Below are 231,766 nucleotides of genomic sequence, written 5' to 3'. Positions count from 1 at the left end.
AGCCCCCTCCTGCCTCTCTTAAAGGAATTAAAAAAATATTCCACTGTGAATATGTGCACATCCTGTTTGAAATAAAATGTTACATGCTGCACATTCTATCTATCTATCCATCCACTTTCTCAACTGCTTATCTTCATTAGGGTTGCGGTTGAGATATAGCCTCTCTCTGTTGACTTTGGACACCAGCCAATCGCAGCATACTAATCAGCATTGTATTTGGATTGAGTAAGTCCCAAATAAAGTAACTTTCCATGTTGTTTTAATAATATCAATTTAAAGATAAGGCAGCAATTATTGTAGTTCATAAAAGGACGGATATACTGTACTTATATGTATGATGCTCTTTGAGGACAACAGTGAAAATAGGTCATGTTCAAAATGCAGGTTGAGTATATCAAATGTGCTTTAAGGTGTCTTTCTTTTCAGTTAAAAAATAAAAAAAAAGTTAGTTACATCAGAAATCAATTCATTGTACACAAAGAAGTAATGTTGGAAACCACAATAAACATGCAAGACCTTGAAAAGAACATGGTGCTCTTCCTCAAACCACAGAAATTCATGTAGGGTTTATAGAAACATTGAACCTATTAATCCTTGCTTGTAAAAAAAAAACTGCAAGACCAGTTTGCACCAAGAGGTGGCAGTTAACTTTTTAAAATCCCTGATGCTAAACAGATCTCTGCCAAATCTCACTTTAGTGACGCTCATAAAAAAAAATTGGTGTTCACCAGAAGATGGCAGTCAATTCCATATCATTTTTTTCCTGAAGCCAAACACAACCCATCCTGACCTCATTTTAATGGTGGTCGTTAAAAATATAATAAAATACTACTACTACGACTAAAAAAATACAACAATAAAACATAAGAAAAAAAATAATAACATTCTTTATTTAAATTTTTTGTTAGACTTTCAGAATAAAACATTTACAACAATTTATATGCTCTTGAATCTTATTGAAAATGACACACCTTTTTTTACTTTTATCTGTGTCAGAGTGGTTTATATTTAGCTACATTTGTGTGTAAATGAGGTGTGTCTCACAAGTGTCAAAACAGAGTCAGATGTAACGAAGAAACAAACAAATTAAACTTCATAGAGTGTATCTTCTGCTCGACTGTCAGTCAATATCTATTTTGTATCATGTATCAGACTAGGCACTTCCTTGTTATTTATGCTGCACCACTGGAACCAGTCTCAGGTTTGGACACCCCTTACTGCTTCACAGTCATTTGCTAAGGAGGCAAATGAATGGCCATTCACAATTATTGATTGATTGGAGGTCTATCACCATCAGTGGCAGTCAACGATTTGAAGTTAAAATAGACGACACTTGCATGTCACACACTATGTAAGAACTTTAGTGACTTCATATTAGATGCCATATTGTGATTGCCCATCTAAGAGGCTTCATGTTTCTTAATGCTTGAGTGTATTTATAAAACCGGCCATCTGTAGAATGTGGCCATCTGTAGATAGAGGAGTCAGTTGGACATTTCAATGTTAGGCCCCTGTGATGCTTCACCCCAGGGAGTAAAATGTGTGTTCATCATCCAGAATTGCTTGATTGCTGCACCACTGCTCCATCATTGTGGGGAGTATGTGGAGGGAGTGTGAGGAGTGGGGTGGATTTGTAGTTAATTATACAACTGGTGAAGCAAAGAAAACATAGCAGAAGTTCCCCTTTTACACTGGCATGAGTGGTTTGCTCCAACATCTTAAAGGCAGAGTGCATGTACAGCTGAGTACATGTACAGCTTCGGTAGTCTTGATGATTATTTATTTAAGTCTACTTAAGTATTTCTACTGTATTTACATGCTCAGTAAAATTCACGTCTACACAATCCCATGAGGCAAAAATATTGCACGAACAGTACTATACTGCATATGACAACAACCAGCCTTGCTATTACCATGGCAACAATTGCACCATTACTAAGGCAACACCTGCCAAATGTTCCCAAAAGCAGTAGAAATAATCCTTTAACTGACATTCTAATATTAATTTTTGGACCTATTTGTCCTAATGTTCTTTTCATCCCTATTGTATAGGTCGCTCTGTTGACTTTTTAATCGCCTCTGATGCATATGTAATTCACACTCCTCGACACATTTTATTGCGGTCTAATTCTTTCTGTGTTCAAACACACACAAATATATAGAGAAAAGGGGATTATATATGTTTATATATATATATATATATATATATATATATATATATATATATATATATATATATATATATATATATATATATATATATATATATATATATATATATATATATATATATATATATATATATATATATATATATATATATATATATATATATATATATATATATATATATATATATATATATATATATATATATATATATATATATATATATATATATATATATATATATATATATATATATATATATATAAACTATATGACATGCTCGCACACACACCCACTCGTCATCTTTCTCTCCTTAGCGGTCCCCTTCCTCTCTTCTTCTTCGTCCTCCATCCTTCTTTGCTGTTCTTATTCTTTTTCTTTCCCCTTAGTGTGGCTCCCCTTCATTTCTTGAATCCCCACCATCTCACCATCACTCCATCTCTTTCCATCTTCACCCCCCTTCCCTCAATAAGAGCCGATGTACCCTCACCTTGCCGCCTTGCCTCCACTTTGTCTCTCATAAAAAAATTCTCAGACCACCCTATTTCCGCCGTCTTTCGCCGCTCACTCTCTCCATTTATCTGTGGCCCTCCCCCTCCTTTCCCATATTCCCCCCCCTCCCTCCATCCTCTCTTTCCCTTGCTGGTTCGTTTAGTCAAAGAAGAGATCCACAGAAGGAGTGAAAAGGGGGGAAAGGCTGGACGAGAGCGAGAGAGTAGGAGTGGGGCAGGCTGGGGAGTGGGGTGCGGGGGTCTCAGCCCTCTGTCGTGGGGGTTGGGGGGGTTGAAACACACCCCGATATTTCGTACTAAATACCATGGACTGCCTCTGCATTGTGACTACAAAGGTAAGCTTCTTCATGGTACTCTGGTCTAGTGTGTGTATGCGTGTGTGTGTGCATATTTGTGTGTGAACCACAGCTGTATTTGTATTGCACACACAAGAGAGGGAAGTGCTCATTTTTCCACGGTCCCTGAATTACACAACACACTTCCTTTTTAAAAATGTAATATAGGGGGCTTGTGCGTCTCTCACTGTCAATGACCCTCACTCACATCTCCTACTCTTCATGTCCCGCTTTGTAAGCTGTCAAACTGCATGGATAGTAAAAGTGATGGATGATTTGTGTCACATTAGAACTGCAGGAAGTCAGCTTGAGTCCACGTTGAAGGCTACTTCACTCTGCATGCTAATCTCGAGCTTCCAGCCGCTTCATGTCTTACCTTCCTGAGCAGGTTAGCTGCCCGCCATTTCTCTTCTCATCTCACACATATGTAAGCGCTCGCCATCTCGCCATCGTAAGAATCAGACCTGAGAATTATTCTGAAATGACTAAATAAGGGAAGCAGGTGTGTGATGATGTGAGTTGGCGCAAAGAGGTGGACATTTATGTACAGTGGCACCTGGATGCACTTTTTGACCGGAAGTGACGACAGGCACGCGGCAGCGGCTTGGAGAATGTATACAGTAAAGCTAGTGGACTTTTCAGATGGATTACATAAATATGCGCTTAAATTCATTTGCCTCACAGTTTCCTTGGCAACAAGGATGTTGGTCACCTAAACATAGATTTAGGTGCAGTCAAGCAGTAAGGCTGTCTTTGACAAAGTGGAACTCTTATGTAAAGGGATATTATCCACATTTTTTGTTTAATTGCATGGAAAGAATGGAAACTACCGAACTAATGTAGCGATAGATAAAAGAAGAACATGCTTTGTGGGTGACTCACTGTAAAATAAAACACCTTATTAAGTGAAAGACCACAGTTGGTAAGTGAAGATTTTTCTCCAGACTTGCGATCAAAGTGAGAAAAGACTTAGTATAAAGCTGGCAAGAGAATCCTTTGCATTTTGCAAGAGACTGTGAGACAGATGGTCACTTTAGAAAGGGTAAAGTTTGCAAATGGAAGCTCTGTTCACACCAGTTACCTCAGTTCAGTTCACGTCAATATCAGAGATCGACAGCTATGTGTTCTTTCTTTTTTCTATTAAGAATCGGAATAAAATCTGTATTTGCAAAAATAGTCAAACTGTTTGTTTTTCAAATTTTAGCTCCAGTCAATGGGTATGCTGGAGCTTATTTCAGATAACAACAGGCTGGAAGTGGGTACATTCGGAACTGTTTGCCAGCCAATTGTAAGGGACATATGGACAAACAAACATTTGCAGACACAATCAAGGACAATTTTGAGTTTTCAATCAGTCAACCACTCTTCAATGAACTCTTTCCAGGAACCAAAGTGTGATCCAAAGTTAAGTTTGAAAAAAGACTTGACAGAATACGACAGATGTTAATTTTTCCTCACAGAATTTGAGTTGCTGTAAGTGAACCTAGTGACATCTGTGCAGTCTTATAAAAAGTGGGAGCCTGTAGGCTATAGGAGGGCCCACTACGGTTACTTTGATAGAAAGTAACTAAACTTAGCAAAAAAGACAAAAGTGCACAAATCACAAACCGGACTTCTGTCCCTCACCGGCACCAAAATAGAGTTTTATCAATCTGAACCTTAACATGGAAATTCTATGTGCACTCCACACCAATGAAGTCTAACGATACAGCTGCATCCCCCAATCAAAGATAACTAGTGACAAATTTTAGGCCGAAAAAGCAAAAGATCCTTTCAAGTGCCAGCTTATTAAACTTTAATCGTTGCTGGCTGCATTGCAGTTGAGACTTGCCATGGTGAACCAGACAACGGGTGAGCTATATCAACACCCACGTGCTTGCCAGCTCATAATTCACACAAGGTCTCCATGCAAGGTTTTTTCCATGCGGGGGCATCGCTATAGTCACTCCAAGAGTGACATCAGAACATGGCGGCCTTTTAAAACAGTTGTCACTACTGCTTTTAGTTGGAAGAATGGCTCCATGAAAGGTACGGACTCTTTTCTGTTGGCTTTGTCTTTCAATGGAACGTTTTCAGCGTGAAACATGAATAAAAGAAATTGCAGGCAATGAGAGATATTACAGTGGGTTAAACTATGAAAAGATGAATGTTAGTCTTTTAAAATGACCTTTCTTAGCTGAGACAACTCAAGTCCTAAATGTTTTCTCAATTGCGGAGTGGGTTGTGTTTGGCTTCAGGAGAAAATGATAAAAATTGTACCTGAAGAACACCCATGCAAGCCCTGGGAGAACATACAAAATTGAACCCTTGACCCCAGAACTGTGAGGCCGATGCGCTAACCATTTGCCTTCCGGGCTGCTTCCCTAAGAGAAAACATGGCGTGACAGTATTTGAAACGGAACAGTAAAGAATGAAATGTTTGTGTTCCTCCAGGGTTTATTCAACACACTCTGATTAGTGTCCCCCATCACCTTCAATTCCACCATACTTTCTTCACGTGCACTCTATTTTGGCCTACTTTATAGAACTTTTGAGTCCTCTCTCGTTAGTGCTTCTTTATATCAATTATACATAGGATAAAACATAGTCAATGTCAGCAGCTACATGTTTGCTACGTGCTCGCAGCCTCCCGCTGTACACGCAGAGTGGAGTTAATGAAACAGCCCGTATGACGGCATGTGACAAGTGTGTCAGGATAAGTAAACGCAGAGAAAAAGCTTGTGTGATTCCCCCTCAAAGGTACGAGCAGCCTTCTGTCCATGGGGCCCAAATTAACGCAACGCCCCTCCGGTAATTGACTCTGGTGTCCTGCCCAACAATGAAATGAGCTGAAAACTATGTTTTCCACTTGAGGTGATGGTAGGACTTTAAATGTGGCACATTAACATCACATTTACACCCTTCCATGAGCGTAAAATTGGCATTACGCTTGGCCAGTTTGAGAATAAGCAATGGAAGTAGGGGTGACCTGGCTCAGTGATAGTTTAGTCTTTGCCCAGCCCGGAGGTTGTTTTCGATTCCCTGCCCTAGTGATCTCGCCAAAATATACTGGAGCAAGATATTGAATCCCACATTGCTCTTGATGCTGCATTTTCCGAAGGTAATTGACTAAATGGTGTCAAAGTGCTTTAAGTTGCAAAAAAGTCTGTAACACTTTCATGTTGTTTCTGCAAACAGTCCGTGAATCCGGTCATGCATCCATTTCTCAGTTTCATTTGTTGGAAGGTGCATCAAGAACTAGAGCTTGTCAGTCATTATTTATTACTGATGTTGCTGATGAGCCCCTTGTCTAATTTAATGATCCGCATCTCCATCAGGAAGCCCACTTTGCAAGGAGGCTGTTAAGTCTGTCCAATGCACATGGCAGAAAGTGCATTTGGCTTCCAGATCTGATTAAGAAGCACACGTTATTGTCTTTCCGTTCTGAATCATCGACAAAGTCTTGAGAGCGTGTTCGATACGGTGATTATTTGTCGTCATCTTCAAGGAGACATGCTTCATCCATCAAGGGGTTGGAGGAGGGTACGCGGACCCGGAATATGATAAGACATACATTAATGACAGCAGAGAGGCAATTTTACAATGCAAAAACAACCAATTGTAGTTCAATGGGAGATGATGAACCGGTGTTCAATTGTACACTCAAGAAAATAGCAAGCGGAAAATTTGACTTCCTGGCGTGTGCCACATCCATCCAACTATGGCATCAAATATGATTTTTAAAAGGAATAAAGGAAAAAACATGATTCAAAGATGATCTAGAAACCCTAACACATATGAACACTTAAACAATGTGCAAGTACACATATTTGTGGTTTTGTCTCTGGCTTTGTATCTCCTGTTCCCCTTTTAGGTGATGTCAGTTGCCTAGCAACCACGCAATCAGGGCCCGATTGTTGCCATGACAACATGGCGAGGTATCATCATGGATAGAATAGAGATGAAAGCAGGAAGGGTGGGGGAAGAGCGTGAGAGAAAGCTAGCGTGAGCGAGGCCTGCCATTGAAGGGGGTTGAGAAAAATGAAGCCCACAGTGCGCAGGTAGGAGTCTGACCTCTGTGTGGGCGCTGGCCTAGAACCCTCATGAATGCAGAAAAGAGGAAAAAAAATCATATTTGGTGTGAGGAAGCTGCATTTGCGGGTTCTGCAGAGTTAAGCTCTTTTCTTCCGGATGAAAATGTCACAATATGCTTCACTTGGGTTTAGATGTAAAAGCAGAAGTCTGTTTTGCTGAGGGCATAACATCTACAGGTGTCATAAGTCATCCATCACCCATGATTGTAAACTGTATAAAACCGTTCAAAAGGTCATGGTGCATTTATTTTTTTTATTTTTTCGACCCTCGAATCGTTCGTCTTTTTAATACAATGATGATGCACAAAGTGAGTGGTGTGTGTGAGGAACTTAAGTGCCTCATAAACAAAATAGACCAGTAGGGCCACAATACCTCATTGTAGTCTTTTGTCTCCTTACAACAAGGTGACCCTCATAAACGAGTTGTTAGTAAGTTATTTATTATAAATATCAGTGATAGTTAAAGGTATAAGAGTAAAATAAATATTCTAATGAGGTATAATTCAGGGGTTAACTTTTCCAGTGACCGTGAATAGATTGTGATTGTGAATAGTGTTGTCTCTGTATATACACTGTGATTGAATTACATAGTATGTGTTATGGTAGTTAGTAAAAGAAGGAGACCCTGTATATTAAAGGAACCTATAGACATCCAATCCATTTTGACAGGGAGGTTTGACCCGCGGCTATTGCCGTCAATGGCAATCAGAGTTAAATAATTGTTTTTTTTTTGGGGTGGGAGTAGCAGCCAATACCTCAGGCCAAATTTAACCTGTAGATTTTGCAGGGTTAACGAAACATAGTGTCAGATTGTCCAGCCAAATTTAGGCTCTTTTGGCAAATGACAAATGCGAGCAATTTTGAACCTGGTGGTAGGTAGGGTAATTTAAACTTCAGGTGTTGTTTGGATAGTCATAGAAAAAAAACAAATGAGAAAGTGACTTTCATAATTGACGACAAGATTCCTTCATACCACTCATTAACATACAAGCTTTGCTCGAATAGCAATATTTATTAGTTCAGTCGTGGAAAATTGTCATTGATGAGAGTATATTGTTCTCTCTGAATCCCCTGCCTAATTATTCGGAGCATATATTGAAGATAGTATGGTGGAGAGAGTCATTCCATGGGCATGTTAACACACACAAAAACGACAAAATGAAATAATAGATCTGTTTTAGCGTGTGTCTCTATGTCTGATTGGTTCCCCTCCCTCACTGTGAGGCAGTGACAAACATTGTACTATGAGTCACTGGCTGCCATCCTTCTATATGCACATCCATATGTCCAACACCAACTACTCGGGCTTCCAGGAAAACTCTTCTCGTCCACTACGACACCCCCTTCTGCTTTCCTATCTCCCCTCCTTCCATTCTCTTCCCTATCCCCAGTCTCTCTAGCTGTCTCCCCATCCTCCTCCTCCTTCTCCTCCTCCTCCTCCTTCGCTGCGGGTGTCTGAGAGGCTGTTTTTCCTCTGTCTCTCGCTCATGAAGGGCCGCACTAAGCTGCCTTCTCTCTGCCCATGTGTGGTAGGTAAATTCACTCCGTGTTCATGTTGTCCTCTGCCTTCATCTCGCTGCTGACATCTTCTGTTTTGCATGTTAGCTCAATGCCAGCTTGTCGTTCTGGCGGACTGAGATTGAGGGGTGTGTGAGTGTGTGTGTGTGTGGTTGTTTGTCCTCTGTTTGTGCACATAGCATCACATTTGATAGCATCATATTTGATTCCAGAGTCGTAGATGAATAAGAATACATATGATGGTTGAGCCATCTAGGTGCGTGCTGGCTATTTTTATTCATCTGCTAGGTATGTGTAGGCATATGAACATGGCCTGCCACATGTGGGTATGCATGAGGCAGTCAACATGCTGAGGAAGCATGCAGAGGAAGTACAACTTAAGCAGACTTGTTGATTAAAGCTTTAGGGAATTGATCAATGCAAATACCTTTTGTGTTTCCTACAGAATGTGACACAATCAATGCCAATATACAATAATCCAGATTATTTCTGCGTATTTATGAAACATAGTAAATTAGTCTTCAATTGACATGGTTTTATATTTGAGACTACCTGGTAATTTCATGATCAAGCATTCTACAGATGAGTCCCATCATTAAAGACAAAACAAAACAGAATATTTTATAGCATTGTTTTAATAACCTAATTTGTTCATATTCCCTTTTTTAAATTTCCCAAAAATGTATTTATATCAAGTTCACTGAAAGTTTTTCTTAATTTTAATGTAGGATAAACTTTTTAAATGAAAAAAAATCAATATTTTTATTTGCGATAAACAATCAACTGACACCAAAAAAATGAATCATTTTTCCTCACAGTACTCTCTGCATATTAACAATGTCCTTTTTTTTACCCCTGACTGACTTAATTATAGTGCTACCGTCAGAACTGATTACACATGCTAGTGATGTGTAAAGGCTAGTGTACACAAATAAATCCTCAATGAACTTACCACAAGATGACAAACTCTCAAAGCAGTTCGGTTACAAGATGACACAATGGGATAAGGAGGTCTGCGGTAGTAACTAAAAAGGGTGGATGGCTGTCAGAGAATCACTTGATTAGAAGCCACAGCAGTTGATTTAATAAGAAAGTCCAGTACATTTCTATGCATTTTAATTATGCATATTAACATTACACTCTCATGAAGTAATGGAACTCTGATGCTACTTCCAACATTGGCCCTACATCAATCATGTAATTGATCTTTTTTTTTTTTAAAAGGAAAGAAATATTTAGCCATTAAAGCAAGTACTAAACATCCAGCTAATAGCCTACTATTATATTATATCTATTGGGGATTTTTGATTGACATACAGTGCAGTGTATTGCAATTTTAAAACTACTGGTACTGTATGAGTGGATATAAACACAAGAATTACCCTACAACCTGACATCTTAGAATTTCGCTTCCCTTCCCTTTTGTGCCTGTGAGGAACATTCCACTTTTTTTCAGTCTAAGCAGAGGCCAGTATGATTATCGAGCATGTTATCTCTTGAGAATTAAGTAGGAAATCGAACACAGTGTTAGTTGGAATATGCGTCACTGCACCTTTGTGTGGGCACAGATCTACAGAATCACAAAGAGAAATGCAGCAAAATGAAAACATTTCCACTCGACAAATGTTCCAAAAATGGCAGCTTTTCATTGTTAAAGGATATTGTATACGTATATTCTCAGTTTTTGTAGGAGGATACAGCAATTTCATTCATATATGTATGTATAGAATATATATACGTATGTATGTGTATATATATGTATATATATATTTTTTTAAAATATATTTTGCAGTTGATCCTTTAATTACAGCTGCAACAAACGGTAAAATTCAACTTTTAGAAACCTGCCGGTTCTGTTTATCTTCTTGGACAGAAAAGCATGGTAATGGCTGACCAGTCTGGAAACACGCTGTGATCACTCTGTGCCAAGGTAAAGCTACCAGCGGTAGCTTGGGCTTCTTTGTGGCCTTTCATCAGTTGTTGCTATGCCCCCCTCAAAAAGAAAACCGTCATGCTGACTTTGTAAATTGGCATTGACCAAAAAATTTTTCACCTTGAAACATATGACGAGGAGCAGACTACACAACAGACTTTACAGAGAAAGCGTCACATTTTTGGGGGTGTTTAAAATAAATATGTAAGTGTTGTGGTACATTTAATATGGCATGTAGCAGTGCTTAACGTCACCTGGTTTATCATTTTTGTCCTTTGTTGAAAAGAAAAGTTAAAACCAGAGGGAGTAGGTGGTTGTGGGGTATTATGTAATGATTAGCAATGTACTGCCTACTAAGGGGAATGAGCAGTCATGGTCATGCGAGGAAACTTACACAATCCCACAATGCAAATTACATACAGTATGCGTTTGCTGAGCAGTAATGACACCCCCAAGCAAATATACTGCCTCGATTTAACTGCTATCTATTGCAATCTTCAGTCTCATTATGGGATAGATGGATGAAGTGAAGGGTAGCTTTGTGGGCGAGTGGTTAGTGCATCGGCCTCACAGTTGTGAGGTTGGCGGTTTGATCCCAGGTGGGTCCTTACTGTGTGGAGTTTGTATGTTGTTCCTGGGCTTGTGTGGGTTTTCTTGTAAATTCCAAAATCATGCATGGTAGGCTGGTTGAACAACCAAAATTCACCCAGATATGAGGGTGAGCATGAATGGTTGTCCTTATCATTGTCCCCTGCAATTGTCTAACCACCAAAAATTCCAGATCTTGTTGTTTATTTACGGTTATTCATAGCATTCCATTTTAAAAATCCATGACCACGATTGATGATTGTTGTGTTTATGTCTAATTTACTCTTATTATTTGACAAATACTGTACCGTGATACCATCGTTCATATGCATGCATGATGGCAAACATATTGTGGTTATTTTACATATAATTGGTTTGACTTGTACACGTTTCCCACACGTTTTGCGGGGATATTTAACACGTTGACACGAGTCAGAATCGAGGCTGCATTACAACGTGGCAAGAGTGACGGAAAGCCTGTCAGATGATGGTTGTCCAACAAACGGACAGGGTTGAAAACAGGATCAAGCGTGAGCTGACAGTCAGCAGTGATCTTTCATCTATATTTTGTCTCATCATTTAAACCCTCTAGACAAGAGACAGCTGCCACAAGATGGTCTGCATACTTTGGACAGCACATTGCTGTCTACTTTAGCTGAGGAGCCGGGGCAGCAGAGGCTGGCACAGTGATGAAGAAAGTGGGGGGATGGCTTTATAAAATTAGAGCGGCAATGATTTGTCACATTCTGCACTTTTCAAAGGAAATTCATGCATTAGCCGGTCATGATTATAGGTCTAGGTGTTATTTAGGGTTGATGCTCAGATTGAACCATGTCACCCATTAATGTGTTATCTGCGGCAGCTGCATGGAGAAGTTGAATAAATGACTGGTAAATGGAAGAAGGACGAAAAGGAGGAGTGGGATTTTGAAAGTATTTTTCAGCTATAACTTGCACACCATAGTTTATACATTATGCAGTTCTTTGGGTCATCTAAATTGGTGATGACTGCATTCTGGCATGTAAAATTTACACAGCTGGGTGGTTCTGTGAGGCACACAAGCAGAAATATGTGATGTAGTGTACTATAGTTTGTGTATAAGAGCAGTGGAGTGAGCTTTCAGTGCTGCTCTTCTCTTGTATCTGACAGAAACATTTGATATATCTGGTAAACACCATAACATTAAAACTTGCTTGAACAAGAAAGTGCATGTTAATGGACTTTTGCTTATTGTTTTCAGCCTACATTGCAATATAACACGTAAATCAGGTTATTCCTAATTTAAGGCCCCATTCTACACTGCACCAAAATCAATAAATTAACCTCGGCCTATTATATGAGGGAAATTCATTGTAAATCTTGTAGGCCAAATATTTTGTAATATCTCACTAGGAAGATTCTGGTATGTTTCCTTGGTGTCACACCAAAAGTCTGTTTTTTTCCATATTGTTATTTTTTTTGCGCAAAGTCTTTTGACGGAACCAGTCATCCCATAAATATGGTGATCTGAACACTGTTGGCAAGTGGACTGATTGTTAGACGTCTGCCACCCCCTTGCACACGTTGTCATGGAAACACTCGAGCTCTTTTGGGGTTCTTTCTCACTCTTTCACACAATGCAGTATTACGATGTTAAATCCTCCACAGTGGAATACTACAGCTCAACTGTGACTGTCATGACTTACATAATGCTCAATGCTCATATATATGTCTGTAAAACTGATATTTAGCACATTCTTTTGAATATAAATCAGAACATTTCAAGAAGAAACTCATTCAAGACATTTTTCACAAAAGATTCATGAAATGTCAACACAACCGGGTCACTTGCAAACAGATTAGCGTCCAATACACAACTGTTACTATCATAAAACTTGCATTAAATATCTATGTGACTTTTTTTTGTCATTAATATCTAAATGGAAGAGAAGGTTTGTGTAAGGCCGAATGAACAATGAACTTCTTTAATTCATGTTATGTACACTGGAACGCTTACCTATTTTTCAGTTGCATTTCAATCTAATGCATTGTGGAGTTACAAAACATAGTCGACCCAGTGGAGCGAGTGGTTAGCGTGTTGGCCTCACAGCTCTGGGGTCCTGGGTTCAAATCTGGGTCATGTCCATCTGTAAGGAGTTTGCATTTTCTCTATTTCTCTGTCCCGGAGACAGATTGAATTGGCTCCAGCAACCCTCGTGACCCTAATGAGGATAGAGTGGTTCAGAAAATGAGATGAGATTATATATATATATAAGGAGAGGCATTGTGTTTAAGCTGAGAAATGCAATGTAGGCTGAATTTAAGCTTCTTGAGCAGGCCACATTTAATGGTATATGCTACAGGCCAATAAAAACTGGGCAACGGGCCATAGTTGGCTTGCGGGCCGTAGTTTGGACACACCTGCTTTAAAAGTATGTCTCACTTTTGGGAAACTTTCAGTTGTATGTAGGGGCTGTTGTGGAGCGCATTTAAAAGAAACCCAAGGTAGTCGGATTAAACAAATATGCAAAAAATATTTAAGTATTTAATGAAAACTTTTTGGTAACTACATATCTGTAGTTTGCTAACTGGGCAATTAGCTAGTAGTTTCCTAATGTCATGAGTATAACACCTCATTGGGAACTTATTAATTATGAAATTTTAATGTCAAGGATGTGAAAACAGTGTAGATCTCATATAAAGGGAACCAGTGGGAAATAAGTAGAGCCACCAGTGTGTGATTTAGAAGAAAGCAACTAAAACGGACCCGTTATTCATTATGGTGAGCTCACAGAGAACACTCACCACCAGAGCAATGGAATACATTAAGTACTGCTATCAAGGACGTCTGTATCCTGTCATTAACTAAGCCCTTGACTGACCCTGGATTGGTTTCCAACAACTCCAAGTGCAAGTCACCGAGATCAAACCTTAACCTTATGTAAATACTTCTATTAAGATGGATGAAGCTGAAAACATCTTGCATGATGCAGTGTATTTTTTTCCCATAAGAAATATGGCGGTCTGCAAAGGCATAGTGTAGTCCATTGGTATTATTATGCTTTACCGATCACAATGAATGCATGTTTAATTCATATAAGTTACCAATATGAGCTGTTTTGTGCCTTTCAAAAGTAACAATGATCGTTCCTATGTTATTTGATAAAAGCAAAGAATGAGAATAGGGAAATATTTGATGTAAATTGGCAAAACAACACAAACTGACAGCCGTTTGTATCCACCAGTTTAAATATTGATATGTTTTGTATTTTGCAGTAAACTACATTTCAGGGCCTTGAACTACCATATATGTGAGAGAGGCTTAATACTTCATTTTTTCTATGCTTCCCAGGATATCCCTCATGAGAGAGGCATGAGAGATAGTCGCTTGTGTACTGGATTTTTTTTTAATGTAGAGCTGACGTCACCAGGGAGCATCAAGCCCAGCGCCGCAGTCGGTCCTGAGATGAATGCACAATATTTAAATGTAACCTAGCCGGTTCTCTCACTCCACCCCGTGGGCTCTTCATGCCTACACAGACCTGCACAAGACACTCACTGTGCTACTACTTGGTAGTTTTGAATATAATAATATAGTTTAACATAATATGACACAGGCCTGAAATAAGCACAGATAATTTGAAAAATGTTAAAAGGTCACGCCACATGGCTTCCATAATCATTCATTTCATATTATCTTCATGTCTTTTGTAACACTTTTAAATGCAGGCTTTTTAATAACATTAAAGCCTTTCATTAAACTGAGATGTCAATGCGGTGAGGGCAAACACCAGGGGAGCTTAATGCATCACCTTTCCTGGTATGTGTGTGTTTGTGTGTGTGTGTGGAGAGGAATGGGGGGGGGTGAGTGTGTAGGTTATGTGTGTGTGTTACTGGCACTTTTGGAGTCATTCATTTAGGACTAGGTGGAAACCACCTTGAGCGAGCACACTAATGAATGGCAGTAGGGTGCACCTCAATCACTAAAGTAGACTCACTACATGAAGGCACTTTGTCTTTCAGCACCACGGACAGCGTCACTCAAATTGGTACTTTGCCACCCGACAGGGGGCGGCGTCGTCCCATTCCACTCAGCTAAAAAAACATCTAACATCAGCGTGTTTAAAAAAATATACGATATATTCACATCTATAAATGTTTAAATTGTATTATCCACTGACCTTTAAGGCTGTTCATGGTTAACCAGCTCCCGTTTCAAGTGAAGTTTGAGTTAAAACATTAAGAGCTTGCGAAAGAGAGAAAGGGGGTGGGGGTGAGGTAAATATCGTGGATGCGCCCCTCGTTCCATCTATACAGCATAGAATGCCTTGAAGGTAACCAAAGTGGGGGGAAAAGTTGCTTTAAAACGCTCTTCGCTGGGAGGCGGTTTTGTTTCAAATTTTGTTGGTTATTAGCCACCAGGGAGCATCCCCACTCCCCCTTGCTTCCGTGGCGATCGTGTGGCAGCGGCGGCTGCGGCGGCGGTGGACAGAGCAGCAGTGTGGATGTGAGGCTTGGACTGATGTCTCTGCCTAATATTAGGAATTTGAAGTGTCTCTCGCCGGTCATGTGCCAGTGTAAGGTCATCTGCAGCAACCGGACCCTGTCGCTCATGTTCGGGTGCAAGGTAAGGAGAATGCATGCGGTGCTGGACGCTGGTTGCACCAACGCCCGTCGTCAGGTCATTTCAACGGGGGAAGATTCCGTGAAATGTGGCTGGTTAAGGACCCGATTTTTCTCAGCCACGCCGGTTAGCTTGCACGTGAATGCTTACAGCCGAGCTGGGATTATATCCTGCACGTAGCAATTGAGGCTCCACTAGTTTGTTTCCCACAATGAATGAAATCACTATCTCCACAGTAGGCCAGGTTCTTCAGGGCTATTCATGCTGACTGGTCCACATTTAGGTTTGCATCATAGCAGAGCAGGGGATTGGCACTGCCTGATTTTTGACCTTGGGAAATGCACTTTCTAAAGCCCAGAGACGTCCATATCTTTCTTCACCAGGGAAAAGCACATGAGTGGCTTTATCCCCCCCATTGGAATCAGATAACCGGAACACTGCTCCTCTTTTCTCATATGGCCCAAGGAGGAATGTCAAGCAGGCAGCTGCTTTATATCTGCAACAATGGATAACAGCTTATGAGGTTTTAGTTGTGCATTTCTAGTTTGAACTTTGACTCAGGGATAAACCGGATATGATGCCTATTTTTGGTTATACATTGCTCCTATCTCTCCTTTGTGATTGTATGTACGTGCTTGCAGAACTTTATACGGTCCATGTGTCAGATTTCGTTGTTGTTTTGTGTTCATTTCCTTAAAATTGGACAAAATAGACATTTTCACTTCCTCTGCCAACACTAAACATACTGTACATTTATATAAGGTCTTTGGCAAGAGGATACCACCTACTCACATCTAATATAGTGACCATTAAGTGCTTTTACTGACAAACCAACACAGTTGCAGTACCAAAGAAACAGTAATGACTTTGTGACTCTTTCCTCTTGTTTATGCCTCCTTTCTGGAAAACATGATCCTTCCGGTGATTGAAGTTGCCTTTCCAGCTCTCATTAGCAAAGGGTGACACAAAAATCTCTAAAGAAACACTTGCTTTGTTGTGTGAGCAAAATGGCAATAAAAAAAAATCTAATACAATTAAATTGCAGTTGCTGTGAACAATAGTTCACAGTGCCGTTTTGATTATATCTTGGAATACAGCGGATATGAAAAGTCTACAATTGTAATTGAAAAATAGTACATCTCTGATTTTGTATTCCTCGGACCTCCAGAAATTGAACGAAGATTTTTATTGGTTAGTTTTTGGGTGGAGACACAGGATCAACTCAGGATTTACATTTGTGGGACACACAAAATAATTTAGAAGCTGATATCTGCCCCTTGCCTCTTGAGTTTGACACATGTATCCTAAAGCAATAGCAATATTAGACAAAACACAACATGAACCACACAAGTTTTAAAAAATATAAGAAATGAACAAACTTCATTGTTTAATATACAACACATATTGCAACCATAAATTGGTACAATTGACTTTCTTCTTCTATTCTGTTAGCTTGGTGCGGATCAGCACAATAACCCTGAAAAAGATCATTCATTTCAAGGTGATTAAATGTTTCTTACATAACAATTGCTGTTGGAGGGAGACTCTCAGTCAACTTGTATTCAAGATCTTAATTAAAAGGGTCTTTCATGGGTCTGAAAGCATTCACAAGTGCTCTAATGGGCTCTCTTATGCTTAATGCTCATTGATGGCTGCACAAGGTTTAATGAAGACCGACCATATCGCTAAAGTGTGTCTTTAAAGATGCATTGCTCTCGAAGAAGGCAAAAGATCGAGTTTAAACGCGGTATTAATGCATATAACGATTTGAAAGTCAGGTCATTCTTCCGTCTTCTCCAGATCCAGATCAATGATCACCTGACTCCCATGATCGATTTGGATATAGCTTTCCTTGAAGATAGGCAAAGAGTGACCTGATGTCTTTCAGACAATGAGACAACCATGTGACAGGAAGAATTAAAAGCCTACTATCACATGTTTTCACAAACTAAAGTTGTCAAAGATTTCAAAAATACACAATCAAGACTCATAGAGACCCCAAAAATAATCCAATTATTCAACAAAAATAATGCAAAGGTTTGCCTATGCATAGTAGAAACCGATGGTGACTGATGGAAGACATATTTACCATGTTTTCAGATCAAAATTTGAATTTCTTGAGGAAAAAATAAATAAAAAGCTGACAACCACAGCAATGAAACTAAATGGATGAAAAAGCCTGCCTTTGTTTACATCATGTCTGGTTCCTGGCCAACAGCAAAATGGGATTAAATGGTTTGCGCTTTTTCAGTTGATTTTACAAAGAAAAGGACCACAGGTTGTGGCTCAGTGAAGTCCAATCTATCAATTCAGTAAAGTAGCCCCTGAGGGGGTAGTGTGACTTTAAATATCACTGCCATGCTATAGTGTTGCAAATTTACAGATTCATATGGATCTAACCTCTGTGAGCCATTCTCTTCATTCAAAGGAGCACTGATGGCACTATGACAGCTACAGATTCAGCAAGAGGGATGAGTGGTAGCACATATTTATTAATGCAGTCTGTATCTAAGCCTAAGCCAAGCAGGGTCACCTCTACCTTGTGAGCTTGTTCTTTCTAGATCATCGGCTCTTAAATGCTATTGTATAACTATGATATATTTGCAGTAGCACTTGGAAGTCATTGATGAATTATGTTACTTTATTATTTTTCATTTTCTGAACTGTTTTATCTTCATTAGGGTTTTAGTTATCTCTTTTAGTTTCAAAACACACCTGGTTCTTTGTAGCCCTTTAACCTCGGTTGCAGTATTTTAAGGCTTATTCAAAAGAGATTGGAGAATTAACACCGGCTGCCGCTGGTTTTGATAATCGTCCATTTCGTAGTAATCACTCGCGGCCAGACGCTGACAGTTGGACATCTATCACCGTCACTTGCACAAAAATATGATCATTTGTTAGCAGCACTTCCGGTTTAAACGAACGGGATATTATAAGCCATCAATGGTAGCCAATGAACTAAAAAAAAAAAGTACAATCTATTATTTAATTCGAAAAAAAAGACCTCAACCGATACGCCAACGCACTACTTAAACCAATTTATGCCTCACATTTCTGTGTGGTTTTACAGCAGCCTCTGTACATCCATGCGAATTCACTTTGAATTTTAATTTTCTAAGTGATTATCTATTAAGCTGCATTCTCTCTGATGCTTGAAGTGAACCCCTGACTTCCTCGTGTTTGTGCATAGGCAGCCAATAAGAGACATGCATCTTATTAAAGCGCAACGTGCTGACAGGGAATAATGGGCTAGCTGCATCAAAGAACTGCTTCTGCATCATGTGACCTCTGGACTTGCATGGAAGTGCATGTTTGTTTACAGTGAAACCATTAAGCAAAACACAGTTTTAACTTTCACATGCTTGGGAGGTTAAGATTGCTTACATGAGTAAAATAAACTGTCTATTCAGCATAACACCAGCGTGTGCCTTATTCTATAGGGATTGCCTTCAAAAGTAATAAACTACTACGCTTGCCGTGTAAATGCCGGAACCGTGATAATGTTTTCCCTGGCGTAATGTAGCCAAACGATGTCTTATCGCATTTGCGTCATCAGCATCTTCGGCCATTGCCGGCCATCTTGAGAGTAGAATGATTCAAGTCAAATACTGTTTAATTCAGCATGTATATTGAAATCAGTTTAGATTCGGCAACATGAGTTCAGTTTCAAGTGACTTTTCAAACAATTTCATAAATGTTAGTGATGCAGTCATCTTGGTGCATTTATAGATTTTAACATTCCAGGTTGGTCCTCCTGCAAGGAGTTTGGATGTTCTGTGTGGGTTTTCTCGGGGTACTCCGGCTTCCTCCCACATTTCAAAGAATATTTATGGTATTGTCACCAGGTATGAGTGTGGGCGAGAAAGGCTGTCTGTCTCGTGTCCTGCGATTGGTTGGCCACTGGTTCAGGGTGTTCCCCGCCTCGTACCCCAAGTCAGCAGGGATAGGCTCCAGCACCCCCGCAGCCCTTTTGAGGATAAGTGTTTCCGAAAATGAATGAATGAATGAAATTTATACTTCCAACCCAAATAGCTACATTAATATGATTTACTATTAACTAAACCATATGGAAATAGATCAATAATTCACTAAGTTAATAATAACTTATTGGAGTAAATCATTCACCTTACTTATCTTTAAATAATAGTCCTTTGATTAATTAGATCTTCGTACCTTCTGAGAAATATGACTTAATATTTGCCTGTTTTGCTGGTTTCTCTGTTTCTTCATTTTCGGTTTTTGATATGACTCCAATGATAGCGACATTGTTAAATGTCAGATCAGATATTTTAATGTGATGGATTTTTTTGGATCCCATCAATGTTGCAGATGAATCATCCTGCAAAAAATGAGATGCAGAGCCTCATGATTGCAAGAAAACAAATTAAGTGGGAATTTATTAGGATGAGGACACAACAAGAGGAACTGCCAATTTGAAATGGGGTGCAAGAAAACTTGTTTTCTTTATGTATTATGTATTTTTCCTGATTCCCTCTCCACCTCATTGTTGTAATGCAAAACCTCTGCATTTGAGTAGGCTGTATTGGGAATACAGTACATATTTTTAGAATCTTGAGCAGTGTCTGAAAGTATACTTTACAGGTAATATGATTTTTAGTCAATAATCCAAATACTGTACTTTTTGGGCAGAGTGAGTAATCCCCAGGCTAAATGCAAAATGTGTTGTTGTAACATACAGCTAAGGCCTATCACTTGTTGTCAAGTCAACTATGGAGAAGATATGTCTGCCCCCCCTCCAGACCAAGAGGGGGCAGAAAAAACCCAATCAAACTCACCTCACATCCTACCTGAGGTCATAGGTCATGAACCAGTATATACATTCAGTAGTCCAGCCTTGAAAGACAAGACAGGCAACAAAGAAACCAGAAGTACCCTTCAGACCTGATCTCATGCAACTGGTAGGATCAAATATAAGTACCACTTAGATGCCACTGGTTTTCAACTGTCAAGTTCTTCTCTATTTTTTTCAGAATTTGCCCTGATTTTCTCACAAGAACAACTCAAATCCTCCCAGTTTACATATTATTGAGGTTTTGGGTGATAGGAAAGAATTACTGTTGCTGAAAGGATTAGGTTGAAAACCTCAAAAAGGGGGACAGATGGAAGCAAGTATGTGACATAATTCAAGTGAAAGGAAAGAGCACCCTCCCAGCCAAGCCCCCCCTTCCAATGTATTTGTAGACCATTTTGCAGATTCACTTGAATTGCAATGTCATACTTTGAGTAGCAGTTTAGAATGATATATTTTTGAAAGGACACACTGTGGATATCGTGCCATGAAAATTGAGCGCAGAGCATTAAATACTCTGTAATGCTTAAATGAGGGAAATCTCACAGTTCTTTTAACACTTGCGCTCTGATAGTTCTTGGACAAAATTACTTGGCTGAGAGGGCAAGGTTGAATTTCCTCACTTCACCTAATGCGCCGTCATCTAAAAAGCTCAAGATCACGCCTTGAATTGCAAACCGACATGATGGAAGATAACATTTGGCATTTGCTCTACATGAAGCTCGCTCATGGAACCATTAAAAGCAACAAATTATCCAGCCACTTGGCATTGGATTATTATCTCAACACGTGCAAATGCCAGCCGTGAAGACTCCTTATATTGACCTTTACAACTGATTATTTTAAAAGCACTGCTTTCCTCACTTTGGTAATATAGTGATTCAATTAAGCTCAGTAGACTTAAATATATATTATTGCTGTGGTAATTTAAGGGTCTGTATGTGATATTCTGATTGCTGCAAACTGTAATTATCTCACGGCTTGTATAGACAGAAACCACGGGAAGCCGTTTCTGCCCATGAAGTTCAATTACAGTAATAATTAAACCTGATTCTTTTTTTTTTTCTCCCCATGTCCCGGATTTATAAGCTCGAGTCATGTGAGTTAATGTGTGTGCATAAATGAAAGAGAAAACGAGGCTGCTTAAACTGCATCCAACATTTCTGTTTTAAGATTCCACCATGATTGAGAGTTTAAAGTACATGGTCATTTAATTTCTCAGTCTTTGGCAGTCGTAAAGGGGCATTTTAAATGTTACTTGTTTGTCAATGGTGCACAAAGCAGAGAATCAATACTAAGCAAACCTCAAGCTCCTGCCTAAGGTGCATTAAAGAGAGAATATGAGCCTCAACTGACACATCCCCCACTAGTGGGACAGAAGGCAACATGGCAACGTGATGGTTGTTCATGCAGGACAGAAAGGGACAGGGAAAGCAAAGCACTTCAGGCCATTTCTTCCTCTGTACTTGAATTGCTTTATTTACATGTATAATCAAATCCATTTAGTGATTAGTTTGATGGGTATTGTTCCAATCAAGAGAAGCTGGTGCAAACTCATAAGGACACTAAAATATATGTCAAGTGAATTAAAATTGGATTACAACACCACCAACAAATCATTTTCTTTTTGGTTTCTATGCTGTTTTTTATTTTTTTAATTTTGCTTCCATGTGTTAATTGTCATTTCTAAGCATTGCTTGCTTTTCCCTCCATTTCTGTTTCCCTTCCCTTACTTGCTGTCTCAGTGAAATGTGATCCAGGACCAATGCTGGCACCCCCCAACTGTGGCACTGCAATCTCTATTCTGCTCTGGTTGCTAGGCAGCCTGCCTTGTCGGAGATGGGCCTCGGTCATGTAGCTCCCTCTCTCTCTCTCTCTCTCTCTGCCTCCCCCCCAAAAAAGAAGAGAGTACGTTAGCCATCAGATCAGATTCTGACTTCGCCTTCCAATTTGTCCGGAAGGGTCCGCATCACTCATTTGGAGCACATTGAGCAAATTGTGTGCAGGAGGCTTGCATTTGTGTTTCCATACACGAATGCCAACCAAGAAGACAACTGTGGCGACTCTCCACTATGACAGTGCCCACCTTTTGACACACGTGATGGAAAATGCTGCATACAGACATTCTGTTATCACACCTCGGAATAAACCTACCGTGTATGGGGAACATGGTGGGTTGCTGGCTGGCTGCCCGTGTGTGGGCTAACAGCGGGGGGTGTAGTGGGGGTTAGGTTATGGGGAAGAACATGCATGATCTTCACTGAAGTGTTGTATGAGTCATTGCGCCACATGTTCCATATGATAACTTCACTTTGTACTTGTAGACAACACAGATTATGTTTTTAAAAACAAACATTTTCATCACTTTTCTTTTTTCCTTGTGTCTGCAGAAGTACAGGTACCAGGATGAAGAGACGCCCCCTTTGGAGCACAGTCCAGCACATCTGGCTCCAGGGAAAAGTGCTGAAATGCTTCACATGAGCGACAAGAACCTCGCCGCCATGGAGGCAATACACGGCTACACGCCGCACACGCATATCTCTCCTGTCAAGGTGAGGACATCGCACATTGTCTGATGACCGTTGTTGATCAATACATAAAACTACTCTGATCCTTCGCCATTTCGCAGCTTCAGAATCTGTGGCTTCAGTACATTGCATTTTTTAAATAATATTACAAAAAAGTTCATAACATACATTCGGTACATTCTGAGGATTCCATCGATAATCCAATGCATCGCAAATCTGATAAAGAGGACTAAATTTCCCAATAACCTTTTTTTAAATTATTTAAATAAAGCGGAAAGGAACTAATTTCACTATAAGTATAGTACTTATTTGTATTTCTAGAATATATTTAGATAGTCTTTTCATATGCCTATAACTGTAATATTTAATAAATACTTGTGTACTTGTATTTTTGTATAGGCGCGAAAACGTAGTTTTCTATATTATACCTGCTCAATGCAGCCTAAAGTCAGCATTTGTAGACTGTGGACACTGTGTACACTTTGAATGTGTTGGGCTAGAATGACCGTACCGTGTCATAATTGCGTAAAAGCCGCAACCCAATGCGTTGTTTCACTTTGCGTCAGGATGAATAACGGTTTAGGGCTATTTGATATGGCAGCTTAACAACATTATTATCGAAGAGTGAGTCAACCTGAGGTTGAGTCGGGAAATACTAGATTCATTTATTCTAATAGTTTGCAAGCTGGAAGGCCGTAAAAGCTGTAACAACAAACACTTTATAGCGCAACGTTTTGCGCCTGTGAACTTACTAAGTAGTCATTTGGTGAGTACTATTAAACTGGAGTATTGTAGTTAGTACTTATAAATCACTGATACACTTTGTAAAAAAACAGTCGAAATCAACTATGCAAAAGTTTAACCAATCAAGTTTGCATTTCAAACCGCCTCGTGTAGGTTCACTCACCTGACTTCTGTGTCGACGGTCGCGGGCCCGATACCCGCTGGTGGCGGTACGATTGGGAGGGATGGTCATTTGTCCCTCTGTGTGCCCTACAACTGATTGGCAACCAGTCTAGGGTATAGTCTGCATCAACGGAAACATGATCACTGTCACTTTACTTGCAGCGTATATACAACACTTGCAAAATGTAAGTAGATGTAACTTTGATGCCCACTTAAAATTGATCCCTTTCACATGACCACTTGTGTTGTTGAACAAATTGACTGGCTTTTAACCGTGCATCTGTCTGCAGGAAGGGTTTATCTTTTGTATATGCATCTCTTGGGACTGTGAGGTCATAGAGAAAGCAGATAGTGTTTGTCCATTATTGTGATTTTTTTTTAATGAGAAGAGAGACTGAGTTCCAGTTATTTAAATCAGGTCTCGCTTAGTTTGATCTGCAGCGGTCTTGGAACTTTGTCCTACGGGGTGCCATGAGGTATTTGGGCAAATGTGTCAAACTGGCTGACCTGAAAAAAAAGGCCATTGAAACGTGAGGTGCCATAACTGCATGGAATAGCTCATTATTTGACGGATTACATTAGACTACAGTAGCCTATCGTTTAAATATTATTTTAATGAGCATCGGATGTGTGCGTCAGCACCGATTAAGTGTGAACAGTGAGTGGTCGTACTGCAGAATTGGTTAAAAATGTTTTCTAACAGTGGAAATTTGAACGCCTTGAAGTGTTAAATCTGGTTGCATGTGAAATTTTAACACTTAATAAATCAATTAGAGAGGCCCCCTGGAGACCCTAGTTCCGGCCACACTCCACCCCTTATGACCATGTAGTTGCCACGCATCTCCACACATTTTCAAAGTTGCCTATCTAAACATATATATATATATGAATATGAAATAAATATATATGAATATAAAGGGAAAAATCCAATAGCTAGTTTTTACCTTTATGTGATTTATCGGGAGTTTTTTTTAATGTTATTTTTATTAGAAAGGAATCCGTCATTATTCACTATTTGCAAAATCTTTAAGTAAGAAACTCCCTTTGCTATGCTTCCTGATGGTTTGATTAATTTCCATTACCTGAAGGAAGTTTGTGTTCCACCTCCAAGATGTGAAATCAGTAATTATCCCGAGATGAGAGGTGCACCATTTTCAACTGGAACATAGGGAGTAGACGTGCTTCTTTCCCAAGAATCTTCCATTACCTGATAATCAAAGTCTATTTATCCTTTTTTTTTACTTTGTGGTGTGTGGCAAAGCATTACATGAGTCATTCAATGCCCCCAAAGGTGCGTGGTTGCACAAATGGATTTCTTCTTTCTGCATGTGTGAGTCCACTTGGGAAATGATGTTGTTTTATACTGGACTTCAGTAAGAACAACTTTGCCATATACCTTTAGTTTAGACCATCATTTTCCAATTTTTATTGAGCCAAGGTATCACTTTCCTAATACAAAAAAATGTCATCTCCAAAAAATATTTATCACATAAACTATATATACAATATATACTGAAATAATAGTCTGGTTCCCGAAATACATTCCCACAGCTCCTCTCATGGTCAGTATCGTGGTTGGTAATCACCACTTCATACCGTTTAACGGCAGAAATGCCATATCAGATATCAAATAGAATGCATAACAAAATGATAAACTAAAATAGAAAGATAAATTTATGAAAGAGGTATTCAATTTGTGTGTGGTCAGCAGGAAGCAATAACTGAGCCCAAAGAAAAGGAAGTCGACAATTTTGATAAGCCAGCAAAAAAGTTGTTGATTTAGGATTTGGGATTTTAATGGAAACTATAGGTAGTAAATAATTTAGCACTGCCTCCTGTACTAAACCTTGACTCTCAAACTGAGATTTAGAGGATACTATTTCATTGTTGTAATTGTAGTTCCAATGATGAGATTGCATTAATGAATATACACACATACAGCATTATGAACCATCTACTGTTCATGCTATTGTTATTGTCTTTTTACAAGTTATAGTAAATCAAATATACAGTCACATCAGCCCAAAATAATTTTAACTTGTTGTTTTGCATTTATTACAATCTACTAAAACTGTATATTTTGCAGCACACTAATGAGACACTTAACGACGCATATCAAAACAATGGCTCAAAATTGATTAACACTATAAATTCTTTACATGCATATATGGCCATCTGCTCCTAGTTGATGTGAATATACTTAATTTTAGCTATAGACAACTTAGATATGGGTTTTGTTACGGGTGGCCCGGAAACTGAGTTGTTAATGCCTCGGCCACATAGTTGTGGGAGTCATAGGTTCAAATCCAGGTACTTTGGTCAAATGCCAGAAGAAAGAAAATAATAAAAATGTATTATTTATTTTTTTAACTTGAAATGGACAGTCTAACCTAGAGACTCAAACAATAATATTTCATGATTACAACTTTCATCAATATTTGTACAAGCTCATCTGGGATTTTGTCTCAACTCTGGTGACCTGCTTTCTAACATTTTCTGCTGAGAGCTCAATGCGACATGAAGTTGTCAGCATCCGCTCTGATAAATTAAAACATAAAACAAGTCTTTGTTCTCCCCCACCCCTGGGCCCGCCCGCGTGTCCTGCACAATTACCCTCTCTCCTTTGTTGTTTTGCAGCCAGTGTTGATGTCTACAGGACATACTCCAATGTACACCTCTGCCGTTTCTACACTGGTAAGCGCACTAACCTGTGCCCGTATGGAAAGCTTGAAATTTGTCATCATCACACAGCATCACTCGTACACCCATTTCCTGCCATTTTCCTTAGTCCGGTTTTGCAGATTATAACGAGATAATCATCCATCATTCCAAGCCATTTATCTCTCTCAAGAATGAGGTCATCTTTTTTTGCTTTTTCTGCCACAGCACCTAACCTCACTAATTCATTCATTCATTCAAAAAGGAATGTTTGACCATCCAAATTGGTGTTAGTGACCTTGAATCATCATCTCATTTAATAAACTTTGTCATAATCAAAGAGGTTGCATGAAACTCTATGGCATCACTTTTTGCCAACGAAAAAATCTTGCATTTCAAGGCTGAGATAAACAACATTGAGCTTTATGCATTTTAAATGAATGTTATGTATTTCACACATGCTTACTTTTATTTATCTCACAAATCGTTTGGCAAAGAAGGCATTGCCTCAGTGATGCATTGCAGTATGTGCGTGGGCACCATTGCAGCTGGTGTAGTACTCATGTGGTCGTGTCCGTGTGTAGGTGGTCTCGTCACTCTCTTGCTTTATGGCATTAATGGTGCGGGGCTCGCTAGCTAGATTTACAGGTAGGAGGCTCTCTGTGAACCTTGCAAAACATTAGCTCATTAAATAAGAGGAAATCTCTGCCTGATGTGTGGAATCCGGAAAACATCTGTTTTCGCTTCACAATATACTTTTAGTTACATTTCCAATGGTCAGTGTTCAATTTTTGACTACAAATTACGTTCGTACACTGGAGACGTAACTCGGAATTCCATGGAAGTCAGATTTTACTCTTAAGGTCAAAATGTACCTCAAAATAGTATAAAAAAGTATTTAAAAAAGTATATAGATGAATGGGATCTGTCATTATGTGCAGCTTTGTGTAGGCATACTTTGCTATTCTACTACCTAATTTTCCACCTAATAAGACAGAAGATCCACTGATACGTGACAGAGAATGTCTATAATTTAATTTGTGTTCAAAAACTGATAGTGGGACTTTAATGGCAAATACAACTGATTTGTATTCTAACAGTGATTAACATAGTAGAATAGAGATGTAAAGGTTTTAAGATTGGGTGACTTTATTTTATTTTTAAATTATAACTGTGGGCAAGTTATAAAATGCATTTACTGTAATGCTTGGATAATGTGGGCGTGCTGATTTTAGGGTCTTGTCCTACCCTGTCATACCCTAATCTTTTCTGTCCACTATTTTGATGCTTCTTTTTCGGAGGTAAACACACAACAAATATGAATGTGTAAGCCTCAATTGCCTTTTAATATCTAACCTTAATGGATTTATCTTACACTGGATCTTTCCTTATGGAAAAGGTTGTCAATAATTTGAGCACAAAAACAGAAAAACACTTTTGTTTATAGGCAAATCATCCTCCAAGCCTGGCAAATCTTAAAAGGTGTGTTTGAAATACATCTTTAAGTCCTGGTTTTTTAACCTTTCCCCAAGAGATCATGATTGTAACAGATGCTTTCTGCTCTGCCCTTTAGTCAAGCCTGTATCTGCTGCCTCCTACCTTCATTTTCCTCCTCTTCCTTACTTTTCTTTAATAAATGTTTAAAGATGTCCCTGCAGTTTCAGTGTAATTACTGTGCTGCAGTAGTCCAGGTCTACTGGGAAGGGAAGGGTGTAACTATGCATGCAAAAGGAGGAGGTGAGAGCTGCGTATGCTGTATGAATGACAGAAGACAGCTAGTGAGGGTTCACACTGAGTAAGGTGACATAATTGAAAGGAAAAAAATGGAGTTTTATCTAACAAAATGAGAATGTCAGTTGACAGCCTGTCCTTCTGCGTATCCTTACAAAAGCATGATCAATTGTTATATCAACTGTATGTGAATATAGCATTTCTGAAAGAGAGAGCAACTAAACAAAGACAATGAATTCTAAAAAATATATTTTGTTAAAAGTTGAAACATTATTGTCTGTATAATTCTTGATTATCTGTGTAATGCTCTCTAATAAGAGTATCATTTAATTTGTGTTTTAAAACTGATAGTGGGACTTTAATGGCAAATACAACTGATTGGAATTCTAACAGTGATTAATTCTAGGCCCATTAATGACAAACTGCATACTAGTAGTTGTTAGATCTCCCGCTATTGTTCCTGACTCTGTGACAAAGTAGCACTACCAGAACTGCTTGTGATGCTACAGCCGATTTCAGTTCCTTGTCCTTCCAAGTTCAACCTAAGCGTAATTGCGCCCCCTCATGCATCAGCATTGTGAGAATTATATGGAAAGACAGCCAAGTAATTGCCATCAGAAATTCCCTGCTTGCTTCCCTTTGCCTCAGTGCTACAGGAGGGAGGGGTAAAGTACAATATAGCAGCAGAAAACATTAACTGCATTTTTCATCGCACACAGACCAGCAGCAGAACGGCGGTGCTTTCAAAGCCCGCTGATACGGATGATGGAGGGCGTCAGGGATTATTTCCCTTTTTTAAAAATATTTTTTCTTGCTATGGATGGGTGACTTCTTAAGACAGGACGACTAGGACTCGGATAATTCCGAGTCATATTAGGGAGGCAGAATTTGTGAAGCTCAAGCTGTTGTTTTGGCGGATGGAGATGAGGTCTATACACTTGTGAGACAACAAGGAAGACTAATTGGGCCATGCTCATTATTAAGATGCATTTTCTGTCTAGTACTCTGTAGTGCATGTACTATGCTGTGGATAAGCCGAAATACTGTATGAATTTTTATTTAATGATCGTGATGAGGATTGACAACAAACACATTTATGGGACGTAGGTAGGGTTTTCTTTTCTAACTAAAACACGCTCAAGACCTCAGCACTGAGACACAATGTTCATTGCACTGGGGTATGCTAAAAAGTTCCTTGGCAATGTACAGAAATCCAAGAAACGACCACTTCGTTCCAGGGTAGGTTTCCTTCCTCTATGATGCAGTGCAATGTTGCTTTATTGTTTATCTTAATTGTCCATAATAAACTCTAACTTCTGCTAAGATTAACGTACTAATGATTTTGACATCCCAGTGGGGTCTATTTGGAGTGCAGGGTTTATCTGATGAAGTAGAAAAGGAACAAGGGGGCAAGGTGTCTCATAAAGTGGAGGTCACCATTGAAGAGAATGCAGGTTTTTTTTTATCACCATGTCCATGAGGAATCTAGTCTACCTATGAAATCCTAATCAGTGTGAATTAGTGACTCAACTTCTATTTATATAAATATGCATTTCTGTCTTCGTCATAGTTCAACGAACATGGAGGTGGTGGCCATCTGCCTTTGGAGTAATAATGGCTGGCACCTTTGTTAGCACTCCAGACAGGATTTAATAGGAAGCCAATAAGTGTAAAGTTTTCTTAATTTGACATTCAAATAAACATTTATACTAGTGAGCTTGGCCATCATTTAAATCTGCATGCATATTTTATCATATTGTGTAAAAACATGACCTAACTGGCCCAATGCAACTAGAAAACATTATTAAAACTCCCAACGCATGCACACTTCTCATTATACTATCTCAAAATGAGACACACTCTGCGGTACTATATTCGTACTCCTTTTGGCTCCATTAGGAAAATACATCTCTTCTTACTATACAGCGTAAAAAAAAAACATTTTCTCCTTCCCATGATGCCTGTATGCTTAATTGCTGTAGTAATTTATGAGGTATTTAAAAGGAAAACATTAAACTTGTTGACTGTTTAATGAGCCTTCCAACTGTGAGGTGTGCAGTTATGTGTTAACTCACCTCTCGGGTGCATCATTTGAGTTTTACAAATTGAGGTGGGGTTTAATTCATATTAGTTGACTGATTGATTGTCGGGTTATTTCGGGAAAAGTACAGAAAATATATTTCTGCGCAAAGATAAATCAGAATGTAACCCCAAAATTTTCTTGCTTTTACATTGGGATAGAATTTTCTGCTGGCTATTATCATGTATTCTGCCTGGAGAATAGATAACGATGTATTTGATGTAATGTTCAAGAGCACTTGGCCCACTGGACAGAGCTATACACATCAATGTGTAAGGCGCACAGGGGCTATTTGAATGGTCGAGTGAGCATTATGTGGAGGCTGTAGGACATTTTGTATTTATCGTTTGTATGGAGCTATTATGAGTTGCCTGATTAGATGCATCAATCGTCAACTTGAGGATGAAGCAATCGTCAAGGTAATGATTTTGGATTGTGTTTCATCTGCATTTTTCTGCTCCTTCTGATATGCAAATGCATAGCTGTGAAAAATCACCTTCATCAAAATTTGCGCCAGGCCCAGTATGCTTACCGTCCAAGTCGTTAAGTACTCTAACTCGAATATTTTCCAACACTGTGATCATCAATCAATAGAAGATATGATGCAAGGAACGAGCAAAGCAATCACAAAATCAAAAATGAGTGAGAGGAGGTTGGAAGCGCCTGCTATGAAACCAAAATGCATTTTCAAGTACTTGTAAGGGCATTAACAACCCAAATTGAACACAAGTACAGTATTAAAAAATACGCAGGAATGCCCAAATGGAATATACAGACGCTAATGATAGTGACCTGTTTTTGCTTGTATTATCGTCAAAGGAAATGATGTTTGCAGATGCTTTTGCGGTAAAATTTTCTGTTTCTCAATGATTGTTGTGCATTTTATTGTACCCGCGTCAATGAAGGTCATGAAGCTGATTCGATGCATTTGACACATTTTAAATACAAGACATTTTTTATTTCTAACCAGGTTGGAAGACAATGGCAGAAAATTGCACAGAATGTTCGGATTTTATCATTTATATTCATGTCCTGTGCTTACACACTTTAAGCAGGAATGTGTATCCTGGAAGCAAAAAAAAAAAAACACAGATTCAGCTTCTTTTACACTTTTTTTGTCACCCTGTTTAATTTGTTAACTGTACTAGTCAATTAAACCAAGCATGTTCCGCCACACATGCTGTTGGTAGGAAGTGAATAGCCACTTTCAGCATCAAAAATGTATGCTGTACAATCATTTAAAATAGCTGAACCAAGATAAGACACTGGTTTAGAGCAGAGGCGAGAGTGGATTGCATGAATTATTTCTGGCGACTGTCATGAAAACATCATCGCAAATGCTGTACTATAGACAGTACTCGTTATCCTTTAGCAACAGAGGTGGGTTCAATTTTTGCCATTATATTTACTTGTGAAGCTTTATGAGAAATGTGTATTTCTAAGAGTAATTTCACTACTCCATACATTTTCCTTTTACCTGAGTAAAAGAAATACTACTTTTACTCCTTTCCTTTAAGATACATTGATTCATGGCATTTTTTTCAGTACATTTGCTGACTTGTCTTTGAGTTCATCACGTTTTATTACATAATGTACATATTTTTCTCTGCCTCTCTCTCTCTATTTTCCCCTCCCCCCAGGGAAATAGTCCTCCTGTGGTGGTGAACACGGATACACTAGATGGATCGCCATATGTAAGAAACATGTATAATCTTCTACATTTAAAAAAAAAAAAAAAGGAAAAATGTCCTCACTACTTCCTTTGTATGGGTGTTGCCCAATAGTTTTGATCTCTTCTACCAATTTTGACTTGAAATAGTTTAATATGCCTGAATATATTCCAGGTTTCAAAGTGAATGTGAATAGAATATTCATGGTCCACGCCACATAGAAAAAAAAGATAAGAGATGCTGAAACTGGATGAATGGAATACTGATTTTTAAAAAAATATATAGTTATTTATTTTTGGCAAAATAGTGAGTGAGGCTTTCCACACGGAATTTTATTTTGTAGCACAGCAGTTGTTTTTCTAGGTCAGACATCATGTCCTTAAATTCCATCTTCCACAGGGAGGTTCATAATTGCCAAGCTAATACTGATGAGTTGGTATGCTATTCATCCAGAAGATAAATTGGACCAAAAGAACAATGTGGCTATTCATCAAGCAGGTACCTTCCTGGGCCAACATTAGTAGTGTTTCACAACCTAGGTAAATTTAGCAAGTTGAAGCATCAGTTTCTTCCTCACAGATGACTGAAGTTTAATGTATTTTAGTTGTTATTGTTATGACTAATTGTATTAGTACTTCTTTTGCATATTATTCTCTCTTAAAAACCAATCAATGCCTCATTATAATTGCAGGTGAATGGAACAGAAGGGGAAATTGAATATGAGGAAATCACACTGGAAAGAGTAAGTTTTCCAATTACCCATTTCTTACACCCAGTAGCAAATTGGTCGATTCTTTTCTTTCTTTTGTTCATTGTATTTATTGATGCCGGCCCGGCGGATGAGTGGTTAGTCCATTGGCCTCACAGCTCTGAGGTCCTGGGTTCGAATCCATGTCGATCATCCTGTGTGGAGTTTGCATGTTCTCTCTGAGCCTGCGTGGGTTTTCTCTGGGTACTCCGGTTTCCTCCCACATTCCAAAAACATGAATGTTAGTTTCATGCTATGATTGGCTGATCACCAATTCTGGGTGTCCCCCACTTTGTGCCAGAAGAAAGCTGGAATAGGCTCCAGCACACCCCGCAACCCTTGTAAGAATAAGCAGTCCAGAAAATGAGTGAATGAATTATTTATTGACACTCAATTACTGAAAGACAAGTTTGGTTCATATTTAGTAGTCTACTACGACTTGTCTACAAGAGCACCTTCCCTGAGGGCACACTCAAAGGCCCTCTCATTTTCTGAATTATTCACCATGTTTGCATGTGTAATTTTTTATTGTAGGGGAACTCAGGCCTGGGTTTCAGCATAGCAGGAGGAACTGATAATCCTCATGTGGGTGACGACCCGAGCATCTTCATCACCAAAATTATACCTGGAGGAGCAGCGGCTCAGGATGGACGCCTCAGGTAGCACTTGAATTTTATCCATCAACATGCTAATGATCCATAAATGCATGTAAGACACCACATACGAGAAATACGAGGTGGCTGGTTTATATGTAAAGTTTTTTATTTTATTTTACTGCCTCATATGCATTTGTATATAGTTTTCTAGGCTTCTGTTAAAATCTGTCTAATACAATTATATAAAAGACTACAACCTTCCAAAGCACTTCCAAGATGAGAACTTTGAAAGCTCCCAATCTTCCAGAATTGGATGTGTTTAACACCCCTAATTTCCCTCAAGAAACATGTCCCCAACATTATGCCGCCCTCAGCAAATTTCCCCCAAAAATGAGCACAATGTAATTGCCATGGCCATGAAATCGATGTCAAGCACATGCAAATAGAATAGCGATAAGTAAAGTACTTTCCACTCTTTGCCGAAGGAACGATAGCATTCTAAAAGAGACAATGAAATAAAAATGTCAAACACAGCCTTGTAATAAAAATAAGGACCACAATGATGACAATTCTCATCATTAATATTACCCTTTCTATTTGTATATAAAGGCATTTTGTTCCTCTTTCTTGAGCTGTATGGTCAAGTAAGAAGAATTGCTATTATTTAATTATATTTGACTATTTATATTATTTTTCTCAAGCCCACCACCATTTATGTTTTCCTTTGTCTCTTCCCTTGGGTAGTGTGAATGACTGCATCCTCTTTGTGAATGATGTTGACGTGAGAGAGGTGACACACAGCCAGGCTGTGGAGGCCCTAAAGGAAGCAGGTGCTATCGTCCGGCTCTACGTTCTTCGTCGGAAACTGGCGGCAGAGAAGATCACTGAGCTTAAACTTATCAAAGGGCCTAAAGGTATTTTAAAAATGAGGATAGAAGTTGCCTTTGTGGGTTTAAGACCCTGTTTTTAATGTACTTTTCGGATTTAGAATCTCTATGAAGTATTTACAGATACTATTTTGTTTGGATCTCCTTTTCTCAGGCCTAGGTTTCAGCATTGCCGGAGGAGTGGGAAACCAGCACATACCCGGAGATAACAGCATATATGTTACGAAAATTATAGAGGGCGGAGCGGCACATAAAGATGGACGCCTGCAGATTGGGGATAAGATTTTAGCGGTTAGTGGCTCTTTTCAAAATCTTAATTTGATTCAACTGCAGTCGCTGACAGCGGCTTTCTATGTCACCATTGTATTCAAGTAACCACATTGAAATATGCTCACAATGTTTACATGATTGTCTGACACAAAAAATGGGACTTGAAATTAGAATGAGAGTTGGAATTTACATTTACTGCAATTCATTCATTTTTTGAACCACTTTATCCTCACTAGGAGGGTGCTGGAGCCTATCCCAGCTGACTCTGGGCCAATCTAGGGTAAATTTAGTGTCCAATCAGCCTACCATGCATATTTTTGGGGCTGTGGGAGGAAACCGGAGTACCCGGAGAAAACCCACGCAGGCCTAGGGAGAACATGCAAACTCCACACAGGTTGAGCGACCTGGATTTGAACCCAAGATCCCAGAAGTGTGACGCCGACATGCTAACCACTCAATCCACCTGGCTGCCTCCATTACATTCATAACTATGCTACTAAATGAGTGGGAAGAGCTCCATGTAGAACGTTTAGGTCAGGTCTTTACTGCCTCCTTCTGGAGAACCAATGAAGGAACAACTGAAGTATACTTTTATAGTCACCCTTATCAGTATGGATGGAGAGAAACTCTTTATATGTGACTTCTGAGACGGCCTTTGTGGAGTGGGAAATTGAATTGAATTCATTTGTAGGGGGGATCTGATGTCATTATAACCTCCTGACTACCAGTAGTTCAAATTTGTCCTCTGTAGAGGACATTTGTAAACCTAAATATCTCCCACCCAGTGTAATGATACCAAATTTCTTTTGCAGTATTCCAATGACTTGAAACACAGATTGGGAAATTTCAAAATAAATATGATTGGTCAACTTTTTTTTTCTCTGGTAGTCAGGAGGATATGTTGAGAGGCCTCGTCTCTATTGCCATATTGATTTCAGTGACCCGTTTAAGGTAAACAACGTGTGTCTGGAAGATGTCATGCACGAAGATGCGGTGGGGGCGCTGAAGAACACAGCCGAGGTGGTGTACCTCAGGGTGGCCAAGCCCAACAACCTGTTTCTGACCAACTCCTACAATCCTCCAGATCTCACCAACAGTAAGACAACCTAAAAACATGTTTGAACACATTGAAATGAAGTAACTTGCATAAATCATGGCAAGCCAGCTCCGATGGTTTAGTATTAAAACAAGCGAGCATTTAGTGAATACTTTTTCCAAGATTATACACCCACACAAAGAACCAAATTTAGACTAGCCATTTAAAATAGAGGAGCCTGGACATTGCAGCTTTCTGAATTACAGGAGATGAATGTGGGCGCACCGTGTGAATTCAAAGACTCGTTGGAAAGGGTCAAGGCTTTGTGTTAAGGATGCATTAATACCATTTTTATCCCAGACTGAACAGGACTAAAAGTACTTAGTTCGGAACATGACATTAGTGTAACAAATGTATTATTTGGAACTAATAATATGATGGACCCATATGTAATTGAGAAATGGAAAAGAAGGGTAGGTTTAAATAAGCTTATACTTCATCCTACTCCTTTTTTTTGCCATACTGAGTGAATTATGTTATCATATTTCTAATGGTCATGTCACATATATCATCAGTTGAAATGTACAGTATTTTCACAACTATAAGGCACACTTAAAAGTCTTATATTTTCTCCAAAATAGTCAGGGCGCCTTATAATCCAGTGTGCTTTATATATGGAAAAAAAAAGTGTCATTCATTGAGGGTGCGCCTTATAATGCAGTGCGCCTTATAGTCATGAAAATACAGTAATTGTCAAGCACTATCGGTGAATTAGCATTTTCACTAGTATGCAGACGGTATACAAAGAAGGGTTTACGTCAGGGGTGGGCAAACTCTTCCACAAAGGGCCGCAGTGGGTGCAGGATTTTATTCCAACCCATAAAGAGGACACATTTTCACCAATCTGGTGTCCTGCAAGTGCAATCAGTGGATTGCAGTCAGGTGCTTAATGTTTTCTACAGAAATCTCATTGGTTAAAGCGTCTGTGCTGGAAAGACCTGCACCCACAGCGGCCCTCGAGGACCGCTTTGCCCACCGCTGGTTTACGTGAATGAATCATTTATAACTGAGCTCCTTGGCAAAACAACCTCTCCTTACCATGTATAAAACATTGTCTCTCCTAGCATATTCCCATATGGATACCGAGCTTAGCCACCCAAACTACCTTGGCTCAGATTACCCACAAGCCCTCACTCCCACTTCGCCAAGTCGCTTTTCACCCATTCTTCACGGCCTCATGGGAGATGATGACATTCCCAGGTAAGAAAGAAATGACGCTAAAGTGGCGCGAGGAGGATTTCTCAATTGCTGTTCATTTGCGTCCATGTCTTTTTGAAGAGAACCTCGTAGGGTTCTGATTCACCGAGGTTCCACGGGTCTGGGATTCAATATTGTTGGAGGAGAGGACGGAGAGGGCATTTTCATCTCTTTCATCCTGGCAGGAGGGCCAGCCGACCTCAGCGGAGAGCTGCACAAGGGCGATCAAATCCTGAGTGTAAGATTCAGTTCTTGGACAAATGACCTAACACCGTAGTGACGTTTCGACGGTTATGATACCCCGGATGTGTGGGTCAGGTGAACGGGGTTGACCTACGGATGGCCACGCACGAGCAGGCGGCCGCAGCTTTGAAAAACGCCGGCCAGACGGTGACCATCATTGCTCAGTATAGACCAGACGGTAAAGCTCAAAGCCTAGTACGTATACACGAGAATATTTCATTGACGAATCTGAAATAAGATTTTTGATTTGCCCCTGTCAGAGTACAGTCGTTTTGAAGCTAAGATCCACGACTTGAGGGAGCAGCTGATGAACAGCAGTATGGGATCTGGGACCACCACGTTAAGAAGTAACCCAAAGAGGGGCTTCTACATCAGGTAAGTCAAAAAAAAAAATAGAATTGAAATGGGTTGCAACATTACAAGGCAAATCTTAGATCTCAGATTGTTGTTATTTTGGTTTTTTTTAGAATGTGCGCTTCTAATGAATTCGGGTGGATTATGTCATTTCATCTTTGATTTACTATAGTGTGTGGGCAGTATAATCATATGCTGATTCAAATCATTTGATTGCCTCGAGGAAGAACCATTTAATCAGTGGACTGCAAGTCATTATGGCGAGCATTCAAAGCCCCAGGATGGGATTGTAATTAACAGCTCAAATGTGCTGAAATAAATGGTGTTCAGGGTATGCTTGTCTTCAACAAAACAGGGTTTTGGTGTCTTTAGTTCAAATTTTTCATTTCAAGTTATGATGAACAACGACCCAGGATTTGATTGTGTACAGTAATACTTGGTTTTATCGTAGCGCAGAGAACAATACTATCAAAAGTCATCACAACAATGCAAATTTACTCAAGTGTTTAAGTGTCCAGAGAGCCTTATTAAATTTGAACAAAACAAGTCATATTGTTCTTTTGGCAAGGTTCATCCATTCATGTTTATGATAAGAATTCACATCAAGTTTAACCATCCATTCTTGTATTTTACAGGGCTCTGTTCGATTATGACAAGACGGCGGACTGTGGTTTCCTTAGTCAGGCACTAGGCTTTAGATTTGGGGACGTGCTCCATGTGTTGGACTGTGGGGATGAGGAATGGTGGCAGGCACGGAAAGTCAGCCCCCAAAATGAGGCGGAGGAGGTTGGCTTCATTCCCAGCAAGCATAGGTCAGACACACACTTGACTGTCTGTCCGGTAATCCGACAAAATACACTTTTTTTGAGCCACTTGACATTCAACCAGTGATGAAATGTAATTTAAGAAATGAAAAGAAGCATTTGCCTCTACTTTATAGCCAGAATGATTTGTTTTTTTTAATAATGTGCTTATCACACACTCACAATTGCCATACTTTCTCAATTTCTGCTTTTATTATTTTTTTGGTTTGTGTTTTTTATATGCTTTCCTCTGCAGGGTGGAAAGAAAAGAATGGTCACGTGTCAACACCAAAGAGAGGGTGGGTTGTTCAAAAATAAGATCATCAATGAAAATGACTCAACTGAATTGGCTCATAATGTGTTCTTCTTCTTTTTTTTCATGAAGGATCACGGTCGAGACACTTTGGGAACGCTAGGTAATAATCGAGCTTCCTTTTTTTGTGCTTTTAAAAATGACAATATTGTAATTCATACATGCCGGAAAAACATGAATGTCATATGATGGAAAGAAGAAATCTGGCTAATTGCTTCCCTTATCCGTCACCAGGGAGAGATAAAACATCGCACAGTTATGAGACCGTCACCCAAGTGGAAGGTAAGGCTATAAACAATTATGTCAAGTCATTTTCTCCAGGCCATTAAAGTGGATTATCATCGTCATTTCCCGTGACTAGCCAATGTAAATGCTCCCTTCTCTCTTCAATAGTTCACTATGCCAGACCCATTATCATTCTGGGTCCCGTGAAGGACAGGATAAACGACGACCTATTGTCTGAGTTCCCTGACAAGTTCGGCTCGTGCGTCCCACGTAAGTAATTGAGCTGTCAGTCACTGACACAGAGCTGCGCCGCCATTTTCATTTATCATTTCAAGATTTGGAAAACGGTCCTAGAGTTTACTGACTTTTTTTGCCCTGTTAACAGACACCACACGGCCCAAACGTGAGTATGAGGTGGATGGACGGGACTACCACTTTGTGTCTTCGAGGGAACAGATGGAGAAAGACATCCAGAGCCATCGCTTTATCGAAGCGGGCCAGTACAATAGTCACCTGTACGGCACCAGTGTCCAGAGTGTCCGCGAGGTGGCTGAACAGGTGCGCAGAAAGATAAAATAAAGAGCGTATTGACTCAAATTCAAAGATTAATGCAGTCAAGGAAACTGTCGTGTTTAGTGATCTTTGAGCTATATAAGTAGTATATACAGCAGTTGATGTTTCTCTATCTTTGACACATCATTTTTACACATCACATGTGTCAAAGTGGCGGCTTGGGGGGCCAAATATGGCCCGCCGCATCATTTTGTAGGGCCCGGTAAAGTAAATCATGAGTGCCGACTTTCTGTTTTAGGATCAAATTAAAATGAGGAGTATAGATGTATATTAAATGTCCTTATTTCCCCCCTTTTAAATCAATCATTTTAATTTTTTAATCAATTTTTTCTGTGTTTCTAGTTCAAAAATCATTTTCTAAAATCTAAAAAAAATAAATTTAATTGCAAAAAAACTAAAATAAACATTGTTTTAGAGCTAAAAAAAACGGAATATTCAGGGCTTTTAATCCAATTCATAAAAAAATCTATATATTATATCTAAACTCGAGTCTGACACCCTCTGCGTACACTTTTTTTGTGTATGCAGCAAGGGAAACACTGTATTCTGGACGTGTCAGCCAATGCCGTCCGACGACTACAAGCTGCTCAGCTCCATCCGATCGCCATCTTTGTGCGGCCCAAGTCATTGGAGAATGTCCTGTATGTAGCTTGAAATCTTTTGAGAAATTATTTTTGATTAGCTGCAAGTTTTTTGGGGGAATTAAAGTATATACTCTGACGGATCATTTTCTTGACGCAAACAGAGAGATCAACACTCGTCTGACGGAAGAACAGGCCAGAAAAGGAATGGACCGAGCCCTGAAACTAGAACAAGATTTCATCGAGTGTTTTTCAGGTGAGAACGATCATATGATGTCAATGCAATGTGATATTTCAGTGTGTGACTTTTATGCTTAGCAGTGAATTTAGGATACAGCATCAGCAGATGGTAAACCTGAGCTCAAGCATCTGGATTTTCACCCCACTGCACTTTTAGTCATAAAATTGCTCTATTTAATCCTGGAGAGAGTTCCAATGCAGATTTGAGTCGATATTTCCAATTCAATGCGCAGGCTTATTTGATCACACCAGATGGCCATAATATATGCTCTTTTTTTTAAGAATTCCACCAACAATCGTAAAAACATGTACCTTTTCCAACTAAAGAACGTCACATTTACATTTTGGCTGCTTGACTTTTGAGGGGCCTCAGCATGTTTTACCTTTTAAGAGACATTTCCAGGGCAAATATCAGCAGTTGGAAGAATATGAATGAAGCCGCGTACCTTGAAGAAACCCAGAGCATCTGCATTTGGTTTGCAAGTCTTGAGTTTATTTCTTTTTTGCTTTCGTTTCTACTCCCACAGCTGTCGTGGAAGGGGACAGCTTTGAAGAGGTCTATCACAAAGTAAAGACAGTTATCGAGGAGCAATCAGGGCCTTACATTTGGATTCCTACCCGAGAAAGGCTGTGATGCCCTCCCTCCTTGCGCATCATCTACCGACTCACACAACCCTTCGCTGCCGAGCAAGCCTCGCCTCCTGGGCCATCCTCCAGAAAAGCCAGTACTTCAAAGAAGAAGACGGACGACAAAACCACAGGAAGTGTCAGTGGGATGATACTAGAAAAAAAAAAACTCACAAACGGCCATGTATAATTATAGACTGAAACAGACTGTAATTAGTATTCCACTTTCACGAGGCGGGGCTTAGTTCTGAAGCCATGTTCACACTTGCCATTAACTTATTCAGGGCCATTGACGATGATAGACATCGAAGAGAGAAGACGGGAAAGACATGGGTATGTGCGAAATTTAAACACATCAGCTGCCATTGACAGACGCCCACAGCTGGGAGAGGCTGGCCGACCGTCTCAGTAAAAATGAATTGGACATCGGTCCCCCGTCAATGGCGGTCAATGAGTTTAAAAGCCTTTTCATTCAATCTGTGAGCGCAGATGACTTAAAGAAAGTCAGTTCATGGCGTGAATTTTCTCGTATGAGTTCAAAAGCCATGTCAGTTTTTGCTTCCATAATATCTAGCCAATTGAGCCAATCCCAGAATACCCTTGGATTTGAAATCCAGATTAATTTTGATGTCAAGTGTGAACTGATTCATATATCTCATATGTCCTGAAACAGTCTGGAAATGAATCAGGTTTTGAGAGATTAACAGGCAGTACAAGGTGACATGGAATGGATCCCCAGCTAGTTAGAAACCTACACCTGCAATGAAGGTGCTCTCTTTTTTGTAACACATCTGCTGGCTATCTTTTAACCCATCCACTCTGCCTTGTTTCAGGACAGAAAAGTAGGGCGCGGTCAACTAAAAACAGAGTGCCCAGATCCTGCCCTGATCTTAAAGACCAGTAATCTTCTATGGGCTAATCATTTTTTTCTTGACTCTGAGGAAATCCCAAACTCAGTAACCAAGACTGATCACAAACTGATCACATGGCCCTATATAGTGAAAATGATTATCAGGAGGGAGGGAAGAAAATGAATATGCATTGTGCATGCATCCTCAGAGGCCACGGAAAGATAGGACACAAACCAATGAAAGCTGTATGGAAAAATCCTTTAAAAAAAAAAGTTAAATAGAGTGTGAGAGAGAGAGATTTTGAAGCATGTCTAGCGATGAATCAGATGTGCAGGCCAGAAACTATTGACATACATTTTAGCCTCTTATGCACACACTCCCACGCACGTCCTCACCCTCGTGCACCCAAAACTTATTATTATTGTAATCTCAGCTGTAACCTATCACACAGCTCTACAAGGATGACGAGGGTCTTTTCATGACCTTTGTCCGGTCACAAAACCTGGATGAATGTTATCACTCTGGGCACAAACAGCAGAGCTTGAACACAACCATCACTCTTCCGAACCAGTCCCTCAGCTACAGACATTCACACTGTCTCCTAGAGCGGCTGTACTAAAAGCCATGGTGTCATTGTGTTGGCGTGTGCGCATGTGTGTGCGTATGTCGAAAGTGTAGATCTACTTTTACTCTTTGCTTCCAGTTCAACTCTGCTTTCTCCTTATTGCGACCATACACATTAAAGCTAAGTCACAAATAAATGATCAAAATATATATATGTATGTATATATATGTGTATATAATAATAGTAATACATATATGTATAAATATATATATATACATATATGTATAAATATATACATATACATATGTATATATACATATATAGATATAATTACAAATATATACACATATATCTTTTTTATGACAATTTCTTACAGGACTATAGTCTGTATTTAAAAAAAATCTTCAAACATCTTTATTTAAATTTGCAATTTTGTTTTTGATATTTATTCACAGCCACTAAAAAGTTACACAAAAATAAAGCAGACATGTCAGGGAATTAGTTTGAAAGCGATTACCACACGCGAGAGGGGAATGCATCTGTTAAAGTGACATGCCCAATTAATCTCATGCCACTGTAATAGTCGCAATTGGTTTCAATTTCTAATTTAAAAATGAGTAGTGTGCAGTTTTATTCCAAGGAAAGTGGAAGATGTGCACATGATCCTGTGCAATATTGCAATGTTGTTATGCAATGAAGGTTATATATGTGTGTCCAGATTTTAAATTATTTATTGCACTGAAAGCATTTTATGCCACAGTTAAAAGACTAAATCGATCAATGATTTCTAGATTTTATGAGCATGTGTTTGTGTTTGGTTCTTTTTCATTTAACTGAATTCTCAGAGTGCAGGTAAAAAAATATTGATTGATCGCTCATATTTGTGGATGATTTCTTTTTCTCACTGACCTTCCTCCAGCTCATGAAGGAACAAACAGCTGGAACACATTGATGGCGAGTATACATTTGTTTTGTTCATTTATTTGGAAGTGTCAGCATAGTTTTTATATTGATTTGCACATTGAGAGAGTTTTTTGCAGTCTTGCTGTAAATATGATTGCCGTTACTGGCTTTAGATTTAACTGTGGACACAGCAGGATTGATGCAGGGTACTGAATCCTTCAGAACTACAGCTCAGTTTACCAGATCCAAAATAGAAAACATCTGTGTTCACACGGATACACACAAAACAAATATATTATACCTAGCATCGGATCACATCCATCAATAGAATGTTTTCATTTTGTTTATTTGAGGGTACCGTGTATTTCTAAATTACTCTCAGCCATGCATACCATAGAGTGATATTCCTTATTAAAAGAAAGTATATTAATTTTTACAGAAAAGACTGATTATAACAAAGGTGACTGATGCAGAAAACTATATTTAACAATGACAATATCAAGCGAATTAAAAATGTTCCAATTCCGTGAAGCGCTTGTTGTAAATTAGCTATGAAATAATAAAATTAATTTAAAATGCTTTTGACAAAGGACTCAGAAGCCTTGTTTTTTTTTAATGTTTGCTAGAAAAGTCTTGTGTAATCAGTGTTGCTGCTTTTAGATTCAACTACATGGAGCACAACTCCACCATGAGTCACCCTGAGCTTTTGGCTCCAACCTCCTCATCTCAGCCACCATTTTTCCTGGACAAAAGCAACTCTGAATACTTGAAACGGTATTGTGGATCTGTTTTCAATTTCACTGCTTTCACATAAAGTTCTCATTCAAAAGAAAATCAATAGACAAAGAAAACATGGAAATTGGCATACAATATCAAGAATTTTCATCCTGTAATGACATATTACATTCAAAATATTAAAAAAAATATGGTGAAAACCACTTTTTAGTATTATGCAGACATATTTGATTTAGAGAAAAAATGTCACACACTATTATACAATGGTGGCTTAGGATACCAGATTTTCTCATTTTGCTTTGTTAATTTGCTTCTAACTCAAAACACTCATGTTGTAAATAAATTTTTTTTTTGCCTTATAAAGTTGATAGAATTGCTATTTATAGTTAAACAGTCCAACACCCTCAATGCCCAGGTATTTTTCTTCAATTTGGCCACCGGGGGTCAGTGTAATTACATGAGACAAATTAAGCCTCACAACTGCATCAAGGGACTCAAAAACTGCATTAATTAATAATACTACTTGTCCTTTTTTCAGTGGACAAATAGGTTATTTTGTCTGTCTACAATAGTTGCTCCCCTCTTTGTGTTCAAATATGCAGTTGCAATGCGTTGCCCACTCTATGAAATACTTCATGATGTGTTGGCATTAATCTAGTTGAATTAAAAGGATGCATGATACAGTTTATTTATATTAATAATAATACTCATCATGCTTCACTTTATTTCAAAGCATCTTTTAAAACTGATTACAAGTGCTTTATTCAAATATAACATTTTTGATTTAGTGCAGATTTCCTCTTCCCAATCAAAAAACATGCCCTAAATACGGTTATTAGATGACACTAATGTCAAATCAGATCAAATCATAAGCCTTTATTGTCATCATACACAGCTGCATATAACGGAATCGGTTGTACTACTCCACAAAGTGTGTTTTCCTAGTAAAAACATAAATAGGTAATACTAAAACTTTTTTTTTTCGCTCAAAAACTTCTTCCAAACTGTGTTTTTCAAAAGATCTACTTTTACATTGGTCATAATTTCCATGTGAATGAAAAGCTAAAAATGTTTTTAATATAATATGTTTATAGATAGATGTGTTTTATCCTTTTAATTTGGAAATATTGAGTATATTCCAACTCAGAAATGCTCGGTTAATTTAACGCATGCTTCCTGAAATAGCTGCCAACAAGCCAAATATATCTGAGTGGGAAGAAGCCAAAGGAATGCCTCCAGATTGTATCATTAAATTAAATCAAGATGGTGATTAGGATACAATTTCAGTTTCTCTATAAATGAGCATCTAAAGACGCAAAAAAGAAATTACCGCGCTGATTTGGTTAACTAAGTAGGATCAATGTGAAATTATTTTCATGTCATCCTATTACATGACCAAAAGAAATTATTCACTTATTTTATTTAGTTTTGTTTTTTTAAAAAAGAGGCTCTTTTCACTGCTGTAGGTCTGTGGTGCTTGATTTAAAAGGGGGGAACTTGGAAGAAACAGCAGTTGATTTGTGACTAGCCTGGTATGTAGTGGGAACCCGAGCTGAAGAATTAGAAAGAAGGGTTTCCGAAGCAGCTTAAGAGTGAATAACTTGTATCTGAAACCAGTGAAGCAGTCCAGGGTTACACGAACGATCAAAGCCTTTTTCTCATCACCAAACCAGAAGACACAAGAGTTGTCATTTGGAGTTTTTACAGTCGCCTTCCTTGGTGCTTACCAAGCCAAAATTATGCTTTAATTAATCACAATTCGCATGACAGTTTCCTTTGAATTCCATATTATCCTGAGTTTATGACACTCGGCAGATTTTAAAACCAGGATGATTACATGGTTGGTTTAAAGATTCCCAAAAATTCATCTGCTAGTCATCAACCTCCGGAACATGGCATCATTTTTTACCTCCATCGCAACTTGACAGTTCCAGAAGGGAGGAGAGGGTCAAACAGCTGCCTTCAATTGTCATATTCTATTATTCATTTCAGCCTGCTGAGCTGCTTTTACGCTTTTATTATTTGTGTCGGCCTCCCCTGACCATTTTGGGGGGGCTATTTGGTCCCAGCTGGCTACTTCACACTGCACGTCCATGTGTTAAATGTATCGGTTGAATCTGGTTTATGTCATGTTCAGCTCACAATCTATGTATCAAGTGGAGCTAACATAGATTCACACTCAGTTCAATGCTTTGACATGGTGTGATTATTTGTCCTGCTTGAAAAATTGATTGACCTAAGTTACATTCACTGTTTTCCCCCCCGTGAGTGCGAAACTGAAAATGGCCAGTGACGAACAGGCGTCACATTTTTTCATTGTATTGCTTTTTGTTCTTCTTGTAGTCAGGCAACCAAAGTGATAAGGTTTCTCGGCAAATGAATAGAATGACTAAAATCCACAACAGAAGTAACGAACATTGGGCAATTTTCACACACACACACAAATAGTATCTGAAGAGAGGAAATGGTAACTATAGGAAGGAAATTTAGAACAAGACCAGACAAATGTGTGAACCGTCACACTCTTTTTATGTTCCTTTATGTTGAAAGCAATTATTTAACTGCTATTATGTTCCTCACACCAAAAAAGGACAAAAATATTTTAGGAACTAGCTACAACAAGAATACTTCCGATATAATCCTCTATTTTCTTCCATCCAACCAAAGGGTTAGATGAATATTCCAACTTTTGCATGATAAAGACGAGTCTCAACTACTGTTTTCCATTGACTGCAGAAATCTTTCCTTCTGTCGGTTTCCACTATGCAGAGGTAAAGTGTTACCTCCATATTTTATGGCACAATTTGAATGATTTAGAATCTTGCTAATTTATTCCTTCACACCTTTCTATCACTAAATAAGTATATTTAAATCTGACCCAGCACTCTGTCAATCAATCTATCTATCTAGTTGTCAATGAAAGAGTCAATCCTATTTGATGTGCTCTTCTTTCGAACAGGATTGGCTCTGTTTTAAGTCAGGAATTGTGTTAAGAATACAGCTTTGAGTGTGGTGTTAGCTGGCCCCTCTGGCCCCATATTTAAGTGGCTTGAATTAACCAGCCACCGCCCCTAAATGCAGCAATCTAATCCTATTCATTTTCCACTGAGACAAAAGACATCTGTCCAGCAAGCTACCTGTCTTCTCTCTAAAGTAAAAGCCTCTCTGCATGCCTTTTTTTTTAAACACAAGCACCCACATTGATTAGCTTCAATGAAGTGTAAGAAAATTTCAAGTTTTATAATCTGATTTAGGTAATCTATTCCTGATCTGCCTTCTTACTCAGAGAGGATGCTGACAGATCATTGCATCACTTTTCAAAAATCTTTTGAACACAACTTGAAGAGAGAAAAAAAAAATACATATGAGGTTGAATGAAAATCCTTGCCAAGACATTGAAGGAATTAAGTCACTGATCTTGTTTTTTTTTTCTTCTCTTTTCTTTGCAGTGTCCCCACTGGGCCAGCTTGGCCCAGGTTTGACATCTTTACCCAACTGTGGCTTGAACTCTTTCACCAAATGAGCCCGAGGTAGCGTCAGTACCATTGAAATGTATTGAGTTTCTCAGTTATTCAACTTCAGCCAAAAACATACGTACGCCGAACCCCGTAAACAAGAAAGACTGGTCCCGTCTTACTAAGATCAAACCCAGCCTGGCCTTGTTAGCCATCTGAATTTCAAATGGCTTTTCTTATGTTTTGTTATTTATTCTTGCAATTTGCATTTGATATTATTAATGTGGCTGTCAATCGGAGTCTTTTTTCCAGAAGTTATTCAATCCACACCCCCTTGATAAAAGGGACGCATTAATTAGATAAGAAAACAGCCGACGATGCTGCATCACTGATGTAATGAATGTGTAATGTTGTGGCTCTCATTAAGAAATGCTGCGTTCTGATGGCTTGTTAGAAAAACATTGCACATTCCAGGGAGATGTCATTAGACGTTCAAGTATCAAAGCATCCACTGAGTTAGTACAAATGCATGAGAAATCATTTGGAATTTTGGCAGGGTTTAATTATGCAACTTTAATATTATCTCAACAGACTATTTCCGCAGACACTAGCTAGTGAATATTGCAGAAGCTGCCATGCCAAGATCGGAATGACACTAAACCCAGTATCTGCGTTTCACAGGCTCCGGCCGTTTAAATCCCAGGTTAAAGGTTATCTTGCTTCAGGGATTGTCCTTGAAAGCTCATATTCTTCAGGCCTTAACATGTATTGTGGCCTAGAAAATCAGAACCCCCTTCCCCCCCCCACTAACAACAGTGCCAAGAGGGCCAAATTTGGGACAGAATCGGGCCAACTAAATTGGGAGAGACTGATAGCATCCTCATCTACCACCAGGTTTCATCAGCACACACTCAGCTGCTGGTGAGGCTGCATGTGAAAATTGGAACGGATATAAAACTAGGTTTTCATTTCAAAATAAATGTTGTTTTTTTTAAGATAAAATGTCTGAGAGCAAACGACATAGTGAAGTAGCCACAGTTTTGAATTGAAAGGTGCCAGGGGGCAATTTCAAGTATCATCATACTGTCATATAAGGGTGAAATACAAAGAGAAAAGGCTTGTTTCAAAGCTTTTGTGAATCTGGCAAAGGCATTTCACTATTCCACAAAGGGCTGCAGTGGGTGCGGGTTTTCATTCCAACCCAATAAAGAGGACACCTTTGTCACCAATCTGGTGTACTACAAGTGCAATCAGTGGATTGCAGTCAGGTGCTTCTTGTTTTCTGCAGAAATCTCATTGGACAAAGCTTCTGTGCCGGATCGGTTGGAACAAAAACCTGCACCCAGAGCGGACCCCGAGGACCTGTTTGCATGCACAGAGAATGGTGGGTTGAAACTAGAAGTAAATGTATATGCACAGATTAAGCATACTACTCAGAAATACTGCTTTTGTAATATTATTTCATATAACCAGAGATTTAAGAGCACATTAGATGTTGACATCTGCACATAAAATATCATTCATTCATGTACACATACTAGTAGAAGCATTGCTGCAAAACAAAAAAACGTTATGAAAAGGAGAGAAAAATGTGTTATCAGTAATGAATACTGCATTTTAGTTAGCAAATGTAGGTCAGGGCTTCTCCCATGATTTAGACTGGGAGATAAAGTCTTGCTGATTTTGCAGTGTTCCTTTACATGCTTTGAAGCATTCCACATGTTCAAAGTATTTCCATTACAGCTACAATTTCATTTATTTGAAGTGTCCAATAAAATAACGTGGGTGATAAGTGCTTTTATTTTGATGGTATTTTTCAGAAGTGAAATGCTGAAATCGCGAGCTTTTCAGCTCCGCGATGATGGAGAAAGGAGTGGGCGGGGCTCGCTGGAGCTGCCTGCAGCTGGACTTGCGACCAAGATGATGAGAAGTCTCCAAGGTTTGGACACTGTGCGTATTTCACTGCTCTCCTGTCAACTTTCATCATCTGTCCTGTCTTCTTTTGAGGCGTTCTACACCAGAGTGATCTTTTGCACATTTTTTGCTGTTGCCAATTGTCGTGGATTCTTTTTTTTCTGCGTGGCAAGCCAGAACAAGTGTAGTGAAATTGCGGGTGAACGACCGAGCACGCTGTCTTCAATTCTGGTGCTCTTTTGGAGCAAATCGAACGTAAAAGGACTCTTCAAATTGTAAGATCTCCTTCTTGGAAATCTGGACTTTGACAACCGAAGATGCTTTAGGGAAAGTATTTTTTTTTTATGACCCATTTATCAAGTTGTCAACATGACAGAAAACTTGTGACTTTGCTTTCAGAACTTTTTAAATTTTTTGATCGAATGTGACAGCCCTCCATGTGTGTAGATATATATTTTTAAATAACATCTGGCTTTTGGTGTTTGATCTTTTTTTTTTAAATTGAATTTCAGCAACGGTGTTTTGGCTTTGTGAAAGAAGTCCACCTTAAATGCAGACTGGTCTGTGTTCCCCGAACGCACAGTTGATTTGCCAGGTCTTCCTCATCGTTCTTCCAACGTTAAATAGGTGGCACAAATCCATTGTGCACCGTTCACAATTATTATGGAGCTGACATATATGATCCTTGGCCTGCTGGTGTGCATCTTCATGGACTGGTCTCCTCAAGCTTCTGCAGAAGAAGGTGAGTCCCAACAAGGCTACTTTGTTTTATTGGAAGCTGTCAACCAGTTTGAAACAGTACATAAGTGATGTCTATACAGCAATGTTTCCCAACCTTTTTTGAGCTGCGGCACATTTTTTTTGCATTGGAAAAATCCCAAGGGACACCGCCATCTGAAAATCTCTCATTTCATTTCATTTTCTCAACCACTTTATCCTCATTAGGGTCGCGGGGTTAAAATACAGTAGTATCTTATCTAAGATTTTGTCAAATATGCAGCCGTTTTATCAAGTTCTAAAATGTTGTTGACGTACATCTGATTTAATTGAAAAAAGATTCTAGTCCAGGAAAATGTTCAGCCTTGATTGAGGTCTGAGGGAATTATTTTCATTGCATTTATGTGCCTAAAATCCATTAGAAAAGACTTGGAACTAGTCAATGTTTTATGTTTATGCAAATTACTGTAGTGGTTTGAAAGAATGTTTGTAATGCTCTATGCTGTAACACAATTGTGGGTTTGGGTGATCACAATGCCATCTGTTAGGTTTCTACACTAAACAATTAATGTACAAATCCATCAAGGCTGAGTTTTAATTTTCTATCAGGTTTTTCTGGTTATACAAGCAGTTACTGATAGTTTTGTTATTTCCTTAACCCCCCTCTTGATATGATATCGGTGCTCCACACCATGAAAAGTTGCATGAACTAACATAAAATCAGTCAATTGTTTTCTACTAATTTCCAAAAACAATTCCAGCACTGCCTGCGCATGGCTTTTGAAGATGAAACAATGGATTTCATGCCAAGTTTCAATCAATGCAGGTTGTCAACAGGAACACACGGAACATGCTTGGCTTCACTTGCTCTGTGACAGGAACTCCAATCTGTCAGCTGCCTTTGCTTGGCCCCATCGTTGAAGAAGGGGGTCTGTCTATTATACTAGAGAAGAACAATGATATAGCTCAGATGAGGCCAGCCGTGCTTTTGTTGTGTGCAGTCAAACATTAAAATTTGGGAATCTCCATGATAAAAGTCTTGATGACCAGCCAAGTTGGGTTGTTTGTTATTGATGGCTTCCAGATGTAACAATGAAGTAATGTGGGATTTTTCTTTTTAATTTACTCTCACATAGACAATAATTATTTGTTTTGCATGGTGGGAACATGTCACATGCCTGGAGTGGTCTTAAGAAAAATTGTAATTTCCTGTGTTGTGGATAAAGTTGTGTCTCGCTGATGACAGACCTAAGTCTAGAACGGTGGAGTTCTAAAAGTTTAATGCCTGCTTATTTGGTGGGGGGAAAGCAGATATTTAAAGCTGTTAATCACAAAGTAGACAGAAAGCAAAACCCACTTCTTAAAACATTACATCATTTCTCAAGACTGATCTATATGATAGCAGGTAAGTCCTTCTGTTGAGGACAAAATTGTGTGACTTTCAAGAGTTTGGAATAGGGATGTCATCCACTATTCTGGATCAAAGTGAGGGTAACATCTCCTCTTTTTATTTAGCTTTTATTTAAATAACTGACTAGATCAGGGGTTGGGAAGCTTTTTGATGGAAAGAGCCAAAAACAATTCATATTTTTTAAATGTTAATCCTTGATAGCCTTGTTCCGAATTTAAAAGTCAACATACATGAAAAAGTCTGCCTTTTTTTAGTCACTTCACGACTTTTAAAGTACAAAAAATATCTGACTGCTTTTGACGACATTGTTACTTTGGCTCCCGAGCCATAGGTTCGTTCCCTACCCCTGGACTAGATCATTCCAAGACCAGATCTAGTTCTGTTCCTGTGAAGATTAAAACCCAAAAGTCTTTATCAGATAATTACTTTGGCTATAATTTTATAGTGAACTGTAAGTATGGAAGGCTCAAGTAGGAAAGTGGTTAAAGAAATAAACAAATTCCCATATGGCATATGTATGAATCCCGTACACATGCTACTTGTATACAAAAACGCAAACCAAAGGCCACAAATTAAAATGGAGGGAAGCTTTTGCTTCTTTTAAGAAGATATGCTATGGTAGGAGATTAAATTATGAGTGTAAGCGATGCGTACGTTACTGAGCTTCTGTGGTGGCGTTAAAAACCACTTGGAAGAAGGGGGCTTTTGTACATTACCACATTTTGAAGAAAATTACCACACTACTGTAAACAGACCCCAGAAGAAACCCCATCATGTGGCTGTCATTATGTGACTATTTGTAATACTGTGATTGCATCCTTCTTTGCTATTGTGCTCATTTCAACAAATAGTGCTTTTTTTTCATTTGAGACACTATTATGTTGGATATAATGGACAACACTGTGTAGTAGGCTATTTCTCTGCTTGAATTTATGAATCTGCTTGAAGATTGTGGTGGTCTTGGTAAATAGAAGCCTGTTCTATCCCAATTTGGTGACACCTGGTACTCCAAAAATAGCCATATATAGGGCGCCAATACCGATAACGTTGTATCAGATGGTTTTCACTAATCTGCTCTTAAGAATCACTGGCTGCTATGTTCTTATATTTTGGTTTGCTGCTGCTACAAATTGTGGTCTTTGGTCTAGTTTGTATAGTGGGGGCCTGCCTCATTGTGGTGGATGAAAAACGTTGACAGCACTCTTTTGGCTGGTGTCTGATGGGGGTGGGGGGATGCCACCCCCCTTTAGTGCTGCAAATTGTACTACAGCGTACTGCATGCAAAATATAATTCATTTGCCAGAGTGGTGTTGATCACATGATTCGTAGCGATGAAATTGTAAGGAAAAAAACAGGGAAATTGTTCATGTTTCCACCAAAAACATTGCAGTTTTCGGCATGATCACAATGTCTTTGTCATTATAATCTAGCATTTAGTGTTTATTCTGTAAATATAATGTGGGAAGAAGCGTTGATTTCCACATCGCAAATTTGAATGGAAAATTCTTACATTTCATGAAATTTGCATTCATTTTCTGTAATACCAATGACTTCCTCACCATATTCAACATACTTATCTTGTAGTTATGCTTTTAACTCCTTGCCACTTCAAGTGCGGTTAAACTTAAATAGTTGTTGTTTTCAAAAGCACTTGCTTTTAATACGTTATTCACCTCACATGAGGCTTGATCCTTACCTTTAACGCAGAGGTATATATCTCTCCTCCTGTATTTTTACACCTCAAGTCTTTTTGATGCCTTGCTTCCACTGTGCTATTTATTTCACATGCTGACTCTCTTCCCTTGCTGCAGAAATGTGGATCCTTTCCCAGAAATCCTTTTAAACGGAACCGATTTTTATAAGAAAGGGATTTGCATTTAAAGCAAGCAAGCCCACTCCCCCCCTCACTCCCTCTTTCTGAAAGCTGCAAGCCCGTCATCCTCGCCACCTCAATCCCCTGATTAGCTTCCTCAAGTGTTAAACAGGCATCCGGGTGCCACAAGTACCCTAGTTGTGTGGATGTTCCCTCATGAAACAGCAGGTGGATGATAGTTGAGAGGATGTCACCCAACCCCTACCAATACATCCAGGCATTTACTCTGGAGAGCCCGTCTGTCCTCCACCTACACTCTGCTCTCTGAGTGGGCTGTAGCAGAGTGAATATCAAGCTCGTGCTTATGAGCCTATAAGCACCAAGCAAAATGGCCTTTTCTTGTGGTGGTGACTGCCATTCTCTATTCACGCCGGTTTCCAAAAGATGGGAAGACTGACCTGTGTTTGAGTGGAATCATACACAAGTCCAGATTTTTTCTCCTAAAAAAAGTGCTTAACTCTTTTAATTGCACAAGCACAATCCATCAGTTTTGTAGTCACATGGTTTGCAGTTTGGTAGTTTGTCAAGGAAGAAAATCTCTATCCAAATTTGGTATGTCCATATTCTGATTTTTTTTTCTTCAAAATATTTTACTGATACTGCTATGATGTCCATATTTTTAAACCAGTAAAAATAATGCAAAATGTAATGTCACCAGTAAATGGCAAATGCCATTTTAGTTTTAAGTGAGCTCTGGACCTATATTGCTGTCAATGTAGAATGAAGGGCGTTGTAATTAGAAGAAAGATTACTACTAAGCTCAGAATGATTTAAAATCCCCCTTTATTTCATTTATGTTTTCCTCCTCCCTTGAATGCTATGAATCAGTTAAACATCATTAGCAGTATCTGCAAGCGTAATGTATAATAAGACCAAGGTTTTTCACTCAGGTGTAAACCCATGATATTTCCCTTCCTGACCTACATTTTGTGTCGCATGCATATTTTTTTTCTTTCCAAATCAAAATGCAACTGGGAGAGAGCCTGCGCACGTTATGTTCGTACCTTTTGCATGTGCGCACCGGCTCAAGCATGTCTCGAAGGGGCTTGCTTTCACGCACTGCGCTGTGTGGGTTCTGCTTCATACAGCATAACAGAGACATTCCTGTGAATGGGTTGCCCTCCTACAGCTGCACACAGTTAAGAGCTTAAACAAGGAGTCGCATTTTAAACCCTAGTCAGGGGAGTTTACTTTACGATGCTTTCAAAAGCCATTTCTTTGCCAGCTGGCTTGCTCCTCTTTTTAAGGAGTGCTGCACCCAACAGGTTTTTTCACATTGTGCTGTGGCTAATTATCATTAACCATGTTATGTACACATTCACCGTCTAATGAGAGCTATAATTGACATGTCAGAGTTGTTATTGTGGTTGGAGTTTTCAATGGTTAGTTTATCTCATGAGGTAAATTGTGTATATAAACTACCTCCGTGCATCTAATCAAGTTGTGAAGTCAGTTTATATTGTTATTTTTAGAACCCCGGATTGGAAGGAGGGATGGTTTTAAATTTTAAAAATTGGAATACAGAATTTGGTGCACTAAAGAGCAAAGACAATAGTCCTTGTATAATAATGGCTCTGCATCTCAAGATGAGTCTATATATAGCCACAAACTTGCCGGCTGGCTCAGGAAGTGCATAGACTGATTAAAAGTGTACACTCCCCTGCATGATTTTGAATGACTAAAATTTAGCTTTAACCAAATAAAAGGCTTTTGCTGGGTAGTCTTGTTACAGTCCTTTTTTTTTTTTTTTTTTTTATTTCACCAGAGCATTACGTGAAGCTATGCACCTCCAAAGCAGATTAGTCACTGTGGTTTTTCTATCCCTACCAAACATATATTTTACAGTGTTTTTCTATAATTTAGGAGTTGAAAAACAAGTAAATCAGAAAACATTTTCAGGACACTTAAGCACGCTTCAGTTGGAACATCATGGAATTGTGGATTAGACTGCATTTTCACCAGAGACGGCATTGCTTGAAGCTATGCACCTCCACAGCAGATTAGTCACTGTGTTTTTCTACTCCTACCAAAAATATATTCTTCGAAAATCTAGGAGTTAGAAAACAAGTCAATCAGCAAACATTTTTTGACGTCAAAGTATGCCTAAAATGGAACTTGTGGATTAGATGGATGTATTTTTATGTAAAGAAAGTTGAATTTGTTGGAGAAGACTGACAAATGATCAGCTCAGGTTATTAGAACCATCCAATAAGGGGATGTGAAAAACTCCTGCTGGGTTAGGAGATCATCCCAGATTTTATCCCTGTATGGCTTCAAATTGTCCAAGCCACAGGAGGTCACTGACCCCTGACCCTTGGGCCTCTTTGTGAACAGGGGAGAAGAGGATGAGAATACTTCTCCAAAAGAAAGGAAGCCCATAAGCAAATCTTTCCCATGGTGCTTTTGTTAGAATGGCGCACACAATCTGCTGCAAGTGTGCATTAATGAAGATGATAATAGCAGTGTCCAATGACTGAAGCTGCTTTGCTTTGACGATTTATAAAAAATCCTCCAAGCCTGAGTAGAGTCTATTTTTTTAATTGGGCAGACCCTAAAAGGTCAAACAATGCTCGACTTTCAGCATTAGCTTCGTTGGCGATAGAAAAGAAGGAAGAAAGAGAGGAAGATGGATTTTGCATTTGTGATCTGCACATTGTCTGGGCACTTTGTTTTTGGTCTTTAATATTATACTGTGAATAGAAAAATGCTTTTATATCAAAGTTTTGGGAATGAAATCAGCATGCTTCTTTCGCTGCCTGCTTTCTGGCCTATTAAAATCCTATGGAGTGATCTTTTGGTTGTGTTTCATCAGTGAAGCTCCAGGCTTCCTGTGGTGTGACAGTTTACATTATGAATAAAAATGTTCTTGGCTGCGTTAATCAATACGAGTGACCCACATTTGCGGGGCACTTTCCTCCCATGCTGCAGCATGAAGGATTTGAGATTTATGGACATGCAAATTCATTTGGAGTTCTTTTTCTTCTTGAATTTGTTCAAATAATGAGAGGTGGGTGAGATGGTTGAGTGATTCAAAATGGGAAGAGATAGAGAAATTGTTTGTGTCCAAAAATAATCTGTTGTTAAAAGCCTATAGAAAACTTGGGGAAAACTTTTGTGTAATTCATTCGTCTTTTGGTTAGGACTGCAAAGCAACCTGCCACTTGGGAGCTGAACCATTGCTTTCAAGAAGCTCTCACGTTTTTCATGTGGCCAGTTATATTTGAAGAGCGCTTGAGAGAGTGGTGCTCATAATTGGAAGATGAGGGAGGTGAACTCACTTAGTGGCGGATCAATATTCCAGAGATGCTGAAATGTGCAGCGGAGCGAGGCAATTGCATCAATCATAACAGGGAAAGTGCATCACATAAAATGTTCCAATGTGTCGATTAGATAACATGTTTGAAATTATGGATCAGTGGAATCATTGTACTTTTTATGTCCTTGTCACTTGTTTCAAAGTCAACAAGAATGCATAGACGGCATTTATTTTCCCAAATCTAATTCAAGCTAATTTTTCATTGTGTACGATGGTCTCCTTGGGAATATTTTTTTTTTTTTGCCGGGGAACTGTGTGTGACTGTTGTTTATACAAGGGAAGAAATGGTTGGAGTCCAAGACGAACAACGGCTGTACAGCATTTGACACCCCGGGTCAAAACTCATTACTTGTGGGCGGTGATGTAAATGGCGCAGAACCAAGTTGATGTCTCATATCCTTTTTACCTTCAGTTAACCCAACATTTCAGGCAATATGGAGGGACTTTAATAAATTCATAAAATTTGCATTCCTGTCCAACCATTGAATGTGGTTGTGTTTATAATAAACACGGGATTTTCCATGACAAAGTTTATATGTAAATACAAGGGTAGTTTGTTTGTTAACCTTTTTTAAAAATATTTTCTGTCCATCAACTCTGCTCCAAATTCTCAACGCTATTGTCGTGTAAATGTAACCCCAGTCTGACAGAACAATGACAGTTTGCTATTAGCAGAGGGAGCGAGTGGTTTTTACATCAGAGTTTGTTTTGTTCCCGCAAGTTTTGTCCTTATGCGAAATAGGATGCGATAAATCTTTAATGTTTCCAAAAAAAAAAATGTTGTCAACTCATAGCTTTATGCTGCAATTGAAGCATAAAACCAGACATGGACAATTAGGGGGATTTTTCCTTTCAATGTTCTTGCCACCTGGTGTGTTCCTGTCCTGCGAAACCGCCTATTAAAGTCATGTTTGTCCATTCTTATGAATGTATGGCTCTGAGCCAAAAAAACTGAGAGAATATGTTTCCAAGAAGTGGACTTTAATCCTCTGTGGATCTGATTGACAGCGGTGTGAATCCTCTCTGGTCCTTGTCTATAGTTTCGGTCCGGTGTTAAGAATATTCCAAAACTAGGTCACATCCTGTCCTGGGATGGAGAAGAAGCCCACACTCTTATTGATATGCATCCCTGCAGACAAGAAAGGGGAGGGCGTCAAACATTAACACCTTTCTTTCATCTCAAACTGGCTCTTTTCTCTAACCATTTCATGAGCTCGCACGTACTCAAAGTAGCTGAGCACAAACTCACTGGCTACAGGAGGCTTTTGTTAGTCAGTGCCCAGGAGTCAAACGGCGTCTGGCTCCCTCAATATGAATGGTTTGCACGTCGGTAAGCGCCCCCCCCAACAGACCCCGGACACAGGAAGGGACAGGAATTACAGGAAACTGAGGTTTAATCTGACTAGACGCAACTCTAACATAAGACATACAAACAAGGCTTTACACACACACACACACACACACAAGTTTGTGTCTAAATAGTCCAAGTCACAAACGGATAGCTGACACGTAATAAAAAAAAATTCTTGATCTTTTGCACTCGCTGCAAATAATAATGTTTGTCATATCTTGTCAATTCCAGGAGGAATTCTACCGCTATCATAAAGTATGATAATCCTCTGCTATTATTGCAATTCTTAACTGACAAAACTGTGTGATTAATCCCAGGCCTTCTTACTTGATACTAATGCTAAGAAGAAAAAAAAGAGCCATTAATTTACCCAAATGTTAGCTTAACAGGCAGAGGGAATTAATCTGAATGGATTTGGACTGTCTTCTGGAAAAAGATGCCTATTTGTTTCATATCTAGGTCTCTAAAAATAAATTAAATGAAGTGGGAACAGCCAAACTGGTTCTGTCCAACTATAACAAAGTAACAGTGCAGAGTTCATATTATTTTGATTTCTTTTTTAAACCATCACGAGACATTCTGTTCTTTTTTTCCTTAGTTTTCATGTTAAGATAATTATTCTGCACCATTGCAAATCTCTTAATCTAACTGTGGCCAATTGCATCATTTGTAATTTTGCAACATGTGGCTCATTTCCATTAGACATATTGTTTGCAAAATCTAAAACATATGCACAAGTCCCCGAGCTAGTTGGTCATTCATCCAAAACATATAAAAAAAAAACCTTAATTTGTGCCTTTTGTGATTGCAAAATGACGACCATACTGAAAAAAGGTAAATGGGAATTAAAAATGTATACCCTGGTCCCCCTTAAACCTAAACTTTGTTTTTTGGCATTGCAACTTTACTATTGTATGATATTTTCTTTTCAGTATCATAGTAACTCAATCTTAGCCAAAGATGGCACTTTGATCTACATGTTTTGTTTTTAATTTTAATCCTGGGCCTCCTAGGAAGCCTTTAGTGTTGCTTGAAAACCTATCGTTTTCTCCTCATATTTCTCTGTAATTTTTGGCTTTTCCAAAGTCTTTTGTGATACAGAAAATTAACAGGGTGGCATAAAGCAGTTCATTTCTTGTAATCCGTCTTAAGTTTATTGACCAGTAAATTTCTAACTAGGTTTCAAGTGACTTCTAGTATACAATTACTTACAAAAGAAATTGCTTTCCGTTTCACTGCATATCCAAAACAACTTCAACGTATATTGGAGCAGTTTTCAAAAGATAACCAAGATATATACATTTTTGCATACATTTTAATGGCTTTTATTGTTATTTAATATACCCGCTCCTCTTTATGTTCCCTTTTTTTTCATGGCCATCTATTTTTGTCCTCAAGTTGTGTGAGACTAAATGAAAATTTTTTTCTCCTTGAATTAAATGAGGTCTAATTGTAGCCAAAGCTGTCCTATAATTTTCCTTTTTAGCTTTTTTTTCCCAAAGCCAAAGTGGCAAATGGCAACGGAAAGGCAGTAACACAAAAAAAAAAAATGAAAGCTTGATGAATGACGTCTGATTGAATCTGCCTTGCTATTGAAAAAAAAAAAACATTGTTAATCTAAAACATGAAGACGGCCCCAGACAAATGAAGGTTTCATTATTGGCTGAAAAGCTCTCCCTCCTCTTTTTGTTTAGAAAAAAAAAAATGAATACAGGGTCAGGTTTTACATTTCAAAAGAGATATGCAACACCCTCTATTGTTGTCTCCCTTTCTTGCAGAAAATTTAACACCTTCTCGTTTCTAGTTTGTTGTACCGACATGGATAGGTGATTTGTATTACGTTACGTAACCCACTTGCTTAGATCATGGGAAGGCCTATTTAGTTTCTTTCTATTTAAATATATAATGTACCAAACTTGTTTTCTTTCTATTTAAATATATAATGTACCATTATTTTTGCCGAGTTGAACTCGGTGCACTTTTTTTTCCTAACCAGACTCTAATAAGGACAAATGTACTGTAATTGCTAACTACAAGTGTTTTCTTTTGTAGTTAAATATGGCCAGATGACGAGCTTTTATTGTTTCTACTGTTTTGTGGTATTGTAGAGTGGAGGGGCAATTTTCCGGTGAGTGGGTGGGTGGCCAGTCCCGCTCCTGCCGAAAGAATGTAAAGGAAACATTGGCTTCCTCTAATGAGACTTAATTCTGAGTCTACTTGGGCAAGAAGCAAGGCTGAGCGTGCACATAATAGGAACACTCACCATCTCATCGAAAACACTCATGCTCACACATCCTGTCTCATAAACCTTAATGATAGAGCGGTGATAAACAGCGATTTACTATGCTTGAGGGAGGCGGCGTTCTTTGGGTGCTGCTTCTTTTTTTTCCCCCACGTCCAATCAACATATAAAAGCGTGTCAGGTGTGCACTTGAAGGAACATGCATGCATTTGAATGTTGGATAAATGTAATGAATTATCTCAAACGTGGTCGACAAAATGCTATCTACCAAAAATGGTCCAATGGAGGGGATATGTGAATTCATTTTTTTTATATTCTGGCAACATTCAGACCACTTTTAGAGGGAAACGGCAGGTTTTTCCACTATGCAACGAGTTTTCAGATTTTGTTGCATAGCCATGTAAACAATCAATGTTTTTGTGTTCTTTTAATTCTAGCTCTGTGGTTCTCCATGTTCTCATTACAATTTGATTATCCAAAATGTCTTCCATGAGACTGAAGAGGCAAATGTTTGGATTTTCAGTTCCAAATTGCAGACATCACGTAAACAAGTGACATAAACAACACAGCTTTTTTTTCTCGATTTGTATTTAAACATCCACACGTAAACATCCGAGTAAAGTAGCTGGCTTTCTCTGCTTTTGAAGTGAAAGCCAATGGCAAACTCGTTTTTATTTTTCAAGGAGCAAAGATGTTGATAAAATCAAAATGGGCACTCAAGTCTCAGAGAGCCAAAGCCAAACAACCCTTATTTCTGCTCCAAATGATTTCTGTACACATTCATTGATAAACAATCCACACCCTGGAATATACCTGCATTTTGTCATTTAAGTTCTGACATCAGGCATTGGAGACTATGTATAGGCATACAAAATAATGCATTTAAAAGAGACATCTGTTGTTGCATGTATTTTTTTTAAGTTAAAGTTTTGTGAATGTTGTCGATTTCACATAAGTGCTATTCTTGGACAGGTAAAAACAAAAGGTAAAAAGTGTTTTTGTGAGTTTTACATTTGTATGCTGTGCTGAGATAGTCTGCCAGATGAGAAGATAACACTGAGGTGGAATTCTGCACGAGAGATTTAACCAATTTGGGTCTGTGACAGCAAGAGTCTAGGTTGGGATAGCAATGAGCTGTGTGTGAGTGTGTGTGTGTTGACTAAGAAATGTATTGAATTAGCTGGAGGCAAGATGTGAGCTGCTGTGGGTGTATGAGCAACAAAACAAGGACTTGAGAAGTTAGCTGACACCTGATATTATTTATTTTGTGTTCAAATGTTATCTTAAGAAGGGAAAGCAGCTGTACAGAAGATGTCAAAAATGTGCATTTTTATTGGGTGTATTTTTATAGGGGAAAAAAAGGTACCTCACTATGTTGCTCTATGGGGTGTGTCACGTGTCTCACTTTACTCTGGATCACAGAGAAGAATGATTGTAGGCACACAGCAGTTCTTAGTGTAATTAAATAAAATACAACCAGCGGTGGTGAAAACCACTGTGGTCCTGACTGGTTCACTGCTGCTAGTCGTCTGTCACCTGATGGGAGTCGGTAAAGGAATTTTAGACTCTGCAACAAGCATTTCCAGTCGTATTCTGTTTCGTGCTTTTGACAAGTTTAAATTTGAACAGAGCTTAAAACTATGCGTTAGGTTTTCATTGCGAACATGAATTACTAGAGATGTAGTTGATAAATGTACTGTAGACTGTGTGCTTGCTTGTCGTGCATTCCCAATTTGGATCACCTACATACTTTGAATGTTCTGAACTCGTCACATGATTTATGCACTGTGATAATGAAAGGAAAATGTCAAAAACTCTTTGCAGGCAAATTGTTTATTTTTTTTGTTCCACATTTGTAAAGAGAAAACCCAGAGCCACAAATACTGTCAAGTAGTGTTTCATATTACATATATTGTAAAATTGGCACGTTTAAATAACTATAAGTTTAAAAAAGAAAAATATATGAATAAATAAAGAATTTCTCAGAAGGCTCTTTACTGCATTCTAACAGATTGTACATCCAATCTGTGTCTAATACAGTCTCTGTTGATATAAGTACATCTGAAACACCCCCTCAGTGTAATATGAGCATGTGGACAACTGCGCTACATGTTGAGGCGAGTCTGAAACAAGAAAAGTCAATGTTTGGCTTAGTTGCGGAATCAGGGGTGATGGTTTTAAATTGATTTTTATTTCAGAGACACAGGTCGCTAAAATGCAGAAGACCACTGTTTTTTCCATTTAGCGACAACAATGGTGTCATAAATTCCAACAATGGAGATAAAGGGAGGATGTCTGGTGGATGAGGCAAAGGTGACGCTTCATACCACTGTTTGATCCCTTGCTTGTTGATTTTGCGACGGCTGTTGAGAGACAATTCCGGTGATGTCGAAATCTGAGCCTTTGAATTATTGTTTTGTTACTTTAGAGCGAGACGTTTTTACTACTCTGGCCCATTGTCAGAATGCTCTGGTAATGAAAATTAATTGACAATAAAGGTAAACGGTAATAATGTCCAGATACGATGGGTAGCGTTGCCGTGTATGGCTATTTTTGGTAAAAATGCTCGGATATAGTCGCATATTTCTATTATTATCCTGCTTTTTGGCTACGCTTTTAATATATGGACCCCCCATGAGACACCCTTTGTTTTATCGGGAAGGTCAAAGTAATGTTGTTGCAGTGCGTGTTCATTTAAAACATTGAAATGTCTTCCACAGAGGTGCTGATGAATACAAAGGTAGAGACGTCTGATCTCAGATGGACCATCTTCTCACGGGCCAAGCCTGAGGTATGTATGCACGGCTTCGCCATCTTATCTGTGTTTCTAACCCTGACCTCACGCTGATGAGAGAGATTTAGGGGCATCTCGTTTTTCTATTGGCTATGAAAGAACTCCTTATATGGCAGGTAACCTTGGAAAGAGTGAATGTGAGATTTGAGAATGTATTGAAAGCAGATGCTTTGATACATCCCATCAACCGAGGAGCAGAATCCATCGGCAGCCCACAATTTCAAATTCCACAAGTCCCAAAAAGAGGCAAATTTGTAATTTGATCAACCCATCAGTGGTTGCTAGGTTATTTTTGCCCTATATTTGCTCCTATTTTCATGTCTTGGCTGGGAAATTGTTCTGAGGGCAACTATATACAGTCTTCCAAACGGGAAAAATCCCATGTTGCTTTCATGACTTTTTTTTTTAAATGTTCTCAGCTGTGGCCTCTTGATCAATGGTTAAACTTATTAAAGGGTGGAACTATAAGACTAGGATATACTGATAAAACGTTTTTAAGCCTCTCTACTGCCCTCCTATATTGAATTACTCCAGCATCTTTCACATTTTTGGGCATAATCACTGCAATTGACCACATAATAAGTCCATTCGGTGTGCAAGCCATCTGAAATGGAACTCCTAGGACATCTATTATTGTCGGTGCCAGCTATTGAAATAAAGAACCATAGAACTAGTAGTTAAGTGGAGAGCGCACACATTAGTGTGATAATTCCTGCAGTAACGTGTCACACATTCTCAACACAAGCAGTATTTGTTTATGAAAATAGGAGCTGCTACAGTCCACCTTGTTTCATTTTGGATTAGCAGGGAAAATCTCCCTTGAATAGGCTCTGAACCTGCCTCAAGCACCCCGCTGCTTGCTTTTTCTTTCTCATTCAACACATGAGCACAAAGAATTTTTTTTGTAAACATTTGCATATTTACATAAGGGACATTCTACAGCACATCTGCTATGTTCTGCCTTGATTATGTTCATGTCAAGAGGATTTCCTCCTCTTGGAAAACATTTTGATGGTGTACATGACTGGTGTACATAGAAATATTTTGTGGTTTTTGCACACGTTGGTACCTTAGCCTCTTTATTTGTGTTTTATTAGCTCACTGTGGTGTATTTTCCCTGAAAAATGGGCCAATCCAACAATCTACACTACAGCTCAGTGTGTGGAATGTTTTAAAAAGCTAGACTCCAAGTTATGATGGTGCTGAATTCCCAGCACAAACCTCTGATACGGAGTGTAGCTGAAGTGGTGGGCCCATAAACTATAGAATTTTAATCCACTCACATATTAACTGGACACTTAAAAGTAGCCAGGCTGACAGAAACGTTGGACTGTTTATCTTATTGAGATTCCTGATTCGAGTAGAGCACTAAAACTTCTCTTTGCTCCCAGTGGGAGGAAGTGAGCGGTCTAGATGAGGAGAGCAACAGTGTGAGGACCTTCCAGATCTGTCAAACAGACAACTCATTCAGCCACTGGCTTCGTAGCGGCTTCATTCAGCGTCGAGGAGCATCTCAAGTTTACGTGGAGCTCCGCTTCACCATGATGGAGTGCTCCTCCGGGAACAGCCACCACCGCAGCTGCAAAGAAACCTTCAACCTCTATTACTTCCAAGCTGATACAAACGAGGCCACGGATACGTACCCGCCTTGGATGGAGAACCCTTACACAAAGGTATGTCCAGGTTTCCAAAAGAAGCATTCACAAAAATATGTTTCATTGTCATTCAGCCCATTGTACAGTGGTTCTCAAACATTTTCCAGCAAGTACCATAGTCAGGACAATCATAATCTTATTATATATCATTGACCTTGAAGCATATCCAATTCGTTTTGACTAATCAAAATGGAATGGAGGTCTCGGACAGTCGGTGGCACTTAAACAAAAGTATTTTTTCCAGTTTCCCTATTTCAAATCCAAACGAATTAAAAGATGTTAATGTTGTTACTTCCCCCCATAATGGTTTTGTGCGTTGTTAAAACCGAGATTGAGTTCTTGGTCTGTAAAAAAAAAGAACTTAAGTCCGGCCATTGTAGAGAGAACCGGCGTACCAATGCTAGTACTCTTACCCCACTTTGACAACCACTGCTTTAATGTACAAGTTAATGTAAAATGTTGCCTCAAGTGAATCACGAGCCATAATACACCAGAACATGTTTCAATGGTTTATCGTAATGGGAAACAACGTTTACCATGAGGGCAGTAAATCAATGTAAACCCCCTAATAGCATGCTTGGAAAAGTTTCAATAATGTAAAGCATATGTGATGAGTAGTTAATGTTTTCAAATCTGTTGAATGCCTCAAAAGCTTGTTGAACTCGTGTGCTGGAATCCAGCCATCAGGAGACTTAAATGTATTCTTCCTGTCCAAGGTGGATACAGTGGCAGCAGACTTTCTCCTCAGGAAGGGCGGTGAACGGAAATCTAACATCAAGACTATAAGGCTCGGCCCTTTATCCAAGAGAGGCTTCTACTTGGCCTTTCAGGCTCAGGGCTCCTGCATGGCCTTGCTCTCTGTCAGGGTTTTCTTCAAGAAGTGTCCCCCCCTCATCAGCGCTCTCTCCTCTTTTCTGGAGACCATCCCTCGCACTCTAGTACAGGAGGCGCAGGGTACGTGTGTGGAGCATGCTGCACAACAGGGGCCCAGAGCTAGGTCACCTAAGCTTTTCTGTGGTGAAGATGGCCAGTGGGTGGGCCAGCCCACTACCTCATGTTCCTGCCTCCCTGGATATGAGGCGGCTGACGGACAAACAAGATGTGCAGGTAGGAATGAGATGAGTTTAGGTGGATAATTTGTGTAAAGCGTGACAAGCGTACGAGGGTGAATGAACACCAACACTTTCAAGTCACAATTCTGAGAATTCTTACATTAAAGTCAGAATGTTGACTAACTTTTTCAGAATAAATAAAAAGTTGGCCAAAAGTCAGAAGAGTATCAAAATTCTGGTTTATATTCTGATGTCATCCGAGAATTCTTATTTTAAAGTCAGAACTTAATGATTTTGACTTAATTCTCAGAATTCTGACTTTAACGATTCTGACTTAACTCTAAGGATTTTGGCTTTAGTCCCAGATTTTTTTTTTCGCAAAATGTGGACTTTAGTAAGAATCGTAGCAACTTTTTTTCTTCTATTTTTTTCCCTAATCCAAAAGTGACGCCAGCACAGTGAACATAAAACACACATACGCACAATGGTAAGCTTTGGGTGGGATGGGCTAAGGGCGCGGAGGCTTTTCAGAGGATGTGGGAGACCAGTGCCTTTAATGAGAAGGGGGAAATGGTGACACAGAAAGGTTGGAGGGGAGGTCAGGTTGAGCAGCACTTATCTCAGAAGGGAAGAGCGGGGTCAAAGGCTCGCCACTGGGACAACTTATGGTTGAGTGCGATTGAACGGCGATGGAGGGAAGGCACAGGGGCCGGCCCTTTTGTGACGATCATATCACAATGACCACATCAAAGTGGGTTCAGGAAAGATGGCGGCCGAGCAAGTGAAAGGGGCTGAGCAGCAGCTCTGTCTAATGAGTCCAATTAGGAAACCTCTCAAAAGCGCACCCCACCACTCGGTTAGCATAGGCTTTGGAAAACATAACATAGGAGAAAATGTTGTATTTCTCAAGAGAAGGCACTGTTCGTATGATTTCAACAAAAGCAATCAGCTTTGCTTGTTTGCAACTTGCGTTCTTGTGCTGCAAGAGAAAACACACCCACCAGACCATTAAGCAAAATTGCCTTTATACGAAGATTGGAAAGTTAATTAGCTTCAAAGGCTGACCATTCCAGAAAATGAAATTGAGTTGCACTAATCTTATTATCTGGCCTATAGACAATGCATATATTTGCTGGCCCCAAACAGCAAAATGTACAACGTATGCATGCTGTCTACTTGATTCAATTTGATGAATATGCTCAATTAGTTGAGGCATTTCATCTCAACAAAGCTTTTGCAAACCATCAAGTTGAGTAGTTTATTTCCCTGTGGACCAGATGTTTAAAGGTGTTATTTCCACCAAGACAACACTGATTTGTAGCTGTTGGTGAACTCAAGTTCATCTTTGAAGCAAACAAAACAATGGAGGAACTTCCTGTAGATAATTCGTCTTAAGTTCCATCCAAGCGATGAAAAACACTTGAAATTGCTCTTCCTAAATACATTCTCTGTTTTTTTGTCCAGGAACAGGAAATCTCTTTGTTTTCTCTCATCTCTCTCTAGACTATCACGTTTTAGGTTATGGCCCCCATATAAATGATTAGGCTCTCTGATTTATTAGTGAGCTCTCATTACATTCTTCCCTCAGCCAATCTGCAGCCATCTGGCACCTGAGCACAGTTAACATGCGCAAAGGAGCCACAGGTCATATGCAACGTAAGAGCTCATAATGGTTTTCCTTCATTCGTCCTCTGCAGCTTGTCCCGTGGGTCACTTCAAGTCCGGCGCCGAGGGACAGTGCTCAGTCTGTCCGGGATCAAGCCACGCCTCCACCAGGGGTGAGGCCGTATGTGCATGTCGTCCCGGATACTTCAGAGCGCGATCTGACAGCCCTGATGCTCCGTGCACCAGTGAGTAAACACAAAAATGGCTCTTGTATGAAGTATTACTTACAAGTATAGGGGCGATGAATGACACACTCACTAGCACACTTCCCTGGCTTCTGTTTTTACCGCTGCTGGTGGTATTTTACGCCTTCTTTCATTTTTTTCAAGTGTCTTTTGTGCCACGGCTGGCCATTGATATGCATGTTATTGGGAACAGATTGTTGTGGGGGTAGGGATTCAACACAAAAGTGAAGTAGTCATTGATGGGCTTAAGTGACACCTCCATGCCGATGAAGGCATTCCAGCTCATGTTGGATGTGTGAAAGGAATAAGCCTGACAGTTAGTTGCGCTTCCTCAGATCTACAATCCAAACCGTGTGATCTATTCCTCCCTTGTCACACTTGTAAGTGAAGTTGAATTCATGCCACCTCTTTTGCTGCTAATACCTTTAATTGCGACAATTCAAGCCTTTAAATAATTGATGATTCAAATCTCCGACTAGGGAAAATGATAACGTAACTTTTGCACTCATGCAAATATACCTATCTATATAAAAGGCCAGAAAGAAGTAAATAAAGGCTATACTTCAATGTATGTGAACATTGTTTCCCAGAATATGTATTTGTGCGAATTGGAATCAAACAAAATTAAAAGTACTAAAACTATATGATAGTGGGACTTTATGTGGAACAGATAATGACCTCTAAAATGACTTTCTTCAGGTAATAAGTGCAAAATTCTTAGCTCAATCAATCATTGTCCGTGATGTTGCCCCACTTTGATTTGCCATGAGCAAACTATTTGCTCAACGGCAGCTGGAAGCTCTGTCACAAAGCACGGTCTCCTTGGCAGCGGCAGAAGCTCTCTCAGCAGCGGCTTTTGCTGTGGCCCAAGGCAATAACCGTTTTCACACTTTCTTCAGACAATGATCATTATCGTCTCTGCTGCCATGTAATTGCACCATTTCAATTCAGCGACACATATGCTTCTCTTGTACCGTAAAGACTACTGAGCATCATTGTTCTGCTTCCTGGCAACATGTTAAGGCTGTCTAATATGTCTTGGCCTACATGACAAGCAAATAGACTATGTGGGTCAGGGAAAGGTGAAGCCGTATAAAAAAAACGAGGTGGGAGGTTATAATTGGATTTAATGAAAGAATTTGATAGGGCACGATTGCATCACCTTTTTAAAAGCATGCCCAGAAATAGAATTCTGATTCAATCTTGACTTGTGTAATGAGGATGATCCAATATTCATGACTTTTGGATGGTTATGCTGATCCTTAGTTTTAATTTTTCTTTAACATTTTTACTTTTAATGTTGACCTAAGCGTAATTTGATGTTGATGATGATCTTTAAAAAAATTTGACAATTTGTTGTTTGTTGGAAAGTTAGAAAAATAGTTTAATGGACATTCATTCATTCATTTTCTATACTGCTTCATGAATTGGTTGTCAGCCAATCTCAGGGCGAAAGAGACATCCATTCACACTCATAAACATATATTCACACCTAATTATACTGCCCTGAATGTCAGGAAACATAACATAATGTGTTACAACTCCATTTTTTTATCTGATATATTTCACTCTATAGTTTAATTGTGAGATTTATACAATTGTAGCTTGCCTCGACCACATGCAAATTAAATTTGAAAGTCCTTAGAAGGTATCTTATATCCACTTGGAAAAAAGCCCTAACGGCACTGGTATTTTAGTTGGTTAATTATAATTATTTTTCTTGCCCACAGAACCCCCTTCAGCACCACGCAGTATCGCTTCCCAGATTAACGGCACTTCATTACGACTGGAGTGGAACGAGCCCCTGGACAGCGGCGGCCGAGCGGACCTTAGCTACAACATCAGGTGCCTCATGTGCAGGACGCCGAGGGGCTCATGCGTCTCTTGCGGCGACAGCATTAGCTACCGACCGACTCAGCATGGCTTGACCAGTCGTAGGGTGGAAGTTTGGGGCCTGCTGCCTCACACGACGTACACCTTCGCCATCCAGGCTCTCAATGGGGTGTCTCAACTCAGCAGCAAAGACCCCTCCAGCGAGGGTGTCAACATCACCACCAGCTATGATGGTGAGACATTCTAGGACTTGCTAGAGAGATGTTAGATAATGTAGACTGACTTTACTCTTCTTCTGCTCTCTCCACAGTGCCGTCGTTAGTGTCTGTAATTCGAAAGAGTGACTCCACAGAGAGCAGCCTAACTCTTTACTGGTCCGTCCCCGTGCAGCCACATTACACCATTCTGCAGTACCAACTACGTTACTGTGAGAAGGTAAACCTATTCTTTAAATCACACTTGCTGCAAAAAGTGCATAGAATGAGAATAAAAATCCACTGAACAATTTGGGGCCCACAAATTCCCCTTTGAAACCCATGAAACATTTCAGAGAGACGCGGCACTCCATTAGACAGTTAATCAAAAGTTGTCACTCTATTGAGCAAATGACTGTTTTAGTAATTCATTTATTTTTCTTTTGGACACTTAAGACCATTAACCTTTTATAAGGCAAATTATGGTCATTTAAAAAAGAAAAGAGAAATATAGCAACCATTATTTTATTGCTATCAATCACTTTGCGTATATTTTTAAATGTCTAACACAGTGATCATAAAAACTAAATTAATGAAATTAAATATTTTAAAAAAAGAAATACCAACTGGTAAGTTTCACATTAACATTCTTTTTTTTTTTCAAATATTTAAATCATTGCATACATTATTGTACTTCATGATCACTATTCATGTTGTTGGTATTGAATGAGCTTTTCTTTTGTTCTGTAATTAAATGCTACAAGCCTTGATTCATTTTGGCAGAAACACCACTGAGGTTACAATCGCCCAATTGTAGCTGTCTGGCGCCCTTGTTTGACGCGTCTGTCGTCTCCTCTCTCGTTGCCGTTTCAATCACACCTTCCATCCCTGCTTAGCCATGTTTTCTTTGTGTATAGGAGCGGCGCAGTGAGGATCCATGCCACTACACAGAGAGTAACAGAAACCAGGCGGTGCTGACGGACCTCCGCAGAGCCACTCAGTATGAAGTACAGGTCCGGGCGCGCACCATGGCTGGTTATGGCAGCTTCAGTCCCGCAGCCGTCTTCAGCACCCTGCCCGATGGTAATACAAAAATAAATAGCTTGATATAGAAACCGCAAAGGCACTTATGTGAGTGTTAAATGACCCTGTTCACCTGTCATTAAAACCCATGTATTATTCATTCTGAAATCCTAACATTTTGCAATGTTGACCAAGGTAAAAAAAATAAAAAAAAAACATTCCAAGATTTAATTGGCTTTGCTTTGGCAAATGCTTCAACCCTCCAGAATGTTTTTTTTTTTTTTTGTGTGCGTGTGTAATCACACTTACTAAATACGAAATGTGATGAAATCTTCTTGAGGGAAGTTCAAAATGGTTACTTTTTTTGCTCACTTTGTATTTTTTAATGGCCTCATTCTGTGGTTGTCAAACACAAATTACCACCTGGGAGAATACTTTGCTACCCGAGTACCATTTTCGGAGCCAACATGAACTCATTGGACAGCCCTAGATATTCAATCCACTTGGTCTGGGAGGTCTGGCGGCACTGCCAGCTTCTCTCAAATACTTGCGTGTGATTGGCTGAAATAGTACTATGCATTTTTGGCTCATCTTGGCTTTTAACAGTTATTCTCCACCATTGTAAATTAAATTAAGCTGCCGTCTTTTTCAAATTGTTAACAAGATTATTTCTGATATTTGATCAAAACCTTTTTTGCGCTTTATGTTGAATACACCTGAAATTACTTTATTCATCTATCACCATTCAGGGTACCACTATTGGGAGCCTGTGTACCACGGGTGGTACTGGTAATACACTTTTACAACCTCTATAGCTCTTAGAGTAATCTCTTGAAATTACCCCTGTACCAGGTTAATATTTTGACACCCTTAAAAAATGATAAAATCCTGTTTTTTTTGCAGCATAGTCATTTCATGTGCAGACTTTTATTTCTCCTCCCTTAGCTTTTGTTGTTTCTTTAAATTTCGTCTCACTTCTGCTCTACCAGGTATGGACTCTGCCTCCCAGTTCTTGGTACCAGGCATCCTTATCGCCATCGGGATGCTGCTGTTGGTTACTTTCATACTCGTGGCTGCTTACTGCATACGGTAAGAATAAGGGGGTGTACAAAAATAACAGGAAATGGGGAAATTTGATGGTTCACTGTCTCGTGCCACCTTGCATGGTTGTTTACGCCAATCTTTCTTGCATTCTTCTTTGCTCCTTTGTGAAATAAAGCGCTGCTCTTGTTTTGCTGGCACAGCTAAAAACCCTATCCTGTTCTTCGCCACACGTTCCTTGGCTTTATTGTTTGCGTAAACTCAAAGAGAGAAAGTATGTCTGCTTGTGCGTGTGTGTGTGTGTGTTTATAGTTTACGTTTATGCAGTTTGCAATGACGCTAGATGTAGCAGGCAAGGAGAGAGACAGGATGCAGGCGTCCCAACCCTGTTTCCACAGGACAGGAGAACAATAGTAGTGACCTTGTGACACACACACACACAAATACACACATGCACACATACACACACACTCACAAACCGGTGGCGGAGGCCCAGATCTGCTTCTAAGGGTGGCGCATAAATGCTATTTTAGGATTGTGAGGTTGGGTGAGGGACTAGAAATGGGCTTCACTAGCTACATGGATGATATAGTATCATCATTAGTGATGTGTGGAATACATATCTTTTTGTTGTTAAAAAGAAAAAAGAAAATACAAAATGTTTTGAGGATAAAAAAGCCCTTAATAAGACTCGATGTGGGGTCAGCCACAAGGGTTATAAATGTTATTTTCTTGTTCATTTAAATGATTTAAATAACATCCAATGGAAGATGATTAGGGACACTGAAGGAAAAAAATAAATGTCGGAGTCATTGTAGTGATTTTTCCCCCTTGGCTTTATTTTATTTTTCTGCAAGTTAATGAGTCCGTTGTTGCTTTTTTTACTTATTTTTCTATTTTACATCATTTGCATGGATGTGATTTGCTTTGCATTTTGCCAGTGGAGCATGACAGTCTCTTAAAAAAAAAACAACAACAACAAAAAAGAACAAAGCCTAACGTGTTTTTCTCATCTCGTCTGATTTTTTTTGTCACTGTCTATCTGCAGCAGACACAGTCGCATCAAGGATCCAGAAATGAGCGACAAAAATAGCCAGTACTTAGTAGGCCAAGGTAATACACTCACTCTAATTTGCTAACATCATGATAACCTCTCCTTTAATCTCAACGCTGCTCATGTCACTGCTCCTACTTCTCTAACCTTTGTTTTCTTTTCCTTTCCCACGACTTTGTTTGCTATGTGCTCATAGGAGTCAAGGTGTACATCGACCCCTTCACCTATGAGGACCCCAATGAGGCTGTGCGCGAATTTGCTAAGGAAATCGATGTTTCCTTTGTCAAGATTGAGGAAGTTATAGGAGCAGGTAAGCTGTCAAATACAGAACATGGCTTTAGCTGGCACAATGTGTTACACCCATAGAATGACCAAAAGATTTTATAAATTTAATTATTGAATATTGTCAAAAGGATGGCCGGGTGGGGCGTGTGGTTAAAGTGAAATGGGATTTGAATTTAGTTTTGTGCTTGTTTTTTAGTTGATTTAACAATAATTAAAAAAAAAGAAAATGTGGCTACAGGTTTTTTCATTACATAAATTCCAACCTATCGAATTCAGTCGGGTGATGCTGGAAGTTAAAAAATAAATTCCGTGCTGATTATCTTATTTAGAAATGTCATTATTTCAGGTAAACCTAATGTATTTTGTTAAATGGATTCCGTGACATTTAAAATGTATTCGTTATTCTTTATCAGACCTGAATTCAATATTGCAGAAAGCGCTATTAACTGATAACCACGTTAGTAACATGAACAGCTCCCATTCAACCGAAAAGGGCAGCACAGGCTTCGAGCAGGATTTACATTTACTCGTCTTCATAACCTTGTAAACTCCTTTGTTATGAGGCTAAATGCATTTTGCCTCATGTCCGTGACAGGAGAGTTTGGGGAGGTGTGTCGAGGTCGGCTTAGAGTCCCCGGAAAAAAAGAAAACTACGTGGCCATAAAGACGCTGAAAGGCGGCTACACGGAGAAGCAACGACGTGACTTCCTATCCGAGGCGTCCATCATGGGCCAGTTCCAACACCCCAACATAATACACCTGGAGGGCATCATTACAGCCAGCTGTCCGGTCATGATTCTCACCGAGTTCATGGAAAACGGCGCTCTGGATTCTTTTTTAAGGGTCAGTTTGATGCCCAAATCACACGGGATGGGAAATAGGCCTTTTCTGACCCTAATTTTTTTTCTGTGTCCTGTTGTAGCTGAATGACAGCCAGTTCACACCCATCCAGCTGGTGGGCATGTTGCGTGGCATCGCCTCAGGCATGAAATACCTGGCAGAGATGAGCTACGTCCACCGAGACCTTGCGGCCCGTAACATCTTGATCAACAGTAACCTAGTATGCAAGGTGTCTGACTTTGGCTTGTCACGTTTCCTACAAGAGAATTCTTCTGACCCAACCTATACCAGCTCCTTGGTAAGTTCCCTTAATGAACACCACGTCAAATCAAAAGAAAAAAATCTCTGGCCCCTTAAATGGGGCCAAAAAGCACTGTAAATATGATGAATAACTTGAAAGCAATATATATTTGGTATGTTTATGTCAACTGTTTATTAGGTAAATTGTAGCTTCCCAGTCGTTAAATAGCCACCTGGGAAAAGATATGCCTTTAGCTCGTTAGGTGTCATTGATGGCTTATTTTTATATTATTTTAGTCGAAAGAATAAAAACATTAAAATAAAATGCTATTAATGCCGTGTTCAGACCGGCCTTATTTTGTTGTGTGACATTGGGAAGGATTTTCTCCCATATTATATTATATCATTTCATTCTCGTCATAGTGCAAATTTATCCTAATAATTGGTGTTTTTGTTTATTTGACTGGATGTTGAAGGTCCTTCCAACTGAAGTCACATTTATGAGAAAATATATTTCAGTGATATTTTGTATGGAGATTTATGGCTAGTCTGAATGCAGAATTATAAGTTTAAAAAAAAAAAATTAGGTATACTTTTTTAGGTTTGGACATTAGTCACATTATAATGAGACAAGATAACTGAGATCAAGTAAAAAGAACTGTATTAGGGGCAAAAAAAACAATTTTGCATGTAAAAGCATCACATTTTATTTGTATTCAGTCTAGTGGTGAAGTCATGAGATTTTTTTTCTTGTGCAGGGAGGAAAGATCCCAATTCGCTGGACAGCGCCGGAAGCCATCGCCTTCAGAAAGTTTACGTCAGCCTCAGACGTGTGGAGCTACGGGATCGTTATGTGGGAGGTCATGTCCTTTGGAGAGAGGCCCTACTGGGACATGAGCAACCAAGATGTAAGTTTTGCAAAATGCTTTGAATCAAAATATCCAGCATCATCAAAGGAGACTGCAATCAAAATGTCTACCTTTTTACAAAAAAAAAAAGTCAGATTTGATGGACGCTCTAGTTATTTATATTATATTTATAAGATTTTTCTGATGTTTTTTTTTTGTTACTCTAGCTCAACAGCAATGATTTGCTGCTCATAGTTTGGCTCGTAAATATAAATATTACAAACAATTCTTATAAACACGCAGTATCCAAACACCTAAATTAATACTATATGTGTGATGTCATTCTGGAATAGATCATTTATTGGAATCAGATGTTGTCCCTTAGTTCACTACTACTGACACATTCCCATTCTTTCTTGGAGCCAAAAGTTAACTAATTCCCAGCCCTCTTCTTTTCTGTTATTGTTTTTTGAAATACCAAATGATGGTATCAAAATCTTGGCCATTAGAAAAATAGCAACTACTCTAAGACGATAGATCTTGACTAGGATTGTTTATCGATCGCTTAATGAAGCCCAAAATGTCTTCCCTCCAGGTGATTAATGCCATCGAGCAGGACTATCGGCTGCCCCCGCCTCCCGACTGCCCTACGCACCTCCACCAACTGATGCTGGATTGTTGGCAAAAGGATCGCTCTGCGCGGCCGCGTTTCGCCGAGCTGGTCAGCGCCTTGGACAAACTGATCCGGAACCCCTCGACGTTGAAAATTGTCGCCCAGGAGGGAGCCGGGTGAGCAGATCCACTCGTACTCGTTTGACTGACAGGTCAGCGGTCAGGAATGGTAGCGTCCTTTGCTCGCCGGTGTCGGCCGAGTGACAGGCGTCCGCCCTCCTGCCGTTCCATCTCACGTAGGACCTACTAGTCCAGCTGTGAGCCGTCAGCAGCTTGCCGTGCACTTTTCCCCCCCATCCACATTTTAGCTGTCCCCCAGCTTGCGTACGGAAGAGGACACTCCGCCCCTGCCAAATCTCATTGTTTGTAACTGTCAATCAACCCACTGGCATAATATGTTCACATTGACTGGAATGTGGCTGTAGGACGAGTATGTGAGCTTTTCCGTGTCGTTTCGATGACACGCCTTTTGTTTCTTCCCTTTTTTTCCGCCTACAGGCCTTCTTACCCCCTGCTGGGGCAACGGTCACCAATGGCTCTCTCGTCCTGCGCCCCAGTGGGAGAATGGTTGCGGGCCATCAAGATGGAGCGCTATGAGGATAGCTTCCTGCAGGCTGGATTCGCTACCGTGGAGCAGCTGGGACAGATCACAACACAGTCAGTTCTTACTTCCTAAAACCATGACTTGGGGGTCAACTTTAAACCTTCATGAGAAGCAGGGACAATGAATGCCGCTATAGTTTAATGTAAAAACTGTTATGTTAACAGATCCTTATTTAGCCCGCTGTCTTCCATTCTACCATAATTACTTTAACGTAGTACTGTTTTTTCTTTTGCTTTGGATCAAATGAAAAATTGCTCTCCCAAAAGTGCAAGTTCTACTCTAGTGAGACCTTTTTTTCCCCCTCATCGTTTTGCATTTTTCATTTGGTGGGAAAATGTGGCAATTAAATCAAATGATCATTGCCAGCCCTTCCCAGTCGAATTAAATCACATTTCTGATCTTTTTTTTTCCTCAGAGACTTGCTGCACATGGGTGTGACTTTGGCCGGCCATCAGAGGAAGATCCTCTCCAGCATTCAGACCATGAACTTCCAAAACAAGAGCCCGACAACCGTGACCTTCTAGCTGGCTTCCACACGGATGTCAGAAAATCAAAACCAGACCCTCAGCGAGACATTGACAGGTTGGTTTCATTAACGAACGCGCCGAAAACCAAAAATCAAACAAAACTCGGCCAGAGACTCTATCAACGCCACCGAGGCAGACACGTGCAGTGGGACTCCTTTTTTTTTTTTAGCGAGCTGCGCTCACGTGTGGACGGACCCCCCCTATTTCAAGTGCCAAGTTAAGAGAGAAGATTAAGAACTCAGTGATGAAAAGCAGCCGCTCGTCAAACGTGGCAAAGAAGCTTAAGGCCAATGAAAAGGTCTCACACGGTTACGTTAATGCAAACGAGCGCCACTCACACACGTCTCCTTCACAGCTTTCATATCGAGATTTGAACACTTGAACTATGTAGGCTTTTTCTTGTTTTTATTCATTTGATTTCAACAAGACCTCTCTTTACTCAGGTGTGACGTATAAAGCAGGCTTTGCTGTGCTGGCTTGTCATTATAACTTGTCTTATCCGTCTCTAGTGTGGAGGGAGGGGGGAAGAAAAAGAGAGCAGCACTTGAATTAATATCCGCTCAAGCTGTGTTCTCTCTTGCTAGTGGAACATGTGATTTTTTTTGGGAAACTTGAACGTGGACCAAACAGCAAGTTTAGTTCTCATGTCGCGTACTTTATCTTCTGCTACCGTTCTTTTTGGTGAAATACTCAATGTACAGCAATTCTTTTTTAGGAGAGTGCATTTCTTCCCAGATTGCGTTTTTTTCCCCCTCAAAAAGACTTCTTTAAAGTCGCAGATTGCAAATAATGCACCAGTGTGCCGAATGCCCTGGTTTCAGAATGCTATGCGAATGGTGGAAAAAGTTGCTGTTTGAAAAGCACCACCTTTGCCATTTCTTGTCTTGCTGACTACAAACAAGCACATGCTCAAGAAAGCAATGCCATTTTCTTTTCTTCCAATGAATTTACATCTTTTAAAAGGGTAAGAAATGTCATTCTGGCAATTAGTTTGCAGGACGTTCCCCAGGAGGGCAAAATGGGGCACTGTATCCCGCAAAACAACTCTTGTCAGATACGGAAATGCACATCAATTGGCGCAAATAGTTCCTTATCAAGATCATAAAACCTTTTTTTTTTTAGTTGGCATTTTGGATTTTAATTTCCACCGTTAATGAGAAGTTTGATCATTCAGGATACAGAACACCCCTCCCTCCCTATTTCCCCTGCTGTACCTGAATGAGCAGACTGTAGCTCACGGGGGCTTAAATATGGCTTTTCGATCATCTGGGATCATTTTCGGCGGCTTTAGGAAGATTGAGCCGCAATTCACCCTTGCTGATTAACAAGAAGCCGCTCAAATGAGGTGCCGGAAATGTGTGGCCTTTTTATGGCTTCACTTTTATAATCAATACAGAATGGACTCAAGACTCCAATCAGTGTAAATCAAACTAGAGGCTTAGTGCGCCATTTCTTTTAAAAAAAAAAAAAACATGACAAGCCTTCATCCGAAGCCCTGGGGATGTTGACGCAAGTATGTCAGCCGTTCTTTTTGAAGGATCCTGGGAAATGTGGTCTTCATATTGAAGATCTCAATATTGAAATATGAATATATAATATTACAGATGAGAAAAAATATGTTTGATTACTGTTCTGTGTGTAGGCTAATTTGTATTCAGTATTCATAAATAAAGATGCTCATAAATATGCATGGCGTAAGACCTTTTATTTGTCAGTGGATGCTGCTACTCTAATTCAAACAACAGCTTGGAAATGTTTTGGGGGCTGGGGTGTGTTAAATGTGCAAATCTACGTCATTAGCCTGTCTTGAGTCTCTTTTGACAGGTTGGCATGACCCCGCTTTGACTCTAGTTTTCAAGTCTAATCCATCCAATAAAATAGATCCACCTTTTGACCAAAGACATTTCCAGATAAGTTTCAACCTCCTTGTCGTAAAGTTATTTTCATTGCGAACAGATGTCGATTTATCCGCTCCTTGTCTCTCTTGTTTAAATTAAATTAGAAAGAAAAAACACCTAACAGGGTGTTTTTTTTCTACCGTTTGTTTCTCGGGTCTCACATCTATCATGCCGTTCCACATTTAATTAATAAGCGAAGACTCGTGTTTCTCCAGAGAGCGTTTGACCCCCCCGAAGCTTGTCCTCTCTACGATTCCATGCCTGGTTCTCAAGCCGGAGGATGTTCTTTTCTTTTTGTGTGCTTCAGGCTCCGAGCAAAGAACAGGCTTAAACTGTCACTCTGCGCTTCTTACAGAAAGCGGGCTAACCTGGTAGAACTTTTTAGGGGGAAGCCTCTCTGATTAATGCACTTTGATGAGCTCATTTCTGGGTTTCTCTGCTTCTGGTGCCTCTGTATGGTTGAGAGGCAGCAACCGTGCGGTCAAGAAAAAGCATATATATCCATTTTGTTTCATCAGAAGAGAGCACGCTATTCATCTCTGCTTTCTACTTGTGTCAGTGCTCGGAGTGACCCTTGACCTCACTATATAGCGCAAATCCAGCTGCAGCTTTTGTCCTACCGTCTGAATGGCTATTCATTAGCGAGCTGGCCAGTCAGTTTTTTTGCATTTCGCAGCCTGTGTCATTCCCCTCGCATTCCTATGTGCATTCAAGGGTGTGTGTGGGTGGGTGGGTGTGTGTGAGTGTGTTTTATAAGGGGGTCTGTCAGTGAAACAGGTACGTTCGTGTGTGTGTATTTGTGAAAGGAAAGGGGGGAAAGAATGGAAAAGCAGCATGTGATCCTGCATAAAAAGAAAATAGCTCAATTACTATTGGAAATGGATATCAAATATTTAGCCTATGTGGACTATACATATGTTTTTAAATTTGGGTAAAGCTGTTTGTGTGATTTCCAGTCCTTGCTCGTCAGGTGATTCGGACTCTAATGCAAATGATATATTTGCCCTCTTTTGTATAATTGAACTTGCCTTTCTTGTTGTATTTTATCATCCTTGGTGTTAGGGTTAGTTGGAGTGTTGTTTGGTTTTGTTATGCTGTTTTCCTTGAGTGTCCTGTCCGAGTGATTGGCCATTGTTTTCACATGTCATTTCTCCGCCCCTGCTTGCTCCTTCTTGTTAACAAGGTGTTTCTAATTGTAATAAATCCCTGTCTGTCTTTTTAAACCCCGTGTGATTGTGAGTCATAAGTCGGATCGTCTGCCTTGTTTCATTCATGCCAAATTTCCATGGTAAGTTTCATGTTGCTTGTTTACCCATGTCTTCCCGTCAGGTTTTAAATGTTAAGTCCTTGTTATTTTCATGATACCCTTGCCACGTTTTGTTTAATTATTTTTTTAGCAGTCCACACACTTGTTCATTGCCTGTTTCCCTGCATTTGGGTCCAACTAGGTTCCACAACTGACCTCAGCGTAACACTTGGAAGAGAAAAGACTTCAAATTAAATCAAACGCTAACTCTAGTTGCCAGATCCCCTCAGAGCCAGATTTCCTTTGGCGAACTGTTTGTTAGTTTGGCTGCCAATATAGATAACACTTTTTTACCGTTGTCAAACTCAAGGTTGCTGGGCCAGATCTGGTCCAGCATCAAAATGATAATTGTGGGATTTTCCCACATAGAACATATTTGGGAATGGAGAAAGACTGTAATTTCACGTTGGCAAACTATACAGCTTGCAGGCTTTTGTGATTTTTGGCTTTCACAACCATAGTGATCTCGCTCAGTTCAAGTTCGCCATTCCTGATAACGCCCTACCCCGAAAACGTCTTTGAGTGATTTTTCGAAGTAAATGTAAAATTAACTTTGGGCTTCTTTTTTTTTTTACTGCCCTGCTCATCTGCAGGAGACAGACCCCCTGCTGTCTACTCAATATTTAGGATTGTCGTCACTTGTGCTCATTTCTTCGAAAGATTACTTGCGAGCTGTTGCCTTCCGAATGCTTTTCTGCTCTTTTGAATGTTTGACTTCCAAATTAAAAAATGTGCCTTGTTGAAGATTGCATACAGAGCCTGCTGCTCTTCTTTTTGCTTTTTTTGTGTCGCTGCCATTAGTAGAGGTGTTTTGATGTTGATTTTTAACATTTTTTAAAGATATGTTTGCTGATTTTGATCAGATACCAGTGACAAATAGGTCATTATAGCGTTGGCAAACTCCTCTTATTTGGACATTTTGGCCACATTGTGTTTTCCAAATGTTTGTGATTGTTGAGAAACTGGACTGGAACTGGAACTTTTACATAGGGAGAGTTCAAAATTTGGTCATTAAAATTGCATTTGGAAACAAGTCAAAACATGTTTCCCCTTGCCTATTATGTACATGTACAACCTGACCTCACTAGCACTGAAATATGATAATTCAATGCCAACCAACTCGGTTCAAATGGATTTTTCCTGTCAAAGAGTTAATTTTAGGCCTGTACGCAATTGATCGAGAATAAGGGCAAACAAAATATTATGGTTGGATTATACAAACTGTTAAATCATCCCCCCAGTATGGCAACACTCCAAAAATGCAATATTTCAGCCAACTTCAAAGAGCAGATCATATTTTCACTGGAGGTGTCACAGGGGTGAAGAATGTGAACATGAACACTAAAACCTTCGCAACAAGGGTCTGGGCCTCCCCCGTGGCGCCTTTTTTTTTTTTTTGTTCCGTGCCAAAAGAGCTTCTTGCGAGGAAATAAAAGAAGCGTGAGCCACCCCGGTAGCGCTCAGCGTGAACCTCCGCCCGGATTGGGAAACTCGATCCGCGTGCCAGGCGGATAAGAGCGAGCCCCTGATGAAATTCCTGCATTAGCCCGTGAAATTGCACCAGCGTGTTAGGCAGCATGTTCAACGTGTTTCTGATCACCGTGATTGATTTCCTTCTTGAAGTCTACTCACCCAAATACAGATGGATGGCGTCACGCTCTTAACCTTTCACGTTATGTCTCACCCTAACTCACCCTCTCACCTCACCTTCCTGCAAAGATAAATCTTTGCTAAAAGCGACAAGCACAACACATTACTCAGTCTGTTTGCACAACCTCCAATTGGAGTGCACTTGAAATGACGCTTAAAGGGTCTCTTTCAAATCATGATGAACACCCAAACATGCAAAAGTTGCCAATTTGAGCTTTTCTTTCTCTCTAATGCTTAATTCAGAGCGGCCAATTAGTGTCGTGATATGCTGTTTTATATTCAGGATGACCTTTGCGCCGACAAAACTCGAAGCCTGCCTATGAAAAACAACTTCCTGTTCACAACACAAAGAATATAATAACTCGTATTCTAACTTTTTTCTTCAGATATTCTACCCCAAGTATTTTTGTGTTAAAGGTCGCTAAAAGTCTCAGCCCACAAAATAAAAAACTGCTAAGTCAACTAACATAAAAATAATTCTAATAGTTTTCCGAGTTTTTTCTCCTATTAGTACACTCATAATGAAATACTACAATGACCGAATAAATCCGTTTAATGTTAATGCTTAAATCCCCTAGTATAACAATTCCAATCTCACAATACTACGACTACTCATAATATTTGAATGTTAGACTTCATTCTAGTGATATCACGACTTTAATCTTCTAATATTTCAACTATTCTCATAGTCCTATTTTTTTGTCTATATATATTTGGACATTTGTCAACTGGATAGTATAGATATTTATGGCAATTTCAAAATCAGAAATGCAGCAACCCCCTCACTTAGACCCCCAATGCCCTCATGCTGTGTCAGCCTGTTTTGGATGAATGACGGCCTATCATAACGTGAAATTATACTGTGAAAACATGGCTACTCACATCTATTACTGACCGTGTGCGTTTACCGCATATTGTGTCAATCTGTGGGGCAGTCAGGGGCCACACCAAGTGTGTGTGTGTGTGTCTGTGTGGGTTTGCATTTGTGTGTACCGTTTAAAGTCTAAAGCACATGGTTGTAATTTGAACAACATCTGGATGCAATATGAGACAAAGAGGAACGGCGCTATGTGTTTGGGGAAAGTGAAACTGTAATCTGGAAAAATGTAATCAAATTACAGGTGGTTAAAGTAATCTGATAGGGAAATTAACCCGTCTGGAATAATTTGATAACAACCAGCACACAGAAGTGCCCATTGAGGAAAGCATTTTCTTTAATGACAGCAATTTGATTAAATGGAGGAGTCGGACAACAAAGAATTAAGTAGCTGAGGTTGAAAGTTTGCAAAAATTTGATTGAAAAACGGATCAGATTAAATTTGTGGACAAGGATATTAAGAAAGTGTTGTTGATAGCAAAAATGCAAGATTAAGTACAGTTAATACTGACATTAGATTATGTTTCAAATCATATAGAAGGGCAAATAAGTGAGTATATTCAGGTACTATTTTTTTTTTTTTAATTCTGTGTTTTTTTTGAGTTGCGATGATTTAAAATGTTTTTATTTTTTTTTATTTTTAGATGTGCTGTCCTCCCCTCACAATTACATGTTTGAAGAAAATCCATGGAAGTCAAACACAGACAAACTGATTTGTTCTGCAGCTTCCAAGTTTTGGGCCCCAAAACAGACATTTTTATTTGCCGATGTCTCTCTCCTGCTGCCCACAGTTGGCTGGGATAGGCTCCAGCACCCCCCGCTTACCCTTGTAAGCAGTATGGAAAAGGAATAATTTGTAAAGTGCTGCTGTCTTGTGGCTATTTATAGGCATTGCAATTTGTAATTGTTGCTCTACTGCAGTGTTTAAGTGTTCAGTCAGCCTATCATGCATGTTTTTGGAATGTGGGAGGAAACCGGAGAACCCGGAGAAAACCCACACAAAACATGTAAACTCCACACAGGTGGCCCGACCTGGATTTTAACCCAGGGCCCCCACTGTGATGCCAATGCGCTAACCACTCATCCCCATGGCTGCTATTTGTTTAAGTCATATTGTTTAAAAATTGTTTGTTTTTCGTTTTTTCCCCCTTCAACAAAAAAAAATGTTAAGTACGTGGACTATTAACAGCTCCATCCCTTTTCTCTACTGCTCCCTATCGGAAATATTTTGAAATTACATAGTAGTGTGATTATTTTTGTTTTAATATGGTACTAAATATATTCCTACACTGACTTACTTTAAAATTTTAAGAAAGCAATTGAGCCATTTAATATCTTAAAAACATATTGTCGTATATGCTTTTTAATGTTTGTTTCAAAATGTCATTTATTCATTTCATCTTTTATATCGAGGCTGAAGGATGCAATGTCCAATGTAAATGACTGATGCCAATGTCAAGTTAGAAATGTACATTTTATGGATTGAAAGTTTCAGATTTTGGGACGCATTACAATTGAGATTCAGGGCTGTATTTATGATTGGCAGGGGAAATGTTTTCCCATTTTCTATTTGAGTGTTTCTTAAAAGCCTTTTAAGCACCATGCAAAATTCATGACCTAAATATGACACACAACATTGTGAGCGTTTGTTGGTGTCCTGTTTAGGGTTTGATAGCAGTTGACAGTTCCTCTGAGGTTTTATCAATTGCATCATGAGTAGAAGGTGCTAGCGCGTGTACGTATACGCGCGTATGTGCACGTACGTGCACTTGTGTGCACTTGTGTGCACTTGTGTGCACGTCTGTGCACGTCTGTGCACGTCTGTGCACGTGTGTGCACGTGTGTGCACGTGTGTGCACGTGTGTGCACGTGTGTGCACGTGTGTGCACGTGTGTGCACGTGTGTGCACGTGTGTGCACGTGTGTGCACGTGTGCACGTGTGTGCACGTGTGTGCACGTGTGTGCACGTGTGTGCACGTGTGTGCACGTGTGCACGTGTGTGCACGTGTGTGCACGTGTGTGCACGTGTGTGCACGGAGTGCACGTGTGCGTACGTGTGTGTACGTGTGTGTGTACGTGTGTGCACGTGTGTGTGTACGTTTTTTGAGATCAAAAGCCTTGCTATACTATGTCGTTTTTTGAGAAAAAAAGCCTTTATATACTATGTCGTTTTTTTGAGAAAAAAAGCCTTACTATACTATGTCGTTTTTTGAGAAAAAAAAGCCTTACTATATATACTATGTCGTTTTTTGAGGAAAAAAAGCCTTACTATACTATGTCGTTTTTTAAGAAAAAAAGCCTTACTATACTATGTCGTTTTTTAAGAAAAAAAGCCTTACTATATATACTATGTCGTTTTTTAAGAAAAAAAGCCTTACTATACTATGTCGTTTTTGTAAGAAAAAAAGCCTTACTATACTATGTCGTATTTTGAGGAAAAAAAGCCTTACTATGCTATGTCGTTTTTTGAGAAAAAAAGCCTTACTATACTGTCTTTTTTTTTGAGAAAAAAAGCCTTACTATACTGTCGTTTTTTGAGAAAAAAAGCCTTACTATACTATGTCGTTTTTTGAGAAAAAAAAGCCTTACTATACTATGTCGTTTTTGAAGATAAAAAGCCTTACTATACTATGTCGTTTTTTTGAAGATAAAAAGCCTTACTATACTATGTCGTTTTTGAAGATAAAAAGCCTTACTATACTATGTCGTTTTTTGAGATAAAAAGCCTTACTATACTATGTCGTTTTTTTAAGAAAAAAAGCCTTACTAAACTATGTCGTTTTTTTAGGAAAAAAAGCCTTACTATACTATGTCGTTTTTTTTAAGAAAAAAAGCCTTACTATACTATGTCGTTTTTTTAAGAAAAAAAGCCTTACTATACAATGTCGTTTTTTAAAGAAAAAAAGCCTTACTATACTATGTCGTTTTTTAAGAAAAAAAGCCTTACTATACTATGTCGTTTTTTAAGAAAAAAAGCCTTACTATACTAAGTCGTTTTTTTTAAGAAAAAAAGCCTTACTATACTATGTCGTTTTTTTTAAGAAAAAAAGCCTTACTATACTATGTCGTTTTTTTTAAGAAAAAAAGCCTTACTATACTATGTCGTTTTTTTAAAGAAAAAAAGCCTTACTATACTATGTCGTTTTTTTAAGAAAGAAAGCCTTACTATACTATGTCGTTTTTTGAGAAAAAAAAGCCTTACTATACTATGTCGTTTTTGAAGATAAAAAGCCTTACTATACTATGTCGTTTTTTTGAAGATAAAAAGCCTTACTATACTATGTCGTTTTTGAAGATAAAAAGCCTTACTATACTATGTCGTTTTTTGAGATAAAAAGCCTTACTATACTATGTCGTTTTTTTAAGAAAAAAAGCCTTACTAAACTATGTCGTTTTTTTAGGAAAAAAAGCCTTACTATACTATGTCGTTTTTTTTTAAGAAAAAAAGCCTTACTATACTATGTCGTTTTTTTAAGAAAAAAAGCCTTACTATACAATGTCGTTTTTTAAAGAAAAAAAGCCTTACTATACTATGTCGTTTTTTAAGAAAAAAAGCCTTACTATACTATGTCGTTTTTTAAGAAAAAAAGCCTTACTATACTAAGTCGTTTTTTTTAAGAAAAAAAGCCTTACTATACTATGTCGTTTTTTTTTAAGAAAAAAAGCCTTACTATACTATGTCGTTTTTTTAAGAAAAAAAGCCTTACTATACAATGTCGTTTTTTAAAGAAAAAAAGCCTTACTATACTATGTCGTTTTTTAAGAAAAAAAGCCTTACTATACTATGTCGTTTTTTAAGAAAAAAAGCCTTACTATACTAAGTCGTTTTTTTTAAGAAAAAAAGCCTTACTATACTATGTCGTTTTTTTTAAGAAAAAAAGCCTTACTATACTATGTCGTTTTTTTTAAGAAAAAAAGCCTTACTATACTATGTCGTTTTTTTAAGAAAAAAAGCCTTACTAAACTATGTCGTTTTTTTAAGAAAAAAAGCCTTACTATACTATGTAGTTTTTTTTAAGAAAAAAAGCCTTACTATACTATGTCGTTTTTTTTAAGAAAAAAAGCCTTACTATACTATGTCGTTTTTTAAGAAAAAAAGCCTTACTATACTATGTCGTTTTTTAAGAAAAAAAGCCTTACTATACTATGTCGTTTTTTAAGAAAAAAAGCCTTACTATACTAAGTCGTTTTTTTTAAGAAAAAAAGCCTTACTATACTATGTCGTTTTTTTTAAGAAAAAAAGCCTTACTATACTATGTCGTTTTTTTGAAGAAAAAAAAGCTTTACTATACTATGTCGTTTTTTTAAAGAAAAAAAGCCTTACTATACTATGTCGTTTTTTGAGAAAAAAAAGCCTTACTATACTATGTCGTTTTTTGAGAAAAAAAGCCTTACTATACTATGTCGTTTTTTGAGAAAAAAAGCCTTGCTATACTATGTCGTTTTTTGAGAAAAAAAAGCTTTACTATACTATGTCGTTTTTTGAGATAAAAAGCCTAACTATACTATGTCATTTTTTGAGATAATAAGCCTTACTATACTATGTCGTTTTTTGAGATAAAAAGCCTAACTATACTATGTCGTTTTTTAAGACTAAAAGCCTTACTAAGACACGTGCTAAGACACTACATAGTATACCATGTTACTGTGGTCTAGAGGTAAAGTCACTTGTCTCTCGTCTGGGAGACCTGGGTTCAATTCCCAGTTGTGACACTTTTTCACTTAGTTGTTTCTGTGGACTTCTTGGAAAGGGACTGAAATGATTACAAAGAAAAGTGTAGTCACTTGGTTGGCGCAGAGGTTAGATCACAGGACTCCCGTCTGGGAGACCTGGGTTCGATTCTCGCTGCCGCTGTTTGGCTGAAAATACTTGGAAAGAAGAATTGGTCAATGGAATAAGAAGAAGGGAAAAAAAAAAAAGAAAAAACTTTTTTATTTATATTAAACACTTAGTCATACTTTTCAGCAAAAGGTTATATTCCGAACTGCCTTCGGCAGTTCGGAAGACAGTTGAAGGACCTGTCTGTGCGAAAGGCGTTCTCGGGTCGGCCTTCGGCCGACCCTCGACCGCTTGCTTGGTCAGTGAACCGCCGACACCGGGAAGCGAACTCACGTTCTCTCGGTGCAAAGGCGAGTGTGCAACCCACTACACCAACTCGTGCCCCACTTATACAAGGGTGTTGAAACGTTTTATCCAAGGAAATGGGGTGAAACACTTAGTCATTTTTTGGACAAAATGATTCATACACCACTGAATACTTATACACTTAAACACTTATTCAGTTAAACACTTAGGCAATTGTACATATTCTTTTACCTGAACAATTGTGGGAAAATCTTTGCCTGCACTGGGAATTGAACCCAGGACCACAGAGGTGGCAGACTGATGACTTAGCCACTGGGCCACCACTCTGTGAGAGAAGATAGTAATACTTATACTTTTATCTCCTTCATTAACCTGAATAATATTTTGAAAATCTTTGCAGGCACCGGGAATTGAACCCAGTACCACAGAGGTGGCAGACTGATGACTTAGCCACTGGGCCACCACTCTGTGAGAGAAGGTAGTAATACTTATACTTTTATCTCCTTCATTAACCTGAATAATATTTGGAAAATATTTGCAGGCACCGGGAATTGAACCCAGGACCACATAGGTGGCAGACTGATGACTTAGCCACTGGGCCACCACACTGTGAGAGAAGGAAGTAATACTTATACTTTTATCTCCTTCATTAACCTGAATAATATTTTGAAAATCTTTGCAGGCACTGGGATTTGGACCCAAGACCACATAGGTGGCAGACTGATGACTTAGCCACTGGGCCACCACACTGTGAGAGAAGGAAGTAATACTTATACTTTTATCTCATTCATTTACCTGAATAATATGTGGAAAATATTTGCAGGCACTGGGATTTGAACCACGACCACATAGGTGGCAGACTGATGACTTAACCACTGGGCCACCACACTGTGAGAGAAGGCAGTAATACTTATACTTTTATCTATTCATTTACCTGAATAATATTTGGAAAATATTTGCAGGCACTGGGATTTGAACCCAGGACCACATAGGTGGCAGACTGATGACTTAGCCACTGGGCCACCACACTGTGAGAGAAGGAAGTAATACTTATACTTTTATCTCATTCATTTACCTGAATAATATGTGGAAAATATTTGCAGGCACTGGGATTTGAACCATGACCACATAGGTGACAGACTGATGACTTAACCACTGGGCCACCACTCTTCAAGATTGAAGCAGCTCAGATGACTAAAAAAAACTAGCCTGTCTTGTACACTTAGGCAATGTTACAATACATGGTCATTTTTTCAACAATTAGAAACATCATCAAAGCCCTGGAGTTTTTTTTAAACAGATAAAAGCCTCACTATACAATGATAAATTGATAAAAGTGCACTCCCCTTTATGTCTTTCGATTTATGAGAATGTGGAAAAAGAGTATCACATCGTGGGTGCAAGATGGAAGCTTTGATATACTTTTTGTTGCAGTTGCATAACAGATGACTCAAAACAAGAGTGAAGCGTACTAAGCCGAAGCGCCATGCATTGTTACAAAACATCCAGCCCAAACATACCGCATTTATTTGAGCGAAAAAATGTTGACTTGAACCACCACTAATCTCACCACTTTTTAGGACGCCGTCATGCAAGGGCATCGTAGGTTGCGATATCTACCTAAGAAGATCAAGATCGACCCTGTCACCTCCCAGCCCCTCCTCTCCAGCTGCTTGTACGTCGACCGCAAGAGCGCTTACATCGGCTTAATCCCAGATGATCTGCGCTTTCAAAAGCCACTGCACTGCAGAAAGCTGGACGCAGATGTGGCCTAGACGCAAGTGCCATGCGAAGTGAACACAATCCCAAGATAAAACATGTGCATGAGTGTATTCTCACATTGTCAATGATTGTGACTTCTAAACTGGTGGAATATCTTCATTCATTCCTTCCCGTGGAAGCTTGCACCCATTTTCTTATATCTTTTCTATTTGACCTTTGACCAGAACAGGAAATATGTAGAATTGCAAAATGTATTTCAGTGTGAGTGAAGAGCTTTCCTGTTGTTAAATTGATCAGATCAAACTACACAGTGTGTAATTGATCAATTTTAAATACATTATATGTCCACATATTCATGTGAAAATGATACCTACAGACAATTCATAGTAAGGGTTGGAAACATAAGATTTCTTGCAATTATGTTGCCGATTTTAAATGCGTTTAAGAAACGCTATATATAATGTTTTTGTTAATAAAATAATTGTGAAATTTGATTTTTTATTAACTACAAGTATAATACAGTTGAATAAAGAGTTTCACTTGCAGGGTGTCTGTTTTCATCATTATGTTGAATGGAAAAAAAAATAAAACAAAGTGACTAACTCAAAATGTCTTACCTGTCGTTAGACAATCTTATTTGTCACTTCTCTTTTCCACATATAAAGAGTGCAAAACAATTTTTTTTAACGTTGGCAGGCCATTAACTATCCAAATTTGACAAAATTGCTTCCAAAGGTGAAGGTCAGGATGCTGAGCTGCATCAACTTGGCCTCTTCCAGATTACACTATGGCAGCCAGAGAAGAGCTACTTCATTTGTGCGCTAATCTCAACAAATGTAAGCTGGCGGGGCTTGAGTACAAATCCCCCGCGTGCTTCCTTTGGGAGATCAAGAGCGAAAGATGCAGATTGCTTTTATTTCCATTCATTTTTTATTCAAAGAAGCGCCTCACATCAGTGGCAGCCATTGTTTTCCGCTGACAGGTGTGTACTTTGTTTTATTTTTGTCTCGGCCGCCGCCAAGAAGCAAATCCGCCACTTTTTGATGTCTCGCAGGGCCTTTAAGTACTTCTCGGAATACATTTTGATTGCCGCCGTCCTCCGATCTTCGCAAATCTTTGTCAGGACGGCAGCGCCTTGCTTCGGTTCAAACTCGCCGGCTGCTTTTGCCAAAAGCTGACGCAATTAAGCCAAAGACTGATTTGTTCCAGCATTTTTTCTTCAGGATAACAATGTTTGCCAGCCGTGGGGGCACGGGAGGAGGCAAAGGGGGAAAGTACTCGGTGGAAGACCTCTACGGCATTAGTAAGAAGCCCAAAGCGTCTTCCTCCTCGGGGAGTATTGTGGCCAAAGCGGGCGGAAGTCGGAGCAGCAGGGCCAGCCCGGACCAGAAGACTGATTCCGAGGCCCTAGCGTCTCAGATCCTGGTGGCTGCGCACCGACTGGTGGAGCGCCGGAGGTTGGAACTCTACCTTAGAGAATGTGGCCTCTCGCTGGCTGACTGTGAAGCGGAGCGCTCAGCTATGTCATACAGGTGAGAATGCCCATTTATCTTTCCTCCCCAAAAAACAACTAATATGCATCCCAAACTTGTAATGTTCAGATCCGATACTCAGTATTGGTGCATGATATAGCTGTTTTTGGAGTATTGTGCAGTAGTATTAGATTTACTCACTGATTTCAAAACTGTCATGTTTTTTTGGGTGCTGTAAATCAAAGCACGGGACAAATATGTCCACTGAGTGAGACAGTTTCTCTTTATAAATTAATGATAGTAACAGAGAATTCGGTCATATATTTGTAAACAGAGTATTTCTTGAAGCAGTAAAAGCAGGACTCACCTTCATGCAAATAAGATCATTTGTCATTCACTGGTTGCAAAGTTTTTCAGCGTTTTTTGTTGTTGTTGGTTTATTGGTCTGAAAAGATAGATATCGGGACAGCATTAGATCAGTGTCCGCAAAATATATCAAATCGGAAGTGTTAACTTTTTATGTAAATGTATCAATAGAAAAGAGTGCATCTTGGGCAGAGAAAACACATTTATATTTTTGAAAGATTTGGCATTAGCTTCAAATGTATATAAGTATCAGTGGCGGTCCATGAATTTCCTAGCGACGCCTTCAACTGCCGGAATAAATCCAACCCTCAAAAACTATTTTCTAGCTATTAAACCTCTACTTCAGCTACACCTGCGACACATAAAAAAAAATCAAGAAATCTGAAATGTAATTTGCTAAATGCTTCAATATGAAAACACATCTGGACGCAGCGCAACCAGCGGGAAAGCAATGAAGGGAAACTAACAGACAATTTGGGATGATTTCAAAAGTATTGATGGGCAAAATATAAGATATAATTCAGATATTTCTTAGGCCAGCAAAGAAGTCATTGAAGGCCCTGACAACACACCACTGATAAGCATTATATGAAATAATTTGAATACCATAAAGAAGACAGAAATAACTAATAGACTGATAGACAGAAATAACTTGACCACTAGACGTCACCATTGCAACGGGAACCAACTGATTGTAAGTATGTGTTTAGCATACATGATTGCTACAGAAAGAAATAGCCTCAAATTCCTAGAACAATTTGTGCCAGGGCTTTTATGACATGCACGTCATATTTTTTAAATCACAAGCATTTGAAGTGGAAAAATTAATTGCATGTGGCTATAAGGCTGCAGCCGATGGGGTTGAGCTAGTATTACTAACTCATGGATGTTGCCTATTTATTGTGGTGATGGTCGGGGTCATAATGTAAGGTTGAAGACTTAATGCAGCTCCAACCCAAAAAGAATCATCAGACATTAGATGGAATTTCCAAAGCTGAATGAAAATAATCTTGACACTTTTTGAAGATGGATGATGTGGAAACTTGGATTCCCAGTGATTTTCTAATGTCACCATTTCTTTGACAAGCTCAACGGGGGGTCAGCATCACCCAGGGTGGGTGTGCGGGATAGGATTTGGACATACTGGGAGTCAGCGACACATGTTTGGACAGGCTCACTGACTCACATCTATCTCTCTTTCAACTACTCCGTAAAGCTATTTTGGGATATAAGGCCAATCTGTGCTCTTTATTTGTTTTTGACTTAAAATGAACTAACACAAAATCTGTACGATAGATGAATGAAATAACACTGAGCATATTTTATTTTTAAACTCGTGTACGACTATTTCTGGCTACATCCGGTTAAATTTCAATTTTATTGTCAGATTGTCATATGTAATTTTACAATGTAACTGAAACATAATTCCTCTCAGACCTGGTGCTTCAAAAGACTTAAGATTAAATAAAACAATAAATAATTTTAATTCAAGTCCAAAGCAGCTGTTGGCAGATGCCAGGGAAATATGATTAAATCGCAATTGTATTAGAAAACCGACTGAATGAGGCAACTGGCAGTGAATGGTCACATTCTATTGACATGGGATTGGCCTTCTATCAGCATCAATGGTACCCAAACTTCTGGAAGCTAGACTGTATTCCATTTCAGTGTAAAGTTACCAGGTGACCAAAGTTCCATGCAATCTGCAGAGAGCTCCAAAGCAAGCTTTCTGGTAGAAAATAATGAAGGTGCGCAATTTTAGTTGCAGGTGTTGCCCCTGTAGTCCTGCGCAGCTTCTTCACCACCATCGTTGCGAATATGATGTACCTGCAGATATTGCAGTAGAATAGCGATGGCTGCTCATTGGGATAAATGGGTGTGGTGGTAGAGGAAATAATCTGCAGAGATGTCTGCACATATTGGAACAAAATGTTCACCAGTCGTGACGCGGTTTCATTTATTCCCAATTCAGCTAAGAGGCATAACGTTGCATAAGCCGCACACGCATCATGTGAGGACATTTGTTCACCCGTGTGATGAATGAGAGAGAGGGAGAGAAGGAGAAGGGAGAGAGCGGTTGCGCGGTGTGCCGTCAACAATTAGGGGACCTTCTGGAAAAAGCGAGGAGCAGGGGTGGGGGGATATCCATTTGAAAGGAATGATGACGGGATGACGCTGACTGTGGGCTTTTGCGGCTGATTCGCGCCACCGCCATGCCAAGTGCGTTTTTCTCCGTGCAATTCCGTGCCAGGGGACCAAGCGGGAGACCCGCGCACAGCGTTTACGGCTGCTGCCGGCATGTCCGCCTCTCCACACGCTGAAGGAGGTAATCAAATACATTTGATGTGGCTTCCCTCCATCGTCTGCTTTTTGTACTCATGCGTGGCCATGTACTGATCCCCCACCCCTCGAATATACGCTAGTGTTTTCCCACCTTGCGACAAAAAGAGAAGATTTTGGGGGAAAATGCCGCCTTTCGATGCCCAGTGTGAGGATGTGTGCGTCGTCGCTGCAGCACGCCGGCGAGCTCTCAGGCTCAAGGCGGGAACGACTCAGCTTAGCTGAAGAGGAGACATTCATGTTTGGAGCTCATGCTTGGGGTCTCCCTAAAGAGCATCCTGCAAAATCTACACGCACGCATCCTGGTGTGTTTTTATTCTGAAGCGGACCACCGCCCCAATGTCGGTTGAGTGTTGGAAAAGTCAGCCACTCTTCCGCCAGCTTTGCCTCAGTAGACAGGCACCTCTGCATGTCTCGTGTTAGAGGCTGGACATTTGGATGCACTCCCTCCCCCCGGAACTCTCAGGCAAAATCTTTAACCCGGGCACCAGCGGCGCCACTGATTCAATTGGACGTTAGCGAAGCCGAAGGTTCCACTCCCAAAGTCGCCTCCGGGAAAGCAGGGTCAGGATGCAGGTGTCCTTCGCCTGCACCGAGCACAACCTCAAGAGTCGCAGCGAGGACCGACTTTGTGGCCTTCGCACTGCTCCACCTCCTGGGGGCAGCGGCGGAGGAGTAGGAGGAGGCGGCGGAGGAGGAGGCGGTGGAGGAGGAGCGGGCGCCGGAGGCGGCGGAGGAGGTGGGAGCGGCCAGGAGCGCAATGGCAACTACACCTCCCAAGGGTCAGTCAAGGCCAGGGAGGGACCCGGGTCGCGGCAGACCCCACAGGGTCACGCGCACATGAAGGAGGCTATCGGGCGGCACACTAGTATGAAGTACAGGTGAGTGCACTACAGGTGGAGACGCTCTGGCTTTCAGGGGTGTGGGCTTTTGACCTCCAAATAACAATCTATTCAAAATGAGTCTGAAAGGGTTGGGCGTCTATTGCCATCAACGGTAGTGAATGAGTAAAGCTCAAAAGTCACCAATTATATGAGTCTTGGGAGCCCAATGATTCCATCTTGACTAATAGACTGCCACAATTCAATTCACAAACCTCAATTGATTGAATATTATAGTACACACATTGTTATATTTCAAATTTTAAAAAGATGCAAAAGCAATCTTGATTTGATTGATAAAAAAATATTCTTGGAAACTTCACGCCTTATTTCAAAGATGTCGATCAATTTGCTGCATTGTTATGGTTTTGATTGCACCTAATATTCAACCTACCTAGATTGATGTTTGGTTCCACACTGATTACAATGCAAACAAACAACAAATTGGTAGTATTCTGCTTCTTTTTACTGCTTTGGGAGAACGTGAACCACAACACACTGCACAATTATCAGTCAAAGACAATCATGACTCGGCCAGATTTTCATAGGCGTTTACTCTGCTGATACCTTCCCCACTATTCTCCTTGATATTCCTATTGTTTATTGGAGGATTTGCTCCACAAATAGCCAGCCTAATGAATCACTCCTTTTTTTCCTAAATCTCGCAACTACAAAAGCTCGCATTGACATCCTGCCGTCGTAAAAGACGTCCGAGACGTGACGGTCCTCTGTGATGACCACACATAGCAGAACAATGAGTAAATATTGATCGGGCTTAATCCTTCTCGTTCAATTGAAATTTCCACCAGGGAAAAAGCAAGAGGAAAAAAAATACTATTCACCTCAGAAATGGCTTTCCCAAAGGCTACGATAGGGTTGGGGTCAGGGGTCAGAAGACCACTTGATCCTTTGAAAAAGCTCTTGAACAAGCTGAGGATGCATTTTATTCTGGTCATATTGTGTGGAAATTGTAGTCATTCTTCATTTTTATGCAGGGGGGATACTTTATATGCAAAAAGGTGACATTGAGGTCGCCGTCAAGCATTGTGGAATATATTGTGCAGGTTGTCTACATGTGCATTAAGCTCAGCCCCCTCAGCACTTCAGTTACGAGAATGTGTACCAAAAAAAATAATAATAAAACATGCCACTGCTGGCATTAGCTTGTTTTTCAAAGTCCCACTATCAAAAATCAAATGCTAGAACCTTTTCAAAGAGTATTCAATAAATTATCACAACTCACAAATCCAAAACTATCAAAATTGTACAATAATGATTGATGTAACAGTTATGCTTTTCATTGCACTTTAGGGTTCCCCTGGATTAATCACAGTTTCTTATATTAATCTATTGAATTCAGTATAGTACCGCCTAAAGTGATAGTGGGCCTTCAAGCCTTGCATTACTAAAATGCCCTCCTCAAAGTTCCTCTCAGAATGACCTATGCCTACCCAGGAAGCTTTAAAAAGCTTTTTGTGTGGCCAGATAGACAAAAACCCTGCAGAGCAAAACAACAGCAGGTCTGAGTCATAAGGTATGAAAACATAGAAACAGCTTCTTCTTTCTGGATTCAAGCACATTGACTTTTATTAACCCAATACTGAAAACAATTCCATTTGTGTGCACGTATAGTGTGCTATAATCCAATAATAGGGACGGGGGTTCCAAAGATCGTTTTCAATCCCGATAATAATACCGCTTCCATCCTTTCTTCACTCTGTTTGTTTTCACGGATGGTGTTTTCAAAATGAAACCAAGCGCACAATGTGAGCCACTCATGCAGGATGCGGACCTCTTGGATTATTCTCGCCAATTGGATATCCTCGGCTAAGCGGCACAAAATGGGGAGCGCCATCATCGATCCGGCACGTGCCCATGTAAACACATTGCATTGAGACTGACTCTAGTTTATCGCATTGTTGTTTTATCAGCCATGCACAGACTGCACCGGGTGCTTTTATAGCATGGTGACAGTATACAAAGTTCGAATACAGTAGCCTTTGTGCCACTGACGTCATGGAGCAGGAGTACAGATGTGACACAATTCACACTTAGCAGATGGCACCTGTCATTACTGCTGTTTTCTCATGTTTGCTGATCCCCACAGGTTGCCTCATTAACCCGAGTAGCACTTAGTGACAGTCACACTGACAGCGTATTAGCATTTTCTTCTGGAATTCAGTTAAATGTGTTGATTTTATCGCGTCTCCAAGATGGGCCAAATAAAGAATACTACAGTGGTGCTGACCGGAGTTGCGGGTGACCCAATTTAAACTATTTTAAAGGCACCATTTGGATTTTTGCATTGATTTGGTAGCAGAAACTCAAAATCCGTGAATACAATTGCAGATTGAATCACAAAGCACTTTTGCCAAACACTGCCGATATATGAACACAAATATGCAACAAATGTAGATGGGAATAATCCAAAATCTGTCAGTCAGTAGGTGATGCTTATGTCATACTCACGGTTATCACCAGAAGGCAGCTTATTCTTCCAACTCAATATAGTAACCAAGTACAGCACTTTCAAAACAAACCATTAAAACACCACTCTAATTAGATAATTAATCGAAGCAGCAAAATTGAATTTGAATCTTTTTTTGAATCCAACAACTCAAATTTTGTCCATTAATCATAGCAGCTCTGAAAACAATAGTAACTTACAAGTGTATTGTCACTACACCGTAGTATAGAACAAGTAATATTATATATCAAAACAGAAAATGTCCATGGTTACATTTTTTTTAACCCTAACCCTTTACTATAACCTTTTCTGTGCATTAGGTCTAAAAATACTGCCAAACAAATCATGTGAGTAATGAGTGTGTCAACCCTTCTTCCTCGTGGTTATTTGTATTGAATCAGAATTAGCGAGCTGCAAACATTTAAGGACCAAAGAGCAATGAAAAAATTGGTTATGCAAGGCATGCAAGTCACATCAACTACAAGTAGGCCTTTTTGAACCTGCAAAGGTATTCATTTGCAAAGATAAGAACAAATGAGCCATTTATTTAACTTGCCACATAGATCCCTTAATGACTTAATGAATTATGACGTAGAATACTCAATTACAGCTCTATCTCACACAAACACGCACGTGGAAAAAAATACAGTAAGATGTAAAGTCAGTCTACAGCTGATGTAAAACTATATGCCCATGTAATATGAATGAATTATTGTGGCTATGGGGAAATGAATGGTTGTGACGTGAGTGGGTCAGTCCACTCGAGCATGAAATATGCAGAAAATGCTCGGAGGACCGTGGCGTGAATGCAGCAGAGCGCCACCTAGCAGGATGAGGGAAACCACCTCAGCTCTTGTCATTAGCAAAATAGATGTCTCCATGGAAACCAGGTCTTTATTGTTTTTGTAATGAAGAAGAAACAACAAGTAGGGAAGGAGGTCAAATTATTTCCGGCACAACTACAAGCCATAATTGGCTATTAAAACAAAAAAAACTAAAACTACTCTTGTATTTATATGGCTGGAATGAGTTAGGAAAAAAAGTGCCAATGAATTTTTCCGTCACTTTGGTTACCATTAACGCTGTCCCCATCCTTGCTTTTTCGCATCTATATACTCTGTGGTGTGCACGAGAACTACAACACAACTTCTCAAAGTCAACATTGTGTTAGGACTAACATGTTTTCCGAGAGTGAACGCCATCTCGAGTACTTTTCCTGCGGTTAGAAAGAGTAGTGCATTATCATCAATTAGCATTGTGATTGGAGTTTGCTGACATTGAGTCTGCTACTCTCTCTAAGTGCACTTCAACTGTGCATTTTAAAAACCCCTCAGCAGTACAGAAACAAATCATAGAACCTTAACAGCTTTGACAACTTTTCCACATACTCTCATGCACACATGCTCTACTTTACTTTGGTTTCATGCCCTGAATGACCTTCATTAGGATACCACCACGTTCATGGTCATAGCTCAAATCGTCCTTTTGCATTGGAAAAAAAATGAAAATCCAAATATAATTTTCAGACCGACCACAGCCCACCGTGCATAAATTGGAAGAAAAAAAACATTCACACATCCTCGAAAGTGTTGCGGGGGTTATATATATAGATATATCTCTATATATATGATTTACACATTGTATGGCCTATAGTGGTTATACTGTACATAATGAAAATAAGGCTGCATTTTTGTCTGAGTGCATTTCTGTTGACATTTAAAATAAACTCAGTTATTTTCTATTGGCATTTAATGTACTTTTGAAAATGCAATCTCGGTGCCAATGGTAAAAACAAATGTTATCGCAGCCATAAACACATATTTCTCTCATTTACATCTAAAATTATTCTGCAACACAAAATGTTTGCAATACGAAAACCCGATAAATCGGATAAATAGGTGGATAGATGAATCGGTTACTTATGTAATCAATAACTTCATCCCTAATTTGCCACTATTTATCAAGTTGTTGTTGTTGAGAGAATGAGTAGCTCAGTTCAAATGCTTTCCATCATACAAAAATGCATCAGCCGACATTCTAATGGGCCAAAACATGTGGACAACTGCATTCAATCATGTTAAATTCCTTGAGCCGTCCAAGTCTATGGGCTGAAATATTTATGAGGCTGCCGGCATGGGAAAGTGAGCCGTCATTCAAATACTGCATCTATTGTACAGACATACAAGTTGGCAGGTGGCACTGACCTTCCCTTAGACTTCTTATGATTTGACTCACGCTGGCTCAACATACTGCAGATGTGCCACTAAGATATGACACACGACAGTAAGGAGTGCTGCTTAAAAACGAGCTAAATTTGAACATTTAAAAAGAATTTTAAAACCCAGCTTCAAATGAAAAGCACCCTTTTGAAATACTCCATTATGTTTCTGGCATTAAAATATGTGTGCCTTTGTCAACGACCGTGTCTCTTGGGACCTTTCCAACCACTGTAAAGTGGCTCACTACTTTAATATCAACTGGAGCTGCTCCACTTCATTACGTGAATTTTAATAGGAAGGTCATGACCACTAATAAAGATGTATGAGAGAGACTGTACTTTTTACCATTCACAGCGTGTATTTTTTTTTTTAAATTAGGACAGACCTACTTTTTTAACAGTGTTAATGTATTTTGGCTGAATAAAAGGTGTCATGTTACACAAACATTTCAATGTTAACCACGGTCTGTTAATACTAGCTGAGGCAAGAAATAAAGCACTGACAAAACTACATGTGTATATTTGTATGTATGTGTATATGAGTATATACATACATATATACACACATATACATATTGATATTGAAATTTAGTTTTGTCATAATTCAAATGTGTCAAGGTTGTTAACAAGTCTCCACTGTCACCCAATTTAACTGTTCATTCATTTTAATTTGACCTTACATGACCTTCGAATAGTGGCATTCACAGGAATTGCTTCCCAATAAAGCATGTTAATTTAAAACACCCACCACATCAGCAATGGCCGATAGCTGTCCGGCTAATGCAAATTAAATCAATGTAGACTATGCCTGGGTTAAAGTGTCTGTGCAATTGCATCTATCATAAGTGGTAGTGCAGGAATTCAAGTATCAGGAAAAAATAGTTCTGCCTCTAACTGCAGTGCATTATTTATAAGAACCAAGAATAAAAGACCTAAATAGAATCTACAAATGTGAGGCTGTTAGAAATTGCACTCTCATTGTGGGTTCTTGATCAACAAATCAAGTTCACCATGCCAAGTTTATGCCACCTCTTAAAATATTCACTCTTGTAACTCTATGAGTTGAATATATAAAATAGCCTATCTTTATGTAGTATTTGGTATGGACAAAAAATTAATAAGAATTCTCTATTACTAAAAAAATGCATTATCTGACCAGCATGTCTTCAGATTTTAACAACCCCGCAGATTCCTTTCAAGCCCAGAAATTTTAATTAGAGTTTTGATAAAACATAAATGTATGCTTTCGTATGGAGAGGAGCTTGCTCAGCATGAGCGTGCCTCCTAAGACAACTGCAGGAAGCAAAGAATCCATCATGCACTCACGACCATCTGCGCGTATTGTATTCCTGCCGCCCCGGGTGCGAGTTAACTGAAGGTGTCAGCACAGGTTAAAATGCTGACTACACCATGACAAAGCACCCTTCCCACCATTAATAATGCATCACAACAACCCAGTACCGTCCAATCGCCTCGTCTGTGCTTTGTGATTTATTGCCAGAGCAACAAAAAAGAAAAAAAACAATATAGAAGAAACAAGGTGGTGCTTCTTAGGAAGGCCCGAATGGCATCTGTGTGCACTGCTTTTGAGTGCGTTCATGCAGAGCCATATGCAGATGTGTTCCAGCTTGATTGCCGTCAAGCGTGAACAAGGCCGTCGACGCATTGAGCGCCTGCACGTGTTTGCGCATTATAGGTGTTTTTTGGGGTTTTTGTTTGCATAAGACCGCTCGGCGTGTGAAACGGCGTTTCTGCGGACCGTGTTCTTGTGCACGTGAGTGAACACTAAGAGAAAAGTAAGGGGCAGCTTGTCAGTGAAAGCCAAGAGTGAGCGTGAGCTGCTGCGCACTCGCTGATAGTAAATAAGCAGACTGCAGCACTGCAGAGAGATGTGAGTTGGGCTAAGTGCGGGAGGGTGCAGCTGGAAAAGAAACACTGACTTACTACATTGAGCTATTTTTTTAACTGTAGACTCTCGCATCACCAAACTACACCCCTTTACACCCCCAAACTAGGCCACCTCGAGGTCCGAGCACGGTCACGCCCCAGGCTCCTGCACCCTATCGATTTTGAATCATTAAAGGACAGATTAAAGAAAAAAATAAGATCATTTGGAAATGTGATCAGAGCTTTAAAAGAAGGTCAGTGCCCAAATGCACCTGCAACACCCCTGTACACTTTCCATTTTCAGTCATTACAAGAAGATGTAAGGAAAATATTTTGGACATGTAATTAGATATGGGCTTTAGAAGATGGCCAGTGTGCGTCATGCACGGAAATGCCACTGTTCAAAGTAAATACGTTGCCGGTCTCAGTGGACCCACGCCGTCATCGACGGGAAAAGGTGACGGAGAGACGGCTTTGCGTCCCAGGAATGGGTCCACTTGCCTTTTCTTACATCCTCCTTCCTGCATCTAAACAATCCCTGACCCTGCTGTAGTGTGCTATTTTGACTGAGTCTAAACAATGAACATTTCACACCCACACGCCACATTCACACCAGCACGCACACCCGCGCAGTGGGACACAAACGCTTACATGTACAGGAATCTAAAAATAGCTCAGGGGTCAGGCATTAAAAATAGAACAGAGAAAATAAAAGCAAGGCTTGCTAGGCTGAGTCAAAAAGCTCTGACAGACTGTCTTTCTGCATTTGGTTATTTGTGGCGGACACAGGCAGGCAAACAGGCAGTGTAAAAGGGGATGGGGGGGGTTTTGGCAAATGGAAAGACAGCAGCTAGGAGCACTGCGGTTGTGATGCTCCTCTCCCATCCTTTTACTTGGCCTCCAATTAGAATTTAGAGCGCACACATGCAGAAGGAGAGCCAGCATCAAACCATTTCATCTGGACATGCTCCCGTAGTCACAAAGGCAGCTCCGTTTTGCCCTTCAAAACTCGGCCGTCTGGGTAATCCAAAGTGGCATGTTGGGTAATAGAGCTCTCCTCGACCCCTGCTGGTACATTTTGGGCCATTTAGCGCTCCTGCCCAAGGCCCGCTTCCCCGCGGCTATTTCACTCAAGCTACTGTGAGCTGTTAACATATGAACGGCAGAAGGTCAATTGTTCTGATAGCAATTAGACACATTTTAACCACAGGCGCATTGGCACTGAACAGTGCAGAAGGAGAAAGTGTTCACATGTCTACTACTAAACCTCATTTGCTTTAGGATGATGGTTTCGATCATTTATTATATCCCAATGAAGTCCAAACTACGTTTTTTATTGGCCCTCAGCAAATTGTGAAAATATAATTAGATATGATCCTGACTTTAACATATAAAAGTGGAAGGGTTTCAAGTTGGGCCTCCCAATATGAATTTGTATAATATTGTATTGTTTCTTATTGTATCATCGATTGTATCAATTTGGATCCTTCATTTATTCTTCCATCATAGCTATGATTTTATCCACTGAATATATTGAGACATCTTATTATCTCGTCGCAGGAACCTCGGCAAGTCCGGCCTTCGTGTTTCCTGCCTCGGTTTAGGTGAGTTCATAAAGCATGACATACATTTTTGCTTTACAGCCTTAAATGTAACACCCTCAACTCTTCTTTTAATCAGGCACATGGGTGACGTTTGGATCGCAAATATCTGACGAGGTGAGCATCCTTTTAGTGTTAAGATTCAAAATAAATCAATAGCCACAGACTGAGTATTCTTTATCATGAGGCTATCAGATGTGGTGGTGAACGCCACACATCCATTAAATTGCTCTCAGTTTCAGCCTTTCCTTTTCTTTTGTCAGATGGCAGAGAACCTGATGACCGTAGCATATGAAAACGGGGTCAACCTATTTGACACCGCCGAAGTTTACGCTTCAGGAAGGTCAGAACTCATATACGACAATTTCCTGTGTATATTGTAAAAATCAAAATTACCTTCCATTGAATTTAAGTCATATATCAATTCATTTGTTATGGTTTATTATGAAGAAATTTAATTGCCTTTCTGTGTCTCTCCACAGAGCAGAGATGACACTGGGAAATATTATTAAGAAGAAAGGATGGAGGTCACTTACTACTACTTATCTCAATAATGCATGTAAAATCCATTTTTGGTGGCAAAGCAATTCTTATTATCATTCTTATCTTCTTCTAGACGCTCAAGTTTTGTAATCACTACAAAGATCTACTGGGGAGGCCAGTAAGTATTAAAGTGTTGTTGTTGTTGTTTTTTTACTTCAGCAGATTTTTTTTTTAAATGTTTCAATTTTGTACCCTCATTAGACACCCAATTGTAGTATTTCTGTTGCCGCAAGTATATAATCGAAGGATCAATCTTTAGGGTAAAATCTGTTATTTAAATAGTTAATTCGTTCGTGTGCATTTGACTCCAAAAAGTGGTTGGCTGTCAATTTAAGGCCAAATCTAATTTTTTGAACCACTTCATCCTCATTAGGGTCATACGGGGTGCTGGAGCATATCCCAGCTGACTATCCCAATCAACCGAATTGATGTCCAGTGTAGTGGCCATAGTCTGTAACAGGATTAATATTCCTTTCAAACTACCATCTATCCTTATTAGTTGTGATCAATATCAATTAATCTATTTCATATTGTCACTTTGCAGAGCAGAGACAGAGAGAGGGCTCTCCAGAAAGCACATTATTGAAGGTAAAGTATGATCCCATTGCTTTTTGCATAAGACTGCCTGGCAGGAATTCCGGACTCAGGGTCAGCCAGGGGTAGAAAAAAAAAAATATGACGAAGCTGCCGTGGAAAATGCACCACGGGATCATTGTATTTTCAGCCGCTTAATCGTCTCTTCCCGCACAACTTAATCCGTAAGAAGGCTACTTTTGTTTGTTTACCGCGCACTGTGTAGCATGTCCTTGGGCTGTCCAATTAAATAAGGATTTGAATAGGCGCCATTGTTATGAGCCTTTTGATTGGAGGTCATTACGTAACAGGTCAACTTTGTGCAGCTTTTAACGTTTGCACGGCATGCTGGGACGGCGCTCCTACTTGGGCTTTTAATCGGCTTGGGGCCTGTCACTAAAATGCGGGCAAAAATGATGACACACACGAGGTCAGAACTATGACATTTGATAGGAATACATAACAGACATAGTTAAAGTTGACATATCCCTTTCTAAAAACAGATTTGTTTCCAAGCTTGCGGCATGCTACGGTATGGTTAAAATTGGATCTTGCTCAGAAGTCTGCTTTGATTTATCCTTTTTTTTTTTCATGAGTCACATGACTTCATTCCAATGGGACTGCTCTTCAAGGATTTGTGTTTTAAATAACATGACGATGGTCACGTAAATCGCTGTGAAATTGTTTTTTCAAGTTCTGCAAAACTGTTCTCAATCCCAAATAACGCCGAGATAAAGAGGTCTTGTCCAAATTAATTTTGTAGTGTTAGTTTTCAGTAGCGATATGTTTTCTTTAAGCCAAAAAGGAACAAAATGTTGGAACTGAATTGTGTTTTTGGTAGTTTTACACCTTAACATTACGTGCCATTTTGCATCATGGTGTCTTATTTGGCAGGTTTAAGAGGATCCTTATCAAGACTCCAGCTGGATTATGTGGACATTGTCTTTGCCAACAGAAATGATGTCAACAGTCCCATGGAAGGTGATCTGAAATATGCTATGTTTTGTATGTTTATTCCAAGAAACTATGGAAAAATGGTTAATTGGTAAATTGCTTCAACACAAAGACAGCCGATGTAAGCGTTTATTTTTTTCCCCATCGGAACAAGCATTAAGTGGATTGAGCACATAGCAGTATCCCAATTGTTAATTAGCCTATTCTCTTGTTGAGATCAAAACCATTTACTGAAAACTACTTTGACCAAGTGACAAATGGCAAGTTGCCAATGAAGAGTTGTTACCAACAACATTGGAACCAAAACAAGAATGTTTTAGGCTTGGCCAGCATCGCTAAAAATCCATCAGTAAAAAGAATCCTGCTGTTACTGTTTGATAATAATCAGTTATTAGTTTTTAAGTCCCTATGCTTGCTTATAAAATCAAGATGCATAAATATAAGATATTTACAATTCAGTAGGCGCCCAAATCTGATGGTAATAAAACCATATTACATTTCGTCACGAGGTAACATCAACGAGTTTCGACTTCTGTTTTCCATCGAGTCATACTCTGTTTGCCACAATACCTGAGCAAAATTTACAAAACGTTGGCATTTTCAATGCTTTTTTTAACAGAGATTGTTCGGGCCATGACATTTGTCATAAACCAGGGCATGGCCATGTACTGGGGCACCTCACGCTGGAGTGCTATGGAAATCATGGTGAGCCCTCATCAGTGGTTCTTATTTCCCTGCTCTTGATCAATGCAAGAAAAATTAAAATCCTATACTTTTTCCTTCATCAGGAAGCCTACTCAGTGGCCCGCCAGTTCAATTTGATCCCACCTGTGTGCGAGCAGGCAGAGTATCACTACTTCCAAAGGGATAAAGTAGAAGTGCAACTCCCAGAGCTCTACCACAAGATCGGTAACAATCCTATCAACGTGTACATTGATTATGTTCCTGTACCATTGGCGGCGATCAAACGGATCGGAGGCCTATCTCCATCGATGGCAGCTAGTGAGTTAACTGTTAAATAGTCAAACATCATTTGTCTGCTTTCCAGGTGTCGGAGCAATGACCTGGTCACCACTGGCGTGCGGATTGATCACTGGCAAGTACAGCGACGGAGTACCAGAGTGCTCCAGAGCAGCAATGAAGGTCAGTTTGATTTAAGCGGCCCTCCCGGGGGATTCCACACTAATTCCCGACCCAATCAGTGAGGTCTTTTAGCTTGAAATCAGTAAAGAAGCCCTTTACCTACTGTTTCCCCTTCCCCTTTGCATTTGGCTGAAGGGCTACCAGTGGCTGAGGGAGCGCGTGAACAGTGAGGAGGGGCGGAGGCAGCTAGCTAAAATCAAGGAGCTCCACCTACTGGCAGACAGACTGGGATGCACTGCCGCACAGTTGGCCATTGGTAACGCCCATATAACACTGCAATTTCTTTTTTTTTAAAAACGCTTACTAATTTGTTGCTAGATTCATTAAGACTCCAGAAAAATACAGTTCCTGCAATGAACAAATCTGTCTCATATTTGAGAGGTTTCATATTCCAATCTCCCCTTTTATAAAGTTTGAATATTCTATACTTGCTTGGTAATTTTGAGTCCCACCTGTGGTGTCACTAGTTCTATGTTAGGGGGTCTAACCCTTTGCCTAAATTATACAAGAAATTGACATTAGGAAAAATATTTACTTTTAAAATTAGAAAAATTGCACTCTTTAGGAATGATAAGTAAGGGACTATATTTTCCAAGTTATTATTTAATTAGACTGCTATAAGACAATAGAAAAATCTATTTTCATGTGTCCTTTGTCCTCACAGCATGGTGTCTTCGCAGTGAAGGAGTCAGCTCAGTGCTTTTAGGTGTTTCAAACACAGACCAGCTCTTGGAGAACCTAGGCGCACTGCGGGTGAATAGTGCTTCTATTTTCTACATTCATCATATAGATTGTAATGCTGAATCACACTCAGTTTAATATAAACGCACCAGTAGTGAAAGATATGCATTAAACGAACTGCAGACGTGGTCTAGTGGCATATTTGATTTTGAATTCTAATTTAGAATACTTAACTGTATTTCATTTACAGTGCACCCTATTTCTTTTGAACCCCTTTTGCAGATTTTATCTCAAATGAGCCCACAAACAGTCACAGAAATGGATGCTGTGCTGGGAAACAAGCCACACTTAAAGAAGGAGTCTCGAGCTTGAAAGTCCAGCATTCAACAACGAGAGGAAGAAAATCAAGCAAGAAGACTTTGCTTTTTTTTTCTCTGCCGTATATTCAACAACTTGCATGTTCTCAGCAACATTATGCTTCAAGAATGAGCGCATAAACCATTGTGCTCAGTACATTGTATCACATATGGGGGAAAAAAATGAGGTTGCTAATCAGAACAACAACAAAAAAAGGTCATTTTAATAGTCACTGGCAAGATTATTCTTTCTTCAGTGGAGCTACTTGTGGACTTTTGACGTGAAAAGATTATCGACGACGCCATGAAATCAGACTATTTTAATGGTGCGTTTATTCCCGGTGGGCATTTCTGGCTACCGTCTAACTGCTCTCTGAACCGTGGGCCTAACGACAGAGAAAGCAGCAAGATGAGGGCAAAGGTCAATTTTCATGTGCCCAACATTTACATTAGTGTGCATGCAACTGGTCTGGCAAACATTCACTGCTTTACCAAGTTGGGCACAGCAGATCACTTGAGTGGTTAAAAAAAGAAGAAAAAAAAAAGAAAATGACGACATCACATGCTTTTTAGAAATAGGCAAATTACTCAGAGGTATGAAAAAAATGCACTAAGAACATGAGATTCTAGTTTACAAAGTTTGGCGGAGAACTTCTGCTCTTAATGAGAAAATGAATGCGTATCAAAAAGTAGCTGAAAGATTGAAGTCTGTGGATAATTGTGAGTATTTTCATGCATTCTTTTGAAGGAACACCGTCTAAAGTATGTTTTCTAACCTTGCAAGTCTTTTGGCAGTGTCTTTTTTTGCCTCTTTTGTTCCTCAACTGTGCGCATGTCCCTTTAAGAGAGAAAAGCGCCAACAAGGTGAACAAATGTGGCATGGCTTTTATCGGCAGACGTAAGTTGCAATATCCTTAAAACCTGAATTTTACGGTAAATCTGAAGCTCCATGTGATGTTTAAAACAATTAAATGTAGAAAGTCAATTGTAAAAGTCTTGGTAACACGGGGTGAGATTTGACAAATGTATGCTGTTTGTTTTGTGGATTTTTTTTTTTGTACATGGAAGCCTTTTATTGCTTCCTTCAATCAGTTCTCGGGAAATTCAGTTTTAGTTTTAGAGTGTTGAATACTCTTTTTTCCCATGATTTTTCCTTTAGTTTTCTATGACTTTTATGTTAGAGTTAGGGGCTGTGTTCCTTTTGTCGTTTCCCATGAAATTAACCCCCGTCTGGACTTCTGGGTGGGTGGAATGTTTTGATGATTTTCTCCAGTTGGAACGGCAAGTGTATATAGGCCTGTCTGTTTGGCGGCAAGTCTCGGAGGTTCATTCATTTAGAAATCACGACGGAATTGCCCCGTTACCGTATGACCATGACTGAGTGTTGCGTCCCGTGTACATGAACTATTCAATCCAAACTATGAAAATGTAAACTTTGCCTGCATTAATTCTATTTTACTGTCTTGCAACAAAGAAAAAGGGGGATGAGGGGCAACAATTCATGCTGAATGTAATGTGTCTGTTGCTGCGTCTAAAAGGAAAGCACATTACATGATTTGAAAGGTCTTGCTCTTGTTTTTCGTGTCTTTGTAAAAAGGGTATCAAAATGACTCACATGTAGCCTTTAAAACAACTGATGCGTTAAATTCCAAGTAGTCGGCAATTTGTTCAAAGGAATGATTTGCATTTGGTAAAAGAAAGTATTTCTTTTCTTTGAGAATCAAAGTCATTCAATGCAGTTTATGTACTGTATTTATATAGTATAGTATAAGGTGCACCCGTGTATAATGCGCGCCCATAATTTGTGACTAAAAATGCGTATACAGTGTTCCCTCAGTTATCGCGGTTAATGGGGACCGGGACCACCCGCGATAAGTGAATTTCCGCGAGGATGGCACTGGTATTTGTAACTGCCAAATGCTCCTAACCCAACTGACTTCAGGCGAAAAGCAGACGTAGGGTACACACAGAGACAAACTAACCCTAACCCATCCACACACAATCATACCACCACCTGTGAGAATTGAGCCCACTCCTATCCGCACATAAGTCAGTCGAGTGAACCACTACACCACGAGGCGGAATGTTTCTTAAGGTAATTATGGCAACAACAACAAAAATATATATATATATATATATATATATATATATATATATACATTAAAGTTCAGTTCTGCAATGTATACCCATCTATCAATATACAGCATATCCACTTGGTGACATTTAACCTTTCTCTCTGTGTGTTATGATATACACAAACACAGCTATAACCCATTGGTTTCAAAATAACATAAATAACAGCAAGTACAAAATGAATCAAAGACTGAGGGCTCACTTCCAAAATGACTCATCAGCCCAGAGGCATAAAAAGAGAAACTGAATTCCGCGCATGCCCTCTACTGTAGATTTCAAGAAACTACAGGAAACAATAAGTGTGATTAATGTAATTATAAGCCGGAAAAAAGAGCTGTGAGAGTCAATGCATTAATAACCCTACTATGTACCTACCGAATTCAAGTAGTCTAAAATTATTCCAAAAAGATGTAAAAAGAGAAACTACTTAGCTGCTCTCCATTAAGAGTGTTCTCATCAGCAATAATATTAAAGAAATATCAGTCTAAAAACAAAACAATGTACATACATATTGGCTTCCACATTAAAATTCTTCACAAGCTACCCTAATGAATGCATCTTATAGATGAGAGCAGACTGAATCATGTAGATCTTCACAAAAGCTCCATTTTATCCAGTTAGGATAGTAAAAACGACTGCAGAGATATCAGCAAATCCGTTCTGCCAACACTGGTGGACTTCCTTAAATATTATCGCAAAGATGACAAGTCCTTGTGTGGGATACAAATTAGCATATGTGCGAAAAGATGTGACCAAAACAGAGAGAGAGAGCAGAAACTACAAAAGATAGGACAAATGTGACTCATTATGTGATTCATTCAATCTGGAAAGTTGCCGGGTGATGAAAGCGAGGAAAAATAATAAACAGGGAATGAAGATCCACATTTTCAATAAAGTGCTCTTTGAATGCATATTATTTCATATATAAGTATGATTTTCTCACATATTAGCCGCATTCCCCTATAAGCCGTACAGTCATACCTCTATATGCAAATGAGTGACTCAAGATACGAAAAAGATCCAAGTTAAGAAATCCCTAAAAAGTAAATGCATTTCCTTATCCGTTATTTTATTTTGAATTCCCATTATTAAGCAATTAAAAACTACCAATGCAACTTGGCACATATTTTCACACACACACAGACACATAGGGCACACGTAAAAGTTTAAAATGTACTACAATGTGCACAGCTCAAGGCCCTGGTTGAACCAACCATCAATAATGCCGCAGAGGGAGATATTTCAGCGACGCACTGCATATTTTCATATGCTTTATTTATTTTAAGACATGAACTTTTGCTTGATGCAAAAGCAAGAATTTTCCATTAACCACACATCAACGTGCATCACACAATATTTGTCCAAATAATCCAAGCCACTATTTGAGGAAATACGCAATAAAGCACATTAGACTTGATTATACATTGAGATGTAAATAAGCAAACACCGAACCAAACGACTTCTGCATGGCTGTGCATTTCCACAAAGAGGAACACTAGGAAACATAAAGGAATGATGCAGTTTCATGCTTTAATTTTAACTCATTCACTATCATTGACGTTGATGGAGCTATTCTAAAAATGAACCTCTTTATTTAATCATATAGTAATTTTGCTATTAAACCCAAACTAAATAAAACACGTCAACAACAGTCCTGTTGTTAAAACACTTAATTCAAACCGGTGTTGTGTCATATTTTGCTACCTATCAGAAGTTGCTACTTTGCAGTTCTGTAATAATATTAAAATATTTGGCTTCAATTGTCAAGAAGCTCTCAAACACTGGTGATTGGAACAAAAGAACCATTCGAATATAGTTCCTTATGAACAGAAGAAAGAGGAAGTATTCACTTAGTAATGTTAGCACAATTAAATATTCGGAACTACAATGGGCGCAGAAATTGGACAGCAAAATTGACAAAAGAAACAATATCAGAAAAAGCTTTGGTAGCAAAATCTGATAAAGGAGCAACATTTCCTGGTGTGTATGCCAAATTGGAAACAAGAATAACGAGACTGACATGTTTGAACACAGCATTAATGTAACGTCAATGGTAACTCTTTAAGTGCCATTGACAGCTCTAGAAATCCTAGTCCAAAGGTCGAGGGCTGGAAACATGATTAGGGAAGTCTCAATTCAGATTTTTTTTATTTCTGAGGACATTTTTTGCCAAAGTGTTCCCTGGTGGTAACCTCTCAAGAAAAACTTTGTTTACAAATATTGAAACACGTAAACTACTAGAATGCAGCCAGTCTCAGGAACAAATCTGATCCTCATCGAAGCGGCAAAAACTTCCTTGTCGGGTGACCATACCGATAAAAAGTATTGAATCCGGACGTCACTAAACATGATCATCCAATGTCCGAAATCCCAATTCAAACTGATATAACAGGCGTTAATACCAGTGAATGAGTGAAGCATACTTTTTCCTTAATTTAGCACAGCTTTCTGTTTGCTTGCATGACTTCTTGCAGCGAGAAGGACATGAATGCAATCTGCTCAAGTTCGCTTTCCTTGCCACACTCCATAACGCACGAGAAGCGATCATTGTCACGGTTGTAGGCCAGGTCCGAATAGCCGCTGGGCCCGCCGAAGACGATCCTGGGCCTGTCCCAGCCTCTGGAGTGCAGCGGGGATCGGTTTAAGTACACGCCCATGTCCCGCCGGCTATGTGCGCTGGTTGGGTGCATGAAGAGGAGCCAGGTTTGAGTATCCGGCGAGACAAGGGACGCCTCACAGGCTTTGCTCTCGGGGTCCTCGCTGGGGAGGAATTCTGGTGCGGGGAAGCCGATGACGCTTCCTTGGCAGCCCCTAGGTTGCTCCACCAGCTCAGGTGCGGTGCGAGGTTTGTCAAAGCAGACGCCACTGTTTTCGCTGAGCGCCTCGCGCCTGTATCCTCCAAAATGGCGAGCGTTGCAGTAAAGGTGACTGCGCCCTTCGTGGTCAATGATCTCCGCCATTTCGCATTCGCACGACTTCTTGAGGAGCATTTTGCCCACCTGCCATGTCTTGCCCAAGTCTGCGCTGTAGATGGTCAACGCGCGAGGGTGAACGCTGAGCGGGATGGGGAACGAAAAGCAACGGTACGGAGTGTAATACGCGTAAGCGGGGATAATCAACCTCCCGTTCTCAAGTTGGACCCCGTGACCCGGCCCCACTGCGAACGTGGCCCACTTGCAGATAACTTGTTCTAAAACGCTATCCGTCAGGTCCTCGACCTCGCTCCAGTTGTGGCCGTCGTCACCACTGCTGATATAGCAAAGACGTGTCTTGTTCTTACCTGTGTGGATCTGCCATTGCTCTGATGTGTTACCCAGGATACAGACGAAGAAGAGAAACAAGGTGCTGGTGTTTTTCTCAAACACGGGGCAGGGGTTCATGCTGCGGTGATCGGGCAGGCATGCGCTTGACAGCTCCTCACTGGAAAGCCACTGAAAGGAGATGACTGGTTTTAAACTTGGCATGTTTTATTGGGGATTTTTGGGTCATAAGTGTGTGTGTGTATGTGTGTTTTTTCCTTGTGTGTGCTGTCTGAGTGATGTATACATCTCACCTCTTATGTCCCTCCTGGTTTCCCTTCCTCACATGGCCAGATGTTTGTAGTTTATAATTAATTAGTCATTGTACATGGATTTAAGGGAAGTGTTTAGTGACATTTTTTGTGGAAATATTACTGCATGTACCTGGTGTTTCTAATCGTTCATTGACTAAATAAAGTTTGTTAAAAAAAAACATTTTTTAGGGAGGAATTTATACTTTGGATGTCACACTAAACACAGAAGGATTCTCTGTCAGTATCAAGAAAGGTATTCTAGGATGTAGTGACATTTGAATAATTACCTGAACACTTCCATCATCACTCTGCACCCCTTTTCTCATCACCAGAAGTTTGGCATCACAGTCGCGAGAAGATGTCCTCTTCTCTGCAAAGGCGAGAAAGGTGCCACTGTGCCTCAGGTAGATGAGAGCAGGGATTCTATAGATAATGCCGTTTGGCTCCTTTTGGAATAAAGTTGTTTTCGGCAGATCTTCTCCACCGCCAGTCTTTGATGGCTTGTGCCCCATGATGTCCCAGTTTCTTTCTATATGGGGGTGGGGGCATGCAGCACGTTTATGACCAAGTCACAATATCTTGGCTATATTCACATCATCAAGCAGAGACTCGCAGGCAACAGTTCACATTCGCACACGTTGTGTCGCAACATAAATATTAGTCCTTACCTCTTCTTGTCACGGATCACATTTGTCAACCTTGATCTGATCGATGCACCATCTCATTTCATGAAGCGAAGCAAACAATCGCGGCGATCTTGACGTTTTCGCCAAGGGACGAAATTGAACACAAACGAAGAAGACATGGAGGGAGGATTACTTCCTACACACTTCCGCTTTCGAATGGGATATGAAGGTGAAATTTTACAATTTGTAAATTGACCAGCAGATGGTACTAAATGTCAAATTTAACATAACCAACTGCCTGTTTTTAAACAGATAGATGTTTTTTTTATGGGATTCTTTTGTGCAGGATGCAAAATTCAGTTTAAAACCCTCACCTCTTTGTAAACAAGTATGTGACAACATATTCAAACAGCTTCAGGACAATGTCACTTAATGTACAATTGCAAAGAATTTAAGGATGTTATGGTCCATAATATTATGAAAAACTTTAGAGAATTTGGAGAAAAAATATCTGCACGCCTTCCCTGAGCATGGAAGCACACATTAATTTAGAATTGAGTGTAGGTCAAGGGTTTAAATCCTCCAATGTGGTTTTTAAGTGTCTTTAAACATGCAAATGTTTGTCATCCAGGCAATTGACATTCCTAAAGACGGTAGTGAAAGTTCCGAGTGGCATCGGTTGGGACAGAGTTGTACAAAACCGCTTCTTTCCCAGCACAAAGAAAACGCAAGCTAAATCAAATCCTGATGTAGCACAGCAGACCATTGGTGAGGATTCGTGGCTATTTTTGTTGTGGCAAAATGTCTTCCAGGCCCCAAAATACTTTAGTTTGACAATGGCCCCATGGTGAAGAAGGAATGCCCATATATTCTTTTTAAAAGGACCTCAAACAGCTGTTCAAATGCCGAAGAACACACTGAAGAATCTTAATATTTACAGAGGCACCAAAAGCAAGACTTGATAGTATCCAGACGCCGTACAGACAAACATTGAAACAAGTTTTGGCCACTTTACAAACAAATCTTCTACACGCATGCTTTGAATTACAAGACGGAGATTTATGTTGAAAACAACATAGTATTTCTTTGCAAGTATTAAGAATTTGCCACCCAAACGAACTCCTAATGTTATAATTTTAAAGAGCAAGTAGTACTATTAAGTATGCATGGTTCTCTCAAGGGTATTTATATGGCAACATTTTTGACGCATGTAACATTTTCTATTTTTTTCTGAGCAGACAGTTTACTACGTCACATGCCTAAATGCCATAAGCTCAAAAATAATGTGTTTGAATGGCCTTCTGGTAAAAAAACAACTATAAGACACCTCATGACTCATTTTTTTTCCATGTTGAAGGACACCAGAAAGGAAGAATCAATATTCATTCATTATAGGTTATTCTGTTTCTCCCAAACCAAAGTAATCTAAGATTTTATAACTTCACAGAGAATTACACACATAAAGGCGCTCCTCATGACAAGTTAACTGTATCACTGAGGTTAGATGCCATGTTTTTTTTGCTGTAATTTACTGTTTGTGATTAGTAGAGAAGCATTACAACCTAACAGAGGGACATCTGGTCCACAGCAATTGAACTTTATGAACTTATGTGAAAATGATCTCCTAACAATGAAGATATAAAAGACAAATTGTCCTATCCGCTCATTGTTCATTGATTCCACATGACGTCTAAATGTTCCACTTAAAAACAATTCATACCATGCTTTTTGACATATGGTAACATTTTATTACTCTTTGACTTCATTTAATATGAAATTTATTTCCCACTTGACTATAGTGACATTGTTTTTAAATATCAACGCCATTATTATAAACAGAAAGGATCTTTAATATATCACAGCAATTTATGTGTTGAATGAAGATAAACATTTGAAGTGGGTTTTTAAGGAAAAATAATCAAGGTTATGTTACACCCTAATGATCCTAAATCAAACAAGTTGAAAGTATGATGACGATTTTTAAACAAAAACAAAAAAAATAAGAAATATTAATATCTAACATCAGCTCTGCTCATTATTAATTGTCAGGGGGATAAGATCGGAACTAGAACAACCACTGAAATGTAGTTGGCTTATCATTTTTCAAAAATGTGTTGGAAAACGTTCAAACTAAAAGGACTTGATGTGATAAATCATGTTCATGACATTTATGCTGTTATTGTCCATGATTCTGTGGCATGACTCACCCTCGGGAGTGAAAAATAACAAGGCCCTTAGCATATCTCTCAAGTATTTGTCATGAAGTATAAACACAGCCGAGTGCATGAAATAGTTAGTAAAAGCAAACACATCTGTAAACCTTAATTGGATTTTAATACACCAATGTGTCAACTGATGTTTATAATACTCCAGAAAAATAAGGAATGTTTTGCTAACATGCCAATATATAATCACACTATGTACCTGCTTCTATTGGTTTAGCACATAATAAAATAAAGGTATTAAAAGTATCATGTAACCAACAATTTAAAAAAAAAACATCTAAAATATGAGTTCATGAGAAGAATATGTTAGTGTGCGTGGACAAAAGAGTCCATGTGATAGGCAAGGAATAATTGATAAGAACAGGAATCTATGTTGATAGTTGATTGAAAGACCACTAGAAATATGATAACTAAAATGGTCAATTGTAATTACACCAAACTGAAAAAAAATGATTAAAAAAATACAATTATTGATTTAAAAGGGGGAAAATCAGGAAATGTATTATACATCTATACTCTTTATTTTAATTTTATCCTAAAATAGAAAGCCGGCACTCATTATTTACTTTCTCGGGCCGCACAAAATGATGCGGTGGGCCAGATTTGGCCCCCGGGCCACCACTTTGACACCTGTGTCCTACCGCTTCCATACATGTTGATAGAGTCTATTGCGAGGTATATCAACATAAAATATTGCTGAGCTTTGTCGGTGGCCTGTAAAAATGGTAGATCATGGAAAGTAAAGTAGATCTTGGAGGAAAAATGTTGGAGCAACCCTGCTTTTGATTATCAAAGTTAATTTTTCTTGGAGCCAGAGAGTGACTGTCTTTCCTGATGATATGCTACATTATAAATGTATTGAGGAATCATATGAGGCGGTGACCCCAATTTTCATGAGGGCTTTATGAGTTCTCACCCACTCTGTCCTGCTTTGGCAGCTTTGAGGAGTCAATGTAAACAGATGCCTTGATTTATATATCTAGTGACTGCCTCCAGCTGCTAGAACTCAAAGGCCAAGGAAGTAAACATCCAGAGGTCAAACAGTCAATACGACAAATCCCAGCTGATTTCGGGCACCAGGCGGAGTGAGAAAATGTGTCATTTGCAATAAATATGTATATATATTTTTGTTTAAAACATGAAAAAAATACTAGCTTGTAGTCACATTGTGGAATAACAAATAATTTCCATGCAGTTTGAGTATGCATTAATATTTCTACAAGTGTCCAGTCTAGTTCCAGTTAAAGTCAAGGCAAGCACCGACCTTCCACCTGCTTGGGATTGAGGAACGTCACCATCTCCCGAATACCATCTTCACAAATGGTTTGGGCTTGGTCCAATTTGCCCCGCCCTTCTTTGAATTTCCCCCACATCTCTGAAAAAAAAATCATGGATAAACTATGAGGATTTATAATAATGCAGCCAAATCTCTAGAAATATTGTGAAAGACACCTTCATCAACTGTTGTCAGTAATGTATAATTTTCCGGATGGTCCTGAATATCTTTCCTTTGCACATCTCCAATTTCCATCAATTGTAAAAAACCTGTATGAAACAAGTATTTTATCTCCCAAATGGAAACATTTTATAAAGTACAATTATGAGAGGTTCGTTACCATCTACCAGCTTCCACACTTGCAACTCCACCTCAGCAGTACTTGCTTTTTCTACAGCCATTATCCGAAGAGCGCCCGGGGAGTCGACATTTAAAGCTGATTCCACCTTATACACTAAAAGCTTGTTTTTACGGCCTGAGTGACATTGAGTCTGGTTACTGGCAACTTTATGTTCTAGAAGAAAAGACCATGTGATTTAGCCGTTACAGCTAAAGGAAAATATTAGAAGTTGTGCTTGGCTACCTGGACACGTCTTGCAGCATTTTCCCGGCAACTTGACTGGATGCTGGCAGGCATACTGACTTGGACAAGTGATGCGTTTGCAGTCCTGCAGGCCATCTCGACAGGAGCACACGATGCATTCCAAAACCTTCCCCAAAATCGGGTGCCAAATGTCTCCATGTGAGTATGTCTTGCCGTTGTATAAACATGCTGACGAGAGAGATGGAGGGGAAGATAGTATATGTAAATATCGTTTAGGAAAGTCGAGCTTCTTGTAACTAGATTAGTGGAAAGGGAATTCCCAATCAGGTGGTGTTATCATTACTTATGATAATATCCATGTCATATCTAATACAATGGGTGGTCTGCCCGAAGAGTGGTTAGTGCGGCGGCCTCACAGTTCTCAGGCCGCGGGTTCGATCCCAGGTCAGTCCTCCTGTGTGGAGTAATGTGTACTGTCTCTTTATTATAATATATATTAATATGTAGTCTCTTTATTATAATATATATTAATATGTAGTCTCTTTATTATCATATATATTAATATGTACTGTATTTCTATTATAATATATATTAATATGTCCTGTCTTTTTAAAATAATATATTAATATGAACTGTATTTTTATTAAATTAATCAATCCAACAAACAAATTTCCCCTGGCTATGAGTGTCGGTGTGAATGGTTGTAAGTCTTCTCGTACCTTGCGATTGGCTGGCCACCAATTTAGGGTGCACCAGCACCCCCCGCGAGCCTTATGCTGCATCCTCAAGTTGCAGAAAATGTGACTGATAGTTTGTTTCACCTAAACTACTACTGTACTTAATGGTTTATTGAACATTGGAGTTTTATTTTACTTGAAGAGATATGATTGAATATGATTTCTGAAAAATAATAATACACTATAAAAGCATATTTAATAATAAAATCTCTCAAGTTCATTTTGAGAAATACCCTGTAAGGGCTACACGAAAAATGGAATAGAATACAATTTTCTATCTTGATTCAGAAAGAGAGTGACTTTAGCAAGTCACATTTAGAAAAAAAACTTTTGCAGACCTTTAAGTTGCTTCCTCTGCATTAGAATTTTCACAGTAGTCTCTGAAGCCCCCCTGAGGTTAAGTTTATCCAGACTCAGGCGTCTGGTTGATGTCCGGATCCGTGAGGACTTTACCCTGTCCTGATCTCCAGAACACTGCTCCACTGAATGTCTCTTTTAGAACCACACACAAAGGATGCATACATGAGGAAAACTGTTAATATGCAATAAAGGAAATACACTAATATATGCATCTCAAAACATACAACTCCTCTGTTCAGCTGCTGGTTTCCATCCTCAGCTGGTGATGATCCAGTGGTGCTGGAGTCTACAGGAACAAAGTGTGGAGTTCAAATTGTATGTAAATACATAATATTAAAATGCCAGTGAATACAATGATTGAATTCATTAAATTGTCTTCTGAATCGGCTATCCTCTCTAGGCTCCCAAGGGGTGCTGGAGCCCATCCTAGCTAACTGTGGGCACCAAGCAGGGGACACATTGAATTGGTGGTCAGCCAATTGCAGGGGATTCAAGTTGTGGTAGTAAATCTGCCAATATTTTCTTTTCCAAATTGAGAAACATCATTGGAAGAGCTGGAAGAAGTTGGAATACCTTTACAACCCAAACAGCAGGTGTCTGTAAGTGTGACTGAGGAGGAGCAATTCAGTGGTTGGCATGTTTTGATGGCACAGAAGATGTTTCCATTCTGAAGGGGAAAAATGTCAGAAGTCAAGCTTTCTCATTCCCCTGCGTTTCAACACAGATAAATTGTCTATGCTTTATTCATTTTAAGGCAATAATGAATCTTTATCTTATCATTTACTCTGATTGTTGTGTCTTTCCTCACCTCTTTCATACAAAATTGGGACACTTTGACCAATTTTAAAGGGTTGGTAGTAGTGTTGTTGAAAGTGGAACGAATTAAAGAGTTTACATGTAAAGTATTACTCTACTTACAAAATTTTCAAGTGACGAAAAAAGTTCTGGAATCAATTAATTTCGTAAGTAGCGGTACAATTTTACTTTAAAACGAAGCTAGAGAACTTGCATATATGTTTAAAATAGAAGGGGTTGACTCACAGAACATGAGCACATGGCACACTGGTTGCTTGGCATGCCTGTTAGGTTATACTTGGTAAAAGTCTCTCCTGGTTGATACATGCTTCCATTATATCGGCACAACTTTGCTGGAGCTCTCAGACCTGCCGGGATCTTATGCTCATCTAAGAAAACAGAAAGACAGCACACAGTCCCCCAGAAAATAAATAAACACCAAACGACTATACTCAGAATTTGGAAGAAATACAATAGGTGCTCTTGCAGTGATTCCCTGTAGATGTTGTATGCCAATCATGTTGTGATACTTTCTTTAAAATAATATGTATATATTATAGAAAATAAAAAAAGCTTTTCCACTAGATGGCAGGCATTACTGATTTACCTGTGTGGTACCTGTTGCCATTAATACAAATTATGAATTGCTTTGATTTAAAAAAAGAGAAATATATTACATGAGTAACAAAAATTGTGGGATTCGCTATTTTTTTTAGTTGTGTGCATTGAGATTGTTCTGATATAAGGTTAAGAAAATTAACTTTTACCTGAGCATCTTGGACAACACTGCCGGGGGTCAGCTATTGGCTTTCTACACGGCAAAGGTGGACACTTAATTTTACTGCATTTGACGTAGCCTTTCTGAAGAAAAAAAACACTTCACATGTAATCAAACCGTACATTTGGTTTAAAATAATAATAAATAAAAAAAAAGAGTGATCAGTACCTCAGAGCAGGAGCAACGTATGCACAGAATGAGTCCAAAGGGCTCTAAAAAAGGATGCCAACTGTCTCCTGGCTTGAAAGTCTTGTCTTTAAAAGTGCACAACAGCCCCGAGCCAGAACCTCAAAAATGAAAGGGTGAGCACAAAATGACGAACAAAGAAATTGCAGGAGAAAAAAAAACAGATCATCTTTTTCCAGGCTTTTAAATGAATGTTCTTATTCCAAGACTTGGCTGAGATGCCTTACCTTTGCGGCCTCTCAGCTGGGCTCCTGCACACCACACGAACACCATAGATACCAAAATCGACTTCATTTTTTTCAACCCCTAACTTGCGCGTGATACGTTCCGAGAAGAACCTGTAAAAACACCAAGTACGTATGTTTCTACCAGAATCAAAGTGCAGAACAACGCAAGAGAACTTTTCTTTTAAATGTGGCGCCCCCTGTAAGATGTGGGGAAACATTACATTGGAAAAATACTAGTATAGTTATGGATGGAAAGGTGTAATTTAGTGTACTAAAAATGCAAACTTCCAGGCTACATTATGAATAAAATATACACATTTCAAAATGATTGAGGGGTTGTATTTTTGTGTGCGGGGGTGAAAACACACAATTGTCTTTCTCTTCTTTCTCTTTTTACTTTTAATATACATTTTTAAATACATCCAAAAACATTTTCCTTAAAACAATCTCCCATCCGCGGAAAAAAAGGACATCAAAATAACTCCATCTCAAATTATTGTATGCATTGATAAGATGTGGCAGTTGTTCGGACAAGAAAAAAAAGCATAAAACCTCAAATGTATACTTTTGACTTTCTAGAAATAGATATTATAAGTCGTTTAAAGTCTTATAAGGTGCTACCTTAGTAAAAACAGTAAATGGGGGGGATACTGAATTAAAACCGTAAAAAAAAAAAATTCAAGTACAACTTGAAACACTATCAATACAAATGCTAACAATGTGCATTAAAATACCGTACCCATCACTTCCGATAACATTTGACGTGTCCTATTTTTAAAACAAGTCTATTCCTATACTGGTAACGGCTGAATTATAACCAAGAGATTATTATCTGACACAATGATAAAAACTCAGAAATCCTGAGTACCTCCTGTACAATCACTTTCTCAGTATAGCCTTCACCTGCCATATATAAAGTCTCTGAAGTATACAATATTGCATTTCGAGACGCACGTTGCACATCCACATGGATGGCCCGCCAACAGAGCAACTCAAGAAGTGCTACCGCGAGCGCCCGTCTCGTTGTCTAACTTCTGTCGCTTTTTTGCACGGATTGCGTTCATGGCTTCCTCTATGGAGCGAGTGTCCCTCTTATTGGCCACCGGCACTGTTGGAGAAGGGAACAAGAAAGTGAGGAGTAGTCAAAGAGGCTTGCATTGCAAACACCTTGAACTTACCACATCCGTACGCCTGATTAGCTTCCAGTGTGTGTGCCGCGTCTTTGGCTGCTGATGTGCCAATCAAGTGGCTGTACTTGTCTCTATAATTGGAATTCGGGCACACCTCCGACTTGCTACTCTGTCGGGATGCTTCTTCTTCCACGGCTGCCTGCTCCTACATAAGCCAAGATATGTTTTGTTAACTATGGGAAAATTGATGTATGGTCTCAATAAAAGATTCAATGCCAGGCCTATAATCATACTTTTAGCCTGCGCCGCTGCTCCGCCAGGTGAGGATCCCACTCCTCTCCCTTACGATAAGCCTCCAGTTCCTCATCTGATGGCGCAAACTCCTACAAGTGAGACAAAAGAGAAGCTTGTGACGCTTCCTCACATTTTGCAGTTGCCGTTCGCTTAAAAGACTCGCAACCTTCTTGAACAACATGACGTAACGGCTCTCTTCATCTTCCCCAAAAGAAAAAGAAGTCAGGCCAGCCACTTCAGCGACATCGTGCCTGTGGACAGAACAAAAATGGTCAAGTATCGATACACATCTCTTGAAAATCTAGTTCATTTGTGTAATTGCCAACTCACAATATGCTTCTTTCAATCTTGCCCATGGGATTATATTTCCGCTTCTGTTGCGCACTGTCTTGAATGAACTCTGACACTTCTTTCTCCATCTAAGCAAGCCGAAAGTAGAATGCCATTAATTTGAATGAAAGTTAGCATTGACAAATGCCTATGTCAAGAGTTTACCTTTTTCCGGAATGCTGCTTTCTTCTTTTTCTCCTCTTCTTCCATCTTCTTGAGCCTCGCTGCTTGCTCTGCCAACATAATTCAAGTTCTGATCTCAATAACTCAAATGCTGATCATGACCTAGTTCATTTTGTCTGACCTTCTATTTCTCCATTCCCTATTGCTCTTAACAGCTGAAGAGAAATCTTTAAACTATAGGATTTCTTTACCTCTATAACCTCATCATTCATTCTGAAACATGTTCTGTCTTGCTGCAACTGACTTTAATTTGTAATCTGAACACCACTGCTGCCCTACTTTTTCTTTTTTTAGCGTTTGATCACCTCATCTGGGAAATGTTTCCATCACAAACAAACAGAGGATCGGATTCTGCAATGCACTTTACTACTGTATTCGTGTGTAACACAATTCTCTTCCACTCTTTGATTCACTCTTGCAACACAAACACACACAAATCAGGCAATCTTTTTCTATGTCATGGATGTGACGTCGAACGTTTTCAACGTGGAGACCAATCACAACTCTCCTAATGTGTCCCCAACCAACATTGGACAACCCCTTGGAGCTTGTTGTTGCTCGGATGTACTGTTCCGACCCGATGATACTTTTAATCTCCGGAATCTAATGATTAACAGACCATGGGCGTTGTTTTTGACTCGGGCAAAGACATTTTCCAACTGTGAAATGAATGGCTCAATCGATTTATGGCAACACTAGAAGTACCCTCGTTTACCCTTTGCTTTTTCCTCCTTTCTCGTGTATCAATATCACTTCATATAGTTAACAAATATGAACACAGATTGCATTGTTATAAAGGCAAATTTATTATTATACCTCGAGCCTTCCGTCGGCTTTCCTGGTCGCCGACAGTTGGAGGTTTTTCCATCGAGTTTAATATTGAACCTAGTAGATCAGCCATCTTGATATGAATGCGAGAACAGCGATTACGCATGCGCACCTCATTCCGTGTTCTTCGATGACTCAAAAAGCAGTATTTAAACACATGCCGCCCTCTACTGCACAAATTAAAGAGTGTACTATACTATATGTAGTAGTATTGATAATAACTATTATGAGCGAGAAATTGTCTATTCGTGACTAGTACGTTTCTTCATCGACTCATGATAAATTATCTAAATAATTGTTTTTTTTCATTTCAGTTCACTATGTTAATATAAAAAAAATATTAAAATACAAATCGCCTTGAAGCATATTTGCCCCGCAATATGATTATGACTATTTCATGGTGTGGTTCGTGCCTCCCAGGTCGATTATTCCTAAAATAAAATTATAGACGACAAAAAGAAATAGATGGTTCAAACATTTGACAAAATCACTAGAGGGCATGCTGTACGAGCACCTGCCCATCTGCATGTGTCCTGCCTTGTAGTGTAGTGTTATTGTCTGGATGACAATTCACCCTGCGTCATGGCAGCAGCATGTTTTGTACAGTTTGATTGTGGTTTCTCAGCATCAGCAATAACCCATTAACTACTGTTGCATTCAGATGTGGGCTGAGCTTTACGTGGATAGCAGTCAGCCCTGACCCAAAGCATAAGGTCTTTCAAATGTGACTTAAATCCTCTAATATTGACAATCCGGGGGGACATGCTCTTTAGGAGTAGTCCACTCCATCCTATGGTAGGAGTGCATGTAAGTACAAGACCATAGAATAGACCCTTTCTTCTTTAGATGGTGCATAATGTGTCGTGCCCAATACTGAAGAGGCCTCACTTCTCAGACAGCTTTCATTCAAAGACACTTTGTTATTGGGATTTGGACAGAGCCTATCCGACTCCACCCCTGTGATTGAAATACTTTATAAATGGAGCAGCTGCGTGTCCACAGCAGTCTGAAAGCTTATTGGTGCCCAAACATGAAGGGACCAGCCTTGCTTTTCCTTGTGCTTATTCTGATGTTTGCTGTTGGGCAGGGTAAGATTACCACTTTATCAGTCTTCTTCATGGTACCACTTAGAATCAACACAAAGTTATGTAAAATTGCCAGAAAAGTTTATATGGGTAAGAATTATAATATATGTACTTCACTTTGTTATCTTCAGGTACTGATCCCGAACCGCAGTACTGGACTTGTGATCATAGAGGACTCTGCAGACGGTTCTGCTATGCTCAAGAGTACATGATTGGTCATCATGGGTGCCCTCGGCGATACAGGTGGGAACACAACAATCACAATATGAATACTTGAGACCGTTACTATGATAAAAGTGGATGTATACAGAGTAGATATTTTATTATTATAAGAAATTTGTATTGGACTGAATCGCGTGTGTTTAAGGAGAAGAAAATCATTGTATAAAATAATTTGAAACCTGTTTATTTACCTTTAGGTGCTGTGCAACACGCTTTTAACAGCTAGCAGTTTTCTGCAAAAGCCTCCAGGAAGTCCCAGAGTGAGCTGTGCTGTTCTAAGGATTTTCAGCTTGGTTTCAGACTTTAGAAATTCAGTGGGATTTGATCATGTACACTTTTCCCATTTGACATGTTTGAAATGTCGTATGATACATTATGCAAATACCTTCTAAATTTTGGCATTACAAAAATAAAGGTGTACAAATACTACACAAAGACTTTGTTTTCTTTACCAGTACTATATTTAACTGGAATGATTGCTAATCAGTTAACCATTTCGTTTTCCCAAATGCAATACAGAAATGTTTGAATGTCAGAAATGCTTAAATATAAAATAAATACCTAAATAAAAAATCAAACACAAATAAATAAATGCATAAATAAAAATACAAATATATAAATACATAAATTAATTTAAAAATACAAATAAATAAATAGAAAATATAAATACATAAATAAAAAAACACAAATAAATACATAATTACAATGGCTATACAGTAATGTCGACATAATACCCCTAACAACGTTCAAAATAAGGAAACCAAAAATTTTTCTATTGTTCAAAAGGCTTAAATACTATTTCAAAATTTGAAGAGACTCTCAATCCATTATGAATGGGAGGGTTGGCAGCAATCAAAACATGCTCATTCAATGTCAGGCGCTCCAGCTAAAATGCATTTGATGTTGATCGCTTTCAATTGTAGTGAATGAGTTAATTCATGTGCCGTTATTGACGAAGTTAGATGCCCATTTTTTTAGGAGAGGGATTAAATGGATTTGGCTGGCAACTAACGATATCAGGATGATGGCGGGGTCAGCAGACTATGGCTACTATTTGTAAACACGAGCCTCTCATTGTCATCTGGGATGAAGTTTTGTCGCATTCGGGAAGCGCAACGTGACGCACAGTCAAAACAGCAGACTCCACCAGACTTGTTTACATCAGAGCAAATCATCATTCCATGTTGTCCACCAGCGAGGTTACACAAAAGTTGACTTATGAGTAACCGTGGAAACAACAGGAATGGTATCTCACCCCAAATTGTTTAAATTTCCTGCTCATCACTTGAGCTTGTGCGGGAATATTGCCAGTTGAGATGAAGATGAAAAGATAGATTAAAAATACTAAAAAGTTGTTAGAAGAGTTATAGTTTTAATTGGCATCATGTCATCTCAATCATGAAAAAAAACTTAAATAAATGTTTCCCATTACAGCTTTAAAGGCTATTATGTATTAAAATATGTGCCACTTATGTTATGTTTACTGCTGTAAATAGAATGTCTGATTCTTCACAGGCAGTAAACTGCATTACTTTGTATAAAAACAAATAACATAGCACTACACCTCAAAGGGAATGCAATGTTTTTTTTACTGTTTGTTTTGCATTTTGTGCAACACATCATGGCGGACATGTGACATCTTGGAAGTTAAAATATGCCAGGAGAAGAGTAAGGTGCAATCACGAAAAACATTACAGCAAATCAGCAGATATTATTAGTAAAGATGAACATAGTATTTTATGTGCTCTGTAGAAGAAATGAAATTGAGAGCATGATATTACAGCCAAAGGCTAATAAATGCCTAATAATCCGATTGTCTTAGCTTAGGAGAAATATTATTTGGTTCGGCCATTCATTTCATATGTGACTTGCATTTTGCGAGTCATGACTGCAAATAAAAGGATCTCATATAAGTGTGCTAAAATTTAGGGGAGGAAAAATAATAAAGTCCACACTATGATGGATAAAGCCAAAAATAAAAGAGTGCTTTGACACCAAACGCTCCTTGCAATCACTTTATAAAATAAAAAAAGAATGCTGATGAATTATTTCCTCAATGTGCCTTCTCTGGAGAACTGAGAAAACAAATGTTAATTACATATTCATCAGATGGATTAGTGATCCTGTTTAGCAATGTAAAATGATGAAAAACATTTGGAAAAAAAAACCCTTTGACTCACAAACTGGAACCAAAGGCAGCTGAACACGTACGTATTAACAAACTCGAGGAAAAGCCAAAAGTAAAATAACATATGTACATTGATCACTTACTAAAACAGAAATGCACACATCATTTATCTCTTTAGGATAAATGTGCCCTGTTGCAGTGAATGAAAGATAAGCAGTGCTCATGCACAGCAATACATGTACAATCATCACTAGCTGTCAGTAAATGACAATTGTTAGTATGAAAGAGCTGACCTAAAACCGTCAAAATTCAAGTGCAAAAGACCCCCTAAACATTTGGCGACAATTTTAACAGCAGATAAAAGGACACACATTTCTTCAAAAAAAAGGCATGGTACACACACTCTTTTTTTCAGCCATCAGTTTAGCTTGTATTTATTTATATTTATGTATTTTTAATTATGGCAACTGAAATGTGCCTCCAAAAAATGAGATGGGAGTGTCACGACCAGCCAATGCTCCCCGGAAAATATCTCCTGACTTTTATCTTGCATTGATGTTTAATGCATTCGTGTCATTTAACTCTCGCCAAAAAAAATGGAACATCAAGGCTGTGATATGGCAGTAATCAACTTAATTTAAGGCTGATGAACTAAAAACAGAAGTCCAAGTACAACAGGGTATTTTATTCAACGAAACAGCTCAAAGGGGTCTATTTAAGCCACGAATGGCGAGAATAATCAGTGGAGAGAGGATGGCTTTGGAATGAGTCATTAGCTCAAAATGGGTCACACTGAGCTCATGGAGGCAAGTAAAACAGCTTTTCAAATGGTCATTACAGAAAAATTCTACATGAGCACCCAGACCAGCTGTATGTGTCAGTGGTGGCACACAACATTGTATTATTATAAAATTAAAAGATATACAGTCTAACTTGTCCAAACGCACAACACCACCATGCGTTACACATTATTTGCAAACAGAAAAGTTTTAGCTAAGTGCGACTTCCTCTGCGACTGAAGAGTCTATTCAGCTTCATGAAAATATATCCTGCTTCCGGTCCCCTTGTTAATGAATAGTTCATGTAAAGAGTCTGAACAGCGGATGGAACCGTCCAACAACTGGTTACTCACATTCAGGATGGAGGAAGTGGTTATTTGCGAAACAAGTAGATTGGCCTCTGAAAACCTGAAAGGAGATGATGATCAAGATATCGAACCGCACATCATCTATTCTGATGTGAATATTTCGTTATGAAATTTTTTACCTCTTGTTAAACTTTTGGGTGTTCCAAGGAACTCGCAACTGCTGAAGCCCACTTCATTAGTGAGATATGATGAAAAGTGATCTGGCTTGAGGCGAATACTGTGAAAATTTCGGTTGATGTTGTCCTAGATGGTAAAAGAGAACATAGTTATTTTAATCAGACTGAATAATAACTGTCTGAAATGAAGTCCAGGGCTTTTACCGTCAGCTTCTTTCTCTTGACGTAAGATTGCCAAGGCTGTGGCTCCAGGATGAAGAGGCCTCCGGGATGAAGATGTCGGTAGACTCTCTTAAAGAGCCGCTTGAGGCCGCTGTCCCCCCAATTCAAGTGAACCCATTTGGTGACACTCAGACAGAGGATCACGTCGTACTCGGGCCGCTGAGTCACGAGCAGGTTGTCGTTCTGCAGCACGTAATTGGCCTGTGGAGCAGAAAAAACCTATTTGACAACCTGCTTCACTATACTTGACTTGAATAAGGACTAACTTTACAGTGGTTCCAGAGGAGGGTGCTATCTTACCTTAATGAAGGACACATTGGCAGGGAACTGCCCTGATTTTGTGTTGGATGATTCAGTCAGAGGAGGTGCAGCAATGGGCCCTCTTGAGATTTGCAAAGACACAGGGAAAGAGCAGCTCCTGGTTTGACTGCAACCTTCTACTTCTGTTTTTTCCCTTTTGCCATCTCGCCCCCGAGTTCTGTCCTCATCAATGCCCTTGGGGTTGTTTATTGCCTCTGGGTGGCCCCTTTCCTCTTTCAGCGTGTTGCCGTTTTCCCTGCTCTCCGTGTGCATCTCCTCCGACGTCGCCCGCCGGGCCTCTTGCGTCTGAATCTCTGATAGGTAATGCCTGATGTTCTTGCGGGCAGCGTGCACAAGCCCGTTGTCAATGTCCAGACCCAATATGCGGGCGGGTCGCAGCATTTTTGCAATGTAGAGCGTGAGGTGGCCCGAGTTGCAACCTAAATCGAGCACTTGTTTACCTTCAAACCAATCTGGACGAAGCACATGTATCCGCGGATCTTCACTTGCACTAGGGTTCCGGTAACCATAATATTTGTTGTAATTTCCATACTGAAACTTCTTTTTCTGTTGATGCCTAGCCCGGTTATGGAGGTGCTCGTGCTGTCGACCTCCCGGAGTGGGTTTGGAGTCGCCCCTGGGTGTGTGGAAGGAATTTTTAGAGCTCTTCAATCTATGATTTTGCTCACCAGCTGTGGATTTTGGTACAGGGGTAGACTGTTTCACAGGGGGGTCCATTTTGCCAGAGTTGCGCCTCCGTTTGCGCCTACCTATGTGCTGATTGAGTCCTCCAGAAACAGAATCCTCCAGTGAAATGGACGGCACTTCATCTTTGAAACTAGATGAGTCGTCTGCATCCTGATGATGTGAATCCCCCTCCCCAGCGCTGACTTTGCCTGATACTTTGGAGACTTCCAGATTAGAATGCGTCACCAAAGCAGGAAAAGACAAAGAGTCTCCGGTTTTAACCTCATTTCTCCCCGAGTCAGAATGGTTTAAATGGGCTGAAATGTTACTACCGTGATGTCTGTTGCGATGTCGTCTCCTTCCACCACTTTTGAAGGGGGACACAAGAAAGTTGCTATCAGTTATGCAGCTGTTCAGATTAAGGGGATCTGTGATGTCCCTGGGGATTAGGATCTCAACCGGGTCTCGACTCTTTGCCGGCAACGGAGACGATTTTGGCGTCTCTGCGTTCAGCGCCCTGTTGACCTCCTCATCCTGCAGACTGTTGAGATTTAGCGGGTCAAAAATGTTCCCACCCAAGAGGAAATTAGTGGGCAAGACGGAATCAGTTTCTGAGTTGGCCCGTCGTCTCCTTTTACCGGAGGTGGGATGCTTGAAACCAAAGTTTGATGTGTTGCGGCGCTTCGCCACTCTCATTTGTTGATGCTGTTTGGCGTGATGGAAGCTGTTCCTGCGGTTGATGCTCATCTCTTGCCCTTTGGATCTTGAGTCCGCATCTTGCGTGTGGCTTAGAATGTCCACGGTGCTGTGTTTTGGGGAGGCAGTAGCGCCGAGGAGAGGGCAGGAAGTGGATAAGTCTGAGGTGGCCTCAACAACAGATTCCATAAGAATTGATGCGCCACTGCAGCTTCCGGAACATTCTGAAGGACGTAGAGACAAGCCTGCGCTAGCCCGTGGGCTAGCTGTTTTCATGGTGTCGTCATCAACAGACATTCTGGTGTATTGCCAACGTCAAAGTGGACATGGAAACGTGTATTCTCTCTCTCTCTCTGGAATTTGGAGAAGGAATCTGTGAGATAAACAGTACATCAATGCATCAATTAATCAACAACTGTACTCATCTATTATCTTTGAAAGACAAAAGTATACACTTGATTGTTATACTCATGTAAAGATTTAATTGAATTGAACACTTTATACGTACCATCCTTAGAATTTTTGCCTGTCATTTGTAAATATGAGTCTCCTCTGTTGTCCCCATTAAAGCAGGCTAATTATCTTTAAGCCTAATCAAATTTTAAACATCTTATACATCAATTTTTATTTTGGAAAACAAGGATCAACATATTTTTTTTTTGCCATATAGCATCAAGGGAATGATCAGATTAGTGTATGTCTGTGCAATTCCTGCCCTGCTCATTTCAAAACAATGTCATGCTTTTGAGTAAACAGATGGGAAAAAAACAATATTATCATGCTCTTTCAAAATCTAACATGATGCTAACTTGTTTTTCATACTTACTTAAATGTTTTGACTATCAGATTGGAAAAGTGACATTTCAGAGCAGGCTGGGGTTAATGATGTGAAAAGTTCGAGCCACAGTACTGGACAGTTATCCTTTTAGCATGCTAACTCTTAGCATCCGGGCCAACGTCGAATATACGTTCACTTCATTACATATCCGACGATCACAAAAAGTCCTCACTTGGCTTTACCGCTCTGCGAAACTCCCCCAAAACACACTTAACTCCAATTATGCTGTGCTAATAAAGACATGATCAGCCTTTCGACCACAGTCCACACTGTGGACACCATACAAATAATGGACTCACCTCGCAGTTCTCCCCGCCTCCAACCGGACTGTCACTGTGTGAGCTAACGTTAGCAAACAGCTAACTAGCACACAAGTGGAGCCACATCAATGCTAACGCGCTGCTAATAACGAATATTATTAGTAATAATTACGGTAGACACCGGTATGGTGGACTGAGTAAGTCTGAGTGGGGACTAAGATGCACGCCACGAGATCCTGTCCAAGTCCTCGGCCAACTCTCGATGTTAGTGTCGAGAAGATTGGCGAATAAATGATTGTGGCGTTAGTGGACACGGCATGGCGGCGCATCCGGGCTTGCGGGATGTAGCTTGAAGCTAACAGCGGGGGGCGGAGATGAGTTAGGCGAGGATGGATGGCGAGAGGCCGGCCTGATGTGGGACAACCAGCAGCCTCCTCGATCCAATATACGGGCGATATTAGTATTGTCCCACATTATATACAAGATACGTTTAAAACCCCTGGTGTGTTTATTGCGTTTTTAAATGCTGCTGTTATCTATTAAACTCGGTTGTTATAAAACACATACTTAGAAGAAGTGACATTTAGATGTCATCTGATTCTCTTAACCACTTTATTCTCAGAATTCTCTCTGTGCTTCCTTAACTCATTGACGGCTATGAACGTCCAATACATTTGAACTGGGAGGAATGTCAGCAATTCATTCGTTTCCAGCTTGCCTACTGCTAGAGACAACACATTTAAATTCACAGCAGAGGGATGACAAGAGCCACTTGACCTCCATCACCGTCAATGGCACTGAAAGAGTTAATGTGGCTAACCGAAAATCCACAAAGAACGATTCTACAGTACATATAAATGTCAGTAGAGGGAGACATCATGATGGTTAAGCAGTTTAAACCCACCCGCTTGCCATACTCAGATTCTTATCTCATCCCATTTTATGAAACGCTTTATCCTCATTAGGGTCGCGGGGGTGCTGGAGCCTATCCCAGCTGAATCCGGGCCAGAGACGGACAACCATTCACGACCACACTATCTAGGGGCAATTTAGTGTCCAATCGACCTACCATGCATGTTTCATAGAATGTAGGTGGAAACCGAAGTACCCAGAGAAAACCCACACAGGCCCGGGGAGAACATGCAAACTCCACATAGGTAGACTGACTTAGATTTGAACCAATGACCGCAAAGGTGTGAGGCTGACCGCCGGACCGCCATCCACTATTTCTATTTACACTGTTATTTGTTTTAAATGGAATTGGAAATGACATTTGTGTATCACACACACACTTTTAAAACATGTTCATTTATACCAATACAAGTAAGAGCTGTATAGTAGTGATAAGAAGCTGTAGATTGGAAGAAAAAAGAAATCAGCAGTTAATGTGTTCTGCCCTTGATCTGACAGCTTGTTCTTAATTGGGTTTCAAATGGAAGCTGCCGTTTGGTAAATGCGCCACCCCCCTCTAATCTTATCCTGGAGGGTAGAGGCAAGAGAGAGGATACCTGTTCCCCCACTTGGGTCAGTCCCTTTTCTCATGGAAATAGGGGTGCAACCCTCTATTTCGGGTACCATCTGCCCTTCCCCAGAGTTTGGGCCTCAAGCACTCCAGACATGCTCTATTGTTTGGGTGTGTCCAAGCATAAAGTGTAAGTACACACCGCCTCTGTGGCCCAAAAAGGCGCTTTACATCAAGAGCACGGGCCTGCTGTTCATTAGTGTACATCTGACAGAAAAGGGGCGCGAGGCTTCAAGTGTGCCCTCTTCCATAAAATCAGGGAGTGTGTTTTCTTTTTGCCATTCAGAGTAACTGTCGATTTGACAGGCCAAATGCTTTTATTTTCTGACCACGTGTGATGCTCGTAACATTTTAATTTTCCGACTAGTAATATGAACAAAAAATGTATTTCTTGGCTAATTTATATGTAAAAATTGGCAGAATGTTATCATTGGGGAAGATAAAAAATGCGATTCCAATGAAAAGATAACCTCAAAATAAATTACTTTTTTTTAGATGATTCCACCAGCAAAGGAATTGGTATACATAATCTTCACTCAAATGCCTATTACACTTTCTACATTTGAATTAAATAGTGTCTCAAATGACTATTTAAGGAAATACAGTAAATTTGGTTTTGAGCTTCTTGAAATGTATTTTGAGGACACTAATTCTCAAAGGTATTTGCACATCAAAAGTTGGCATTTATCTTGTAAAATTCCATGCACATATTTGGACTGCTCATTGAATCATAATTTGACCTTTGTACTGGAGTTGTCTGCCCCTTCTCATTTTCCAACCTCCACACTGCCGGCTGCATTGAGATTAGTTATTGAACAGGTCAAGCAAAGGGAAACAAGGCCGCCTCAGAGACATAACACACAATAAACCAGCTGTCAGAAGGAGGGGCTTGCCCAGACCGCGGTTGACATGGCTTGGGTGTTGTGTTGCCCTCAGAAATGAGATAGGTGATCCTATGCAAATTTGAACTTGCCAGATGAATATTGGTTCCATTGGGGAAGGAGCGAGAAAAAAAAATAACATTTTGCTTTATGGGTGAGCATTTCTGTTTGATGAGCTCACCTATCCTTCCGCTGATGCCTCTCAATGACTAATAATGTGCGCTTGCGTATATGTATTCATAAACAATAAAAGCTTCTTTCAAAGCACTCTGTCTCCAGGTTGCATGTGGTGCTCTGTACAAAAGGTCATCTCAGCCTTGATGTCCTTTTGTGGTAAAAAAAAAGAGAGAGAAAGTATGTACATGACTGATCTTTACACATTTGGGGATTATAAAAGACTTTGATTTTCTCCCACTGAATCCCTTTTGATGGAGCTCGGTTAATCTGATGTAGTAAAATAAACCACATTTAATAGACTGTGCTTAGCAAACATCAATGTATTCCCCTCCTAATAATACTGATATTGCATTAGATACTTTTTCAGATAAGAAGAGATGGAGAACCGTTCCTGCTCACACTTATAACTAAGGGGAATAGTATTGACCATTTTATATTCCGCATCAGCATAATTGTACATTGATTAAAACATGTATGTTAGTGAGTCCAACATTTGCTTTTAATTTGTCATCTCATGTCTGGTGTCCAACTGTCACGTCTATTTTACAAGTGCTGGATTTAGATAGTAAAATAAAATTGCATTCGTGACTATTGTCAATCTCGTAGCTTACGCTGGCTTAGTGTCCTTTTGAATTCAAGAAAAAGTAGATGCACGCAAGAAAGATGGATGTCAGATTATTCTTAATCTTAGTCTTATTTAGACCTCTTATACAAAATACATTTTTTTTGTTAATGAACAAAATTACTTTAACAATGCAATATTCTCAATGATAATAAGGAAATGCGACTCAATTTTTATGGGGTTGTCATTTTTAAATCATCAGGTTTTCCATTTGCAACAATGATTGAGCGGCCATGTTGCTCTTCAGCATGTGTGCCGACAGTGCAGGCGTTGTCAGGACAACCAGCAAGGATCCACAGGACCTTGGTGAGGATTCCACCTTGAGCTAGATGCTAGCAATGAGACTGAGCAGATGCTCTGCTCTTCAGCCAATCACAGGTGAGGCACAGCAAAAAGATGACATCATAGGAATATGTAGACAGGCTTTTTTGGTTGCCATGCCTGACTGCCTTGTTCCCTAACTGCCTTTCTAGGCTGAATAGATCAAATTCTTTTTAATTTGCCAAATTGAGCCAATGTAATTATATATATGTATATCTCTGGAAAAAGGCCATATCTGTTTTTATTATTATTATTTGTCTGACTATAATGCCAATGACATCTGATTTTAAAGCTTTTTCATGATACAAAGAACCACCTGGATAAAGTTAGTACATATTTCGCAGTTAAAATGAACTAATGTCTATCAATGTGTGTTTTTGGTTGTTTTGAAGCCAACTAATTTGAACCTCTGATTCATTCATTTTCTGAGCCGCTTATCCTCACAAGGGTTGCAAGAGTTGCTGGAACCTACCCCAGCTAACTTTTGGATTGGTGATAATGAATCAAAATAATGTTTTCCATCTCCTTGTGCCCACAGATTCAGGGTGTCCCCCATCTGATGCCCATAGTTCGCTGGGATCGGCTCTAGCACCCCCTGCGACCCTTGTGAGAATCAGTGGTTTAAAAAAAATGGGGTTGAGTAGTACGTGATGATTGTGTCATGTCCTACAACCTTCTCACTCAGCAGGTTTGGTCTGTCAAACAGAAAAGCAACAACGTGAAACTCTGATGGCTCCTCCTTCAGACCTGCTGCCCTCATTAATATTCAACATTTTGACCAATGAGAGAAGCAGAGTGGATGACGTCACGAGCCAGGGAACAGCGATCAGCCAGTGAAGCATCCAGCCAGCCTACCGAACAAGCCTGCTATTAGGGTCAGAAACTGGTCTGACAAGAGAATGGCAACCCTGCCGTAAACTGTCACTGGGAACGAGACGGAAGACGATGGTTGTACCACAGGTGATGGCTCTTTGGCGACACGCGGAGCGAGAGAATGTGATCAGATTTTCCAGGTAATCCCTCTCCGGGTTCGCATTATGGGGATGTTTGAGAGTGGGAGGCAGAACGACGGGCGGACGGGAGGGAGGGGAGGCTGTAGAGATGTGTCGGGGTGCTTTGTAGCCCCTTTCCCCGTCTTCCGCTCTGCATCGGGCCCAGCTAAAGATGCTTGATGCGACTGCATTCGTTCTGATGGGCTTGACGTCTTCTGATTTTTTTTCCTATAAATATATCATCTGTGTCATCAGTATCTGCGCCCCACATCATCTCCTCTGCATCTCATCAATTGCATGTAGTGCAGGCACCCCCTCGCAAATTAGTGATGGGGAGGTGTTTCTATGTAATCAATGGTGGCGTTTGTGTAGGCCCGAAGCAGCTGCAGTTGCTACATCAGAAACCGGGACTATAAAGAAGCCTTGCTATTTTAGCACCAGTCTTGCATCTGTTGGAGGGATGAGAGCTTTCTCTGCGGATGCTTCATATCCTCAGGGATGCTCTTTTGTTACCTCTGCGGTGCATCCCTGGAGACTTTCATACAAAGGATAATGTAGGAGGGGAAAATGTCTAATTTGGGGTGGCTGGTGAGGAGGGTTTAGTAATCACAAAACACATCCACGGGATGTGAGCCGTCTCCTAGCTTTGACATGGATGTATACAGTGGTTTCATGGCGGTTCCATTGACAAGCAGATATACAACATCTAGTCACCTGACTACTGTGGAAGTGGGGGCGGGGGCTGAGCCGTTATTCTTGGGGTTGTCCATCACCACGTTGGTGGAGGGTGATCGGACAGGTGGGATACGGACGTTGTCTGATTGAAAGGGAGAGGTGGATCTCTGGGGCGAGGGATTCGTCCCTGGGATCTGTTAGGCGCAAAGCTTGCTGGGAAACATGTCTTATGTCTGTCATGCCATTGGCAGATTTAAGGGAGTCAACTCGGTGATGGAAGGGAGGGTGTGATGATAGCAAGGAGAATTGGGGGATGGGTTACAGAAGGTGTTACTCCCTGCAAACACTGGTCGACTGTCAATTATAATATGATTCAGTATATGCTTCTATTTCACAATGTTGTTTTCTTGTCTTCTTTTAAGTGGTTGTAATATTATATTTTCTGTTATTGTTCCTGTGTTAGAATATGTTTCCTCCTGGTTAGAAGATAACAGGTTCCTTTTGTCCTCACACCTTCATCTGCACAGGAACGTCTCTTTGGAACGGACTGACCACTGCAACAAATTCAGTGTATTCAAATTATCTCTGTTTTCTCTGAAGGTTTCAAGCAACTCATGAAAATTTCATTGCTGAAAACTAGTAGGTAGAATGTAACATGGCCCATTCCCACAATGTTTGTACACGTAGATTCAATGTTACTGGAAAAAAAAGGTAAAACTGCACCGTGCTGTTTGTATAGTCAACAAATATAAGTACGCAGGTGAGCGTCAATAAACAAGTTATGATGCTTGAATTTTATTCATTATGAAAGCTGTAGCTGCCAAAAAAACTTGAAAGGTTTAAGCAGGTTCAGATAAACATAGTTTTACTTTGACTTTTCTTTGCATTTGGTGGGTATCTACAAATGTTTACACTTTTGGTGTGGATCCTAATTAGGAATGTTTGGGACTGTTTGCTTTTCCCTGAAAAACAAAATGAAATAAAACGCTGGACGATTTTTATGATGGCCTATTTTACCTCCCCTTTTTTTCAGGGCCTCCTTATGTTTTCCATTATGGCAAATGTAACCCAACACACGCAGCCTCTCTTACCTCGCCTTGACTAACAAAAGCAGCAGAACATCGTCTTGGCCTGCAGCCCACTTAAAGTGGACTCTCTGAAATATGATACATGCGCAAAGGAGGCCCCCATCTGTTGGAGTCCGGGTGCAACTTGCTGCTGAATAGCATTTTTATCCAGTTAACTTACCTTAGGGTCTTTCATCCCTTTTATTAATGCAGAAGTTATGTGAGTGCGTGTTTGTTTTAGGGTCTAACTGCCTCCAGCAGAGAATTGTGGTTAGGTGTGTCAAGGCTGCAATGTGTGTGTGTGTTGTGGATTAGCATGTGGGATTGGAAGCCATCTGGCCATTTTGTTCATGTTGGGGAGGGGGAGTAAATGAGAGATGGATGGAGGGACACACTCACACACTGACACATTGACACGGCTTCAGACGTAATCTCCCTACTTGATGACTGTTGCTTCTTACAATACATTTGCTTGTCTGAATGCATTAATGTGCGCTTATTCGTTTCTCTCGGGATTCGTGATACTCACTTTTTCGTTCCGATGTATCATAGTCCAATGGTAGATTTGATTTTAAGGATGTTTCAGTGAGTTGTCTCGGCAGGCAGATTCCAGAAAGTCAAGAGACGCTACACCCTTTACTGTAAAATGACTCAGAAGATGTTGAATATAAGGATGAAATGCTGCAGGGTAGGAAGAGGTTTAAGAGATTAGCAAGTTTCACTAGGTCAGGCGTTTGTGGAGGTGTTGGCTGAACTTGAATGTCTCAAGTGCAAGAGAACAGTATATTAGAATTCACAGAAGAACTGCAAACATACTCACATATGGGTTTACTCAATGTTGTAAAACTCACATTTGGCTCAGCTCTGGATTTGACTTGCAGTAAATGAGAGCTGCACACACTCTGTGTTCCAGCTGAAGTATTTAACTGCTCTTAAATCCCCCAAAACGTTTTGGTGAGCTGGTTTGATGATTCAAGCTCTGCAATGCAGGTCAAAGGGAAGATCACATACTGTTGCTTCATCTCCAATGAGTTCTGTTTATTTTCTCAGCTGTAGGGAGGTTCAGCTATTGTGTGGTTTCTGTTAAATCGCTTGTTAGCTCAAAAGGCTAGATGGCACTCATGAAATATCAAGTTTCAAAATATTTAATGTAATAATTCTTGATTGTACACTTCACCAGTTATAACTATGGGTGCACCTGCGCAATTTCATATAATTTTACGAAAACTTTGATTAGAATGACTATTGTTAATATAGGCAACATAGTTATAAATTAAAATATTTTCATATAGTGGTGTTTCTTGGGATTTTCTCAATGCAAAAACTGCCCCTGCTCAAAAAAGGTTGGGAAAAACTGACCTAGACAAAAGCTTCTCATTTCGTTTACACAGTGAGTAATTATTCGTGATGGTGTAATACTGGACTATTACATCATGAGATGTCTTTTTACAGTAAACTCAATGAAGTATCTAAAACTCCTTAATTGTGAAACAGCTGTACTCTCTGAAGTATCCACCAAGTGTGGATATTTTGCAGTTGTCTTTTCCTTGAATGCATACAGAAACACACAAATAAATCCAACACTGCCTTTAGGCGATTACTACTGTGATACAAATGTAGGTTACAAATATACAGTCTATCCCAAAGTGTAAACTTGCTAGAATTAATTAGCTCTATTTATGCTTCTGGCTTTGCTGCACAATCACACTAATTTTTTCCCCTTGTGTGTTTCATCGATGTCATTATATTGTGTCACTCTCTGTCTGTTGTTCTTCTGTGTCGCAAACCAATGACGCAACCATCACCAACGCACATTGATTCCGCATGATTGTAAGGAAGTGCCTGTCAAATAAAAATACTAATGATAGAATACTCTCCCTCGAAGGAGGAATTGCTGTTTCTTCAAAACAGATAACCTATCAGATGTCCACTTGACTGAAAGAGTATTTTTTATGCATTCTATTCCTTTACTCTCTTTACTTGATATGGCTTATAGCAGAGTTATTAGAGTTATTTTGATTACTTTCACCCTTTTCATTTGTATTTATGCTATTGAAAAGACACTATTGAAAAAGGGAATGGGTCATATGGTTGATGAGAACATTTGAATTTCAGTATTTTGATCACATGCCATGTTGAATTTGCGTTTACGTGTATGCTCTGGTTCTTGCACGTGAGAATATGATATAGCAGGACACAACTAAATATTACATGGCAGACAGTCTGGGTTCTCATTACCTCCCCGTGAGGGGGGATTTAGGGAAGTTGAAGGTTTGATGGTGAATAAATTACTCTGCAGGGTGAAGTAAACAGTTTTTTTCATTTTTTTTTGTATGTAAATGGAGCTTTATTCCTTAAATTAAACACACAGTCAGGCAATATTGCCGTCCTGGTAACTCAAACATTGACATATTCGGTTTAAATAAGGGATGAAAAAGGCTTAGCTTTTCACTGAATTAACATAACCTGTTCTGATGAACCACATTTTTTAAAATTTGAGTGGATGTAAATACAATGAAGTTGTATTTGCTTGCACATTGACGATGAAACTTGACTATTAAAATGATTATGAGGCAACACAGGAAAAGACCACTATCAGGTAAAACCAGAACAGACAGTGACATTTGGCTAGGGACTAATAATAGATCCTTGCTAACTGATTAGAGATTTTAGTGTATTGTGCTACATGCAAATGAAAGGTTGGAAGATAGACGCAATGCTTGTTACAAGTTAATCTTGGGGGGGAAAAAGAAGAATCTCCCCTTAAGCAGTTTACTAAAATAGAATTCCTCAGAATGCAATGGGCTGTCAAGGGTCAGGCTGAATGGACATTTAAGTAGAAGTGCATTTGGTCATTGAATGCATTTAACATAGCCTTTGATATTGTTGAATCATGCTCTAGTTGGCAGATTATGAATGAATATAAGCTTTTTATGACCACACAATTAAGACTTTCTCCAAGGCATAGGCAACATCAGCACCAATTGACCATACGCATTTAAAAAAATAGTCTACCATAAACAATTAAGATAATAATGACTATTTGACTGTTGTATTTCATGTTTTATTTCATGTATGTTGAATCATATTGATACATTTAAATATGTTTGACATAATCCATAGTGCTCCAATGATTCACCATTTCATTAAGCACTCTCTCGCCCTCTGTAGATGTTCATTAAATGCATGCAATCACCATAATTAATAAAGATGAAGAAGTATGTCACAAGCCTGGCCACAAAGCAGCGGGTTTACAGTCAAAGCCGCCTCCTCGATGCTCACACGTTTTTTGTGAGGCCATTACTAGGTTGCCATGGATACAAGATTAGAGTCTCTTCCCGTGTTAGCAGTTCAATTTTAGCATTAATGTTTGAAAAGCCCACTCCTCAGAGTGAGATGAATATTTCAACAGAGGGATTTGGGAAAAAACATCCCCTCTGTCTGAGTGTCTATCTTAGTTATTTCTAAAATACATTCTGATCTTTCAAATTAACAATACAGCACAATTTTTGACTATTTTTTTGTGCAAACATTTATGGCTGCGTTTTTTTAATCTCCATGTGTCATAAAGATAGATGGGATGTTTGATTGAAGATGAGTTATATTTGAGGGTCACACATGTCAGTTAAGTTCATTATGTGGTGTGGCTACAATTGATCAATTTTCCCTGTATAAATGGTGACCAAACAGTGATCCCCATTGATCGCACCGCAGTTGCAGTTGTCATTAAAGGGAAGCCGTGGCACAACGGTGTTCTCCTCAATCACTTTAAAGTTAGAAATGTTTTGATAGGTGATGTATGTAAGTATAATTGTCTGGCTTTTGAAGTTTTGTAGTTGTCATGCCGCTTTAAAGAGTAAACACGATCAGGGACCCAATCGGAAAATGTATATCTAAAAATACATTCATGATCTCAACATTTCATTAATAGCAGACCTCTCTCGCTTCTCTGTGCATCAATGAAAAAATGTCACATGGACTCTAAAGCCACTATATTATGCTATTTTGCTGTAGTCAGCCACATAGAAGATGAAGACAGTCAAACATTGAATGCTCCTTCATACTGACCTTGGAGATGACACAGCATTTGCACCAAACTTCCTGCCAGACATTTCATCAATTAGTAATTAATCAGAGCGTCAACTTATCCTCGTGTCTTTGGAATTCTGCATTTTACCAAGCTATTTTGGACAATTCATTGTGGTCTGTGCGGGCCCCACCGATTCAGGGTGCCCACGCCTCAACTGGGATTGGCTCCAGCACCTCCCACAACCCTAATGAGGATAAAGCAGTTCAGAAAATGAGATTAGATGACCTGTCAGTTAACAAATAATGGCCAGAACAGAACATTATTTTTGTCATTTCAACATTGACTGAACTTCACCTGAATAAGAATTCAGATGATTCTCATTGTCAATATTAATGACTGAATAGTCAAATATTCTTTAATATAAATATAACCTTTACAATAATATTTAATATAAAGCAGCTCAACAACTATATATGACAATATTCCAATTCAAACTTTCAAAACTGGGGCAGGTTACATTTCTTTATAAAAAAAAAAAAGGGATGCTATAGTATGGACATAAACAACAAACCAAATCAACAAAATTGAGTCTCATTGTCATTGTAGCAGGGTTTGTAAACATATGTTTGGTGCATTTATTTTGGCAGGATGAAAACAGGACCCAAAATCCATTTCATCTATTCCAAAAGGGCAGCCATTTCAAATAGTTTTAGGTCACTCACTGCAAAGGCACTTGTGCGATGTGCAGGACTGTGTAAGAGCTCAGGGGTAGCTATTGTTTGTCAATGTAGGTCTCTATGAAGGGGGCGACATGACTGGCCTGCTTTTCTGGGACATTCGTGCTGCACATCACATGATGGGCTTGGCCTCGGGGTGAGGCAGGGAAGGAAGGAGTCTGACATGTTAGTGGGATGAGTAGAAGACAAATACACTAGTGTTGAACGTCTTAAGATAGCACACGTTGTCAGATGGTAGATACTGTACCGTATTTTCCGGACTATAAATTGCAGTTCTGTTGTTGTTTGGCTGGGTTTGCGACCGGTGTGAAATGATTCACTGATTATTATATCATTTAACATGTTATTTTTACACTTAACTGTTGATAATTTCAACATCGGCGATGGGTAGGCTTATCCCTTCACAGGTCGGCATAGTGAACCCGAAGAATCGCCTATAACTCATATAAACAATTGAAAAGAGCTTAGCAAAAAGTTCTAGCTACTTTCTTTGAAATCTTTTTTTCAATAATGTACTACATATGATTTTAGCCTTTATTTTAGTTTTTTGATTATTTTTTTCATTTTAAATGACTTTCAAGATGTCTTATGTGTTCTTTCAAATAAAATTCACCCAAAAATGCAATTTATACTGCAGAATGACTTATATATATGTATGTTTTTTTTTCTCCCTTTCCATATTTTTTGCCTTGTGCAATGTATAGTCCAAAAAATAAGGCATTTCAGCTAACTTTTGCGGGTGCACCCAGCCAAAGTTAACCAATTCCTGTTGAAATACTGAAATAGGCCAAAGCTGAGTCCACTTTGCTGTTATATGCTTCTGCATGTAGGCTGATCTGTCAGTTGTGACAGTCACATTTCCACAATTTTGCTGCCCGAGAAAGCAGCTGACCACAAAGGGAACTGTGTACTGTACCACTACTCTGGACCTTTGACACCATTATATATCATTCACAGGAATCGGGAAGTGCTGTGGATTTGTTTCCAAAGTATTTTATTCTTCTCCTTGCATGATAGCGTACAATTTGTTGTTGATCATTCATATCTTCTCCTTCCTAGGACATTGTGAGTGCTGCTAAAGATGTCTGATAGTGTCGATATTGAAGAGAAACCACCTGCCCCTCCCTTGAGAATGAACAGTAGTTCCAGAGACTCATCTGTGAATCCCGCCTCTAAACCGCTTCCAATGGCTCCTGAAGAGAAAATTAAGAAAGTGCGTCTGCGCTCCATCTTCCAAGGAGGAGATAAGAGTGAGTTTTCTTGGGCCCGTGTCGTCGTCGTCATCGTCGTCTACACCGCTTTATTTGTTTTTTTTTCTGCACAAGTTTAATGCGTTGTATTTGAAAGCATTACGAATGGGCTCCTGTTTGTGATTTTGCACAGCAAACAAGAAGAAGGAAAAGGAGCGTCCTGAGATATCACTTCCTTCTGACTTTGAACACACTATCCACGTTGGCTTTGATGCAGTGACAGGAGAATTTACTGTGAGTGGCAATTTGACCCGATAAAACAGAAACTCATCACCCATTTGACAGCGGTCATTATGAGACGTCAAACTTTCATCAACAAGTTCATTTAAATGAGAAAATATCTCTAGCTTTTTGAAAATTATTTCGTTAACTCTGGGAACATTGCTTTCTAAATCGAATTATCAATATGAACTTAACCCTAACCCTAATCCCTGCTTCCTTTTCAGGGCATCCCGGAGCAATGGGCACGCCTCCTCCAGACCTCCAACATCACCAAACTGGAGCAGAAGAAGAACCCACAAGCTGTGTTGGATGTCCTCAAATTCTATGACTCCAAAGAGACTGTCAATAACCAGAAGTACATGAGCTTCACTTCAGGAGGTACAAAGCTCCAAAATGATTTGTAGATTTCAAAAAATAATTATGGAATGTAGGCTTATATTCTATATTTTGAATGAAAACATCATTTTGTGTTTCAGACAAGTCAGCCCACGGTTACATAGCAGCAAACACTCTGGTGAGTTGTTGGTTATTATTCATTTTATTTGAAGAATAGTTATGAACAGTACTTTGGAATGGCAGAATTTAGATAGCCTCCTGACCTTCTCTGAAAGTTGTTTTTCAGACGGGATGAGATTTTATATTATTTTTAGATCGTACAGCAATTACAGTCAAAGCGTTAGAAGAGGAAAAAGTATGTTTTACCCTATTTTATTTTAATGAGAAGGTAAGTTTGAACTCTTTTAGAGTATCTGACTCACTTCTTTCATGGGCAAAATTTATACATTCCGCTCTTGATACGTTCCCAGTATTATATCCAAAACTTTGCAATCACTCCCATCAATTTTGCACTAAAAACTGATCCTGCTGTGAGAGCAACTGCTGCTCACAGTTTATTTTTCCCATCTACTTAACTAGATTATGAAATCCAAACAATAGTTGAGCTTCAGTGAAGGCTCAACTGCATCAAGGAGGACTCCCACTAGGCTGACCTCATTCTGAGCGGACCAGAGTAATCTACGCTTTTAATGCCTTTCGCTGCACACACGCTCACCCGGGTGAAGAAGCGCAATCCGTGTCTGGCGAATGGGAGGGGGGGGGATTGGTTGCTCCAGGCCAAATGCTCTGGGATCATACAAGGGTTCCTGCCTGGGTAGTGCCAGCGAAGGGCCAGCCTAGGCGACAGGAAGCCGAAGCGCTTGCGTGTGGGAGCGTATTTGAAAGCGTCACAGACTCTTGGCTTGGTTTTTCGCCCTGCAGACGGCACGCTGCCCTGAACTTGTGACATAGATGGAGCTTGCGTCTAGAACAGGGGTCTCAAACCCATTCCGCAATGTGCCGCAATGGGTCCTCGCCTTTGTTTCACCCGATCCAGTGTCGACAGTTTAACCAATGAGGGGTCTTTTAAAATAAGTCCACAAGTTAGTGGAGAGCCATATGCACCCAGTTTTATGAACCTGACTTGCGCGAGTCGCGACCACCCTTGCCCTCCCCCTCCCCACTTCAACAATATCTGGGCTTGTTTTAAGTAAATCCTCCCATTTTCAACCTTCATATTCAGAACCGACTGCTGTCATCTGGGCCTCCTGTCAGCCTTAGAACCTGCAGCGCATTATTTGACAAGGTAACTCCTCCATATTATTACTGCACATCTCTGCATTGGCTTCCAAGTCCAATCATTTTTATCTAAATTTGAGCCAGCGGCGTTTATAAAGTAGTTCAGTAGAGATTATTTCCTTTGTTTGCGAGGCATCATTGCTCTCTGTGATGAGATTCTGACTATAACCGACCAAAACAATTTCCTAAATTGTCGTCGGTGTGCAAGGCTGGAGCGCATGTCATGCAGGGTTGGGAATACTTTGAAACTGCATGTGCTATAGCTCATGTTTTTTTCCAACCTGATTGAGAAATCTCCCTTATAACCTCACCACCATTGACGTCATAACCGCATGGCTTTTTCCAAAATAAAGAGTGGGAAATAACACATTTGACAACTTACAGGCATCCAGACTCTTGTTTGTGCACTCCAACATTCGACCCAATCCTTCTTGGAGTGGTTCTGAACGAAGGACCGGCTCTTTCCTTTTTGTTTAATCACCGATGCTAAGCTCTGCTGCTTGGTTTATGCATGTGGAGAGTGGAAATGGATGTTTCCATTCCATAAGAGGAAAGTAAGCCAAGGATCACTGCCCTGTGGGGGTGGGAAACAAATATTTAAGATTAGACTGGTTATAATAAATCCAGACAAAATTTAGTCTTACCACTCAGTGGAAGGTCTCATGCTTAAGAGGATGTTTTCGGGTCATTGCAATTTACTGCATTGTTGCAGTATGTTTGATCCACTTATCATAGTCAAATACTGCACTGTGCCACTCATAAAAAGTGCTTTCTCATTGTTGGTTCTTGGCACACAGAACTTAACCCCCTTAGCGCTCTTAAAAGGGCACCTTTCTCCTTAACGCTCACTTGAATGCTAACACTCTTGCCCTATTTGCACATTTGTTGCTGGCAATTGTGCTGTATCATGTTTATTAATATGGAACATCTCTTATTTTCAGGATTTAGGTTCATATAAAGTGATTTCTAACCAACACATCTTTCGCTTTTACCGTTTTGGAACAAAGTGTGGCATTATACATGTTTTTCCATCCAGCAGGGTGCCAAAACATCCACATCGGAACCCCCGATCGCTCCACCTGTGTCAGAAGAGGAAGACGAAGAGGAGGAGGATGAGGAGGACGACGAGGAAGAAGAGGAGGACGACGATGATGACGAAATGCCACCGGTCATCGCGCCTCGACCCGAGCATACCAAATCTGTGCGTTTTTGTTGATTGATTGTGTGTGGAACAGTTTTAAGAGCTCCATCTTTTCACGTTCACTCACAGATCTACACGCGCTCAGTCATGGACCCGCCTAAGCCTCCGACTCCCATTAAAGAGGTTGTAACGCCACCAGTGTCCCAGGTCCAGCCCGACAACACATCGAGCACAATGTATCGACACACTGACCGCCAGAGGAAAAAGTCTAAAATGACAGATGAAGAGATCTTGGAGAGACTCAGTATGTATCTATATCAGCATCTTGATCAATCACTCAAAATACTTTACCTTGATTTCTTTCGAGGGCAACCAATGCGACTGTCTAATAATAGATGCCTTTCCACGTGAATAATTGCATTCATTCACTTAGCAAGCTTGCCAGATCAAGTTGTTCTACTTAAATGTTTTGGAAGCAAAGCATCTCTGCCATGCATTGATACTATTTTTTTTTAAACGTTTGTGCACCCACATACATAAAGAAAGCCAAGACACGCACAATCATTATGTATGTTTTGTCTCTGACTCAGGGAGCATCGTCAGTGTGGGGGATCCCAAAAAGAAGTACACACGCTTTGAGAAAATAGGACAAGGGTAAGTATGTGTGTGTGTGTGTGTGTGTGTGTGTGTGTGTGTGTGTGTGTGTGTGTGTGTGTGTGTGTGTGTGTCAGTGGAAACTTGGAGCCCCGTGTCAGTTTAAAAATAAAGTTATTAAATTGGAATTTACATTACACTCCCCACATGGTATCGACTTACCCGTGTTCATGTGTATTGGGTTCAATCTAAAGTGACATAATCAGTCATTTTTATTCAGGACTCTAGAATTTTTTTGTCCAGTCTTGATTACTGTCATGTACTGTCTGAATAATAATAAGCATGCATCTTATTGATTTGTATTTTTCATCTCCAGCGCTTCTGGCACAGTGTATACCGCCATCGACATAGCAACCGGCCAAGAAGTAAGTGAAGATTCAGTTCTAATTATTCCCCTCTTTAATTCATTGTCCTGAATGAAATAATGGTGTTTTCCCTGCTCTCAGGTGGCCATCAAGCAGATGAACCTACAGCAGCAACCCAAGAAGGAGCTAATTATCAATGAGATCTTGGTGATGAGGGAAAACAAAAATTCCAATATAGTCAATTACCTGGACAGGTCAGTTTATTCTACTTAGAGCCTTTATTTTAGACTTCATTAGAATAGTTGGCAAGTATATAATGAGGTAGCAACAGAATTGATTCCCTGGGTTGTAGTTTTTCCTCATTGTTTTTATGGTGATCAACCTTAGTTATGAACTGGACTTGTGGACTAAACTCCGTTTAGAGAATTTACGTAACAATGTGTGTTTTTAAAAATTTTTTAATTTTTTTTTTATAGTTACTTGGTAGGAGATGAGCTCTGGGTAGTGATGGAGTACTTAGCCGGTGGCTCTTTGACCGATGTCGTGACTGAGACCTGCATGGATGAAGGCCAGATTGCAGCAGTATGCAGAGAGGTGAGAAACACATCTGAAGACTCAGCTGCAACACCCATACCCAACAGGACACAACCTTTATAATGAGAGAAAAAAAAGGGAAACAAATTTAAAGAAACAGCCCCATTTCTAGTATACGTTAGGTTACACTGGAAAGAATGCAATGTTAGGCATAAAAAAAAATTGCAATTTTTAGATGTAAACGCTTCTTTGTGATGTTATTATTATTATGGCACAATGTTATTGATAATTTCTAATGTATAGTAAATGTATTCTGTTCTAGTGTCTACAAGCACTGGATTTCCTACACTCTAACCAAGTGATCCACAGAGACATAAAAAGTGACAACATCCTTTTAGGAATGGATGGATCCGTCAAGCTCAGTACGTTACAGTGTTTTTTTTTTTTTTTAAACTAGTCATTTGCCAAAGAAAAAGGCCAATAATTCTTTTCAGTGATTGTGTTTTCTTTGGTCTCCCTCTACAGCCGATTTTGGGTTTTGCGCCCAAATAACCCCAGAGCAAAACAAGCGCAGCACCATGGTGGGAACACCTTACTGGATGGCACCAGAGGTGGTGACCCGCAAGGCTTACGGGCCAAAAGTGGACATCTGGTCTCTGGGAATTATGGCCATTGAAATGGTGGAAGGAGAACCTCCATATCTGAATGAGAATCCTCTCAGGGTAAGAAAGCAATTGACTTCCGATGGCAAGGAGATGAAATATTCATATTTTTGCGTCTGGTTCTTCTCTTTTGACAGGCCTTGTATCTGATAGCTACTAACGGGACGCCCGAGCTCCAGAACCCAGAAAGACTGTCGTCCATTTTCAGAGACTTCCTCAATCGTTGCCTCGAGATGGATGTGGACCGCAGAGGTTCTGCTAAGGAGCTGCTTCAGGTAAATGCCAGCGAGAAAACTCATATACAGTAGATAGGAGAGAAGGACACAGAAACCTTGTCTTTTTAGTGTAGGGTTGACACTATAGAAGATAGAGAGATGATTTGGATTCATTTATCAAACAGGATTAAAGCCAATAGTACACTTCGAATGATGTTGATGCGTTTTCTCAGTATGTAAGTGGTAATACGCTGTGTGTTTATGCAACAAGCCTGAATTTTTTTAGAGCAATTATGGTTTATTGTTCATTATCAATGGCGGCCAATGAGTTAAAAGTAACCGTATTGAATGTATGTACTCACCAAAACATCAGCACGAAATTGTCTGCTCTCCTCTATTCTAAATAATACATTAATGCAAACATGTATGTTTACGATGGGTGTTTTTTTTCCCCTTTGTGTCCAGCATTCGTTCCTCAAACTGGCCAAGCCTCTGTCCAGCCTGACGCCTCTGATTGTAGCTGCCAAGGAAGCCATAAAGAACAGTAGCCGCTAGGGTGCACCCTCTGCACCCATCCAAGGCCAGAGCCCTGCCTTTTAGGGGTGCATTTATGAAGGTGCAACGGATCTTATGACTCTGGGCAGAGCTCTGTGACTCTCTTCTCAATCGCCTTCACCCGAACACTGACGTCCTCAGCCCTCCCATACTTAAAGCGCGATATGGTGGCCTTGCTGCGCCTGGGCACCATGCTGCTAAAAAGACCCTTTTGTTTACGACTTTAGCACTGTACATGAAGAGCAGTCCATTACTAGTGTGTGTGTGTGCGTATGTGCACATCTCTTTAATTTCGGTGGGTGGAACAACTACTTCTAAACCAAAAAAAAAAAAGAGGAATGGCTTTTGGTAGAGTTTCCTCTTCAAATCTGTGACATCAGCGTGGAGAATAGTTCACACCTCAAGCCTATTGTGACCTGTCCGAGAGTCATTTTTAGACCCTAACTGTACTCGTGTGACTGGAGAAGAGTGGTGTTTCTTTGTTTTTTTTTTTTTTAACGTGCAGGTAGAAGGGGAAAGCCATGCTTAAATTATAATGTGACCAAAGTTTGATTTGAATTTTCTTGATTGATCTTGCTCCACTTTTGTTAAGTCTTACTCTTATTTAATCAACTTTTTCGCCCTAATCTTATGCCATCTCAAATCAAATAAGCAAAAATAAGGTACGGATGCGTTAAACCTGAATCAAACATGAGCGTTTGTACTTATATTAATATTTATTGCAAAGCTCTTTTTCGCCACAAATTTGCATGTACATTGCAAATTCTATTTCTCATTTAATATTTATCATATTTCCTTGATAACTGTAAAACATCTTTTAACAGTTGTTCATGTATCTTTCAATTATAGGATTTTTATTCAATATTTCTAGTCAATGTAGTGTACATAGATTTAGTACCACTTCAAATGAATACAAAAATACTACTGGACTGGAAAACCATTTTCAAATGTAATTTTACATTGTACAGAATGGGTCCCAAAAAAGTCTGCAATTAATGAAAACCGCATCAATTTTACCGTGCATCTAAATGCCAACAATCCCCACCTGATGCAGGATCATTGTAGAATATTCATGATTCATCATTTTATTTAAATACCAACAATCTGGCTATTGCTACATTATACCTCAGATCAATTCTGATGTCCCTCAATGTGTGTCAAATTAACATTACTATATTACTTTCTCAACATAAACACAAATATATATATATAAACTACTGGTTTGTATTGATCAACAACAGTATGTGCTATCTTTATTGCGTGGTCCTCAGAGGGAAATACAAGGGCAAGGCCCTCTTACCTTACTGCATTGCTTTGAGTGTGCGCAGGCTACCTCAATCTTCACCAGTCCAATCCTTTCACCGTGACCCAGGGTGCTAGGTAGCCTCTCACCCACATTTTTTTTAATCTCATCTGTATAGCAACGGTCCACAAGATGGAGTATAGTATGAAACAAATCGTGCATGTAAAACAACCATCGAAACACTGTGTCTCATTCAAATAAGTGTAGATTGTTGAGATGAGTGGATATAAAAGGTCCACACACCCCTGCCAAAATGCTGCGTTTTTCTGACGCAGAAATCCACACACCAAGTGGAATCATAACAAACTTTTTTCTACAAATAATGGGTAACTCACTATTCCATTGATGAGAAATATTGACGTGATATAAATGTGTTTTTCATTTTTTTTCTTCTTCTCCCATGACAAGCTGGTTTTTGAGCAGGGGTGTGTAGTTATCAGCTGTCTGTACAGTATGTATGTATGTAAATATTTCAGAGGGGACCACCTTCTATACTCACGCAAACTACATTCTTTTTTTTAATTTATGTAACTTAAAATGTGATATTTTAGGTTGCTCTATATGTATTGGTCAGTGTCTTGCACTCTGCAAAAAAAAGGAACAAAAGAACAGGTGCATCCTCTGCGCTCTGGGGGCCATTTTAGTGCCGATTGGACAACGAACTGAGTGTGTATGGATGTGGTGGGTGTGGCTTGCCCGTGTAGACGTAAAGCCCATGTACAGGTGTGGACTGTGAGCACAAAAGGAGGATTTTTGTGGTTGCCCTTGTTCATTCCTATCTTCTGAATGTGTCAAATCCGTACACGTGGTGTGAAAATTCCTCTATTAATGTGTATCAACAGAATGGAACAAAGACAAAAAATGCTACTTTTTAAATTATTATCATTATTACTATTCTTATTATTATTGTCAAGCTTTGTAAAACTGCTGATCCATCTGGCGTTGCTTAGCAGGTTACGTCCTGCCCTTGAGAAAGGACAAAAAGCGCGATGGGGGAAAACAAGGTTTTGGATAAACTATTTTTCATTGTGGTTGAAGCAATGGACTTTTTGAACTTTGAATTGTGCATGGCTGTGTCTTGAGTGTAAAAAAAATAATAATAATAATATCGCAGTTTGGGAACTGGACTGAAATAAAATGAAACTGAGTTGCTGAGTATATGGTGAGGTGCATTCAGGGTACACTGCTTGATTGTTGTAAAATGTAGCGTTTAGTATTCGTGCAATGGACATTTCATTGGAGCTGTATAAACAAAAATCATACTCAGTGGTTATAACATAGTCACATATTATTGGAGTTTCAATACGTCATATTTGTAACTTTTTCTGATATTTTGACCTTGGGTAAACAACTAAAATATCAGAAAGGCTGACAATGGGGTACCATCTCGTAAACGTATTAAACAACTTTAAAAAAATGAGTGGAGTAAAAGTGGGAATGACTAATAAAATGAGCGCATTAATATTAGCATTGTAAATTATCACAGGTAGAAACAATATTTAGACGTTGTACACATGTTCATTACAAAATGTTACTCATCAAAAAATAAGAAGGTCAACATTCTTATGGTCCGATTTTTGCTTGTCAAATAGGCAAATTATAGAAAAGGATGACCTGAATGTAGAATAGTCCATTTCCGAATTACACATGCGCCGTGCAAGCCTCACATGGCGATAAGCTGTGTGGAAGTAACAATTCTCAGGCTGATGCTGCCGGGCATCTCGTCGGCCATGTTGCGGCCTTGTTTCCTCAGCTGAAGCATCTGAGGATCGGTGGTGTCTTTGGGATAACCAGAGAGTACCACTTGGCCCATGAACTGGTCCTGCACCGGGTTACTGTTCCAAATCTGACGTCCAGAGACAAAAATAATTTTACTTTGAGTGTACTTAACTCATTACCTGCCCAGGTATATGTATATCCAATTCATTTGGACTGCAGGGGTCCAAATAGACTGGTCGTATAGTGGTCAAAGGTCAAGGGGTTCGAATTTATATATGTATATACTATATATCTATTTATTCTTTCTCTAAATTCTCTCCAAATGGATTCTGCAATTATCGCCATTAACGGCAGCTAAAAAGGTTAAAAGCAAACCTCGTACCTGCACTGTAAGTGGCTTTCTCGGTTTCTTTCTGTAGAAAACGCCGCTCGTTTCAAACTCTGGTGCTAAAGTGTCCTTCTGGATTGGCGATTTTACTGAGTGGCCTTCACTGCTTATGATGACATATGGGTCTGCACCTGGATAGAAACAAGATAAAGATGAAGTTCATGGGCAAATCACACTGAAATGCAGTTTTCAATATATCTTGGAAATGTATATTCAAACCAAGTAAGTGACTTACCCCCTGCACTGTCCTGGTTTTGTAGCCCCTCAGCAGCATGGATGTAAATGTGAGTCACGACCTGTGGGTACCCTAGGAAGGAACTCCAGCATCTCACCTGTGGCTTATCCTCACTCAGCTCTCTGAATGTACAGGTAATTGGTACAGGAGTTTCACTATGTGTTTTTGTTTGAACAATGGCAAACATACCATCCAAAACAAACAGCATAGAAATACAATATTGGACATTACAGTCACACACATATGCAAAAGAAATGAGTGCTGCCACCAAAAAGCTACACATTAAATTTTGGTCCTTCAAATAGTCTTAGAATTAGAGTGACGCTATGGTGGTTTGTTTTGAAAGTATTGTATTTAGTTTTATTGATTTGTGAGGGATACACTTCCCTCTAGTGGCAACTGTAAATATGGTATAACATGTCTTCAAATGCCAATGTCTCTGAGATACTACAATGTAAAAAAAAAAAAGTGTTTTGTTTCTAGATGACCAATCAGAACATGTGCGGTGAGACTGACATTACCTGCAGCTCGAGTCCAAGTCAGTGAAGAGTCGTACCATATAGTCGCCAAGAATGTAAGGCTTGAAGGTGGTGGGGATAAGGACATAGCGACCTTGCTGCAGCGTGCACCTCAAGAAAACAGTGCGGGCATTGATGTAGGTCGACGTCTCCACGCACTTCTGGGTCAGTATGTCATGCAGCCTGTATTTTCTGTTAAGTTCTACCTGAGGTGGAACAATAGTAGAAAATGTGAGGATTTTTAATAGGTGAAAGTTAGTTCTTTCTTTTGCAAACGTATAGTAAAAATTTGAACACCTCTAAGTTGACAATTTGTAACATTTTGTTTCTTTGGAATTAGAGGAAAAAGATATCATTTTGACTGGAAAAATAAGTCTTCTGAACAAGATATGAACAAGCAAGGTTAACAAGATGTTTCCAGTTGGCCAATGTGCAGACAATTGGCTCTTGAAATGACATTTTGCTTGTGGTGCTGACCTCTAATACCGTGCGGAACCTTTATGAGTGTCGGCAATCAGCACGATAAGAGCGTCTAATGTGTGTGTGACCGGAGCCAGATGCCAAGCCAATTGCATTACAGAAAAGGTTTTGGCTCAAATGCGTGTGTGAAAGCTTAATCTGAGAAAATGTCATTTGCACCAGAACATAAACCTTTAGTGAAAATGCACTTGTTTTGACCATTGCAAAATAAAATGGTGTCTGGGGCGTATCGTTCTGTTGCTTCAGCTTGAAAGCATTAACAAGTTATTGGAGTCTTTGATATGATTAGGGACTTGTTAAAATGATGGTATCTGATAAAGTTAATAGGTGTGATTAAAACCACATGTTTAATCGTTGGCTAAAGCTGAAATATGAAAGGGTAAGCTTTCTTTCCTCCAAGAATAAATTGTTTTTTAATGTATTTTGGGCTGTGTCCACTCATTCCAGACAATGTACCCAATAGGCAGTGTAAAAAATAGTCTGTTACTTCCCTTGACTCCATTTCTTTCTTTTAAAATTATGGGCCACAATTTAATCCCTCTGTTACCCTCTTTACAGGTTTTTATCTTCAATGAGCCCTCAATGCAAAGCATTAAAAAAAAAGTACCTTGAAGATACTGAAGCCGATTGTCAGATTTTCTCCTTGACCAAATTTCCTGTGGATCTTCATATCTCTTTGCTGTAAAGAGACGAGAACCTCATCGGACTCCTTTGTGACATCGAAAACGTACTGGAAAAGAGACGAGGGGGGGAAAAAAATCAGCATACTGTACAGAGAGAAAGATATTTCATTTAGTTGATCTTTGATACTTGTGGGTTCTGCAGGAAGGTGGGTTTATGGTTAGCACAACCGCCACAGCGATTTAAGAGGGGCTCGGCTTGCTTGGTCCAACTCCCAAAGTGGACCACTTCATGCCAGGTTTTATGGATGCTGATCATGGACGTATTGATTAGACGGCACACGTCGGCATCAGTAAAGTGCTTGCACCAATCGGTGAATGACATCCTGAGGAAGGTCAAGACCAAATGATTACAAGAGGAAATTGTCATTAATCTTACCGACTGCCATACCAGAATTCTCCATCGTCCTCCACTGTGATGCCAAGATTGCCCCTTTCGGTGTCACCGACCTTTGACCATTCTTCCGAGCTGACAGAAAAAGGATAATAGGAATCAATAGATTGAAAGAATTAGAACGTTTCATCTTTTTAAATAGTGAAAATAGTGGCGTAGAATATTTTTTTTTGTAACCTGTCACTCCAAGATCCGTTCCATTCAGTCTTGCCCCAAGGATTCCTCATGCGGATCATTGGAATGGTTTCATTTTTGAAGTAGGCTATCAGTCCGTGACCCATACGGACCCTGTTGACTGCTGTCACAGAGTAGGCGTGTCCTTTCACCAGTCCATTGGCCAGTTTCAGCTCGATCTCATGAGGTTCTGCCTGATAGAAAGAAGCCACTTGCTTTTTAGAGAATCTTTTTTCAAAGGAGTCGAATCGGAAAACACGACACACACCTTGATGGAGCAACTTATGATTCCACCACGGTCGTAGACCTTGAGTAGATCCGCAAAGAGTTTGTCGAGCTTCTCCTGGTCCTTATAGTAAGCCTCGGCTTCCAGGTTAATGGCCTCTGCCACCGCTCCACTAAAGTCCACCACAGCATCTCCAGTGTTGCCCCCCTCTAATGATTCATAGCAGCCAGAGAGCCTGAATACATAGAGCAAGATTATGTTTTGCATCTTTTAATTTCATTATCAGTGACATTTTATCACTGAAACATCTGCTAACTTCTATAAAGCAGAATTTATTGAGTGCAAAATCTGATTTAAACTGTATTTTGCTCCTTAAAAAAATAAATATATATTTAACAAGGAAAGTGACCAGAGGATGTGGCTCACTGAAGTATACTCCACATGGAATTCAGTAAATTAATCCCTGTGGGACTTTCAAATACTGTACATAATAAGTTACCAAGTGGTGAACTGACTTGGCATAAGCTTTCTCCAGCAGAGCACTCCAATATTCATTGTTGTCTTTGGAGTGACAGTAAATGAGCTCTCCATTAATCGTCGGAAGCCGGTCGTCCACAACCACATCCACCCACTCTCCAAATATCCAAAACTGAAAGTGAAAGATTCCGGCGTAGTCCTCTGGACGTTTGGAGTCCCACTCCTGCTCCTTCCAGTCCGGAATTACCTGCATGCAATGAGGATCAAGCGGTTCAGAAAATGAATGAATGAAGGATGAAAGGAGCCACTCGCAAAGAAAAAAAGAGCCGCAGATATGAAACTTCAATCACTGAAAACGCCCTCAGGTGAATTCTTTCAGTCAGTTTTTCCACATACATTGCATGTCAACACACACAATTCAGAAACTCACCTTCTTCCAGAGGTTTGGCTTCAGAGCCAAACACGAGCAGGCAGCTACAAACCAGCAGTTACCCACAGAGCCCTGGTTCAAATCATGGGCACTGACGCCTTCCACAAAGAGATGAGGGTCATTGCTGATCTCCTATAAAGCAAGAGTAGTAGAAAAAGTCTCTTAAACATATAACACGAGGATGTTTGACAATAAGGAGGAGTTCCTATTTAGCAACCAAGCACAATGTCACACTGCTCCTAGAGATTGTGTATTTTCTCTGGCTGCCTTATGAATTATTCTTCCTAAGTGTCAAAAACATGATTTCTTGCTATTCCTTTTTTTTCTGTGAGTGGGAGTCATAAACAGCAGGTTCAAACTCATACCTTACTGGTTACATATACAAAACATTTCACAAGAAAAACTCCTTAATACCAAAACGATCTGGAATCTTATTATACATAAATCTGGATTGTTCCTTTTGGGACAACCCGAATTTTCCCCAAGAACAAATGGTGCCACTCACCCCAGGACGTTTCCATTGCACTCTACCAGGTGGTGGTCTCCGAAAATAAAGGGAGGCATCTATGCAAGGGAACTCGGGATCCTCAAACAATTTTTTACTCTTGAGACAATCCTTCTTCAGCACAGAGTAGTGCTGGTTCTTGTATTGGGTTGCAGAGGAAAACATGGTCCACAAGGAGAAGAGTCACAGCTGTACAAAGGCATGAAACACTTTAAAATTAACAACTATTCCATTTCTCCCTTTTTGGTTGGGGTTGTTTGTCTTTTTTTTTTTTTTTTATTCTCACAGGAGAACTTAAAATGAAATTTGTAGAGTATAGTTATGGGAGAATTGTATAAATTGCCTAAGATTATTTGTCTTTACAAACTAGAACAAAACCTAAATTTAACAGATGACACCATCCAGATACAAACATTTTGGGGGTTTCACCCTGTCAAAATGATCACACAGCCCTCTTAAATTTCTCCAGGAAACGGGCACAAAATATCTACTATTTTTTTTAAAAAATATGTCATATATTTGATTCTGACAAGCATGTTTGCAGTTTATGTCAACAATTCTTAAGAGCAAAAGCAAATAGGGTCAACATACCTCTCAAAAAGTTCCGAACACCTTCCTGCTATACAATGAGGAAACTCCTGAAGGGTTTTTTACCTGCCTGCTACATTTGCCCTCCCACAAGCAAGCCATTGCCGCATTGTTGGAGCCACACCCTGCCGTTTTTTTTTTTCAACGCTTTCCTTTTACAAGGAAGCGTCTCTTGACATTGCATTCTCTATTTTAACTCCATGATTTCTCAATATTAGGCTTGTTTGGTGAGAGGGCTGACAAACTACCGTATGCGGTGAGTGTTTGTGTGCGTGTGTTATCTACTTGAAAGTTCCAGGCTCATGTGATCATGCAGTGTATTTTTGTCAGGTGTTTTTAGATGACCATTTCTATGGTAGTTTGTAAAATTATGATTCAATTTTTTATATTTAAATATTTACATTTCATCACATTTTTTGCAGGTGCACAAGACGAATATAATACTTTTTTTAAGAATATAGAATATATCTACACTTTTTAGTCACAGAAATGCATTAATTCAACAATTTCTGTTATTATAGTGGGAGGCCTAATTCAACTGTATGAGGACAATATATTTTAATTTCTGAATCAAAACACATTGCTGCCATTGTAACATTAGTTAAGATCATAAAATCTTAAAGGGAGCCTGAAGTGTTCACAATGTCCACAAACCTTGCCTCAATAATGTGTTGTTTATTTAAATCCAAATGTATCAATAAAACAAATGTATCATCAGATTTGTAACATTGTATATACACTAACTTTTACTAAAATTCTTATCTCAACAGGAAAAACATCTGAGAAGATAATCCAACTATCACACATAATTCCTGTCCTATACAATCCTATTTTAAAAATGGAAAGTTTAGATCAAACCCATGGAGAGCAAAAACTAGTCCTAAAAAGTAGCCTGTGTATGTACTATTTTATCAAATCATAATCTGGATTAGATTTAGTAGAAGCAAAGACTCACCTTGCTGTGGAAAAACCACTCACACTCCAAATCCCCTTAAGTGACAGTAGTACATCCTACATTTGTGTTAAAAAGTCTGTTTCCATAAAACACCACAGGGGGATGGGTCCAAAATCAGATTGGGAGGTGAAGCGAAAACACTTCTTAGGCCGTGAGTAGAAAACTGGTCTGACCAGAGGGTTTCTGAAGCCGGATCATTCACCCAAAGGCCACTGTAAAGAAAGAAAAAAAAGAGCAGACGGGACACTGAAATTGAACACGTCAGAGTTCCCTCGTAGGAGAAACAAGCCGAAACCTGTTGTTTGATTCGCATTGCACCCGAAAACCATCAGCACTTTGTTTGGAAGCGGCTAGAAAAAGGTCAGAGGTCAGTCGTATTTAAAAGTCTGACAATTACTAGGACTAAACAGGGCATTCAGTGCTCACAGTAGGTGACGTGTAGTAGAAAAGACAAACTGGCATGCACTGTGTTGTCTGGATTTTACGTCAGGAAGGAGCACAAGAAGCTCTTTGACTCCAGGGGGAAAAAAAAAATCTTTCAGATAATCTTCCACCGTGAAGGAAAGAGTGGCAAGTGGAGAAGAATGTTCCAAAAGAGCCAAGAGAAATACCATCAATCTGTGCTGGAGATGAATGGAGTGGCACAAGGAGAAGCCAGAAAATTAAATATAAATCTTATGGATCAGGACTGGACTGTGAGCTGAGAAAGCGATAGATGGGGAAATTTCAAATGGAATTCAAGTTCACAAGAAAAATGCCCTTGAGAGCTATTTGACACATTTACATAAATGCTCCTTTGAGATTTCTTTACAATAGTTCTATTCATTCAGAAATTGTTAAGTCGGAATTACTGAAGGCAAGACAAGTTCAATTCTTCATAAAGTGTCAACATTTTGGCGATATATGAATTCAAATGTTTATCAGTCGGTGTCTACTTAAATGACAAATGATTCTTAGACCTGAGAAAATTAAGCATCATTTTTTTTTGTATACAGTTGATCCATTTTTAAAAAAAAATCTAGCAGTAGAGGAAAATTCTCTCACACATTTACAACTATAAAATCATGTTTTTGCAAATGAGAACCAAAACAATGTTCTAATATGGATGACAAGTGACAGGTCCCAAATTGTTCAATAGCAAAAGTATTTTCACACACCGATAAGGGGTAGAATTATGCATCTGGTATTTACCATCTTTCCCAAAAGGACAAAAGGGACAACTAAAAAAAAAAAAAAAAAAAGCCTTTTGTTTATGATTGATACAGGCTGGGTCAAATATCTGCCTCGCAATGTCACGTACAGTTTTAACAGTATTGTTAAAAACAATTTGTCTCCATTTATTGAAGCAGAAAACATGGGTGACTTTTGTCTTTAAACATGCAATCAAATTTAGTTTGGATTATAGACTTCAAATTTACAAATGACAGTTTGGCTTACATTCTGATTGTTTTTGAGAAAAGGACAGCGCCAGAGAACAGAATTTTCCATCTTCTGTTTCCATTAATTGATTTTGGGCACTGTGACAATTTAAAAGTCTGTTTAGATGAACTCAAATGTTTATCTTCACATTTCACTTCCTCCATTAGGATGACCCAAGAATGAGAACAGAACATCATAGTACTTAAATTGCCAACTCTTGGGCGGATTGTGGATCTGCTGATCCACTATCCGCCCAAGAGCCGGGAACCTTTTTGACGAAGAGAGCCATAACAAACTCATATTTTCAAACATTATTCCTTGAGAGCCATACTCGGAATTTAAAAGTAAAAATACATGAAAATGGAACGGAGACATAATAGTTGACTTTTCATTTGTGTATTTTTTCACTTTATGTCTTACCTGCCTTTATTGAGGTAGTACTTTTCTACCATTGTTAAATAAATGAAACAGGTGGCATATTTGTAGTGTTTTATTTGTAAAATGATAACCAGTTACATTGAATGAAGCACTGAAACAAGCCACTGTTTGACATAGCAAAATACCACCAAAAATGTGTAAATTCAAAAGTTGAATGTGAAAAGGCATAGGTGGACTATTAAAAAGAGTAAGAGGGTATTTACACCATAATAAAGTGTCTAAGTCTACGAAAAACAAACTTGTTGGGAGGCCTCATTTCAAATTGTGATTAAAAAATAGCAAGTATGTTACTCATTTCTTGCTTTCATTTAAACCAAAAAAAAATCAAAAAGGCACCCATTTAGGTGAATTATTTAACCACACAAACAACACGGACATTTTATGTTTTATATGCTGAAAATAAATTAGCAATAGGACAAGCAAAACAAACCAAAAAACCTTGTATGGCGTCGCCCTCTGTTGGAAACTGATTGCAATGAAAACATTGGGACATTTAGTCATGTGGTAAACTGCTTACTGACTGACTATAGGCGTGAATTTCTTGGTGTCTTACACAAACAGGACGTAACGTTCCTATTCCTCAAATCTAAATGCATAGATATGAAATTGGAATAAAAGAATGCTACACAAGCAGCACTTTGCTTCATCTTTTTACGGCTAAATTGTGATCCTGCAGACATACAAAGTGCCTGGAGCAGGTTGTGCTTCATTGTCATCCAATTAAATTAAAAGAGTCTCAGGCTTGATTTCCTGCAAAACCTGAGTTAACCCTTACAAAAAAAAATAACATACTTTTTCATAGATTAAGAGTCACGCAACATGCCCTAAAAAAAAAAAGTACCGATACCCATTGCGCACATGTTAAATGTAGAGAAAAACCTTAGATGTACCCTTCATATAAATGAATAAACTTTATAAAATATTAAAAGCCAAGGTATACGTCAAACCTGGCAAGGAACGCGCTTACATCAGGTGTCCCTGCAGAGTATTTTCTAGCAACTAATAAAGTTCCCGTTCTATAAATCCTGCAATACTCGTTGACGTTATGTATTCTTTTGAACGGAAATTTGTAACAAACACTGCCACGCACTGATTGGCCTAAATTGAACAGGTTGAACTTTGGTCAATCATCTGCACTGTTAGGTCCTTTAAATAAGCACCTAAACCTTTGAAATAATTCATTAGTATCATGCATTTCAGTATTTACAACACAGAGGGTATATGATATAACCAGTTATGTAATGAGCCAAAGAAGGAAAAAAAAAATCAAAAAAAATATTTGAGATATGCATGGATTGCTTTTCTCTTTTTTTTGCGTTAAAAAAATCAGGGTTCTTACTTTCCACACAGTGTCCCATCAAGAGTTTCTTTTCTTTGACTAAAGCCTGAAAAAAGCGGAGTAAATGTTGACATGACGTTATGGAAGCACAGCAATGGTGACTAGTAAAACCAGAGAGAACCTTATCAAGGGAGAACTATACACAGTATTTACAGTTGATTTCAAATGCTGGGCCTTCTTCTAAAAAACACTAGCTTTTTTGTTTCCTAAAAAGGGGAACGTAACAAATATAAAGTGGTACAAAAGTCACGTTTTATCCCTCTAAAAATATAACAAAAAACCCACCCATTTGCTGTTTAAAACTGTGATTGGAGTGATGTGTGATTAAAAAAAAAACTAAATAAATAAAAAGATTGTTTTTTCTAAGTGACATTTTCACACCATGAAGCTTTTAAAACGTAAATACACGTGCGACAATAATACTGTTATCTTGTGTTGTGAAAACTTTTTTCAAAAAGTGATTTTGTGTGCGTGTTTTTAAGCAAAAAAAAAAAGTTAATTGTAGTTGACATCCAGTTTCAAAGCCTACATGGACTCCCCGACAGAATCATCATCATCCAGAGATAAGGGCAGGTAGAGATCCTGTAAACGCATTAAAAAAAAATGGGTTGAAATGATCTATTTGAGGCCCAAAAATATATCATAAAAAATAAGGGTGGTACCTTCTGTTTATTGTTGCGTGCAGGGCTGGTCGGGCTGGAAGTGGGGGAGCGCTTGGAGACAGGGGTGGAAATCTGGCTGCTAGAGCCTGTCCCATTCACTGTGAAGAAGATTAACTGACATTTAAAACATATTTGTTGTACTTTGGGCCTAAAATTAACCACAGTGGTAACAAGGCTACTTTTAATCCAATAATTTGTAAACTTGAAGATCTTACTTGATTCTGCAGGGGACTTGCAGCGTCTGGCAGATCCAGGACTCTTGATTAAACCACGATGAGCTCTCTGATTCTTCATCACACGGCACTCTGTAACGGAAAATTACAAGTGTTTTTTTCCCCCCGTAAGCGTATTTCACACTTGTAGTAGGGATGTCGCAAAGCAATTTTCCCCCCTGTACTGATGTCCATATTTTTAGACCAGTAAAAAAACTAAAAATATTTATTTATCCTCATAGTTCCATCCAGTCTCTCTATTAGATGTTGGATTACAATGACCATGACCGCATGTGATGTGCCCATAAAAAAATAGCTTCTGGTTTATTTTTTGTCAAGTGGAAAACGTCGAGTTTGATATTGCTCGAGGCCACTGGCCACAGATTTCATTTACGGTTGCTAGGTAACCGCTTTGTGGGGGGGGTGAATACCACAAATCTTAACTAGAGCCAATCCATTATTGGTTTTCTTAAACAACTCTGAAAAAAATAGCTCATAACGGCATGCAATAATGCTTACAAATTAAAACCTTGAGCAGTCCAAGCATGTGTTCATCGCAAATTTTAGACAAACACTGCACATAACTAAAAACCCAAACAGACCAGAGCACTATTTAACTCACAGGTAGTAGAAAAAGAGGTGTAAGCCAAAACTGATAAATAACATCTTAGTAGCTTTGTATTGATCAAATCATATTAGATTTGGACGAATCGGTTTTGAAACAACTAAAGAAAGAACAAAAGGTTGATGAGGGACAAAGACCTGCAAAAGAGGCTTCAACATTTTTGCTTTAGTATCACTAGTGGCACATCAGCTTGCTTAAAACCTGTCACCGGGCAGATTAATGCTTCATTCCCTGCAGTTTCTTATTCCTGCTGGTGCCTGCAGATAACAGACTCCCTTTACATCTCCTCACTGGCCTCCCTTTGACTCCATTACTCAACAATCACACAGCTCTGCATGCAGTATTAGACCTATTTTGCCACAATACAGGCAAAAAATGAGGTAAACTGCTCTCGGGTTAGTGCTGTACAGTTCCAGACGATTGCAAAAATTGTATTCACGACTTTTATCAAGCAGTACCAAGTGAGAATGTTTAACTTGTATGTAAAAATATCACCATACCATTCTCATCCAGTGAGAAGTCGTCCTGTGCGTAGCGGAATTTCTCGGGTCCGCATGCAATGAAGACATCTTCCTCACCAAAGAAATCTTGAAGGCAAGTAACCTACAAGGTCAAAAAAAACAAAGAACATCAACATATTTTAAAACAAACATTTTTTTTCAGGATAAGTAAAGTCTAAAAGGTTGTCCGAGTAATAAAAACAATAGAAAATAGTTTCAAAATTGCATACAAGTCGCAAGACCAAGCCAAATACGAAAAAGTTTAACTTATAGTCCAGAAAATACGGTACTAAACGCATCTTCAATTTTATTCTGTATTTTACTTGATTAGTATTTCAAGGTTTGTATTCTTTAACAACCAAAAGAAAGATGAATTTCAACTTCACTAGCATACAAGGAGCCCAACCCATCACTTAAAATGTCAAAAGAAATTTAGGGAAGGTGGAGAATAGATGCAATACAGCACATTTGCTGACCCATATCTCCAATATGAGCTGCAAATAAATTGGAGAGGTCCCACCCTATAGCAGCTGTCCTGACCAACAAGTTACAAGTGCGTGCCGGTGACTTTCCGGCATGGCATTCAACAGCTGTACCCTCCCTCTCAATGGCCCATAGTGCCCCCTGCCAACTAGATTAAAGGCTGGATAAACCACATTGATGCACAGAAATGGTACTTTGACTCTTGGGATTAAATGCTAATTTACTAGCTAAGGCAATTTTGCCCAGTGTTTTGCCACCATTATTTGCAATGGGATTATATACATGTTACTTTCATTATGTTGAATTGCACTGCTGCAATAAAGAGACCGAAGCATTGGGAAGGACTGGTTTTCCCCCAGAGGATGGGAAAAAGGCTGAAGTGAGCCTACAGGGAAGCGGCTCGACTGTTTTAATAGCTTTAAGAGATCTGATTAAAGGGATAATGTGGTTATACTAAAGACTGCAACCTTAAACTCTCAGCAGGACTGTGCTTGCCAAATAAAGATGCTTGGCAGAGTTTAAGTACGCACAACATCCATAATAGAGTTGAAATATTTTCAACATTTTTTCAAATCTTATATTATATTTTCTTTCATTTCTTTGAAACTTTCAAATAGAGTTCCAGGTGGAGCAAAAGCATTAAAGAAAAAAAAACTTCATGGCAACTGTAAATCCTTCCAAGCAAAGCACTTAGACTAATCCAACTGTCACCGGGGATGGTATAAGTTTCCTGTTATATTAACAGTTGCTCTGCACACGTCTGTGTATTAAAAATGTGAAGAGTATATCTAACATCCATTGGCGTCACAGTTGTCGACTCCTGCTGGGGAGAAACTCTCCCACTCTCGAAATGTTAAGCATTGCTTTCAACATGGGGTGCGGAGAGAGAAAAAAAATAGTCAAATATAGCACATAAGACAAGAATACGGAGGTGAGAATCACATGGCACCACCGCACAACACTATACAACCAAAACTCAGGTGTTTAACCTAGAATGTACTGCAATATTTTAAAATAATATTGGTGCGCGATGGAGAAGGGGTCTTAACTGGCTCTCATCAGAATCCCCCTTAAATGCCCTCCCCCAAACTCTCCATGCCGCCCATCCCATCCTCTAATCTCTGCTTGACCAGCTGTCAAGATCACATGGCCTCCAGAAAACTATAACGTAACTGAATTATTCAGACTCTCACCCAAACTGACATCAGTATAAGTGACATGAGAAAAAGTACTACCATTGTTTCAAGTATTGCTCATTTTTCAACCACACTTCTTTCCTTAAACTATACTAAACTGTGACCCCAAAACTTGAGCCCATCTCAAGACATCAGCACGTTCCAGTCAAAGCTCATTTGAAGCCTAGATGAACGATTCCAGCAGAGATATATCTGCACAGTCATGGGGGCCAGCTGGCGTCTGATCTGTTCCAGCCCCTCCCCATCCTCAAGGAAGCCGGCTTCGCATTTGGTCTGACTGATGTTGACCAGGCCGTCGTTAAAACGCTCCTCCCAGTGGCTTATGTTCACAAATGGATTCTGTGCAGATTGTTCGGGGAATTCGAATCAGAGTTATATCTTCGCATGACCGAATGAAATGAGCAAGACAGGTAAAAGCCCACGTAAATGACAAAAGGGCAGCCTTTGTGAAAAATTGAATCCATAGCGGCAAGGCTTATTGCCATGACAACAGCATCTGCAGTGTGAGCAAACGGGCTACAAAAGCAGACAAGTCTTTCCTTTTTAGCAGATGTAGTTGTGAACATGTATCCATCCATCTCCCATGTGGCAAATTAAGTCCTATAATTAATTTCTGAAGAAAAAAAATGATTATTTCCCACCCCCACATATGCAAGGCGTTTTGCCTTGTGAAAATCAACCTTATATCTTCATTACTTTTCATATGCAGAATGATTTCAAAACATGTCTTTATATTTTTAAAGCAGTGTCTCAATGAGAAAAGCTCAAAGTGCCACAAAGACAAAAAAAGCTGCTTATCTTTAAGAGCTCTTCCAAAAAGCACATGGCATTTAATAAAAGAAGGCCAGCCCGCCCCCCCAATTCATTTAACAAACTCAACATAAAGCAGACAGTGATCAATGAATACAAAAGCCTGCCAGCAATCAGATAAAGACTTAACTTAATGTTCGACATTTTATGGCAAAGAGATTAATGATTCTCCCTGTCAGCAAAAAAATAAAATGACAGCAAATGGCTCCCAGGATGGAAAATTACTGCTGAATGCGCCGGCCCCACCCTTTTGGACTGAAGGAACAAAAAAAAAAGGACGCGTTTGTCAGGAAAATTGGTTCGATTTGCCTCAAAGTGAGGACGGAAGGGTGGCAGTGAGGCTTGCACTACATTTAGAACGGTTGGCGTGTGGGAGGGAGGGGGGAAAAAAAATCAATACTTTTCATTTACAGAACAAACGAATAAATCAGTAGCATTATATATATATTTTTTAAACAAAAGCATCCTCAATCCAATCACAAATGCAATAAAAATGAATGAAATGTTTTTTTTCCAAGTCAAAACCTGCATTGATTGAAAACTTTCACACCCACTTCACCGCAGGATGCCATATCCGGCAGGCCGGTCTACACCAGCTGGGCTCCCTTTGTGCCTGGGATGTGGTTTCCTAGCAACCAGACCTAGCAGCTATCGCTATGCAATAGTAAGAGAAGGAGCGGCAGGCACTGCATCAATAACGGTTACTATATTTACAAGTCGGCCCATACTGAGATAAATTGTAGTACTTTTTTTTATTGTTCAATTTACCTTGAAATTAAACACATTCATCTCTTGTAGTTGCACATATCAATAGGCCGTGTATTCAAGTAGTTACTAACTGAAAGAATGAATAAATATATAAATATGTACCTGAACTACACACTTAAAAGCAAAAGGTATTCCAGTCAAATTTCTCCCATTACTGTTAATGGAATTGAATTGTTTGACTACATGTAAAACTACTTAACAGATGAATAATGCAAAATAAGCGTATGCTGAACAAGGTGTTTTTTTATGAGGCGAAAAACATTTGGTATATTTGTTGAGGAACACCTTAGGGCGAGCCAACGGCACCCCTGGGAGAGCACATTCAAATCTAGTTTCTCCATCTATAGTAAGAAAGCACCTTCCCTCTGGCAAGGTCTTTTACACCAACGCAAAACCATCTTGTTTTGCTTTAATAGTCTCCTTGCTCGGCTAGTTCAAGGAATATAATGCAATATTAAAAAAATGCAACTCTAAAACATTCAAGAATATAAATATTGACATATGATCTAAAATCGGATGTTGAGAAAGTCAAATTGGTATTTGAACAGTAGTTATTTTTACACCAAAATAGGCCATCGGTGTGGAATCAGGTCACTAATTAAAGGTTTTTTTATTCTTTTGTGACCTAGTCATGTTGTTGCAGGATTGCAGCCATTCGCCAATTCTTTCTATAACCCAGTGTAAAGATTGTGACATCTTACAGTAGCCTAGAAAATTTCCGACTGAGTGCTTAAAGAACTAAAAAGAAACAAAACACAGACTACCACAACAATAAACCAAAATGGATGCGATTGACTCTGGCATCATGGCTAACAGTCTAATGTAATTATCACTGTTGAGCCCTCTTGATTCATTTTACAGGAGAAAAAAAAAAGGAATAAAGTTGGGCCTCTGTGAAGTTTAATCAATGGGATTCAGTAAAATATGCCAAGTTGATAAGGTTTGCCAATTCAGTTGTGTACCACCAATTTGAATATTTGCCAACTAAAACCACAGCTCATCAATACAAAGCTACTCTAAAGTGTTTTTGTCTTAACCAAGATGTTTTCTAGAAGAAAAAAAAATTGTAAATCATACCGGCTTGCCATCCAATGTATAGATCCTCTTGACCACCCCACTCTCCAGTTTGATGGCCTCGGTGATGTCTGTGAGCACCTGCTCGAACGAGTGTGCGGTCTTCTTGTTGAGCAGGACGCGCACGGCCTTGCGCGGTTTAACGCCACTGCGCATCACCGTCACCAGTTTGGGTCGGACGAAATCCTTGCCTTGCTCTCGTGGTTCGGTGGCGGCTCTGGCTGCCAGCGACTGAATATTCTTCTGGCTGGCAGAGGCCTTCACATTCACCGACCAGTTGGGGTTGACGTTCTTGGTGTAGTCCACCTTCTTGAACAGATTTTCAGAGGCACAAACGTAGCTCTCCCCTGAGACACAGTGGCCAATACAGTATTAGGTTAGCGTTTCACCTCATTGAGGACACCGGAGCGTCTCGGCAGTGTCCTCCCATTACACGCCCGCAGATTCAATCTTTAGATCTAATTGTAATGTTTCAAGGGAGTTCAAAACCTTGTTTTAGTCTAAATGGAGTATCCCCGGTGCAAAATATGAGGGGGGGAAACATTTTATTTAGTTCAGACACGTGATATTTTATTTATTTTTTTGGCACATCTGACATTCAAGCGAGATCTGACGAAAGCTTTATAACATTAAACCAATTTAGAGGTCTAATAATATGCACATAGGGTATCCCAATTGAGTATTATAAGTATGCAGGTTTCATATGGCTCTTTCATTGTGCAAATGTACCAAACATAACTTTTCAGGAAACAACCATAGCACACTAATCCTGTGGTTTATCAAAATAGGGTTTTAAGTAAAAACAAAAGGCAACAGCTGAAGAGAGAAAGAGAGAGACATTTTTTGGCAGGGAATAAGAATAGAGGAATCCCAAAGGCAACAATTAAGGAATAAAGTAGAGCAATTATGGCATAGGCCAAAAATAAATAAATAAAATAACACAATGCTCAGAAAAATAAGCAATTACTTTTACCCCACAAGATGAACAATGAATGAAATATCTTCATTACTTCCTCTATTGGGCCCCTTTTCACTAAACTGTACATAACGTATCTTATTTCCCAAGTTATTCATAATGCAGCCAATGGTATACTACAGAATCCAAACATATTAATGTTTTGTTTTTTGCCACATTAGTACATTTACACAAAGACAGTAACCTGGCTAGTTAGGTGAATACTTCTTACGTTTAATCTCTCGACAGGAGTGGATGAGCAGGAATCTTTCAAAAATAATACAATCAAATAAAATAAAAACCTTACCTTCTTCTAGTTCGTCCAACGCCGAGATCCGCGTCAAGCCATCAATGGTGAAGATAAAGCGGACACCTTGAGGCAGGTTGATGTGATCAGACAGCGAGCGTGTCAGGTCAGCCAGCAGCGCGTCAAAGGTGCGAAATCGGTCATTGGCCACGGCGTACACGATGCCCCTGAAGTAGCGGTCCCCGTTGCGGTAGAAGCGGACCTTCTTGGCCTTCTTCTCGTTGGACAGGGCTTGCAGGGTACGCGTACGATAGAAGCTGCAGTGAGCGCTGTGGGTCGGGCTGGGGAGTCCGTTCAACCGACCCCCGCGGTTGGACCGGGAAACCTTGTCTCGCTCGTCAAAATGCGCAAAGTCTAGCTCCATGGCGCTTGAGTGAGACTTGAGATGCTTGGGACAGATTTGGTGAAGAAAAACAGCTCCACTGGGTCTAAAAATGCAGGAAACAAAATGCCTTAAATAAGGATCATAACATCTAACTAACATTTACAGTAATTCATTAGTTTTTTAACTGCTTCATCACAGAGGTGCTGGACCATTTTCCTTATATAAAACACCAAAAAATGCAGGTAAAACCCTAAAAAAACCCATTTAAAGCCAAATAAGCATTGCACACTTAATTTATACAGTGCAGTTTTCTTCAAAATGTGCAATAAATATAGATGGCAACAAACTACTTTTGAAACAACTAACACCACTCCTAATTAAAATTGGCACTGGGTGAGAGGCAGATGTGGTTCGCGAGCCGCACATTTTTGACTAGCGAGGTCCCGATCGAATACTACGTATGGTATCAATGTTCTGTGTGATTTGTCTAATGCATCTCTCCTAAATTAAGTCTAGCAAATAATTGTCTAAAGTTCCTTACAAATATACTCTATTCAACTGGCCCTCAGTGTCATGCTTACAAGAATATTTTTCAAGGTTAGTATTAACACAAAGAAATGAGCAGTATTGGAATTGTGAGTGCAAATCAAGAGAAACATGAATTTAAATGAGGTGGAAGGCTTCGTACCACTTCAGGATGTAGTTATGTAAATGGTTGTCCATTAAACAATCTCCAAATTGTACTTTGAGATGAACAGTCCCAAAAGTGGAGGACCATTCATTTCTTTCAGGCTACACCCACACCTCACTCAGATCGTTTGCACGGTCATCAAGTATGCTTAAGCAAGGACAACCGGTATAAATTCAAGAGAAGTTTATTGGCACATTTTCAGAGGTTAAGTAGGAAAAAAAAGTAATAGACTGCATTGAATTCTTTTCAATTGTAACAGCTTACACATCAGAAAAGACTTTGGGGTCTCGATCCACATGGTGTTTCCTGTTACCGAGGTATGGGATCTATGCAAATTTGTACACACAAATCACCTCCTAAGCCTTTACAGCTCAGCCCTGAACTGAACTAACAAGATATGAAAAACTACACGAGATCCTATTCTACTCTATAGTCCAAACTCCTAATTGTTAAATCGTCACCACATTTTCGGCCTTATTGATAAATCAATTGAACCACAAACAGCAGACATTGTAGTACTATAATAAAATATTGCATTTCAAAACTCTACAACCATTCAATTGAAAATAATCATGTCACAAGCATGCAGAACTGAATTAGAATACCAGGAGGTTGATTTGTCTGGCATTTGATAGCCAGTTAATCCACAATTTCACAAAAGGTCAGATCATCGTTAAGGCGACCATATAATAAAAACCCTGGCCCAAGATATGAGAACTCTCAATGCAAAATGGTGACCACCATTGCATCCTCTTTTTTTTTTTTGTCTTCCAATGTACCAGAATCTCAGTTTTACGAGGGGCACGGTGACAGGGGTGTGACCAGCAGTGGCTGTCCTCAGCTGACAAAGAGCAGGTTTGCAAGCCCATCTGCTACTCCAATAAATGACCCTTCCCCTCCAGAAGACTAACTAGATGGACAGTCCATTGTCTCTCTTTACAAGCAGGTTCTTGCATTTTAAGGTGACATCATTTACCTAAAACACCCCATGTTTAAGAGACTGCATCATAAATCCTCAAAGTACATTTCAATTGAAACAATACACTCATTTTCCTATTCAAATACTCACATTCTCAGACAAAGCTCACCAATTGTTAGTATTTCTTAGGGCTAATTAGTCATCAAAATAGACTCAATTGCAATTAGTAATCAAAATGGACACATCTGTTTCATCCCTTTTTGATTGTCAGCCAAATGTTAAACTGTTTTGTTCCTCTTTTTTTTATTAACACAAAAAGGAACACATTTTTAAAGCACTGATAGATGTCACGCCTGATTTTCTTTTGCCAAGTTGGAAAATAACTTCACGATTTATCCTGTAAACTCTAAATAAATTAAAAAACTGGAATGAAGATTTTGCTTTCTACAATTTATTGTTCCCGGAAAACCAGACCTGGAGCGGACTCACCTGAGCGGCTGACCGTACCGGTGAAGGGGAAGCGTGCAAGGGATGGGTGGGTAAGCGCGTGCGTGCGTGCGTACGTGCGCGTCTGTGCTGCAGGAAAAGTCCACGCTGCGTTTCTGCTCCTCTTTGTCTACCAGCCGCTGCCTGCCTACCACGCTGGAGCAGCCGCCGGGTCCTAGAACCGTCCCAGGAAACGCCCACTTTGATCCGTCATTGGTGCCAGGAAAAACAGGGTCATTAGATTTTCAGAAACATCCCATAAAAGTCTGATAGGTGAGCAACACTTTATCTGAAAAATGTGAGTAATACCCTTACCATAGATAGAGTGTTATCTTATACTTTTTCTATAAGGAAAGTATTTATTGATGAAAGTTGTAAAGTACATTCTTATCCACTCAATCATATCTGCTTAGAGTAGAAAGATAATGTACATCCACTAGATTGTATTTAAACTCTTCAAATAATTTTAACGGAAGCATTCCTACTATTGCAAAGGTCAACGATCCAAAATAATGTATGTGCTTCCAAATGGGCCACCGTCTAAAAGTCAAAGGTTTCATGATAGCAAACTGTTCACTATATCTAAATTATCTTTTATCTCATCTCTTACAGTGACTGAGTTTAATGTTTTGTATGTATATGTTTCATGAAGTTTTAATATGTACACCAAACTCCACAGCAATGCAAACAACCACAAATATCGTTGTTGTTTTTTTTACATATATATACCTAGCGTTTGCACTTCTTCTTGCTTAATGATATTCATGAATCATTTCTAGTCCATCCAACCGTCACTAAACTCAGCTGGTCCATCATTGTGGTGCCTTTCCTCCCCTTTGCATACCACATATAGCTCTAATGCACTGTGATCAGCTCCCTGCTGTCTTGCCGCACCCAACCGCCTGCATTGACAGTGAAGAGGACAAGATGGAGGGGGGTACTAGAGCCTGGCGAGAGCAGCAGATTTGGATTTTCCGCTCTCAGCTGGATACCTTGTAGCGTGCCGATCCTGTGGACACAAGTAAACACGGAGGAACCAAATCTATCCTTCCCTGTTCTACCATTCAATTCAACCAAATCAAATACTGAAGTCAAAGCAATTTGTTTTTTCTAATAGAAAATGCGGGTGTTGGTGGGGCCTAACCCAACTGTCTTCAGGTGAAAGGCAGACAACCCCCTAGACTGGTCGCCAGTCAATCGTAGGGCCCAGAACGGAAGATAAATGCATACATGAATGATAGGTCTTTTCATATATTGATATCTTACTATTTGGATAAAATTGTCCAACCACTGACGACAATTAGTGGATAAATGATTGTGTATGTCATTAAAGATAAAGAGGAATAAAATATAAGAGAGATCATAAGTATAAAACAAAAGCTTGATTGTGTGTGTATACTGTACATGAGGACGTCAGTAACAAATGACTTCAGCACAGGTGGAGACCACCAGGAGCTTGATGGAGGCTGACTGGCATGAGAAGCATAAGTGGATCGCAGCTGGTGTCTACAGAGAAGGTTGGAAAAGGATCGGGGGGCGGGCTCTGCTGAGGATAGCGGGTGTGGGGAGGTCGCCGTTTTGGTGACGGGTGGAGGAGGAAGAAAACAGATGTCCCCAAGGGCGATGACAAAACTGAAAACCGTCTGTACATCCGAGGACATAAGCAGGCTTGGATAATACATCTGTCTCTATGTTGAACATACAGCGTCTCGATACATTTAAAATGTGCAAAATGCGAAAAGCATAACATATATGCTGTGTATTTTTACTTGTACTATTCAGCTGTGTATGAGCCGAGAATGGGAATCTGAGTGTCTTTATAAACCCTTTAAATGTGCCATGAACTTGATTTTTTTAACTTTTAATTTATGGGATGGCAGCAATTATGATGACCCTTTTTTCCTCTTAACTGCTGTCGTTTGTTCTTTTTCTCAGCCTTCTGTGACCTCATGAAATGACACGACAGTGAAGATGATGTGCGGGGAAAGCTTCCATCTCAACAGTCCCAACACATTTCATCAACGTCTCCCCAATAGCTCTGCTCAGCATTCTGAAAAGTCACTGCAGCAGTACCGAGGAAATGAACCAAAGCGGCGGTCTCGTCGGTTTGAGTCTGGCTGTAAATTGCCAAACTGCCACAAAAAGGACTTAAGGGCCGCAAAGTAGGATTGTACCAATCCAGAGTCCATATCAGCGTAAACTTTAGGATAATATTCTTAAGCCAGATGCTGTGAGGCTGAAAGAGACAAACATGCAAGTGACAAATATAATATTTTGAAGATTGGCATCTTATTTTATTGTAACTGTGGCCTTCAGTCAAGATCAACACAACTGCAATGAAAGTCTAACAATGACTGAAATATAGTCTGATTCACTGCTGTGGATTTCTAATAAAGGAGGAGATGAGGGTGTTCGGCAGCGAGAAATAAAGCCTCGTTAGTTACCATGGATTCTTATTCACAGGAAATCCTTGAGAGGATTATTTCGACACTAATCGGTGGCAGGAAATGCTGGAAAATATGTCGTCAACAAAGCATGAGGTCATATGTTGAGTCCAGTAGTTTATTAGCAAGCTTCCTGATGACCAGCGTCATCTACTTTGCTGTTGAATCACTGTCTGTCTCACCCTTCTTCTTTGTTTTTTCTTCCTTTTCTTTTATTCTCTATCATTCCATAATCCTTATGAGTCACTTTGCCAGCGTGTGGGTGGCTTTTGTGTAAGAGCAAACAGGAGGATTGGACTGTAGGTGGGTGTCTCGGTGGATAAAATACACCTAAGCCGCAGATCACTAATATAAAAAGTAAATCATGAGCAGACTTTTCTCTGTCTGCTCTTTGTGGGGAGTCGCTGCATGTGCCATTGCAAGTAGCTTTGTCTGCCTGGAGGATTTTCTAATGAGAGGCTTTTTTGGAGGAGGATGACAAGCCTCTACTCTGGTCCTTGTGGAAGGGCGTTTAAAGAAAAACAAACAATGTGCTGCTCAAAGGAGATACAATTAATACTGTTCCCTCTTTCCTCTTTGCCTCATTTGATGCCATGCCGACATCTTGGCAGCAGAATTGGAAACAAAGAAGCCTGACACTGTCATTATGTCAAAGATATTGAAAACCTCTAATTTAGATTCCAATGTGTGAAGGGTACAATGAAAGGAAATTAGTTTATGGTAATACAGATATGTAGCAGCAGTGTATTTAAAAACAACTGTGTAGTAATCTTATTCATGGTTGGTGCAGGTATTGTATGAAGACCTAAAGTAGTGCCCATCCCTTCACTTTATTGTTTGGTTTATATTCCAATAAAAATTAAATGGAGGCATATTACAAGCATATTTTTTGGTTACCTTAATGTGTGTTTGTTGTTGGTTTCTGATCAAATAAAAAATTGGCCTCCCAAAAAATGCAATTTATGCACATATATGGAATATGTGTTGGTAATTAATTTCCGCACATCTTTGTCAAAGATGCTTTCTTTCAGTCTATACGACATTTTTGCTGTATAAAATGAATCTAGTTTAAGTCATTATTTCCTGTTGCTTAAAACAATGCCAAAATAATGTACTATTTGAAAAACAAATGTTGAACATTAAACGCCATTGTTGAGCATAAACGAAGGAATGGTGCAGTCTAGTGGATATTCTAAAACATTACAACAACAATTATTATTCCATACTTTGAGATCATGTCAAGAGTTTCTTCATTTTATTTTTATTATTTTTAATTAGGAATCATTTTCATGTAGTGTTTCAGAATTGCAGAGGTCTTGGGGAAAAAGGGTCAACACTGCAAATATTAACATATGGAATGTATAATATCTCATTAAAATCTTTTGATACTTGTGAAATGCTTGGAATTGTATACTTACTTACTTATACACACTTATGGGCAATTTAGAGTGTCCAATCAGCCTATCATGTACGTTTTTTGAATGTGGGAGGAAACCAGAGTACTCAGAGGAAACCCACGCAGGCCCGGGGAGAACATACAAACTCCACAAAGGTGGACCTGACCTGGATTTCAACCCAGGACCCCAGACCTGTGAGGCCGACACACTAACCACTCAATCCACTTGGTCGGCCACCCTTAAATCAATGAAACTAGTTACCAAACTTAAAAATGCAACACAGTATACAGCATGTACAAGTTTGTACATTTGATGCTGTAGCCTACAATGAATAAATACATCTTTATGCATCTCAATAGTCATTTTCAATTGTTTTTGAATGGGGGAGATGGAGAGGGGAGTTAAGGTCAGCCCCGGATGTGCTGGGGCGAAGTTTCCGAGCAAAAGAGCCCGAATGCGGTGAGCCACTGCTTATGCGCGTTAGTCAGTATTTACGCGTTGGTAGAAGGCGCGCACCACGTCCACTCCTTCTCCTCGGCTTCTTTCCACAACGACGCCGTGCGACGAGAGCACAATGTCGGTGAACGACGTGTACGTATTGCGGCCCTTTAAGCTGATCGCGTTGCTTTGCGTCTTTCTGGCGCTTTGCTTGGACCTGGTGGCTCTACTCAGCCCGGCCTGGGTCACGGCTGATCATTTCTCGCTGTCACTGTGGGAATCGTGCTCGCAATCCGGAGCGAGGCAGCCGGATGATGACGACTCGTGGAGCTGCTTTTCCACCCTCACTTCTGGTCAGAAAACAACCGATCATGCCGATCATCTTCGCTCTTTGTTTCGGGGCACATTCTATTTCTTATTCATTTATTGCTTGCATGGTAAAAATCAAATCAAAAACATTCCTTAGTCAATCCGTCAACCAATCCAACAATAACTCATCTTCATGTTACACTGATGGAGAAGCGTCAGTGTTAATAAAATTTTATACGTACAGATATTGATGTACTTTGAGTGATATTACCTTTTTCGCTGACTTTTTTATAATTCCATTTGACCTTTCTCTCTTGTGAAATAGTTGTATAGTATCATTATCGACAAAGTATTTATTTATTTGAACCCTTTAGTACTGGGGTAGGGAACCTATGGCTCGGGAGCCATATGTGGCTCTTCACTGATGTGAGGTACAATATGTATTTAATATGCACCAGTATGAATGTCACGTTGGCATTATAGTGCTGACACTACCTCCAACTTCAATTTTTTTCATTAGACTTTTCTGCATGCATTTTTTTTCATTTATCAGCAACTGCGTAACAATGTTGTCAAAATAATTCATTTAGTGCTTTAAAAGTGGTAAATCTTTATCCTCACTAGGGTGCTGGAGCTTATCCCAGCTGACTTTGGGCCAGAGGCAGGGGACAACGATTCACTTCTGGCCTGGAATCAGCTGGGATATGCTCCAGCACCCCCCCTGCAACCCCAATGAGTATATATATAGCGTATATATACAATGGGTGTATGCTGCAAGATGTTGGGTTCAGTATTGTCCTCTCACATGTGCACGTATACCACAAGGAATGTAGCGGAAACTAGACTTTGGTCTGTACTCATGTTGTGGAATGTGTGGGGCCAAATGGGTGGTGGCTTTGTCGCTTTTGAGTGTCTGCTGATCTCATTAAAGGGTGGAGGGATTGGATGGTATTGAAGGGTATTGAAATAATGCAGTGCTATGACTTTAGAAATATTTGTCGCTGCTTAGAGACGTCTGTTCAAAATTTCTAACCACATGATGTGGTAAAGCTGGAAGAAAAAAATCCCTACTTAAGGATTAGCCTTCTTCTTGTTTTCTTCATATTCAAGTGCCATTGAGCTGAGGGGAGGGGGGGGGGGTGCTTTTCCTGGTGATAAATGATGCTTACTCACCGATTATTATTCACCTCAGCCAATGCAAATTATTCTTTTGAAACCAGTGCCTTCTTCTTTCTACTGACACTCACACGTGGGATTTTAAAATTTGAACACATGACAAAGCAGTCAGAATGAAGCTCTTTCTCTTTCAAAAAAAACATTTCTAAACTACAGTGGTAAAACTTATTTTACAGGGAAAAGAACACTGTGAAATTGTTGCGGTTAAACCACATATCTTTGGAATATTTGAAATGTCAGCAAATCTTCTGAGCCTCTTAAACTTTAAGAAGCATAGTTTTCTTTTTAGTTTGAATACATTGAAGTTTTTTTTTTGTCTGAATACCACAGAAGTGTAACATTAGTACCTAAAATGGCTAACCAGCACTAAATAACATAATATTACTTAATTTTATTGTTTTAGTTTTATGGTACAGTGGTTAATAATGTCCATTTGTAACTTTTCTATCTAAAAAAAACAGCATGTAGACCATTGCTGTGTCTGAAATTCATCTTTTAAGGAGCTTATAAAATTGACGCAAAAAGGGTGGAGTTGAATAGTGTGGGTGTCAAAAAAATGGGTGGGGGGATGCAATGTCTACATCCCATGTGCCGTGGGGGGATGTGGTTGGAGGACTACATCTGTGACTGATTCATTGCTTTTATACATTGTAAAGCTTTTATAAACCGTCATAGACGCAAAAAGGATACCCAAATCTATGTATTCCCTTCATTTTCTATCTTTTCAAGCCAGCGAGAATAAGATTCAACTCACCTCATTTAACCCCATTGAGGAAGAGAAGTAGAATATTTTGTAAACCCACATTTAAAATGTCATGCATAAATCTTATTTGCATCGGTGATTTTGTTCAAATTGTCCTTTGAACAAATGTATCCAAGTGTCTTAAAAAAAGTCAGTCCTATTGGAAAATTATTTCCACAACCACAAACCACAAGGAGAGCAATATTTTTTTTACCATTTCAAACAGCCAGAAAATAATCACAAGGTCAAGTCATTGCCATGCTGACCCCTTTTACTTTTCTTTCACAATGACTGCCTTGTGACTCTGACACTGCACCATTTCTGCTTGGATGACGTTCTAACATTTGAACACGTGTTTCCCCCCCTCACAGACTGGCAGATTGCCACCCTGGTGCTACTAATGGGTGGCGCCGTGGCAACCCTGGCGGCTTTTTTGGCGGGACTCATTTCCTTGTGCCATGGCACGCAGAGGAAACACTACCGAACAGTGGCCGTGTTCCTCTTCACAGCAGGTCGGTCTCATTCCACTTTCTTTTTCCTTCTATTATAATCCCACTATCCTACTCTCTATTAAATGATGGAATCTTGTAAGAATATTCAAAAATCAATTATCAAGACTCACACAGATCCATAAATATTAAAATTGTGCAAAAAATATCATTTGTGTAATTGTTTGCCTCTGCATAGTTGAAACAAATGACTTTTTATCAAAGAAGGCAGAGGGCATATGACTCACTGGAAAACAGTAGTTGAGATTCATTTAGTGTACTGTGATGACTCAAATGTATTACATTATCAGTTTTCTGGAGCCCTAATGGGTGAGTGGTTAGCAAGTTGGCCTCACAATTCTTGGGTCTTGGGTTCAAATCCAGGTTGGTCCATCTGTCCAGATGAAGCTGATTTAATTTCTTAAAAACCAAAGAGCCATAAACCCCGCCTTGTATTACATCAAGAAACATTGTTTTGTACTGTTTTGATTTTTTTTAAGGAAAAGGTATTTGGGTTTTTTGCTCACTGAAGTCCAATCTTTAGATTTAGGGTACATAAGTACCCCCTTAGTTGACTTAAAGCTCTGAAGCCGCACCCAATGGTGGATACTGAAGGTCTGGATTCCAAATGCTCGTCCCACCACCGGTCAAAATACTAAAAAGCAGGAAGGGATAAAGTATGTACGCCCATAGACGAACCACAAGCGTTTCCAGGCAGACAAGGTTTTATTTGTTGCAGAATTTCTGTGGAATAAAGGCTACTGAAAGTCAAGAGGAGGTGGTGCGTTGCTTTAGCTCATTTCTTCTGTGGTGACTGGCCCACAGGCCAAGTAAAAACAGCCACAGAATTTGCAGCAGTACCAACAAAGTGAGTCACATAGTGGGAGAGAGGGAAAAAAACTTCGAACGTAGTTGAGAGAGAGAAAACGTTGACATCAGCGAGATTGTGTCCATTTTTAAACCATATAATTGGATGTTTTAGAGACTATTTAAAACAATTGTTGTAAACAATCTTGGTGGTTTGTTGTTTTCTTCAATGGATTTGGTTAGAACAGTTGCAGTAATATTTTAATAGACTTTAAAGAAACATGTTTTTGGAAGTATTTCTAATATGACTCATTGTTAAGGGCAACATTTTAAAATGTACTTTATTCTAAATCATGATTTGCGACCATGTAAAGTTATTGTTTTCTTTCTGTGTTTTTACAAGGGATGTCCTGCCCTTCAACATCAGCCAATTAAGAAATCAGGTCTTTGTATGAGTCATGTACTCATCATATACATTTTGGGATGTAACAAAGATAAATGTAGGCTGTATATCATGGCTAAGGTTGGTTAATATTACCCTAAATTTCTTTCTGATTAAAATATTGGCAACATTGGTATGATAACGTAGTGAGACCTTATTTGGCAACCCAAAGGAGAAGGAATGCCATACCACGTTGAGCCGCTACTCTTACGTAATGCTTTTTTAAAGTTGAATATTTAAAATTCTACATGTTAAATGTACGTTTTGGATCCCTTGAATGAAAAAGACACAATGAGCCAGTGTTTTCTTTCGACTTAATTTCCCCTCCGGCAGCCTGCGAGCCATTTACTAAAAAGCATAGGAAGCCAGTGTTATCCTTTCCTGTGTGCGTAATTGCTTTGAGAGAAAGAATAAGGCCACCTTTACATTTGTGCATGGTGGACCGACGACGAGGGGGTGGAGCATTTGGAATCTTTGGCAGTGCTGCGGTATTTATTTTCTGTCCAGAAATATGACCTCAGCTCAGTCTGGGCTCCATCAACACAGCCACATTCTTTTGGGTGGCCGCCACTCCTACCGGGAGGAAGGAAAGGCAGACGAGAAGTCACGCTAAAATTCTTAAAGGGCCCTCTGCTCAAGGAAAAATGAATCAGAGGGAGAAAGGCGTCCAAGTCTTGTTCCTTTTATCTCAAAGTCAAAGGTCTATTTTCTACTAGGAGCGATGTACTTTTGTGCTTTTCTTTTAAGCTTAAGATTGGTTTGTGTGTCAGTCAGAGTATGTATAGACTCAAAAGGGAAAATTTTAATCAGGAAACTGTCATAATCTGCCTTGGGTGCGTAACAAAGACAGAACCCAAGATGTGAGAAAAATAGGAACAACTTAGGACTTTTCATTCAAAAATAAGAACTGAACAGGGAGGATGCAAACTGAAAATGTCCTTTTTTAAAAACTTTTCAACAACAATCTATCATTTAATTAGTATACAAAAACTCCTAATTGGAGTTGAAGTCACAAAATGTCATTTTCCCCATTCCTTTCATTATTGCTTATTGAATTCACCACCATTGTTTATTTTATCAAAAGCCTAATATTCATTTCTACATCTTTTGATACAGTTGTAAATTGTACTGATAACATCTTTGTTTGTAAAATGAATCTTATTTTTATGACATGACAGTGGTGTCTTATAAATATTTACTGTAATTGCAACTTGACTGCTTTTTTTTTAATGACCTATTACTTCTGACTCGCCCACATAATGACTACCATACGAATAGAATTGAATTACCAAGTCAAACTTTTGTAAATCCGTTTGTGACTCTTATTTCATTTTGTCTTTCCCACCAGTTGTGCTGCAGGCCTGCGCTTTAGTCCTGTACCCCATCAAGTTTATCGACGGGACGGTTCTGCAGACGTATCACGAATTCAACTGGGGGTACGGCCTAGGCTGGGGTGCCACCATCTTCATGTTGGGTGGTGGAATCCTCTTCTGCCTGCGAACGGATCTATATGAGGATTCCATGTATTGACACCATATACCACACGCACACCTTGTTTATAGTAGTACATAGCCCACTTTTCTATTTTTGTCAGGTTGTGAGGGACTAAAGTAGGACAGATTTAACCATCCCCCCCAACCATGCTCACTCACAACCCCCCTAGCTTGGATGGTATGGGGGCGCCACTAGTTGGTGGGTATTTGCACTGGACCTAGATGTCTTTTCTTAGATAAATTGGACTGTCAAGTCTAAACATTTTTAAACACCAATGCTTCTCAATGTTTTATTTTTATTTTGGCCATTGTTTTTAATCATTTTATTTTAGATTATACCAAGTTGGAGCTTTGTCTTCAATGTATTCGCAGTATTACTATCCCTGCATTCTTCCTGAAACATATCATAATCCTCCTTTTTTTTTTAACTACTGTATTTTTTGGACTATATTGTAACTTGCATCAGCCAAACAAAGCGCAATGAAGATAAAATATATCATATATAAGTCGCACTGAGGTGTAAATTGTATTTTTGGGATGCCAAAAAACATATTAAAGTAAAAAGTAGCAAAATGGGGGGGAAAACTGCCTAAAAAGGCAAAAAAAAAAAACATGGCATAAAAAAGAAAAACCACAGCAGGCTGTCTGTGGTTAGAGAGAAAAAATACACATAAGTTGTACTTGAGTATTACTCGCAGGGTCAGCGAAACTATGAAAAAACAGTGCGACTTATAGTCCGAAAAATACGGTCCTCAGCTTTTTATATATGCTGGAGCTACTGTATTTATAGTTTGTTTGCAAACTTTTTTTTGTTTCCACTGAAAATGTAAATGTGTAAAAAGTATTTGTACATGAAGGACTTTCCTGAATAAAATTGTAATTTTGAGGAGTGCTGAGTATGATTTTAGGTTTTGTCTTGTCACCAGAGATGGAAATGTGCCGACCTTTCACTGTGCTAAATTAAAAGTGTCAGGGGTAGGTGACCTCCTTTTTTTTAGTTAATTATCCAGCACATTCCACATGTGGAGGTGTCAACAGGTTGTGGTTGATATTTTACGACAGCTTGTGTGTCCCCCATTTGCTCAAATTATGTTGATAGTGGCGTGTTTAGTGTGAAACAGAAGGCAAATCCAAACATTGGCAGACTGTTGTGAAATTGTCACCCTGCACATTTTAAAATGGAAACAGCTGCAGTGCAAGTCAACTATTTAGCAGCTGTGGCATCTGGATAAAAAAAAAAACATATGAAGATTATGTTATGTTCAAATGGGAATATACCGTGTAACTAACTGGAAAGTCCCAAAATGTCTGCGTGCATCCTCTGACGCTTCATGTGGGAAAGACAAATTCAGTGGTTTTCTTATTATAGAATCCTGAAATGTGATCTCAGACTTCAAATGGTAAGAGGTTTTCATGTAGTTTTTGGCAGGAGTTTCATTTAAAATAAGAAAACAAAATATATGAAGAGTTGTGGAACTTAATTTGTCTGTGTGTAAATGAGTGATAAAAGCTGCATGTAAATAGTCTAATCAGTATTTTAGACTTGGAGAATGATTAGTAAATTAGATGTATTTTTACATTATTGTTACAAAACCTTGGATGCCTTTTTAACAGGTTTGTATATTAATTCGGGTTGAAAGTGCCCAAAATGTATTTATTTTCATGTTTATTTTTATATTTTTCATATACTATAGTGTAGTATATACATTTCCCTTTCTGACACTTTTGGCTCTTTACTACCGTCCAGTGGACTATAGTTTATTTGCACGCTGCTCGTGAGAGGTTTTGCTTCAGTTTTGCAAGATGATGGTATATTGTTCAGAAAGACTTATTGAGAATTACATCAATTAATATCACAATGTGTCCTACTCAAAAACATCCATAAAACAATCAATAAAATCAATGAAAACATGAAAGAAGTTTTTATTAGCAGGATCGACAACAATTTCAGGAAGATGAATTTCCTAAAAATGTAAAATACATTTCTTTTACACATTAACAAAAAGACAAAAATGTCCAAATCACATACAACCAATGGGAATAAATTGCTATGGAATGAAATAAACATATTTGAACCAATTCATTGATCCACTAGTACTCTTGTAAACATTTTTGCACTTGACAATAAGACCTCAAAGTTTTAAAATCCTGCAAGATTTTTATGAATAAAATGACTCTGATTCAGAAGTAGTAATATTCACAAAGCTGCTGATTCCAATCAGAGACCCTCGAACACAACAAAGATTTTGAAGGGCAAGCCGACCCCTGGGGACAGTAACCAGACGGACCCTGCGACCTTTCACCCCGCAGGGACAGATTCCAGTTACTGACTCCGGGGGACGGCGACAGACTATCTCCAACGCTAAGGAGGAAACATGATGATTGATGCGAGTATAGCTCACGTAGATGATCTCCACAGCCACAATAAATCAATTCCAACAATTTTCCCTGCTAAAAAAAATGTGATTTACCTGGGACCAGTCCAGGGTCTTGTACTCCCCCTAAAAAGCCAACCTACTTGGACATGATGCATAAAGAATTGATCATATAAAAGAGTTGAAGAGTGACAATATATAGAATGCAGCCCACAAACCAGAAAAAAATGCTGCAGCTGTTCTGGTGGTCCTCGTCGGTGGAAGTCCTCGGCAGCTAAATGAAGTGAACAGCAACACCTGAGCTATACATTAGCACCGGTCCGATCGTCTATCAAGCCTGACCCCGGCAAAATTACACATTAACTTGAAACCTGTCACCTCTCCCTCGCTATCGCGTCTCCTTGGGCCCCTCGTATGCCACGTACCGAACATGAATGACCAAAAAATGGTAATGTGTAAAAGCAACAACGGTGTCTATAATTAAAGGAGAGGCTTGATATTATCTAATAATGAAAATGTAAATTAGCATTTGCACAGACACTGGATAATTATGCATTGATAGTGGGAAGCCCACAGATGGCTACCAAGGTGACCTTGTTAGTATTATATTTGTACAAGGAATTAAACAACCAAAAAGTGGAGGTCATTTTAGCCCCAGGTGTGTTGGTTCCCAAGTGGATTTTAAAACCTAAAGTCTGACAAAATTATGTTCACAATACTCAGGCCAAACTCAAGCAAAAATTCTTTATCGAGGTTACATTTATGGACATCATTTTATTGGAAAAAAAAATCACAATAAATAAAAAAAAAAATCCTGTTTCTTCATAAAAACCAATCGTATTTTGCGGACTATAAGTCGCATCTGGGTATAAGTTGCACCAGCCACACCATTTTTGGGAGAACAATGTTTTATTTGATCAGAAACCCAGAACAAACACACATTAAAAGTGGTCAGAGAGGAAAAAAAACCTAATATAAAATGCACTTCAGTAGTATGTAGTAATGTCATAGCACTGTCAGTAAAAAAATACAGATTTCTTGATTTGCAATTAACATCAATTTTTCAATTAAATACATCTAAAAATACACCTAAAATCTTTGAAATCTAATGAATACAATAAGAAAAGTAACACTATCATATGGAACTTCATAATTTATAATTTTCTGTCATAACAAAGTTAAATATAACAGAATGTGAAGAAAGGAATAGAATCAGTTCCTTTTGGTGTTGCTCCTAGCCACCAGGGGGAGACTTAACATACACATCAGGAGAAATGAAGACCCAAGTGGACACAAATGTTATAGAGTTTCATAAGAAATACTCTTTATCCCTGATTACTAACAGAACTCTGAAAAAGTGACTCTATTATTGAAGATCAAGTTGATTTTGTCAGTTATTATCAAAAGTTGGAACCACCTGTAAAGAGAATATAAAAAGGAATAATAAAAATGTTTTAGCATGTGGCACAATTTTGACCATGTGGCATATTTCCTAAGAATGTGTAGTTTGCCAAAATACCTGTGTCACATTTCTGGAGACTCCACTCGCTCCAAAAGCTTTTTCTGGCACAGTACCTATGCAATTTGGAACGTACACTGAAGCAGTTTTGCCCGTGCATGTTCTTTGGTGGCAAAATCAGGCTTGTTTGCATTGTGGGAATGAGCTTCTGTGGAAAATATGAGCAATTGTATACCTTAAAATCAGTGAGTAATTAAAAACTTTACAAGAATTTGTCATTCTCTCAGCTATATGATGGATTATTTGAATGCTGTCATTGTGATTGCCAAATTGTCCAATGAAATGAAAGGGCTCTTCACAGTAATAGTACTAAGCAATGAAATATTGAAATATTTACAAAAGACAGAAGATAATGTTCTAATTATAGAAACATTGCAAAAAAGTGTCTATATATTGTCTTTGCACAATTGTACAATTAAATCAAGGTGCTATTCAAAGTGCAAAAATTAAAAGTGCAAAGTAGTGAAATAAAATAAAAAAAAAGAAAATATTAAATACTAAATAAAATTGAAATATGGTAATATCGCACAAAGTGCCGTCATTGTTATGGCACAATTGCACAATAACATTGAGTTGCTATGTCTCGAATGGGACGAACTAAAAGTGAAAAGTTGTGAAATATCAAAATCTGAAAATATTTAGCAAAACAAAGAAGATAAAGTGAAAAAACAATACTAGTTCTACAAAAAAATATTGCAAAATATTCAGTGCGAAAGCGCTTTTCAGGAAAAAGCCCAAAGACCACCCACCACTCAATCTAACCAAACCATTCCAATGAACTAAACAACATTTTATATATAAGGACATGAGTAATATAAGTTTAGAGGGAAATACCAATTCCTTCTTTCCATCAAGTCTCTTTATGTCATGTTGCACTTCCCATTCGAGGCAATCGTCGGGAACATTTCCATCAGGTTTCTGCCAGGTAAGTTTAACACTGCCTTGTGGTCCTGTTTTTAGATCAGGTTTGTTTGCACGGCCAGGCTTCACTGCAATCAAAAAAAAAAAGAAATATTCTTTCATCCAAGGACTACACCCTCCCTTTAGTTCTTTCTAACCCCGCATTATATTAAGAAGTTTCAGTCTGTGGTGTTTGACACAAAAAAAACTGCTTTACTAAGTGTTTGAAATGAGTTGCTGACTCAGATAGTCCTGCTGTCCTTATGGTGGGATGAACTAAGACAATAAAAAGGGTGGCAATGGAATTTGTTAGTACATGTTTTCATGCTACAACCAGGTGTCTTTTCTTTACCGCGGTCTTGGATTTGAAGAGTGGTGTAAATTGGTCTCAGGGAGCATTCTGTAGAAGAGCCATTTACACAGAAGTTGACGTCAGTGAATTCGGGGAGACGTTTTCCTGTGAAGCTGCAACCAATCCTTATGCCATTTGTTAAAAGATACTGGGGACACTCCTCAGTGTTCTCTAGTTCTTTATGCCTGTGGAGGAGAACAAAACTTTGTGTTCCAATTACGTGATGTGGTGGGCCTCAATAAAAAGACGTTCCTGTTTGATGTTTGTGAAATATTATTGACAAAATATTTCACAGCATGAAGTTAAAAGCCAGCTCAGGATTAGGTCGTCTCATCTCATCTACTATATCGCTGTTTCAGTGCTTTACATTTGAAACATAAATGAATAGCAATGTAGCTTTTTTTTAGGCCTAGTTTTGTTTTGTTTGTTTTAACTTAGATGAAGCAAATGAACATTTATTTTTAGTTATGGGTGGTTATTTTTAAACCCCTGGGCTTTTTATTTCTGGAAAAGCTCTTGAAAAAGGTCAAATTGCACTCCATAATTGCTTGTAAATGCTCATTTCGTACCCTACAAAGAGAGTATCTTGTTTACAATTGATATTATATTTGGTCTTTGGCGTGCATTCATTTTAAAGTATATAGGCTTAGTCACATTATTCACAAATTAGAAAATACATATCCTAACTTCATTGCAATTGGGCAGTATCATTTTTTTATTCATAGCCAGTTTGTGTAGTTAATAAATAAGAAACTAAGTGACCATCATTAGGAAAATTAAAGAATGAGACTCACCAGTAATACATGTGTAGAAGTAAATTAGTTGGAGATTTAGGGTTTTTATGCCATTTGCAAATCAGGTGTTTCATGTTCTCAAACACACATGTGAAATTTTCCACTATATTACCCAAATGACCTGTTGAAATATAGATATATAAATTGTCAATTCATATCAACACAAACTTTTTTCATTGCTTTTCTATGTCTGAATTACCTATACTAGGAGATTTCTGAACCAGTTCTGTGTAGTTCAGACTCTTGACCCATGTATTGTTAGTGCAGTGTCCACCAAGAAGGGTATAGACTTTGACATGGATGTCCCTCATTAGATCAAACTGAGCGCTGTACGTTCGCTCAGTCGTCTGAATACCCTGGAAAAAAATGGTCTCGGTCACAGTTGTTGTATTGTATTGTTGTATTGGCTTAATCATAGAAATTCCTATGTGTAGGAGGTACTTACTTCCCATCTCTGTGCATATGCATTGAAGTATTCCAATTGGTATCGTGTAGGACATTCTTGGATGCTATCTAATCTGCCTGGGGGAGTCCATGTAATCTCCAAATGTCCAAGTTGACCGTGATCTCTGACTTTAATCTCCGTAGGAGGATCCACTTCAAAGAAAATCACATTATATAACATAAAGTGTGATGGAACGAAAGAAAGAAAAATGGACGATTTCATAATAACGGCTAATATCATATTACATTTGAAAAGAGTAGTAGTTTCCTGACTAACCTTGAATCCCATTGCAATACAACTGTTTTGTAAAGATGACCAAAAACACCATCAGGGAAGCGCTATGAGCCAGTTTATTTGCCATCAGTGTTTTAATTTTAAAATACTGGAAAAAAAAAAGAAAAAAAAGGGATGAATGCAATAACAACAGAAGGAAAAAAAAGACCAAGATTATTTCAGATTGGGAAAAAAACATTAAAGATACAATGAGGACGAGTGGAAATAAGGTAAGAAAATCTGCAGGGGGAAATACTTACATTTCTGTGTTCCAGAATGTGAATCAATGATGCTTGCTTGCTCGCTGGAGTTTTTGAGGCTTCTTAAAAAGCAAACAGGGAGGGGCGATTTTTTGATAAAGCAACAGACTGTCAAGAACACTATGCAATTTGATGACTAAGGGGTAAGAGGGCCTTATTTTTGGCACCGTATGAAAACATCATTTATCACGCTCGATATACTTTTGAAACTAAATACGGGTTTGGGTGGCAACCTGAAAGCACTGAAACTAAATGGGGGATAGGTTCTTACATGTCAACAGACAATGTTTGGGAAATTAGTGAGAAGAATTAGTGGTACATTTCCACTTTGAATGGTGATGACCTTGTCGAAAAAATGTCAGAAGAGTTTGAATTGTGAAGAATTTATTCACGCTGTTTTTGTAAGAAACTTTGATCACAAAGTTATACAGATGATATATACAGAGTTTTGGTACAATTTTTTTTTTGTTTACATGCGCTTGACCTGGTTGAAAATATAGGAAAATTGTTAATGTACATAATTTGAGCTTTTTGGCAGTGTTTCATTGAGTCATGGTTGTTGTACCTTTTGTCATTGAGTCTGTTATGTAAGGCCAGGAATTTTTCCCATAATATGAAAAGCATAATGAAAAAAAAATGGGTTGCATGATGACAATAAACCCCACATTGCATTTTTACATATTGATCTAACTATAGATTGCTTATTTGTTCATTTTTTTGTTGCAAATTTCCTTAAATTTGTCAAAATCATTTTTTTCTGACATTGCTTTCTATGATTTTTGTCACTCTTCAAAACCTATTAGACCAAAGTTGCTAGTAGTCCATATTGAAAATGTGTTTTCTCAAATATCTTATAGGATTTTAAAGGAGGGTTTTAAGCACCAAAGGAGTGAAAATCTAAAAAAAAATATGAATAAAAATGATTACACTTTAAACAGCCTGGTTTCAAATAGTTACTTCAGTTAGGCCCTTTAGTTCTGCTCAGTTTGATATAATATTTCCCTTACCTCAAAAAAAATACGCACAATAAAGATCAGTGTAAAGGGAAAATTTGACAAAATTGTGCTCATTTTTCTTCTTGCTTGTTCATTGTGTTACCAAAAGCAAGTATGCCTCATTTTTAGTCATTTTGAAAACACATGCGTCACTTCTCACTGGAATCCAGACAACATCAATAAAAACATTCAAAGGTGCACAAATTGTTGCAATTTTGTCCAGAAATGAATGAATCATTGATTCATAATGCACTAGAATGACCCAGCATACAGATCAGAACAGTTTGTTCAAGTCAGAATTAAAATATTGAGCCTCCACTTGCTAATTTAGTGGTATAATGCCTCTTTGGATATAAAATTAAAGTGAAAGAAAAAGCCACATGTGGAAATCATATATAACACCTGAGGTAGCGCACGTGTTGGTTTCACTTGTAAATTCCAGAATTGCTCAAGAATAAAACCTCCTACGCAACCACCTAACATGATTGGCTACTTTACTTCTGATGATGTAAACATGACTCGTTTGCCCCTTTGCATAAAGTACAAAAAATGCACGTACACAAGATACTTTCACAAAATGAGTACTTAATATGAATTTATGTATCAAAAATGACATTCCATTTTTTTAAAAAAATGCTTTTACAATTGATAATGACAATGATTCAATCTACAAGTCTTTTACTTTAGTATTTAAAGGTGTGTTTTACATTCAAATGATAAAAATAGTACAGCCGGGGAATTACGTGTCACGTGGAAGTTTAGAGCAAGTTAGAATTTGCACATTTTATAATGAAATTTAGATTAAAAAAAAAAAAAAACTCAACTTGAGGCAGAAGCATGTGAGCTGTCAAGTCAAGTAAAGATCACTTCATCATTATGTCAAATAAAAGTACTTTGAAAGAACCTGACAATGGTTGGACAAGGTTTTTAAAGAAAGAAAGGAAATGAAATAAATACGTAAAAAAAATACACCAGTGCAAATGAGGTGGACGATACTTCGAAAGAAATTCATGAGCGCATTGTAAAGAAAACAAACGTCATAAATGCATAAATCACTTTGCTTTCCCTGACACAATTGATCATGTGAGATGGCACATGCACATTGTGCTTTGTAGCCTCTATTTGTTTGAATGCTTTCATGGTCAAAGCATGGAAGCGAAATTAAAAAGCTGCTCTGCATCTTGTTTGGCAAACAATCTATATAAATGTGTATATAGTATTAAAAAAAGTAGAAAGTTTAAAAATCCATGCCTTTAAATGAAAAAATGAACAAAATTCTGTGAAACCACAGTTGGCTTCATATCATCACAGTGGTTATATAAACTAACCGCGGCGGAGGATTTGTCCAACAGTTTACACTAGGCTTGCTATGGCATGACTTGAACAACAAATGTAGTCATCACGCAATCTGAAAGGCAAAGTTTAGTAACATTTGGGTTCTCAAACTGGCAGATAACCTAACTGGGGGGTTGGAAGAGTGAGTTACATGTCATCGCCGGCACTTAAAGATGACTCAATAATAACTGAGCATCGAAAGAAGGGTCAGCAAGGACTTCATTAGGAGCAACTGTATTTTTTGAACGGTTCCGCTGAAGGAGCCAGGAAGAGCATATGAATGAGTCCAAGCTGAGATGAACAGGAAATGCCCGACATCATACAAAGAGACAGGAGGTTGTCCACACCTCCATGTCTACTTTTTTTTCCCGTCAGGCACAAGCAAAGCCACGGATGGGAGGAGGAGGAGGAGGAGCGAGCTTTTTGGTCCGTTTGGGTGTGGGATAAATTTGCATCAAGCATCTCCCAGCTGTGTAGACTTCATGGGGGGCAGATCCAGCAGAGCTTGTACAGTCACGCTCACCTTCACCAGGCCACGTTCTTCAAGGATGTGATGCGGCAGACACAACTTGTCCTGGGTTGATGGTTCAACAGTCATTGAAAAACAAATACACTACCATATTTTCTGCACTATAATGTGCAGTATATGACACACTTTCAAAAGATGGCCTGTTTTAAATATGTTTCCATATAAAGGGTGCACCGCATTATAAGGTAAACAGTAGACAGAATAGATGGAAGTGGTTGAGGGGTTGTGTTATACATCCACTTAATGGAGCTATGCTTAAGGGTATGCTATTGGCTGAGTAACTGATATTGATCCATATATAGTAATGTGCATTAGATTATATGGCACAGTTGGGAGGAAATCTTTTGGGTGCACCATAGAGTGCGGAAAATGATTGAAAGCATAAATTAAAACAACTTTTAATATAAAAGAGATCATAGATAACATTTATGAATATAAAAGCATATTAGGTTACCTGTGGCACTCCAATTTTCTTACAGGCATCCAGGAAGTTTTCTACATTTCGACGGCATTTAGCCATGCTGAGTTTTGGCTGAAATGAAACATTGGGTGTGTATATAGGCGATATGGAAAGCTTCCCGTGTTAAAAAAAAAAAAGGTGCAATAAATCAAAATGCACTACCACTGCAGGTGAGGGGACGTGGATGCTGGCTACAGAGCGAGGACAAATGTGATTGGCTAAATGACAAAGGACCACACCGTCCATCAGAGCACCGCCGACATCATCTGGAAGCAACACCTTCAGTTTGGACTCAATGTTCTGCAGAAAAAGGAACATTTCCAAACAGGACAGCTCGGTGTAGATGAAAAAGTGACAAATCATTAAACGTACACATCAAATATTATGAACCAACCTGTCGTAGGATTCCAATTTGCTCAATTTCTTCTCTTAAGTGCTCCATTTTTCTCCTCATAGTGAAGCTAGGCTCTGTTGAGCTTAACTCCTGAATATTTCCTCTGGTAAAAGCTGAAATGTTACATTTAGGAAAGTGTCAATTTACCACACACTGGAAAAAAACAACAAATGGTATTTTTCATTGTGAGTTCTAATAGATTAATGATTACAAGAGGCCTCTTTTAATGTAAACAATGTTGAATGTGATCCCACTACCCTGGGAGTATCCGTTGTGATAAAGAGGGAAGTGATTTATATGTTTATGCTTCCCTGGAAGCCTCCACAGTTCCAGAGAACAGCACTCCAGTTTTGCTTATGACCATGCAGACAAAAAGTAAGAAAATACAGTCCGCAGCAATGTTTTTTTTTCAAATAAATAATCATTGAATCACCGTATAATGTATTTTTTGCAATTGATGAGGCACATCAATCAATGGGTTATTATTGCATACAGTAATCCCTTGAATATAACAATTAATGTAGATCAAACATGGCCGTGATAAACAAAAAAACATGAAGTAAGGATCACACCCATTATTACTACCACACTACATGTTTTCGCGTCTGTGCAGAAACACAGCAACAAGTTCAGAAAATGAGATGAGATTTCCTAACACCTCGGGACATCCGTACTCGTAAAATTTTTGTTAGCGTTTGAATGCGTACATTTAGTACCTGATCGCGGCTTGAGTCCAAACACAGTGAGAGTGGAGCTGAAATCAGAGTTGCGTAGACTCTCCTGCAGACAAAAATCATTCACAAATTTACGTTCCATGAAACATTCACCCATAAAGGCTTCTTCTCGCACTCTCACGCACTTCGCAGTCATCATCACCACTGCAGTTTTTGCGGGCACTCTGGCATTTGTACTGAGATAGAAAAAGAAAAAGTTATGCTGCACTGTTTAATTTAAACTTAAAAAAACATCTTTGCATCGTTTTTCACCGCGAAAGGTTACGCGAGAACATGAGTGAGTACACCTTGAGATAATCTTTTCTCAGATATTTCATTCTCTTGCGGTCATCGTTTTGATTGAGAACAGGTAGGACATCTGGCCATTTGGACTCTGAGTCAGACTGATCTGATTTCAGGCTCCCGTCAAAGGAGCAGGACGAGGGAGGCTATGAAAATAAAGGAAAGCCTTTACTCATGTAGCAGACGCAAAATAAATAAGTGTGAGTCGGCAGTACCTGTTCACATAACATCGACGCCCCGCTGCTCCCTTCATCTAAAGAAGCGCTAAAAAAAAATCATAAATAAGTCTACTATCAGTCAATTGGGAGTACTTAGCAGTGATATAATAATGACGCTTTTAAACAAGAGTGCAAAACATATATAGTTGAGCTTTTTAACATTAAAACATCTCTTGCAATGACACCCATCTATCTGTCTTGTGTCCCAGTTTTTGGTACATTTTTCATTAGGACATACAAATGGCTGCAGGACTGCTGAGCAATAGCAGAACAGAAAGTAAGTGTGACAGTAGCGTACCTACGAGCCTGAGGAAGAGGCCTGGTTTTGCTGCCCGAGCTGCCAGAGTGACTTAAAAATCTGCAGACACAGCCAAGAATAGCTAAAAGTCAGACAGCCATGAATAGGAATTGCAATGTATGTATGTTCATTTTTTTCCCTCTCTGTTAAGAGTTAGTATTCCACAGTTCTTCAAATTTCAGTTCGAGACTGTTACAAATAAAAGCACAGGTTTCAAAACAAGAGTCTGTATGAGTACGCATGGACAATAATTTGCATGCAAACCAAGTGGGATGGTACATTGTTGTAAAGAAAACTATTTTCACTACCTGTGAGCTCGACCAGTCACTCTGCGTCGATGGATAAGACTTTCCGCTCGGCAAATTAAGGACCGTCGTCTAAAAGCAAAAGAGTGCCAGGCAAGCCGTAGAAAGGAAAGTGTAAGAAGCAGAAGGTGAAGAGCAAAGAAATGTGGAGAGTTGTGAAGTCGTGAGCGTGCTTCAAAATGCTCTTTGGCTACGTGCGGTGGGACATAATGGATTAGAGTCAAGGACCTGTTTTGTTGTTCCTGCTGCAAAAGCTGGACGGCAATCTTCCTCAGATCCAGCACCTCTTTTAGTTCATCATCCTCCTCTTCCAACAGCTGCTCCTTGTCGGAGCTGCAACGGAGACAGGACGGAGATTACGCCTTTCCTTTGGCAATCAAATGGCTACAACTGGTTCTCTTAGAGAACTTTTTTTCCTCCAAGATCTATTTTTGGACGAGATAACCTTACCCTGACTCATCTTTCCAACTCTCCTTGTCTTTGCTTTGATGGGACAAGTTAAGAACCTTTTCCAGTTCCTGAAACATACAGTGGAGACCACAATATACAGTCTATAACAAAAATCAGTATTTCCAGAGTAAAAGCTTTAATATCATCACTTTTAACGTTATAACTCACACTGACTTTTATGTTGCTAACCAAAATAAGTCCAACTGAATAGCCAAGTCAAATGTATCATACAAAGAAGGCTTCTTACCTTAATGCATGACACATGACAGTTCTGCTGTCCATCACACTCTGACAGAGCAGGATCCTCATCCGGGTTGGGTTCTATAAAGTCATACAGATCCTGATCTGATAGAGGGAGGAAGCATCCGCGGTGACCAAATTAACGCTTGCTATGTATCATATATGACTAGGCACTTGTTTCAATAATCCCCTCTTCTGTCTTATTGCGTTTGAAAGGGGTAATTGGATACTTATTGTTGGTAACCTTTGCAAGAGTCCATTCTGGAAAGGACTGTGAGGGCGTCGGCGCGGGCCGTCTCAGACACCTGAGAGTGGAGGCTGACCGTGTCGTCGTCTGAAGGCTGCGTGAGGTAAAGAGACACTTGGTCAGCCTGCTTGCAATACAACCACATGAATGGCAGATTGGTTGAAAACAGTTAGTTATATGTGCCATCATTTGAGCTTCATCAGTTTGGACTTTGATGGATTCCTTCTGTTCTGGTTTTGATTTTGAAAATAGACTGACAAGCCTGGTTGTACATAGATGGGATTCATTTTAAAAAGGAATCTGAAGGTGCATAAAAAACGGTGACATAAAAAAGGGAACTTTTTAACAATCCAATAAAACTAAAAGTGATGCTAAAACCATATGTTGTTCATAGTGGGTGAAATCTTTACACCATGCCATTTAAAAAGCAATAATGGAATTTTCATTAGTTTGAAATGATGTATGTCCTTGGGAGGACATCTTCCTGTATGAATGCATTGTTAATATCTTCTGTTGAGATTCTGAATGCAGCAGCATTACAGTGTGTTTAATTGCTTAAGGTCACTGTCTTGCAGTGCAGTTAAATACGCTCGTGAATTTTTTTCACGTTTTTACCTTTCACAGTGAGTGGAATTGATGCACTATGCAAATATATTCTTAGAACAACACGACAAGTGTCAAACTCTTGTGTTTGTTGACTATGGATTTTTTTCTCTGTATTTAAAGGTTGTCTCTGACCTCTGTTGTCGACAGCCTCTTGTCACCATTGTCACTTCCAATTCCAGAATCAGGCCCATGGTTTTTAGTGGGATAAATATCTTCCATGCTGAAAAAGAGTAAAGAACCTGTGTTTGATCTTGGCAGAACTACAAACAAATACTGCAACAATCATTTTTAGGATGGTCATACCTATCTGTGAGTGGTTGTAGAAGACAGCGTTTGCCAAGGGAAGGAAGGTCAAGAGTATCAGGCTTTTTGTCCGACTTGCATGCTTGGACATTTAAATGCTTGAAAATGTGAACTTTTCCCTTCAGACAGATCTGAAAGTTTACAAGCGATGCAGTTATTTTCCCACCAGATGGTGCAATGCTAGCAGATTAGTATAATTTGCATTGATGCTTTTGAACTTTGGCTTGAAGTCAGCTGGGATAGGCTCCAGCACCCCGCACGACCCTAGTCAGGATAAAGTGGTTCAGAAAATGAATGAATGTTTTTGAACTCACCTGAGCTGAAGGAGATTGCATAGGATTGTTATCGAGGATGATATGCTGCAATTGCCTGAGTTTCCTGTAGGCTGCTGGAATTTCAGTAATCTTATTGCAGGAAAAGTCAAGTCGAATCAGAGGCAGATCAGCCAACTCTGTGACATATCCAAAGAACAAAATACATTAAATATTTCTTTTTTTTTGGTTAATATTTCACTCTGACCTTCTGGAAGAATCTGCAGACAGTTCTTCCTGATGTTGAGTTCCCGTAAGGCATGTAGACACCCAACCTGGGATGGCAGCGCTCGGATTTCATTACAGCTCACATCCTGCATGGGGCGAAAATGTAAAAATATTTAACAACCATATTACAGTAATATCTTGACATTGGATTTTTTGGCCTTGAAATACGAGACAAATTTGAAATACGAGCATAGTAGATGATGAGAGAAATGCACTTACTAGTTCCATCAGTTCTTTAGCCTTGCCAATTTCTTCAGGAATGGACACCAGCTTGTTGTTGCTGACAAGCAAAACTTTGAGTGGAAGGTTGAACAAGTGCTTGGGCAAAACTGCAATTTGATTTCGACTGGAAAAAAAACAACAACATAAAAAATCATTTGGAAAGGTGCTCAAATGACACATTCTTGAATTTGTTTTGTTAAAATTTGGAAGAAGTACCTGACGTCGAGATATGTCAGTATCTGCAAGTTGATAATGGCTTCTGGTATGCACTTGATGCAGTTGTGGTAGAGATTAAGGGACTCTAATGGGGCAAAGAGACAAACTTCTGGGGGGATTTCCGAGAGACGATTCTTAGACAAATCTGCAAAGAAAAAAAACAAACTTGATGAAACTCTGTTGAACATCTAAGGTTATGTGGCACAATTGAACACAGGTGAAGTAGATCAGTACATTGTCTGTGTTGTAAGCAAGTGCCATCGACTAGTAGACATGCTGATCAATATACCTCAGTGACTGAGAGTATGTCATCATTGAGCACTGGTCTAAAATTACAACCCTCTTTGTCCTATTGAAAGGAATATATCAGTGCAGTATTCCCTTTTATTGATCCCACTGGAAAGAACATTAAAGTCTTAAAGAGGTATTGAAGTCATTTTCCAGAATTGTGACCTATTTTGTGCATAAAATAAGTTGGAATGGGACTGCACCTTGGATGAAATGTGATGTGTATAGTTTTTCGACGTAAAAAAAATCCTATTTAGTCACATTTTAGTCTGCAAATGGTAGGTGTCATTGAAAAACAATTAAAGTCCAAATAACATGGGTGCTTTACAAACAATATATGTACCGTGATTCTACTAAGAGCCTCTCAAAATGGCACAAAATCAATGGCATAAAACCGAAATAAACCAAAAATACCAACTTTTATCAATTTTATCATAAAAAACTGATTGGGCAGCCTATCAATAAAATAAATGTCACTGATTTTGCACACCAATGGTATAAAGAGTATCAATGCAATAAAGCACGTCCGTGAAGCTATACATTCTTTGCATAGTTGATGTCGTCACAAGCAGAAAGGAGAACGCAGCCGATTGCATCGGATGCTCTTCATTGCAGAGGAATCGGCCCTTTGGGGTTTGAAGGAAATACAAATTATCACCTTGAGAGGACCAAAGCTGCGGTCAAAGGGCGTAAGCACCGTCCATTAAGAGTAAATGCTTGAGGCTTGACGCTATAACCTTTGCAAACACGCTCCTCTAGCCTCCTCCCACTAGGCTTTACAACTGGGAATTCTTCAGTATCAGGGAGGGTTGGTGGGCCTGAGGCGTGTCCATTCCCCCCTCCCTCCTCCATGCCAGACCATATGCCATCTGGGGCCCCCAGTGGGCCCTCTCGTGCACCTGGTGGCTGTCGGGCGTACCCAGCAAGACCCGGTTCTGCTCTACCTCAATGCCAAATCATCACTCCATTCATTTGTATTGGAGGTGCAGATGAAGTCTGAGTATGTCCGCCGGTGAAACCGCAAAAAGCTGCTTCTATCACTGCTGACCTCATTGTGTGAAATGTTAGTTAGCCTCATGCCGTAAAATATTCAAACTGATTTTCTTTAGGGCAAATATACAGCAGGCCGTGTCAGACACATGAAAGAAATGTTGTATATCAAAATGCACTGGAAAATATGTGAAGTATAAAATGCAGTGTAAATACATCTTTTAATGACAGATTTAGACTAAGCCTTCTTTATTCTCATGATGTAATTAACCTAACATAGTCTTGTTTTTATGTTGACAAGTACTGTGCCATGCCTGAACACGTGCTAGAACATAAAAAAAAAGCCTGAGGCCGGAAAGCCACTGTGCAGGAATTAAGATTCTCGAGCTCTACAACCATGTCAAAAGAAGTTAGAATTCAAAACAGCCACGTTTAATCTGGATCCTTTTTCTAATCGAATTACTCGATTTAATCAACTAGTTGTGGCAAGACGAGCAATTGTTACTACTCACTTTAGTAAATTAACCATCAAAGCGTAACTTGAGCTACCATGCACATACACTCGGTTTGAAAGCAATGCATATCTAGCATGGCTTCTCTCCAGAGTGACCTAATACTGATATATGAACCTCAACATCTGCCCAGGTGGTTAAGCAGGTCTTCTGCAAGCTCTTTCCCATGGGAAAACACACCGGCTGGGGACAAAGTGCCATTGGCGCATTGCAAACAGACACCCTTGTGTGAGTAAAGTCCTTGCTTTCTTCGCACACCACTGCTTATTATTAGTCAGATGACACACTCTCAGCCTGACCATGAGTACAAATAGCAACTACACGGAAGCATGCCTTTTTATATAGCTTTGAAAGCTCTCCAAACAACATTTGAGTAAAGGCTGCAGGCGGCCACAAGAATCTGCTTTCTTTCATATGTTCCAATTGGAACACATTTCCTCTAGCACATTTTTTTTCTATGAAATTTACTACGGCAGCTTTATTCAAACATGGAACAAAAATATATTTTATAAGAGATAAGTCATCATCTAAAATTTAAAATGACTAAAGCTTCCCCTTAAGCCAAAGCACTGACAAAAATAAACAATGTGTCACATCATAATGATACTGTATTTGCATGTACATATTTTTTAGGCCACTTCCTGGTTAATATAGGAAGAATAACAAAGGAGAAGTTCTGTTAATTAAGGCAACAAAATAAATGATTGCTAACACATTTTATCCAAATACTTCTTAATCTTTATGGTTCTCTAACAATAGGATAATTACTAGTTCACAAACCCAGTAGCCTTCCATTTTTCAATTTAAGAGGTTAACAAAAGAAAATGTAGTTTTATTACAATTTTATCATGGCTTATCTCGTGGGGTGCACCCCCCTCCATCCCCAATAAATCACTTCTGCTTTGTGGCACACATGAAAAAGTAACATATGGTATATGGGACCTATTCGAGAAGAAGTCTCATTAGGAGACATAAAAAAATGTAATGACTGATGAAGACGCTGACAGAATGAATAATATCTGACTGATTAAGCTGTCTACAAGATAAAACCCACAGTATGATTAAATCCTTACAATTTTTTGTGTCCTTCATGTGCATCTTCTAAAAAAAAGCCAAGCGTTTGCATTCCCAACAGAAAATAAGAATGAAAGGTAGGAAACGAGACTAGACTATCTTCCTCCTTTCTGCGCACTCTTAAGCATAATGCACACATGCATGCGGAGGGTGAGGCTGCAAATTTCCCAGTGCCATCTTTTTGTCCGTAGAATGAATTCACCACTGGAAGAAAATAAGAGACCACTAAATATATTATAAATTCTTCATTCATTTTCTCCATCTACACTGTGTAAGATTTGGGTGCGCCTAACGCTCTCATTCATGGATCTCGATTGGAAGCGAGGGGGCTGTGGATTGGGGGGGCAGCTGGGTTCGCCCAAAACAACCGAGCCCCCTTTTTTGTGATAAAGTGGCGACATGATCCATTTCACCGAGAGTGGTCCCTTTATGTAAGACAGACAATCACATTTAGAGTCACGCGCGCTATTTACAATGCAACATCGGTGTAGGATAAATTGACGCTATCATTGAGAAAATACGCGTTTTACATCAAATGCTTAGGTGGCACTCACCTGCTTGTGTCGTATCGGTGAGATCATAGCTCACCCCCGGGTACTCCCTCAGTTTTCGACCGCTTAGGTTGAGGATACCGGAGCACACGGCATCCTCCAGAGATCGCTCCAGGCTCCGGGCCGTGTGGTACTGCTGCTGCTGCTGTTGCTGTTGCTGCTGATGCTGCTGCTGGTGCTGATGGTACTGCTGCTGGTGCGGGCTGTTTCCCGGGCTCCAGTGAGGTCCACACGGGTAGTGGTGATGGTTCTGTAGCGCCGTGACAGCTCCAACACCTCCTTGACTGGACGCCATTTTCGTTTTTTTGTTTTTTTTTTTTAAAGGGGGAAGAGGAATTGAGCGCTTGAACGGTAGCAGCAGCAGATTCTACGCCCATGCGCGTAGAGTGGCGTACATCACTGAAGAAAGACGCGAGAGGGTGGGCACCGAGATGGGGTGCTGATGGAAAGTAAGGCATGGTGTTAAACCGACAGTCCGAGGGCCAGAAGTGGCCCACTCCGGCTAAGTTTTGTGGTCACAATCACACGTTTATTTGCCTTCTCTCAGTAAAAAAAAAAAAAGTGACGATTGCAGCCAATGACTGCGTTCATATTGGTGCTCTACAAAAATGACCTACCGGTGTGAAACATGTTACCAGAGGCAAATTTGGCAGCCAAAATAGCACGCTGCAATGCACTTTCAGCTCATTTTGCTTCAATGTATGAAGGAAGAATGTTTTTTAAGATCCCTTAAGAAAATACTTGAGGTAATATCAAATGATTGTTGTATGAATACATTATGTGATGTCACATACACAATAACAACACTAGTATAATTAATAATAGTGACTGATGTGGGCGGCCCAGTAGACCGAGTGATTAGTGCGCCGGCCTCACAGCTCTAGGGTCTTGGGTTCAAATCCAGGCATTGTCCATCAGTGTGGAGTTTGTTCTCCCTGTGCTGCGTGGGTTTCCTTGCACATTCCAAAAACAGGCAAGGTAGGCTGACGGGATACTCTAAATTTAGAGTGAATGGCGTAAATCAAGGTAATTGCTATAAAAGTGGATAGATCACTGCAATATTTTTACCTTTCTGTACTGTGTGCATGCTCAGTGCAAAGAAGACATCACCACTGCCATCTACTGTCGTGGGTGATCAACTACACACGTTTCCCGGCATCACAATGATATAATCATGTGAATCACCAATAAGTTAATGATTTCTCACGAAAATGGAATATTCCCACACATGACAAGATCACATTGTTTGCACTCTAAATTACATATAATGTATGACATTTTTGTTTGATGGGGTGCAACGCGATATTTCCCTTAAGTCAAATATATGCATTTCTCAATACAAGTTGTGAAAAGTGGATGTTCACGACTTAAAAAATATATAAATATAAATCGGCCCTTGTGAGTATAACAAAGGGTGAAATGCCCCCTTTTGAATATTTATGACCCCTCGTGGTTACTGACTGAACTACTACTCGTCAGTCGATTCTGCTTTGTGGTAGCATGTTGTTATTGTCCGCTATCATCGATGCCAGAATGGTGAAGAAGTAAAACTAAACGCACTGTAAGTTGCACTATTCGGATGAAGCTGTGAAGCTCCCTCGTGCAATCATTATGTGTTTAATTAATGACGCGTGTAGATCCTTGCTAAGGCGTTGCTAACGAGTAGCGATCAGATGTGTTTGTTAGGCGCGGGGGCACTTGCTTCCTTTAGGGGTGTTTTTTTGTCGTCGGTAAAGGATCGTAGGTAGAATATGTTTTTGACAGAACGGACAATTCTCTAGGAGTTGCATCGCATCTTTGTGGAACGATCGCCGAGGCTATGTTGATGTTAGCATCTTGATCCTAGCATAGTCAACCATTGCTGGGAGGTGAGAAGACATGGGCCCTTTAAATAGTCGTTTTAGTGCTTAAACTTTGTTTAGTCATTTACCTCCAGCAGTGATTATTGTTTGTGGTGTCTACACAACGACGCGTGTTGCGATTTCCGACATCTCGCCATCAATAATGCATCTAAATAGGAGTATAATTGTACTGTATAGTTGTCATGTGATTGCTTTTCCCCCCACATGACCCCTACAATTTACCACATTTAAGATAACCAGATCTTGTTCAGATTTAGTGATGCAAAACAATACTATTATTTGGGTTCATACCCCATAAAAATGGCCCTTCATGAAATTGTGAGGGTGTATAAAAAATCAAAATAAAGGACTGGTTATGGGCAAATATTGATGGGAGAATACTGGACAGCAAATATTAAAAGCTGAGATCACATTTTAAAGTGTTCTTTTTTTCCCTTCTTTTTAATATGAGTGATGCCTTCTCAGCCAATGTTTGAGGCAACAATGCATAGAAAATATAGATTAATGTTTGTTTTGCTACCTTATTAATCTCTTGACTTCATTTTTTTCCAGGCTAAATAATTAGTCTAAAATTAAATGTCTTATTCCATTTGAAGAATGGCTGACAAAAAAGGAACCATTGTCACTCCGGTCAAAACTCTAACAAGGAAAGAAAAAGAAGTGCGAAAGCAAAAGGTAACAATATCAAAATGGATTGAAATTACTTGAACTGAATGCATGCGGATGAGGGAAAGTGCTGTTTTGAATGATTGTGTTGATCTTCTAGGAGCAAGAAAAAGCAGCTGTAGTTTTTGAAGAATTTTTAGCATCATTTGAGCCCAACCAGAAGAGTGGGGTGAAAACTTTCGTCCGCGGAGGCATTGTGAATCCAACAAAAGGTCGGGTGTTTGCTATACTCTCTCTTACAAAATGTAACAGTAAAAAAATATTATTTTTCAGCCATTATACCAGAAAAAAACTCAAAAGAGTTATAATTTACAATAATTATTATTGTTTAATGACTACTATTGTCCTTGCAGATGAGGAAGCAGCAGAGGCCACTAAAAATAGACTTTATCGACCTGCCTCCTCGAGGTTTGTTTCTCAATCGGATGATCCCCCACCATCACATTATGCAGAGAGCAAAAAGTCTGTAAGTTGGGCCCCTTACAAAATATCCAAATTTAGCTGACAGATTGAATCAAAACCAATATGTCAATGGGATGTATGTTTTTGTTTCCCAGGCTTTTAAAAAAAAGGTAGAGGAAAAGAAAAAGAGTAACTTGGAGCTCTTCAAGGAGGAACTAAAGCTGTAAGTCTAAAAAAAAACACGTTCCCATATAGTGTTGCACTAAATTTGTCAGTTAACTTAAATTTATATACGTGTCTTTTTGAAAATATAGAATTCAAGAAGAGCGTGAGGAAAGACATAAAAGAAAGCAAAATGAACCAACCGGTGGAGGACTTCTGGAATCACCATTGTTAGGACGTCCTAGTAAGAACCTGCTGTTATGTTATTTTGTATTGAGATGCTAAAAATCAAGTAAATGGTAATTTGAGTCTTTTTTTCCGCCGTCATATTTCTTATTTTTACTTTACAATAAATAAACCTTATGTTCCACAGCATTTTATGATGACCCAACAGTGCCAATCAACACAAACCTATACATCAACTGCATCAGTCCAAAGGTAGACCTCAAACTTGAGTAGAGCGTGATGTGAGTTTATATCTCTTTGGGATTTGACACATTGTTGTTCTTTAGATGAACGAGGAGATACTTTGCAAGGAGTTTGTAAAGTATGGTCCTCTGGCCAGCGTGAAGATAATGTGGCCCCGCACGGATGAGGAGCGCGGCAGGAATTCGAACAGGGCTTTCGTGGCTTTTATGACACGAAAAGACGCGGAACGTGCTTTTGCAGCCCTTGATGGTACTTTTAATGATATACTCCTATTCTCCACTATTCTATTGGCTATGTCTCACATAAAGGTTGATTTCTGACTCCTAGGTAAAGTAATAATGGGATTTGAAATGAAGCTGGGATGGGGCAGACCAGCTCGAATCCCACCTCAACCGCTTTACACTCCAGTGGGGGTGAGGGCGGCTCCGCCGCCCCAGTCCGGTCTCCCTTTTAACGCTCAGCCAAGGGATCGCTTCCGAAATGACTTCACCAAACCCCTGGCCTTGAACAAAATAGATCTCGATAAGGTAATGTCTTGTTTTGTTGGCTTTATGCATGTTGATGATATAATGTCGTGCCAACAAAAAAAACACCTATGCATCACTCACAGAACTATACAAATGCATAATTCTCCATTTTACCATATTTATTCGAGTATAACGCGCAACCAACGTAAAAAAAAAAGCCCTTTTGGATAAAGGCCTGTCTGCATTCAATACTGACATTGAACAAGTTGTTGAAAGGGCTGTGGTATATGGGGGGGAAAAAAAAGAATAACTATTAAAAACAGCCGTTGGTGTCATTGTCACTCAATAGTAAAAGTGTGACCCCTGTATTGCCCTTTCTACGAAATGAATACTATGGTTTTTATGCTGTGTATTATCCTGTAGTGTTTCATATGTACAAATACTCACATATGTCATATTTTCACTATTTGGTTTGACTTCACAAACAGACTCTGTCCGAAGCCGTAGTCAAAGTGGTTATCCCGACCGAAAGGTACACACACTCTTCCTCCTACGACTGACCAGCTGTTAGAACAAAGTGATAGAACAGAGGCAGGTGCTCTAACATATTCAAACGTTGACAAAAAAAACAGTCAATAAAAATGACCTAAAAAAGATACAGATCACAAAGGCCTCCAACATAAGTTCAGTTTAAAGAAAAAAAAATCCCTCAAAATAGTGGTCTCCACTGTTAACAAAAGTCCACACTTAGAATAATTACATGGTATTTTCCATTTAAACAAAGATTATTAAAATAGGTCTCTTTTTTTAAAATTAATTATAACCATAGATGTCAAAGACACTATATAGAGACTATATATGTAATACATTTATTTATAAAGTACCACACTGCAATGATTTTGATTGTAATCACCTGCCAGTAAATAAAGTGAACTATTACAAGGTGTGGCTTTAACTATTGTCAGAATGAAACCATAATTTCATTTTTCTAAAATAAAAAAAATAGTCACATTTGAATGTTTGTCTAATGTGCTTTATGGCTGGGAGGGATTCTTTTTACCTCTTTAACTGAGCCACCATAAAATCCTATAAAAGTAGTGCACTTGAATTGAAATGGGGCGTCCTTTTTGACAGGCAAATATTTGCATTCCAAGTTGTCAAAGAGTAAATGCTTTGACAAGGACTGACACAGTTCGACTGCAGCAAAAAGCCACCCTGCAGTTTGCACAGGTCACTGGCTCAGTTTAAAGAGGTATTAAGAGATCTTGCCTGATGGAGACAAAATTGAATGAATGACATAAATAAATCACTTGCTCTTCCTCACTCCACAGAAATGTATTACTCGTCATCCATCGAATGATAGAGTTTGTGGTGCGTGAAGGTCCTTTATTTGAAGCCATAATAATGAACAAAGAAAAAAGTAACCCGGAATACAGGTACAAAAAAAGGGCTTTCGTGTTACCCAATCAGTGTTCAAGGTAACTTACTCATGTTATTTTGTTTTTGGCACAGCTTCCTTTTTGACAACAAGAGTCAAAACCATGTTTACTATCGCTGGAAGCTATTCAGCATCCTCCAGGTATTGATTTATGTTACTCTTTTACTACAAATGTGTTTGGTATTTTTTGACATGCAGGGAGATACGATGTCGTCAAACTATGACTTTTCAAAAGTCTCACCACTTCATGTAATCTAAAAATAAGGACAGTAAGGCAACAAATCTGTTGCATGTCTCCACTATGTTCCAATGTCGCATGTCTGGACAAATGTACTTGGATATTAAACTGTACTTAGATATTAAACAGTACTTAGATATTAAACAGTACTTAGATATTAAACAGTACTTAGATGTTAAACAGTACTTAGATATTAAACAGTACGTAGATATTAAACAGTACTTAGATATTAAACAGTACTTTGATATTAAACAGTACTTAGAATCTAAGTACTGTTTAATATCTAAGTACTGTTTAATATCTAAGTCTTAGATATTAAACAGTACTTAGATATTAAACAGTACTTTGATATTAAACAGTACTTGAATATTAAACAGTACTTTGATATTAAACAGTACTTGAATATTAAACAGTACTTAGATATTAAACAGTACTTAGATATTAAACAGTACTTTGATAATAAAATCTCTCTTACTGTTATGTGCTTTGCTCAAGTGCCAGTTGATATTTACTACAATGCTGATAATTGTATGAAGAATTTCTATATGTAGATTGAGCCTTAAATGTTGGTGTATTTCATTTTTATTTTCTCAGGGAGAGTCTCTGGCCAAATGGAGGACTGCAGATTTCCGCATGTTCCGCGGAGGCTCAGTTTGGAGGCCACCCATCCTCAACTCTTACTTAGACAGAGATGAGGGAGAGGACGAAGTGGAGGACGTCGTTTCTTCCAACGAGGAGGTGAAAAAGGGACAGCTACGAGCCGAGTGAGTACGCCAAGCAGGTGCAGCCATGTTAACTCGGCTGCATTCAGATGTTTCTTTTTTTTCCCCAAAGAGTCCCACACAAAGTCGATATAATGGGCGGGCCTCAAGCGAAAAGCCATGTTGGGAGTGATGCAAATTCTTTTTTCCCCCACAGGCACAGAGAGAAGTTGGAGGCGCTGCTTCGAGAGCTCACTCCGAGCCGAGGAGACGTTGCCGACGCCATGCTTTTCTGTCTCGAACGAGCGGACGCGGCCGAGGAAGTGGTGGGAAACATCACAGAATCTTTCTCCTGGCCTCAGTCTTCCCTTCAGAAGAGGGTAAGTTTATCTTCCATAATTGAAGCCATTATTTAAGACTCCCTCGCAGTAATTGCTGAATTGTAAAACTCTCTAACCTTGTTCTATTAGGTTGCCAATTTGTATCTCGTATCGGACATTCTATACAACTCCAGTGCCAAAGTAGCCGGGGCGTCATATTACCGGAAACAGTAAGAGATGTTCCTTTTTTATTGATCTTATCCTCTTGATTGTTATTGTCTTATTTATAGCGACTATTTCAATGGTTTATTTTTTCAGTTTTGAATCAAAGCTGTCACAGATATTTGGAGTGCTTCATGAAGTGTACAAAAACATACAAGCCAGGCTTCAAGCCGAACAATTTAAGGTAATCATTTCGCACTCTGCTTATTGGGATATTCTATTTGGGGAAAATAATATGTAAAAGTATTTTTTTTCTTCTTTCCCATAGCAAAAGGTGACCGGGTGTTTTCGAGCTTGGGAGGACTGGGCCATATACCCGCAGCCTTATCTCATCCACCTTCAAAACATCTTTCTGGGCTTTGTCAAAGCCACAGAGGAGTTGGCATTAGAGGAAGAAGTAAGAGGGGAAAATGTCCTTTTTCCATCTAACAGATGTGTCAAGGTTACCAAATGACTTGGGTTTTTCTATTAGGACAATTCCTCCGAGCTGGATGGCGCACCATTAGCCAGCGAGCTGATAGACGGAGTGCCAATGAGTAAAGTGCCCGTGGACGACCTGGATGGCTGCCCCATAGGTTGGGATTCTCTGGACGGCATTCCAGTTGACGACATCGATGGTGTCCCCTTGGGAAGCGCCATGGACGACATTGACGGAATGCCGCGTGAGTAAAGTGCCTTGCTTCATTGTACGGGATGGAGTGGTTTCAAGTATCCGGAGCTAAGCCTTTCTTTGTCTTCAGTGGTCGACAGCAAAGGGGTTCTCTCTAGAGGGCCTTTGTCCAAGTGGGAGAAGACGCCGGATGAGGAGAGTTTCTCGCAAGGTAAGGCGGGCACGTCGTTAATCTGCTTGGTGCGGGAGATTGATCTTTTTATCTTGCTCAGCTTTGCCCAAATCCAAGTGGAGTGCTGCAACCAGCAAGCACAATAATGAAGTGAATGTGAGGTAAGAGTCAATCTTTTTTTTTTTTTTGTCTGTCGACACATCTCCACAAACATTTCTTCCGTCCTACACAGCGTCAAATCACTGGTTGGAGGCAACTCGGAGAGCGACAACAGCAATGACTCCGGCAACTTCCCCACTGCACATTTCCAGTGTTCATTGAAAAGCTTTCAAATGTCTGAAAGTCAAAGAAAAAAGTTGAGAGAGCTTGAAGTAAGTGGCTCTTAATATGTATTATTCATATAATACATATATCCTTAAAACCAATCCTTAAAATCCAGTATGGCTATTTTTGCAGTCACACAAATTTGGTCTCAAAATCACAGCAAATAACGAAAATATCGAATATTATCCAAATGCATCTTAAAACTAAATCAACTTGGGGATATCCCAACTAATGAGCGAGTTTTAACATAACCTTTGTAATCCAGTTGAAGGTTCTGACATTCCAAGACGAGCTGGAAAGTGGCAAGAGAGAGCGAAAGTCTGGAATGAGCATCCAACAACATGTGGAGTATTACAGGAACAAACTACTCCAGAAGGTATTTGGAACTCGAGCAAGAAAAAAAAACATAGCTCAGTAAAGATAAATATTTCTTTAATAACAAAGTTTGGATTGGCAACAGTGACAAAAGTACAGTTACAACACCACAAGAAGAATGCTCTGTTAAATCAGACCTCATGTTAAACATTGTGGTCCCAGAGAACCCCCTTTGCTAACAATCATGCGATTTTCAGATACTAAACATTTACTTTCTGCTGTAGGAATTTGAAAATGAGGAGAAACCTGAGAGATCAACACCCAAATCAAAAGACAAGCCAGCAGAAGACAAAAAGGAGAAAAAGAGCAGAAAAAGCGAAGATGGAGACAGACAACGGAGTCGAGATGCTGACAAGCGTGCTCGAAAATCAAATAGCAACTCCCCTTCAAAGTAAGTGATGCAAGACATTTGTTCTGTGCAAAAATTGTCTTCTTAAACTTATGCCGCGTCTGCCTTCAGGTGTCCCAGACAGTCCAAACGTTCCCGATCTCGATCTCCAGAGTGGAGGGGGCGGAGTTCCCGATCACAGTCCCCACATCGCTCTCATAAGAAGTCAAAGAAGAGTAAACACTGACTCTCGCGTCTACCATTCAGTTTTCTGTCGTCTTGGTCCCGAACAAATCCTCTCTCAAGATTTCAGCTTTTTGTATCATATTTAGACACTTATTGTATTTTTGTTTTACATATGTTTATAAAATAATTTGAAATGTGCACTACTCAAACATTAAATCACATTTAGTGATGATGTGCATTTGTGACATTTCTTCTTGGGGGAGGAGGAGAAAAGTGCAAGGTTTAAGGATCAACTTAAAAATATTAAAAAGCACTTTTATTGAGGAGGAAGTCAATAGAGCGGAAAGTTGCTTATAAAAGCAATATGTGTGCAATCTTACATTGTAAATCTACAGTCTTTATAAATTGAAACGTCTCAAATATAGAACCATTAGTGTTTCTGAAATGTATATTAAGATACCTGACACAATTAAATAATAATCCCGTATCGAAAATGTTTCTATCACAGGCCGAGGAAATGTTAAGGCTGAAACTTTAAGAAAAAAAAAAGCAAGCTGGACTTTTTTTTTAGGCACAGTTACACATCACCTTTTCAAGACGAAATGTTCCAGACACATTGAAATATGTGACTCAAAAATAGGAAGAGGTATCCTCTGAAAAGTCACACCACGAGAAGCTACCCAGGTATTCCGAATCAATGAATACGTCTCCAACGTTTTGCCTCTGCTTAATCCGTGTGACGTTGGCGATTAGAGCTTCTACAAATTCCCAACTACTTAACAGTTGCTTGGCAATAAACTGAAACGCGTGACCATTAAAACTAGAGCAATTGTTTGTAAGTGAGCTAAAAAGTCACTTTTCAGAGCTCAATATTTCTTCACATTGATGAAAACCTTGATGGCTCCAGTAAAATCGGCAGAGAGAAGGACTTCAGTGTGATCTGTCTTTAGCGCACCTGCAAGACAGAATGGTCAAAATCAAACCCCTGAAACACATTTCTGGGATTTAACAAAGTCATGCACTCTACCTGAGGGAATTGTTTCCGACTCGTTAGAGTCCAAACTCTTGCACTCAGCATCAGTTTTTTCCACTAGGTTCTCTTGTGGCACAATAAGTCCCGGTTGTGGTGCGAAAATGGCAGATGTGACCACAGCGTTGTGTGCTGCACAAAGAGACAAGTTTTTACCCACTAAATCAATGATTAACTAGTCAAACATTTAAAAAAAAATCAACAATCGAGACTCATACAAATTGTGCGTTGTCGAGCTGTGCTTTTTATGGTTTATTTGAAAGAGAAACCAGTTGTCTGCTCAGCATAGTAATGGCTGTGCTTTTTATGGTTAATTTGAAAGAAAAACCATTTTGCTGCTCAGTAAAATCCAATCTATTGAACTCAGTAAAGTACCCCCTAAACCTAAAAGTGACAGTGGAACTTTCAAAATACTGTTAATATAAATCAGTAGTCACCTTTAATTCCTTCCCAGAAGTCATTGCGGTCCCTCCGTACAGATGTGAATTTGCTGAGGTCGTGGTAAGTGCTCCAGATGTACACACATTTATCCTCTGAGCCACTGACGATGAAAGAGTAGTCGTGGCTGTGGGACAACAGTCGCATTAAAACCCATTTTGCTTTTAATATTTGATGTAAATTAAGACATGAGCAAAGCGACTGAGGGGTCAAACAAGTGAGACTTGCCAACATGTCCTAATGTTGCTTTGGTTAAAAATTGTTCACCTGAAGCTGGCTTTAATCTGACTGCTGCTATTGACGTAACCCTTGTACTTCATGGATAGAGACAAGTCCCGCAGGTCGTAAAGGCGGATGCGGGAATCATTTGAGGTGACCAAAATCTACAAGACCACAAACAGTTTAAAACAAGTCCTGGATGTAAAATGTCTCTCTCTTATTTTTAGTGTATATATTCCAAAGGGAGTTATAGAAAAGACAGGGTTAGTTACTTACCTTATTCTCTCCGGGTAATGGTTCAATGCCGGTAATTTTTCGCCCAACTTTGTTCCTGCCTCTGGTGGACCTCACGTGTATTTGGGTATGATATTTCAGGCGCTGCAAATTTCACAAACAGTCAAGAGTATATCTTCTTGGCAGCCAATGGCTGATGTAGTTAAGGTAAGATGGCGTACCTCTGTGTCATAGAAGATGCATCTTCCATCATAGGTGCCAATGACAGCGTACTTTCCATTTTGACAGAAGTTGGCAGCTGTGATGAGGCGCGTTTGGCCATCCACCTCATTCCATAGAGCAACCTTTTTGTCCGGAATGTTCCACAATCGCAGCTTTCCATCGAGAGAGCCGCTTAAGAAGTACCTGTCATCCTGTGAAGAAACAAAATCAACAGTTATTCATGGTGCCTTTGTGTTAATTAAGAAAGTTGTTGAGCAGTTGTTTACCCTGGGATGGAATGTGATGGCGGTGACAAAATCAATGTGCTGAAAGCAGCAGAGACACTCTCGCCTGGATATGTGCCACAGTCTGACCGTTTTATCCATGGAAGACGAAAGCAGGAAAAAGTTCTGGTGAGCCAGAAAGTAGATCGAATGAGACTGGGCAGCGTGCCGATTTAAGGATAAACTGAACGCTTTGCGATAAAACACCTTTGACCAAGATAAATCCAACAAATCTGCCGTGTGGCCTTTGTACTTGCAGAAAGGGACCTGGCGAAAAGGGGCATTCCTGTCTTCAGTGTCTGGGTCCTCTGGAACACAACTTGCCTAAAACACAAGAATACGCCTCTTGACTGTACAAGTAAGGATAGCAACTGAAAAAAAAATGAACTCATGATCTGAAAATATTTCAACTAAGATTTCCTTTGGTGCAGTTTAACCTTGTTTAAAAAAAAGCCTTGTTGTTTCGGTTCCCATGTCATTGTTAAAAAATGTCAAATTGGAAAAATATCATTTTTCACTTGGTTAAAGCAGATCAAAACAGAGACAAAACAGACAGACATTTTTTTCTCTCTCCAGAATTCACTAACCCCAGGATCAGTGTCAGATTTGGAGGAACACAAGCTTTCCTGAGAGGGCGAAGGGGACACTCGACCTAGAGAAGCAAATGTAGTCACTTACAATACCACTTGTTTTTATTCAAATGATGTCCTAAATGCCTGTGTTGCTTATCTAAATACCTTCAGTGTTGTATTTCAATCTCATGTTGTTGAAATAGTCAAAGGCAGTCTTTAGGACCCAAATGCGAACTACGTTATCTTGGCCGGCGGTTGCCAACAGCCTGCCGCAGTGAGAAAATTTCATTGTCCACACGGCCCCCTAGAAACAATGGACGAATGTTAGTTTCCTTTGTAAAAGAACAAGAAGGAAAGAAAGGACAAATGATCCTACCGTGTGTTCACCACTTAAATCTTGCACGACCTTGATTTGGTCAAAGTCAAAAGGACCCTTAAAGCTGTGTGCTGCTTTGAATTTGGCAGGCCTGGTATAAGGCATCCCTTCGTCATCACTGGAGGAAGGGTCATCTTGATCTGTGTGAAAGACTGACGCCGAGAGAGTTAACGTAATGATCAGTTCACGTAATGTAAAAATTGGATTTGAAGAAAAATACAAAGCATGGAAAGTTTGGCACTATCCTCCAATTGTTTTTACCTTCATCGCGAACACTTTTCACTTTGTTTACAGCCTTCTCTCCATATTCCTCTGCAAAATGCTTGGCCTTCTTCACAGATTTGCCCAGGAATTTCTTCAGCTGAGTTCTTGATTGAAAGGAAAAATTCAAATGGACATAGAATTAATGTGAACATGTGTTTGAAGGATCTTAAGGAAATGCAACTGAAAATTACATGACGTAAATCAGAGCTTCAAATGTGCAGGCAAAAAGGGGTTCAAATTAGGTTAATCCAGCCTGCGAATAAATTCTACCTGACTGGCACCTTCAAACTTTACATACAAAATTCCATGCTTTTATTTTGAAATTGGTGCAATAACATCAGAAATGTATGATTTCTGTTATCGAAGGCGTATACCAGTTTTTCCCCAACCTTTTTTGAGCTGCGGCACTTTTTGCATTGAAGAAAATCTGAAAATCTTTTAATTTAAAACTATGTCACCTATATTAACAATAGCTATTCTCATCCAAGTAAGTTTGAAGCCTTACGTTCTCTGTTTCAGTTTCCCCCCGTCCGAGTCTGTCAGTGGAGCCTGTGACTTGTCATCGTCATCTGACTGTGCTTCATCATTCCTGAGAGGAAAAAAAAGATTTCCCTTCAAAATATATTAGCTTGTTTTTTTAAAGCAAAATTTCCAAGTGTCCAAATCACTCAAAAGAGTAATACATCTGCTAATTGATTTCATTGTGCAAAATTCAACATCTCAATACTATTTAAGTCCCAAGATACCCTTTAATTTTGGCACACTAGAGGGAAGAGTAATGGCGACAACCCTGCCAAATCAATTGAATTAAAAAAAAATCATCAAAACCACAACGTTGCACTTACGTGATATACTCTTTGGTCCTCCTCATGATGTATAAAGTGAGCGGGTTAATCCCAGCAGGAAGTTTCTCCTCTGCCTGGATTAAGGGGATCTCTTCACCAGTGTCGAGGTTCTTGATCATCACACTGGCCAGGATTTCCTGTTTTAACGTTCATTTTGGTCCTTTGATGATGAAGCCAGCTCACATTAAATTAAAAAAAAAAAAACACAACAACCTACCTCATCAGTGAGTTCTCTTCCAGAGTTTGAGCGTGGTCGCTGAGGACCTGGAACGTGACCCTCACCCAGGGACAAGACCTCCTCATCATCATTCTCCTAAAATAAACAAAATTGTCATTCTTTCAACACAAGAAAAGGGACCACCACACTGGATCCAGTACAAGGTCTGACTTTTAACAACTAAAACACAGCTGACCTGTGCAGTCACCACTTTGTCTCCACTTGTGGCACTGGCCAGATCCAAGGAGTGCTGCAACTCTCTGGTTAGGCTCCTCACAGTGCTACTTGGAGACACTAAACCAGACGGTTCCAGAGGGTCACTGATGACTTGTCTCATTACAGATACTGTACAAAACACACCCAAAAAAAAATCATGGTCATTTTTTTTATACCAGATACGTTTTTAAGTTTAAACTCCATCTTTTCCAATTCCAACGAGGTTTTATGACACACTACTGGAGCCGAGGTATTGTTTACCTTCAAGCATGCTGGGCCTGAGACACTCCAGAGATTTCTTGGAAGGGATACTCTGCAAAGATGGTGGAGGCGGTCTTGGTGGGGGAGCTCCGCTGGGAGGACGCGGTCGTGAAGGTGGGGGCTTCTTGGTGCTAGCTACAATATCTGGTTCCACCGTGAACTGTCGCGGAGGTTTTGTAGGCCCAGATCCGTCCATAGAGTCCGTTGCACTGTCACTGAATGGAACTTGCTCCAAAATGTCAGCAGATCTGGGATCCTGCTGCTCTTCCGCAACCAAAATTCCCCCATCAGAGTGACTTTGTCCTATCGTGCTGGTGATATCTGGTGGCTGAACACCTTCCTGTGTCCCAACTAAAGGTATGGGGAGATCAAAGGGATCTGGGGCAGGGAGAGAGTCCACTCCGTTTGTTGAAGAACATTCCGCTTGCTCTTCTGGCCTCTCGATAAGTTGCGGTTCATCGGTTGCGACAGGAACTTCCTGAGTATTACTCTCTTCCTTTGACTTGGCTTCCACGGTCACATCTGCGTGTAGTTGATCCAAAAGCTCAGCGACATCTCGATTTTCCTTTTGACTTTCCTCAATGATGCTGTCAATGATCTAAGAGTCAAAAAAAAGCTCTTTTCAGCAAACAGCAACAACAGGGCAAATGTGACTGAGTGTTTTTTGGCTTTAAAAAGGTAAGGCCAGGTTATGTGGCAGACATGGGGGTATAACAAATTAACAGGTGACCTGACAATAGAAACTGACTGTTAAATGGTTTCATTATTAGCTTTGTTTTGTTATGTAAACAACTTGAGTTAGTCAACTTATTTACACTACCCCTACCACAAACTATTTTCTTCTACAAACTGCACAGTGACATTGAAATTTACTCGGATAAACCTCAAGATATATGTGTATTGATAGGCAATAAAGTAGAAAAACACACATGTAGGGAATCATCTGGCGGTGTCTCAGATGCAGCCTCTCCACAGCACTCTTCAGATTTCTATGAGAAGTAAATGATTTTTACATTATTTTCTGAACTGCTTATCCTTACAGGGGTCGCAGGGGTGCTGGAGCCTATCCCATCCAACACACCCTGTCACCCTCGTGAGGATAAAGCAGTTCAGAAAATGAGATGATGAGATTTTCTAGAAACAATCTGATAGAAAGTAAGATCTTTAGTATCGAGACACCCCTTGTAAGTATCATCACAAACTTTCTTACCTGAGGAATGACAAACTTGGTAGGAGACCTAAAAGACAAGACACGTGTTAAAAAAAAACTAACAATCACAATGGTAACCATCTTTAATGTCATGACTAAATAGCAGTACTTTTGAACACATAAGCTTTGACCAACATTGTTTGAGAAAATCATGTGCTGTACACAGTAAATCAAGGCCAACCACACATAATACTTAGAGTAATTTGTATTCCAAGCATCATAGCCAAATGTATTTGCTTACACTTTGGGAGAGGGGCTGAAATGAACGTCCTCTGGAGCATCGTAGAACTCCTCCGTGTCGCTCGTGTCAGACGCCATGATAACTCCCTAACGAGCCCGTTTCAAAATCCAGGCGACTAGCCTACTAAATAAAAGATCAACATGCGAGCGACTAAAACGAGACGTCACCCCTGCCTGTTTTGCTCCTTTTGAATAGTAAGGCAACATGAAAAAGGCTTGATCTGGGCTTCTTTAAAAACCACTTTCCCGGCAACGTCACAACATTACGTTGCACTGTGCCGAACTAGATACATAGATTTATACTAGCGAATGGCTAACAAGTATGGAAGCCAGTTATCATCTACTAAAAACATGTAGTCGAGTGATCTTCGTCCAGGTATGTGAAATCAATTGCGACTTAACGTCAATTATCAAGCGATCCGTAGGCACAAAACAGCCTTATAAACAAACCCATTCCTAAATTAAAGAAAAATGTCAGCCAGTGTCCAAAGGGCGGGGCACAGTCCTGGGTGCTTCTTCTTCTTCTTTGGTCTAATCAGAACCTGAGAATTTACATCCATATTGCATATTACCCTCTACTGCACCGGAGTGTAGCTGTGTGAGTAATAACCTCGCATTGCCACTTAATGTTGTAAATTTTTATTCATTCATTTTCCGTACTGTTTAACATCACAAGGCTCGTGGGGGTGCTAGAGCCTAGGAACTATTTTAGATTGCTCACAAACAGCTGAGCGTCCATTTTTGGGGGGGATGTGGGAGGAAACTGGAGTCCCTGGAGAAAACCCAAGCAAGTCCGAGGAGAACATGTCAACTCCACAAAGGAAGGTCCGGAGCTGGGATAGAACTCTCGATCTCAGATCTGTGAATCCGACTTTCTCTGACTATTTCAGTTCTTTTATATATTTCTCATTTGTTGTTGGGTGTTATGGTATCATTTTATGTACTCAAATCCAATGATGAGTAAATGTTCACGAAATGGATGAGAACACCCCGGGAGATATACTGTATTTAGTAACGGAAGTTTTGAGCCAATAAGAAAAGATTGCCATACTATTCTACCAATGAAAAGTTGTGATGGTTACCCTTAAGTAGTAAGCGAAAATTCGATTGGATGAAACTGGTTGGGCGGCTCCTGTGCTGAAAGTGGATTTGAGGACTTGGGAGGAAAACAAGGGCACCAGTCAGCGTTACCTCGTCGTTGAAGGTATGGGATTTATCATTTAAACTGTATGGAGTGTACGTAATACACCTACTATAATTGAATTGCGATGATCAACCTATTAATCCCGACAGACAACAGGTTGACAACCAGTCTGTCTTTCAATTGGTTGAGGCAAACCAACCAACCCAAGTAGCAACTAACTATGCGACCAAGTAACTCACGTTAAGACCCAGTATTCTTACCATTTCCAAATTATCAAAATGCTGCAATAGATCGTAACAACCTATAAACCTTATTGGCAGTATTTGTGTCGACAGATCTTCATGTAAATTCAGCATGCTAATAATAAACATAAGTGAGATAGCTTAGCTATGGTGCTAGCATTAGCTTTCCCTCACTGGTGTTAAGGTTTACCGTATATGACTGGAAAAAAGCCTAATCGTAGACAACATTGTTCGGATCGCAATGTAACTTCTATTTTGACGTCGATCAGTCACTCCCCTCGCGTATACATCACGTTTCATGCGCCACTAAAAAGGTTCAAAACTTTCATCACCTTATGTTTTGAGTCAACTTTGACGCGTTTCAATTACATGCATCAATTAAGTAAAGAATACTTCCCTTTTGTACTGGGATATCAGGTATATATTCAACTTCAATCAGCGTACATGACTTTCGATTAAAATAGAAGTGATGTCATTTTTTTAGAATAAAATTACTGAAGGACTGACATTGCGCATAGACTCACAAAATGAGTACAGTTCAGTATTTACAATACTACTACAAGCTTTTCTGGATTGTCATGGCTGTCCTTTGGATACGTGATCGTTCATAGAGAAATCTCATGAACTACTTAGCACCAGGTCACACCTGCAATATTAGCATTTGTACCAATCATATATAAAATTATGTCATAGCTTCTTTAATGGAGCAATTGTTAACTATGTATTGTATAACATATTGAAAGTAATGTATTTTTCTTCCAAAGGTGTTGCCTGGCAAGGGTATGGAGCACCCTGCGCACAGAGGGGACACAATGCCCATTGGACTGCATGACAGGTAATGTTCAATGCTGTTAAATAACTAGAAACAACTGAGAAGTTTTACATTTTGCTGTTATAGTTTAAGTGGCACGTCCATTGAAAGACAAGTACAATCAACTTTTGGTCTCAGATTGATGACTAAAGTAGCACCTTTAGTGCAACATTTATCTGGCCTTGCTTAACCTGGCAGTTTGTCTTGGCTGTAAAGCTGTCGTACCATCTGGAGAAAAGCTTTTATGTGGAATCAGAGTAGGTAATGAGGTAATACCTGATTAGGATTTTAGCTTCTGCATTTGAGAACCGCGCTGTAGAAACACTGCTCAAGAAACACTGCTCAAGAAACAATGTTGTGACATATTGTTATATAATTCTATTGATTTTATTCTGTATTTCCATTCTACCTGTAAACATTATTTTTCTTAATTGGATGTTGGATTCATGAGTATTAGGGTTAAACTAATTAATCCATCAATCAAACAAAAAAAAATGGACACACAAACGTGTGTCCATTTTTTTAACGTACAAATTGTAATTATATGATTATACCGTGTTGTAATAAGTCACAATTTGGTGGATTGGTCTCATCTCATTGTCTGAACCGCTTTACCCTCATCGGGGTCGCGAGGGGTGCTGGGGCCTATCCCAGCTGACTTTTTTGGGCCAGAGGCAGGGGACTCCCTGAATCGGTGGCCTGCTGATCGCAGGGCACGAGGACACAGACAACCATTCAGTCTCACACCTTGGGGCAATTTAGAGTGTCCAATTAGTCTACCATGCATGTTTTTGGAATGTGGGAAGAAACCGGAGTACCCAGTGGAAACACGCAGGCACATGCAAACTCAACTACGGCATCCTAGGTTTGTCTGTGAAAAGTTCAGAGCTTTGTAGTATTACAGCTGGCTATATTTAGCTCCTGTTCCCCATACGACTTCTAGTATAAGTGGGGATGACAGATGGGGCAGCAAAGTTTTTCTTGACATGGCGACAGTGGAATATTTGTGGAAGTCTAGTGTGCTCCTCTCTGCTCTGTACAGTTGACTGGTGTGGAGTGTAAAAGCATCGCAAACATGGAGGTTTAGTACTGGAGAACATTTTCACAAAATCATTATCCCATAAATTAGCAGCAAAAGGTATTTTACTTGGTTTGATACATCACCTATTAATTTATACCTCCTGTTCAATAATGGTTCTCCTTTTTCTTCTTAACTTCAAATATTACCACCAAGTGGTAATCACAACTATGTGTACAAGGTGGCACTGTTGCTCAGCTACACTTGATTGAACTCTTGGAAGGCTTGGCTTCACCCCTCCTCCTACCGCTAGTCAGTGGCTTATGCAGCGAGGCGAGCAGTAGCTGTGGATGCAATCTATTGGCTTCTTGGTGCTGCCGGTAATGTCACAACCCTCTCTTTAGACCGCACTGCCTCCACCCGTTCATTTGTCTTTTTGCGGCCCGCTTCCCCCCTTAATTCGTGTGGGCCGGAGTGGTATGGAATACTGCGTTGAGAAGCTCTCCCTGGAAATGGTCTTTGCTGTTGCTATTGCTCTAACACCATTCTGGTGACAACAACATGCCGTTGAAATGGAAAAGCGGTTCTCCTGTCAGCTGGAAATTCCCAGTGCCCGTCCTTAAGACATCCCGTTCATCACCGCTCTCACCTGCCTACATGTGAGTAATAGCATTCTTACTAGCCTAATGTGGATCTGGGTATCATTTTTTCACTTTTCAGGAATTGATCATCAGTTTTGAACACGTGACGGCTACATTTTCAGTTCGTGTTTTAGGTCCTAAAAAATGGTTGAAGGTTGTTCCGTAGATGGAGATTACTCTTGTCGGGTACCATTTGGTGTTGGATTCTGATTTGCTCTCTTGCAAGATTCAATTCAGTGCTTGACTGGACAAGGCAAACACCACATTCACGACCTTTGCCATCTTTTCTACGGCTGTGTTTATTTGGAAAAAGGGACTTGCCGGCTTGGGAGGAGTCTGCCTTTGTCAGGATGTCTGCTTTGCCCTGGTTTGGAAGCTATTGTTATCTGCTACTGTTCTGGAGGGGGAGGGTAGCCCAGAAGGTCTTCACACACCCTTTTGCCATCCTCTCTAGTGTATTTTTTTTTCATTAGTTCTCCAATACTGGTCCCGATTACCAAGGTTTAGTAGAGTACAAGGAGTGATATTTTTAGTCCGAGCTTGTGGGTTTAAATCATTGGAGGAAAAGCTCAGCTTCATCTTGGGTATTTGTATTGGTCAATTGGATTTATGCAATCGTCAAATATTGTGCAGATTTACTTTTGAGCTACTTACGAGCTTAATTTTGAAAACTAAATGATACTCGGCATAGACACTACTGGGATGCTCACAATATCATTTTCTAGTATAACAAAAGAAGACTTAAATTTGACATATGGCAGATTTGCGCATATTCCTTCAGATTTGTCCTTATCGTTTATAGTACAGTAATACCTTGACACCGGAAAAATTCAGAGAAAATATTTGCCTTGAGATACAAGACAAATTTGAGATACGAGCATACAAGACAGCCATGAGAGTAGTGTACGCATGACTGAGCTGGCTCGTCAATACGAGAGGAGTACCTCGACATTATGTACCATATGCAAGCCGGTGCTAGACCCTGTCCCAGCTGTCCTTGCAACAATTCCACATATCAAGAATGAAATACAATCTTGTAAAATAAATACTCACTTGACCAACATTGACCAACATGGCGCTGCTTTCCACAGCAGAAATATGTATTGTCACATAATAATACCAATAATAATAATAATAATACATAACAAATAATAATTCTGTTTTCCGAAACAGTAACGTATCTCTAAGCAAGCACTGTTTTTGTCTCCTTGTTTCCCCTGTAGTCGTACACATCCTGTTCTGTGTTGTTTTCCCTCTGCAGTATTCGTTAGGTTGATTTAGCATTTTGTGCATGTTGACAGATTGTCTCCACCACCCACACGCAAGCCGTTTTTTCTTACATAACTGATTACGGTTCAGGTCGGAACATTTTTCTCTCTCCAGGTGCTCCAAATAACAAAAAAAACTTTTTCTCGAAAGGTGCCACCTGTGCAATAACCCATTATAGACTAACTTCATGTATAAATAATGCCAAATGTTGATAGTTCCTGTCCAAGTGTGTTTGAACAAAAAACACAGGGGTATTTTCCCCGGTAATTCCAAGAGTCATTAACCATTGTTAGCATGTCCTTTGTGTATTAGTACTGAACAACTGACAACTGCAAGTGTTGCAGAGATTCATCCAACAAAATAAAGTGATTAGTGGTGTGCTATTTTTGATTTAATAACAAGTGTGCCAGAAGGAGGTGCCTGGCCGAACATTTTTGCAGTGCTTCTTCTTGAGCTTGCACATAGATCGGATGTTGTAAATGTCTTGTGCTTAATATAATCAAGTATCAACTTGAATTATTATGCTATCTTGCTGTTGGACAAGTCTTCAGTTGTGCCAACAATTTTACTGGTTCATACCTCCCTTCATGTGATACCATGCGCATATCTAATCTTTCCAATCTCAATTTAAATGCTAAATGTAAAAGCAGTGTTTTACTATATTCACCTCCAGAGAAATACTTTTGCCCCAGTTTTATAATTTAAAGAAAATTATGTTCCTGTTTTTTGTGCACAAAATGTTCCAAGTTAATGATTGACTGATTTACTGAATAATTGATTTGAATATGCCAACATATCGCCAAACAGCAAGGGAGCAAGCAAGATGCAACCAGGGACCACGCACTCAAAATTGTTTTTTTTTCCTCATTTGGTAATTGTGTGTTATAACGTTGTTTTGATTGAAATTATGTTTTTAATGGTGGTTTAATGTCTTTTAATTTCTCAGATATATTCATATGGCTATCTTGTGCTAGCCGTGTGCATTTTATCACAATGAACATATTTTGTGAAATGTATTTATTTTTATATTACCATGGAATTTCTACAAATTCGCTTGACTTAAGTTTTCCCTTTTTTATCCGGTTATGTATTTGACAAGCCTTTAATTTACAAGGAACCTATTCCGCAAAGAGGACGCATTTCCCCTAACAGTTAGGTTTTACAGACCATAATATTGTGTGCCAGATGCCATCCAACTTAAATAAAGGATTCCATTCCGAGATTTTTAAAATTATGATTATTGGTTCAGAGCTAGCTAAGGCTGCAAACCTATTCTTATCTCTTTCAAGACTCACTTGTCTCATGGAAAAGCCAAGTTGACTTTAGCTTCTTAAGCTGTCACTTGGAGAAGGATGTTTTTAAGCTTTTCACTGACATGAAAAGGATTTGATAGTGTCACTTTTATTCCTTTGCTGATACTCTTTAGTAGTTTGTTTTTTTTTATTCTCAAAACCTCTATTATACGTTTTGTAGAAGCACACTGCCCCGTCCCTAGAAATGGGTTCCTTTTTATTATTTGAACATTATCTTTTCTTTCTTTTTTTTTTAACTGACATAAAATTTACAGTGTGCATGAATTGTCATACATTGTGTACTATCTCTTCAAATAATGGCCTCCCCAAAGGTTTATTGGTCACAGGTCAACATTTAGTGCGTAATCCACTTGGAACAAATAGATGCTTCATTCAAGTAGATGCCACCTTATTTTTCTTCAGGAAAAATTGCAACTATTATTGCTCATACATGAACAATTGTCTGCATATTAGCCATTTGACTGCTTTATTTTCCTTCACTTGACATTAATTGTAATAAAGTATTTTATTTTATATTGATTTCCACCAAAATAAGGAAAAGCCTTATCCAGTATTTGGTCTTTTACAAATATTTTCCCCCTCAGGGCTCGACATTAACGACTGCCCGAATGCCCAACGCAACCAAGTATACTCCTTTCGGGCAGCTGTCAAAAATGTAATCAGTTGCCCGAAAGGGCAAGTAACGTTTTGATTATGTAATGTAAAATAAATGAGGAAAATCAAAATGGCTTGGTGTGTGTTGTTTCCTCCATGAACGCGGCCATTGTGACGCTTTTTCGTCTTCAGCGCAGATGGTTGCCCGTGTGAACTTTTCCCACTGCTCGTGTAAAATTTTTGTCTACGTTTTCTTGAAGGCGCCGCCATTTTGCAATGAATATTAGGTTTGTTTACGTAAGCCAGTGGGCATCAATCATGTTCTTTTTGAGATCTTGTCTGCTCATCGTCTTTGTACCGGTACTGTTAAAAAATTTCACCATATCTGTCTTTAAATTAAGGCAGGTGGATTGCGGGTAGGTAAGATAGACGTGTTACCTGCCCATTAAAAGGTTAATATAGAAGAACCCTGCCATTCGAGCATATTACAACCTTTAGTTGAAAAGCTAAATACACCAAGCAAATAATAGAATGGATAGAACAATAGGTTTGCACTATTCTGCAACAATTGCATGATCCAGTAGAGATCAAATATACAGTATGTTGTGTCCAACTGCTGTAAGAGAACCCGTTTCCCATGTTGGATGCTGTAGTTGTTGTCTTTCTGTTTCGTTCTGGCAGCCACCAACACTCCTTTGTGGTGTGGACAAACCACTCTCTCTTCTTTACCTGTCCACCTTACCACCTGACAGGGTAAATGTAAACGTGCTCTTCATGTGAATATGCTCAGTCTTTAGGTAGTGTGGTGTTGTCAATTGCTAGTTGTATCCTCATCCCATGTGACCCTTCACCAAAAGTAGACCCAGCATTATTATTATTATTAGCAACAACAAAAAAAGCAGAGCTGCCAACTACTCCGGAATTTCAGGAGTTTACCCGAAAATGTCAGTTTGCATTAAAAGCAAGCACAATCAAGAACCCTCTCAAGCAGCTACCAAGCTGAGGAAGGAAAAAAGCACAACTGTCATTTGAAAAACGTTGAAGTGCTTTTGGTTTTGGGCCATGGTGCATTGGGGTGCAGGAATTTGCTCAGCACATTTACATAACGGAAATTGTTCATTGCCCGATAATGTTATGTGGAACATGTCAAATGTTTGTCTTAGCCACTTTCTGTCGATTTTGTGATCTGTTATGTCCAATTGTAAAGGTCAGTGAAAGGTTGAAAGGCCCATCAGATCAGAAGTGGTCATATTCTTTCAACGATGACTTAAAAATCTCCAAGCGAATGTTTTTTTTTGAATGTTAGGGTTAACAAATAACATTAGTGAAGGTACTGCTCATTATAGTAAATCCATGATTTTCAAATTCCCACCTGTCCGCATTTTGTATTACGACAATATTTATTGATTCCGGAGTAGTTATTATTTTCATCGTGGTCTAAAATGGAATAAATTGGTCCTGATTCCTAAGAAATTTATTTGGCAATCTGGCCTTACTTTTTTCCTGCTGTGAATCCGCAAGCAGATCTATGATTTGGCATTCCAAGCTGTTGTGTAGCTAGTTTAACTTAAATAAATGGTATGTAAATTCAATACAGGTGACACTAATATAAGAATATCCTCTTTCTTTTCATAGATCCCTTGTGGAGGACGACGACTCTCACATGAAAGTGGCTTTGGGCTACGGTGATATGGGCATTTGTGCTCACCTTCAGGCATCAAAGACTGGAAACACACGATTTTTCACAAGCAACACACACAGCTCGGTGGTTCTTCAGGTGAGACTATTTCAATCATTGTTATGACCTTGAGATTCGTAAAGGTTGAATGACATATTCAGAGCCATATCAGAAATGGATGATTGTACAAAGTACTAATTTCCATTGATAACCTTATGTTTCACTACACTGTAATTTAGGGATGCCGACAATCCAATCACGCAATTTTCAGAGAATTGTAATTGAGTCAAAAAGATGAGGGTCTTGAATATTCGATTACTTTTTGAATTCTTAACTTATTAGCTGGACAAAAGCTATTTGGATATACTTTTTTTTTTCCTCTCCTTAATAAATTTTCTTTTTATTCAGTATCAGCAGATTCCTAAACTCAAGTGACTTGCAAATCCATAGAAAAAATATGTGATTTCTATTTTTTTCTGTTATCAAATATTTTTTAAAAGGGATTTGACCAGCTGAGAATAGAAGGACTGCTGTGTGATGTCACTCTGGTGGCCGGTGATGGTGATGAAGCCTTCCCCGTACATCGTGCCATGATGGCCTCGTCCTCCGACTATTTCAAAGCCATGTTCACAGGTGAGTTACAAATGACTTGCAATATTTTCTTTTCTTGATGATTTTCCCCTTCAAAGTAACACAATTGTACTCCCTATTAAAACCATTAATATGGAAGTGAAAATTGTGAATCAGAGGGCGGCTTATACGTGAGAAATTGTAAAAAAATTCAATCATTTTAATGGTGCCGCTTGTAGGTGGGGGAACCTTATATCCGAGTAAATATGGTATTCATGGACGCATTCATGCTTTAACACTGTAGCGGTTATATCACTATTGCTTTTTCTGCAAGGACACTGTGCTTACATCCTACTCTTAAGTGGGAGTATGAATGCCAAACCCTTGACAAGTAGCAGCAATAGAATTCTTGTTGCATTTTGACTATTTTATTTACTGAATGACAGTTTTTTGCTCCACTGAATCTAGATTTCACGTAACACCAGTCGCCAACATTATGCCATGCTAGCCTTTGTATTGATTGCTTGGGTATTTATATATACCGTATTTTCACGACTATAAGGCGCGCTTAAAAGTCTTAAATTTTCTCCAAAATACACAGGGCGCCTTATAATCCAGTGGCTTTATATATGGAAAAAATGTGTCATTGAGGCTGCTCCTTATAATGCGGTGCGCCTTATAGTCGTGAAAATATGGTGCTCTATACACACCCAGTGTGTACCATGTTTAGGACAGCTGTACATGCTTGGGTATTTATATATACTCTATACATGCAGTGTGTACCATGTTTAGGACAGCTGTGCATAATATGTTGATAATGCAGGTAGTTCTCACCTAAAGTCTCTTTGGAATGTGATTTTTGTTCTCAAATTTCACATTATATCCTCTATACTTAAAACAATACATGGATGCGGCTGCAAGCAGCCATGCCAGCTAAAGATTACGTATTTGTTGTGTGGCAGCATCCACATTCACATTTTTCTTCGCCCTGATGCAGGTGGAATGAAAGAACAGGATTTAATGTGCATCAAGCTTCACGGAGTGAACCGAATAGGCCTGAAGAAAATCATCGATTTCATCTACACAGCCAAGTTGTCACTCAACATGGAGAATCTGCAAGACACACTCGAGGCAGCCAGCTTTTTACAAATCCTCCCTGTCTTGGATTTTTGCAAAGTCTTTCTTATATCTGGGGTAAGCAGGTGTTTTTTTTTTGCGCACTAAGAAGTAAAGCAGATACTGAGTGCATTGTTTTTTTCATGAATGAGGCCATAGTGAAGTTGTGCATTTTTTTATTTTGATCTGAATTCCCCAAATAGCAGGTTGTTGTTGCTGAAGTGAAGTGTAATAATTTTCTCTCTCTCACCGCAGGTTTCCCTTGACAACTGTGTGGAAGTGGGCCGCATTGCCAACACGTACAACCTCACTGAGGTGGACAAATATGTCAACAATTTCATACTGAAAAACTTCCCCTCACTTTTGGGCACCGGCGAGTTTGTCAAGCTGCCATTTGAGCGCCTGGCGTTTGTTTTGTCTAGCAATAGCTTAAAACACTGCACTGAATTAGACCTCTTCAAGGCGGCTTGCCGATGGCTTCGTTACGAGGATAGTCGCATGGACTACGCCTCCAAGTTGATGAAGAACATCCGCTTTCCACTCATGAACCCACAGGAGCTTATCAATCACGTACAGACGGTGGATTTCATGCGCACGGACAACACGTGCGTCAACCTTCTCCTGGAAGCTAGCAACTACCAAATGATGCCCTACATGCAGCCCGTCATGCAGTCGGAACGGACAGCCATCCGCTCAGACAGCGCCCATTTGGTCACATTGGGCGGTGTCCTTCGGCAGCAGCTCGTAGTGAGCAAGGAGCTGCGTCTCTTTGACGAGAAGGCACACGAATGGAAAGCGCTGGCACCTATGGACGCACCTCGCTACCAACACGGCATCGCCGTCATTGGCAACTTCCTCTATGTGGTGGGAGGCCAAAGCAACTACGACACCAAAGGCAAAACGGCAGTGGACACCGTGTTCCGCTATGACCCTCGCTATAACAAATGGATGCAGGTGGCATGCCTTAATGAGAAGAGAACCTTCTTCCACCTCAGTGCACTCAAGGGACACCTCTATGCTGTAGGTGGAAGAAATGCGGCTGGGGAGCTTGGTGAGTTTTTTTTTTTTTTTAATCGCATTTATTTCACCTAGTTTAATTATTGAACTATACTTCTATATAAATTGAATTACCGCCAAGTGTCATTTTGGAAATCACTTTTTTTCCAGATCATTGCATATTTTAGAAAAAAAACATACTTAGATTCTTTGACAGAAATTATTTTACAATCTTCCAATTTCGTGTTCACCCCCTGCTGATTTAATTCTATCATCTGTGTTTTAAAGTTGTCATTTATCTCCCATACTTAGACCCTCCACGAGACCTCATATGTTGCCATATTTGTCCTCTTTAGTTGTGTCAAGACCTACTTCTAATAAGTTTATTTCTCCCCCTCGGTTGTCTTCAAGCCACTGTGGAGTGCTACAACCCAAGGACGAACGAATGGACCTACGTTGCCAAAATGAATGAGCCACACTACGGCCATGCCGGAACGGTTTATGGCGGCTATATGTATATTTCAGGTAACTGGCGACCATAACAATATAAAATGCAGTTACTCTTATCATGAATGCATTTGTATTTACTAAAAATGTGATACAAATTAGATAGCTAGTTAACATCCATCCATATATTTCCCATGCAAAATGCCATTCTGCCACCTCTTTACTGACGTCGGAATTTTTTGGGGACATTTTTTTTGGTGACCATTCGTCAACCATCCAGAATGCCATCCATTTTGATAATCTAAAATAACAGAATTTATCACCATTTACCTTTTTGTCTGGTACATTTTGTGTGTACTACCCGTAGCTGTTCACTTGGGCTTGAAAACAAACTACCCTACTCTATGGAGATGAGCCCCAGTTTCTCTCTGTGTGACTAATCCTGAGCAAATTTTTACAACGGAAGTGGGGAGGGTGATAACTGGATGAAGCGTGTGTGGGAGGTGTCACATGGAAGATCCTCTGTGTTAATCCGTCCTGGCTGTGGGTACTGTGCTATTGCAGCAACATCCAGGACGTGATGAGGCAGACATTTTTTTTCTCAGCAATCTTTATTATTCACACCACATATTTAGACTTTTATTTAGTAAGGTTAGTAGAAGGGAGAGAGAGTATATAAGCGTTGACAACCCCCTCTCCTAGAACAAATAAACCTTAGTTATTGGACTAATAATACCTGCTGAATTTAATTATTTAATTGAATGAACATTTAAAAAGACGGGAGTCGTGTACTTTTATATGCTCAATTTATCACGTAAAACTTCAACGTTTGGTAAATTTTTTTTTAACTTGTCAAATTGTGTTTGGCTCTTTTAGAAGTCCAAATAATACCTTGTTAAATGTTTCACTTCATCAAACAATTACACAATGCATTACACAGTAGTCACAAGACCACTAATCTACTGTTAGCAAGTTGGCTCTCATTGGCTGGAGTTTACAGGGTTGCATTGTGTAATCATTTTTATTCTAGTCAGACCCTCCATTCCTTCCAACACGTGCATCTGGATATAAATAAAGTAACAGTGAGATCATAATTTTCTTTTGTTGCAGATTATATGTGCACCGGAAGAATAATTAACTGGATTTCGGTTGAATGATTTGTATAGTTGGATTAGTTATGATGAGGAGCTCATTATAAAGTACATTCTGTCGGATTTTCATACTATTGAACTCCTGTAAATGTCTTAAATACAGTATAGTGTGTGGCTTTAAATGCAGCTAATTTGCCCATTAGAGGAATTTTGTTGCACTGAGGCCCTGCAGCAGCACCCCGGGGATCTTGGTAGGGATTAGAGTGTCTGTGCAAGGTGATCCATGCTGAAGTGCACTTTTGCGTTGGTCTGTCACGGCAGATCAGCTCCCGTCGTATGGCCGCTCTGCTCCCTTGTCTGAAGCTGTTCTGTCAGCTGGATGAACCTGACACATGCACTCAGTCCACGTAGCGTCACAGTCCAAGCGGTGTGGCTCAGTTTAAGACACGGGTAGTGGAGTAGTGAGATTCCCAGCACCATTATCAGTTCTTACAATTCGAGTGTTTTGGGGGGAGGGAGGTGATTTACTTAGTGTTCAACAGAAAATATTTAGTGAATGTTCTTAGGAAAGTTGTTATAATAAAAATAAAGGTAACATAGTAAGCATAGGGTTTTTTCAGGTTTTTTACTACTACTTGTTTCTACTCATTTATAACTAGAATGTCATCCATCCGGCAAGGACAGATGCATTTAAATGATGCCATTCCCCATTTAGTTGCAGACACTGTTGTCCATTTCAAGACAAAGAAGGCTGGCTAAATATGCACGACATGTTACCTCACCTAAACTCGAGTGTTGACTCAATCGTCTCTTTGCCTACTATGTTTCAATTAAACAAGTCGGTCTTAGAGGACAGTTCTGTAAAGTTAAAATGTCACATTCAAGAAGTTAAAGAGTTTGGTGAACCACCATTGACACATCCAAATGAGAATACAAATGACAAGGCCTAAGTGCTCTGTATTTGTAAAGTGGATTGATTTTCAAAATGCCTTCTGTGTTGCTTTGTAATTCTTAAGATCTCCCCCCGAGCAGTCTGTCATTTTTTCTTTATTTATTGGCCTCAGATATTTTCAAATAGAAAATATCGATATTTTGTCATCCTTCCGTTTTATGATAGCAAACCCCAATTTTTTTTTAAAGTGTTAGTTCACCTTGCCTTACAATTCTCAATCACACTCCAAAGAAATGAGAAAGTACCTCATGTCCTTTCAGAAAGGTTTAGAAAAGAGTAAATATATTTTTGACATTGAAGTGATTTTTCTCCCTTACGAGTCTGTAAAACAGTTCAATTCAATAGAATCTGTCAATCAGGCTTAAAACTTGTCGAAGCTTAAAAATGACAACGGTTTGATATTCAGATGAAATAGCACATAGGTTTTTCACTCACTCACGAATGTGTTAATGTAGTTCTCCCCATTGCCTTTAACTGCCTTAAGTGCGTGTTGGGGGGGGGGGTATACTGTCCGACCTGATCACATCAGTAGGCGGCACTCCGCTTTTTCAATGAAGTAAGCACGCGATCTGTGGGCAGCATGCGAAGCGAGTTCTACTGTACATTCTGCTGCGAATCTTTGCTGCTCTGGTCTCCAGTCTTTCTGCCTAGGGGGATGCAAGTGCGGCGGGGATGGGCTGGCTTCTACCCAAATGCATGCTGGGATTGTGTTCCTCTTTATTTTAAGCCTTCCCTGTAGACATGGCCCGTTTATTTTTTTCTTTCGCCAATTTGCTCTCGCTTTGTGCGTCTCGACGTCTGTACTCTGTTTGTGCATGTTAGCGTGAGCGCATTGTAGTCCTCTCCCTTATGTCGAGTTCATTGTATAAAGTGAATTCCAAAACATCGTCTTTTAATGACACCACCGAAAGGGATCATTTTTGTGGTCCACTTGGCCCACTCACATGTCACGTAAGAGTGACCGAGTCAGTTGTTTGCAGATGAATCCACTTTTGTCCTTTAATTGGCCCTCTTTTCTCACTACAGGGGGCATCACTCACGACACCTTTCAGAAGGAGCTAATGTGCTTTGACCCAGACGCAGACAAATGGACTCAGAAGGCACCCATGACCACCGTGCGCGGACTCCACTGCATGTGCACGGTAGGCGACCGCCTCTACGTCATCGGCGGAAACCACTTCAGGGGCACCAGCGACTACGACGACGTTCTCAGCTGCGAGTACTACTCACCCGCCCTCGACATATGGACTCCTATATCGGCCATGTTGCGAGGCCAGAGTGACGTGGGCGTAGCGGTTTTTGAGAATAAGATCTACGTGGTGGGAGGTTACTCGTGGAACAATCGCTGCATGGTGGAAATAGTTCAGAAGTACGACCCGGAGAAAGACGAGTGGCACAAAGTCTTTGACTTACCCGAGTCGCTCGGCGGGATTCGAGCTTGCACGCTTACAGTGTTCCCTCCTGAAGATATTTCAGGTTCACCGTCCAGAGAGTCACCCCTTTCAGCGCCTTGATGGAGGGGGGAACTTTATTTTGGTCGCACCCCCGTTAAGACGCCCCAGAATTCCCCCGCCAAACACGTATAAACAATGTTTGCCCTTCCACTTCGGACTAAGTTTATACTGCGTCCCACAGAAGCCTCTGGACATACTAAGGCAACCAATTTCCACCTTAACGTTGCACACTTCAGGAAGGAACTTGACTGGAAAGGAGGGGACCTTGCAAATCAACTTTTCTACCTGATTTCGACACCCGGCGTCGGTCCCGAGCGCATTGGCGAGCAGAGGCTTACCAGGCCTGGAACTCGGGCTGTCAAAACGGCTCTCCTTCATTTTTCGCTCCTTTCCTGCAATTGCGACAAAACTGTTTAAAGTGGTGTTTTCTAAATTTAATAAAAATGTTTTTCAAAGTAATTCGATTTTTATGGCATTATCCATCGAGGGTTTTTGCACAGTTAAACGGTCGGATTTTTTTCACTCTTTTTGATTGAAGAGATTCCCAGTGACACCTGTCAGCTGCAAATTGTTAACTGCTGGTATAAACAATCCGCCGACCGAGGTTACTTGGAAACGCTCACTGGCATTAGACTGAAGGCAGCGTAGTCCAGTCTGCCCACCTGCTTGCTGTCGATTAAATCATTAAACGCAACATATGGTCCCCCAGACAAGCGCTTTATGCTGTTTCAAGGCTGCAAGAGGTTTGTGTAATCATCAGGTGAGTTTAGTCCGTATAATTATACTCTTTGCAGTACATTAATGTCCTGTTTCTGATGCACCTTAATTTGGACCATGTCGTGCTCAGCATAAATTTCCACAATATTATACACACCTGAACCATCTGCATTATAGAGTGGAAATAACTGGCCTGATTTGGGACGCTGCATCACTTGTGTGGCCCATTAAAGCGATTAAACTACATCTTTGTCACGTTTCTTGCTGTTTTTTAGGAAAAAAAGACTCTAAAAGTGATTTTTTTTTTTAAATTTCACACATTATCAACGACAAACAGAGATAGATGTTCAATCGTTTTGAATTGGGAGAGTAGGGAATTATTTCTGACAGCCTTCCAGGTTCAAATGGATTGCACCCATTTTACTGAGTAATTTGTTCATCAATTTTTATTTATCTGATAAAGTTGTGAGATTAATATGTTTTTCACATTCACCAGCCCTCTGAGAGACATCAACGCTGATCTGGCCAGCCTTGGAAAATCTGTTTATTGTATCTGACAGGTAACCATTTCATTCTTTTAAAACAGTAATTAGCAACTATTTTCCCTGTAGGGTAATCAGTTCTGCCACTAGAAATTAATGAATAGGAAGTAGAACTGCAGCTCAG

At 39.5% G+C, this 231,766-nt stretch overlaps 16 protein-coding genes and 1 long non-coding RNA gene across 36 annotated transcripts; 8 read left to right on the top strand and 9 right to left on the bottom strand.

Annotated features, from left to right (window-relative positions):
• The first annotated feature begins 15,519 nt into the window (after positions 1-15,519).
• On the top strand, positions 15,520-43,775 carry dlg4a (discs, large homolog 4a (Drosophila)). 2 transcript variants are annotated; one of them, XM_077740138.1, is made up of 22 exons: positions 15,521-15,734; positions 22,932-23,093; positions 26,613-26,669; positions 32,085-32,138; positions 32,806-32,856; positions 33,397-33,521; positions 34,203-34,372; positions 34,500-34,636; positions 35,567-35,711; positions 36,776-36,911; positions 36,990-37,146; positions 37,227-37,329; positions 37,412-37,526; positions 38,141-38,317; positions 38,565-38,607; positions 38,694-38,724; positions 38,856-38,903; positions 39,015-39,116; positions 39,232-39,404; positions 39,948-40,060; positions 40,165-40,256; positions 40,768-43,775. In XM_077740138.1, the coding sequence occupies exons 1-22, from the start codon at positions 15,630-15,632 to the stop codon at positions 40,872-40,874; spliced, it is 2,403 nt and encodes an 800-aa protein (XP_077596264.1). In that variant the 5' UTR covers positions 15,521-15,629; the 3' UTR covers positions 40,875-43,775. The 2 variants fall into 2 exon arrangements, with proteins under 2 accessions (XP_077596265.1, XP_077596264.1); XM_077740139.1 differs by lacking the exon at positions 26,613-26,669 and having other exon boundaries at positions 15,520-15,734.
• LOC144212350 (uncharacterized) lies at positions 20,560-21,114 on the top strand. Its single transcript, XR_013329751.1, has 2 exons — positions 20,560-20,650; positions 20,723-21,114. It is a non-coding gene; the product is annotated as an uncharacterized LOC144212350 (long non-coding RNA).
• Positions 43,776-48,471: 4,696 nt separating the features above from the next.
• On the top strand, positions 48,472-78,400 carry ephb4a (eph receptor B4a). 3 transcript variants are annotated; one of them, XM_077740613.1, is made up of 19 exons: positions 48,472-48,760; positions 49,197-49,315; positions 49,803-50,032; positions 62,921-62,991; positions 64,386-64,667; positions 65,366-65,756; positions 67,399-67,551; positions 69,282-69,617; positions 69,695-69,819; positions 70,496-70,661; positions 71,591-71,690; positions 72,691-72,755; positions 72,893-73,006; positions 73,577-73,824; positions 73,904-74,119; positions 74,820-74,969; positions 75,505-75,698; positions 76,080-76,238; positions 76,601-78,400. In XM_077740613.1, the coding sequence occupies exons 3-19, from the start codon at positions 49,954-49,956 to the stop codon at positions 76,707-76,709; spliced, it is 2,958 nt and encodes a 985-aa protein (XP_077596739.1). In that variant the 5' UTR covers positions 48,472-48,760; positions 49,197-49,315; positions 49,803-49,953; the 3' UTR covers positions 76,710-78,400. The 3 variants fall into 3 exon arrangements, with proteins under 3 accessions (XP_077596739.1, XP_077596738.1, XP_077596737.1); XM_077740612.1 differs by having other exon boundaries at positions 49,197-49,326; XM_077740611.1 differs by having other exon boundaries at positions 49,197-50,032.
• Positions 70,603-181,721, top strand: LOC144212607 (transmembrane protein 47-like). The gene is made up of 4 exons (XM_077740617.1): positions 70,603-70,606; positions 175,449-175,728; positions 177,974-178,114; positions 180,688-181,721. The coding sequence occupies exons 2-4, from the start codon at positions 175,512-175,514 to the stop codon at positions 180,867-180,869; spliced, it is 540 nt and encodes a 179-aa protein (XP_077596743.1). The 5' UTR covers positions 70,603-70,606; positions 175,449-175,511; the 3' UTR covers positions 180,870-181,721.
• LOC144212604 (voltage-gated potassium channel subunit beta-3) lies at positions 90,097-108,298 on the top strand. Of its 2 annotated transcripts, none has more exons than XM_077740615.1 (15): positions 90,097-90,233; positions 90,306-90,783; positions 102,443-102,486; positions 102,563-102,600; positions 102,747-102,826; positions 102,966-103,010; positions 103,100-103,144; positions 103,571-103,614; positions 104,494-104,580; positions 105,173-105,258; positions 105,342-105,462; positions 105,602-105,696; positions 105,832-105,952; positions 106,361-106,449; positions 106,660-108,298. In XM_077740615.1, exons 2-15 carry the CDS (start codon positions 90,482-90,484, stop codon positions 106,747-106,749), a joined length of 1,287 nt encoding a protein of 428 aa, XP_077596741.1. In that variant the 5' UTR covers positions 90,097-90,233; positions 90,306-90,481; the 3' UTR covers positions 106,750-108,298. The 2 variants fall into 2 exon arrangements, with proteins under 2 accessions (XP_077596741.1, XP_077596740.1); XM_077740614.1 differs by lacking the exons at positions 90,097-90,233; positions 90,306-90,783 and adding exons at positions 93,078-93,415; positions 93,513-94,310.
• On the bottom strand, positions 110,125-113,250 carry LOC144212606 (sialidase-3-like). Its single transcript, XM_077740616.1, has 3 exons — positions 113,088-113,250; positions 112,707-112,948; positions 110,125-112,297 (listed from the first exon to the last, which is right to left on the bottom strand). Exons 2-3 carry the CDS (start codon positions 112,929-112,931, stop codon positions 111,302-111,304), a joined length of 1,221 nt encoding a protein of 406 aa, XP_077596742.1. The 5' UTR covers positions 112,932-112,948; positions 113,088-113,250; the 3' UTR covers positions 110,125-111,301.
• Positions 115,693-120,292, bottom strand: chrdl2 (chordin-like 2). Its single transcript, XM_077740837.1, has 11 exons — positions 120,174-120,292; positions 119,929-120,047; positions 119,750-119,843; positions 119,229-119,371; positions 118,761-118,854; positions 118,412-118,473; positions 118,166-118,319; positions 117,130-117,318; positions 116,887-117,060; positions 116,723-116,815; positions 115,693-116,645 (listed from the first exon to the last, which is right to left on the bottom strand). Exons 1-11 carry the CDS (start codon positions 120,238-120,240, stop codon positions 116,518-116,520), a joined length of 1,317 nt encoding a protein of 438 aa, XP_077596963.1. The 5' UTR covers positions 120,241-120,292; the 3' UTR covers positions 115,693-116,517.
• spag7 (sperm associated antigen 7) lies at positions 120,502-123,052 on the bottom strand. The gene is made up of 7 exons (XM_077740694.1): positions 122,927-123,052; positions 122,093-122,160; positions 121,928-122,016; positions 121,764-121,848; positions 121,597-121,686; positions 121,352-121,508; positions 120,502-121,281 (listed from the first exon to the last, which is right to left on the bottom strand). The coding sequence occupies exons 1-7, from the start codon at positions 123,042-123,044 to the stop codon at positions 121,166-121,168; spliced, it is 723 nt and encodes a 240-aa protein (XP_077596820.1). The 5' UTR covers positions 123,045-123,052; the 3' UTR covers positions 120,502-121,165.
• On the bottom strand, positions 126,247-131,068 carry mepcea (methylphosphate capping enzyme a). Of its 3 annotated transcripts, none has more exons than XM_077741014.1 (5): positions 130,679-131,068; positions 128,159-129,914; positions 127,841-128,059; positions 127,640-127,763; positions 126,247-127,560 (listed from the first exon to the last, which is right to left on the bottom strand). In XM_077741014.1, the coding sequence occupies exons 2-5, from the start codon at positions 129,836-129,838 to the stop codon at positions 127,526-127,528; spliced, it is 2,058 nt and encodes a 685-aa protein (XP_077597140.1). In that variant the 5' UTR covers positions 129,839-129,914; positions 130,679-131,068; the 3' UTR covers positions 126,247-127,525. The 3 variants fall into 3 exon arrangements, with proteins under 3 accessions (XP_077597140.1, XP_077597142.1, XP_077597141.1); XM_077741016.1 differs by having other exon boundaries at positions 128,159-129,892; XM_077741015.1 differs by lacking the exon at positions 130,679-131,068 and adding an exon at positions 130,368-130,665.
• LOC144212159 (serine/threonine-protein kinase PAK 3) lies at positions 134,973-151,276 on the top strand. 7 transcript variants are annotated; one of them, XM_077739787.1, is made up of 16 exons: positions 134,973-135,175; positions 142,723-142,913; positions 143,047-143,147; positions 143,360-143,513; positions 143,612-143,649; positions 144,694-144,756; positions 145,789-145,950; positions 146,020-146,194; positions 146,481-146,544; positions 146,861-146,909; positions 146,991-147,103; positions 147,326-147,443; positions 147,706-147,805; positions 147,909-148,105; positions 148,183-148,320; positions 148,726-151,276. In XM_077739787.1, the coding sequence occupies exons 2-16, from the start codon at positions 142,745-142,747 to the stop codon at positions 148,813-148,815; spliced, it is 1,731 nt and encodes a 576-aa protein (XP_077595913.1). In that variant the 5' UTR covers positions 134,973-135,175; positions 142,723-142,744; the 3' UTR covers positions 148,816-151,276. The 7 variants fall into 7 exon arrangements, with proteins under 7 accessions (XP_077595913.1, XP_077595911.1, XP_077595912.1 ...); XM_077739785.1 differs by having other exon boundaries at positions 146,475-146,544; XM_077739786.1 differs by having other exon boundaries at positions 145,786-145,950.
• LOC144212158 (calpain-5-like) lies at positions 151,306-158,087 on the bottom strand. Of its 2 annotated transcripts, none has more exons than XM_077739783.1 (13): positions 157,888-158,087; positions 156,345-156,533; positions 155,840-155,971; positions 155,448-155,656; positions 154,975-155,167; positions 154,710-154,900; positions 154,530-154,607; positions 154,269-154,464; positions 154,066-154,188; positions 152,982-153,184; positions 152,461-152,582; positions 152,220-152,356; positions 151,306-151,964 (listed from the first exon to the last, which is right to left on the bottom strand). In XM_077739783.1, the coding sequence occupies exons 2-13, from the start codon at positions 156,507-156,509 to the stop codon at positions 151,782-151,784; spliced, it is 1,932 nt and encodes a 643-aa protein (XP_077595909.1). In that variant the 5' UTR covers positions 156,510-156,533; positions 157,888-158,087; the 3' UTR covers positions 151,306-151,781. The 2 variants fall into 2 exon arrangements, with proteins under 2 accessions (XP_077595909.1, XP_077595908.1); XM_077739782.1 differs by lacking the exon at positions 157,888-158,087 and adding an exon at positions 156,936-157,095.
• On the bottom strand, positions 159,781-171,237 carry LOC144212160 (neuronal migration protein doublecortin-like). The gene is made up of 7 exons (XM_077739792.1): positions 171,100-171,237; positions 168,676-169,103; positions 167,417-167,760; positions 163,083-163,185; positions 161,961-162,050; positions 161,746-161,843; positions 159,781-161,665 (listed from the first exon to the last, which is right to left on the bottom strand). Exons 2-7 carry the CDS (start codon positions 169,037-169,039, stop codon positions 161,609-161,611), a joined length of 1,056 nt encoding a protein of 351 aa, XP_077595918.1. The 5' UTR covers positions 169,040-169,103; positions 171,100-171,237; the 3' UTR covers positions 159,781-161,608.
• Positions 181,722-184,068: 2,347 nt separating the features above from the next.
• On the bottom strand, positions 184,069-187,892 carry il13ra2 (interleukin 13 receptor, alpha 2). Its single transcript, XM_077740783.1, has 9 exons — positions 187,751-187,892; positions 187,494-187,599; positions 187,218-187,369; positions 186,972-187,128; positions 186,773-186,893; positions 185,979-186,163; positions 185,561-185,715; positions 184,727-184,874; positions 184,069-184,624 (listed from the first exon to the last, which is right to left on the bottom strand). Exons 2-9 carry the CDS (start codon positions 187,576-187,578, stop codon positions 184,608-184,610), a joined length of 1,020 nt encoding a protein of 339 aa, XP_077596909.1. The 5' UTR covers positions 187,579-187,599; positions 187,751-187,892; the 3' UTR covers positions 184,069-184,607.
• A 1,732-nt stretch (positions 187,893-189,624) lies between these two features.
• lrch2 (leucine-rich repeats and calponin homology (CH) domain containing 2) lies at positions 189,625-199,984 on the bottom strand. Of its 3 annotated transcripts, none has more exons than XM_077741146.1 (21): positions 199,542-199,984; positions 196,124-196,268; positions 195,905-196,031; positions 195,666-195,771; positions 195,461-195,597; positions 195,147-195,277; positions 194,976-195,063; positions 194,235-194,331; positions 193,998-194,095; positions 193,751-193,818; positions 193,529-193,633; positions 193,304-193,372; positions 192,996-193,055; positions 192,695-192,743; positions 192,485-192,625; positions 192,323-192,373; positions 192,171-192,243; positions 191,464-191,576; positions 191,232-191,369; positions 191,064-191,141; positions 189,625-190,654 (listed from the first exon to the last, which is right to left on the bottom strand). In XM_077741146.1, exons 1-21 carry the CDS (start codon positions 199,831-199,833, stop codon positions 190,535-190,537), a joined length of 2,286 nt encoding a protein of 761 aa, XP_077597272.1. In that variant the 5' UTR covers positions 199,834-199,984; the 3' UTR covers positions 189,625-190,534. The 3 variants fall into 3 exon arrangements, with proteins under 3 accessions (XP_077597272.1, XP_077597274.1, XP_077597273.1); XM_077741148.1 differs by having other exon boundaries at positions 193,998-194,071; XM_077741147.1 differs by having other exon boundaries at positions 192,180-192,243; positions 199,542-199,980.
• Positions 199,985-200,966: 982 nt separating this feature from the next.
• On the top strand, positions 200,967-208,678 carry LOC144213061 (U2 snRNP-associated SURP motif-containing protein). Of its 3 annotated transcripts, none has more exons than XM_077741309.1 (24): positions 200,967-201,099; positions 201,953-202,075; positions 202,167-202,278; positions 202,420-202,532; positions 202,624-202,691; positions 202,783-202,874; positions 203,004-203,068; positions 203,143-203,308; positions 203,387-203,586; positions 204,015-204,058; positions 204,858-204,962; positions 205,039-205,105; positions 205,797-205,966; positions 206,121-206,283; positions 206,374-206,453; positions 206,542-206,629; positions 206,714-206,842; positions 206,918-207,107; positions 207,186-207,266; positions 207,328-207,388; positions 207,460-207,598; positions 207,817-207,927; positions 208,151-208,317; positions 208,387-208,678. In XM_077741309.1, exons 2-24 carry the CDS (start codon positions 201,998-202,000, stop codon positions 208,499-208,501), a joined length of 2,604 nt encoding a protein of 867 aa, XP_077597435.1. In that variant the 5' UTR covers positions 200,967-201,099; positions 201,953-201,997; the 3' UTR covers positions 208,502-208,678. The 3 variants fall into 3 exon arrangements, with proteins under 3 accessions (XP_077597435.1, XP_077597437.1, XP_077597436.1); XM_077741311.1 differs by having other exon boundaries at positions 201,006-201,099; positions 201,997-202,075; XM_077741310.1 differs by lacking the exon at positions 200,967-201,099 and adding an exon at positions 201,199-201,406.
• On the bottom strand, positions 207,967-215,578 carry wdr44 (WD repeat domain 44). The gene is made up of 20 exons (XM_077741307.1): positions 215,049-215,578; positions 214,808-214,835; positions 214,527-214,586; positions 213,598-214,195; positions 213,317-213,465; positions 213,121-213,216; positions 212,904-213,040; positions 212,564-212,647; positions 212,056-212,162; positions 211,795-211,946; positions 211,584-211,722; positions 211,434-211,498; positions 211,054-211,170; positions 210,850-210,972; positions 210,583-210,774; positions 210,404-210,505; positions 210,176-210,291; positions 209,908-210,035; positions 209,468-209,602; positions 207,967-209,395 (listed from the first exon to the last, which is right to left on the bottom strand). Exons 1-20 carry the CDS (start codon positions 215,123-215,125, stop codon positions 209,307-209,309), a joined length of 2,694 nt encoding a protein of 897 aa, XP_077597433.1. The 5' UTR covers positions 215,126-215,578; the 3' UTR covers positions 207,967-209,306.
• A 156-nt stretch (positions 215,579-215,734) lies between these two features.
• Positions 215,735-230,842, top strand: klhl13 (kelch-like family member 13). Of its 3 annotated transcripts, none has more exons than XM_077741313.1 (8): positions 215,735-216,251; positions 217,198-217,268; positions 223,715-223,856; positions 224,258-224,390; positions 225,325-225,521; positions 225,699-226,494; positions 226,851-226,964; positions 229,956-230,842. In XM_077741313.1, exons 2-8 carry the CDS (start codon positions 217,216-217,218, stop codon positions 230,441-230,443), a joined length of 1,923 nt encoding a protein of 640 aa, XP_077597439.1. In that variant the 5' UTR covers positions 215,735-216,251; positions 217,198-217,215; the 3' UTR covers positions 230,444-230,842. The 3 variants fall into 3 exon arrangements, with proteins under 3 accessions (XP_077597439.1, XP_077597440.1, XP_077597438.1); XM_077741314.1 differs by lacking the exon at positions 215,735-216,251 and adding an exon at positions 216,874-217,072; XM_077741312.1 differs by lacking the exons at positions 215,735-216,251; positions 217,198-217,268 and adding an exon at positions 218,333-218,921.
• The last annotated feature ends 924 nt before the right edge of the window (positions 230,843-231,766 follow it).

This window comes from Stigmatopora nigra, chromosome 19 (genome assembly GCF_051989575.1).
Source record: "Stigmatopora nigra isolate UIUO_SnigA chromosome 19, RoL_Snig_1.1, whole genome shotgun sequence".
NCBI lineage: Eukaryota > Metazoa > Chordata > Actinopteri > Syngnathiformes > Syngnathidae > Stigmatopora > Stigmatopora nigra.
The sequence above is the reverse complement of the archived record's forward strand: the minus strand, read 5'-3'. Positions and strand labels throughout refer to the sequence as shown.

Excerpts from the sequence above, each read along its gene's own strand:
- dlg4a (XM_077740138.1), top strand. The coding sequence starts at position 15,630 with ATGTCTCTGCCTAATATTAGGAATTTGAAGTGTCTCTCGCCGGTCATG. Across the intron at positions 23,094-26,612 it reads CGCATATCTCTCCTGTCAAG|CCAGTGTTGATGTCTACAGG; the intron begins GTGAGGACATCG and ends GTTGTTTTGCAG. Across the intron at positions 40,257-40,767 it reads TTTCATCGAGTGTTTTTCAG|CTGTCGTGGAAGGGGACAGC; the intron begins GTGAGAACGATC and ends CTACTCCCACAG.
- ephb4a (XM_077740613.1), top strand. The coding sequence starts at position 49,954 with ATGGAGCTGACATATATGATCCTTGGCCTGCTGGTGTGCATCTTCATG. Across the intron at positions 69,820-70,495 it reads AACTACGTTACTGTGAGAAG|GAGCGGCGCAGTGAGGATCC; the intron begins GTAAACCTATTC and ends CTTTGTGTATAG. Across the intron at positions 75,699-76,079 it reads GTCGCCCAGGAGGGAGCCGG|GCCTTCTTACCCCCTGCTGG; the intron begins GTGAGCAGATCC and ends TTCCGCCTACAG.
- LOC144212604 (XM_077740614.1), top strand. The coding sequence starts at position 94,000 with ATGCAGGTGTCCTTCGCCTGCACCGAGCACAACCTCAAGAGTCGCAGC. Across the intron at positions 103,145-103,570 it reads AAGATCTACTGGGGAGGCCA|AGCAGAGACAGAGAGAGGGC; the intron begins GTAAGTATTAAA and ends GTCACTTTGCAG. Across the intron at positions 105,259-105,341 it reads GGAGTGCTATGGAAATCATG|GAAGCCTACTCAGTGGCCCG; the intron begins GTGAGCCCTCAT and ends TTCCTTCATCAG.
- LOC144212606 (XM_077740616.1), bottom strand. The coding sequence starts at position 112,931 with ATGGGGCACAAGCCATCAAAGACTGGCGGTGGAGAAGATCTGCCGAAA. Across the intron at positions 112,298-112,706 it reads GTGATGATGGAAGTGTTCAG|TGGCTTTCCAGTGAGGAGCT; the intron begins GTAATTATTCAA and ends ATCTCCTTTCAG.
- chrdl2 (XM_077740837.1), bottom strand. The coding sequence starts at position 120,240 with ATGAAGTCGATTTTGGTATCTATGGTGTTCGTGTGGTGTGCAGGAGCC. Across the intron at positions 118,320-118,411 it reads AGCAGCTGAACAGAGGAGTT|AGACATTCAGTGGAGCAGTG; the intron begins GTATGTTTTGAG and ends TGGTTCTAAAAG. Across the intron at positions 117,319-118,165 it reads GCAGAGGAAGCAACTTAAAG|CATGTTTATACAACGGCAAG; the intron begins GTCTGCAAAAGT and ends CTCTCTCGTCAG.
- spag7 (XM_077740694.1), bottom strand. The coding sequence starts at position 123,044 with ATGCGTAATCGCTGTTCTCGCATTCATATCAAGATGGCTGATCTACTA. Across the intron at positions 121,849-121,927 it reads AAGATTGAAAGAAGCATATT|GCACGATGTCGCTGAAGTGG; the intron begins GTGAGTTGGCAA and ends TTCTGTCCACAG. Across the intron at positions 121,282-121,351 it reads TAATCAGGCGTACGGATGTG|TGCCGGTGGCCAATAAGAGG; the intron begins GTAAGTTCAAGG and ends CTTCTCCAACAG.
- mepcea (XM_077741014.1), bottom strand. The coding sequence starts at position 129,838 with ATGTCTGTTGATGACGACACCATGAAAACAGCTAGCCCACGGGCTAGC. Across the intron at positions 128,060-128,158 it reads CCAATGTGTCCTTCATTAAG|GCCAATTACGTGCTGCAGAA; the intron begins GTAAGATAGCAC and ends TCTGCTCCACAG. Across the intron at positions 127,561-127,639 it reads ACCCAAAAGTTTAACAAGAG|GTTTTCAGAGGCCAATCTAC; the intron begins GTAAAAAATTTC and ends ATCTCCTTTCAG.
- LOC144212159 (XM_077739784.1), top strand. The coding sequence starts at position 142,745 with ATGTCTGATAGTGTCGATATTGAAGAGAAACCACCTGCCCCTCCCTTG. Across the intron at positions 144,757-145,785 it reads GCAGCGCATTATTTGACAAG|CAGGGTGCCAAAACATCCAC; the intron begins GTAACTCCTCCA and ends TTTTCCATCCAG. Across the intron at positions 147,104-147,325 it reads ATAGTCAATTACCTGGACAG|TTACTTGGTAGGAGATGAGC; the intron begins GTCAGTTTATTC and ends TTTTTTTTATAG.
- LOC144212158 (XM_077739783.1), bottom strand. The coding sequence starts at position 156,509 with ATGTTTTCCTCTGCAACCCAATACAAGAACCAGCACTACTCTGTGCTG. Across the intron at positions 154,465-154,529 it reads GAGGACGATGGAGAATTCTG|GATGTCATTCACCGATTGGT; the intron begins GTATGGCAGTCG and ends GACCTTCCTCAG. Across the intron at positions 153,185-154,065 it reads TCGGCTTCAGTATCTTCAAG|GTAGAACTTAACAGAAAATA; the intron begins GTACTTTTTTTT and ends GTTCCACCTCAG.
- LOC144212160 (XM_077739792.1), bottom strand. The coding sequence starts at position 169,039 with ATGGAGCTAGACTTTGCGCATTTTGACGAGCGAGACAAGGTTTCCCGG. Across the intron at positions 167,761-168,675 it reads GTTGGACGAACTAGAAGAAG|GGGAGAGCTACGTTTGTGCC; the intron begins GTAAGGTTTTTA and ends ACTGTGTCTCAG. Across the intron at positions 161,666-161,745 it reads CACGCAACAATAAACAGAAG|GATCTCTACCTGCCCTTATC; the intron begins GTACCACCCTTA and ends ATGCGTTTACAG.
- LOC144212607 (XM_077740617.1), top strand. The coding sequence starts at position 175,512 with ATGTCGGTGAACGACGTGTACGTATTGCGGCCCTTTAAGCTGATCGCG. Across the intron at positions 175,729-177,973 it reads CTTTTCCACCCTCACTTCTG|ACTGGCAGATTGCCACCCTG; the intron begins GTCAGAAAACAA and ends CCCCCCTCACAG. Across the intron at positions 178,115-180,687 it reads CGTGTTCCTCTTCACAGCAG|TTGTGCTGCAGGCCTGCGCT; the intron begins GTCGGTCTCATT and ends CTTTCCCACCAG.
- il13ra2 (XM_077740783.1), bottom strand. The coding sequence starts at position 187,578 with ATGGCAAATAAACTGGCTCATAGCGCTTCCCTGATGGTGTTTTTGGTC. Across the intron at positions 187,129-187,217 it reads CATATGCACAGAGATGGGAA|GGTATTCAGACGACTGAGCG; the intron begins GTAAGTACCTCC and ends ATTTTTTTCCAG. Across the intron at positions 186,164-186,772 it reads CTTCTACACATGTATTACTG|GCATAAAGAACTAGAGAACA; the intron begins GTGAGTCTCATT and ends TCTCCTCCACAG.
- lrch2 (XM_077741146.1), bottom strand. The coding sequence starts at position 199,833 with ATGGCGTCCAGTCAAGGAGGTGTTGGAGCTGTCACGGCGCTACAGAAC. Across the intron at positions 196,032-196,123 it reads CTGACATATCTCGACGTCAG|TCGAAATCAAATTGCAGTTT; the intron begins GTACTTCTTCCA and ends TTTTTTTTCCAG. Across the intron at positions 191,577-192,170 it reads GCCGCGATCAGGTACTAAAT|CTTTTACCAGAGGAAATATT; the intron begins GTACGCATTCAA and ends GTAACATTTCAG.
- LOC144213061 (XM_077741309.1), top strand. The coding sequence starts at position 201,998 with ATGGCTGACAAAAAAGGAACCATTGTCACTCCGGTCAAAACTCTAACA. Across the intron at positions 204,963-205,038 it reads AAAAGTAACCCGGAATACAG|CTTCCTTTTTGACAACAAGA; the intron begins GTACAAAAAAAG and ends TTTTTGGCACAG. Across the intron at positions 208,318-208,386 it reads AATAGCAACTCCCCTTCAAA|GTGTCCCAGACAGTCCAAAC; the intron begins GTAAGTGATGCA and ends GTCTGCCTTCAG.
- wdr44 (XM_077741307.1), bottom strand. The coding sequence starts at position 215,125 with ATGGCGTCTGACACGAGCGACACGGAGGAGTTCTACGATGCTCCAGAG. Across the intron at positions 214,836-215,048 it reads TTCAGCCCCTCTCCCAAAGT|GTCTCCTACCAAGTTTGTCA; the intron begins GTAAGCAAATAC and ends CTTGTCTTTTAG. Across the intron at positions 210,292-210,403 it reads CATTACCCGGAGAGAATAAG|ATTTTGGTCACCTCAAATGA; the intron begins GTAAGTAACTAA and ends GTGGTCTTGTAG.
- klhl13 (XM_077741312.1), top strand. The coding sequence starts at position 218,824 with ATGCCGTTGAAATGGAAAAGCGGTTCTCCTGTCAGCTGGAAATTCCCA. Across the intron at positions 218,922-223,714 it reads CCGCTCTCACCTGCCTACAT|ATCCCTTGTGGAGGACGACG; the intron begins GTGAGTAATAGC and ends TTCTTTTCATAG. Across the intron at positions 225,522-225,698 it reads AAGTCTTTCTTATATCTGGG|GTTTCCCTTGACAACTGTGT; the intron begins GTAAGCAGGTGT and ends CTCTCACCGCAG.